Here is a 268,158-nt window from a genome sequence, read left to right on the forward strand (position 1 = left end):
TGGCAGCTACTACAAGGGTGCTGAAATTCAACCCATGCCCTCTGCAAGAGCAACAGGTGCTCTAAACCACCGGGCCATCACTCCAGCCCCAAGATCCGCTAAGCTTTTCTGCTTAGTTAGTGCCCATGACTCCCGGGGCTCTGAGATCTCTTCTCACTCGTGATAATCCTACTTTCTGTAGTAAGGGTGACTATAAAACAAGGAAATGCCCCGATCTTAAGCTTACAGTCCTCTCTGTTCCCCCTCCATGCACAAATGAACCCACAGCACTGTCCTCCCTCACAAATTTCCCCCATGCGTGCCAGGTCTGATACCTGAGTGTAGCCATCACTTTCTGGATCCTGGGAACAAGTTCACCGAAAGCTCATAGAGACAAATCCTTCGGAGTACTGTATGCTGCATGTTTGAAACCAACACCTGGCTCGATTGCTGTATTCTATGATGGAATCATTGTCCTCTCTTTTGAGTATCACAGACTGGTTTGGCATTCTCTATAAAACCTAAATGACTTCTTTTTTATTTCCTACAAGGCTCTGAAAACGCTGGTTAGCCTCTCCATGCCTGAGCCCATGGTGTAATGGCGCCCTTATGGTACCAGTATTCTATCTAGAACCTGGTCCTACAAAATGTGCTCTAGATCATAAGGCTAAATAATGCGCAACATCCATTCCACAGAGAAGTGGCGATCATTTAATATTTTCCAAAACAATCTTTAAAAAGGAACAAAGACAAAACTCATGTAGGTGCTAAAATAATTTTTTATGTAATGAAAATTAGAAAATGGGCTGTAGAACCGTTGAGCAACAGTAATTAGAATTACAATAGTATAATAATTTATAACATTGCATCTAACATGAATTTTAAAAATATAAATGTATTTTGTGGACATGGTCAACAAAACTAGGAAATATAGACAATTGATGATTATCATTTGTTCACTTATGAGTTGATACTTATATTTGATGAGTTTGCAGTATTTCCTCTGACATATCTGCGGAATGCTCTCAGTGGGTGGATGTTATGCAGTTGGAATATAAATGCTATAAAAACTAATCCCCCTATCGCTACGGATACTGCAACAGCAATGAGTATATGTCCTGGAAAAGGCAATGGAACTTCGTCAACATAAATCTGAAAAGAAAAAGTAAAATGGTTATATTTTCTGATTGTAGTAATTGAAAACACTGGACACTGTATGATCCCCACAATTAACCACACAGGAAAATTCCACCAAGAATCCTGTGGACATTTAACATCCTCTCCACCCATACCCTGTCCAAGCTCTATCCGGCACACAAATTCTGTCCATGTTTTGATCTTTATCCATAACTTGGACTGAGAAGAGTTGCGTCATTTCCTAGTCATTATCTTATTTCATACTTTAGGCATTTACTATACCTGAAATTCTTCTACTAACTGACAAAAGGTGACCCCGGGGACCACAGACAGCTTGAAGTGAAACAGCTCAGAGCCCTGTGGAACAAACACAGAAGCTCAGTATCGATGTGTGTGTTCCTTTAGACAAAAATATCTGTGGGCGCCACTTTCGGAGACGCCATTCACAAGGAGGGCCATGGCTTCTGACGTGAACATCACATATAAAATGAAGAGGAATTAAAGCAGGAACTCAATGATACATTTTCATTTTCAGAATGAAACTAAAATATAAAACATGTTGGCTTTCATGAGCACTTTGAATTGGCCTTCCTAGCCGTGGTTTTCCCAGCACCTCTACACTCTTGCTGTTTTCCACGCTGACCTGGGCTTTATGGATCCCTATGACCCTAACTTCAGGAAATGACTTTTCTGCTTCCCTTTAGTCAACTGGTCTGGCCTATCTCTGAGAAAATAAAAAATTAATGTCCTGTCTAACATTCAGATTCTTTTAGAAATAAGACAACCAGGGAATAAAGAAAAAAGAAACATTTTCTATATACTTTAAAGCTGCTCTTCCCACCATTCACCAACCTGAAGGCTTTAAATCTTACTTTGGCACACACGCTTTATTCTAAGCTCTGCTTGGTAAAAAGAAAAATGATGTCAACTCACCTTTATACTTAGGTTGAGCCCTAAAGGGTTATATACTGGAGTCTTAAGCAATGGCTCTAAGTAATCTTTCATTTTCTTAACATTTTGTGGTATGTTGTGCTCTGAAATATATGAAATACATTTAAAGCAAACTTACATTTCCATATTTTGCCCAAAAGTTGTTATATACAGTAGGATACAATGAAAGATTCTATTGTGTGATGTTACTAAGTTAACTAAGGCTCTTAGTTATGTTGACTTTGTAAATACCTTTAGAGTTGGGTTTTATGAAAGACACTTTAATATAGGCTTAAGCAGAAGGGCTAAGAGAGGAAAAGAGACACTCTGAAGAAGGCAAAATATATACCTCTGAGCATGGGTATGGACATCTCAAAAAGCTACAGCAAATAAGACACACCCGAGCATGGCTACGGGATCCAGGGAGAATTGCCTTTATTTACTTATTTGTTTGTTTGTTTGTTTGTTTTGGTTTTTCGAGACAGGGTTTCTCTGAGGCTTGGAGCCTGTCCCAGAACTAGCTCTTGTAGACCAGGCTGGCCGCAAACTCACAGAGATCCACCTGCCTCTGCCTCCCAAGTGCTGGGATTAAAGACATGTGCTACTACCGCCCTGCCCTGTATTTATTTTTTAAAAATATCATATACTTGTGGACTGAAGAGTCCACACCAGAGAAACACTCTAAAACCAAACTACATTCTCACTTCTCTTCACGGGGAAGTAGACTAACTGCCTCACATTGCCCCAATGTCCTCCTCAAGGAGAGAGTGTCTGACAACCTTGCTGCAGTTTGAGTTCTTTCTAGACTCTGACCCATGAGAAACCAATCCTGGCACATCATGGTTTGCAGTTTTCATAGTGGAAGGCAAATGATTTTCCCAAAAGAGCAGTAGAGTTGCACAATGGGATCCCTATGGGTTCTGCAGGAGAAGGAAGCAGCTCTTCCCACACATCTTGTCATTTTTTTCTAAACAAGTGAGCTGATATAGGTGTTAAAGCTTATGATATATATATATATATATGATATAGGTGTTAAAGCTTATGATATATATATATATATGATATAGGTGTTAAAGCTTATGATATATATATATATATATGATATAGGTGTTAAAGCTTATGATATATATATATATATATGATATAGGTGTTAAAGCTTATGATATATATATATATATATGATATAGGTGTTAAAGCTTATGATATATATATATATATGATATAGGTGTTAAAGCTTATGATATATATATATATATATGATATAGGTGTTAAAGCTTATGATATATATATATATATATGATATAGGTGTTAAAGCTTATGATATATATATATATATATGATATAGGTGTTAAAGCTTATGATATATATATATATATATATGATATAGGTGTTAAAGCTTATGATATATATATATATATGATATAGGTGTTAAAGCTTATGATATATATATATATATATGATATAGGTGTTAAAGCTTATGATATATATATATATATATGATATAGGTGTTAAAGCTTATGATATATATATATATATATGATATAGGTGTTAAAGCTTATGATATATATATATATATATGATATAGGTGTTAAAGCTTATGATATATATATATATATATGATATAGGTGTTAAAGCTTATGATATATATATATATATGATATAGGTGTTAAAGCTTATGATATATATATATATATATGATATAGGTGTTAAAGCTTATGATATATATATATATATATGATATAGGTGTTAAAGCTTATGATATATATATATATATATGATATAGGTGTTAAAGCTTATGATATATATATATATATATATGATATAGGTGTTAAAGCTTATGATATATATATATATATATGATATAGGTGTTAAAGCTTATGATATATATATATATATATGATATAGGTGTTAAAGCTTATGATATATATATATATATGATATAGGTGTTAAAGCTTATGATATATATATATATATATGATATAGGTGTTAAAGCTTAGTCGCGCAATGGTGAGAGGAGCTAAAATAGTAATTCACGCCCTGGTTGTCTCCTAAGCTCCTTCTATTGGGAAAGCTCTCACCATGTTAACTTAAGGGTTTAAGAGTCGGCTTAAGAAACCCTGTCTCGAAAAACCAAAAAAAGAAAAAAGAAAAAAAAAAAGAGTCGGCTTATGGGGGCTGGAGAAATGGCTCAGAGGTTAAGAGCATTGCCTGCTCTTCCGAAGGTCCTGAGTTCAATTCCCAGCAACCACATGGTGGCTCACAACCATCTGTAATGGGGTCTGGTGCCCTCTTCTGGCCTGCAGGCATACACACAGACAGAATATTGTATACTTAATAAATAAATATTAAAAAAAAGAGTCGGCTTATAAAATGCTTCCATATTCCAAAGTCAATTCTCCAAACCTGGTAAGAGCCACCAGGATACCACAGAAACTGTGAATATTAATCATGGAAAATGGGAGCTTTACTTTCTTTCCTGGACTTTTCACTTCAAAAAGGCATTCAATTTGGCAGGGTAACCTTTCTGAATAAGAAAGCAGAGAGAATGGATGGTGGGAGCAAGAGGGGAGGTTTTGGGGAGGGACTGGGAAGAGAGGAGGTAATGAGAGGAATCTGTGATCAGACTGGGAAAAAGAAATAAAACATTAAATCGAAAAAGAATAAAAGAATAAATGTGTGAGAGTTAGACTCACTGCCTACCAGTTGTCTGCAAACATAGTGACGGAGGGACGACTAATCAAAGTTTTGTCTTCAGCCATAGGTCTATTGTCATCTTCCTGTCTTATTGTGGGGCATCCTTGGGGATTGAACCTAAGGCTTCAAACATTCAACCACTGAATTCCAGCTCCAGCCCTTATCTGTCTGTCTGTCTGTCTGTCTGTCTGTCTGTCTGTCTGTCTATCTATCTATCTATCTATCTATCTATCTATCCATTATCTATCTATTACCTGAAAATGTTTACACATAAATAAACACAAAATATGCAAGTGAAAGTTGTATCTTCGAGGTAAAACTGAATTTAAGAAAATTTCCTTTTGTACTGTAAAATATATTTGTCTCTTTGGGGCTCTTTTACCATAAAATCCCCACTCTCTTTCTTTTCTTTCTTCCTTCTTTTTGGGACAATGTCACATAGCCCAGGCTGGCCCCATCTCACTATAGAAGTAAAACTGACCTTAAACTCCTGCCTCTACCTAGCAGGTACTGGGATTACCACTGTATACTACCACATTCAACTAAATAAACCTTAACAAAACTACCTTGGATAATTAGATATGTATCTTTAGAATATCCGGCAACACCTAGCACATTTAGGTAGCTGCTCTCATAGTAAAGAGTAAAGATACTCAACTGGTACACAGCACAAACTTAATTTTTGCTACTAATCTACAACAAGACTCTCAGATGCGTTTCCATGCGATAGTATATGTTAAAGATTTATTTGTAATTATGTTTGCATGGGGGTATATCCAGGCCCCTGCAGACACACAGTCATAGGGCCCCCTGAGGCTCGAGTTTACAGTTATATGAACTAGTTGACACGGGTCCTCTGAGAGAGCAGTATACTCTTTTAACCACTGAGCAATCTCTCCAGTCCTGCAGTTCAAATCTAAAAAATACTGGCCGTATACCATTGCATCCAGGTTACTGGAAGTGATGAGAACATAAAAGGACATGACAGAGGTACATGTGAACAAGCCAACGATTCAAATCTTTGCAATGCACTCATTAAACAAAACAGCAACAATAGAAGGGCTTGTAAGATACAGACAGAAGACAGAACACATACTCAGTTGCCAGTTTTGCCTCCTATTCAGTTCGGTCATGGTGACCAGATACGGAGGTCCCGCAAGGAATTTTTTTTTTTCATCACGAATTTCCAAAACAACCGGCAAGTGTGTGACTGGAAACTTGAAACGGCGAACCTAAAATGCAAATTCCACGAATGCACGTCAGTGTGGAAAGTTCAATGCTACCATTCCCGGTCGAGAAATGAACGACGTTTTCACAGAACCTTGGCTACTCCAAGTGGAGTGCTTTTTCGGTCTCTGCCTTTCAGACATGAAAACAGTCTACCACAACAAAATTCATACAAATTCCACAGGCAAACATGGTAATGAGATTCAGAAGATTTAGAAACAATGTTTAGGGTTAGTATACAAAGTGATATATAGTCTTGATTTGTTTTGGTTTTTTTGCATTCCTCTTGCTGGTCCACTTTTCCCCATATAGACCTCCCTTCTGTTTTTATGTCACATAAATTCTCTTATCTGTGCACCCACTTAAGATCTCTTTTTCCTCTGGTGCGGTCCATTTTCTACTTTCTACTCCTCCAATTAAGTGTAGAGTCTTTGTATGGGGAAAACATAGCACTTCTCTTCTGATCATGATTTATCTCACTTAACATAATGATCTCCAGTACTATCCATCTTCCTGCGAATGCCATGATTTAATGCTTCCTTGTGGCTGAAAAATCCACTTGTACAGCATATTGTTTATTTATGTGCCGATTACATTTATGGATTCCCTTCTTAGTTATTGCGAGTACTGCAGTAATAAGCATGCATGTGCATGCATCTCTGGCTATATAGCGACTGAGTTCTTTGGGTGTATATCCATGAGTGGTACAGCTGGGCCACATGGCAGTCTTAAAAAGATTAAGTTAGACTAACTTATTGGTATTTTATTCTTATTTATTTTGTGTGTTTGCTTGTGTGTGTGTGTGTGTGTGTCCTGTGTCACAGAGTGCACGTGAAGGCCAGAGGACCACTTGGAGAAGTAAACTCTTTCCTTCTACCATATGGATCCCAGAGACTGACCTGGTGACAAATGCAACAGACCCCCATCCTATGAACCATCTCCGCAGTACTGACTTTACCATAAATTGAGATCAGGCATTGTAATCTCTCCATCACCACTCTGCTTAAGATGCCTTTGTCTAGTCAAGAGTGTTTGACCTTCCCTGTGGATTTGGGGACAGTTTTCCTGCTCCTGTAAAGAATGGCACTGGAATTCTGATGGGGATTGCATTGAATGTGTAGATTGCTTTGGGTGAGACGGCCATTTCACTGTGTTAACTGCATCGGTTCATGAGCATGGGAGGCTCTTCCATTCTCTAGTGCCTCCTTCAGTTTCTTTCGTCACTGTCTTAAAAAAAATTTAATTAAGAGGTCCTTTACCCCATTGTTAGGATTCTTTCCTTCCTTCTTCCATTCTTCCACCCCTCTCTATCTTCAGATACTATAAATAGGACATTTTTTTTCTCAGAATGTTTGTTGTTGGTTATTTTACTCTTTCGGCTTTTGGGGGTGAACCTACCACAGAACTCCCAAATAAAACATACAGAGTCCTATTCTTTTTTTACAAATGTGGCACATTTACACAATGGAGTACTACTCAGCTTCAAAACAAAACAAAAGAACAAAAAACCCCAATGGCCTCATGAAATTTGCAGGCAAATCAATGGAACTAGAAAGTTACTCTGAATGAGAAAATCCAGACCTAGAAAAACACTCACTCATAAGTGAATATTAGGAGTGAAATATAGGATAACTAACCTGCAATCCACAGCCTCAGAGTGTCTAGATAACAAGTAGGCACTAAAGAGGGACAAATGGATTTCCCTAGTAAGGGAAAATAGAAGAGATCTCCAGGGTAAACTGGAGCAGGGTTGAGGGGATAGGAGGATGGGAGCTTAGTTGAGTGGGCTGGGTGTGGGAGGTTGTTTGGGAGCGGGACAGAGAAGGGGAGTAAAGAAAGAGATGTCTTGATGAGGGGCACATTTCAGGGTTAGGGAGAAACCTGGTGCCAGGTAAACTCCAAAGAATCCGCAAGGATGATCCAAGATAAGATTCCTAGCAATAGTGAATAGGGTGCCTGAACTGGCCATCTACTGTAATCAGACTGGTAAGTCCCTAATTGTCATCAGAGAGCCTTTATCTGGTAACTAATGGAAGCAGATGTAGAGATCCATGATGTAGGTTTCCCCTCTGTATGCTGTGAATACCACTGGTTAATAAAGAATCTGTTTTCAGTCTATTGCAGCATAGAACAGGGAAAGGCGGGAATTCCAAGCATATAGAGAAGGAAAGAGTAGGTGGAGTCACAGAGATGCCATGTTACCACCGAGGGAGAAAGCCTCTTGTGGGAGCTCTCTGGGACCTTACTGCTATGCCATGATCTTGTGGTGATGCACAGAATAATAGAAATGGTTAATTTAAGGTGTAAGAGCTAGCTAGAAATAAGCTTAAGCTATTGGCCAAATAGTATTGTAATTAATATAGTTTCTGTGTGATTATTTTGGGCCTGGGTGGCCGGAGAACAAACAAGTGGCCACCATCAACAGAATGGCACCCACCATCTGGAACATGAATCCACATAAGACCTAAAAATGATTTTTTAAAAAAGAGAGAGGATTTCTAGATACACAAAAATGGGAGACAAGCACAGCTTCTTGGTAGTCATATTTTTTTTCAAGAAGGGCTATGTTTGCTGGCAGCAAGCAGGGGTACCATGGCTCCTTTAAGAGAGGTCTTCCTAATTCAGCATTAGTGGCAAAAAAAAAAAAATTGCATGGTTCAAAATGGCAGATTCCTGGTTTGTGCTAGTTGAATGAACAGCCCTGACTTTTTCAGGAGGCTGAGCACTTAAATGGGATTAGTTAGCAGAGTGCTACAACTTGCTTAATGGCAACATAGACCCACTGTGTGCCTGGAAATGGGGCTGTGAGCATGGCTCGCAGTGCTGGTGCTGAACAGACCTCTGTCACGTTGGGCTGGGTGAATTCAAAAGGCAAAGCAGCCTTAATACTAGGTACACCATTTCACATTTCTTTTATTGATTTTTATTTAGCTCTACATTTTTTCTCTGATTCCCACCCTGTCTCTCCCCTCCCCTTTAACCCTCTCCCAAGGTCCTCATGCTCCCAATTTACCCAGAAGATCTTGTCTTTTTCTACTCCCCAGGTAGATTAGATCCTACATGTATGTCTCTCTTAGGGTGCTCATTGTTGTCTAGGTTCTCTGGGATTGTGATTTTGGGGCTGGTTTTCTTTGCTTTATGCTTAAAAAACCACTTATGAGTGAGTATATGTGATAATTGTCTTTCTGTGTCTAGATTACCTCACTCAAAATGATGTTTTCTAGCTCCATTCATTTGCCTGCAAAATTCAAGATATAGTTTTTTTCTGTTGTGTAGTACTCCATTGTGTAAATGTACATTTTCCTTATCCATCCTTCACATTTTAAGAAGGTCTCCTTGTCAGAAAAGGATTATAGATACAAAATAGGACAGATTCAGACATAAAAGACCCCTAAACGAGACACAAAAATATACATAGGCTTGGGAGAGAGAAGAAAAAGAGCTATAAAATTAAATAGTTTTTAAAAATAAAAGACTTAAAAAGACAGAGTACAGACAGTCATAGATTAAAGAAGATAATAAAAATAAATATTATACTTATAGAAAAAGTAATAGAGTAAGAAAAATGAGCCATATAAAGATGGAATATTACATAGAATCCAGATTATGTATATTATCATGTTTTCTTTGAATTTTTTGACTATAGAGATATATTTGATTCTGGGGAATGCTAAGCTAAACCAACATATGTATTTTAGAAGTATCTTGACTTCAAAATTTGGGTCTAAGGATATGTTGCTTTGGAAAAGAGGTTCTGCTTTTGTTTCTACAGAAGTGAGATCCTGTGGATTCCTTCCAGACTAATATGGTTCAATGGGACAAGACCCCCTAAAAGGTCTCCATGAACATCTAAAATTAAGCTTGTAGTCATGTTAGTTAGCCTTTCTAGATATTTAGAGATATATTTCAATTAGATATGTATTCTTCAATCCTTTCAAAGACTTAACAGAATATGGCATTTAAATGTTTGAAAAACTTAGAACTTTTCATGACAAGGAGACACATCTGCTCCTGGAAGCACCAATTATTTCAAGAGGAAGATGGGCATTGAATAGAAGCCTTATAGAGTTTGCTAGCCATTTGGGCAAGAGACTGCTCTTTCCTGGACTACTTGATGTTATGCTATATAAACTAGACATGCAGGACTCACAGAAAAATAACTGCTGATCTTGCCTAAAGGTGAGATGGTCCTTCAGGGTTCCTGCTTCAAAAAGAGTCTGCCAGACAATCTGCAGGACACAGAGGAAAGTGACTGACAAACTTCCAATATAGGTGGAATTAATTGTCTTTAAAATTCTTGCTTCATGGAAAAGTCTGCCAGATACTATAGGCCTGTAGGCTGAAGCTGGGTACCCCAATGATACAGAAGAACTTGGGGTGACTGTTCAGGCAGCAAGATGTCTCTGTCAATTCTAGAGTTTTGGAAGTTGCTTACAATGTACTTACTGTTAACTTAGGTAATATTATGTCCTTCTGGGGTCTTTGACGAAGTAGAAGAATAGATAGTTATAGTTATAATATTCTTTAGTTATGATAAAAGATAAAGTAGATATAAATATTGTAACTATAATTCTTTCTTGATGATAACTGTTTTGTTATATGTAATCTTGCTATGTTAAAGTTAAAACCTTCCTTTTCTTTAGACAGAAAAAGGGAGGTGATGTGGATTCCTCTCTGTATGCTGTGAATACCACTGGTTAATAAAGACTCTGCTTTGGGTCTATTGCAGTGCAGACTAGGGCAAGGCAGGAATTCCAAGCAGTAAGAGGAGGAAAGAGTAGGCAGAGTCAGCCAGCCACTAGAGGAGAAAGACACCTGCGCGTTAGTACTGGTAAACCATGACCCTCGTGGTAAAATATAAAATAACCGAAATGGGTTGATTTTAGATGTAAGAGCTAGCTAGAGATATGTTTAAGCTATTGGTCAAACAGTATTGCAATTAATATAGTTTCTGTGTGATTATTTCAGGTCTGGGTGGCCGGGAAACAAACAAGCAGCCTCCATCAACAGATTCACAGCCAAGCACTAGAATGAGCTCCAGGAGTCCTACTGAAAAAAGGGAGAAGGGACTGTAGAATACAGGAGGGGTCAAGGTCATGACAGGGGAATGCATAGCGACAGGTAACCCAAGATCCTGGGAGCTCATGGACTCTGGACCAACAGTTAGGGATCCTGCATAGGACCAACCTAGACCCTCTGCCTCTGTGTGACAGTTGTATAGCTTGGTCTGTTTGTAAGGCTCCTAGCAGTGAGATCAGAACCTGTCCCTGACATTTAGCTAGCATTTAGGAACCTGTTCCCCGTCCTGGATTACCTTGCCCAGGGTTAATACAGGGGGAGAAGCTTGGTCCTACCTCAACTTGATGTGCCATGCTTTGCTGACTTTCAAGCAAGGTCTGCCCTTCCTGAATCATAGAGGAGTGGATGGGAAAGACTTTGATAGCAGGGGGTGGAGGGAACTGCAGTCAGCGTGTAAAATAAATTAAAAAAAATAATCAGTGAGCTCACTGGATCCACGTATCTCTAATGCCCGAACACTGGGGTTGCAGAGACATGTAGCCATGCCCAGCAATTACATGAAGGTGGGTATTAAAACGCCTGTCCTTTTCCTTTTATATTGAGTGCTTTTATCTACTGAACCATCTCTCAGGCCCCAGAACTTATTTGCTTAACTAACCAATTATACTGCCTTTTTTGCATATTTGCTCATGTGTGGGTGTTTGTTCATGTAAGTGTGCAAATTCTGTGCATTCGAGGGTATGAAGGAGCATATGTCCTTTGTGTTTCCTCCTTGATCACTTGCTGCTTTAATTGCTGAGGTGGGGTCTCTTGCTGACCCCAGAGCTTACGACTTTGGCTCATCTAGCTAACGGTCTAGCCTGGAGATCACCTACTTTAGTCTTTCAAGTGCTAGCATCACAGGTGAGTCAACAAATGGATTCAGTTTTCTATAGGTGCTAGGGATCTTAACTGTTGTTTCCATGCGTGGGTAGGAAGCACTCTGTCCTCTTGAGTTAGCAGCGCAGATCTCTTATATTGTCTTTATTTGTGACTACTGCTGGACTGAACTCTGGATTACAAAGACTTTAAACTTTATGCCCAAGAACATGGACATACTAGCTGCAAAACTTTGTGATGCACCAGATTTCACCATTATGTGGTATTGTGCTTCATTAGTTATACATCGTTGTCACACAGACATGTGTGTCTACATATGTATTTTTATATGCATTGCATGCAATGGAGAAGTCAGGGTAGGTATTTGTTTTACTCGGGGTTAAGTCTGCTTAATTCCTGTAGGTACAAAAGTCCAATCCTTTTAGCTATGTCATATTTAGTTCTAAGTCATAATAGGCATTATTTCCACATGTGAGATTTGATTATTATTATTGTTTTAAAGATATGTTTTAATGTATAGAGGTTTTTGCCTGCGTGTTTGTCTTTAAGTTGTATCCATACAGTGCCTGTGGAAGCCAGAAGAGTGCATCAGATCTTCAAGAACTGGAGTTATAGAAGGTTGGGAGCTGCCTTGCGTTCTAGAAAATTGAACCTGGGTCCTCAGCAAAAGCACCAAGTACTCTTACCCACTCAGCTATGCCTCCAACCCCCATGTCTGAGTTTTCATGTCTAACTAAAAGGCACCTTTCCAATCATGGGAATAGGAAACCACGCCATCATCAGGTAATTACAAATTATCTTACCTTTTCTTTGCAATCTGAGACATCAAGAAAATCGGAAAGCTTATGTTTCTCTGAGCAGTTGCACATTTCCCGATTGGTGGCGTTGGCACACTGTTTGTATTTGCCGGTTTCCTGTAGACAGAAGTAACAGAGGGTGACCTGTTTTCATCATTTGTAGTTTTTCCAAACTAAGTGATTAGGAAATATTTATAATCTGAATAATAAAATTTCAAGAAAAGAAGAAAATTCACTAAAGATACAATAAGGGGCTCCGAGAGTATAGATCTGTACAGGATGCTTTCCCAGCAGGGATTATCAAAGTAGGAATGCAACAATATTTCTGCATTGTAACCTAACAACAATTCTTTCAGTTTACTCATGGACATCTTGTTCAGAAACACTGCACAAAAGACACAACTTCCTTTTTGTGACTTTTCATCTCATAGCAAGTTCCTCTGACTAGACGGAAAGCCCATGAAGATACCAGGTATCATGCATGTACAGGCAGACCAGTGTCTGATAACACTGACGTGCTGATGTGGACAGCTGGCACATCCCCAGACCTTGCAGTACAAACCTTCTTCATGGGTAGCTGTGCTGACACATGTCAGCACACTCAGCATTTCAACTCGGCACTTTGATCAGAAGTACCAAGTCAGCCTGTGCTACATTGCAAGTTTGAGCCAGCCTGGAATATAAAGCAAGACCTTGTTCGCAACACAAAACAAAATAAACCAAGGGTCAGATGTCACTCTTAATCGCTTGGTATGAATTATACATATTTCCAACTCAGCAACCAGGGAAATCGTGGGGAGGGGAACTCCAGGAAAGTAAGAATATACATGCAATGGTTATAGTAACAAAACAGGTTTTATCTTTGGGAGAAAATGGAGTTGGAAAACTCGGTGTCTTAGTGATTCACTGTTGGAGCGGAATTTCTTGCCCTTAAATCCAAGATTCTGCAAGAGGTGTGTTAACCTCTGGGTATTCTGTGTGTATACAAACATGCATGCAATGTATATTGTTAGTTTATTCAACTCTTGTTTTTTTATTTTTTCAAACAGTGTCTATCTCTGTAACTAAAAGAGGCCTCAGACTGGCATTATCACTCAGGCTGACGTCAAACTCCTGACATTCCTGACTTCAGCTCCTGAATTGCGGAGATTGTGTGTGTGTGTGTGTGTGTGTGTGTGTGTGTGTGTGTGTGTGTGTGTGCGTGCCATCATGATATATTTGTTCAACAATTTCTGAACACTCCTTTGTCTGATATTCATTGGACTACTGGGGATATAGTAAAAAATAGGTCAAAAACAAATAAAACCCTTGGCTGGCATGTCCAAGACTTTGCCTTGACAGTCAATAACAGGAAACTAAAGCAAATCAAAAAGAAATAAGTCTTGTTTTATGGGCTTACTTTCTTGTGGTGTCAGAAAGACACAAAAAAAATAAAACAAAGGAATAAAATGTCTGGAATAGTAATACACGGTATGGAGAAAACAAGAGAAACAGAGAATCAGGGATGGCAGAGCTGGGGCTATCATTCTACATGGATTGGTCAGGGAAGGCCTCACTTTAAGCAGAGCATTAAAGCAAAAGCCTGACAAAGGTGACGGTGAGGTGACGTCTGACAGAAGGTGAAAGGCTTATCTGCAGCTGCAAAGGCCTGAGGTGACATATATCAGAGAAACAGCAAGGAGGCCAACATGGCTGGGGGCAGTCATGTTGAAGAATGATGCAGAAACAGAGAAGATTAAGGGGACCGGTGAAGGGGCAGGACCCTCAGCCCAGAACCTAATCTGTATTTCTCTTTGGCTTATAGTCAAGAACTTCAACAAATATGAAAAAAATCAAATATCTATATGGATTTTGTACAAAGACAATAATCCTTTTTCTGAGTGATCTGTCACACCAGAATATTCAAGAGGACCGGGTGTGTTTAGGGCCAAATTCATGTGGCCTTTGAGTTGAACAGTAGCATGCCATTCTCACCCTGAAAATTGAACAATGAACCTCACAAACACCCTTAACCTTTCATTTACAAAAGGAAATTCTCTCATTTGACCAGGCTGGACCTGTCAAAGCTTCGGCTTGACACCTCACAGAGATTCATCTGCCTTTGTCCCTAGCATGCTGGAATGGTGGCCCCCAACACATCAGACAAAAAGGAGATAAACCAACAAGTGCATATGCTATTGAAAAGCTTACTTTTAAAGCCTGATCTGATTTTAAATTTTATTTAGTCTTTGACATGGCGGTAAATAGCATCTTTTAGCAATGTAATTTTTCTGGCCACAGAATCATACTTATGACACTTAAGGTCCCTTTCTTTGAAAAATAGAGGTCAACAATGCTAAAGTCTAAGGCGTGCAGCATGCCTTGACGTCACTATCCAAACTGAGTGCTTCTTGGGTCTGACTCTTCCTGGTATGCTCTTCTGTGGCATAATCAAGATTCTGGCTTCAGTCAGTGGAGGTCCCTAAGGGGGAATTCCTCAGGCTTTGTCTCCCTGCCTCTCATTGACAAAAGTCAGGTGTGACACCACAGCCAAGTTCTCCCTTTGAAATGCTGCAAGCCATGGAATCATTCAGTAACGAGTCGGCCTCACTTCACAAGGTCAGGGAGTCTGTACTGGAAGATGAGGCCACGATGCAGGCATGTTGGAATTATTGCTTTGTGAATAAAGCGATTGTTTCTTGCTGTAGATTTCTCTTTGTAGCTTAGCCCCTTCTGTTACAAATTTTGGGGTTTATCTCCCACAGTTCAGAACTAGTTGATCATTTATTGGGCACAATTTCCCCTAGACAACTGGGATTTATGGATTACAGCTCCTAACTTTGTGTGAAAACAGTCACACAATCAAGAAACCTGCTTCCCACCACCAGGTCTCTCTGTTCCTTTCTTCAGTGTAAATGCAGAGATCGGCTTTCCTGCGATTATCTTTATTGGCAGTCATTTGATCAATGTTTAGGATCCAGGCAAATGTATCCCATTTAAAACATTCCTAGATATCCAAGGACATAAAATTATCACATGCCCAAAGCTGCTCAGATAGATAGAAAAAATAAGCATGACCTGGTTTTACCTCACAGTAGATAAAAAAAATATTTACCTAAAATTAACCTTGCATTAAAAGATTCCTAAATCCCCATGCTCACTTCACCTCAATTCACCGATGATTTGTGTCTTACTCTCAGAGAAAATAATTAACCATCAATCCCCAGCCTTGAGAAGGACAAACCTCCACTGTTGACTCTGATAGGTATCAAACTCTGGATCTGAGCATTTAGAGCTTGGGTCTCTCTGTGTTCCCACTGCTTAGAGAAAGTGGTGTAAACTTCCAATCTAAAAGGCCCTTAGAATTTGCAACGTTTGGCAAAAGTGCTAATGGACCAAGGGCTATAAAATTTCACTTGTCTGTTTATATAGGTTGACTGGTCACTCTCTATGCCTGGAAGATTTTAGGATCTTTATAGCTAGGCAAGAACAAAGAGTTAACAGAAGTTGGAGCAGAAGTATCCCAGAAATTAGCAGAGATAGGAAAATGAAGAAGGACGAGGAGGAGGTGGCAGAGAATTGGAATTAAGACAGAGAATTAAGAAATTAGAGGCAGTTAGGAAAGAAGAATTAGAATGGAGGAAAAGGAAGAGAGAACAAGAAGACATTTGAGGAAGAATCGCATGTGAGTTAATTCATTTTTTCCCCTCACATCCCCATAGTTATTTTTTCATTGCCAACTGCAGCACCTTAGCTGACCTTGAAGGGATCTGAGGGGCTGGTACCCCAAATTTTGAATGTGACTGGCAGATGTTAATTGTTCTCAGCAAGAGAAATGCTAATTTTCTGTAGTGCATGCTGGTCTCTTTGCATATCAGGCACCAGAGGCTCCTCAGATCATCTGCCTTTTCTCTGAACCCTGTGCCTCCCTGTGTTCTGCCATGCTCATTTCTCCTGCAGAAAGGTGGTCCATCGCCAAGGAGCCAGCCTCTTTTCTAGTAACAACATGGCAGGAGTCTAAACGTGCTCACTTCTTGGACACCATTCAGTTTACAAGGCTGAAAGACATGAGATGGGTCTAGACCCTCCTCTCATTTGAAAACACAAAGCTCTTCCTCTACTGTGACCTTTGAAATCTACATGGGAGCTGAAGGAGGGAGACTATGAGCAAGGAAGTCAGGACCGTGAGGGGTGCGCCCACCCACTGAGACTGCGGGGCTGGTCTAAGGGGAGCTCACCAAGGCCAGCTCGACCGGGTCTGAAAAAGCATGGGATCAAACCGGATTCTCTGAACGTGGCGGACAATGAAGGCTGACTGAGAAGCCAAGAACAATGGCACTGGGTTTTGATCCTACCGCATGTACTGGCTTTTGGGGAGCCTAGTCTGTTTAGATGCGCACCTTCCTGGACCTGGATGGAGTGGGTTGGACCTTGGACTTCCCGCAGGGCAGGGAACCCTGACTGCTCCTTGGACTGGAAAGGGGGAGTGGGGAGGGGAGTTAATGGAGGAGGAGGGAAATGGGAGGTGGGGAGGAGGCAGAAATTTTTAATAATAAAAAAATGTCCATCTCCAAAAAAACAAAACAAAACAAACAAAACAAAACAAAACAAAAAAAGAATCAAGGAGAGAGTCCGCCTCAGCTTCTTGGCTGTTGTCTTAGTCAGTGTTCTATTGCTGAGAGGAGACACCATGACCCCCAGCAACTCTTTAAAGGAAAACATTAATTGCGGTGGCTTGCTTACCGTTCAGAGGTTCAGTCCATTATCATGAAGGGGAGCATGGCAGCGTGCAGGCAGACATGGTGCTGGGGCTTGCAGGCAACAGGAAGTCGACCGCCTGCCACACTGAGTGAAGCCTGGGAAATAGGCCTCCAAGCTCACTTCCCACAGAAGGTGTGGGCCAGATTAGAGGTGTGCTCTCGGTCTCAGGTCCGCCAGCAAGACCACACTTTCTCCAACAAGGCTGCACCTCCTAATAGTGCCCCTCCCTATGAGTTTATGGGGGCCAGTTACATCAAACCACCACAGCTGGAAAGTAGTGGGAGAGTAGCTGAAGGGGCCGAAGCAGCAGTAGCTGAACAGGGGACAGCAGTCATCCTGGGGTGATAAAAATGGCTGAACTTTCTCATTAAATCCCCAGAACTGTGACAATGAGCCGTCTAAATAAAGAGTTTCTCTTCTAAAATTGCAAGTTACCAAATAAGTATGCATGTATTGTGTGTATCTGTGTGCGTGCGTGCGTGCGTGTGTGTGTGTGTGTGTGTGATGTGTATATATATGATGTGTATATATGTCATGGAGTGGGTGGAGTCTACAGTTTCCTGGGGGACAAACTGAGGTTCAGGCTTGATGGAGCTAACCCTTCTCATCAGCATAGTGTTTTCTTATAAATATAAGAGTAATATAAGTATAAGTAAATATAAAACAAACACTACTTTAGTCCATTTATAGACAAAATATTTACCTTTGACTTGTGAAATAGATTTCTTGGTATGGGTTTGCTAGGGTCTGCATGATAAAAATTATCTGTGAGTGGAATAGAAATTCCCATATTAGATGGAGGTCTGTAGTTTACCTGCAAGTGATTAAATAAAGAGGGCCACACGTTATTATTCACCAAAACATCAATATTTTGTTTTTCCAGACAATCATCCCATGCAAATATTTCACGTTTCACCCCAGTACCACAGTCAGTTTCTCCTCTTCGGTAGCCTTACCCCTACGTTTCTGTAGCTTCAAAAATGTTAACCCATGATGATATAATACGGACTCTGTAAAGAGGGGGAAATGACTTTTACTACTTAAACAGCTGCCATAGAATTAATGCGGGTGTGTAGAGACGTGGCTCGGGGATGCAGTTACAACACACCTTCAAGTTTACTTATTTTTTCCTGGCACAAAACTAAAAGCAGCACATCAGCTGAGTTGTGGTTTTAAAGTGGTCACAAGAATCCCCAAATAAAATAAAACACAACGAAAATGGCCGATGAGATGCCTCAGCTGGAAGCGTCTGCCACACAAGTGTCAGGGCCTGGGCTTGGGTCCCAGTACCCAAGTGAAAAACCAATTCAAGCACAACCCATGGCCCCAGTGCTGGGGCCAGAGACAGTCCTATCCTGGGAGCTTGTTGGCCAGTTCAAAAAAATTGGTGATCTTTAGGCTCAATGGGAGACCTTGTCTTAGAAATAAGGCAGAGAATCAATTGAAGAAGACATTCTGATGTTGACTGCTGGCCTCCACACTATGTGAGCAAACATACCTGCACAGGCATACCTGCACACACGCTTGCACACACGTATACTGGCCACTCTCATACACAGAAAAACAAAATTAAAGACTCACAGATACTAACAAAACAAAAGCAAAAATTATATTGAAATGGGAGAACTGAAAAACATTTTGTAACTTGATCAAGGAAAAAAAAATCAAAAAACAAACAAACCCAAACACATGGAAAACTAAGACCAATTAGATAATTTGTTTGAGACAAGTCGCTGTAAGGCAAAATAGCTGCATGAATCACAAAAACCCAATATTATGCCATCGTTGTATTAATGACACTGATGGTAATGAGAGAAGCTAGTGAGAAAAACAATTATTGCAGAAGGTTTTCACAGTTTAGAAATGGACCATCACTATCAGGTTCTCAAAATGACCCACAGTTTGAAAATGATGTACGTGCTAGAAATGCTAACGCAGAATGGCCATGGGAGCACACAGGAGAAAATTATCGCTTGTTCTCCTATGGGTACTAAAGCTAGATTGCTTACTGGCAGAGTTTTGATCATGTTGAAACCGTGTGAGTCCTTGTACACACCGGTATCCCAGGCTTCCTTTGGTATGTCTCGTGCAGGAATGTAGACTATATCCCTGAGGTAGCCGCAGCTGCTCTTCATGGTGGGCACCATGGTAGCAACAGAGCACTCAGTTGATGCTTCCCATATAATCAGGCCTATTGAGGTAAAACCCTGGAAACATCAGAAAATGGAGTTTAGAATCCTGGAAACACCCCCAGATACATTATTTTAATAAACCAGAGAATGAACTAAGATAGGTGTATTTTTGGTTTTCAGTGAATGAGTTTACTTGCTTAGTAAAAGAAGAAATATCAAGAAGCAGAGAGATACAGAACATTAAATTAGGTATTTAAAACTCCCGACACGGCCGGGCGGTGGTGGCGCATGCCTTTAATCCCAGCACTCGGGAGGCAGAGGCAGGTGGACCTCTGTGAGTTCGAGGCCAGCCTGGTCTACAAGAGCTAGTTCCAAGACAGGCTCTAAAAAAGCTGCAGAGAAACCCTGTCTCGAAAAACCAAAAAAAAAAAAAAAAAAAAAAACTCCCGACACGGACTGAGGTACTCTCGCATTTTGTTGGTTCTCTTCCTCTGTGTGTGTGTGTGTGTGTGTGTGTGTGTGTGCTTGTGCGCGCGCGTCAGAAGATAACTTGCACAAGTTGAGTTTTTTCTCCTGTCTCCACCTTCCAAGTGCTGGGACCATAAGCATGCATTAACATCCCTGGGATATTTGGTGCTGGGATGTAACCCCGGGCTCCATGCCAGCCAGACAAGCACTTTACCAACTGAGCCACAGTTCCAATCCCTAGTGCTTTTGTCTTGGAGTTTGTCAATACTGTTTCTTTGTTTTCTAATTCCCAGGGTGGGTCTTGCCACCTCTGTTAATCTAATTGGCAAAATATACCTTAGCGAGCTCATAGGCCAACCTGGTCTAGACAAGTTCATTGACCCAGCTCTGCCAGGTGACTGTAGATTGTGTCAAGTAGGTAGTTAAAGCTGAGCATAAGAACCTGAGCCTCACTTCGGGAGGGGACATAAACTGCCATATGAGCAGCATTGCCAAACCAAATCAGATACAAAAATATCATCAAATTTATTTAAGCTAAGTACTATACTATCAATAACCATATAAAACAAGACAGCTACAATTAATGTGGCTCGAGGGTCAAAACATTTCAAGCAAAAAATGAAACAAGAAGGGGCAGGCTATGGAGAAAAAAACTAAAAGAAGAAGAAGAAAAACAAAATGAAGGGGGGCATAAAAATGCTAGAGAGAATTTCTGATTAACAATGAAGAGAACAGAAAAGGTAAAGTCGGAAAAAAAGGTTTAGGAATGTAAAAATACCTTTTTTTCTTCTAAGATTCTCTTACTACGTAGCCCTAGCTGGCCTGGAACTCACTGTGTAGACAAGGCTGGTCTCAAACTCTCAGAGATTTCTGCCTGCTCCTGCCCCCCAGAGTGCAGGAATTAAAGATATGCAATACTCCTGACCAGAATGCCTATTTCTAACATTTCTATAACCTCCATCCCGTCTTATAAAATACCACACATGTTAAGGCTACTTACTTACTCTTGATGGAAGGATTGTTTGTCTTTAATAGCTACTATGTCTATATTTTCTATATGTAATAGATTGTTTTGTAATTTAAAAAATCCTCTTACTCTTTGGAAAAACTTGCTAGCTATCTCAACCTTCAAATGGTAGCAATCAACGAAGTCAAAATATCCTTCTACCTTAACTTTCAATATCGTTGGGTTTCCAACAACCACAATGACTGGTGGAACCTCAGGTATTCTCAGACCTGTGGGAACAGTGCCAAAAGCTAACATTACCAAATGAAAATTATAAGAAGAGCTGAATAGTGATTGGCATCTTAATAGTCCTTAGGAAATTTATCTTCACAGATATTTTCCTCAGAAAATTTATTGTCCCATCTACTCCTCATTTCTCATCCAGGTTGTCACATGGGTACTTCTGATTATGTGTGGGACCAGGCAGGAATTTGTAGGTACAATCACCTACAACTATGGAGCTGAGAAAGCTGATGCCCTTATATGACTATTAATGTCCCTGCAAAGATTTTGTGTGTGCTGGGAACGGAACTCGGTTCTCTAAAGAGCCATGTGAGCTGCCTGTCCAGTCTCCCTCAGAGACTTGTCCGTGAGACTTACTGGTTTGGGAAAACCTCCCCCAGAGAAACTTGGGAATCCGACAAAACATCCCAGGCTCTCTGACTTGCTCTTTATAGTAACCTAGGGTAAACTTCGTTCACTGCAGTATCAAGTTTTCTGCCCTCTTTTGAACAATGCATGATCTTGAAATGGGCATATTCAAGGATGCATCTAACAATGCTCCTGTGTGAGGTATGTATAAGTATGACAAAGTGTGTAGACCATGTTCAAGGATGTTTCCATCTAACGATACTACTATGTGAAGTATGTATAAGTTTTCTCAGGAAAGGAAAAAAAAAGTCAAGCGTTTTTGCTTCTTTCCCCTGGGGAGAAATTGCTTTGGAAATATTCACACACATTGTATCCTTTCTTGCTGGGTGGAGAAAGCCTTTCCTTCAGTCTTTTGTCTCTTGGCATTGGTTATTGTATTTGGGCCCACACAGAGGCAAAGCCAAGGCAGTTAGTGACAGCCAGGGGATAGAAGACAAAGAACTCTGGGCCCCTTACCTCTTCATAGAAAAGCGTTAGCTAGAGAAATTAAGATAGTATGAATTTTGGATGTCACACATTAGTGTCTTCGTGTTTACTTTTACGTAGGTAAGACCTCTGCTTGTGAGCTGTGACAGTTGTGCTTGCCGATTGGTAGGCCTTCCAAGCTTTGCTAAAAGCACTGAGAGTCTTCACTTGAACTTGCAGACATCTAAAGAGTGACTCAAATGGGATAAAATGTCTGACATCTCTGACTTGATGGCCCATAACAGACACCTAGAACCTGCTTTTGTTAAAAAGCATAGACTTTCACTAGGTCCACCAGGATACTAAAAAGTCAAAATCCTGGCATTCCCACCTTCACAGAAACCCTGACGAGCACAGTTTACAGAAGGAAGAGATCATTTAAGTTCACAGTTCAATGTACAGTCCATTCTGATGGGGAATTCAAGTTGAAGCAGCTGGGTATTTCATCTACAGCCAAGAAGTAGAGAGCAGTACACTAATGCACACTGGTTCTCAGCTTGCTTGTGCCAATTCACACAGTCTAGGTGAATGGGCCCACCTGCAATTAAGGTGGGTCTTCCCACATCGATTAATGTAATCAAAATAATCCCTTGGATGCATGCTCAGAGGCCTTTCATTACTCTTGTGTGTACATGATTGTGTGTGTGTGTGTGTTCAAGTGTGGTACATGGATGCCATGGTGGGCATATGCTGGTCAGAGGACCACTTATGGGAATTAATTCTGTCTTTCCATTGTGGGATCCAGAGGCCAAACTCAGGTTGTCTGAGTTGCATGGCAAGTGTTTATATCCACTGAGCCCTTATATTTTTCATTATTATTGTATATTTGTGTACTTACTTACTTACTTTATAATATGTGAGTGAGTCTGTCTTGTGCATTAATGTGAGTGTGGGCATGAGATGGTGCTCTTGGGAAGGCCAGAAGACTATGTGTGGGACTTGGCTCTTAGTCTCTCCCTTTACTATGTTAATCATGGTTCTCACATAACAGTCTTGGCGGAAAAATGCCCTAATTTGCTGAAACATCTTGGCAGTCTAGGCTTACATGCTTTTAAAATAAATATACTAAAATATTAGATATAGTATAGTATTTTATGTAAAATTAATTTTGGCTTGAATTAAATGCCTACAATAGGGGTTAGAGATATGGCTTAGTGACTAAAGGCTCTTGAGAATCTTGTAGAGGAATTTGGTTTGATTCCCAACATGCACATGGTATCTTACAACATGTGTCCCTGAGTTTCAGGGGGATTTGATACCCTCTTTGAACCACAGGCAGATATATGGTGAAGATGCATTCAGCCAAAACACTCATAGACACAAAATAAAAGTAAATCTATTTTTTTAAATACCTAAGACAAATATTTTCATACCAAAGAAATGAAAAGGTTTTCATTTAGAAGGTCAACAAAAATCTAAGCTATCCTGTGATATAAGTTTTGACTGCTCATTATCTTCATTTGCTCATTTTATAGAATGATTATTATCTAGACTTTGGGGCAACTATAAACATTAAAAATGTCTATAAAAATTTAATATAGAACCTAGAATGAAGTCATTAACAATAATTAGAATGTACCTCTGTTAGTAGTAGAATCCTGGCAATCATAAAAGCTAAAATGAATATCAAAGAGTTATGTTTTATATAAAAGAAAAGAAAAGAAATAACTCCTTTTTATGTTCTCAATAAAATCAAACTTACCATGTGAATTAGGTATCAACTTGATCTCATAATTCACTTTGTTTCCCACATCAATATACTTCACAATGTTGGGGGATAAAATATCACGATCATTTTGTTGAACCCAATAATTACATGGTCTTAAAATTATGGTCCAATTCCGTCCATTAACTGTGCCAAAGTCAAATAAATACCAAGAGTCTGCTGGAAAGGTCAAAGTTGATGTTACTGTAAGAGGCATAGTGGCCAGCGATAAAGCTTGCTTTGAATCTATAATTTCTGTGATCAGGAAGCTGCTGTAACCAGGTCTCACGATGGTCTTTTCTCTATCTGAATCTGTAAAGATTACTGCATTATCTGGAGATAAAACAGAAGATTTGGTATGAAAGAAAATAGTTAATTTTCACTAAACATGTGGGACCATAATTAATGATCTGAGTTTTGAAGCTACAAGCATAGTCTGAGAACACATATTCCAAACTGCAGTTACAACTAAAACACAGTGATTTATAGTAAGTTCATTAAGAATATGTGCTACACACACACATCAAAATAAAATCAGGACCAGATGAGCATCTTAAATAGACTGATACCCCTAAGGAAATAGAAGCAGTCATAAAAAGTCTCCCAACTAAAAAGAAGAAAAAAAAAGAAAAAAGGGCAAATGGATTTAGTGCAAAACTCTACCAAAACATCAAAGAAGAGCTAATACCTATACTCCTCAAATTGTTCCACACAATAGAAATAGGAGGATCACTGTCAAACTCTTTTTTTAAAGCTGCAATTACCCTGATACCCAAACCACATAAAGATGCAACCAAGAGGATGTGGAGAAAGGGGAACACTCATCTATTGTTGGTGGGAATGCAAACTTGTGCAACCACTTTGGAAAGCAGTGTGGCAGTTTCTCAGGAAACTGGGAGTCAACCTACCTCAGGACCCAGCAATTCCACTCTTGGGAATATACCCAAGAGATGCCCAATCATACTACAAAAGCATTTGTTCAACTATGTTTATAGCAGCACTATTTGTAACAGCCAGAACCTGGAAACAACCTAGGTGCCCCTCAATAGAAGAATGGATAAAGAAGGTGTGGCACATATACACTTTAGAGTACTACTCAGCTGTAAAAAACAACGACACCTTGAATTTTGCATGCAAATGGATGGGAATAGAAAACACTATCCTGAGTGAGGTAACCCAGACCCAAAAAAGAGGAATATGGTATGTACTCACTCATAAGTGGATTCTAGCCATAAATAAAGGACATAGAGCCTATAATTCGTGATCCTATAGAAGCTAAATAAGAAGGTGAACCCAAAGAAAAACATATTGTTATCTTCCTGGATATTGGAAATTGACAAAATTGCAGGGCAGGGATTGGGAGTATAGGGGTGGGGGTAAGGTGGGAATAAGGGGAGATGGGGGAGAGAAGGGAGAAGGAGAGGATGGGGAGAGCTTGAGGGAATGGGATGGTTGGGATGGAGGAGGAGGATATGGGATCAGGGAAGCATATATCTTAATTAAGGGAGCCATTTTAGGGTTGTCAAGAGACTTGACTCTAGAGGGGTTCCCAGGTATCCAGCAAGATGCCCCCAGCTACTTCCTTGGGCAGCTGAGGAGAGGGAGCCAGAAAAGGCCAGATCCTATAGCCATACTGATGAATATATTGCATATCACCATAGAACCTCCACCTGGCGATGGATGGAGATAGAGACAGAGCCCCACATTGGAGCACCAGACTGAGCTCACAAGGTCCTGATGAGGAGCAGAAGGAGGGAGAACATGAGCAAGAAAGTCTGGACCCCTGAGGGGTGTGTTCACCCACTGAGACGGTGGGACAGAACTAACGGGAGACCACCAAGACCAGTTGGAATGGGACTGATGGAACATGCGACCAAACCAGACTCTCTGAATGTGGCTGACGGTGGAGGCTGACTGAGAAGCCAAGGACAATGGCTATGGGCTTTGATTCTATGGTATGGACGGGCTCTGTGGGAGCCTTGTCAGTTTGGATGCTCACCTTCCTGGGAGGAATTGGGAGGACCTTGGACTTCCCATAGTGTAGGGAACCCTGACTGCTCTTTGGCCTGGAGAAGGAGGGAGTGGGGGTGTGGGGGGAGGGGAGGGGAAGGAAGTGTGAGGAGGGGAGGAGATGGAAATTTTTAATAAAAAATAAAATAAAAAAAGATGCAACCAAGAAAGAAAATTACAGACCACCACTCTCCCAAACAAACACTGATGCAAAAATATTCAATAAAATACTGGCAAATCAAATCCAAGAACACATCGACAAAAATCATCCACCATCATCAACTTAGCTTTGTCCATGTGATGCAGGGATGGTTCAACATATGAAAATCTGTCAATGTAATCCACCATATAAGTAAACTGAAAGAAAAAAACCATATGATCATCTCATCAGATGCTGAAAAAGCCTTTGACAAAATCCAGTGCCCTTTCATGATAAAGGTCTTGGAGAGATCAGGGATACAAGAAACATATCTAAATATTATAAAAGCAATATACAGCAAGCCCACAGCCAACATCAAATTAAATGGAGAGAAACTCAAAATGATTCCACTAAAATCAAGAACAAGACAAGGTTGCCCACTCTCTCCATGTCTATTCAACATAGTACTAGAAATTCTAGCTAGAGCAATAAGACAACAAAAGAAGACCAGGGGGATACAAATTGGAAAGTAAGAAGTCAAACTTTTGCTATTTGCAGATGATCTGATAGTATACATAGTGACCCTAAAAATTTGACAAGGGAACTTCTACAGCTGATATACACCTTCAGTAATGTGGCAGGATACAAGATCAACTCAAAAAAAAAACAGTAGCTCTCCAATATACAAATGATAAATGGCTGAGAAAGAAATCAGAGAAATATAACCTTTTACAATAACCACAAATAACAAACTATCTTAGGGTAACACTAACCAAAGAAGTGAAAGAACTGTTTGACAAGAACTTTAAGTCTTTAAAGAAGAAATTGAAGAAGACACCAGAAAATGGAAAGATCACCCATGTTCTTAGACAGGTAGGATCAACATAATAAAAATGGCTATCTTACCAAAATCTACAGATTCAATGCCATCCCCATCAAAGTTCCAACACAATTCTTCACAAAACTCAAAAGATCAGCACTCAACTTCATATTTAAAAAAAATAATCACATACAATAAGGAAACTTCTGAAGGCATCACTATCCCTTACATCAAGCATTATAGAGCTACAGTAATGAAAACAGCTTGGTATTGGCATGAAAAAAGACCTAAAGATGGACCAATGGTATCGAATCAAAGACCCTGATATTAATCCACACTTAAGAACACCTGACTTTTGACAAAGAAGCTAAAATTATACAGTGGAAAAAGAAAACATCTTCAACAAATGGTGCTGGCATAACTGGATGTCCACGTGTAGAAAAATAAAAATAGATCCATAATTATTCTCATGCACAAAATGCAACTCCAAGTGGAACAAAGACCTCAACATAAATCCAGCCACACTGAACCTCCTAGAAGAGAATTGGGAAGTATCCTTGAACACCTGGGCACAGGAGACCACTTCCTAAATATAATACCAGTAGCAAGACACTGAGAGTAATGATTAATAAATGGGATCTTCTGAAACTGAGAATCTTCTATAAACCAAAGGACACAGTCAATAAGCAGCCTACTGAATAGGAAAAGATCTTCTCCAATCCCCACATCAGACAGAGGACTGATCTCATATATATATATATATATATATATATATATATATATATATATATATATATATATAAAAAGAACTCAAGAAACTAGACATCAAAATATCAAATAATCTAATTAAAAACTGGGATACAGGTCTAAATAGAGAATTCTCAACAATATCTCAAATGAAACAAAGGCATTTGCAGAATTGCTCAACATCCTTAGCCATGAGGGAAATGCAAATCAAAATGACTCTGAGATACCATCTTACACCAGTCAGAATGACAAAGACCAAAAACACTGAGGGTAGCTTATTCTGGAGGGGATGCAGAGAAAAGGGAACACTCCTCCATTGCTGCCAGGTCTGTAAACTTGTTCAGCCACTTTGGAAATCAGTACAGTGGTTTCTCAGAAAAATGGCAATTAACCTACCTCAAGACCCAGCAATCCCACTCTTGGGCATATACCCAAAGGATGCCCAATCATACTATAAGAATATTTGCTCAACTATGTTCATAGAAACATTATTCATAATAGCCTGAACCTGGAAACAACCTAGATGCCCCTCTATTGAAGAATGGATAAAGAAAATATGTTACATTTACAAAATGAAGTACTACTCTGCAGAAAAAAATGACATCTTGAAATTTGCAGGCAAATGGATGGAACTAGAAAAAAAAAAGACCACCTTGGGTGAGGTAACCCAGACCCAGAAAGACAAACCCAATATGTACTCACTGATAAGTTGATGTTAGACATAAGCAAAGGATAACCAGCCTATAGTCCATGATCCCAGAGAAGCTAGGTAACATGGAAAACCCTAAAAGAGGATTACATGGATCCCCCTGAGAAGAGGAAATAGAACAAAACTCCTAAGACAATTGGGAGCATGGTGGGGGATAAAGCGAGGGCAGGAGGGGAGGGGAAGAGGAGAAGGGAAATAAGGAAGAGAACATGAAGGCCAAGATGGGGGAAGGACAGAGAAGGAGAGCAAGAAATCAATATCTTGATTGAGGGAAACTATATTCATTAAATCACTGCTTAGCCCATTAGCTTTAACTTCTTATTGGCTAAATCTTACATATGAATTTAACCCATTTCTATTAATCTGTGTATCGTCACATGGTTGTGGCTTACCAGCTAAAGTTCCCAGCGTCTATCTCCAGCAGCTCCATGGCATCTCTCTGACCCCGCTCTTCTTTCTCCCAGCATTCAGCCTAGCTTTCCCTGCCTACCTAAGTTCTGCCTTGCTATAGTTTCAAAGCAGTTTCTTTATTCATTAATGGTAATCACAGCACACAAAGGGGACTCCCACATCATTTATTTGTTTACTTGCTTCTTCCTTTTGCCATCACTTTCTCCAATTTGCTGCCATGTGCTAGCCTACAAGGCTATATCCAGTCTCGTGGGATATAAACCCTCCTTATTCAAGTCACTTCTTCCTTTTGACTTTCCTTTCACCAATTTGCCAACATCTGCAAAACCAAAAACATAATTCCAGACCATGGCCCAGCAACCCTCTTTGTTCCTGAAACATATTGCTAAGGAATTTGCGTCTATCCCTACATTTCCTTCTAATATCTCCTTCTCCAGCTTGTAGCCATCTCTATACCTACAGGCCTACCTCAAGATCTGGGGCCTTTGAATTTTCTTTCTTTGACAACCATCTTGGATTGGTGAGCACTTCTTTTCTTCCCATTCTTCTCTTTGATCACGACCAATCTCTCCACCATAAGTCAACTTCAAGACCCATAGTTTTGGAGCCACCTCATCTATCAGCTTTACCTGGTTTAGCTCAGGTCACATATCTCCTGAACTGGCCTAATCTAAGGAAGGTCAGATTATCACATCAGACTCACAAAGAAAGAAAGAAATACATATATTCAGTCAAATTGCAAATTAAAACAACATGAAAGACCAAGACTGTATATCTTCTATCAAACCCACTAGTCCCATGAAAGTGTTTCCTAATAATAACTACCTAGATAAACTCCAGGACACAGAATTTATAAGAATAGTCATAAACTTTGTCAAACAATTCAAAGAATTTCAAGAAGACATGAACAACACTTTCTTGAACTCCAAAAAGATAAAAATAAATGCTTGAATGATGTCCAAGAAAATACAAATACTTATCTTAATAAAATGATAAAGCTAATTCGACATTTGAAAACAAAATTCAATAATGAGATAGAAACATTGAAGACAACAGAAGTTAAAATGAAGGTGGAATTAAAAAATTCAATATTCTGATTAGAGAATTTAGGGAAAAGCCTTACAAGTATAATGAATCAAGCAAAAAAAATATATAGAACATCAGGATTCAAAGTTAAAGTAGAGGACTTAGATGACATAAGAAAAAATATAAAAAACTTTTAAGTACAGGAGAGAAACAATACAGGAAATGTGGGAACATTTGCTCAAAAGACAAAATCTTATAATTATAGGCATAGATGAGGGAAAAGAATCCCAGGTCAATGGCATAGACCAGATCTTTAGCAAGAGCATTGAAAAAACCTTTCCTAAACTAATAAAAGGTATACACAAACAGATATATGAAGCACAAAGAATCCCAACTAGGTAAGATCAGAAAAGAAATACCCAATGGCATCTCATAGTTAAAACACTAAATATAGAGTAGACCAAGAGGTGAGTGACTAGCCACAATCCCAGGGCCCCTCCTCTACCTGCCTCAACTTTACTAGCTGGCCAGCAGGCAAACCTCCTGCAGGTAGACTGCTCCAACACCCCCATCAACCAGACACAGTAAACTACAAGTCCCACTCTGCCCCCAAACTCAACCATTCCCCACATCAGAGGAGGTCTGACACAGAGACTGCAACTGCACAGAGTAGACCAAGAGGTGACTGATCAGCCACCCAGGTGGACACCCCAATCTTTAGGCCATTGGTACCAGGGAAAAACCCTGGGCCCCTCCCCCACCTACATCAGCTTCACTAGCTGGCCAAAAGGCAAGCCTCCTGCAAGTAGGCTGCTCCAAACCCCCACCCCATCAATTGGGCCCTGTAAGCTACAAATCCCCTTCTGGCCACAAACCCAACCATTACCTATGACCTCAAAGGATCTCTGATGCACAGAGCAGACCAAGATGTGGGTGACCAGCTATCTCCAGGTGGACAGCCCCACCTCTTGGCCCTTGGTACCAGGGTAAAACCCCAGCCCCTTTCTCAGCTTTACTAGCTGGCCACCAGGCAAGCCTCATACAGGCAGGCTTCTCCAACATCCACCATACAATTAGACACTGTAACCTATAAATCCCACTCCAACCCCATCACCCCCATCCCTGGACACCTCAATGGCTCCCTGAGACACAGACAGTGACTGCAACAAGCAGACCAAGAATGGCGCCTTAAGACACAGACAGATGTAACTGTAACAATCGGTCCAAGAGAGGATCCCTGAAACATAGACACCTATTACAAGGATTGGACCAAGAGGCAAAGACACTGCCAGCACCAATTAGAGGAAGAGAGGGGTAGCACCAATGCAAGAATTTGTTCAACAACCTAAAAACAACATGGTAATGATGTGGGAGAGTCTTCTGTTTGTGTTGATTTCATTAATAAAGAAACTGCCTTGGCCCATTTAATAGACCAGCCCTTAGGTGGGTGGAGTAGACAGAACAGGAAGAAGGAAGTGAGGTAGATGGCTCAGACAATTGCCCCACCTCTCCTCTCTGAGCCAGTCACCATGAAGTGAGCCACCAGGTTAGACATGCTGAATCTTTTCCGGTAAGACACCACTTGTGGTGTTACATAGATTATTAGATATGGGTTAAAGCAAGAGATGTGAGAATTAGCTAATAAGAGGCTGGAACTAATGGGCCAGGCAGTGTTTAAATGAGTACAGTTTGTGTGTTGTTATTTTGGGGCATAAGCTAGCTGGTGGCCAGGAGCCGGGCAGGATGAAAAGCAGGCCTGCCCACAGCCCATCACTACATGGTAACACCAGAACTCAGTGGTTATACAACAGGAAGAAGTGATCACCCTAACCCAGAAAAAGTGGAAGAAAACAACCTTAAATATAGCTTTAAGAAGATGATAGAGACCTTTAAAGAGAAAATTAAATATTCCCTTAAAGAAATTGAGGAAAAGACAAACAAAAAATTGGAAGAAATCAATAGATCTCTTATAGAAACTCAATAAAAAAACAATCAAACAGGTGAAGGAAACAGTTCAAATAGTTCAAGAAGTGAAAACTGAAATACAGGTAATAAAGAAAACACAAACTGAAGGAATTCTGGAAATGGAAAATCTGGGTAAATAAACAGGAACTACAGATGCAAGCATAAACAACAGAATACAAGAGATGAAAGACAAAATCTCAGGCATTGAAGATACAATAAAAAATAGATTCGTAGATCAAAGAAAATGTTAAATCCAACAAATTCTTAACATCCAGGAAACATCTGGGACACCATGGAAAGAGCAAACCTAAGAATAATAGGGATAAAAAGAGAAGACAAACTTTTGGGCTCAAAGGCACAGAAAATATATTCAACAAATTCACAGAAGAAAACTTTTCCAACCTAAAGAAGGATATGCCTTATGAAGATATAAAAAGCTTACAGAACAACAAATAGAAAGAACCCAAAAAAGTTCCCTTTCCATATAATAATAAAAATGCTAAACGTTCAGAATAAAGAAAGAATATTAAGAGCTACAAAGTAAAAAGGCCAAGTAACATATAAAAGCAGACCTATCAGAATTACCCCTGATTTTCAATGGAAGTCCTGAAAGCCAGAAGGTCCTGGACAAATGTGTAGCAGACACTAAGACCATGGATGCAAACCCAGACTAATAATTATACCCAGCAAAGCTTTCAATCTCTGTCAATGGAGAAAACAAGGTATTCCATAACAAAACTAGATTTAAACAATACCTATCCACAAAAACAGCCTTACAAAATTATAACTGCACCTACAAAAACACAGGCAACAGAGAGCCTCACACCAGTAAACTCCAAAGAAAGGAAACACAAAAACATTAACACCAAAAAATAACAGAAATAAACATTCACTGGTCATTAATATCTCTTAATATCAAATGGATTCAACTAACCTGTAAAAAAGACACAAGCTAACAGATGGATATGGAACCAGGATCCATCCTTCTGCTGTATGCAAGAAATACACCGCAACTCTAAAGACAGACATTACCTCAGAGTAAAGGGTTGGAAAAAGGTCTTTCAATCAAATGGACCTAAGAAACAAGCAGGTATAACTATCCTAATATCAAACAAAGTAGATTTCAAACTAAAATCAACCAGAAGAGATGGAGAAGAACACTTCAAACTCATCACAGGAAAAATACATTAAGATGATGTCTGAATCCTAAATATTTATGCCCCAAATAACAGAGCACACACATATCTAAAAGAAATATTACTAAAGCTTAAACTGCACATCAAACCCCACACACTAATAGTAGGAGACTTCAGCACTCCACTCTCCTCAATGGACAGGTTAACCAGACAGAAACTTAACAGAGAAATCAGACTACTAACAAATGTCAAGACTCAAATGGACTTAACAGAGATCTATTGAACTTTTCACCCAAACACAAAAGAATATACCTTCTCAGCACCTCATGGAACCTTCTCTAAAATTGGCCACATAGTCAATAACAAAGCAAACCTCAACATTTAAAATATGGAATAACACCTGTATCTTCTCAGATCACCATGGTTTAAAATTAGAATTCAACAACAACACTACTTACAGAAAACCTACAAATTCAAGGAAATTGTACAGTACTCAGTTTAATCAGCCCTGGGTCAAGGGAAAAAATAATGAAATTAAAAACTTCCTAGAATTCAATGAAAATGAATACATAACCAACCCAAACCAATGGGATACTATGAAAGCAGTGCTAAGAGGAACGTTCATAGCATTAAGTGCCCAAATAAAGAAAATAGAGAAATCTTACACCAGTGACTTAACAACAGCACGCCTGAAAACTCTAAAACAAAAGAATCAGACTCACCCAGGAGGAGTAGAAAACAGGAAATAATTAAATTGATGGTTGAAATCAATAAAATAGAAACAAAGAAAACAATACAAAGAATAAATGAAACAAAGAACTGGTTCTTTGAGAAAATCAACAAGATAGGAAAACCACTATCCAAACTAATCAAAAGGCACAGAGGTAGTATGCAAATTAACAAAATCGGAAATAAAAAGAGGAACATAGCAACAGAAACTGAGGAAATTCAGACAATCATTAGGTCATATTTTGAAAACCTGTACTCCACAAAATTGGAAAATGTAAAAGAAATGGACAATTTTCTGGATAGATACCATATACCAAAATTAAATCAAGACCAGATGAACAATTTAAAGAGACCTATAACCAACCCATAAGGAAATAGAAATAGTTATCAAAAGCCTCCCAACAAAAGTAAGCCCAATGGTGTGGGAGACTGTTTGTTTATTTCCCAGCCCAGACTCCCAAAATAATTACACAGAAATCTGTATTAATTGCAATACTGTCTGACCAGTCGCTTAAGCATATTTTTGATAACACTTATATCTTAAATTAACCCATTTCTATTAATCTGTGTATCACCACAAGGTTGTGGCCTACCAGCCAAGTTTCAGGAGGCTCTGGCAGAAGCGTCTGTCTCCTGTTGGCAGCTACTTGGCTTCTTCCTGACCCTGCCTACTCTAGATAGATAGATAGATAGATAGATAGATAGATAGATAGATAGATAGATAGATGATAGATAGATGATAGATAGATAGATGATAGGTAGATAGATAGATAGATAGATAGATAGATAGATAGATAGATAGATAGGTAGATAGATAGATAGATAGATCGATCTTCCAGCCTGGCTGTATTCTGTTAAGCCACTGGCTGAAAGCAGCTTCTTTAATAACCAATAAAAGCAACACATATATAGAAGGACTTCCCACACCATTTCCCCTTTTTTGTTCAAATAAAAAGGAAGGTTTTAACTTTAACATATCAAGATTACACACAACAAAACAGTTATCAACCAAGAATCACAGTTACAATATTTATATCTACTTTATCTTATCATAACTAAGGAAAACTATATCTATTCTTCAACTTCATCAAAGACCACAGAAGGATATAATATTACCTAAGTTAGCAGGAAGTGCATTGTAAGCAACTTCCAAAACTCTAGAATTGACAGAGACATCTTGCTACCTGGACAGTCACCCTAAGTTCTTTTGTAATATTGTGACATCCATCTTCAGCCTACAGGCCCATAGTATCTGGCAGACTTTTCCATGAAGCAGGAAATTTCAAAAACAGTAACAACTATATTGGCAGTTTGTCAATCACTTTCTTTTGTGTCCTGCAGAATATCTGGCAGATTCTTTCATGAAGCAGGAAACCCAAAAGACGGTGTCACCTTCTTTGGCAGTTTCAGCAGTCATTTTTCTTGGTCCTGGAAGTCCAGTCAAACAGTTCAGGCAAGAGCAATTTCTTGCCCAAATGACTAACAAACTCCATCAGGAGCCTGCCTCTTCAATGCCCATCTTCCTCTTGAAGTAGCAGCCAGGAGAACCCATTACCATGAAAACTCTAAGTTCTTAAAACATCTTAAATACCATGTTCTGTTAGTCTTTGAAAGATTTGGAGAATAACTATCCACATGAATATATCTTTGTACATCTAGAAACCCTAACTAATATGACTACAAGTTTGAATATTATAGATGATTTTCTATTAGGCTTTATTTCTTAACTGTACATTATATTCTTTAATGAGCTGCAAACACAATACCTTATACATATAACAAAATTGACCTAAATTTGTACCAATAAACCAAGATCCATACCAATGCAGAGTATACATCTCTGTAGCATATTCTCCTTTAAATGTAAACAAACATTTATAAACAATCATTTAGGGAATTTGGGTGTTGTTCTCTCCAAAATGCTTCCTGCTTTTTGTTGGGTCAAGTATATTTTGGAGTGAGGAAGGTTCATGGAACCCTTTCAGGGGGTCTTGGTTCATCAAACCACATTAGTCTGGAAGGAATCCACAGGTTCTCCTCTTTTCCAAAGCAATATATCCTTAGACCCAAATTTTGAAGTCAAGATACCTTTAAAATATATGTTAGTTTAACTAAGAAGCCCATACAATGAAATGTCTCTCTCTACTTAGCTCTTTTACCATCAAATAATTCAAATAGAACACAATAATATACATAATCCAGGCTCTCTATATTTTCCATCTTTATGTGGTTTATTTCTTTTACCCTTTAAATCTGTGACTGTACTCTATCACTTTAAAGGCTTTGTTTTTTTATTTTTGAAACCATTCACTTCCTTTTATAACTGTCTATATTTTTTCTCTCTCCCAAGCCTATATACATTTATCTAACACTGTGACCCATTTAATGGTCTTTTTTTATCTGAATCTGTCTTTATTGCATATCTGCATATCTGTAATCTTTTTCTGACCAGGACTGCTTTGTAAAATGCTAAGCAGTGTGGCTAGGACTAAGGCTGCTTTGCCTTTTGCCCCCACCTATTCTAACATGGTGGAGGTTCATTCACTGCCTCTGAAACTGCCAGGTGGGAGCCATGCTCACCACCTCAACTCTAGTAACCAGTTGACCCATGCTGCTCCCAAGTAACTTGCAGCACACTGCCCAGAACCCAAATTCAAGTGTTCAGCCTCCTGAAAGACCCAGAGTTCGTGCTGGCAGCATGAACTAGGAAGCTGTCATTTTGAAACCATGCATTTTTTTCTGCTACTGCTGAATCAGGAAGACCTCTCTTAAAGGGGTCATGGCACTGCTTTCTGCCAGCAAACAGAGCAAGAAGCAATATTAAACTCTGTTTGTGTGTGTGTGTGTTTATATGTGTGTGTGTGTGCATGTTTGTGTAGAATTTCTTTTCAAGCTTTTTCAGTTTCTTAAGTGGATTTAGTTGACCACATCAGTGCCAAATTGTTGAGAGAGGCTGCTTGTTCATTTCCCAGCTACACAGACTCCCAAAATAACTAGGCAGAAATTTGTATTAATTGTAATTCTGTTTGGCCAGTATCTTAAGTGTATTTTTGGCTAACTCTTATATCTTAAATTAATACATTTCTGTTAATTTGTGTATCACCATGAAGTTGTGACCTAGAAACAAAGTTTTGGTGGGCTCCAACAGTGGGGTCTGTCTCCTGTGGCAGCTACATGACTTCTTCCTGAACCCACCTACTCTCTATACACATATCTCTTCCATCCTGGCTATATTCTGTTAAGCCATTGGCTGAAAGCAGCATTTATTAACTAATAAAGGCAACACATATACAGACAGACTTCCCACACAAGCCCAGGGCCCAATGGTTTCAGCACAGAATTCTACAAGATTTTCAAAGAAGAGCTAATATCTATACTCTTCAAATTGTTTCATACAATAGAAACAGAAGGAGCATTGCCAAACTCTTTTATTAGGCTACATTTACCAGATACCCTGATACCAAAACCACACAAACACTCAACCAAGAAAGAGAATTACAAACTAAACTCCCTCATTAATATTGATGCAAAAATATTCAATAAAATACTGACAAACTGAATCCTAACATCAAAAAAAAAAATCATTCACCATGATCAACTTGGTTTCATCCCAGAGATGCAGGAATGGTTTAATATATGAAAACCTGAAAATGTAATCTACCATATAAATAAACTGAAAGAAAAAAACATATGATCACCTCACTAGATGCTGAAAAAGAATTCAACAAAATCCAACACCCCTTCATGATAAAAGTGTTGGAGAAACTAGGGATATAAGGAACATATCTAAACATAATAAAAAGCAATATACAACAATTCAACAGTCAACATCAAATTAAATGGAGAGAACTCAAAGTGATTCCAATAAACCAGGAACAAGACTGTCCATTTTCTCCATATCTATGCAACATAGTATTTGAAGTTCCTGCTAGAGCAATAAAACAACAAAACTAGACCAGGACAATACAAATTGGAAACTAAGAAGTCAAACTTTTGCTATTTGCAGATGAAATGATAGTATACATAAGTAACCCCAAAAATGTGATGAAGGAAATCCTACAGCTGATAAACACCTTCATAATGTGGCAGGATACAAGATCAACTCAAAAAAATCAGTAACCCCCCTATATACAAAGATAACAGGGCTAAGAAAAAATCAGAGAAACATTACCATCCACAATAGCAACAAATAATAAAAAATATTTGGGGGTAACACAACCAAAGAAGTGAAAGACTTGTCCAACAAGAACTTTAAGTCTTTAAAGAAGAAATTGAAGAAGATACCAGAAAATGGAAAGATTTCCCATGGTCTTAGATAGATAGAATCAACATAAAAGAAATGGCAATCCTACCAATAGCAATCTACATATTCAATGCCATCCTCATCAAAATCCTAGCACCATTCTTCCCAAACCTCAAAAGAAAAATACTTAACTTCATGTGGAAAAACAAAAATCCCAGGATAGTCAAAATATCCCAGGATAGTACAATAAAGGAACTTCAGGAAGCATCACCACCCCTGACATCAAGCTTTATTATAAAGTTACAATAATAAAAACAGCTTGATAATGGCATGAAAACAGAGAGGTAGACCAATAGAATCAAATATATGACCCTGATATGAATCCACACCTATGAGCACCTGATTTTTGACAAAGAAGCTAAATTATATAGCAGAAAAAGAAAGTGTCTCAACAAATGGTGCTGTCATAACTGAATATCAACATATAGAATAATGCAAATCTATCCATATCTATCTCCATTCACAAAACTCAAGTCCAAATGGATCAATGACCTCAATATAAATCCAGTCACACTGAACCACATAGAAAAAAGTGGGAAGTACACTTGAATGTATGGCATGGGAAACAACTTCCTAAATATAATACCAGTGGCACTGAGAGCACTAATTGATAAATGGGACCTCCTGAAACTGAGATTTGTCTGTAAAGAAAAGAACACAATCAATAAGACAAAAAGGCAGCCTAATTAATGGGAAAAGATCTTCTCCAACCCAGCATCAGACAGAGTACTGATCTCCAATATATATAAGGAACTCAAGAAACTTAACATCAAAATATCAAATAATCCAACTAAAAACTGGGGTACAAATCTAAACAGAGAATTCTCAACAATATCTCAAATTAAAGAAAGGAATTGCTCAACATCCTTAGTCATCAGGGAAATGCAAATCAAAACGACGCTGAGACGCCATCTTACACCGTTCAGAATGGCCAAGACTGAAAACACGGAGGATAGCTTATGCTGGAAAGGATGCAGAGACTGTTGGCAGGTGTGCAAATTTCTTCAGCCACGTTAGAAATCAGTACAGCAGTTTCTCAGAAAATTGGGAATCAACCTACCTGTAGTGGGAGCTGCGGGCCACTTCCTGCTGCCCGGCTCCTGGCCACCTGGCTAGCTTATGCCCCAAAATAACAACACACAAATTGTATTCTTTTAAACACTGCCTGGCCCATTAGTTTCAGCCTCGTATTGGCTAATTCCCACATCTTGCTTTAACCCATATTTAGTACTCTGTGTAGCACCACGATGTGGTGTCTTACCGGGAAAAATCTTAAACTGCGTCCATCTCGGAGAGGAGAGCTATGGCGTCTGCCTGAAGCATCTGCCTCACTGCCTTATTCTCAGCATTCCATTCTGTTTACTCCGCCTACCTAATTTTCTGTCCTATCAAAGGGCCAAGGCAGTTTCTTTATTAACCAATGAAAGTAACACATAGACACTCCTCCATCATTTCCCCTTTTTCTGTTTAAACAAAAAAAGAAAGGCTTTAACTTTAACATAGTAAAATTACATACAACAAAACAGTTATCAAGCAAGAATTACAGTAACAATATTTATATCTATTTTATCTTTTATCATAACTAAGGAAAAGTATATCTATCTATTCTTCAACTCCATCAAAGTCTCCAGAAGGATATAATATTACCTAAGCAAACAAAATAAGCAACTTCCAAACTCTAGAAATGACAGAGATAACTCACTGCCTGGACAGTCACCCAAGAAAGAGTAATAAAGGTTGCAGAGAAAAATGCAATTCACATGTAAAGGAAAACCCATCAGCATAACAGCTCATTTCTCAATGGAAACTCTGATTCTGGAGCAACACACTCCAAGTTTTCAAAGACCATTACTGCCAATCTAGACTACTATACCCAGCAAAACTATTTTCCAAGGAAAAAACTATGTATACACAGAGAAGCTATCTTCTTTTTCACCAGTGAGAAAGAAAAGTTTTCCATGGCATAAACAGTCTAAAAAATTCATAACTAACAAAGAAACAACAAGAGACAAATATTCTAATCGACAAATTAATCATGAAAATATTATAATATTAAATATACATGCACCAAACTTTGGTGTACTCAATCTCATAAACAGTATTCTAATGGGATTAAAGACACAAATTAACTCAAAGCTAATAATTGTAGGCAATTTCAAAACCCTATTTTCTTCAATACATAGGTCTTCTGACAAAAAAATAGAGAAATGGTGCAGGACTATTGTCTATATTCTGTCAATCATGTTTTAAATAAATGCTGATTGGCCAGTAGTCAAGCAGGAAGTATAGGCGGGACAACCAGACAGGAAGTAGTGGAGGGTCAATGAGAACAGGAGAATTCTGGGAAGGAGGAAGCCCATTCCTCTGCAGGCCTATCTAGATACCAAAGAAGGAAGATGTAACCTGCCCCACTGAAAAAGTTACCAAGCCATGTGGCTAACATATACTAGAATGATGGGCTAATATAAGTTATAAGAGTTAATAAGAAGCCTGAGCTAATGGGCCAATCAGTTTATAACTTATGTAGACCTCTGTGTGATTTTCTTTGGGATTTACTGGGTGTGGGACAGGGCAGGACAGAAAGCCCAACAAGCAGGTCCACATGTTACAAATGGCACCCACGTGGCTGCATCCACATAAAGCCTGAAAGAGCTTGGGAAATAATTCTTGACAAAAAAGAATAGAGTAAATCATGTCTTCTTGGTGGCAGCAATTTCTAGGATCTGCTCTGCTTGCTAGAGGCAAGTGCTTTCATTTAAGAGAGGCATCCTGACTTAGCTTTAGCTGTAAAACCCTGCAGCTCTTTAAGAGGTCCTACCATGAAACACTTAAATGGTGTTGATAAAAGCTGACTGCATGCTATTTAGTTTTCAGCAATAGCAGGAAAAAAGCTGCACCATTTTAAAATTCCGGCTTTCTGGGCCATTCCACCAGTGCAAACTCTGACTCTTTGAGGCAGGAGGTCTGGCTACAGAGAGAGCATTTGAGTGTTGTTTGTGGATACACTGCTGCAGCTTGCTTGCTGACAAGGACCTTGAAATGCCATAGAGCATGGCAATAAACATGGCTCCAGCCAGTACCTCAGCCATGACACTGGAATCTCATAAAGCTAAGGGATGGGGTGGATCCAGCCATCAAAGCCACGGCTTTAATCCTCTCCATATTGCTTAGCAAATTAAAAACTCACATGGTCAGAAAAATATATGCAAACTTGGGAGAGTAAAGAAAAAGGTTAAAGTCCTTAAAATAAGAAAGAAAGAGAGTAGTTGGGTGTGGTGGTACACACCTTTAATCCCAACACTTGGTAGACAGAGGCAGGCAGACCTCTGTGAGTTCAAGATGTGGTGGCACATGCCTTTAATCCCAAAGCTTGGGAGGCAGAGGCAAACAGACCTCTGTGAATTCAAGGTGTGGTGGCATACACCTTTATTCCCAGCACTTGGGAGGCAGAGGCAGGTGGATCCCTGTGAGTTCAAAGACAGCCTGGTCTACAGAGGGAGTTCCAGGACAGGCAAAGATGATATACAGAGAACCTGCCTCAAAAAGTAAAAGTAAAACTAAAGGAAATAGAGGTTAAAGTAAAGCCACATAAAGATGGAAAATACACAGAGAATCTAGATACTGTATGTTATTATGCTCTCTTTGAATTGTTTGAATGCTGAGGAAGTAGCAAGAGCTGCTAAAAGATATTTGCTTATAAATGCTGCTAAATTAATCCAAGATAGGTATTTTGAAATTACCTTGACTTCAAAATTGAAGTCAAAAGGTATGTTACTTGGGAGAAGAGGTTTTGCTTTTGTTTCCACAGGAAATGAGAGGCTGTGGATTCATTCTGAGTTAAGAAAAATCAGCTTTGATCAAAGAAGACCACCTCAGAAATCTCCAGTAGGAACAGATGGCCCAGATGTCTGAGTTCTACAGCCAGAACACATTCAAGATGCTGCCTGAGATGATCAAGACTCATAGGATACTGTAGTCAGGACATGATCACAATTCTAAATTTTCTTTAGGTCCCTATAAGATTATCAGTGCCCGATTATCACAACCAGCAGGAAGTAGCCTGGAAAACTACACCCACATTTCCAAAAAATGGAATATGGATGTTCTTGGTTTTTTTTTAAAAAAAGAGGGGGAAGTGGTGCAGGACAATTGTCTATATTCTGTCAATCATGTTTTAAATAAATGCTGATTGGCCAGTAGCCAGGCAGGAAGTATAGACAGGACAACTAGACAGGAAATAGAGGAGAGTCAATGAGAACAAGAGGATTCTGGGAAGGAGGAAGCCCATTCCTCCACAGTCCTGTCCAGATACCAAAGAAGGAAGATGTGACCTACCCTGCTAAAAAAGGTACTGAGCCATGTGCCTAACATATACTAGAATAATAGGCTAATATAAGTTATAAGAGTTAATAAGAAGCCTGAGCTAATGGGCCAATCAGTTTATAACTTATGTAGACCTCTGTGTGATTTTTTTTTGGTATTTACCTGCTGTGAGAATTGGGCAGGACAGAAAGTAACACTCAAGTAAATGTATAAATTTATGGAGATTAAACAGTTCATATGAATGGATCAAATAAAAATAAAAAAGGAATGAAAATACTTCTGGAACTAAAAGAAAATGGAAAACAAAATCTCTAGGACTTCGGAAGGAGAAATAGATCATCAGAAGAGCACTGGATGCTCTTCTAGAGAACCTAAGGTTTGATTCCTAGCACCTACATTTTAGTCCACAACTGTCTGAGCTCAAGTGTCAGAGGATTCAATGACTTACTGTAGTCTCTAGAGGCATCAAATATGAGTATCAGATTAATTACACATAAAAATAAATAAGTATTGAATTAATTAATTTTAAAAAACAAAACTCTGAAGCACATTAAAAGCAATTCTAAGAGGGGAGCTTGTAGCTTAATTGCCTATATTTAAAAAATCAATATGAGGAGTTGAGCCTGGTCTTATTGCAACTTGTTATGCTGTTTTCAATTGATATCCCTGGAGTGTCTGCTCTTTTCTGAAGGGAAACAGAGGAAGAGTAGATCTGGGTGAAAGGGGAGGTTCGGGAAAACTGGTGGGGAGTGAAGTAAGGTAAACTGTTATAAGAATGTAATATATGAGAGAAGAATAAATGAAAACCATAAAGAAAAAATAAATGACTCAAGGATTTTGGGGAGTGTGGGACAAACCTAAATTTAGCAAATGAAGAAATAATAATCAAACCAGAAATCAATAAAATAGAAACAAAGAAAACAATATAAAGAATCTATGAAGCTAAGAGCTGTTTCTTTTTTAGAAGATAAAAATCGAACCAAATGGACTTAACAGACATCTATAGAACATTCCACCCAAATAGGAAAGAATATACCTTCTTCTCTGCGGCTCATGGAACCTTTTCGAAAATTGACCATATACTTGGTAACAAAGCAAACTTCCACAGTTACAAAAAAATATTAGTAACCACCTGTGTCTTATCGGATCACCATGGATTAAAATTAGAATTCAACAACAATGCTACCCCCAGAAGGCCCACAAACTCATGGAAACTGAACAGTCAACTACTGACCCACACCTGGGTCAAGGAAGAAATAAAGAAAGAAATTAAAGTCTTTCTTGAATTTAATGAAAACAAAGACACAACATACTCAAACCTATGGGACACAATGAAAGCAGTGCTAAGAGGAAAGTTCATAGCACTAAGTGCCCACTTAAAGAAAACGGAGAAAGCACTCATTGGTGACTTAACAGCACACCTGAAAGCTCTGGAAAAAAAAAGAAGCAGACTCACCTAGGAGAAGTAGAAGACTGGAAATAATCAAACTGAGGGCAGAAATCAACAAAATAGAAACACAGAAAACAATCCAAAGAATCAATGAAACAAGAAGCTGGTTCTTGGAGAAAATCAACAAGATTGACAAACCCTTAGCCAAACTAATCAAACGGCAGAGGGAGAACACGCAAATTAACAAGATCAGAAATGAAAAGGGGGACATAACCACAGACACAGAGGAAATTCAGAAAATCATTAGATCTTACTACAAAAGCCTGTATGCCACAAAATTGGAAAATGTAAAAGAAATGGACAGTTTTTTAGATAAATACCATATACCAAAGTTAAACCAGGACCAGGTAATGCTCTAAATCGTCCTGTTAGTCGCGAAGAATTAGAAACTGTTATCAGAAACCTCCCTACCAAAAAGAGCCCAGGACCAGATGGTTTCAATGCAGAATTCTACCAGAACTTCCAAGAAGACCTAATACCTATACTCCTTAAGGTATTTCATAATATAGAAACACAAGAGTCACTGCCAAATTCCTTCTATGAAGCTACAGTTACCCTGATACCTAAACCACACAAAGACTCAACCAAGAAAGAGAATTACAGGCCAATCTCACTCATGAACATGGACGCAAAAATTCTCAATAAAATACTGGCAAACCGAATCCAAGAACACATTAGAAAAATTATCCATTACGATCAAGTAGGCTTCATCCCAGAGATGCAGGGCTGGTTCAACATACGAAAATCTATTAATGTAATCCATCATATAAACAAACTGAAGGAAAAAAACCATATGGTCATCTCATTAGATGCTGAAAAAGCATTTGACAAAATTCAGCACCCTTTTATGATAAAGGTCTTGGAGAGATTAGGGATACAAGGGTCATTCCTAAATATAATAAAAGCTATTTACAGCAAGCCGACAGCTAACATCAAATTAAATGGAGAGAAACTCAAGGCTATCCCACTAAATTCAGGAACACGACAAGGCTGTCCACTCTCTCCTTATCTCTTCAATATAGTGCTTGAAGTTCTAGCAATAGCAATAAGACAACATAAGGGAATCAAGGGGATTCAATTTGGAAAGGAAGAAGTTAAACTTTCATTATTTGCAGATGATATGATAGTATACATAAGCGACCCCAAAAACGCCACCAAAGAACTCCTACAGCTGATAAACTCCTTCAGTAACGTGGCAGGATACAAGATCAACTCCAAAAAATCAGTCGCCCTCCTATACACAAAGGATAAGGAAGCAGAGAGGGAAATCAGAGAAGTATCACCTTTCACAATAGCCACAAATAGCATAAGATATCTGGGAGTATCGCTAACCAAGGAAGTGAAGGATTTATTTGACAAGAACTTTAAGTCTTTGAAGAAAGAAATTGAAGAGGATACCAGAAAATGGAAGGATCTCCCCTGCTCGTGGATTGGGAGGATCAACATAGTAAAAATGGCAATTCTACCAAAAGCAATCTATAGATTCAATGCAATCCCAATCAAGGTCCCATTAAAATTCTTCACAGAGATTGAGAGGACAATAATCAACTTTATATGGAAAAACAAGAAACCCAGGATAGCCAAAAAAATCTTATACAATAAAGGTACTTCTGGAGGCATTACCATCCCTGACTTCAAACTCTATTACAAAGCTACAGTATTGAAAACGGCTTGGTATTGGCATAATAACAGAGAAGTTGACCAATGGAATCGTATAGAAGACCCGGATCTTAAACCACAAACCTATGAACACCTGATTTTTGATAAAGGAGCCAAAAGTACACAATGGAAGAAAGAGGGCATCTTCAACAAATGGTGCTGGCATAACTGGATGTCAACCTGTAGAAGAATGAAAGTAGATCTATATCTATCACCATGCACAAAACTCAAGTCCAAATGGATTAAAGACCTCAATATTAATTTGAACACATTGAGCTTGATAGAGGAGAAAGTGGGAAGTACTCTACAACAAATGGGCACAGGGAACCGTTTCCTATGCATAACCCCAGCTGCACAGACTTTAAGGGCAACATTGAATAAATGGGACCTCCTGAAGTTGAGCAGCTTCTGTAAAGCAAAGGACATTGTCACTAAGACACAAAGGCAGCCTACTGACTGGGAAAAGATCTTCACCAACCCTGCAACTGACAAAGGTCTGATCTCTAAAATATATAAGGAACTCAAGAGACTAGACGGTAAAATGCCAATTAACCCAATTAAAAAATGGGGCGATGAACTGAACAGAGAATTCTCAACAGAAGAAGTTCGAATGGCCAAAAGACACTTAAGGTCATGCTCAACCTCCCTAGCTATCAGGGAAATGCAAATCAAAACAACTTTGAGATATCATCTTACACCTGTCAGATTGGCTAAAATCCAAAACACCAATAATAACCTTTGCTGGAGAGGTTGTGGGGTAAGGGGCACACTCATCCATTGCTGGTGGGAATGCAAACTTGTGCAACCACTTTGGAAAGCAGTGTGGCGGTTTCTCAGGAAATTCGGGATCAACCTACCCCAGGACCCAGCAATTCCACTATTGGGAATCTACCCAAGAGATGCCCAATCATACAACAAAAGCATATGCTCATCTATGTTCATAGCAGCATTATTTGTAATAGCCAGATCCTGGAGACAGCCTAGACGCCCTTCAGTGGAAGAATGGATGAAGAAACTGTGGAATATATACATGCTAGAATACTACTCAGCGGTAAAAAACAATGACATCTTGAATTTTGCAGGCAAATGGATGGAAATAGAAAACACTATTCTGAGTGAGGTAACCCAGACCCATAAAGATGAACATGGGATGTACTCACTCATATTCGGTTTCTAGCCATGATTAAAGGACATCGAGCCTATAAGTTTGGGATCCTTGAGAAGATAATAAGAAGGTGAACTCCCAAAAAAGATATAGTAATCCTCCTGGATATTGGAAGTAGACACGATCGCCAGGCAAAATTGGGAACTTGAGGGTTGGGCAAGACTGGGCCAAGGGAAGATGGGGAGAGAAAAGTGTGAAGGGGAGAGCGGGGGGAGCTCGGAGGAATGGGGTGCTTGGGATATAGGAAGGGTGGATATGAGAGCAGAGAAGCATATATCTTAATTTAAGGAGCTACCTGAGGGTTGTCAAGAGACTTGACCCTAGAGGGGTTCCCAGGTTTCCAGGGAGACGCCCCCAGTTAGTTCCTTGGGCAGCTGAGGAGAGGGAGCCTGAAAAGGCCAGTTCCTATAGCCATACTGATGAATTTCTTGCATATCACCATAGAATCTCCACCTGACGATAGATGAAGAAAATGACAGAGCCCCACCTTGGAGCACCGGACTGAGCTCCCAAGGTCCTGATGAGGAGCAGAAGGAGAGAGAACATGAGAAAGAAAGTCAGGACCGTGAGGGAACCTCCAGCTGGCGACAGATGGGGAAGGTGACTGAGCCCCACATTGGAGCACTGGACTGAGCTCCCAAGGTCCCGATGAGGAGCAGAAGGAGCGAGAACATGAGGGAGAAAGTCAGGAACGAGAGGGGTGCGTTCACTCATGGAAACGGTGGGACAGAACTAATGGGAGATCACCAACTCCAGTTGGAATGGGACTGATGGATCATGCGACCAAACCCGTCTCTCTGAGTGTGGCCAACAGCGGGGGCTGACTGAGAAGCAAAGGACAATGGCTCTGGGCTCTGATTGTTCTTCATGGACGGGCTCTGTGGGAGCCTTCTCAGCTTGGTCGATCACCTTCCTGGACCTGGGGGGAGTTGGGAGGACCTTGGTCTTAGCATAGAGTGGGGAACCCTGATGGCTCCTTGGCCTTGAGAGGGAGGGAGGGGAGGTATGGGTGGAGGGGAGGGGAGGGAAGGGGGAGAAGGAGGGGAGAGAAGGGGGAGAAGGAGGGGAGGGAGGGGGTAGGAGGAGGGAAGGAGATGGAAATTTTTAAATATAAAAAAAATAAACCATGAGAAAAAAAAAAAGAAGATAAAAATCAACAAACCCTTGTCCAAATAACCAAAAGAAAGAGATGATCCAAACTAATAGAAACATTAAATGAATAAGAAACCATTACAACATACACCAAAAAAGTACAGAATACTTTTAAAAAACGGCAGAGGCAGGTGGATCTCTGTGAGTTTGAGACCAGCCTGGTCTAAAAGAGCTAGCCCCAGGACAGAGAAACCCTGTCTTGAAAAAAACCAATACCCAACTGTATTACATGAAAATAGAAAGTGGAGAAGAAATTGATAAATTTCTGAATTCATGTAAACTACCAAAATTAAACCAAGAAGAGACCAACAACTCAAACATATCCACATCAAAGGAGGAGATGGAAACATAAAAAAAACCTTCTGACTAGAGAATGTCTGGGCCCAGATGGAGTCACTAGAATTCAACCACTTTCAAAGAACTACAGCTAATTCTTCTTAAACTCTTCAGAAAGATAAAGGCTGAGGTCACACTCCCAAATTTGTTCTATAAAATCAGTCTTACTCTAGTACCCAAACTAGGTAAAAACTTAACACACAAATAAAACTACAACTGATATCCCTGGTGAACATAGATGCAAAAGTCTTCACTAAAATGCTAGCAAACCAAATAGATGCACATATCAAGAATATCATCCACCACAATCAAACTGGCTTAATTTTTAAAAATACAGTGTTAGCCCAACATATGTAAATCAATAAATAAAATAAACCATATAAATTGACTTATTGACAAAAATCACATAATCACTCCAGTAGATGCTGATAAATCCTGAGAATATCTAAATCTTTCATGAGAAAAGTTCCACAGAGAATAGGCCTAAAGGAAACATGTCTCAATATAATAAAGGCTATCTATGACAAATCCACAGTAATACTATCCTAAATGCACAAAACTTGAAGCCTTCTCACAAAATCCAGATTGTCTACTATCTGCACTCCACTTCATTATACTGCTGGAAACAGGAGAAAGAGCAAAATCCAAGAGAAAGAAATTAAAGAGATATAAACAGAAAAGGAAGAAGTCAAATGATTCCCACTTGTAGGTGATAAGATAGTATACATAAGTAATTCCAAAAATTCCATCAGAAAACTCCTAGAAACAAGAAACCATTTCAGGAGTGTTGAAAAGCACAAAATCAACTTACAAAAGTCAGTAGCCTTTATATTTTCAACAGTAAAAAAAAATACTGAGAAAGAGATCATGGACATACTCCCATTTACAATACCATTAAAGACAACAAAATATGTTGGAATAAACATAACACGGAAGGTGAAGGACAATGAAAATTTCAAATTTCTGAAGAAAGAGATTGAGTAAGACATGGAAAATAGAAAGAAATCACATTGATGGATTGGTTTAGCTAATATTTTAGAAAATCCTAGAAAAAGCCATTTATAGATTCAATGTAATATCAACCAAAACACCCACAATATTCTTAAAGAAATAGAAAATAAACATTCTAAAGTTTATAGAGAACCAAAAAAGAGCCTGCACAGCCAAAGCTATTCAGAGCTAAAGGAATAGGATTGCTATTCTAGCCTTCAAGGTATTTAAATTGCTGTTATACACCTCTGTGTGTGTGTGTGTGTGTGTGTGTGTGTGTGTCCCAATATAACATGGTATTGACAAAAAAGACTAATGGAGTAGTAAAGAAGACCCAAACATTAGTAACCCTGGATGGAAATAAAAGCAACTTCAAAAATTGACTCTGGGAAAACTGAATGCCCACATGCAGAGTTATTGTGCGTTATCATATTGCACAAAAATTAGATTCAAGTGAATCCAGTGCCTCAATTTGAAATCTGAAACACTAAAGCTGCCAGAAAAAACCAACAGCAAATCAAAACAAAAGCATAGGCAGTGCCGTACAAGACAAAGTTGGAGGAGAAGGCTTTCTGCATAGGACTCCATTTGCCTAGTTATTAAGGCCAACAGATGACAAGTGGTACTGGTTAAAACTAAAGTTTCTGCACAGCTAAAGGAGAAATCAAGAGAAAAAGAAAGCCACAGAATGGGAATTTTAGTCAGCCATATATCTGACAGAGGATTAGTATCAACAATATGCAAAAATTCAAAAACCAAGTAGAAATGGCCAAATTAAATAATGAGCTATGGATCTAAATAGAGTTCTCAATATAAGAAATAAAAATTACTTTAAAAAATACCTCAAACTTGGAGAAAGAAGCAGAAGCAGGTGGATCTCTGTGAGTTCAAGGCCAGGCTGCTCTACAGGACAATCAGAATGGTTACACAGAGAAACTGTCTCGAGAAACAAAACAAAACATCAACAGCAACAAGAAAAACCCTCAAAGGTGTTTATTATCCTTAGCAACTGGGGGAACACAACTAAAAGAACTTTGAGAGTCCACCTTCTCATATCCAGAGAAGCTAAGGTCAGCAGAAGGCATGACAACAAAGTCACTGTTGATGGGAATGCAGATTGAGGCAGTCACTCTGAAACTCAGTCTAGAGAACCCCAAGAAGAAACACAGCCACTCCACTACATAGCTCAGCTATTCTGTTTCTTGGCATATGCCCCAGAAGGTCAACATCCTATTCCACAGAGATCTGTGCAGCAATGTTTATGCCTGCCTATTCCAGTCCCTATAGTAAGGGAATGGAAACAACCTAAATGGAAATCTATCTGACAGATGAATGGATAAGGAAAATGTGGTGCATATACACAATGGAATACATTCAACTGTAAGAAAAGTGAAATCATGAAAGTTGCAATTAAATAGGAGGACCTAGCAAAAATTATCTTGAGTAAAATTCAGATTCAAAAAGACAAACACTGCATAGCATTTTCCCTCCCCGGTTCCTAGCTCTAAGTCTTCAGATATGAGTATACAACATACAGGAACCAGAGAAACCACAAAAGGAGGAAGGGACTATAGGCATGTGGCAGTGGCCAGGGAACAGAGAGCTTGAGAGGGGAAGTAGTCATGATACAGGTGATATAAAATGGGAAATGAAAAACTGGGATAGGGATCCCCAATTGGGGATGGGGATGGAGATCAATATAAAATAATAATAATAATAATAATAATAATAATAATAATAATAATAAATAAAGTCCTTTAAAAGGGTAATGATATTTTTAAAAATGAGCCACATTCTTAAATGCACAGAAAACCTGAATTATGTACTCTATTGTACTTTATTTGAAATTTTTAAAGGTTAATGAGATACCTACAGAGAGACATTTGATAGATGGGAGGGATGCTAAGTTAAACAAACATGTATTTTAAAGATATATTGACTTCAAAATTTGCTTCTAAGGATATGTTGCTTTGAAAAAGAAGTTCTGCTTTTGCTTCCACAGAGGATGGGAACCTATAGATTCCTTCCAGGTTAATATGGTTTTATCAAGAAAGACCCACTGAAAATCATAGCTACAAACATAAATAACCCTAAAGTAACCTTCAAAAAATGTAAATACATTTTACCTGCTAAAACACATAACAAGCAATCATCTTTGGCTGGTTTATGTACAATGTATAGTCTGTAGCTGTATTAATGCAGATAAGTATGTTACACTTAAAAGTTTTGTATATTTTCAGAACAAGAGGACCAGAAACCAATAAAAAATATCCTGTTGAGATGATCTAACATGGCAGACTGATACAGCCAAACTTAATAATTATCTTAAATTTTCTCAGGGTCTCTCAAAGATCACCATGCCCAATAATCAGTAGGAAGTAGTATAGAGGACTATGCCCAAATTCCCAAAAGATTGTTAATGAATGTTTGTTTCTATTTAAAGGGGTTGATTTCAAACTGTTATTGCTAGTAGTCAATCTCTTTTGAAAGAAAGGAAGAGGTATATGATGTATAAATGATGGGGAAAATGGTAGATTACTGAATTTACTTTAATCCAAAAACCTGTTAATCTCAAAATATTTTTCATTAGTATGGATTTTAGTTTATTGATATGAATTTAATGTTAAATTTGTTATATTATATGTACATTTCTACTCCTGTTTAACATATGGTGTTTATACAGCTCAATTTAAAATGTAATATATAATTTAAAATGCAAATTTACAAAAATACAGTTAGTCATCTATAATGGTCCAACTTAAAGTAATGTTAGTAAGACTTTTTAGATATATAAAGATATACTCCAAATAGTTAATCTTCAAACACTTCAAAGACATACAGAAAAAAGGCATGTAAAAAGGTTTGCATGACTTAGAATTCTTTTGACATGAGATACGTCTGCTCCTAGTAACACTGATCTACTCCTAAGAGGATAGTGGACACCAATGACACTCCATATAGAGTTTGTTTTCTTTTTTATTGATTTTTATTGAGTTCAACATTTTCTCTGTTCCACTACCTACCTCTTCCCTCCGCTTCAGCCCTCTCACAAGGTCCCTATGCTCCCAATTTACTCAGGAGATCTTGTCTTTTTCTACTTCCCATGTAGATAAGATCCATGTATGTCTCTTTTAGTGTCCTCATTGTTGTCTAGGTTCTCTGGGATTGTGGTTTGTGGGCTGGTTTTCTTTGCTTTATGTTTAAAGACCACCTATGAGTGAGTACATGTGATAATTATCTTTCTGTGTCTCAGTTACCTCACTCAAAATGATGTTTTCTAGCTCCATCCATTTTCCTTCAAAATTCAAGATATCATTTTTTCCTCTGCTGAGTAGTACTCCATTGCGTAAATGTACCACATTTTCCTTATCCATTCTTCAGTCAAGGGGAATTTAGGTGGTTTCCAGGTTCTAGCTAGGACAAACAATGCTGCTATATAGTTGAGCACATGCACTTGTAGCATGATTGAGCATCCTTTGGATATATACTCAAAAGTGGTATTACTAGGTCTTGAGGAAGGTTGTTTTCTAATTTTCTGAAAATCGCCATACAGACATACTAAGTGGTTGTACCAGTTTGCGCTCCTACCAGCAATGCAGGAGTGTTCCCTTTACCCCACAACCTCTCCACCATAAGTTGTCATCAGTGTTTTTGATCTTACAGGTGTAAGATGGAATCTCAGAGTTGTTTTGATTTGCATTTCTCTGATGTTAACTTAGTTTTCATTGTTGGTGATGTTAATTTGTGCATTTTTCCTTCTTTGGGATTTACTTCAGTGAAACTATCAATTAATAGTCTGTGTTTTTGTTGATGTCGCCAACTTCCTTGGGTTGGAGTTTTCCTTCTATTATTTTGTGTAGCCTTGGTCTTGTAACTAGGTAATGGCTAAATCTGGTTTTGTCATAAAATATCTTGTTTTGTCCTTTTATGCTGATTGAAAGTTTTGCTGGGTATAGTAGTCTAGGCTGGCATCTGTGGTCTCTTAATATCTGCATAACACTTGACCAGGATCTTCTGGCTTTCATTTTCTCCAATGAAAACCAGGTGTAATTCTGATAGATCTGCCTTTATTGTTACTTGACCATTTTTCTTTGCAGCTCTTAACATTCTTTCTCTACTCTGTATGTTTAGTGTTTTGATTATTATGTGGCAAGGGGACTTTTTTTTGATCCAGTCTATTTGGTGTTTTGTAAGTTTCCTGTATCTTCATAGGCATATCTTTCTTTAGGTTGGGAAAGTTTCTTCTATGACTTTGTTAATTATATTTTCTGACTTTTGAGTTGACCTTCTTCTTCTTCTTCTTCTTCTTCTTCTTCTTCTTCTTCTTCTTCTTCTTCTTCTTCTTCTTCTCCTTCTCCTTCTCCTCCTCCTCCTCCTCCTCCTCCTCCTCCTCCTCCTCCTCCTCCTCTCTCCTCCTTCTCCTTCTCCTTCTCCTTCTCCTCCTTCTCCTTCTCCTCCTCCTCCTCCTCCTCCTCCTCCTCCTCCTCCTCCTCCTCCTCCTCCTTCTTCTTCTTCTTCTTCTTCTTCTTCTTCTTCTTCTTCTTCTTCTTCTTCTATGCTTATTATTCTTAAGATTAAGTTTGGCCTTTTCATGGTGTTCCATATTTCCTGGATGTTTTGGGCTAAGTTTTTGTTAGATTTAATGTTTTCTTTGACTGTTGATGAATCTATTTCCTCTACTGTATCTTCAGCACTTGAGATTCTCTCTTCCATCTCTTGTATTCTGCTGTTTATGCTTGCATTTGTGGTTCTTGGTCATTTTCTCATGATTTCTGTCTCTATAATTCCCTGGCTTGAAGTTGGTCCTGCAAAGGTCTTTGGCTCCAGTCTGCTCCCTTGGAGTTCCCAGGATCAAATGCACCTAGACTCACAGAGGATCTGGCTCAGGCCTACTCCCTCAGAGGCCCCAAACTCATGCTCAGACCCGCAGAGGTTTCTAGTTCCTGCCTATTCCCTTTGATGTCAGAGACCAATGCCTGGACCCACAGAGGTCCTGACTCAAGCTAGCCAGGCCCAAAGAGAGCAAGATAGGCATGCCATACTAAGAAAAGGTACTGATATGTGGCAGAGTGAAAATAAGGAATATGGGATAACTTAAAATGTAAGAGGTAGTTAGTAATAAGCCTGAGCTATTTGTGGAGCATTTATAAGTAATTTATAAGTAATATTAAACCTCTGTGTGATAATTTGGGAAGTGGCTGCTGAATATTTGGGATCAAGCGACTCCAAGACAAGAAACTTCCAGGTACAGGGTGGGATAGAAAAGCATGTTTACAAAAATATTTTTCAAAAGTACTTTAAAATCATAGAAGAAAATCTCCCTAACTTAAAGGAGGTACATCCATCAATAAAGAAATCCCTCATGACACATAATAATAAAACCACTAAGAAAGGATATAACATGTAGGATAAGGAAAAGACCAAGTCACATATAAAAGAAGGCCTACAAGAATAACACCTCACTTCTCTGTAGAAACTGAAAACTGGAAGGGTCTGAATAGATGATCTACAAAATCTGAGAGATCTCAGATGCCAACCCCAGCTACTATATTGAGCAAAACTATCATTCACAATCAATGGAGAAAAAACAACATTCCATGATAAAACCCAAATGTAAGCAATTTCTATCTACCAATCTAGATCGTCAGAAGGCACTCAAAGAAAAACTTCTGTCTGAAGAGGTTAACTACACCCAAGAAACCACAAGGAATAAATAATTCCAGAACAGTAATCAAATGAGGGAGAAAAAACCCACATCATAACAACAAAATAGCAAAGTTCAATAAACACTGCACAGTGATAATTCTCAACACTAATGTTCTCAATTCCTTAATAAAAAGACACAGACTAACAGATTTGACTTGAAAGCAGAAGCCATTTTCACTATCAAGAATAGGCATCAACTCAAGAAAAAATAATGGCAAAGGGTAGCAGGCAGGTGTATTATCATACAAAATATACTCAAACTGAAACTAATCAGAAGAGATAATGAAGGACACTGTAGTGTGGAGCAGCGGGCCGCGTTCCTGCCGCCCTGCTCCCAGCCACCAGCTAGCTTATGCCCCGAAAGAACAACACACAAACTGTATTCATTTAACACTGCCTGGCCCATTAGTTCCAGCCCCTTACTCACATCTTGATTAACCCATATCTAATAATCTGTGTAGCACCATGAGCGGTGTCTTACCAGGAAATATTCAGCATGTCTGACCTGGTGGCTGGCTTCATCGCATCTGACTCACTGAGGAGAGTCATGGCAACTGTCCCAGAGAGGAGAGATGGGGCAATTGTCTGAGCCATCTATCTCACTTCCTTCTTCCTGTTCTGTCTACTCCACCTATCTAAATCCTGCCCTATCAAAAAGCCAAGGCAGTTTGTTTATTAGCCAATGAGAATCCTCCATCAGGACACTACATACTCACTAAAGGAAAAAAAATACACTGAGATGATATGGCAATTCTAAACATTTATGCAGGAAACATAGGGTACCCAATTCATTAAAGAAACACTAAACAGAATCATATACTGACACCACACAGTGATAGTGGGTGATGTCAATACCCCATTCTCACCAATAGACAGGTTGTCCAGAAAAAAACTAAACAAAAAAATGCTGGAGATAAATATCATAAATTAATGAACTTAACAGACATCTACAGAGAATTTCACCCAAACACCAAGAATATATTTTCTTCTCAGCATTGCATGGAACTTTCACCAAACTTGACCTTGGACTTGGATACAAAGCAAGTCTCAACAGATACAAGAAAAATGAAGTAACACAATGCATCCTATCTATCATGAATTAAAACTGCCTAAGGTCTGGCCCAGGTCACTGAATCAGTCCTGGCCTGCCAATGTCCTGTACTGGACCCATTCCCATTCACATGGAGCTTGCTTTCCACTCCAGCCTAGGTAGCTGGTTTAGTCCCACTCCTGTGGAATTTGTTGCTTCAGTCCCACTCCAGCCCAAGGTAGAGTTGCTTGCCTCAGGCCTACTTTGATCTAGGTTACAGGATTTGACCTATTTCTGTGTGTTTGTATGACTATAGGTGTCCTCAGAGAGCAGAGGTAATGAATTCCCTGGAGTTGGAGTTCCAGGCTGTTCTAAGTGACTGAGTTTGGTGATAGGAACTGAATTTGGGTCTCCTAGAAAAGTAGTATATATCTATCTAGCCCCAAACCTTATTAACATCTTATAATAATTACAAATAAAAATGTTTTTATGATAATAGATTCAAAACTCTTCTTTTACTTTTTTCTTTTCTTTTTTTTGTTTTTTATTGTTGTTTGTTTGTTTGTTTTTTGATTTTTTTTTTTGAGACAGGTTTCTCTGTAGCTTTGGAGCCTGTCTTGAAACTAGCTCTTGTAGACCAGGCTGGGTTTGAACTCACAGAGATCCACCTGTCTCTGCCTCCCGAGTGCTGGGATTAAAGCCGTGCACCACCACTACCTGATTTAAATTCATTTTTATTAGGTAGGGCAAAAATGTCAAATTCTTTGAAAAGAATTGACACTGATTCTCACTACACCCCTTTGTCTAGCTTGGAACTTGATATCTCTATCAGATTGGCCGGAAACTCACAATGATCTGCCAGCCTCTTCCTCCTAAGTGCTAGGATTAGAGGTGTTACGCCATCATTCCTGGTCTCTTTTTAAAATCATAAATTTAAAAATACACTTCAAATGTATTTTTAATTGACACAAAAATCCTATTTTCTCTCACTTCTTCTGGCCGCTGTTTAAAACAAAATAAGTCTCACTGTGATGGATAATAAACACTACTACTAATAATATATAAGTGATTATTATGTTATAAACATCCTGCAACCTGACTATCTGAAAATTCTGGTTAGTTGCCAGTTGGACTAGAATTGGAGAGTAAGGGTAGTCCTGTAATGGTAGCCTACTTCCCTAGCATATACAAGCCTTTAGGTTCAATTTCCAATTATACACACTCACACACACACACACACACACACACACACACACACACACCCCAAAACATATTATAAAGGAACATGAAGTCTTCCCAAATGCAATGTTTTGTAGCCATCAGAAACAGATTATATTTTTATACTTACCTTGTGTTGTAATAGTAATGCGACAAAATTTGTTTCTAAGACGTGTAATATAAAGAGAACCGGATACGCATTTACTTTCCTGAGCTGATTCTATTCCAAAAGGCTCAACCACTTCTGTGAGAACCGAGGTCGGAAATCCCAAAGGACCTTTGGTATGTTCTAATAATTTTCTGATGATTACAAGTCCATTTTTACTAAAAACAAACCAACAAACAAAAAATGGATATCCCAGTGGCTTAAATAAGCAGCCATATTAACATACAATCTACAAATAAAATATACCCATGCTAGAATTGAAGATAATAATATACCAACTACCAAATTACTATTTGACAAATAGTTGTTCAAAGACTTTAGTTGTTAACAAAATGGCATATACAACATAAATTTTCACACTTAAAATGGTCAGAGATTATCTATCATCTAACATATATCTATCATCAATTTATCTATCATCAATCTATTTATCATCTATCTATTATCTTTTTAGTGCTGGGAATCAAACCTAGAACTCCATGCATGTTAGACAAATGTTCTACCTCTGAACCACACCCCAGCCTATGAGTATTTTTAAATGTCACAGTTCAACAGAGATGATACTTAAATGAAAACAGACACACACTGACTACACCTCTGCTTGTAAATTAAGACAGGTTTCCTAAAAAGCAGTTTAACACTTCACATTTGAATGAAAAGGAAATGAAAAATAAGGTCATGGCTGCTCCTAGGTATGGTGGATATTTACCGTAGGTAACAGGGAGAGAATGATCAGAGGCGTCTGGAAGAGTCCCGTGCAAAGAGCTTCTGGTCGTAAGGGGCTTTGGGAGTGCACAGCGGTGACAACTAGTATTTAACAAGTTCTCACATCAGACATATAATTCCTGTTGGTAAATCCGACTTGGCAAAGCTGTGGGGTTACTAACTGTAAATGACTGGTTGTTTCTGTCCACAACTTTCTCAGGTGTCACTACTCTATCTCCCTAATAAGAGCAGCTGTAGGGTTCTTTCTTCCCTTCGGTGGTGTGTTTTATGCTTCTTGGGCACCCATATAGCTGTGATGGACAGGAAGATGATTCCCACTTAACTGTATAATTTTGATGAATAGAAATAATACTAGGATGTTTTACATTGCTCAGACTGACATACAATTCTCAGCCACAAAGACAGCCTTTTACAGAGACAGCTAATTTTGGACTCCAGAACAAACTCAAAGCAGTCTTGTTGACCCTGAAGATGAATATCTGGTTGTCCTAGATACAAATACACAAGGTCATTTTCCCAGGTGTTTTACTGATTCAAGGTCAGGACAGCAGCAACTTTAGCAGACATAACATTTTTGCACATAGTCACAGGCTCAGGCTCAAGGTTCAACCAATTGTTTACTGTCTGGGAACTCTCACCAACATAGAGCTATGTGTAGAGCCAAGAGTGACTCACTGGCTTGTCAATGTGCCATCTTTAGCCTAAGAGAAGCTACATGACTTATCTTGTGTTATAAGAATTGGTCAAGCCGGGCGGTGGTGGCGCACGCCTTTAATCCCAGCACTCGGGAGGCAGAGGCAGGCGGATCTCTGTGAGTTCGAGACCAGCCTGGTCTACAAGAGCTAGTTCCAGGACAGGCTCCAAAGCCACAGAGAAACCCTGTCTCGAAAAACCAAAAAAAAAAAAAAAAAAAAGAATTGGTCAAGCCCTGAAAATGTAACATGTAATTGTCCAGAGTTTGGCTGTGAGGAAAGGCATAGCGGTGTAGAGGAAGAAATTGTGTCAAATTATGTAGGGAATGGCAGGAAAGGGGGCTGTGCAGGGTATGAATGAGGGTGTGAGTGCTGAGAAGGACATGCAAGAAGAAACATGAAGGTGTATAACTACATGAAGAATGTGTGGAGAATGTATGAAGATAGTAGCTGTGGGGGAGGCAAGGGAGATAAAGCTGTAAAGAAAAGAAATGTGGAAGAAACATGTATGAAAAGGAAAGATGTGTAACCATGTAAAAAAAGATGTGTAAGAGAGAGATGTATGTGAATAGATAGATGATTGATAGATAGATAGATAGATAGATAGATAGATAGATAGATAGACAGATGATAGATAGATAGACAGACAGACAGATAGATAGACAGATAGATGATAGATAGATAGATAGATAGATAGATAGATAGATAGATAGACAGATAATAGATTGGTAGACAGACAGACAGATAGACAGATAGATGATAGATAGATAGATAGATAGATAGATAGATAGATAGATAGATAGATAGATGATAGATGTAAAGAGTATGGCTGTGTGGAGATATGTAGTTATGTGGGACAGAGAAATTCTCAGAAAGATTTTTTTCAAGATGAAGTAAAGAGAAAGTTACCATTAGAAAGGGTTTGTTTCCTTATTTCCCTTTAGATAGAGAAGTTTAGTTCTCATTGCTTTGGTAGAATTTTTTTGCATATCCTGGGTGCTGATTGGAAACTGAACCCCCAGTTAGCCATAGTCCAGACTAAACAGAGCCATAAAATGAGAGAGTGGGGAGCAAGAAGAGAATAAAGAGGAAACAAACAAACTAAGGTAGAGAGGTTTACAATCCCAGCACTGGGGAGATGGGTTCAGACACACACACACACACACACACACACACACACACACACACACACACACGGTGGGGGGAGGTGTAGGTGGCAAGTAAGCCCAGAAAGAGCAACATGGCCTACATCATCAGGGAACTGGAAATTAAAAAATTAAAATAACAAAACCCTAAAGACTGACACTGTCAAATGTTAGTAAGAATATATGAAAGACATTTTAATTTATTGCTAGTGGGAATGTAAAAAGGCAATGGGGAGTTAAGCAGTTCTTTTTCACCGCAAACATATTCTTACCATATACAATATTCCTGATTTTTATCTAAGTGAACTGAAAAGATATGCCTACACCAAAACCTGTGTGTAGAAACTACTAGAGTTTTGTTCATTGGGAGCAGCAGGAAAGTCTTTCAATGGAGGAATAGGTTGGGGCTGGGTAGATGCTTGGCATTTAAGAACACTGACTATTATTCCAAAAGACATACCTTGATTGCCAACACCCACATGACAGCTCACAACCGTCTGTAACTCCAATGCCTAAAGATCTAACGTCCCCTTCTGGTCATGGGCACTGAATACACATAGTGCACAGGTACCTGCATATGCTGGCCAAACACCCACACATAAAACAATAAAAATAATTTAAAACAATAGGTGAATGCTTATACAAACTGTGTTTCAAACAGACAGTAGAATACTATTTATCACTAAATAATTATCAAGTCATTAGAAGATAATGGGTATCTTTTTAATTTTTTGAAATTAAAATATAATTAAATCCCTTCCCACTTTCTTTTTCCCCCTCTAACTCCTCCAATATCAGCTCCTCCCTTATCCTGCTCCCTTTGAAATTCATTACCTCTTTTTCTCTAATTGTATATATAGTGTGCATATATACTAACATATATGAGTGTGTGCATATGTGCGTGTGTGTGTATATATATATATATATATATATAAACACTTTAGTATACATATATGTATACTCTGCTTAGGCTTAGTCCATTTAGTATGTACATAATTTCAGGGCTGACAACCTGATATTGACTAACCAATTAAAGGTTAATGCCTGAAGAAGACTACTTTTTCCCACTCCTAGCACTCCTCAGCTGCCTCTAGTTCTTTATTTACTGGTGGGACCCTATGAAATTTCCTGTTCTATGTTAGCATGCCCAGTGATGTATTAACTGGTCAGGTCTTGTTTAAGCAGGATAATAGGAATCTTATAGAAATGCTTAGAGAAGAAGAAGCAAATTAATTTGAAAAGACTGTGTAACTCCAAACATGTGGCATTCTAGAAAAGGCAAAATGAAGGTGGCAACAACAACAGCAACAAAAAGGTTGCCAGGAGCTGTGGAGGCAAGGGTTTCTAGATGAGACACAGGGGAATTTGAGTACACTGCTCTGGGATAATGCTCCTGAACTATAAAGTTTCATCACTCATATTGGTTTAAAATCGCTGATTGGTCAGTTAACCAGGCAGGAAGTATAGGTAGGGCAACTAGACTAAGAGAATTCTGGAAAGAAGAAAGGCAGGGGCATAGTCCCAACCATATGCAGAGGAACCAAGATAAAAATGCCTCACTGGGAAAGGTAGCAAGCCACATGGTTAAACATAGACAAGGATTATAGGTTAATTTAAGTTGTGAGAGCTAGTTAATAATAAGCCTGACCAAATAGACTGAATAGTTTACAATTAATATAAGCCTCTGTGCATTTCTTTGGGACTGAACAGCTTCGGGATAGAGCAGGACAGAAACTTCCATCGAGAAATGGTGCCCAAATGTTTTACAAGAATTTCCACAAAAAGCCTGACAAACCTTTAAAAAAGTGGGGAAGGGGGAGAATTCTTGACAGACAATAACAGAGTAAAGTATGACTTCTTGGTAACTGTCTTTTTTCTAGTAGGCTCTGTTTGCTGGTGAGAAGCAGAGGTGTGGCTCCTTTAAGAGAGGCTTCCTATCAGTATGGTGGTTTCTCAGAAAATCAGAAATCAACCTACCTCAGGATTCAGCAATACCACTCTAGGGCATATACCCAAAGGATGCTCAATTATACCACAAGGACATGTGCTCTACTATATTAATAGAAGCATTACTTGTAATAGCCAGAATCAGGAAGCAATCTAGATGCCCCTCAACCAAAAAAAAAATTTTTTAAAAATGTGGTACATTTACACAATGGAGTACTACTTAGTGGAAAAAAAAACAAGGCATTTTGAAATTTGCATGCAAATGGATGAAACGAGAAAAAATATCCGGTGTGACATAACCCAGACTCAGAAAGATGAACATGGTATGTACTCATTCATAAGTGGATACTAGCTGTAAAGCAAAGGATAACAAGCCTAGAGTCCATGAGCCTAGAGAAGCTAAGTAACAAGGTGAAACCTAAGAAAAACATATACAGATTTACCTGGAAAAAGAAAATAGTCAAGATTACCTGACAGAATTGGGAGCATAGGGGTGGGGGAGAAGGGAGAGCAGAAGGGGAAGAGGAGGGAAGAAGGGGATGAGGAGGAGAAGTTGAGGGAATGGATGGAGAAAGAACTAGATGAGAGCAAGAAAAGAGATGTCTTGATTGAGGGAGCCACTATGGGGTTAGGAAGAAACCTGACACTAGAGAATTCCCAGGAATCCACAAGAATGACCCCAGCTAAGATCCTAAGTAATAGAGGAGAGGGTGCCCAAACTGACCTTACCCTGCAGTCAGACTGATGAATATCTTACTTTTTTACTTTATTTATTGATTTTTTGAGCTATACATTTTTTTGCCCCCCTCCCTGACTATTCCCTCCACTTCAACCATCTCCCATGGTCCCCATGCTCCCATTTTCCTCAGGAAATCTTGTCTTTTACTACTTCCTACATAGATTAGATCCTACATGTATGTCTCTCTTAGGGTTCTCATTGTTGTCTAGGTTCTCTGGGATTGTGATTTGTGGGCTGGTTTTCTTTGCTTTATGTTTAAAAACCACCTATGAGTGAGTACATGTGATAATTGTCTTTCTGGGTCTTGGTTACCTCACTCAATATGATGTTTTCTAGATCCATCTATTTGCTGCAAATTTTAAGATTTCATTATTTTTCTCTGCTGTGTAGTACTCCATTGTTTAAATGTATCACATTTTCTTCATCCATTCTTTGGTCAAGGACATTTAGGTTCTTTCCAGGTTCTGGCTATGACAAACAATACTGCTATGAACATAGTTGAGCACATGTCTTGGGGTACGATTGAGCATCCTTTGGATATATGCCCAAAAGTGGTATTGCTGGGTCTTAAGGAAGGTTGTTTCCTAATATTCTGAGAAATCACCACACTGGCATCCAAAGGGGCTACACCAGCTTGCACTCCCACCAGCAATGCAGGAGTATTCCCTTTACCTCACAACCTCTCCAGCATAAGTTGTCATCAATGTTTGTGATCTTGGCCACTCTTACAGGTGTAAGATGGAATCTCAGAGTTGTTTTGATTTGCATTTCTCTGATAACTAAGGATGCTGAGCATTTCCTTAAGTGTCTTTCAGCCATTTTAGATTCCTCTGCTCAGAGTTCTCTGCTTAGGTCTGTACTCCATTTTTTAATGGATTGTTTTTTTTATGTCAATCTCTTGAGTTCTTTGTATATTTTGGAGATCAGTCCTCTGTCTGATATGGGGTTGGTGAAGATCTCTTCCCAATCGGTAGTCTATGTTTTTGTCTTGTTGACCGTGTCTTTTGCTTTACAGAAGCTTTTCCATTTCAGGAGGTCCCATTTATTAATTGTTTCTCTCAGTGTCTGTGCTGCTGGGGTTATATTTAGGAAGTGGTCTCCTGTGCCAAAGTGTTCAAGTGTACTTCCCACTTTTTCTTCTATGAGATTCATAGAAGACTTTATGTTGAGGTCTTTGATCCATTTGTACTTGAGTTTTGTGTATGGTGATAGATATGGGTCTATTTTCATTCTTTGACATGTTGATATCCAGTTGGCCAGCACAATTTGTTAAATATGCTTTCTTTTTTCCATTTGATATTGTTTGCTTCTTTGTCAAAAAATCAGGTGTTTGAAGGTGTGTAGATTAATATCCATTGGTCCTCTTGTTTGCCTTTATGCCAATACCAGGCTGTTTTCAGTATTGTAACTCTGTAGTAGAGTTTTAAGTCAGGGATTGTGATGCCTCCAGAAATTCTTTTATTGTACAGAATTGTTTTGGCTATCCTGGGTTTTTTGCTTTTCCATATGAAATTGAGTGTTGTTCTTTCAAGGTCTGTGAAGAATTTTTTTTTTGTATTTTTATGGGTATTGCATTGAATCTGTAGATTGATTTTAGTAAGATTGCCATTTTTACTATGTTAATTCTACCTACAAAAGGAGAGCATGGGAGATCTTTCCACTTTCTGGTATCTTCTTCAATTTCTATCTTCAAAGATTTAAAATTTTTGTATACAAGTCTTTCTTTCTTATTTGGTTAGTGTTTCTCCGAGACATTTTATGCTATTTGTGGCTATTGTGAAGGGTGATGTTTCTCTGCTTACTTTCTCAGACCATTTATCATCTGTGTAAAGGAGGGCTACTGATTTTTTGTAAATAATCTTGTATCCTGCTACATTACTGAAAGTGTTTATGAATTATAGAAGTTCCTTGGTAGAATTTTTGGGGTCACTTATGTAAACTATCATATTATCAGCAAATAGTGAGAGTTTGACTTCTTATTTTCTGATTTGTAAACCCTTAATATCCTTTTGTTGTCTTATTGCCCTAGCTAGGAACTCAAGAACTCTATTGAATAGATATGGAGAGAATAGACAATCCTGTCTTGTTCCTGATTTCAGTGGTATCGCTGTGAGTTTCTCTCCATTTAGTTTGATGTTAGCTGTTGGCTTTTCCTTATACTGCCTTTTATTATGTTTAGGTATGATCCTTGTATCCCTGCTCTCTCCAAGGCCTTTATCATGGAGGAATGTTGTATTTAAAAAAAAAAAAAACCAAAAAACAAAAAAAAAACACTCTTTCTGCATCTAATGTGATGATCATGTAGTTTTTATTTTTCAGTTGCTTATATGGTGGTTTACATTGAAAAGTTTTCATATATTGAACAATCAACCCCTGCATCACTGAGATAAAGCCAACTTGATCATGGTGGATAATGGTTCTGACGTGTTCTTGGATTCAATATGCCAGCATTTTATTTAGTACTTTTGCATCAATGTTCATGAGTGAGATTGGTCTGTAATTCTTTTTCTTAGTAATGTCTTTCTGTGGTTTTGGTATCAGAATAATTGTAGACAAATATGACCTGATGATCCTCTGTATTTCCTCCGTGTCTGTTGTTATGTACCCCTTTTCATTTCTGATTTTGTTAATTTGGATATTCTCTCTGCCTTTGGTTAGTTTGGATAAAGGTTTGTCTATTTTGTAGATTTTCTTGAAGAACCAGCTCTTTGTCCCATTGATTCTTTGTATTGCTTTCTTTGTTTCTATTTTGTTGATTTCAGCCCTCAATTTGATTATTTCCTGCCATCTAGTTCTCTTGGATGAGTTTGCTTCTATTTGTTCTAAAGTTTTCAAACGTTCTGTTAATTCAGTAGTGTGGGATTTTTTTCAGCTTCTTTATATAGGCATTTAGTGCTATGAACTTTCCACTTAACACTGCTTTCATTGTGTCCCATAAATTTTAGTATGTTATATGGTCATTTTCATTGAATTTTAGGAAGTCTTTAATTTCTCCCTTTATTTCTTCCTTGACCCATTGATGATTAGGTAAGCATTGTTTAATTTCCATGCGTTTGTGGGTTTTCTGGAATTAGTATTGCTGTTGACTTCTAGTTTTGAATCATGGTGATCTGATAAGGTACATTAGATTATTCCAATTTTTTTGTATCTGTTGAGGTTTGTTTTGTTACCGAGTATGTGGTCAGTTTTTGAGAAGGTTCCATGAGGTGCTGAGAAGAAGGTATATTCTTTTTTGTTTAGATGAAATATTCTATAGATGTCTGTTAAGTCCATTTGAGTCATAACATCTATTAGTTCTCTTATTTCTCTGTTCATTTTTTGTCTGACTGACCTGTCCATTGGTGAGAGAGGAGTGTTGAAGTCTCCCACTATTAGTGTGTATGTATTAGTATGATTTAAGCTTTAGAAGTTTCTTTTACATATGAGAGTGCCCTTGTATTTGGGGCATAGATGTTCAGTACTGAAATTTCCTCCTGATGTGTTTTTCCTGTGATTAATATGAAATGACCTTCTTTGTCTTCTTTGACTGATTTTTATCTTGAAGTCTATTTTGTTAGAAATTAGGATATCTACACCTGCTTGTTTTTTAGGACCATTTGATTGGTATATTTTTTCCCAAGACTTCTGAGTTGAAGTCTGTCTTTGAGGTTGATATGTGTTTCTTATATGCAGGAGAAGGATGGATTCTGTTTTCATATCCAATCTGTGCCTTTTTATAGGTGAGTTGAGTCCATTTACATTAAAGGATATTAATGACCAGTTATTGCTCTTCTCTGTTAATTTAGTTTTCATTGTTGGTTATGTTAATTTTTCCTTCTTTGGGATTTGCTGCTATAAGACCATCAATTGTCTCTGTTTTTGTTGATGTAGTCAACTTCCTTGGGTTGGAGTTTTCCTTCTAGTATTTTGTATATGCCTGGGTTTGTAGTTAGGTATTGGTAAAACCTAGATTTGTCATGGAATATCTTGTTTTGTCCTTCTATGGTGAATGACAGTTTTGCTGGGTATAGTAGTCTGGGCTGGCATCCAAATGTCTGCATAATACTTGACAGTGACCTTCTGGCTTTCATTGTCTCCTTTGAGAAGTCAGGTGTAATTCTGATAGGTCTACCATTATATGTTACTTTGCCTTTTTCCTTTGTAGCTCTTAATATTCTTTCTTTACTCCATATGTTTAGTGTTTTGATTATTATGTGGCAAGGGGACTTTTTATTTGGATCCAGTCTATTTGTTGTTCTGTAAGCTTCTTGTATCTTGATAGGCATATCTTTCTTTAGGTTGGGAAAGTTTTCTCCTATCATTTTGTTAAATATATTTTCTGTGCTTTTGAGTTGAACTTCTTCTCCTTCTTCCATGAAAAGGATTTGGCCTTTTCATGATGTCCCACATTTCCTGGATATTTTGGATTAAGCTTTTGTTAGATTTAATGTTTTCTTTAACTGATGAGTCTATTTCCTATATTGTATCTTCAGCACTTGAGATTCCCTCTTCCATCTCTTGTATTCTGCTGTTCATGCTTGCATTTGTGGTTCCTGATCATTTTTTCATGATTTCTGTTTCTATAATTCCCTTGGCTTGTGTTTTCTTTATTGTCTCTATTTCAGTTTTCAAGTCTTGAATAGTTTCCTTCACATGTTTGACTACTTTTTCTTTGTTTTCTTTAAGGGATTTGCTGATGTCTTCCAATCTTTTGTTTGTCTCTTCTTCCATTTCTTTGAGGGAATTTCTCATTTCCTCTTTAAGAGTTTCAAATATTCTCCTGAAGTTATTTTTTAGGTCATTTTTCTTCTGCTTCATCTATATTTGGTTGTTCAAGTCTTGCTGTTGTACAGTCTCTAGATTTTACTGGTGTTGTGTTTCTCTTTGTGGTGTTGCGTGTGTTCTTACCTTATCTATCCATCTTTTCCTCTAATTGGTGTAGTTGGTAATGTCTGTGACTTTGTGATCAATCTTCCAGATTCCAGTGGATCCAAGGCTCAGATGGTTGCTCCTTATGGTGTAATCAGTGCCATGGTTCCATTCACCCCATTGGTTACTCCATGTTCCTGAAGGTCACTCAGCGCTCCTGGGGTTTGCTCTGCTTCTGTGGAGCTTGATGTATCAAGCCTGCTCTGGACTTAGGTTGCTGGCTCAGCTCTGCTCCTATAAATGTCCCTCGTCTGGATCCACTCCTGTGGGGGTCCCTGACTTGGGGTTGGTCCTGCAAAGTCTCTGGCTCTGATCAATTCCCTTGGGGGGTCCCAGACTGACACCCGGACCTACAGAGGTCTCTGATTCCTGCCTTATCCTTTGGAGGTCCCAGACTCATGCCCAGACCCACAGGGGTCCTGACTCAGGCCCACTCCCTCAGCTGTTGCTCCTCTGTACCTGCTACTGTGGACTTTGCTGTCTCAGGTCTGCTCCAGCCTAGGTCGCTGCTCATTACTGTTTCTGTAAATGTCCCTGGTCTAAATCTGCTCCCATTCATGCAGAGTTTGCTGTCTCAGGCCTTCTCTGGCATAGGTCATTGGCTCAGTCCTACTCCTGTGGAGTTTGCCATCCCAGGCCTGTTCCATCCCAGGTCATTGGCCAGTCCTGTCTCCGCAAATGTCCCTGGTCTGGACCCACTCCTGTTCCCATGGAGCTTACTGCCTCAGGCCTGCTACAGCTTAGGTCGCTGGCCCAGCCCTGCTTCCACAAATATCCCTGGTCTGATTCCACTTCTGCTCCTGTAGAGTTTACCTTCCCAGGAGCACTCTGACCCGGATTGCTAGCTCAGTCCTGCTCCTGTAGAGTTCGCTGCCTCAGGCCTGCTAAGTTGCTGGCTCAGTCCTGTTTCCATAAATGTCCCTGGTCTGGATCTGCTCCCACTCACATGGAGTTCGCTGTCTCAGGCCTGCTCTGGCCTAGGTCGCTCCTGTGGAATTTGTCGTCCCAGGCCTACTCCAGCCCAGGTCACTGACTCAATCCTGATCCTATGAAGTTCACTGTCTCAGGTATGCTCTGGCCTAGGTCACTGGCTCAGTCCTGTTTTAATAAATGTCCCTGGTCTGGATCTGCTCTCACTCATGTGGAGTTCGCTGTCTTGGGTCCTGATGAATATCTCTTTTTTTCCTTTTTTATTATTATTATTAAAAATTTTCGCCTCCTCCCCACCTCCCATTTCCTTCCCCCTCCCTCCACTCCCATCCCCCTCCCTCTCCAGTCCAAGGAGCAGTCAGGGTTCCCTGCCCTGTGGGAAGTACAAGGTCCTCCCCCCTCCATCCAGGTCCAGGAAGGTGCACATCTAAACAGACTAGGCTCCCACAAAGCCAGTACATGCAGTAGGATCAAAACCCAGTGCCATTGTCCTTAGCTTCTCAGTCAGCCCTCGTTGTCCACCACGTTCAGAGAGTCTGGTTTGATCCCATGCTTTTTCAGTCCCAGTCCAGCTGGCCTTGGTGAGCTCCCATTAGACCATCCCCACCGTCTCAGTGGGTGGGCGCACTCCTCACGGTCCTGACTTCCTTGCTCATGTTCTCCCTCCTTCAGCTCCTCATTTGGGCCTTGGGAGCTCAGTCCAGTGCTCCAATATGGGTCTCTGTCTCTATCTCCATCTATCGCCAGATGAAGCTTCTATGGTGATATGCAAGATATTCATCAGTATAACTATAGGATAGGGCCATTTCAAGTTCCCTCTCCTCAGCCGCCCAAGGAACTAGCTGGGGACATCTCCATGGATACCTGGGAACTCCTCTAGAGTGAAGTCTCTTGCTAACCTTAAAATGGCTCCCTTAATTAAGATATCTTCTTCCCTGCTCCCCTATCCACCCTTCCTCCATCCCAACCATCCCATTCCCCTAGGGTCTCCCCATCCTCCCCTCCTCACTTTTCTCTCCACATCTCCCCATCACCCCTATCCGCCACCCCACCTCCACCCCCAAGATCCCAATTTTTGCCTGGTAATCTAGCCTACTTCCAATATCCAGGAGGGTAACTATATGTTTTTCTTTGGGTTCACCTTCTTATTTAGCTTCTCTAGGATCACGAATTATAGGCTCACTGACCTTTATTTATGTCTAGAATCCACTTATGAGTGAGTACATACCAAATTCATCTTTTTTGGGTCTGGGTTACCTCACTCAGAATAGTGTTTTCTATTTCCATCCATTTGCATGCAAAGTTCAAGATGTCATTGTTTTTTACTGTTGAGTACTGACTGGGAGAAGATCTTCACCAACCCTGCACTGACAAAGGTCTGTTCGCCAAAATATATAAAGAACTCAAGAAACTAGACTTTAAAATGCTAATTAACCAATTAAAAGATGGGGTACTGAACTGAACAGAGAATTCTCAACAGAAGAAATTCAAATGGCCAAAAGACACTTAAGGTCATGCTCAACCTCCTTAGCAATCAGGGAAATGCAAATCAAAACAACTTTGAGATACCATCTTACACCTGTCAGATTGGCTAAAATCAAAAACACCAATGATAGCCTTTGCTGGAGAGGTTGTGGGGTAAGGGATACACTCATCCATTGCTGGTGGGAATGCAAACTTGTGCAACCACTTTGGAAAGCAGTGTGGTGGTTTCTCAGGAAATTCAAAATCAACCTACCCCAGGATCTAACAATACCACTCTTGGGAATATACTCAAGAGATGCCCTATCATACTACAAAGCATTTGTTCAACTATGTTCATAGCAGCATTATTTGTAATAGCCAGAAACTAGAAACAACCTAGATGCCCTTCAATGGAAGAATGGATAAAGAAGGTGTGGAATATATACATATTAGAGTACTACTCAGCGGTAAAAAAACAATGACATCTTGAACTTTGCATGCAAATGGATGGAAATAGAAAACACTATCCTGATGAATATCTTAAATATCACCACAGAACCTTCATCCAGTAACTGATGGAAACAGAGGCAGAGACCTGCAGAGGAGCACTCGACTGAGCAAGCTGTATCACCTCTCTAAGGCTCAGGGAACATTGGAGGCGAGAGAGATCGAGAGGACAGATGTAAAAGAGAGAGGAATGTGTTGAGTATTGTAAGACTTTCTGTCCTCTGGGTGCAAAATGGTCATTGTCATCTTGAAATAACAGCAACTGTGATTATTCACAAGAGATTCTTTAAAAAGTAGAGCCACAAACATTTCCTCATCAAAGTGATGGAGAGCTTATGAGACTTTTGAGGCTCCTCTCTGTCCCTAAGACTTGATAGAAACAGTGCTTTGTCATTGCACAATCTGAAGGGAACAGAAATAACTTCTGAGAAAAAGAAGAGTATTAAACTTGAACTGCCACTCTGGGTCTTCATTTTCTTATGAGGATTTTCATGCTATATGAACTTTGTACCAAGTAAAATTGTGTTCTTTGTTTCAGTTTATGTCTGTTTAATTCTTAAATCTATATATGAAATATACCCTAAAAGGGCAGAGGTAAAAAAATGCTCCTACCCTCAAATATATTCACAATAATTGACTGTATCAGTAGCTTTATTCCCAGAACATAGAGTAAATTTCAATCAATATCCAAAAGCAAACCTTCAAAGCACAGAAAATTACTATCCTAAGATTTTTCTAGAAAACAATATTTATGAGGTTTTATAATCTTGTTAACAGACAATAAAATATTTCAAGGGCAAAAATATATGTGAAAAACTGTAATTTCATTTTGAACACATATATTAAAATTAAAATGTTAGCAAACTAAATCCGTAAGTGTGACCAAGACAACATTGTTAAATCCACAATATAACTCAAGATATTTATCAAAGTAAAAGGGAAAACTGGGAGGAGTAGCTCAACATGTTTTAAAAAATTAAAAACCCAGTCTGGAGAGATGGCTCAGTGGTTAAGAGCACTGCCTGCCCTTCCGAAAGTCCTGAGTTCAGTTCCCAGCAACATGATGTCAGCAACATAGTGGCTCACAACCATCTGTAATGAGATCTGGTGCCCTCTTCTGGCCTGCAGGCATACATGCAGACAGAATACCGAAAATACTGTATACATAATAAACAGACAAACAAACAAACAAATAAATAAATAATAAATTTTTAAAAATTGAAAACCCAAATATCCAAATCTTTGGCAATTATTACTGTTGCATGACATGGAACTAGTAACTAAACTAGGGCCTTCTGCAAGAGCAGTGGGAGCTCTTAATTACTGAGCCATCTCTCCAACACCCTCTACCTTTCTTTGCAGGGAAACGGTCTCTCAGTGAAAGTAGAGATTACTAAAGAACTAGACTAATTGGCCAGTGAACCTCTGGAATTCTCCTGCCTTCCAGAGCTGGGATCTCAGGTATACCATAGCATGCCTGGTTTTTCACATGAGTGCTGGAGATCTGACCTCAGACCCTCATACTTGGGCAGCAAGTTCCTTAATCACTGATCCATTTCTCCAGCCATCAAATAACAAAACTCTTAACAAGAAAAAAAATTAAGTGTTAAAAACTGTAGAAAGATCACATTATGGTCACACACACACACACACACACACACACACACACGTGCTGTTCCTCTAGAGAACCCTGACTAATAGGGAGGTGTTTGCATTGTGAGAGTAGAGCCATCTTTGAAATGGAATAGTTATGAAGAGACATCAGTTTTCTCTGTTTCTCAAACATGCAGTTGTCCTTCCACCATCAAGTAAGGCCATTGCCCTGACCACAGTTAGAAGTCTTAACTTGGAGATTCTAGTGGCTGGAGTCAAAAGTCCAGACAATCCCCTATTCTCTAGAAATCACCCAGTTTCAAGAGTTCTTTAGTAGCAGTAGAAAATGAACTAAAGCCAGAACTAACCTGAAATACAGCAGGATGAGCAGCTTGAAGGAAACATTAAACACCAGGATCATTTACACCATGGAAGAAAAGCATGGGGAAAGGAAACAGTGCTGACCATAACACAAGAAAGTAAGCATCAGCCCAAACTGCTACAAATGTTAAAGGCCAAATCTGTGTAAGTCTGTGAGTCTGCAAAAGCTGGGGCACTTGGGCAAAGGGACTTTACAAGTAAGGAAAGCTCCATGGCTTTCCTTTGAAGGCTCATGACAAAGAGTCAGGCAAGACAATGACTAGAGACACTGGCAGTGCAGGTAACCTAGAAAGAATCAGAGAACAGGAAGAAGCAGGCTTATTGTATCACCTGATTCTCTGAACTTTGTTTCATGGAAAGCAAAACCCTAATCCACATGAGATTGGGTATCAGAAACGTGCACACAGGCTTCACATGGCTACCTGAGGATTCTCGCTCTCAATCTCTACCTTCCTCGTCCCCTTGCCCCTCTTCCCTAGGAAGAGAAAGCTGTAAGCAATTATGTAAGAAAACAAAGACAATTCTCTGTAGTGCACAGGCTAATACACTTCACAGAAGAGAAAACTATAACACAATTCTTGACCCACTAAAGAGTACCAAGGATGTGTCTTGTTCCTAAATGTCTAAGGTATTAAGTAGAACTAGCCACCAGCAAGATGGCTCAATAGGTGAGTTCATGTAGGCTGTCCTCTGACCCCACATGTGGCATGCATGTGTGTGCACACGCGCGCGCGCGCACACACACACACACACACACACACAGAGAGAGAGAGAGAGAGAGAGAGAGAGAGAGAATAAATATTTCAAAACAAAAGAAAAATAATTATTAAAGGCACTTGAGAAAGATAAAACCCACCCACAAAGTAATTGCAGACACAAAGCAGAATTTGGTTGCCTCAAGATATAACTTCTATTAAGAGAATTTTTTTCTCCCTTCAGGAAACCTAACAACCTAAATGTAAGAATCACATAGATAATCAAAAGTCAAAGATATCTAGGAAGAGGCAGAGACAAGGAGATCTCAAGAAGTTCAAGCCAGCCTGGTCAACATACAAAGTTCTAGGCCAGCAAAGAATGTGTAGTGAGAATCTGTCTTATTAAAACAAAAATTCCTTTTAAAATTAGGTTAAAATTTTGAATCTGAAAACTAGCATGTATTCTAAATAAGTGTGAGCAAGTCATCAATTACCCAAATTTTATCAGTTTCCCAAGGTGGATATTTTTGAACTTCATTCTGTCTATACTGTTGGCAGGTGCTTGCAGAGGTACGTATGCAAAGAAAAGAATTTCCTTGGGAGAAAGGTACTGTGGAGCTAGTGCAGCATCAAATCCCAAATCAGGAGGCTGAAATTAGAGAAAAGGAAATGTTGCACGTTGAATGTCTTATGCTTCAATTCTAACGCAATTCAAATAGCACACTTGTTTCCCATTCATATCAAAATGATACAACTTTACTTACTGACTGGAGTAATATACCTCTATGCTCTTGGGATATCTTTGAATATCTATATATGCAAAAGAGAAAAAGTTTTTTGCAGTGGAGGAAAAGAAAGTCTGATAATTAAGACCTGGTTTGAGGTTCTGGTGCCCTTTGTAGGAGGCTGTGGGTGTATTGATGAGTTTGGAGGTGCAGATTTTAGAGCTGGGTTATCTATAGTGACATCATCGTGAACTCAGCAGATCCAGTCATAACTGGGTTTTTACTTGGAGTTTTATTGAGAAAGGGTCTATTAGGGGCCTCTTCTTTGAGCACTGCTTCTCTGAGTCTCATGCTCTGTGCCTAGAGCCTCCTGGTTCTGATCTCTGCTGGTCTATTCCATTCCTGGAACTTACAGAACTTACAGATTGTCCCTTAAAATAATGTTTGCCTAGATTTCTGATATCTAATTCTTTCATCCTGAACTGAACAGTTTTGAGACTTTTCAGTGGGTGAAATAGAAATGAATACTTGCTTCCAAACAGCTGTTGGAGTCTCCCCTGTTAATTAGGAGACCAAGTATTGTATACATGTGTGTGTGTGTGCATTCCTGCATGTGTGCATGCCTGCGTGTGTGTGTGTCTGTGTGTGTTGGGCTTGTAGATATTGTAGTCTGTTTTGGGTTATATCTATCTGCCTCCAACAAACATTTTCTGTCACGTTTTCCTCCCAGTGTTTGAATTTGGGGTTCTCACCAAAAATGAAAGAGATAGGGAAGTAGTGTGGCTAAAAGGACAGATCCTGAATCAATTGCCTCAGTAAAAAGCCTGTTTTTCTTACCCCCACATAATTTGGGTAGTTATTACTCCCTGTGTTCCTTGATTTCCTCCTAAGTAACTGAGGACAAACAGTTGTTAAGATGAGACATTCACAGCAGTGCCTGACACATACTAAGAACTACTGACTACTCTTTTTCCAGAGAGGATGCATGTATAGGTAGAGAGAAAGATATAAAGTTATTGAATCAGAGTTCTACAAATTTGTCCTGAGTATAATAATTCCTACAGTTTTTCCATCATAACAATTTCAACTTTCACTAAAGGGAACTAAGCTAATTTCTACAAAACTATGATGTTAGTGAAATTTTGACAAAGCTGCTTTTTTGGTTATGTCTAGCAGACTGTTCATATCTTCAACTTTGTACATTTGCAGAATCCAGACCCCAGGTTCAGAGAACATGTTGGCATCTCCCTCTCGTGGAATTCTCTCTACTTTGTGTGCATGTCTCAGACAGAGGATGTTATAACACCTTGCTGTCCACCTGTAGCCTTGGCCAGGTGTATAGACTGATCTCTTAACTAATATATATTATATTTATTCTTACCATATGTGTATGAAAGCTTTGCTTGTGTGCTAGTTTACGTTCTAGTGCTGACCATAAGCAACTTGGGGAGGAAATAGCTTATTTCAGATTATAGTTTATAGTCAATCCGAAAGGAAAATTAGGGAAAGGACATATGTCAGGAACCTGGAGGCAGGAAATGAAGTAGGGGACATCTAAGAGTGCTTCTTGCTGTGACTGCCCACATTAACCAGTAACCAAGAAAATGCCTCAGAGATCAGGTTCCAAGCCAGTCTGATGTAAGCAACTCCTCAAATGGCATCATTCTTCCCAGATGCCCCTGGGTTTGTGTCAAGTTAACAAAACCCAACCAGCACAGTTTACATATATGTGCCACATATATGTACTTACTGCTTTTAGAGGTAATAAATGTGTATTGGATATTCTGGAGCTATAGTTATAGATGGTTGAGTCAATATGTGGGTTCTGTGATGTGGGATTCCCCTCTGTATGCTGTGATTATCATTGGTTAATAAAGAAACTGCTTTGGGCCTATAGCAGAGCTATAGGGGAATAGAGCCAGGCGGGGGGGAAGGAGGGACTAAACTGAATGCTGGGAGAAAGAAGGCAGAGACAGACGTGCTGAAACTTTGCTGGTAGGTCATGACCTCGTGGTAATGCACAGATTAATGAAGATGGGTTAAATAAAGATGTAAGAGTTAGCAAATAAGAAGCTAGAGCTAAATGGCCAAGCAGTGGTTTAATTAATACAGTATCTGTGTGTTTATTTCAGGGCTAAGCAACCAGGAACAAAACAAGCGGCCTCCTTCAACAGTTCTGAATACCAAATTCTGGTCCTCTGGAAGAGTAGCAAAAGCTCTTAGGCAGAGTTACATATCTAGGCCTGGACTGACCTATAAAAGAGATCCATTCTTTCCATTCTTTTTTATATTTTCTTTAGCAAAATGACAATTTTACCAAATTCCATTGAAACATATTTTATTCTTGGCTGTTTTCTTGATGAGTAATCATTTTCTACCTATGCCCCCTCTCTTTTCATAAATAGTCAATTATACACTGTAATTAATAAAAATACGCATATAGCCAGGCAATGGTGGTGCATGGCTTTAACCCCAGCTATCAGGAGGCAGAGGCAGCTGTGTGAATTTGAGGCCAGACTGCTCTACAGACTTAGTTCCAAGATAGGCTCCAAAGCTACAGAGAAACCCCCCTCAAAAAAATGCATCTATTATCTTCTGCGAGGGGAACAAAAACTGTGCTCTATGTCGGCATCAACAAGGAGTAAACTAGGGAGCAGGGCTATTTAACATGGACAAGTCAAAATCATTTATTTTCAAGGCCAACATCGTGAGGTTAAAAAATAAACTCCACCAGGAGCTGAGTTGTTTGTAACAGATCTGTGTTAGACATGTTGTTCTGCAGTGAAATCTCGTAAGAGGAAACCTGTGGGGCTTCCAGAAGATTTTGGAGGTGTTCAATGTTGTATAAAAGTTTTCCTTTAGCAAAGAGTGTTTGTCCTGATGGGTCTGGAGATATGGCTCAGCTGTTAAGAGCACATACTTGCTCTTGCAATGGACCTGAGTTTGGTTTGCAGGTGTCCTACCAGGTGACTCACAGCTGCCTGGAACTCCAGCTTTAGTGTAGACCCAGCATGTCTAGCCTCCACAAACACCTGCTCTTATATGTACACAGAGAGGAGAGAGAGAGAGTGAGAGAGAGAGAGAAAGAGAAATTTATACATATATTTATATATGTATATGTAAATTTTTAAAACATTAAAAAGGTTTGTATTAAGGAAAACCCTGTCTCATTAGCCTGCACATAGAATGAGGCATCTGTTCTCAAAACAAGGCAAACAGTTTCAGTGCTTCATGTGACTGACCGTTCCAAAAATATTAACAGCTCGAGAGCGTGAAACTGATGAACCAGCATCAAAGCGTTCTGGAGTCAGTTTGTGTAAGAATCCCAAGTGATCGTAGTATATCGTGAAAACTTTATCAGGACATTGACCACTCTGAGTATATCTTGTTGATCCTGTTAGGAAACAAACAGACCTCTCTTGATATTGACGCAATACAACTAGAAGAAATTTTATATTACACCTGTAAAAATTTGCTTGTTTAAATTTAGGGTGAGGGTAGGACTCTGAGACTTCTAAATTAGTAAAATACGTGCGGCTTTGTGCTACGTCCTTGGAAAGTCTTCTGTGGTTCCACTTCATTACAGAACATGTTCACCAAAGTGGGCAGACAGAACGGAACGAAGGGGTTGTCTGATCAAGGGATATGGAAGGAAGGTGTTTACTCTCCCTGGTGGTGCTTTCTCTTCCTAAAACTATCAAATTAGGTTTCTGTCTATCTAGGATCTCTTGTGCATCTCTAGTAAATGTTTCTCTGTTTCTGTGGTGACTAGAACTGGAATTTGATTGTGAGTGTATGGAATATATAGATTGCTCTTGGTGGGATAACCAGTTTCACAACAATGAGTCTTCCAATTCATGAGCACTGGACTTCTTTCCAGTCTTTAGTGTTACTCTCTACTTAATTCCTCAGTGCTTTCATTTTCATTGTAGAGAGCCTTCACATCCTTTGTTAAATTTATTACAACAGATTTCATCTTTTAAGACTACTGTGTTTAGGATTCTATGATCTTTTTAACATGTTGCCTGTGGGTGTTTTGCAAATACCCCTTTACTATTGGACTATGTTCCTTGTATTCTGAGATTTTTAAGACTTTAAACACGAAGAGATTGTTGGATCTTTTCAAAGAATTTTTGTGTCTGTTGACCATGTAATTTCTATGCCAGAGTCCATTTATGTGATTTATGACATTTATAGCTTTACATATACCAAACTATTACAGAATCTCTGGAGTAAAACCAACTTGATAATGGTGAGCAATATTTTTGATGAGTTCTTAAATTTAGCTTGCAAGTGGTTTTTTGAGAATTTTATTGGTCTAAGTTTATCAGATAAATTGGTAGGCTTTTTGTTGTTGTTTATTGTGTCTATTTATTTTTGTAATATTAGCTTCAAAAGGAAATGAGAAGGTTTGGCATGGTCGTGCAGCCCTTTAAACCCAGCACTTGGGAGGCAAAGGAAGGCATATTTCTGCAAGTCTGAAGCCAGCCTAGTGCACTTCTTATGTTCCAGGTCAGTCGGCCAGGGCTGCATAGTATGATGCCCTGTTTTCAACAAGAGAGAGTTCGGCAATGTTTCTTCATTTCTTTTTAAGTGACTAGTTTGGTAAGGATTGGTGTTAATCCCTTGAAGGTGTAGTAAAATAACCCAGTCAGTTCAACAGGAGCTGGATGTTTTGTTGCTGTTGTGAGAGATTCTAATTAATTGCTGCAGTCTTACCGCTTGTTAGAGACATTTACATGGTTTATTTCATCTTGGCTTACTTTTGGGAGGGCACACAGATCCAGAAATTGAAAAATTCTTTTAGATCTTACAATTGAGTAAAATATATGTTTTTAAAATAAGAGCTCATGATTTTGTCAATTTCCCTGGTATTTGCTGTAACTCCCGCTTTTGTCTCTGCTATTGGTCTTCCTTATCTCTTTAAAGAACCAACTCTTTCTTTCATTGATTCTTGGTCTCTGTTTGTTTTCATTTTTTATTGAGTTCTATGTTGAGCTTAGTGATTTCTCTCTGTATAGTGATTTGGGATAGACAGAGTTGGAAGGCAAAGCAAATAAATTGGAGGAGAAATCTAGGCTTGAGAAGAGAGAAGGAGAACGAGGGAAAATACCCAAGTCTAGTGAAACAGTGAGCCAGGCAGTCACCAGCTAGCCAGACAGAGCAAGCAGGGAAGTAGGACTTACAGAAAGAAAAAGGAAGGCAGGAAGGCAGGAAGAAGGCAGGAAGGCAAGAAAGAAAAAATCCCCACGGCAAAACGTAGCTGAAGAGAAATGGTAAAATAAGCTAGCATAAGATAAGGCCAAGCATTCGTAACTGATAAGTCTCCATGTCATAATTGGGAGCTGGTTGGTGGCCCAAAAGAAAGCTTGCAACAGATGCAATTGTCTGTACCTGTATTGGGGGCATATCATATTGTCTGCTTGATGGATTTTTCCTTAAATCGGTGTGAAGTGTTCATCTTTTCTCATTAGAGGCTTTGAAATCTACTTTGCCATATATTAGAACAACAATACATGGGTCTTCTAGGCCCATATGCATGAAACACCTTTTCTCCTCCCTTCGATATATGGTCACATCTGCTTTATAAAGATGAAATGTGTTTCTTGGAGGCAGCAAATGAGTTGAATCAGTGGTCATACATTATGTTAGCCTATTTCTATCATTGAAAGTTTTAATTTTTCCTGTAATTATGACAGATCGCTTTACTGGAAATAGTTTGGGGTTAGCTGCTGTTGTCTTTTAAAACTTGCAGTACAGCAAACCGTGCTCTCTTTGCTTTGAAAGCTTCCGGTGAATAATTTGCAGTTGTTTCGATGGACCTGACTTGATATGGGACTCGGTGCTTCTCCCTTGCTAGTGTTTTTGTTATATGGTTTTATTGTTTTGATTATAATGATATGGGGAGTTTCCTTTCCGGTCTGCCTGTTTAGTGTCTAAATACTTCCTGCGGGGACGGGGAGAGAGGCAGGGAGGGGAGCAGACAAAGATGTAGAGCTCGATAAAAATCAATTTAAAAAAAGAAAAAATGCTTCCTGCATAAAGACTGCCATCTCTTTTTCTTACTCAGAGAAGTTATTTGTTATGATTCTTTTTTTAAAAAAAAATAATGGTTTCTGTGCCTTTGGAACGAGATTTTTCTACCTCTGTGCCTATTATCAATAAATCTGGTCTTTTTAGGGTGTTGTATGTCTCTTGAGATTGCAGCTGGCGTCCTTGTTTTGTATCCTTGTCGCTGTCTTCTTGTTCTAGTTTTATCGCTCATCTGCAGGATCAGCGATTTTGTCTCCTCTTGACTTGGCCTGCTGGGGAGACTTCCAGGAGGGCTTTTTATTTGACTTATGTTTTTCATTTCCAGCAATTCAGATTGTTTTCCTACCTCTCTTGGCTTCATCTTTGATATCTTCTATAGCCTTTATTATTTTCATTCATCTGTTTGAGTACACAATGAGGAACTCATTTTATTCTTTGGACATACTTAAATTTTTCTTTTGAGTTCTCTGTCCAAGAATTGAGACAACTCACTCTATTAGAGGCCAGTGCTGTAGGACTGAGAAATTCGGAGTTATGCTCTCGTGTGTTTGTATGTTTCTAATGCTACTGCATCGGGACTTACTCGTCTGGTGTTATTTACTTGTTTAGTTCACTGTTTTTGTCAGCTGTGTTATTTCAGTTGGAACACTTGCAGTGTTCACAAGGGACTTGGATGTAGTAGCATTGAATGCATAGTTCACAAAAAAATATTTCCCCAGACCAGTTAAGAGTCCAAAAATAAGAAAATAAATATATATAGATTCCAAAAATGAGGAAAATATATATTTACAAGTCTAGGGGAATGAGAACAGACCATCAGCAGCTTTCCCAGCAGATCAAAGGATCATTCACTCACAGGAAACTGTTTTCTCAGGTGCTTGGGAAGCTTAGATCATTTTACAACTGGCTGCTTTATTTACAAGACCAGAACTTCCCTCTTCAAATTGAGGATGGTGTCCTGGCCATCCCTGATAAACAACAGATGTGAACTGAGTTAACCTTTAGGGTACCTTATGAGGTATGTGACCTTTGGGGCAGACACTGTCTCCGTTATGGACAACTGGCGCCACAGCAGGATATTTTATGGGTTACAAGACTAGCTGACTGGACTAAGCCCCTTAGGGTACCTTATCACAACTGTCAAAACTGTCAAATTGATGAAGTATGCCTTGTGAGAAACCTGGGAACAGACAAACGGGACTGTCCCCAAGATGACCTAAGTCCCCACCAATAGAATTACTGTTACTATGCCCCCCATGTAACCTGTAGAAAGGAAAACCTATAAAAGCTGAATGAAGAGTTTGATCGGGGTGCTCAGTTGGTGAGAGCTGCTGAGGCACCCACAGACGCCTGTGTAATCAATAAAGACACCTCTTGCTGATTGCATCTGTTGGCCTGGATTATTGAGTTTGGGGGATCTCATTGCCCTTAAATTTGAGGGTCTTTCACCAGGAGCTCAGGGTTCCTGGTGTAAATTCTACCTTCTTCGCAGAATAAAATATTAACATTAGGAACAACCACAGGTGCTTGATATTACCACTATGAGAATGTTGTGTGAGACAATGAATAACTGTGGCCCATTTGACTCCTTCAGCAACTGCTGAAAAATAAACAACCAAAGATAGGGAGAATTACAGTCAGATTTTTGTTAATAAAATTAAGGTGGCCTCTGCTTCTCTGGTCCCAATCCCTCAGTGTCATCCCCAACTCTATAGCAGATCACCTGCTCTGATCCCATCCCCCATGAATCACAAAGACCTTCTCCTTGAACCTCCCTTCCCCTAGGGCATCCCATTATCCTAACCTCCATCACTAGCAGGCATCCCCTGCAAAGGCCCCAGGTGAGCAGACCTTCAGTATCCCATACTCTCCTCCAAATACACTCCCTGCCCCCAGTCTCATGCCTGGCTCAGCATCCCTAGAACACCTGCTGCAACATTTCTTCCTCACCACCCCCATCTTCTGTGGATCCCACAGAGCTTCCCCTCCTGATGTCCCTCCCTCACTGCCACTTGTTGCTTTATCTCTGTCTGCAACTTCACCTGCATCCCCTAATTACCCACAGGACTTTCCTGCCAGGGAATTAGGGAGGCTGACTGTAGCTCAATCTCCCCTCCCCCCCATTCCTCCAGATCCAATCTCCCCAGTCTCATCCCCAGCATTGTAAGAGACCTAACCTCTTGTCTATTCCCATTCCAAGAAGACTAAATAATCAGAGCCTGGTTGTAGACTCTGTTCTCCTACCTTCTGTGAAACCCTTCAGACTCCTAGCCTATCCCCATTTCTAAGTGTCAGCTCCCAATCAGAAACACATTTTACATAGAACCCCCGATGTCTACATCTATGAGGTCCAGAGAAAATTTCCCACCAGACAGCACACAGCCATCACACTCTCCTAAAATCCAGAGAGGAAACAGGAACCACGGAACAACACCCACCCAGGACAAACCAGAAATCAGCACCTAGACCTATAATCATCCCAATCCCAAATGCCACAATGCCAGTGTAAAAATAATCAATAATGGCCAGGACAGTATGTCTCCAATACAACCCAGAAACCCTACTGCAGCATGCTGTCAATATTCTAACAACTGGCCGGGCGGTGGTGGCGCACGTCTTTAATCCCAGCACTCGGGAGGCAGAGGCAGGCGGATCTCTGTGAGTTCGAGGCCAGCCTGGTCTACAAGAGCTAGTTCCAGGACAGGCTCTAAAAAAGCTGCAGAGAAACCCTGTCTCGAAAAACCAAAAAAAATATATATATATATATATTCTAACAACTGAAGCACAAGAAAGAGACCCTAAAACAGCCTATATGAAGATGATAGAGGTCTTTAAAGAGGAAATGATTAAATCCCTTAAAGAAATCCAGGAAAATACAAACAAATGGTGGAAGGGAACAAATAAAACTACTCAAGATTTGAAAATGTCGCTCAGTTTGTCAACACATATACTAAAATTGGAATGATATAGAGAAGATTAGCATGGTCCTTGTGCAAGGATGAAATACAAATACCTGAAGCATTTTATATTTGTATAGATAATTGCACACCAGCAAAACACATGGAGAGCAAGCACAAGCAAACACAAACACACTACCACCACCATGACCAAAATCAAAAATAGTAGGACTAACAAACACTGGTCATTAATATCTGTTAATATCAATGGACTCAATTTGCTAATAAAAAGACACAGACTAACAGAATGGATACGAAAACAGGACACATCCTTCTGCTGCATACAAAAAAAAAAAAACACACCTTAACTTCAAAGACAGATATTACCTCAGAGTAAAGTGTTGTGAAAAGATTTTCCAAACAAGTGGACCTAAGAATAAGAAGCAAGTCAGTGTAGCTATCTTGTGTAGCCATCCTAATATCTAACAAAATAGACTTCAAACTAAAATTAACCAAAAGAGATGGAGATGGACATTTCATATTCATCAAAGGGAAAATGCATCAAGATGAAGTCTCAATTCTGAACATCTATTCCCCAAATACAACGGCACCCACACTTGTAAAAGAAATATTACTAAAGCTTAAATCACACATCAAACCCCAGACATTAATGGTGGGACTCTTCAACTCCCCACTCTCCCCAAAGGACAGGTCTGCCAGGCAGAAACTTAAGAGAGAAACAAGGGAACTAACAGATGTTGTGACTCAAATGCACTTAACAGACATCTACAGAATATTTCAGCCAAACAAAAAAGAATATAACTTCTTCTCAGTACCTCATGGAACCCTCTCTAAAACTGCCCACATACTTGGTCAAAACACAAATCTCAACAGAAATGAGAAAAAATTTGAATAACCCCCTTGGATGGCCATAGCTTAAAGTTAGAAAACAACAACTATAATTGCAGAAAGCCTTCAAACTCACTGAAACTAAACAACTCTCAACTGAATTATCGATGGGTCAAGGAAAAATTAAAGAAATTAAAGACTTCCTAGATTTCAATAAAAATTAATCCACAATATGTACAAACTTATGGGACACAATGGAAAGCAAATCTAAGAGGAAAGTTCATATCACTAAGTGCCCACATAAAGAATTTGGAGAAATCTCACAGTAGTGACTTAATATCACACCTGAAAGTTCTAGAACAAAAAGAAGCAAACTCACCCAGGAGTAGAAGGCAGGAAATAATCAAATTGAGGACTGAAAACAATACCACAGAAACACAGAGAACACTGCAAAGAACCAATGAAACAAAGAGCTTTGTTCTAGAACAAAAAGAAGCAAAATCACCCAAGAGGAGTACACAACAGAAATAAACTCGGGGATGAAATCAATGAAATAGAAAGAAAGAGAACAATACAAAGAATCAATGGTTCTTTGAGAAAATCAACAAGCTAGACAAACCCTTATCCAAACTAACCAAAATCAGATTAACAAAAAATTTCTGATTAACAAAATCAGAAATGAAAAGGAGGACATAACAACAGACACTTAGGAATCCAGAGAATCATTAGGTCATACTTCAAAAACCTGTACTCCACAAAATTGTAAAATCAAAAAGAAACAGACAATTAACTTGATAGATAATACATACCAAAATTAAATCAAATCAGATAAACAATTTAAATAAACCAATAACCCCTAAGGAAGTAGAAGCAGTCATCAAAAGTCTCCCAACCAAAATAAAAAGCCCAGGGCCAGATGGTTTCAGTGCAGAATTCTACCAGAAATTCAAAGAAGAGCTAATACCAATACTACTAAAATTGTTCCACACAATAGAAACAGAAGGAATGTTGCTACTTTTTTTTATTCAGGCTACAGTTACCCAGATACCCAAACTACACAAGAAAAGAGAATAACAGAACAATCTTCCTCATTAACATTGGTGCAAAAATACTCAGTAAAATAGTGGCAAACTGAATCCAAGAACACATAAAAAAATCATCCACCATGAGCAAATTAAGATTCATCCCAGAAATGCATAAAATCTGCCAATGCAATGTATAACATAAACAAAGAAAAAAAACACATGATCATTTCATTAAACGCTGAAAAAGCCTTTATAAAAAATCCAACACCCCTTCATGATAAAGGTCTTGCAGAGACCAGGTATACAAAGAACATACCTAAACATAATAAAAGCAATATACGCAAGCCAACAACCAACATCTAAATGTAGAGAAACTAAAGTGAGTCCACTAAAATCAGAAACAAGACAAGGCTGTCCACTCTCTCCCTATCTCTTCAATATAGTACTTGAAGTTCTAGCTTGAGCAATAAGACACAAAGGGAGATTAAGTGGATATAAACTAGAAAGAAAAAGTCAAACTTTAGGTATTTGCAGATGATACAACAGTATACATAAGTGACCCCAAAAATTCTATCAGAGAACTCCTACAGCTGATATATACTTCCAGTAATGTGGCTGCATACAAGATTAACTCAAAAAAGTCAGTAGCCTTCCTCTATACAAATGATAAATGGGCTGAAGAGCATCACCTTTTACAATAGCCACAAATAATATAAAATATTTTAGGGTAACACTTACCAAACAAGTGAAAAACCTACATGACAAGAACTTTAAGCCTTTGAAGAAAGAAATTGGAGAAGAGATCAGAAAATAGAAAGATCTCCCACGTTCATGAATTGGTGGGATTAACATAGTAAAAATGACAATCTTAGCGAAAGTAATCTAAAAATTCAGTGCAATCCCCATCAAAATCCCAAAACAATTCTTCACAGACCTCAAAAAAACAACACTCAGCTTCATACGGGAAAAAGAGCAAGACAGCTAAAACAATGCCGTATAATAAAGGAACTTCTGGAAATATCACCATCACTGACTTCAAGCTCCACTATAGAACTATAGTCATAGAAACAGCTTGATATTGGCATCAAAACAGACACATGGATCAATGGAGTTGAATCAAAGGTTCTGACATCAATCCACACACCTATGAACACCTGATTTTTGACAAAGAAGCCAAAAATTATAAAATGGAAAAAAGAAAACATCTTCAACAAATGGTGCTGGCCTAACTGGAGGGTGGCATGTAAAAGAATGCAAATAGATCCATATGTATGGTCCTGCACAAAACTCAAGTCCAAGTGGACCAAAGACCTCAACATAAATACAGTCACACTGAACTTCATAGAAGAGAAAGTGGGAAGTAACCTTGAATGCATTTGCACAAGAAACAACTTCCTGAAAAAAAATTCAGTAGCACAGTCACTGAGATAAGCAAATGGAAACTCCTGAAGATGAAAAGTTTCTGTAAGTCAAAGGCCATGGTCAACAAGATAAAAAGGCCAACAGCCAACATCTAAATGTAGAGAAACTAAAGTGAGTCCACTAAAATCAGAAGGAAGACAAGGTTGTCCACCCTCTGTCCAAAATGGAAAAAGATCTTCACAAACCCCACATCTCATGGAGGGTTGATGTCCAAAATATATAAAGAACTCAAGAAACTCAGCATCAAAATACCAAATAATCCAATTTAAAATGGGGTACAGATCTAAACAGAGAATTCTCAGCAGAAGAATCTCAAATAGCTGAAATACACTTCAAGAATTATTTAACATCCTTATCCCTCAGGGAAATGCAAATCAAAAAGACTCTGAGATACCATCTAACACCTGCCAGAATGACTAAGAACAAAAAAACACTAATGAAAGCATATGTTGGAGAGCATGTAGAAAAAGGGGAGCATTCCTGCACTGCTGGTGGGAGTGCAAATTTGTACAAGCACTTTGGAAATCAGTCTTGAGGTATTTCAGAAAACTGAGAACAATCTTCCTCAGGGTCCAGCTAAACCAATCTTGGGCATATTCCCAATGTGACTTATTACAAGGACATTGCTCAACTATGTTCATAAAAGCGTTACTCATAATAGCCGGAACTTGGAAACAACCTAGATACCCCTAAACTGAAGAATGGATTAAGAAAATGGGGTACCACTAATGAACATTGATGCAAAGATACTAAATAAAATGCTGGCAAATTGAATACAAAAACACATCAGTACCATCATCCACAATGATCAAGTCAGCTTGATTCAAGAAATGTAGGGATGGTTCAAAATACGAAAATCTGTCAACATAATTCATCATATAAACAAACTGAAAAATAAAAACCACATGATCATCTCATTAATGCTGAAAAAGCTTTTGATAAAATACAACATCACTTCATGATAAAGGTCTTAGAGAGCAGGGATACAAGTAACATACCTAAACATAATAAAGGCAATATACAGAAAGCCAACAGCCAACATCAAACTAAATGGAGAGAAACTTACAATACCACTGAAATCAGGAACAAGACAAGGTTGTCCACTCTCTCCATAACTATTCAATATAGTTCTTGAGGTCCTAGCTAGAGCAATAAAACACCAAAAAGAGATCAAGGGGATACAAATCAAAGAAGAAGATGTCAAAATCTCACTATTTGCTGATGATATAATAGTTTACATAAGTGATCCCAAAAATTCTACCAAGGAGCTTCTATATCTCATAAACACTTTCAGTAAGGTAGCAGGATACAAGATTAACTCAAAAAAAATCAGTAGCCCTCCTGTACACAGATGATAAAAGGGCTGGGGAGGAAATCACCCTTCACAATAGCCACAAGCAGCATTAAATATCTTGGAGTGACTCTAACCAAATAAGTAAAAGACCTGTATGACAAAAACTTTAAATCTTTAAAGAAAAAAATTTCCAGAAAGTGGAAAGATCTCCCATGCTCTTGGACATGTAGAATTAACATAGTAAAAGTGGCAATCTTACCTAACTCAATTTACAGATTAAATACAATGCCCGTGAAAATCCCAGAAAAATTCTTCAAAGACCTTGAAAGAACAATACTCAACTTCATATGGAAAAGCAAAAAACCCAGGATAGCCAAAACAATCCTGTACAATAACAGAACTTCTGGAGGCATCACAATCCCTGACTTCAAACTCTACTCCAGAGCTACAGTACTGAAAACAGCCTGGTATTGGGATAAAAACAGACAGGAGGACCAATGGAATTGAATTGAAGACCCTAATATTAATCCACACAGTTTCCAACAACTGATTACCTGATTTTTGACAAAGAAGCAAAATATATCAAATGGAAAAAAAAGAAAGCATATTTAACAAATGGTTCTGGTATAACTGAATATCAACATGTAGAAGAATGAAAATAGACCCATATCTATCACCATGCACAAAACTCAAGTCCAAATGGATCAAAGACCTCAACATAAAGTCAGCCACACTGAACCTCATAGAAGAGAAAATGGAGCCGGGCGGTGGTGGCGCACGCCTTTAATCCCAGCACTCGGGAGGCAGAGGCAGGCGGATCTCTGTGAGTTCGAGACCAGCCTGGTCTACAAGAGCTAGTTCCAGGACAGGCTCCAAAGCCACAGAGAAACCCTGTCTCGAAAAACCAAAAAAAAAAAAAGAGAGAGAGAGAAAATGGGAAGTACACTTGAACGCATTGGCACAGGAGACCACTTCCTAAATATAACCCCTATAGCACAGACACTGAGAGAAACAATTAATAAATTGGACCTCCTGAAACTGAAAAGCTTCTGTAAAACAAAGGATATGGTCAACAAGACAAAATGACAGTCTACAGAACAGAAAAAGATCTTCACCAACCCCACACCAGACAGAGGTCTGATCTCCAAAATATACAAAGAACTCAAGAAATTGGTCATCAAAAGAACAAATAATCCAATAAAAAATAAAGTACAGACCTAAACAGAGAACTCTAGACAGAGGAATCTAAAATGGCTGAAATTCACTTAAGGAAATGCTCAGCATCCTTAGTCATCAATACAAATCAAAACAACTCTGAGATTCCATCTTACACCTGTAAGAATGGCCAAGATCAAAAACACTGATGACAACTTATGCTGGAGAGGTTGTGGGGTAAAGGGAAAACTCCTGTGTTGCTGGTGGGAGTATGAGCTGGTACAGCCCCTTTGGATATCAGTGTGGCAATTTCTCAGAAAATATCTTTCCTCGAGACCCAGCAATACCACTTTGGGGTATATATCCAAAGGATGCTCAACCGTGCCACAAGGACATGTGCTCAACTATGTTCATTGCAGCATTGTTTGTAGTAGCCAGAACCTGGAAAAAACCTAAATGCCCCTCTACCGAAAAATGGATAAGGAAAGTGTGATACGTTTACACAATGGAGTACTACACAGCAAGAAAAAATAATGACATCTTGAAATTTGCTGGCAAATGGATGGAGTTCAATAATATCATTTTGAGAGAAGTAACCCAGACACAGAAAGACAATTATCACATGTACTCACTCATAGGTGGTTTTTAAACATAAAGCAAAGAAAACCAGCCTACAAATCACAATCCCAGAGAACCTAGACAACAATGAAAACTCTAAGAGAGACATACATGGATCTAATCTACATGGGAAGTAGAAAAGGGCAAGATCTCCTGAGTAAATTGGGAGCATGGGGACCTTGGGATAGCGTTGAAGGAGAGGAGAGATTAGGGAGGGGAGCAGAGAAAAACGTAGAGCTCAATAAAAATTAAGAAAAAAAGATAACATGGTACATTTACACAATGGAGTATTACTAAGTGTTTTTAAAAAAAAAGCAATGGCATCATAAAATTTGCAGGCAAATGAATGGAACTAGATAAAAATCATCCTGAGTAAGGCACCGAGAACCAGAAAGACAAACAATACCATGAACTCATTCTTAGGTGGATATTATACGAGAAGCAAAGGATAGCCAGGCTACAAACCATGGACCAAGAAAAGCTAGGTAAAAAGGAGGGCCCAAGGAGAGATGCTTGGATTCTTCTGGGAAGGGGAAACTTCCTGGGTTAACTGGGGGTGGGGAGAACACTAGGGGAATGGGAACATGAGGGATCATGTTGGATCATGTTGGTTTGTGGGCAAGGTAGACATGAAGAAGAATGAAAGAGATATCTTGGTACAGGGAGTATTTTGGGGTTAGGGAGAACCCTGGTGTTAGGAAAACTCAAAGGAATCCACAAGGATGACCCCAGCTAAGACCACTAGCAATAGTGGAGAGAATCTATAAACACCACCTTACTAAGCCATTATAATTCCTAACCGCATTCTAAATATTTATCCTTATAGCCATAGTTAAATGTAGCTTTCACCCATTATAAAAGAAATTTCTATTTTTTAATTTGATTTTTTAATATTATTAAAAATTTCCATCTCCTTCCCTCCTCCCCCTTCCCTCCCCTCCCCTCCACCCATACCCCCACCCCCTCCCTCTCCAGGCCAAAGAGCCATCAGGGTTCCCTACACTATGTTAAGTCCAAGGTCCTCCCAACTCCCTCCCAGGTCCAGGAAGGTGAGCATCCAAACTGACAAGGCTCACACAGAGCCCGTCCATACCATAGAATCAAAGCCCATAGCCATTATCCTTGGCTTCTCAGTCAGCCTCCACCGTCAGCCACATTCAGAGAGTCTGGTTTGGTCGCATGTTCCATCAGTCCCATTCCAACTGGTCTTGGTGGTCTCCCGTTAGTTCTGTCCCACCGTCTCAGTGGGTGAACACACCCCTCAGGGGTCCAGACTTTCTTGCTCATGTTCTCCCTCCTTCTGCTCCTCATCAGGACCTTGTGAGCTCAGTCTGGTGCTCCAATGTGGGGCTCTGTCTCTATCTCCATCCATCGCCAGGTGGAGGTTCTATGGTGATATGCAATATATTCATCAGTATGGCTATAGGATCTGGCCTTTTCTGGCTCCCTCTCCTCAGCTGCCCAAGGAAATAGCTGGGGGCATCTTGCTGGATACCTGGGAACCCCTCTAGAGTCAAGTCTCTTGACAACCCTAAAATGGCTCCCTTAATTAAGATATATGCTTCCCTGATCCCATATCCACCCTTCCTATATACCAACCATCCCATTCCCCCAAGTTCTCCCCATCCTCCCCTTCACACTTTTCTCTCCCCATCTCTCCTTGCCCCAATCCCGCCCCACCCCCAAGTTCCCAATTTTTGCCCGGCAATCTTGTCTACTTCCAATATCCAGGAGGATAACTATATGTTTTTCTTTGGGTTCACCTTCTTATTATCTTCTCTAGGATCACGAATTATAGGCTCGATGTCCTTTATTTATGGCTAGAAACCGATTATGAGTGAGTACATCCCATGTTCATTTTTTGGGTCTGGGTTACCTCACTCAGAATAGTGTTTTCTATTTCCATCCATTTGCATGCAAAATTCAAGATGTCATTGTTTTTTATCGCTGAGTAGTACTCTAATGTGTATATATTCCACACTTTCTTTATCCATTCTTCCACTGAAGAGCATCTAGGTTGTTTCCAGGTTCTGGCTATTACAAATAATGCTGCTATGAACATAAATGAACAAATGCTTTTGTAGTATGATTGGGCATCTCTTGGGTAAGTTCCCAAGAGTGGAATTGCTGGGTCCTGGGGTAGGCTGATCCCGAATTTCCTGAGAAACCGCCACACTGCTTTCCAAAGTGGTTGCACAAGTTTGCATTCCCACCAGCAATGGATGAGAGTATCCCTTACCCCACAACCTCTCCAGCAAAGGCTATCATTGGTGTTTTTGATTTTAGCCAATCTGACAGGTGTAAGATGGTATCTCAAAGTTGTTTTGATTTGCATTTCCCTGATCGCTAAGGAGGTTGAGCATGACCTTAAGTGTCTTTTGGCCATTTGAACTTCTTCTGTTGAGAATTCTCTGTTCAGTTCAGCGCCCCATTTTTTAATTGGGTTCATTAGCATTTTAAAGTCTAGTCTCTTGAGTTCCTTATATATTTTGGAGATCAGACCTTTGTCTGTTGTGGGGTTGGTGAAGATCTTTTCCCAGTCAGTAGGCTGCCTTTTTGTCTTAGTGACAGTGTCCTTTGCTTTACAGAAGCTGCTCAGCTTCAGGAGGTCCCATTTATTCAATGTTACCCTTAATGTCTGTGCTGCTGGGGCTATACGTAGGAAGCGGTCTCCTGTGCCCAAATGTTGTAGAGTACTTCCCACTTTCTCCTCTAACAGGTTCAGTGTGTTCAGATTGATATTGAGGTCTTTAATCCATTTGGACTTGAGTTTTGTGCATGGTGATAGACACGGATCTACTTTCATTCTTCTACAGGTTGACATCCAGTTATGCCAGCACCATTTGTTGAAGATGCTTTCTTTCTTCCATTGTGTGCTTTTAGCTCCTTTATCAAAAATCAGGTGTTCATAGGTTTGTGGGTTGAGATCTGGGTCTTCTATTCGATTCCATTGGTCGACTTCTCTATTTTTATGCCAATACCAAGCTGTTTTCAATACTGTAGCTCTGTAATAGAGTTTGAAGTCAGGGATGGTAATGCCTCCAGAAGTTCCTTTATTGTATAAGATTGTTTTGGCTATCCTGGGTTTCTTGTTCTTCCATATAAAGTTGATTATTGTCCTCTCAAGATCTGTGAAGAATTTTGATGGGATCTTTAAGGGGATTGCACTAAATCTATACATTGCCTTTGGTAGTATTGCCATTTTTACTATGTTGATCCTCCCAATCCAAGAGCAAGGGAGATCCTTCCATTTTCTGGTATCCTCTTCAATTTCTTTCTTCAAAGACTTAAAGTTCTTGTCAAATAGGTCTTTCACTTCCTTGGTTAGAGTTACCCCAAGATATTTTATGCTGTTTGTGGCTATCGTGAAAGGTGAAGCTTCTCTGATTTCTTTCTCTGCTTCCTTATCCTTTGTATATAGGAGGGCAACCGATTTTTTGGAGTTGATCTTGTAACCTGCCACGATACTAAAGGAGTTTATCAGCTGTAGGAGTTCTTTGGTGGAGTTTTTCGGGTCGCTTATGTACACTATCATATCATCTGCAAATAATGAAAGTTTAACTTCTTCCTTTCCAATTCGAATCCCCTTGATCCCCTTGTTTTGTCTTATTGCTATTGCTAGAACTTCAAGTACTATATTGAAGAGATAAGGAGAGAGTGGACAGCCTTGTCGCATTCCTGAATTTAGTGGGATGGCCTTGAGTTTCTCTCCATTTAATTTGATGTTAGCTGTCGGCTTGCTGTAAATAGCCTTTATTATATTTAGGAATGACCCCTGTATCCCTAATCTCTCCAAGACCTTTATCATAAAGGGGTGCTGAATTTTGTCAAATGCTTTTTCTGCATCTAATGAGATGATCATATGGTTTTTATCCTTCAGTTTATTTATATGATGGATTACATTGATAGATTTTCGTATGTTGAACCAGCCCTGCATCTCTGGGATGAAGCCTACTTGATCATAGTGGATAATTTTTCTAATGTGTTCTTGGATTCTGTTTGCCTGGGCTGTATCTACTTCACCGGCAAAACCAAAGCAAACACTTCCTTCTTTGGCATTGCGGTTGTGAGTATTAAATGAAACACTGACCATAACATGTGAAGCAAAACTGTATCGCCATTGTGGCATGAACTATTATTTGGTTTGGGAAAATGAAACAGCCCTGAGAATACAGCATGCTAACCCAGGGTTCTTTCTTATGGCTGTTGATATGATTTGTCTCTGTAGATTCAACCAATCCATTACCTGATATATTTGAGACCTTATTATTAGTTGATTAATACATATTTTTCAAACAGTTTACATTTCTGAACCAAATGTAGAACTAACTTACAACCCCCAAAAAGGAAGTTCCTTACCTGCCTTTGTCGTGTAAATTACTCCATTTTGTGTAATAAAAGATATAGCTGAAGTATAAAAACAATGAGCAGTCTTCCTTACAAAGTTACCGAGAAGGTCACACAACAAATCAAAAGTGTTGCCACCATCCACTGAAAGCCATACCTAAAGGAATAAAGAGATATTACCTCACTAAGAGCTGTCTCTAATTTTCAAAATTGCCTATTAGCCTGATCTTCCTACAAAAGAGAAACCGTGTAGTACTGTTTTCCTCACATCTCGATGTTCACGACAAACTAGGGCGCACACTGGCTACTTTCCTACTCACCCACTTGATTTACCCTCCCAGTGGTTTGTATTGTCAAAAGCAATTAGAACAACTGAGTGGCTGAATGACATTTTACTGCCTTCTCATTCTCTCCTCTCTCTCTCTCTCTCTCTCTCTCTCTCTCTCTCTCTCTCACACACACACACACACACGCGTGTGTGTGTGTGTGTGTGTGTGTGTGTGTGTGTGTGTGTTACATGCATGGTGGAGACTACAGGATGACATTGAGTGAATTCCTCTATTGTGTACTCTGGCTGATTGAGACAGTCTTTTATTGAACAGGAAGTGTATTGCTTTGGACACGTTGGCTGGCCAAGTAAGCTCGCTGGATCTGCCTGTCTCTGCTCCCTAATGCGGTTGCTATAAATATGCACAGTCATGCTCAACCTTTCACACTGGTTTTGGGGATTTGAACTCAGGTCCTCAAACTTTCAGAGCAAGTGAAACCAGCCGAGCCACCTTCCCAGTGTCACATATTGTGTTTTTTTATTTGTATTTTTCTGACACTTAAGAGCTGTACCATCTCTTCGCAGGTTTATTTCTATTTTTGTTTCAATGGAATGCCTCTTTGTGTCATTTCTCTTTTTAACTACTAGATTTTCCTTTTGAAAATATTTTATATGAATTCTTTCGCTATTGTTATTTTTAATTCTCCCCTCCATTGTCAGACCTATATTCTAGTCTTCCTTAAAAATTATGGAGTCTATATCGTGTCTTTCATCTCTCCAAGCTGGGAACAGAGGTATAATGCTATAATTCTAGCACTAGGGAGGTTGAAGCAGGCAAGTTCAAGCCTAAATTGGGCTATCCAGTGAGGTCCAGGCTAGCCTGGAGTAGCATGTAAGACTGTCTCGCTGGTGGTGGTGGCGCACACCTTTAATCCCAGCACTCAGGAGGCAGAGGCAGGCAGATCTCCGTGAGTTCGAGGCCAGCCTGGTCTACAAGAGCTAGTTCCAGGACAGGCTTTAAAAAGCCACAGAGAAACCCTGTCTCGAAAAAACAAACAAAAAAAAAAAACAAAAAAAAAAGACTGTCTCAAGGAAAAACAAATTATAGGACCACAAGCCCAAGAGAATAGCAGTACACTAGGATCTTCGACTCCCAGTGCAAGTATCATCCTCACTGTATGTAGCTTATGCGAACGGGGCCATTTTGCCAGCACTCGTACCACCCCTTCTACTTTAGCCATTGCGCTTTTGTTCCACAAGTGGTTCTGAGTATTTGGTCTCTTAACTCCTCAGCCCACTATGAGGAATAGGACTCTGTCTCACTTCTTAGATGAGTTTTGTTGAACACCATCTAAAGCCTTTTCACTTCAATTCCGGCTGTTTGTTGCCCATGGTCAGATACACACATGGAAAATTTGAGTCATAGAGTCTATTGGCAATATTCCTGACTTACGTGCCATCAAATCTGACAGGTACAGAAAACTCTTCCAATATTTGTTTTCTACCCATAGCCTAGGAATTCTAGAACAGAAAACTATGAAGTAGTCACATTGGCAAAAAAAAAAAAAAAAAGTGAGAGCAAACTGTTAGCTAAAGTCTTAGAATTCTACTATAGTCGGGGTAATACAGAGAAAATAACATGGACGGAGATTGAGAAGAGAACAAGCTCAGGAATGTAACATATTTGCCTATAGAATGTGTGAAGCAATCCAGACACAGCAGGATGTGTGGGTAACAAAAGTCAATGGTCAGAGAAGAAATTAGAGGTTCTGAACCATTAGCTTAAGAAGTAAAATAAGGGAGTTTCAAGAAGCCCTAATGCCAGGATTGTCACCTTTCTCTATCTTCAATTCTGTATACAGTAGAGACTGAGAGCCAAGAAATCATAAGCATTGTTAAAATAAAGATGGTTTTATGCACATTGGGAGGCACAGATTCAGTAGAAACAAAGTACGTGTTAAGTCAAGTGGAAAAAGATTGAATGAATTAACAATGAGGTAAGGTGCTAAAAATCAACCTGAACATTTGGTAGGCCTTGTCAGTTTCCCGAGTTCTTTTTCTGAGACAGAATCTCACGCTGGAGCCAAAACTGGCCTTGGACAGACAACACTCCACCCATCTCAGCCTCCAGACTGGGGACTGCAGGTGGGGGCCACTGTGTTTCGCTTCCCTGACTGTTTTCAGAGACCTTAGATTGGTACTGCTTGTCTTCCCATAACTGTGATTGCTAGAGAGAGCTATTCCTAAGCAACAGGTGTTCCAAGACAGTCATCATGTGAACAGAAATTCTAGATTACACTGTCAGTCTCTGGAGTCTGTAGCCACTATCTATCCAAATAGAAATCATTCTTTCAAGTCCATGATTGAGGAGCTTTCATCTTTGAAATAAAACTGTACCCTGTCATGTAGATCTCAGAATCTCACAGAGAAACACTGTTTTCTTTCTTGACTAACTGCAGTAATCAAAATTTTTGTTTCCAGGGGAAAAATCTCACTGTGAAAGTGAACGCAAACCTGTACTCCACAAAATTGGAAAAAATAAAGGAAATGAACAATTTTCTGTATGAATATCACTTACCAAAATTAAATCAAGACCAAATGAGCAAATTAAATACACCTATAACTGTTAAAGAAATAGAAACAGTCATCAAAAATTAACTGTCTCGAAAAACCAAAAAAAAAAAAATCTTCCAACCAAAAAAAAGCCCAGGACCAGATGGTTTCAGCTCAGAATTCTACAAGATTTTGAAAGAAGAACTAATACTAATACTCCTCAAATTATTGTACACAATAGAAACAGAAGGAACATTGCCAAACTCTTTTTATGAGGCTACAATTACCCTGATACCCAAACCACATAAAGACATTACTAAGAAAGAAAATTACAGACAAATCTCACTCATGAACATTGATTGATGCAAAGATACTCAATAAAATACTGTCAAACCGAATCCAAGAACATATCATAAAAGTCATCCACCATGATCAAGTCGGCTTCATCCCAGAGATGCAGGGATGGTTCAAAATACAAAAATCTACCAATATACTCTAACCATATAGACAAACTGAAAAAATAAAAACACATGATCATCTCATTAGATGCTGAAAAAGGTCTTTGAAAAAATACAAGAACCCTTTATGATAAAGGTCCTGGAGAGAGCAGGGATACTAGGAACTTACCTAAACCTAAGAAAGGCAATATACAGCGAGGCAACAGCAAACAAAAAACTAAATGGAGAGAAACTCCCAGCGATCCCACTGAAAATCAGGAACAAGATAAAGTTGTTCACTCTCTCCATATCTATTCAATATAGTTCTTGAGGTCCTAGCTAGAGCAATAAGAAAACAAAGGAAATCAAGGGGATACAAATCAGAAAAAAAGTTAAACTCTCACTATTTGCTGATGGCATCATAGTTTATATGAGAGATACCAAAAATTCTACCAAGGAACTTCTACAACTCATAAGCACCTTCAGTGATGTAGCAGAATACAAGATTAACTCAAAAAGTCAGTATCCCTCCTGTACACAGATGTTAAATGGGCTGAAAATGAAATCAGAGAAACATCACCCTTCACAATAGCCACAAACAGCATAAAATAACTTGTAGTAACTCTAACTAAACAAGTAAAAGACCTGTATGACAAGAACTTTAAATCTTTAAAGAAAGAAATTGAAGAAGACACCAGAAAGCAGAAAGATCACCCATGCTCTTATGTAAGTAGAATTAACATAGTAAAAATGGCAATCTTACCAAAAGAAATCTACAGATTAAATGCAATGTCCATCAAAATCCCAGAAAAATTCTTCAAAGACCTCGAAAGAACGGTAGTCAATTTCATATGGAAAAGCAAAATACCCAGGATAGTCAAAACAATCCTGTACAATAAAGAAACTTCTGGAGACATTACAATAACTGACTTCAAACTCTCCTACAGAACTATAGTACTGAAAACGGATTGGTAATGGCATAAAAACAGACAGGAGCCCCTCTAGAGCCAAGTCTCTTGTCAACCCAGGAATGACCCCAGCTAGATCCTTGGGCAGCAGAGCAGAGGGTGCCTGAACTGGCCTTGCCCCACTATCACACTGATGATTATCTTGAATATCACCATAGAATCTTCATCTGGTGACGGACAGAGATAGAGACAAAGTCCCTCATCAGAGCAACAGACTGAGCCCCCAAGGTCCAGTTGAGGAGCAGAAGGAGGGAGAAGATGAGCACGGAAGTCTGGACCATGAGGGGTTGGTCCACCCACTGAGGCAGTGTGCCTGTTCTAATGGGAGCTCACCAAATCCAGCTGGACCAGGACTGAATGAGCATGCGATCAAACCAGACTCTCTGAATGTGGCTGAAAATGAGGGCTGACTGAGAAGCCATGGATAAAGGCACTGGGACTTGTTTCTACTGCATGTACTGGCTTTTTGGGTCCCTAGTCTATTTGGATGCAAAGCTTCCTAGGTGGGGTGGGGCTTAGACTTCCCACAGGGCAGGGTTCCCTGCCCTCTCTTAAGGAGGGAGGGGGAGGGAGGAGGATAAGTGGGGGAGCAGGAGGGGAATGGGAGGAGAGGAGGACCAATGGAATTGAGTTGAAGACCCAGATATAAATCCAAACACCCATGAACACCTGATTTTTGACAAAGAAACAAAAATGATAAAATGAAGAAAAGAAAGCATATTCAACAAATGGTGCTAGCATACCTGGATATCAACATGTAGAGGAATGAAAATAGATCCATATCTATCACCATGCACAAAACTCAAGTCCAAATGGGTCAGAGACCTCAACATAAAACCAACCTAACTGAACCTCATAGAAGAGAAAGTGAGAAGTACACTTGAACAAATTGGCACAGGAGACCACTTCCTAAATATAACCCCTATAGAACAGACACTGAGAGAAACAATTAATAAACAAACTGAAAAACTTCTGTAAAGCAAAGGATATGGTCAACAACACAAAATGACAGCCTGGGAAAAGATCTTCACCAACCCCACATCAGGCAGAGGTCTGATCTCCAAAACATACAAAAAACTAAAAGATTTGGTCGTCAAAAGAACAAATAATCCAATAAAAAAAAATGGAGTACAGAGAACTAACAGAGAACTCTCAACATAAGAATCTAAAATGGCTGAAAGACACTTAAGGAAATGTTCAACATCCTTAGTCATCAGAGGAATGCAAATCAAAACAACTCTGAGATTTCATCTTATACCTGTAAGAATGGCCAAGTTCAAAACCACTGATGACACCTTATGCTAGAGAGGATGTGGGGTAAAGGGAACACTTCTGCATTGCTGGTGGAAATGTGTTATATATCAGTATAATGATTTCTCGGAAAATTAGGAAACAACCTTCCTCAAGACCCAGCAATACTACTTTTAAGTATATTGCTCCTCAACTGAAGAATGGATAAAGAAAATGTGGTGTATTTACACAATGGAGTACTAAACCACAGAAAAAATTAATGACATCTTGAAATTTGCAGGTAAATGGATAGATCTAGAAAACATCATATTAAGTGAGGTAACCCAGTCTCAGAAAGACAAATATCAAATGTACTCACTCATAAGTGGGTTTTAGACATAAAGCAAAGAAAACCAGGCCACAAATCACAATCCCAGAGAACCTAGACAACAATGAGGACACTAAGAGAGACATACATGGATTTAATGTACATGGGAAGTAAAAAAAAAAAAAGACAGTATCTCCTGAGTAAATTGGAAGCATGGGGACCGTGGTAGAGGGTTGAAAGGGAGGGGAGTGGAGAGGAGGAGAGTGGAGAAAAATATATAACTCAATAAAATAAAAAAGAAAGAGTGAATTCAGTGTGTTCACTGGAAGGCACCACGGTGCTTTCTTGGAACTGAATTTCTTCACATGTCATATATTGTGCACCTTACTTTTAATTTGGCTGATGACTAGAGGTGTTTTGCCAAAATACCTTTTTACAAAGCTTTCAGGCTACTCAAAATAGAACTGTCTGACTAGAGGCCCAAGAACAGAGAACATCACCAGAAAGAGCTCAGACAGCAGCAGAGACAGAACATAATGCATAGACAAATCAGAGGGAGAGAAGGCAATGCCAAGAGCCAGATACCAGATAAGACATACTTTCAATGGATTAATGGCAACATCTAGTTCCTAGAGTTGTTAAGAAATGGATTACAGCAGACAATATTCCGAACCATAGTGCTCCATGATTCATTTTTATAAGCTTAGAACAAATAAACAGTTGGTAAACATTATTTCTTCCCTTCTACTTCTACTCTCCAGATCAGTAGAGGACTCCTGGTCTTTATGTACCTTATCCCTCAGCCTACAGAAGTCGGACTACTTACTCTTATTTCAAAAGAAAAAATTTATGGCTGCATACCTGATTTCCATAAACATACAGAAAGTGGCTTCGGGGATGGAACACCATTCCAACTGGATTAGAGAATGAGGCAGGAAAATGGAAATTTGGAAATTTTGGTTTAGTATTGGGTTTCTCATTGCTGAGCACTGACACAGAAACAAAGGTTCGTCTGGAACTCTAGATAAAACACAAGGAAGTCATAAGATTTAGTCCATTATTCTTTGTCCATGGTATGATTTCTAGACTTTCTCATTTTTCAATTTTAATTAAGACAGCAGCATTCCCGTTATCACTGCAAAGAACTGGAAAGATGAACAGTCACTGGAAACTCTACTCCACTACCCTTACCTGTACATCTTACGGATGCTGAGACGTAGTGTAGGAAACTAAGGAATTTGTTCAAAGTTGTACAATAAGCGGTATCGAGAAGTTTGTGAGTCGTTACTAAAATAATCAGACAGACTCCAGTGTCTTCTCATGCCTTTCATGTTACATGTGGGCACCTGACAAAATCCCAGTTCTACTGGGTCATAGTCTTGAAAGGAACAAGACTCTGGCACCCCATAAATGTCATCTTGGTGTAATGATAATGTTAAAGGCTTTCACCAATACAAGGGGGAATCTGTCTTAGTTCTTCCCTTGTTTGCCTAACAGCAGAAAATTCTTGGAAATGAGACTGCCAGTCATTTCTTTTTGCAGCAGATCTACTCTCGGAAAACAAACAGAAGATAAGATCTATCCTAAATCCCTTCTCCAAGGGAGTCTCATGCTCTGAGAGAGATACCTACATGGTCAGACACTATCACCTTCTCCTCTCCTGTTGTTCTCTTGAAGTCTGTCTACCAAAACAGTAACGAGGTTTTTTTTTCCAGGAAAATATCAGTTCAATCTATCATATGTTCAGCATAGGCAGGCATGGCAGTACATGCCTTCAGTGTTAGCACTCAGATTCAGAAGCAGGCAGAACACTGTGGGCTTGAAGATACCCAGTGCTACCTAGTGAGTCCTGGCCTTAAAAAAAGTTCAACAGAAAAATCAACTTATTTTAATTTTACATGGGCTTTGGGAGGGTGGTGTATATGTTGTACTTAGGAGTGAGTGCTGAACAGCCACTCTTAAAAAGTTAGAGAGCCCTAACTTTTCTGAGGACTCTGAGAGTAATTCTAATTAAGATCCACAGTTAAGAGCCTCTACAACAGAAAATACAAATCTGTGACAATGGGTTCCCTTTCTTGTTGTTGTTCATCTAAACAAACCCTTTCAAGGAATGTTAGATTTATATGGAAAATATTCATCATGTTCCCCTGGAGAATGAGTAAATAACAACCAGAAAGAAGCCAGCATCATGACTTTAATTTTCATCAGCTCGAATGACAAACAATTAAAAAAAAAACAGTTCCAAACTATTTTATGGATCATAAATAATCTTGTCATTCTCTATGTCTGAGATCACCACAAATTGGAAATGATGTCTGCTAAGATCAATTTGCAGTGCTTGGTAACTGAGCTATAAGACTTACCCGACCATAGAAGAGATAAATTCCAGTATTACTTTCTTGGTCAATAAGAAAGGATATCACGTGTGGAAGAAATTTTGCAGTTTTAAAAGGAGAAGATAAACAAGGCGTCCACTGAAGGAATGGCTCTTTACTATAAAAACAAGAACTGGACTGCAAATAAACAAGAGTTACCGTCGTTTCTGAAACACAAATCCCAAATAGTTGCTGGACACATATGAATCAGTCTCTCTCTCTCTCTCTCTCTCTCTCTCTCTCTCTCTCTCTCTCTCTCTCTCTCTCTCTCTCTCTCTCTCTCTCTCTCTCTCTCTCTCTCTCTCTCTCACCTCTCCTCTCTCTTCCTCTCCTCTTCTCTCTCTCCTCTCCTCTCTCTTCCTCTCCTCTTCTCTCTCTCTCCTCCTCTCCCTCTCCTCTCTCTCCCTCTCTCTCTCCTCTCTCTCTCCCTCTCCCTCTCCTCTCTCTCCCTCTCTCTCCCTCTCCTCTCTCTCCCTCTCCCTCTCCTCTCTCTTCCTCTCCCTCTCCCTCTCCTCTCTCTCTCCCTTTCCCTCTCCTCTCTCTCCCTCTCCCTCTCCTCTATCTCCCTTCCCTCTCTCTCTCCCTCTCCTCTCTCTCCCTCTCTCTCTCCTCTCTCTCTCTCTCTCTCCCTCTCCCCCCCCTCTCTCTCCCTCTCTCTCTCTCTCCCTCTCCCTCTCATCTCTCTCTCCCTCTTCCTCTCCCTCTCCTCTCCCTCTCCCTCTCCCTCTCCGACTCTCTCACCCTCTCCCTCCTCCTCTCCTCTCCCTCTCCCTCTCCTCTCTCTCCCTCTCTCTCCCTCTCCCTCTCCTCTCCCTCTCCCTCTCCTCTCTCTCCCTCTCTCTCCCTCTCTCTCTCCTCTCCCTCTCCCTCTCTCTCCTTCTCCCTCTCCTCTCTCTTCCTCTCTCTCCCTCTCCCTCTCCTCTCCCTCTCCCTCTCCTCTCTCTCCCTCTCTCTCCCTCTCTCTCCTCTCTTTCTCTCTCTCCCTCTCCCTCTCCTCTCTCTCCCTCTCCCTCTCCTCTTTCTCTCCTCTTCCTCTCTCTCTCCCTCTCTCTCCCTCTCCCTCTCCTCTCTCTCCCTCTCTCTCCCTCTCCCTCTCCTCTCTTTCTCCTCTCTCCCTCTCTCTCCCTCTCCCTCTCCTCTCTCTCTCCATCTCTCTCCCTCTCCCTCTCCTCTCTCTCCCTCTCTCTCCCTCTCCCTCTCCTCTTTCTCCTCTCTCCCTCTCTCTCCCTCTCCCTCTCCTCTCTCTCTCCCTCTCTCTCCTCTCTTTCTCTCTCTCCTCTTTCTCTCTCTCTATCTCCCTCTCTCTCTCCTCTCTCTCCTTTCTCTCTCTCTCCCTCTCCCCCCTCTCTCTATCTCTTTCTCTCTCTCTGTCACACACACACACACACACACACATGAATCTTTTAGGACATGTTCTTACTATGTGAACCTAGGATGGCCTAGAATACGTAATCTAAATTCACACTGAATTTGTGATTTTTCTGCCTTCACCTACTGATTACTAGAATTACAGCTGTGTGTCACCACATCTGGCTCACAGATCATAGGTTTAATTCTTTAATATCTATCCCTTTCTTCTCAGTGGATCAATTTCAGAAGGCATTTCAAACAAACATTCTTCTCTGGCGTGGATTACTTGGCTTTAACAAAGTAGGTGTCTGCTGTTAAGCCTACAAGGAGACGCCACGGGGGGTGGTTAAGTTTCTCTGTGTGCTTAGACACCATATTTTAGATTAACAACAATTCTTACACTCATGCTTAACAAAATTTCCTACCTTTGAAAGTTTTCTATTATCATACCTCACTCAGGGTCATGTTTCTGTCGAAAGTGATGGTAACATAATCAGCTGGAAAGTACAAAGGAGCAGAGATTAAGAACAGCATCTCCACTGTAGACTTAGGAAGTGTTAGTGTTAATGACGCTGCCTTCACAGAGTCCAATGCCAGTTATGTGCCATCTATTAATGTATCTCTGGACACAGTTCTCTTGCGATTAGGCAGGTGTGTCACTCCCACTCATTTAAGAGAAGTTGTCAGTAGGAAGCCCAGGGGAGCCTCAAGCCTGCAGTGTTCCTGTTTCTGCCTCCTGGGTGTTAAAGCAACAGCAAATATATACCACTACTGAGCCTGCATCTCATTTCGGGGTCATTAATTCATACAGAATTGTTATCTTCACATTTGGGGGTTTAATGCATTTTTAAGCTATATATAATCTATAGTGATAAAAGTCTGTTAAGATGTCTTAAAATTTACCTTCAAAAATTTCTCTGTTCGCAAAACATTTTTCATTATACCACAGTTTTCCTTTGACATAGTCAACCTACATGAATACATAAATACAGAAATGAAAACGTCAGCTAGGTCATGTCTGGAGTTAAGAAGGCAACTTACCTTAAACGTTCCGAAGTTTTGATCATTTGTGGATGGGAGGAAATAAAGACAGAAAACTACACCCGTAAGAGGTTGCAGAACAGGGTCGAGAAACTAGAACGCACATTGTCGACAGTCACCATCAAAGAAATGCAAAGGCCTGGTGATGTTCTTGGTTATAAAGTGTCTTTCCAAACCCCCAGAAGATCCTTAAACCTTCACCACAGATAGATTGGGACATACACTTATTTTTTTAATTCCACACTTGCTGCAACAGGGCAGAAGGAGTCTGAACAACAGGCAGACAATGACAATATAAAGGCACATCAAACTGATCATAAGAGAAGCGGCGAACAAATAAGAATATTTTTGTTGGATACTAGGTATAATAAGGTGAGAAGCTGTGTTAGGGGAAGATTTTGAGTTTCCAGCTGCTATTGAGACAAAGAAATCTTTATATTTTTATAGAGATGTCAGTGATAAAATCGACACACATTGTTGATGGAAACCAAAAAAAAAAAAAAATGACATCTTGAAATTTGCAGGAAATGGTTGGATCTAGAAAACATCATATTGAGTGAGGTAACCCAGACTCAGAAAGACAAATATCATATGTACTCACTCTTAAGTGATTTTGTTTTTCAGTTTTTCGAGGCAGGGTTTCTCTGTAGCTTTGGAACCTGTCCTGGAACTAGCTCTTGTAGACCAGGCTGGCCTCGAACTCACAGAGATCCGCCTGCCTCTGCCTCCCAAGTGCTGGGATTAAAGGCGTGCGCCACCACCACCCGGCTCTTAAGTGATTTTTAAACATAAAATAAAGAAAACTAGCCTACAATTCACAATCCCAGAGAACCTAGACAACAATGAGGACCCTAAGAGAGACAGACATGGATTTAATGTACATGAGAAGTAGAAAAAGAGAATATCTCCTGAGTAAATTGGGGGCATGGGGACCATGGAAGAGGGCTAAAGGGGAGGGGAGAAGAAGGGAGAGCAGCAGAAAAAAATGTGTAGCTCAATAAAATCAATTTTAAAAAGTGTCCTAAAATTGATCATGGTGGTGGTTGATACAAAATACCATAGAACTGAACATGTTAAAAATATAAAAGTTTTGCCATGTAAATTTTACCTTGGTAAAACGCTAAGTAAATCAAAAAGCCTTTTGTCAATGACCGATGACTTTTGTGAATTATGCTATATTATCACTCAAATTAAGCTGTTAAAATAAAACTTTTGATTTCTCACAAAAGCCTCCAGATTTTAGGATACCATACTTATCATTATTAATCTTGACAATTTTAATACTGAATCTTTTGGGGCAATGAACTATGCCTCTTCCTTCTGTTTACATTATTCCTGCATTTTTTTCCTACATAAACCCAAACTGAAACAGTAAAGTGATTGTCCTTAGGGATGATTTAACTCATATGAGGCTGATCTCATACCAAGGATGAGTCCAGAATACTGTTCCGATCCAGAGTCACAGGTTAAGAAGGAACACATGACTTGGATCACATGAGCAATGAAGACTTTATTCCTCTGGGACAGCCAAAATGGTGGCTACAAGCCACCTGGCAACTATTCTTTTTTTTTTTTTTTTTTTTTGGTTTTTCGAGACAGGGTTTCTCTGTAGCTTTGGAGCCTGTCCTGGAACTAGCTCTTGTAGACCAGGCTGGTCTCAAACTCACAGAGATCCGCCTGCCTCTGCCTCCCGAGTGCTGGGATTAAAGGCGTGAGCCACCGCCGCCCGGCCTGGCAACTATTCTTACCAATGGCTGAAGAACAGTTACTTCGAATAAAGGACAGCACACCCAAATCTGAGGACAGAGCCCCTTGGACGTCTGCTATTCAAGGGAATCCAGCTAGTTGGAAGTCAGACTCACCCTTCAAATTCCTATGATTCCTAAGAGGATAACATGGATAGGCCTGGGAAGGGGAATTAGATGAGACCTCTTGGTGAAACTAAGGGAGAAGAGGGCAGTCAAGGGGAGGGAGATGGAGGATAAGAACATGAAGGAACAATGGGATGGTAGAAGTGGGAGAAGAGCAGAGGGAGAACAATGAAAGAGATATCTTGATAGAGAGAGCCACTATGGGGTTAGGGAGAAACCCTGTTGCTAGTGAAATCCCCAGAATCCACAAGGATGACCCAGCTAAGACTCCTAGCAATAGTGGAAAGGGTACCTGTACTGGCCTTCCCCTGTAATCAGATTGGTGAATACCCTGTCATCATAGAGCCTTCATCCAGTAAGTGATGGAACCAGATACAGGGATCCACATCTGGGATCAAGCTCCAGGAATCCAGTCAAAAAGAGCGAGGAGGGAATATATGAGCAAATGAAATTAAGATCATAAAGGGGAAATCTACAGAGACAGCTGAACCAAGCTCGTGGAAACTCATGAACTCTATAACAACAGCTGTGGAGCCTCCATGGGACTGACCTGGGCCCTCTGCATGTGGGAGACAGTTGTGGAGCTTGGTCTATCTAAGGGGGCCCTGGCAGTGGGACCAGAATCTAGCTCTGAGGCATGTGCAGCTTGTTGGAGCCCATTCCCTATAGTGAGATGCCATGCTCAGCCTTAATGCAGAGGGGGAGGGGCTTGGTCCTGCCCCAACTTAATGTGCCAGGTTTGGATGAGTCCCCATGAGAAGAATGAATGGGGCGTGAGCTGGGGTGAGAAGACTAGGAGGAGCAGGAGGAGGCGTGGGAGGGACAACTGTGGTTGGAATGTAAATAATAAAAAAATAAACAGATAAAGCAAAATCTAAAAGAAAAAAAAACTCCCTATGATTTAAAAGAGCCAACAGCTTCCTCTCTTTTGCTGAAACCAGTTTTGTTTGGTTTCTGTCATTTGTCTTCAGGAGGCTGTTTGGAGGCAAGCCTCTGGGAGGTGATTAGGTAGAAGAGTCTGATGCCTTCCCTAATCTGAAGGAGCCTGGACAGGGGAGATCCGCGCCCTTACACGAGAGAATCCAGAGATGTAGCCCCAGCCCTTCTGTCAATTAAGGGCACAGGGAGGAGACAGCTGTCTGTGAACCGGGGACTGGGCCCTCACCAGACACTGAACCATCCAGCCAGTGCTCATCGCTGTTTTTTTCAACTTTTTACCTTCTGCTTAGTTGAAGCACGCATCCATTTAGAGATGTCTACACCTACTCAATGGCTATGCTATCCTTCATTTTATTTTACTTTTAATTACAATTGTGGAAGTAAGTCCCAGAACGTGTTTTTGTGCTATGCAAACTCCTAATCCATCTTGGTTGCCTCTCTTTTCTTTTTTTCTTTTTCTTTTCCTTTCTTCTGGCTCTGTTTGTTTTTTTGTTTGTTTGTTTGTTTGTTTGTTTTGAGATAGTATTTCAGGCCTGGCAGTCCTGGTACTCATCATGTAGACCAGGCTGGCTTTACACTCACAGAGATCTTGCCTGCCTCTGCTTCCCAAGTGCTGGGATTAAAGAAGTGCACCACCACACCCTGCTTTCTTTTTTCTTTTACTATCTCAGTGTCAATGACAATGATCATGGTAATAGCTCAAAGAATGCCCATGACTTTATTAGCTAGTTTTTGCTGCTCTGGTACAGTTCCCCTCTTCACCACTAGCATTCTTGAACATCACCTGTTTTTAATGACTGTGTCCCACTGGGACCTCAGATGACCTCAGTTTTTAGAACACATCGACTCTGGCAATGCCTGACTGAGGGAAGATAGCGCAGTGCTCTCGGCTCCTCTGAGTTGCTGTTTCCATGCAGGATAATTTCATCATGGAAAGCCTTCTTCCCCTGAAGGAGTCCTTTGGGATGTCACTTCAGGCTCTGGGAAAACTCAGCTCCCCATTCTAGCCGTCTTCTCTCTGCTCTCTCAAAGCCACCCCGACTCATGAGAAAAGCGATTCCTGGAGTGAGTTCTGAGGGTCAGCTCTCTTTGCAGGATCCTCTACTTGCCTTTCCTCTGCTGCCCTGTGTTGCTGTGAGCCATGATCTCATTATTTCAGTCCGTATTCTACTGTTTATACAGAGTAGCCTAGTTTGGGAAAATAATTTCCATACTCCACTTCAGTAAAACAAGTCAATGTTTGTATCCATTGAATATGTTGGTGTTGCTTGGAATTGATCCCAGAGCCTGAGCATGCAGGGGAAAGACTCTACCATTGAGCTACATCTCTAGCACACTAATATTTTTGATTGGCAGTTGGCCAAATCCGAGCATGTGGATTTGAGAGAAGAGATAAAGTATTTCCATTTGTTCCTTCCATCGTGCATTTGTTTTTCTGATTTCCCAGTTCTCTGTTTCTCTTCTCCTCCCACCAATACTTTGATATTACAATTACTTCTATTTGGTTCCGGAGAAGTAAATGTGGTTTCTTACTTGTAGTGACTGTGTACAACACAGGACAGAATGGAAGAGGACATGCCAACGCCTGAGAATGAATATGGATAATTTTCCTTACAGTTTCAAAACTGACAGTGCATGTTCATGTGTTGAGAATGGCCTTCTTGAATGTGACAGACTAATTTTGCAACAGAGAAGGAAGCAAACTAACAGAGGAAAAAGTGCCCCAAGACAGAAATAGAGTTGTGGTCAGATCTGATGGCAGTTTTTGTCCAAAATGGAAGTGCTCCTTTTTCTGGGTAGATACAGGACAGGTGGATTAGGAAGTAAAACTTTTGCCAGATTCCAGGTCTCACCCTTCCCAATGGGGCATCTCTGTGTACAGCATGCCTGAGCAATCTCCACAAGCCAAGAGAGAACCCACCAGAAGGAAAGAATGGCTGCCAAAATGAGGAGGGCCTGATAGTTACGGATATATGCTTTTGGTTTTGGTAGCAAGAAACATGTAGACTGTGAATTATTGCTTTCCAAGTTGCCAAGTGAATTGTAGGAAATCAAAAGTCTTACCCTTTCAAAACCACAAAAGTCTGCTCTTGAAAGCTAGAGGAGGAAGAAGAGGAGAAGGAAGAGGAAGAAAAAAGTTAAAAATTTGGTTGCTTTTCAGAAGGTGTAACAAACCTTTTTATTTTAAGCTGTAACACACACACACACACACACACACACACACTGGTTTCTTTTGTGTATCAGCAGATATATGGCCCCCGAAGGGTACTGTGGCTTCTCACAGTCTCTTGATGGAATTTCATTGTATGTCTATAGCTCCATCTCAGTGAATATTTCTCTTCTCTTTGTCCCAGAGTTATATTGTCTTCTATTTTCTTCCTCTGTCTTTCTGTCTGAGGAAACTTTCTAATCTCTGTAGTTAGACCTGAATGAAGAGTCTCAACTTCACTTTTCCTTACCTCTTGGTAGAATAAATCAGTTGCCTATCACAAAATTTCTCAACAGGATTGGTTCCCAGTTATATGAAGGGTCTGCTTTGGTTTTTATTTACTTGTAATGTTGCACATTTATGGAGATAGCAGACATTTCAATACACTTGTACAGTGTGTCTTATCAGGAGAGTTGGCATCTCTATCATCTTAGGTGTGTATTATTACTTTGACAACATTTAATTTCTGTTCATTTTAATATAACATTTAGCTATAAGAATTGCCTTATAGCATTTTAGAAACACATCATGCAATAAATAAATAGACAAGTAGATAGAGATATGATATCTTTCCTATTGCATTTGTTTAAAATCTACTAGGGATGGTCCAGCAATAAAACTAATGCTACTTTTACTTATACTTCAAATGCTATGAAGCAAAGGAAAAAGATGTGCTATCATACTTTGTGTCCTTTTAATTTTTAGCCCTAAGAGATACTATTCATAAATCAATTAAAGACTGTTTCTTTTTTATACCACAGAAGGTATTAAGAGTTATCAATAGGTTACAAAGAAATTTTCATACCTGTATTCCTGTAGAGACTGGATAACGAAGATCAGTACTTACAAAAAGACCCAAAGAGGTAAGGATGACTAAAAAATGATTTGTTAACACCATATCTATCAATGTCAGTCCTTTGTGTTCTGAAGGAAGAAATCAAATCACATCATTGATTAGAAACAGTGAGTTTTTTAGAAAGACATTTCATAAATACTGAATGAGTTTTAAGATAAATGAAATGTGAAGATAAACACAGCCAGAAAAATTACCATCTTTAAGATGTGAATAGATGTTTTCTGTCAGGTTATACCATTTGGTTTCATTATATTCCCAAAATCCAGAAATGGTAACTCCTATGAAAACACCTACCATGAAAGAAAAAGAAATCAGAGCCAGGCAACCTTGCAGAGCTCAATTCCATAAACACAAACCTGCTCCATCTTCTAACCCAGGCTCTCTCACGCTGAATTAGTCACAGCTCTAATGAACTGACAGTGTGAATCTATATCATCTATCTATCTATCTATCATCTATCTATCATCTATCCATCATCTATCTATCATCTATCTATCATCTATCTATCATCTATCTATCTATCTATCATCTATCATCTAAATCTATCTATCTATCATCTATCATCTATCTATCATCTATCTATCTATCATCTATCTATCATCTATCTATCTATCATCTATCTATCATCTATCTATCATCTATCTATCATCTATCTGTCTGGCTGGCTGGCTGGCTGGCTGGCTGGCTGTCCGGCTGTCTGTCTGTCTGTCTATATATCTATGGAACATACATTTAGTCATCAAAAATCCAAATTTCCAAATGAAAACAAACACATATGTATAAATGTTATAAATAGATACATATTATTTAAGGGGTATTAATTAGAATGGCATTCAGGCTGTAGTCCAGTTCAACAATGGCTCTCTACCAGTGGAAAGTCCAGAAACACAGTAGTCGTTCGGTCCACCAGGCTGGGTGTCCCAGCTGGTCTTGAGTATATGCCGGAATCCTGAAGAAGTAGGCTCTAATGCAGTGAAGGAATGCACTTGCTAGTGAGGGTGAGGGCAAGCAGGCAAAGAACAAAAGCTTCCTTCTTCCCTGTTCTTTATATACGATGGCACCAGAAGGTATGAGCCTGATTAAAGGTAAGTCTAGCTACTTCAAATGATTTAATTAAGAAAAATTCCTCACAGGTATACCCAGCACTTTGGGTTTTACTTGACTCTAGATGTAGTGAGGCTGACAAGGAAGAATAGTCATCATGAGTCCATTCCTTGTCAATCTGACAAACAGTCATAGCTCCTATGTCATGCTTAATTTCCAAATGAAACCAATAACAGGGTTATAATTATGTCTCACATGGTATAACTTTCCCACCCACAACCACAAACACATTATATACTTAACCAGGTCATAATTTGGCCTAATATGCTATAATGCCTCACACAACTGCAAACACATTCTAAATTTTAGGATAGGTGGGAATGGTTTTTGAGGGATGTTCTTTTAGTATCTAAAACATGAATATGAAAACTTAAAAACCACTAATATTTATTAATTGATGTTATAGTGTGTATAAAGAAATCAAGAAAGAAAACACAAATATCTGCAAAAATACATTCTTATCAAAATATCACAGCAATTATAATTCTCATTTCTTCAACTGGTCACACGGCCTTAGCTGGTACTTATAGTTGGTTTTGCCTACTACCCTTTCTGGTATTTCCTCTACCCTCAGCAAACCTTAGGAAGTCTTGGCACTTTTCCTAGAAGATTGATCCATAACCTCATTCCTGAAGAGCCTGTGTTCACTGTTATCCTGCCTGGATTAGTTGTTGCAACTTCTCCTCGACACTAATCAAAGACACCCTAAAGGATCTTCTGCATTCCAGACATAATTTTTCTTACCTCCATTGTGGAGAAGCAACTCAATTTTCCCTTGGTAATCTGAATCAGTCACCACTCTTAACACTGTTATTCCTTTCTTATTCTGAAGAGTTAAGGGCAGCCAGGGGATAGTCTGAGCTTCCAGTTCAATGGAATGCTGTCGAGTCTCCTAGCAGGAACATTCTTCCTTCTGGAACCAAAACTGCTAGGCCAGAAGAACTTAAGGTCATGGGAATAGGAAGCAAAAATTTGCTAGTGGGTCACTAGGGGTGAAAGTGAGTGGAACAATTCCTTTTTCCACCATGTGATCCCTGAACCCCATAGATCCTGGCTATGGGAGAGACTTACCACATATCTGCTGCGGATTCAAAGAATATACCACCTTCTGAAGGCTCTTAACCTGTCCTGCAGGCTACTGCCACCTAATGTGTGCTATAACTGTGTTTTCAAAAGCTCATCCCATCCCATCATTCTATTAGGCAAGCTGCTTCAGGATGCTGAGACTCTATTAAGACCAGTAGATTATATGATCATAGGCCCACTCTCCCACTTCTCTGGTTGTGAAGCTCTTTTGTTAGAAGCAATACTGTGTGGACCATCAGGATGGTGGATAAGGCATTCCTTGAGTTCGCAGATGGTGGTTTTGCAGAAGTATTGCATGAAAGAAACAGAAAGACAAAGCACTGCGCTTTCTCTTGAGAGGAAGTTGCCCAATGTGGTCAACCTGCCACCAGTTCGATAGCTGCTCAACCTGAGGAACGGTGCTATATCTGGGGCACGGTATTGTTCTTTGCTGTTGGCAGATCTGGTACTCAGCAGCAGCTGTGTCCAAGTCAGCCTTAGTGAGTAGCAGTCCATGTTGTCCAGTTCATGTATAACCCCCATCTCTGCCACCACAGCCACTTGGTTAAGGGGATCTTTGGGTAATGTCAAGGATGAAAGGGCAAAGAGGCTAACTGGTCATAGACTTGACCATCCCATCTACTTGACTATTATTGAACCCCTACCCTATGAAGTCACTTTGTGATGGGCATTTACATATGAAACAAGCTTCACAACCTTCATCTGTTTGAGGCGATCTATCCACATCCTTCCTTGCCAGATATCCTTCTCACAAAGTTTCCAACCATCATCGTTCCAATCCCTGACATCTAGTTCATACAATTCATGAACCAGTGAACCATCACAAATCTAGCTATTTCTCCTTCAAAACAAAATATATGACAATGCCTGAAGTTCTTTCAACTGAGATTTCCCTTTTCTGGTATCTTTAGGATTGTCCCAGAAAGAGGTTGTAATGCTACAGCTGTCTACTTCTGGGTGGTGTCTGCTTAATGTGTAGAACCATTGGAAAATCGGGCCCTAGTCTTCTCTTCCTTAGTCAACTGATGAGGTCACACCCCATGAGGCTATATGTACATACTTGGGAGCAGGGAGCATTGTAATGGGAGTAGGAACCACAGACATTTGGGAAACTTCTTTGTTATTTACTTGTGCCTTCAGAACCTGCTCAGGGACCTGGAGAGATAGATCAGAGGTTAAGAGCACTAACTGCTCTTCCAGAGGTCCTGAGTTCAATTCCCAGTAATCACATGGTGGCTCACAACAATCTGTGATAAGGTCTGGCGCCAGAAAGATGAACATGGTATGTACTCATTCATAAGTGAATACTATTTGTAAAGCAAAGGATAGTGAGCCTATAGTTCATGATCCTAGAGAAGCTAAGTAATACAGTGAACCCTAAGAAAAGTGTACGTAGATCTACCCAGAAAGGGAAAATAGTCGAGACTGCCTGACAAAATTGGAAGCATGGGGGGAGGGGCTAAGCAATAGAAGAGAGGATGCCCAAACTCGCCTTGCCCTGTAATCAGACTGATGAATATCTTTTCATCCAGCAACTGATGGAAACAGAGGCACAGACCAGCAGCAGAGCACTGGACTAAATTCCCAAAGTCCAGTTGAAGAGTGGGAGGAGTGGGAATATGAGCAAAGAGGTTAAGACCATGATGGGTTCACCCACTGAAACAGTTTACCTGAGCTAATGGGAGCTCACTAACTCCAGTCTGACAGGTAAGGAACAAGTTTAGGACCAAACTAGTCCCTCTGAATGTGGTTGACATTGTATGGCTGGGGCAGACTGCAGGGGCACTGGCAGTGGCACCAGGATTTATCTCTACTGCTTGTACTGGCTGTTTAGGAACCTATTCTCTTTGGATGGATCCCTTGCTCAGCCTAGATATAGTCAGGCGGGCCTTGGACCTTCCCCAAAGCAATGTGCCTTACCCTCTCTGAAGAGTGGATGGGGGGAGGGTTGAGGGGTAGGTGAAGGGAATAGGAGGAAGGGAGGGAGTGGGAATTGGGTTTGATATGTAAAATGAAAAAAGATTGTTTTCTTTTTTAAAATAATAAAATAATTTTTTTTAAAAAAATATACTAGGCATAAAGTAAAAAGATCTGGTGCCCTCTTCTGGCCTGCAGGAACACATGCAAGAAGAATCCTGTATATATAAAATGAATAAATAAATCTTTAAAAAAAAAAAAGACCCTGCTCAGGCTTGATCACATATATCCAATTCCATTTGATAATAGATCGCTGCTGTGAATATTTTACTTCATGGTTTAGTGGCTCACCAAGCTTGTGATGGATAGCTCAGTTTCCATGGTAACTATTGTAACTATTCTCACTAGAGTATTCTCAAAATTCTGGTGGTCAGTCCCTTAAAGAAAACCCATAGCAGTTTGGATGCAAAAGCCACAGCCTGAAAAAAATTCTGTTCCCTCAGGCACCATAGCTTTGTTTTTTCTCTGTCCCTCTAGAGAACTCAAGATTCAAAGGTTGACCTAGAATTCTGCTCCCCAGAGAGGCTGAATAGCAAGTAGCTTACCTAGCTCACCACCTGGCATTTCCCAAGAAGTTCTCATATTTTCCTGGCCCCTCCTTAAAATCCCTTCTCCACCTGACTCCTCCCTACAATTTCCGGTCAGCTACTTGCTGACTCAGACTCCTGATCACAGGTGAATTTTATTTAATCAAACACATCTTTGCATCATTAAAAAAAAGTTTCAAATCATAACACATCTTAAAATAATATTCTACAACATATATGAGTGTGTGTGTGTGTGTGTGTGTGTGTGTGTGACATACACACATACACTGCCCAGAGAGCTTTACATGCAAATATTGGTCAGGTTCAAGGTTCCTGGTTTCTGAAGCACCATAAATACTGGATCATTGCTAAGATACTTGTTTCAGATATTCTGTTATTGCCTAGAATCAAGGTGTGTGACAGCTAGGCAGGGCATCCTGGGTCATGCAAGGTCCTTGCTGCCACACACTTCCCTGCACTCTCTGGCTGCCGCCCTGAGGTTCACCAGGCTCAACCTTTGTGCTTGTAGCCCTTAGGAGCTCTGCTGCCCAGTGCACTCCATCTCCCAGCAGGACGAGCATCTCAGGCCTTGGCTGCAGCAGCTCCACAATGGAGGCCAACTGTCCTGTTCAGTTATGACGTATTTCAGCGGGAGCTCAAGGACATCTCTGTGTCATAGGTGCTGGCCACTGGGCAGGATTTCTGTGCTTGTTGCCTGTGGGTAGTTCTGCTGCTCCTGTCTCCCAGCAGGGCAAGCAGAACAGGTTGCAGGTACAGCAACTCCATGTCAGGACCTGTAGAGAGGGTCTAAGCCTGGCCCCATTGCCAAAATACAATGTCTAATGAAAAGATTTGAAAAGCTAAAGAGGCAAGAAATGTGAATCAGATTAAAGAATGCTCCATGTGCAACGGAGTGTAGCAAGTGACCTGAGAGGCTGAGATTTCTGGTGGTGACTGCTGGGGGACCCACGGGGATATTTGAAGAGTGTCATGGAGGGAATGTGGGTAACACGCTAACTATTCTCACCACTAAGTCCAAGTGGTACAAAGGCTAGGAGGATTAGCCAGAGCCTCCTCAAGGAACTGTTGGTTAGGCAGTGGCAATTTGATTTTGCCTCAGAACAATGATGGGCATCTATGGGGAAAGTAGCTTCAGCTAACTAATAGGTTGTAGAAGCTGATTATTTTCTTAAAAGGTTGAAAAGTCTTTGGTGTGTTGGACTCAGGAAGTCAAGACTAGTCCTTGTCTCCTCTGACGACACATGGACAGCCTGGTAGAGCACGAGGAGCTGAGCATGGCTGCTCTACTTCCGTGCACGGATAGATGGTATCTGTGGCTGGATATGGAGAAGGAGGTGTGTGGGGGACGAAGAGGGAAACAGGCTGAGTGTCCATCTGATTGGCATAGTGTCTAGTACAGGGACAGCAGAGAGAGGCAAGACAAAATGGTTCAGAAGCAGAAAACAGACTTAGAGGTAAGTAACATATTCTAAGACATTATGAAATCATACTATTTGGAAGAAGACTATTTTTCTATTACTATATTTAATACATTGATTGACCCTACTATTATATTACAAAGAACACTAAAGAAAATTTTTATGTTTTGTTCTCATTTTTTCAAGGTTTGATCACTTGTTACTGTTAAAGATGTTTAATTTTGACTGCATTTGGATTTAAAAGGAGAAACTATTCCATGGATTAGAGGCATATGTCTTTAACCCCAGCACATGAGAGGCAGAGGCAGGTGGATTTCTGAATTTAAAGCCAACCTATTCTGCAGAGTGAGCTCCAGGTCAGCCAAGACTACCTACTAAGACCCTGTCTCAAAACAACAACAAATGAAGCAAAAGCTTTCACTGGGGACCATATATGTTTCTGGGAAATCTGTTGCTGGTATTTTTCTCTGGCTTTCTTCACTCTTTTACACCAGAGTTTCACTTGTTCTACAGCCCCCGCCTTTCTTTTCTTGATATATTGGTTATTTCTAGAAATTTCATAGTGCTTTTGTTGCAGGACATTCGTAGTAAAAAGACAGGGAATGTTGGGAATGTTGATCCAGGCTTCTTACCTTCATTGTTAAAGGGCTTTTTGACAATACATTGAGGGAAGCCATCCTCTTTAGAGAAGATGAAAAGTGTACATATTCAACTAGCTCTTTTGGGCCCCAACTGCAAAGGTGGAATAACGTCTATCAGACCAATAATCAATCATTATCTATCTCTGCTCTCCGTCTTTCTCTGTCTCTGTCTCTCTCCGAATATGATAACACTTGGATTAGCATCCACAAATTTGCATCCCTGAACAAATTTGCACATTCTCTCATCCGTTCTCCTTTGCCTATAAGACAAATACCCCTTACTCAATAGCAGGTACACTCTGCAGTGGGTCCAGACACCTTGCCCAATGAGAAAACCTTGCCATTCTGACAATATAATTCTTTCGCTCTTCACTTAGAGCATCAACAGCAACTTTTGTGGTTATGCACTTCTCATAGGAAGTACAAAGCTTGCATTCATTGTTTACTTTGATGAGTTTTTGAAAGCCAGTAGCTGGGAAGGAGATATTCAACTTCATTTTGACACAGCCAAGACTCAACAAACTTTGAAGTTGAAACTTGCAGCTTAATACGTAGGAGAGAGGCGAGAGGTTGAATTAATGATTGATCATTCCTGTGTAGTGAAGCCTCCATGAAAATCCACAAATTCCAGGCTCTGGATGGATACCCACTTGGCATCTTAAATATGCCAAGAAAAATCACTCTGTGGGAAATACATACATTTGATGCCACAAGTGTGATAAATCAGAGTCTAGAGAAAAACAGCTGTTTTCCTTCCATATGCTATTAGATATTTAATCATTAAAAATATGAATGTAATAAATACATTAAGGTAGTGTCCCAGGAATAATAATACTGATTTATACATGGCAGATAATGAAGATAGACCAGAGGCAGTTAAGAATCTCTGGAAAAATGTAACAAACTTACAAAGAACAGAGGACGGGGGATTCAAGACATCTACCTACTACTTGACTGACTTGGTTAACTGGTTTTGAAATAGGGTCTAAATAGGTTTACCTCAAACTCAATTGCTTTGCCTCAGTCTGCCAAGTAACTGGGATTTAGGTACACACCACCATGTCCTGTTTTAAGTCACCATTTGAATGGCACAAGGCCAAAACAAAGGAGGATCTCTCCTAGCAGTTTACACTGGTAAGTAGAAGAGGTGGAGTGACAAACAGTAAATTTTATTCTCTGTATGCATTTAGTGTGTATTTCAACTTAAAATAACCCTTAACAAATATAAAACACTGCTTACTTTAACAGCCAGTCAGACTGTAAACTTACCATTATATGTCGAGTTCAAAATAAAGCCAAGTAATGCCACATCATTGGCACAGGGGCACTTTGCCACTCGGATATCTATCACATGTGGATACAATTGTTGGACTTGTGCTTCAGACATTTCAGATCCAAGACTCCACTGAATAATAGGTTCTGTGGAAGGCAAATTTAGGCCTTTAAATCATGGCAGCACTCTTGAAACTGGAGCACCACTATTTTTTTTAAAATATATGTAAAGAAAATATTTGATTGTCCAAATCAGGTAGGGAATATAGGAGAGGCTGGAGAGCTAGTTCAGCAGTTAAGAATGCTGGCTGCAGCAATCTTACCAAAAACAATCTACAGATTTAACGCAATGCCCATCAAAATCCCAGAAAAATTTTTCAAAGACCTCGAAAGAACGGTATTCAACTTCATATGGAAAAGCAAAAAAACCAGGATAATCAAAACAATCCTAGACAATAAAAGAACTTCTGGAGGCATCACAATCCCTGACTTCAAACTCTACTACAGAGCTACAGTACTGAAAACAGCCTGGTATTGGCATAAGAACAGATAGGAGGACCAATGGAATCAAATAGAAGACCCGGATATCAATCCACACATCTTCGAACACCTGATTTTTGACAAAGAAGCAAAAAATATCAAATGGAAAAAAGAAAGCATATTTAACAAGTGGTGTTGGCATATCTGGGTATAAACATGTAGAAGAATGAAAATAGACCCATATCTATCACCATGCACAGAACTCAAGTCCAAATGGATCAAAGACCTCAACATAAAGCCAACCACACTGAGCCTCATAGAAGAGAAAGTGGGAAGTACACTTGAGCACATTGGCACAGGAGACCACTTCCTAAATATAATATATCTCACAGACACTGAGAGAAACAATTAATACATGGGACCTCCTGAAACTGAAAAGCTTCTGCAAAGCAAAGGACACAGTCAACAAGACAAACAACAGCCTACAGAATGGGAAAAGATCTTCACCAACCCCACATCAGACAGAGGTCTGATCTCCAAAATATACAAAGAAATCAAGAAATTGAACACCAAAAAAACACATAATCCAATTTAAAAAATGGAGTACAGACCTAATCAGAGAACTCTCAACTGAGGAATCTAAAATTGCTGAAAGACACTTAAGAAAATGTTCAACATCCTTAGTCATCAGAGAAATGCAAATAAAAACAACTCTGAATTCCATCTTACACCTGTAAGAATGGCCAAGATCAACTTATGCTTGGAGAGGTTGTGGGGAAAAGGGAAACATTCTGCATTGCTGGTGAGATTGCAAGCTGGTACAACCCCTTTGGATATCAATGTGGTGATTTCTCAGAAAATTAGAAAACAACCTTCCTCAAGACCCAGTAATACTACTTTTTGGGTATATATCCAAAGGATGCTCAATCGTGCCACAAGGACATATGCTCAACTATGTTCATAGTAGCTTTGTTTGTCATAACCAGAACCTAGAAACAACCTAAATACCCCTTGACCGAAGAATGGATAAGGAAAATGTGGTGTATTTACACAATAGAGTACTACACAGCAGAAAAAAAAACAACACCTTGAATTTTGCAGGAAAATGGATGGAGCTAGAAAACATTATTTTGAGTGAGGTAACCCAGACACAGAAAGACAATTATCACATGTGCTCACTCATAGGTGGTTTTTAAACATAAAGCAAAGAAAACAAGCCTACAAACCACAATCCCAGAGAACTTAGACAACAATGAGCATACTAAGAGAGAGTTACATAGATCTAATCTACATGGGAAGTAGGAAGTAGAAAAAGACAAGATCTCCTGAGTAAATTGGGAGCATGGGGACCTTGGGAGAGGGTTAAAGGGGAGAGGGGAGATGCAGGGAGTGAAGCAGAAAAAATGTAGAGCTCAATAAATATCAATAATAAAAAAATTAAGAAACCCCAAAAAAGAACACTGGCTGTTCTTTCGGGGAACCTGGGTTTGGTTCCCAGCACCCACAGAGTTGCTGAATGTTGCCTGAAGCTCCAGTTCCAGCAAATTCACTACTCTTCTGACCTCCCAGGACACCAGGCGCACACCTGATGCACAGACATGTGTACTGGCAAAACACTTATAAACGTAAACCTTATACATGTGTGTCATATGATCTCACTCTTCTGCAGTTAAAAATGGGTCCGTTTTTATTACGCAAAGGAGAAAGAATGATATTCTCTTGCTAATAATCTGGAAATTGCTGAAGAACATTTAGGATGAGAGATATTACTTTAGCCATACATGGACAAGCATGGTCACATGGTCTGTGCTTAGAATTACAAGAGCTGGAACACAGAACAGGGATATCTGTAATTTAGGAATCTGCTTCTGCTTCAAAAGCACACATTTCCTTTTGGTCCTTTTCCAATCCCATCAAAACAACAGTGGGTAAATAAAAGGCAAATAAACCCAGAGTATATGTAGATAAAGACACGTTCTCATCAGTGAACCAGAAACTAAGGTCTCTAGGGAACAGGTAGAAGTTCAGTCTATTAAAAACTGCACATCACCTTTTTACAGAAAATTTGTTAGTTTTTAAAATTCTTGTGCTTTTGTTTTTGCTAAGCTCTGACTCAGAAGTCTCCTGCCGTTCTCCATACCCTATCTTCCCTCTCTGAGAAGCACTCTGTGAAAGGCTGTGACGAGTGGGGCTCTCCTGGACCTCAATGCAGCTCTGAGCATCACCGGAACTAAAAAGAGAGACTGTAGTCTTCCTTGCCAGACTGCACTCGGCAATGACCCAGCTGAAAGACTTAGTCAGACAAGGGGTACAAGTTTAAAACTCACAATACCTAAATGGAAATGTGATGTGGGAAGTCCTTCTGTATATGTGTTGCTTTTATTGGTTAATGAGTAAAGAAACTGCTTTGAACCTATAGTAGGTCAGAACAGAGTTAGGCAGGGGAAACTAAACTGAATGCTGGGAGAAAGACAGCAGAGTCAGGGAGAAGCCATGGAGCCCCCAAAGAAGAAAAACGTGAGCTGCCAGCCAGAACCTTGCCAGTATGCCATGAGTATCATGGTAAAATATAAAATAATGGAAATGAATTAACCAAAGATATAAGAGCCAGCCAATAAGAAGCTAGAGCTGATAGGCCAAGCAGTGATTTGATTAATACAGTTTCTGTGTGGTTATTTCAGGAGTCTGGGTGGCCAGGAAATGAACGAGCGGCTCCCACAACAGATATAAAACAGGTTGAAATTAAAGTCAAATTTTCATATATAAAAACAAAAATGCTCTTGTCTCCAATGGAAAAGAAACAGTAAAAAAAAGTTTTAAACTTTCTTATTTAAAATTTTTAAAGGAAAAACATTTTTCTTCTTTTGCAAAAATTAGAGAGAAAAGTACAAAGTAGTCCACGGCAGTTTGAAAGAATACTACTTGTGTGATTTAAAAAAATAGTCAAAGAACCAGCAACAGAGACACTCGCTAATCAGTGCTTAGCTGTTTATATTCTACAGTGCAGTTCAATCTCCTTAAACTTTCAGGAAAATCGACTGTGTCTAGACCCAAATCCCTTGGGGAACTTCCCTCTTTCCCCTACTTTGTTAAAGCAGGAAAAGCAGTTCAGTTTCTGCCTATTTGGTTATTATGCAGTCTAGCCACAGCCAGAAGGGGAAAGAAAGAATGTCAGCTACAGTCATTCAGCAGAAAGTTGCTCAGGACTTCAGAGAAGCTTCAGGTAAGCAACTGATTTCATGGACTGTAGCGTGGTTGTAGGCCATTCCCCCAGCCTCAGAGAACAAGGAAGTTCGACTTGTCCTGGATTGACAGAGCCTCTGACCTTAAGAAAAAGCTGCTTGGGGTCAGATGCTCTATGTTAAGTCATAAGAACTAGAGACTGAGCCGGGCGGTGGTGGCACACGCCTTTAATCCCAGCACTCGGGAGGCAGAGGCAGGCAGATCTCTGTGAGTTCGAGGCCAGCCTGGTCTACAAGAGCTAGTTCCAGGACAGGCTCTAAAAAAGCTGCAGAGAAACCCTGTCTCGAAAAACAAAACAAAACAAAAAAAAAAAAGAACTAGAGACTGTTAGTGACCTAAAAGACTCAAGTGAGCTGAGAAATTGATCAGGAAAGTTGATTTGAAAAATAAACACCTTTGGTAAGCTTCTTATAAGACCAACACACTGATCTTTGCTGGTAATTATCATTTTTCAACTGTAGGGGAACTGACTTGCCTATGGAAACTTATATTCCCAAAGTTCCCATTTGTCCTATAAAGTCCCTAATCCCTCAAATGCCACTTACAGAGTCTCCTCTCCTGCAGAGAGACTTAGTGCTGCCAAACTAAGAAAGATGTGACCAACGTGAAGGTCACTGTTCACCTGTGATTTAAAATGGTTTATGTGTACGATGCAGAATTTAGATGCATGGTTTGGGATCTATTGCACTCTGCATTAGATATGAAGCAGTCCAGAGAGGAAATTTAAACATCCCTTTTGAGTTTAGTAGTGAATATAAATTTAGGACTATACCCTCACCTTTCTCCCTGCCTCCCACTTCCTTGTACCATCCCTCCTGTCTCCAGGAACTGACACTGCCCTACCTGATTGCTCCAGAAGTGGAGGATTCATCCTTGATGCTCCCACTTCCCTCTCCCCTGGCCATCAGGAATCCCATCTGCTTTACTTACAAAGTGTATTTGTGGTCTTTGTTCTGCTACTGCTCAGCTTCTGCATGGCATGCACCACAGCCTGCGGATTACAGGCAGCTCTTGGGTGCGGTGATGCGACAGCTGTCAGCCATGGCCTTTATTCCAGTCCTGTCACCCTTTTCCCAGGATAGGTCACCAGCATCCAACACTGGGACCCTTTCTAAATCCCAAGTCAGAGTGTACCACCTTCCTACTCAAGGCACCCAGCTGATGTCTTTTTGTTCCAGCTAGTAAAAAGCCCACACTTTTTCCACAATCCCTGCCAGCCTTTCTAAATTCAAGGGACACCGACCATGCCATCACCTTCTGTGCTTCAGCATACATACATACATACATACATATACATGCACTTATATACACATATGTCCATATATTTGTTTCTTGTTTGCGCCATCGGGCGGTCGTCCCGGCCATCTGGGATTTGTCACTCTTTGGTAGTCATCAGAGTTTGTTCAAAGAGTATGTGAATTCCATTCTACTTTATAAGTTGATATTTACCTCGGACAAGATCCAATAGAGTCCCTTCAGTTTCATAAATGTTTAATCCTTCATGCATTGTGATCCTTATTGTCCATTCTTCTACAGCTGCTATGTCTAAAATAAAAGATAAACAACTTTTTACATGTCATGTTGATGAAATGGAAGTTCTAAGAACATGACCAACAATGATTCCTTTTCCTTTTACAATCATTTTGACTACATCTATGTGTCTAATATCACATAGTTTTCTGCAAACTTACTTTCTGATGAAATAATGGAAAAGAATTATGAAATGATTCTACTACCACAACAATGGATCTTAATAAACTTAGATCCTAATGTCTCCCCTACAGCTATAGTGAGGAATAAGAAAACCATAACCCTTTTGTGAAACAGTATAATATTATTATTTTAAAGTGCCTGTCAAAGAAAAGTACAGGACCTGAGTGTGGCAGTTGTGAATTTGATCAAGTGCGTAAGAAAAATGAACAACATTTCTTATCAAACTTGTTCCCATAAATGAAGCAGAAGGAGCGCTGCAAGACATTCTACAAGATCAGTATTACCCTGATACCAAACCAGATAAGGGCAGACCATAAAAAGAAAACTTCAAATCAACACTCCTAAGGAAACTTAAGGTAAAATATCCTCAAGCAAATATTGGAATACTGGGACCTGAGGAGATTGCTCAGTGGTTAAGAGAACTTGCTGCTCCTATAATGGATCCAGGTTCAGTTCCTAGCAACCATACGGCCACCACAGCCACCTGTAACTCCAGTTCCAGGGTTTAAACACCCTATTATGGCCTCTGTGAGTGCTGTACACACATGGTGCTCATGCATATATGTGTAGACAAATACAAAATACTCACATGTGTAGACAAAATACTCATACACATTTGTAAAAGAAACATTACTAAAGCTTAAACCATACATCAAACCCCACACACTGATAGTAGGAGACTTCAACACCCCACTCTCGCCAATGGACAGGTCAACCAGACAGAAACTTAACAAAGAAATAAGACAACAGATGGCATGACTCAAATGGACTTAGCAGACATCTATAGAACATTTTACCCAAACACAAAAGAATATACCTTCTTCTCATGGAATCTTCTCTAAAATTGACCACATACTTGGTAACAAAGAAAATCTCAACAGATACAAAAAAAATGGAGTAACCTGCTTTATCTTATCAGATAACCATGGTTTAAAGTTAGAAGTTAACATTAATTGCAGAAAACCTACAAACTCACGGAAATTGAACAGTGATCTATTGAACCACCCTGGGTCAAGGACGAAAGAAAGAAATTAAAGACTTCCTAGAATTCAACAAAAATGAAGGCACAGCATACCCAAACCTATGCTACACTATGAAAGCAGTGCGAAGAGGAAAGTTCATAGCACTATGTGTCTACATAAAGAAAGTAGAGAAAGCTCACATTAGTCAGTTAACAGCACACCTGAAAGATCTAGAACAAAAAGAAGCAGACTCACCCAGGAGGAGTAGATGACAGGAAATAATCAAATTGAGGGATGACATCAATAAAATAGAAACAAAGAAAACAATACAAGGAATCATTGAAACAAAAAGCTGGTTCTTTGGGGAAATCAACAAAATAGATAAATCCTTATCCAAACTAATCAAAAGGCAAAGAGAGAACATCTAAATTAACAAAATCAGAAATGAAAACAAACACTGAGGAAATCCAGAGAATCATTTGGTCATACTACAAAAAACCTGTACTCCACAAAATTGGAAAATGTAAAAGATGATGTAAAATGTAATATTTTACATCATCACCATCCCTGATATCAAAATGTAAAAGAAATAGACAATTTTCTGGATAGGCACCACATAGCAAAATTAAATCAAGACCAGGTGAACAATTTAAATAGACCTATAACCACAAGGAAATAGAAGCAGTCATCAAAAGTCTCCTAACAAAAAACTAAAAATAAAAAATAAATTAAAAAACCAGGGCCAGATGGTTCCAGTGCAGAAGTCTACAAGAACATCAAAGAAGAGCTAATATCTATACCCTTCAAAATGTTCCACATACTAGAAACAGAAGTACATTGTCAAACTCTTTTTATGAGGCTACAATCACCCTGATACAGAAACCACACAAAGAGTCAACCAAGAAAGAGAACTACAGACCAATCTCACTCAAGAACATAGATGCAAAAATACTCAATAAAATACTGGCAAACCAAAGCCAAGAACACATCAAAAAAAATATCCACCATGATCAAATCAGCTCCATCCCAGAGATGCAGGGATGGCTCAACATACAAAAATCTATCAATGTAATCCACCATATTGATCATCTCATTAGATGCTGCAAAAGCATTCGACAAAATCCAACACCGCTTCATGATAAAAGTCTTGGAGAGATTATGGATACAATAAACATATCTAAACATAAACAAAGCAATATACAATAAGCCAACAGTCACCAACAAATTTAATGGAGAGAAACTCAAAGTGATTCCACTAAAATCAGGAACAAGACAAGGCTGTCCACTCTCTCTGTATCTATTTAACAGAATTCTTGAAGTTCTGGCTACAACAAAAGGAGTTCAAGGGGATTCAAATTGGAAAGGAAGAAGTTGAACTTTCACTATTTGCAGATAATATGGTAGTGTACATAAATGACCCTAAAAACTCTACTAGGGAACGCCTACAGCTGAAAAAATTTTCAGTGATGTGGCAAGATACAAGGTCAACTCAAAAGAAGTGATGTCATAAAACCACCTCACACCAGTTCAGAATTATTGATTATAAAAAGGATTATTTATTTAAGGGGAAAACTTACAGATCACCTTCCTACACAATAGTCCTCAGAGCATAAAAAGGAAACAGAGTCTAGCAGCCAGAATGGGAGCCAGAAGCAAGAGAGCGGGCACACTGTTCCTGCTGCTTTTTAAACTATAAGAGACCACTCCCAAGTGGGCTGGTATCTTAAAGGCTATTGGCTGAAGCAGAATGTGCTTCCACAGCACCTCCCCTTTTTGTTTAAATAAAAGAGTATATAAAACTATATATACTAGGAACAGATATCAAGTATAATTAGAATTACAACCAGCATAAACAATATTAAGCAAGGAACATACTAAATGTTTTAATAAACATTCTTTCATATGGAGTCTAAGTCTTTTATAGGAAATGGCTTGGCTAGATCATAAGAGTACAGTTATCTAATCTTCAACCCCATCAAGGGCCTGAGAAGGGAGATAATATTACTTGAGCAGACAGGAAGTACAGTCAAGTAGCTTCCCAAGTGAGCAATATATGATGGAGACAATTAGCTACCTGAGCAATCACCCAAAGTCTCATTTTGCAACATTGAAGCAACCAACTTTGGCTAAGGCCTAGTGTAACTAACAGACCATTTTCAGAGGCAGGAAATTTTTCAAAACCATTTTACCCTGTCTTTGCAAGATTTGACAGTCCTGCTTATCCATTTCTGGAAACTATGTAACTAACTTGTCAGTGGTTGAGACATTGTAAGTTCCTTGCCCAAAGCCCAGTTTTGCCCAGAAGAAAACAAGCTCCAACATTCTCTCCGAAATAGATTGGTGCTCTCAGAAGCAATCATGTCTCATGTCAACAGAACCCTAAATTATTTAAATGCAATATTCCACAGATCCTTGAAGTGGTTGATGAATACCTATCTATACAGAATACAATCTCTAAGTATTAAAGAACCTAATTGATCTACTATATGTAAAACAAACATGAACAACTATTGACCTATAATAATTAATACCTGTATCTTGATCAGAGGTAGGAGTAATATATAATACAATATGAAAATATACCCTAAAAGTTGCATCAATATACAAAATGTCCTAAACTGAGGTAGAAACATGCATATATACAATCTGACAAAATAAAATTGTATATATGTACAAATAATATAAACAAAAGTAACAAATATAATTTAAACTTGTATCAATATAAAAACACTGTACCAATGTAAATTATCCATAAATAATAGCTCACAAGTATTCACTCTATTGTATTACCCACTATTACTATCCCCCTCCTTTTTTTTGAACATAGTTTTCTCCTCAACCCTCTATTTAGTACAAGTAATAATAAACAACCCCTAAACAGTGTTTCCAAACCTATGGACAAACTTTTTTGGGATGGGGGTGTCATCTTCTAGAATTGCTGCCCACTGTCATGGGGGTTCATAGAAACCAGGAATCCTGTAGGGGGCTGACTTAGGTCCTCTGCATACCTGTAATGGCTGAATAGCTTGGCATACTTTTGGGATTATTAACACTGGGAACAGGGCCTGTCTGATACTTTGACCTACTTGCAGGAATGCCCATGATGGCCATAACTTCTCATAAGTGTGTGATTACTGAATCAGCCTTTTTTGAGCTCAAGGCAGTTGCCCATTGAAAACTTGAATATGTGTCTATGGTGTGGTGTGTGTATTTTAATTTTCCAAATTCTGTAAAGTGGAACACATCATCTGCCAGATTTCATTCCTTTGAGTACCCTTAAGGTTACTCCATGCAGGCATTAGTGTTTGATTATAGAAAGAGCAAGTAAGACACCTCTTTATAATCTCCTTAGCTTGTTGCCAGGTAATAGAAAAGTTTTTCTTTAAACCTTTGCTATTGACATGATGTTTTCATGAAATTCAGAGGCCTGCAACATACTTCCAATCAATAATTGATCAATTTCTGCATTACCTTGTATTAGAGGACCTGGCAGACCCGTATGGTATCAGATGTGTGTTATGTATATAGGACAAAGCCTATTCCTGATTATGTCTTGTACTTGGATGAACAATGAAGTCAATTCCATATCATCTGGTGTAAATTTAGCAGTTTCAATATGTAAGACAACTCTTTCTGCATATTGTTAATCTGTAACTATATTGAGAGGTTCTTTAAAATCCCTTAGTACCATAAGAATAGCATATAATTCTGCCTTCTGGACAGAATTATAAGGGCTTTGTTTCACTTAATTCTTCTGATTTGTAACCTGCCTTCCCTGTTTTATTTGCATCAGTAAAAATGTATGGGCTCCAGTTATTGGTACATCACGTACAATTTAGGGAAGAATCCAAGAAGTTCTCTTTAAGTCTATTGCTTTTGGGATAATTGCTATTAATTTCTTCCAAAAAAATTAGCATAAGCTCTTTGACAGGGTTTATTGTCTTCCCATAACTTTTTTTATTTCATCAGCAGTAAAAGGCACTATAATCTCTGGTGGGTCTATACCTGCTAATTGACAAAGTTTCCATTTATCTTTTATAATTAATTCAGAGACTTTTTCCATATAAGTTTTTAATTTTTTACTTAGTTTATATGGTAAAAAGATACATTCTGCGATAGTATTGTCCCTCTGCATTAAAATTCCTCTAGGAGAAATTGGAAGGCAATATGACTAGAATACAATTAAGAATTGGATTCACCCTATCCACATGTGCCTCCTGTAATTTCTCCTCAAAAATCATCAATTCCTTTTCCACTTCAGTTATTCCACTGGGACTATTCAAGTCTTTATCACCATTATAAGGTTTTGTTTAAATTAATTATTAGATCAAGTTATCCCAACAGCCAGTTGTAGACTGGAAATATCTCCCAATAATCTTTGAGAGTCATTAAGAGCCCACAACCAGTCTCTCCTGATTTGTGACTGCTGTGTTCTAATTTTCTGTAACCTAGGTAATTAAGAGAATCTCCTCTTTGAATCTTTTCAGGAGCAATTTGTAATCCCTATTTAGGCAAGACTTTGTTCAAACATTCTTTCTAAAGTATCTGTATTTGAATCAGATAACAAAATGTCATCCATGTAATGGTAGATTATAGACCTAGGAAATTGCTTACATATTATTTGATGGAGGAGAGTTATCTGTCTATGTTACTTTCATTGGTTAATTAATAAAGAAAACTGCCTTGGCCCTTTAAGAGACAGAAAACTAGGTAGGCGGAGTAGACAGAACAGAATTGTGGGAAGAAGGAGTGGGCAGACAATCCAGGCAGTCACCATATGCAGTCGCCATGCTTCTTCTCTCCAAGATGGACGCAGGTTAAGATCTCTCCTGGTAAGCCACCCCTCGTGGTGCAATATAAATTACTAAATATGGGTGAAAACAAGATATGAGAATCAACCAATAAGAAGCTACAGATAACGGGCCAGGGGCCAGTCAGTGTTTTAAAAGAATACAGTTTCCATGTAATTATTTTGGGCAAAGCTAGCCGGGTGGCGGGACACAGCCCACAGCTCCTTCAACAATTATTTCCAATGGCTGGCTGACAAAGTATTAGCACAAGGTGAGGCTATTGAACATTCCCTGTGGGAGAATGGTCCATTGATATCTTCTAGTAGGATGATAATTATTTTAAGTAGGCACTGTAAAGGCAAACTTTATCCTATCTTTTTCTTGTAAAGGTATAGTGAAGAAACAATCCTTTAAATAAATAATTATGAGAGGCCATCACTTTGGTAACAGAGAAGGCAGAGGAATTCCAGATTGTAAAGGGCCCATAGGTTGAATAACCTTGTTGATAGCCCTTAGATCTATCACCATTCTCCATTTTCTAGATTTCTTTTTAACAGCAAATATAGGAGAATTCCAAGGGCTGGAAGATTCTTCAATGTGTTGAGCATCTAGTTGCTCTTGCACCAGCTGTTCTAAAGCCTGCAACTTTTCCTCACTTAGCTTAATGCATATTGGTTTCTCAGTTAACAATTTTAAATGTAGGGCTGTTGGTACCTCTGAAGGTTTATCAATTGCTTTGTGTTCTTGTACAGTCCGAATGGCTGGTGTCTGTCATCTGTAATATCTTCTAATATTTTCTTCAGAAACAAAAGTTTTGGGGGCTGCAGGAATGTTAATCTGGGTATTCCATTGCTGCAATAGGTCATGACCCCACAAATTCAGTGCAATATTATCTATATATGGCCTTAGTCTTCCTATTGGCCCTTCTGTCCCTATGTATTCAACCCATCTTGTGCTTTGTTTTGCCCGAGATAGGGTTCCAATTCCCAGGATGAAGATGCTCTTTAGCATTTAGGCAAGAAACTGCTCTTGCCTGGACTGCTTCACTGAAAATGCAGGACCTGCAGAGCAATGACTGCTGAACTTGCCTAAAGGTGAGATGATCCTTCGGGGTTCCTGCTTCATGAAAGAGTCTGTGAAACATTCTGCAGAACACAGAAGAAAGTGACTAAACTGTCTTTGAATTTTCCTGCTTCATAGAAAAGTCTGCTGGATACTATGGGCCTGTAGGCTGAAGATGGATGCCCCAACAGTACAGAAGAACTTTGGGTGACTGTCCAGGCAGCAAGATGTCTCTGTCAATTCTAGAATTTTGGAAGTTGTTTACAATGCACTTCTCATTTACTTAGGTAATATTATAATATTATAAATATTATATATTTATAGTTATAGCTTTCCTTACTTATGATAAAAGATAAAGTAGGTATAAATGTTGTAACTGTAATTCTTGCTTGATAACTGTTTTGTTATATGTAATTTTACTATGTTAAAATTAAAGCCTTCTTTTTTGTTTAAACAGAAAAGCAGAAATGGTGTAAGAGGTCCTTCTGTCTTTGTGTTGATTTCATTGGTTAATAAAGAAATTGCCTTGGCCTGATAGGGCAGAACTTAAGTAGGTGGGAGAGACGGGACTAAATGCTGGGAGGAAGAAAGGTGAAGTTGGGGAGAGACACCATGGAGTTGCCAGAAACAGACATGCCAAATTTTACCTGGTAACCCACTGCCATGTGATGATACACAGATTAATATAAATGGGTTAAATTAAGATGTAAGAGTTAACCAATAAGAAGTTAGAGCTAATGGGCCAAGCAGTAATTTAATTAATACAGTTTCCGTGTGGTTATTTCGGGTGTAAGATAGCCAGGCAGCCAGGACAAACAAGTGTGCCCCCTCCTTGCAACACAGAAGTCCTCCTATATCCAAATAAAAAATGGGCTGAGAAAGAAATCAGAGAAACACCACCCTTCAAAATAACCACAAATAACATAAAATATCTTGGGATGACACTAACCAAAAAAATGAAAGACCTGTTCAACATGAACTTTAAGTCTTTGAAGAAAGAAATTGAAGAAGATACCAGAAAATGGAAAGATCTCCCATGCTCTTGGATAGATAGGATCAACCTAATAAAAAAATGGCAATCCTACCAAAAGCAATCTATAGATTTAATGCAATCCCCATCAAAATCACAACACAAGGTTTCTCACTAACCTTGAAAGAATAATCAATTTCATATGGAAAAATAAAAAACTGAGGATAGCTAAAACAATCCTGTACAATAAAGGAACTTCCGGAGGTATCAACAGCCCTGATATCAAGCTCTATTATAGAACTACAGTAATAAAAACAGCTTGATATTGGCATATAAAACAGACAGGTTTACCAATGGAATCGAATCAAGGATCTCTGAGTCTTCAAAGCCAAATTCCACACCAGTCAGAACTACACAGTTAGATCCAGTCTCAAGATAATATAAAAAATAAGAGCTAATATTCCACTAAGAATAAAATCCCTGAAATATATTGTAAAAGAGTAGATGGCAATTAGTTAAAATGTATAAATATTGAAAAACTTAAGACATAAAGTCCCTATAGTAGTGGTAAAATGGAATCACAAAGTAATTAACATAAAATGAAGATGGAAAAATAGCAAAACCTGAAGGTAACTAACAGGTAAGTAAAACATTGTTCCATTTGCAAAATGGTAGATTTCAAAAGAACCAAATAAACAATTATGTTAAGTGTAAATGGTCTGTAACAATTGAAAATCTGAGTTCTTAAAAGAGGAAACACAAATAAGCTGAGAAATACTTCAAAATGTTCAAAGTACTTAGATATTAGAGAAATGCACAAATTAAATCTACTTTAAGATTTTGTATTACCCCTGTCAGCATGGTCTAAGTAAGCTATGGATACATGATAGAAGAATTAATTGTCAAAATTGTGCCTGTAGTAATGATATTTTACTTTAGACTAATAAAGTACAATTTTTAGAGTTGAAATTTTAATGAGCTTTTTGCAAAAAAAAAGACTCACAAAACATTATTAAAAATTTCCATTAATTCAGGCATGCAGGTCCACATAGTATGGCTGTATGAGGACAGCCTCGGATATTAATCTGTGACTACCACCTTGCTTCAAGCAGGGCATATTTTTGATATTTTGTAGGGCAGAGAAGAAAGGGATTCTCCCGTTTCTGCCTCCATCTCTCCATTGGAACACATGATTACAGGTACACATTACAAAGTCAAACTGTCCATGACTCCTGGGGATCTGACCGCATTCCTCATGCCTGTGTGGAAACTACTTTACACAGATTCAATTTTTAGTAGATGAATAAAGGGTAAAGATAGTGATATAGTCCATGTACAGCTTCTGTCTTCATTGTTGACCTTGCCTTATCTGTCACTTCTGCCCCTTCTCACCCCCTTCATTCAGTAGGTCACACACTATTACCCCATAGCTAGAAAGGTTGGCTGCACACATCCGAACCCACCCTCCCAGTGTTCCTTTGCCTGCATATTTTATTGGCATGCAAGTAAATGTCAGACCAACAATGAGAACTGATGATAGTCTAATGGGAATCTGGAATTGGGTTGACATCTAGGAGAAAAATACAAAGATTCAAAACTATTACGTTAGCTCTAGAAAGCCAGTCTTCAGAGAAAGAAAAATTATAGAGAACATAAAAACTTAAGCAAGACAAAGTGACAGTATTCCCTGAGTATTGTCCATTTCTTACTTATACTTCTATCCTGGAACATGGCTGCATTTTTGTCATTTAGTTTCTACAAACTAAAATTTCTTAGCTGAGTGTGGTAGAGTTTGCCTTTGATTCTAGCCCTGAGAAGGCAGTGAAGGCAGATCTCTGTAAGTTCCAGGGCAGCCAGGGCTACATAGAGAGATCTTGTCTCTGAAAAAATAATCAAATAATTGAATAATATAAATTTAAAATAGAAAAATGAGAGATTTTTTTCTACTGGAGAATATGGAAAGGAAGAAGATAAGAGAAGGTGTAACACCAAGGAAGTTTGAAAAGTCATAGAGAGTCATATTATTTTACATTTGCCTGAATTATATATAATATAAGCAACTCTGTCAGCTTACTTTATGGCGCCAGGGAGGTGTGGCTGGAAAAAAAAAACCCTAGGCAACACTAAGAGGCAAAAAAAAAAAGTTTATTTACAGATCTTTAAATTCTAAGAAGGGAAGAAAGGGGAGTTGGTGTGCTACATTCCTAAGTGTAATTAGTTAGACTAGGGGTTGGTGATGATATATATAAAAGAAGGGAGGGATGCAGTAATGGGCACTCTCTTGGCCTGCAGAAGCTGGGGAACCTGGGAACACATGAAGGTAGCCATGGTGACTGGCATAAACTGCAGAAGAAAACAAGGGAGCCTGTCCACTTTAGCATTTTCACCAATAATAACTGGCTAGAAGGGATCTCTCATATTTAATAATTCACTTATCACCCTAAGCTGTTGTGGAATAATGTTCTTGTATACTGTAAAGATTTTTCACTCATATTTGTTTATAAAATGCTAATTGGCCCTTTCTTGAAAAACAAAACAAAGAAATGTTGATTGGCCAGTAGCCAGGCAGGAGGTATAGTCAGGACAATTAGACTAGGAGAATTCTGGAAAGAGAAAGGGGAGAGATGGAGTCACTAGTCAGAGGCAAAGGAATCACAGAGAAATGAGAACTCCTTACTGAGAAGATACCAAGCCACGTGGCTCAATATAGAAAAGAATTATGAGCTAATTTAAGTTGTAACAGTTAGTTAATAATAAGCCTGAGCTAATAGACCAAACTATTTATGATTAATATAAGCCTCTGTGTGTTTCTTTGGGACTAAACAGCTGGAGAACCAGGCAGAACAGAAACTTCCATGCTACACTAAGCACTTAGAAAAAGGGGAAATTATGGTTATATACTACAAAATCTTGGCCTGAAAATGTCCAGCTGCCCATGTCAAACAGTGATGTTTGTCCCTATGCCATCCATGTAAAAAGGATTACCTTCCTCTAGATCTTTTTCCTGATATCTCTCGGGGTTAAGACACAGACAGTTAATTTCCTATACTAAAATCTCATATCAATAAACCAAGATGAGAGTAGGTGCAGAGTATTATTAGCCTTTTAGAGCTAGAGTGGAGGCTTAACTGAGGTTGCACTTCCCCAAGTCACCTGTGGGTAAATTCAGGACTCCCAGTCTCCTTATCTGTGAGGACTATGAATCAACAATCTCAGACATGTCATAACCTCCTCCTAGTGCCTACCTTTGAAGGTCCCAAATGTGATCTATTTGGAAGACTAGACTCGTCTCCTGGCCAATTATCCTGCCAATAAAAGATCATTTCAGAGAGCTGGCTTCTAAGTTTATCACAGGGAATGGAGCACAGATTTGACTGGACTGTAGGAACAAAGGTTTATGATTGTGTGACTAACTTTCTCACCAGGGTCCCACAGTGTGGAGAGAAAGTCACCCAATATACCAATACATGGGAAAATTGTGCCCAATAATTTAATACACTGCTGAATCTTTTGGGAAGAATCCTGTTAGAGAAGGAGAGCGCTATGACTTCACAAAGGATTTACAGCAAGAACAGCAGCTATTCAAAAGGCAATATTCCTGTCATCTTTTCTCTGGGCTTGTTACCATCAGAATGCATTTGTCTGCTTGGCTATCCTTCTGATTTATCAGCTGAAATCTCACTGCATGATCCTACAGACCACAGCACCTCTCCATGTCTCCTTGCTTTTCCTGCCCCTCGGTTCCTCCTTCTCCTCTTCCTTTCTCTTTCTGGAAATCCTGCCTATACTTTCTGCCTAACTATTGGCCATTAAATCCTTTATTCAACTAACCACAGCGATACATCTTCACACGGTGTACAAATATTCCACAATATTTCCCTCTTTTTGTCTAAATAAAAAGGAAAGGTTTCAACACTAACATAGGAAAACTATATACAATGAGAACAATTGTCAAGTAGGAATTACATTCACAATGTCGTGTCAATTTGTGTTTGGCAACACTGGAGAAGGTACTGTTTATCTATCCTATCTTAGTAAATTTTAAGTTTTAGACATATACCATTTTTTATCAAACCTTGTATTACCATGCTAAAACTATCTTTTTAGACTTCAAAATAATTTCTTTGACAGTTTACACTTTTACTGTCTCTCAACCTTATCACTTTATACTTCTTTTATGAGTTTCTTTTCTGAATTTTGTAACAAGGAAAACTGTAACTATAACCATATAGTATTCAACCCCATCAAAGACCCCAGAAGGATTATTACCTAAATAATATTCAACCCCATCAAAGACCCCAGAAGGATTATTATCTAAATAAACAGGAAATACAAAGCAAGCAACTTCCAAAATTAAAAAATGACAGAAACATCTGGTTGCCTAAACAGCCACTTAAGGTTCCTCTATAACATTAGGGCATCTATCTTCAGCCTACAAGTTTAGAATATCTGGCAGATTTTTTGTGAAGCAGGAATTTTTTATTTAAAAAAATATTTTTTCATTTCTTTTACATACCAACCAGTTTCTCCTCTCCTCCCATACCCTCCCCTTTCCCATCTACCCTCCTCCACATCCACTCCTCCTCCATCTCCATTCAGAAAGGGACAGGCCTCCCATGGACTTGCACAAAGCATGGCACATTAAGTCAAGATAAGACTGAACTCCTGACCTTATGTTGAGGTGGGGTCAGGTAATCCAGCATGGGGAATACATTACAAAAAGTCAGTTAAGCACAAGGGAGAGGTCCTGTTCTCACTATTAGAAGCCTTACTAAAAGACTAAGCTACACAATTGTCAGTCCCATTCAGGCTCCCTGATTGTTGGTACAGTGTCCATGAGCTCCTGCTAGCTCGGGTCAGCTGTCTCTGTGGGTTCCCCCATCAAAACACCACTGGCAGGTACCATCCCTCCTCCCTTTCCTCCATGAGACTTTTGAGGCTCAGCACAGTGCTTGTCTATGGACCTATGCCTCTGCTTCCATCAGTTACTGGATAGAGTATCTCTGATGACAATTACGGAAGTCACCAATCTACTTACAATAGATGGCCAATAGAGGCACCCTCTCCACCTTGATAGTCTTAGTTGGGGTCATGCTTTTGGGTTCCTGGTGCTTTCCTGGGCACCAGGTTTCTCCCTAATCCCACAATGGGGTTTGTGGGGTTTTTTAATTGCCTCTATTTCAAATTTCAAGTCTTGAACTGTTTTTTTTTTCATCTATTTGATTGTTTTTTCTTGACTTTTTAAAGGGGTTTATTGATTTCTTCCAAATTTTTTGTCTTTTCCTCTATTTCTTTAAGGGAACTTTTCATTTATTCTTTAAATGTCTCTATCATCTTCATAAAGCTATTTTAGGTCATTTTCTTCTGTTTCATCTGCATTAGGATGTTCAGGTCTTGCTGTTGTAAAACCACTAGTTTCTGGTGGTGCCATGTTGCTCTTGATGCTGTTGAATATATTATTTTTCTTTGCAAGACAGGGTTTCTCTGTGTAACAGCATTAGCTGTCCTGAAAGTCCTTTGTTAGAGGCTGACCGCTAACTCACTGAGATCCACATGACTCTGCCTGTTGGATGTATTCTCACATCACTGTCTACCAATATCTTCTAATTAGTTCAGTGAATGCTTTTGTCGCTAGGGGCTGCTACTCTTATGAAAAATGTTTGGCCAGGGGAGGATGAAGTGTTCAGTGAGTTTGGGTGGTGGAGTAGGTCATGTAAGTTACAGTACCCAATGGGTTTGGACAGTAGAGCAGCTGACAGCAGGACTCTCAACTGTTAGCTGGCTGATGAAACTGAGCTGGTAGGGCAAAGGTCACATAATGTGCTCTGGGGCTTAGGGCCTATGGATTGGTGCAGTTTAGCTAGGAGACCAGTCACTCACTCCTTCTTTGAATTAGTGTAGGTGGTGCTTGTGTCTCTAGGGGCTGCTGATCTTGCAGGGGAAGTTTGGCCAGGGGGAAGGGTTCAGTGGGCTTGGGAAGCAGAGTCTTATAGGTTATATTATCCAATGGAAAGGAATTGTGGTATAGCAGCCTGCCAGCAGGCCTCTTACCAAAGCAGAAAATTTTTGGAGGACTATTCTACCTTGTCTTGGCAAAGTTTGACAGTAGCCTTCTCTTGTGTACTACTTATCCAATTTGGACATACTGTCAGCAGTCAAGAGTAAGGCAGTTTCTGGCATAGGGGCTAACTGTGCCATAATAAAATCAAACTCCATATGAAGATTCTTCAATGCCCATCATCCATTTTTGAAGTAGACTGACCAGTGCTGCCAGGAGCAGACATGTCTCACTGTCATGAAAAGCCTTATGTTATTAAAACATTTTAACTGTCATATTCTGTAAGTCTTTGAAGTGATTGAAGACCATCTATCTATTTAAAATATATCTCTGTTTGACCCTGAAAACATGTATAACATGATTACAAGTTTGATTATAAAAGATGACTAATTACTAACCTGTATTTCTTAATTATCCTAAATAGTTTATAATACTAACAAGGACTAGAAATTTATATTGCATTGCTAAATGAACTGCATAGGTACAATACCTTAAACAAAAGTAGAAAAGTATATGCATATATTTATATAACTTTAAATTTTTATCTATATACAAAAATATCTTAAGCAAGAGTAGAAACCAATAAAAAGTATATTCTCACAAAAATAATTTTAAATTTGTATCAATACAAGTAATCTGTCCTCTTATCCTATCATTTCTAAATCCTGTTCTTTTCAGAACAAGATACCTAAACCTAATTTCCTTTACTCAGCTTTTTTTCTGACCATGACCAATAACAACTTAACCAGCCCCCCTACACCCCGCAAAATAACAAACATCCATAATCCACTGAATAGCCAAAAGAACACCCACTCCACCTCTTAGGAATGTGGGTGTTATACTCTTAAAATTACTTCCTGTTGTCTGGGGATGATACCATCTTTAGGGAACCCTGAGAAAATTGAGATAATGGTCAAGTTCTGGGAAACCAGCTGTGGTTTTTTTTGGCTTTCGTTTTTTGTTTGTTTGTTTATTTGTTTGTTTTGGGGTTTTTGTTTTTGTTTTTGTTTTTTTTTTGCTTAGTCTCTGTATGATGGGAAAGTGTAGAGCTTATCTGAAGTCTTGCCTGGACTAGTCTGTGGGGGCTGGACCATCTCAGCTAGAAGCTTTGAAGTTGTATGGATGCAAAATTTTGAGGAAACTGCAGCAGAGGCATTCTGAGAGGCTAGATCACCTGGGCTTCTTGTTATTGTTGGTATATAGTTTTTTCTGAAAACACACAACCTTTTCTTTTTGGAGACTTCAAAACAGGGTTTCCTTGTATAGCTTTGGCTTTCCTGGAACTACTCTGTACACCAGGCTGGTCTCCAACTCAAAAAATCTGCCTGCCACTTCCTCCCTAAGTGCTGGGATTAAAGGTGTGTGCCACCACTACCCAGCAACATACAACCTTTTAAAGGTTGTACACACACACATATGTGTGTGTGTGTGTGTATTAACACACACGGACTATGCAGTGTGTACAAGTGAGCTAAAGATGATTTTTTGTTTTATATTTGAGCAGGTAAAAAGGATGTTAACTTTGTAAGTCTGTGTGGTCTGTATAACCAAACTTTAATATAAATCTCTATGTACATCATATGAAGCATAGCATGTAATAAGTCATGAGGATTCTATAGCAAAGAAGAAATTATTATGTCTCATCTAGTCTCAGAGCTGTTCCCATGCAGAGAGATCAGCATACATGTCACCTGTCTTGTAGGCTTTTTTATCTTTCTTCCTCATATCTGTAGCCAAGATCCTCAGGTCATCCCTGATCAAATATTGATGATAGATGCTATAAAGTTATCCCACAGCAGCTCAGAATTGAGTATAATAAAGGATTCTTTATTCAGGAGTAGACTCACAGATCACAGTCCTCTTCACAAATGGGGAACAGGAACTGAATCCAGCAGTGGAGAGACAGAGTATGTGCAAGTTTATGATGTGTTTATAGTATACAAGACCATGCCCAAGTGGGCTGGCATCTTAAAGGCTATTGACTGAAGGAGTTCCCACAGTATCTACCCCTTTTGTCTAAATAAGAGAGTTCTAAGCCTAATACAAAACAATATACAATTTAAAAAAAGAGTTTTCTATTACATGGCAACAAGCTAAGGAGATTATAAAGAGATGTCCTACTTGCTCTTTCTATAACCAAACACCATTACCAGCATGAAGAAACTCAGAGGGTACTAAAAGAAATAATATCTGGCAGATGGATATGTTCTACTTTTCAGAATTTGGAAAATTAAAATATGTACAGCACACCATTGACACTTATTCAGGTTTTCAATGGGGAACTGCTTTGAGCTCAGAAAAGGCTGATTCAATAATTATTCATTTATTAGAAGTTATGGCCATCACAGGTATATCTGCACAAGTAATGACAAATAATGGTCCAGTTTTCGAGTTCCATCCATTTTTCTGCAAAATGTACCACATTTTACTTATCCATTCTTTGGTTGAGGGGCATTTAGGTTGTTTCTAGGCTCTGGCTATGACAAACAAAGCTGTTATGAACATAGTTGAGCACATGTCCTTGTGGCACCATTGAGCTTCCTTTGGATATACCCCCAAAAGTGGTATGACTGGGTCTTGAGGAAGGTTGTTTCCTAATTTCCTGAGAAATTGCCACAGTGACATCCAAAGGGGCTGTAGCAGCTTGCAATCCTACCAGCAATGCAGACGTGTTCCCTTTTTATCACAATTTCTCAGGCATTAGTTTTCAGTGTTTTTGATCTTAGCCATTCTTACAGATGTAAGATGGAAACTCAGAGTTGTTTTGATTTGCATTTCTCTGATGACTAAGGATGTTGAACATTTCCTTAAGTGTCTTTCAGCCATTTTAGATTCCTCTGTAGAGAGTTCTCTGTTGGTCTGTACTCCATTTTTTATTGGATTATGTGTTTTTGGGTGTCCAATTTCTTGAGTTCTTTGTATATTTTGGAGATCAGACCTGTCTGATGTGGGGTTAGTGAAAATCTTTTCCCATTCTGTAGGCTGTTGTTTTGTCTTGTTGACCATGTCCTTTGCTTTACAGAAGCTTCTCGGTTTCAGGAGGTCCCATGTACTAATTGTTTCTTTCAGTGTCTGTGAGATATATTATATTTAGGAAGTGGTTCCCTGTGCCAATTCATTCACATGTACTTCCCACTTTCTCTTCTATGAGGTTCAGTGTGGTTGGTTTTATGTTGAGGTCTTTGATCCATTTGGACTTGAGTTTTGTGCATGGTGATAGATATAGGTCTATTTTCATTCTTCTATATGTTGATATCTAGTTATGCCAGCACCATTTATTAAATATGCTTTCTTTTTCCATTTGAATTTTTTTGCTTCTTTGTCAAAAATCAGGTGTTTGAAGTAGTGTGGATTAATATCTGGGTTTTCTATTCAGTTCCGTCTGTTTTTATGCCAATACCAGGCTGTTTTTAGTACCATAGCTCTGTAGTAGTAGAGTTTGAATTCAGAAATTGTGATGCCTCCAGAAGTTCTTTTATTGTATAGGATTATTTTGGCTATCCTGGGTTTTTTTGCTTTTTCATATAAAGTTGAGTACCATTCTTATGAGGTCTGTAAGAATTTTGCTGGGATTTTGATGGGCATTGCACTGAATCTGTAGATTGCTTTTGGTAAGAGTGTCATTTTTACTATGTTAATTTTGCCTACCAAGAACATGGGAAATCTTTCCCCTTTCTGGTGTCTTCTTAAATTTTTTTCTTCAGAGATTTAAAGTTCTTGTCATACAAGACTTCCACTTGTTTGGTTAGAGTTACTCTGAGATATTTTATGCTGTTTGTGGTTATTGTGAAGGGTTTTGTTTCTCTGATTTCAATCCCGACCCTTTTATCATCTGTGTACAGGATGTGTACCTATTTTTTTTTTTAGTTAATCTTGTATCCTGCTACATTATTGAAAGTGTTCATGAGTCATAGATGTTCCTTGGAAGAATTTTTGGGATCGCTTATGTAAACCATCATCTCATCAGCAAACAGTGAGAGTTTGACTTCTTCTTTTCCAATTTGTATCTCCTTTTGGAGATCAAGGGGTTAACCTTGAATTTTCTTAATGCTAATGAGAAAAGAACAGCAGAGAGACATTGGATAGTAGAAAAAACTTCTGAATTAAATCATCTGGTATATTTCAAGGATGTGTTGATCTCACAATGGAAACCAAGAAATGTGCCTCATTGGAAAGGGGGTTTTGTTCTTGTTTCCACAGGAGAAGAAAAGCTATGGATACCTTCAAAATTAATAAAGATTCAGTTTGAAAAGGAAAAACCTCTTGAGAAAGAGAAATGAGAGCACATGCACTTAGGTGACAATCATACAGGTGATAAGAAAACCTCAGAAGGGTTGGGGCAGGGTTCTGTTCTTGTCTTTGTAGGAAAATACTTATCTTCAAAAAGTCAAGAGACTTGGACATGTGGATGCCTAAAGAAGAAAAGATAACTATCCAGAAAGGATCACCAAGCAGAGAATTATGACTTATAAGAATGGGTCATCTGCAGGGTAAAAATCTCTGAAGATAGATGATAGATATATACATAGATAGATGATAGATAGATAGATAGATAGATAGATAGATAGATAGATAGATAGATGAGAGAGAGAGAGATTGTTGCATATATGTGTGTAGTATATATATATTGATATACACACATATATATGTATATATATGTATATGTTTCTACAGGGCAACATATGCAGCATATATATGCTTCCCTATAGAATAATAGTCATGACTCACTTAAAAAGCAAAAGCAGATCTGTCTTTGGAGTTGGACAATGGCTATCCTCTAAATCCACACATGTTGTTAAAAGAAAAATTCAGAGTTTCTGTCTCATGTCAAAAGTCATCTGGTATGTGATAGAAAGAAGAAAGAATTTAGGAAATAAATTTATTTATTTTCACCATACCTATTTTGTCTCTATCATACTTTTCATTGAATACATGTCTATATAAATAATATTTAAGTTTTCCACAATGAATAAATTTTTCTGCAATAATCTTTGAAGTTTCCAGGAAGCAGATGGGGCCCCCACAAAAACAACTCCATTTGATTGATATGATGTCATGATGCTCATAGTGCTTATTTAAGATCAGTTTTGGGTACCAGCTGCTCAAAATGATTCCAACTTGGTCAATTGAAACGGTGCACCTTCTTACAATGTTCTGGCCAGAACTTCAAATAGGAACCTTGAAAAACTACTCAGAGACTATTTGCAATTACACCAGTCAGTAACCTGAAAACTTAATAATTTTACTTTTACAGGATCCCATGGAAAGAACATGACCCCCATGACAACTAGATGTAATTCTAAAAGATGATGTCCCCTCTCCCAACAAAGTTTGTCCTCATGGTTAAGGACATCAATTAGGGGTTAATTATAACTAGTATAGGGTTGGGGGTTGGGATGGAAATTATGTAGGCTCAGGGATCTCTTTGTTTAAAAAAAAGTAAATTGGATGAGATAATACATAGATTAGTGTGAGCTTACTCACTAATAATAATAGTGAGTAATAGAGTAAATACTTGTGAACTATTATCTATAGGCAATTTACATTGGTATAGATTTTTGTATATTGATACAAATTCAAATTATATTGACTATGCTCCTATTTATGTTTGCAATATTTGTACACCTAGGCAAATTTATTTTTGTATGTATGCATTCTTCTAACTCTGCTTAAGATATTTTGTATATTGATAAAATTTTAGGATATATTTATCATATTTCATTATTCATGTCTACGTCTGATCAAGATACTTATACATTGTTCACATTTTGAGGTCATTGTCCTCATATACTGCACAGTTGTTTAAAGCTTGTTTACTATTCTAATATAAAGTCTTAGTCTTTAAGCTATGTAGGTATTAAGAATTATAGGTCAATAGTCATCCACGTTTGTCATAGTTATAGTTAGACTAATCAGGTTATTTAGACGCATAGAGATTATATTCCACTTAGATAGGTAATCTTCATCCATTTCAAAGAACTGTAAAGTATGGCATTTGAATACATTAGGGTTCTGTTGACGTGAGACACAATTGCTCCTGGCAGTACCAATCTATTCCCAAGAGAATGTTGAGCACCGAAGACACTCTACTTGGAGCTTATTTTCTTCTTGGCAAAACTGACCTTTGGGCAAGGAACTGCTCATGCCTTGACCACTGACAGAATGCATAGGGTCTGGACAGGACAAGCAGGATACAAGAAAAAAGACTGTCAAACATTGCCAAGACAGAGTAATACAGTTTTGGAAATTTTCCTGCCTGTGAAAATGGTCTGTCCGTTACTCTAGGCCTTAGTCAAAGTTGGTTGATCCAACATTGCAAATGAGACTTTCAGTGATTGCCCGGGTAGCCAGTTGTCTGTCATTTATTGCACATTCTGGAAGTTGCTTGATTGCACTTCCTGTTTACTGAAGTAGTATTATTTCCTTTCTCAGGTCTTCGATGAGGTTGACTAGACTAGAGAGTGGTAGTTACTTTCCTCTCATGACTTGGCCAAGCCATTTCTAATAGAAGACTTAGACTCCTTAGGATAGGATAATTATATGAAAACATTTAGCATATGTCTCTTGCTTGATATTGTTTATGCTGGTTGTAATTCTAATTTTTGTACTTGATATTTGTTCTTATTTTATATAGTTTTGTATTAGGCTTAAACCTCTCTTATTTAGACAAAAGAGGGAGGTGCTGTGGGAACTCTTTCCATCAATAGCCTTTAAGATGCCAGTCCACTTAGGCATGGTCTCATATGCTATAAATGCAGCCATAAACATAGTGCATACACTGTCTCTCCACTGCTGGATTTGGTTCCTGTTCCCCATTTGTGAAGAGGATTGTGATCTGTGAGTCTACCCCTAAATAAAGAATCCTTTATTATACTCAATTCTGAGCTAGTGTGGGATAACTTTATAGTGTCCATCATCAAACTATGATCTCTATTAACTTTGAAGGAATCCATAGTTTTCCATTTCCTGTGGAAACAAAGGCATCACTTCTCCCCCAACACAACATATTTCTCAACTTCCATCCTGAAGTCAAGACATTTCTGAAGTATAGATGCTGGTTTAATTCAGTAGTCCTTTCCATAATCCAATGTCTCTCAGCAGCCATCATTTGTTCATCAACATTCAAAAATTCAAAGTCAACAAAGCACTGTACAGGATCCAGATGCCCTATGTATTTCCCATCTTTATGTGGCTTTATTTTTTTATATTACTTTACTCTTTAAAATTTTTACCTGATTACTTTCAAACTATTTTTTCTATGACTGTCTATACCCATTTTCCTTTCTTTCTCCAGTAACTAAGCAAGTTTTTAAACATACTGTATCTTTTTAGAGGTTTGCTGTGTCTGAATCTGGGCTTTTTTAAGTGCCTGCAGCATAATCTTACCATGTGATTCAAGTCTTAAACTGATGTGTCAACTGCTGAACAACTCAGCTTAGCACATCACAAGGCTGCAGAGAGAGAGAGAGAGAGAGAGAGAGAGAGAGAGAGAGAGAGAGAGAGAGAGAGAAATTGCTATATAATACAAACATGTTAGGCAAGTCAGTTTGTAAGACTGCCAGATAAACTGAGCAGTAGTGGTGCACACTGTTAATCCCAGAACTCGGAGGGAGAGGCAGGTGGATCTCTGTGAGTTCAAGGCTATCCTGCTCTATAAGAACTAGTTCCATGACAGGCTCCAAAGCTACAGATAAACCCTGTCTCAAAAAACAAAAAATAAAAAAGACTGCCAGATAAAATGCTCAGGTAAATTTGAACTTCAGATAAACCACAAATAATTATTAGTATGTTCCACGCAAGTATAACGGGCATTTATGTGATGTCATATGGAACATTCCTCCAAATTGTAACATTCTCTACAATTAGAACATTTCCTCCAGGGGTGAGCCTTGGCTCACCAGTTTCAGCAGGTAAACAAAAGGGTACAAATCCAGAACAGAAACATGGAAGATTCTTGCGTGCCTCCACCCACCTATGTAAGGGGAGTAAACAGTTGTTGCAGGTGTAGAGGACTAGGCATCCCAGGAAAGAGAGAGATGTCCCAACTGTGGGGCTGCACAAGCTTGTAGAAAGCTACAGGGTTGCAGGTTTTGGTGAGTCACCCCCATGTTAGGGTGGGCTTTCTGGTAATGCAGCTGCACTTGCGTTACACCTGTTCCTCACAGCTAGCTTAGCAAGCCCCTGAAAAATCTCCCTGGTTCCCCAGAACAGACACTGGTGCAACAGTTAGTTTGGTCTGTAGCCGGCTCCCTTTCTAGAGTGAGTAGACACATGTGTTGTGTCTCCCCAGGAGCCGTCTGCTACACAATGCATGAGGCAAAGTGCAATTTAATACATGAAGTCAGTGTTTTGATTTGCTATATTTACCAACAAAACCCATAAGTAACAGAATTAGTTCAGATCCCTCTTACTTTGTCTTACTGTGATGTTTCTTCTAGGAATGTCCAACACCCAGAGAACCCGATTGTCAAACTTGAAGAAAGAAGAAATCAGCATACGTTATTTTACATTAATAACACTTATTTTGGCATATTCTGCCCAACATTTTAAAAATAAAATTAGTCAAAAATGTCCAAATATATACACATATATTTTCAATATATGTTTTTCATATATATATAAATGAAAATATATATACACATATATATACACATATATTTTCAATATATGTTTTTCATATATATGAATGGTTTTCAATAGCAAATTTCACTGTTTGGGGATTTTTTTCCCGTGTTGCATCACATATGTGTAAAATTGTACACACACACACAGATATACACATATTGAAGGATATTTTGCATCATTGTTTGTAATAGTAGGTTGATGGCAATGCTAGTAAGATATATAATTATATGGCCACATGCTGGAACAGCCCAGGAAGCACAAAACTGAAGCTTTACTGACTTGGTAAGTCAGAGTCCAGCATGGGGCTGGCAGAGCATTTGGAAACTTAGGAGGAAAATCACAGGAACAGGGGAGCAGTAGGAATGGGGAGCTCTAAAATTTACATAGAAAACACGTCTAAATCCTCCTGCCACACCAGAGTAGAGAACACTCCCAGAACAGCTAAAAAATAAAAACAATGGAAGCCAAAAAACCAGCAGGACATTAACCATTAGAACGACAGGTAGCCAGTTTGCAGTTTTTCTTTTCTTCTTTAACCAAGGAAACAGATTGTTTAGACTAACAGTAACAATAGCATTTCTTAAAAGAACCAACCAGAATTCAGAGTTGCCACAACATGTTACCTACAGTATCCAGTTCTCAACCAAGACAATGACAGTAGGAAAACAAACAGGCAGATGTAACTGATATAATGGGGACAAATACAGTCAGTTCACTCAAGTTGACTAATAGACAATGGATTAAATGTCATTTTTACAAATCTGTGCATAGATTAGGCACCAATTAGAGGAAAAGATGAGTAAACAAGGCAAGAACACATACAACACTACAAAGAGCAACACGACACCAGTAAAATCTAGAGACCCTACAACAGCAAAACTTGAACAAACAAATATAGGTGAAGCAAAAGAAAATGACCTAAAAAATAACTTCAGGAGAATGTTTGAAATTCTTAAAGAGGAAATGAGAAATTCCCTCAAAGAAATGGAAGAAAAGACAAACAAAAAAAATTGAAAGACATTAGCAAATCCCTTAATGAAAACAAAGAAAAAGCAATCAAGCATATGAAAGAAACTATTCAAAACTTGAAAATTGAAATAGAGACAATAAAAAATACAAGCCAATGGAATCATAGAAACAGAAACAATGAGAAATGATCAGGAACCACAAACAAGCATAAACAGCAGAATACAAAGGATGGAAGAGAGAATCTCAAGTGCTGAAGATACAATAGAGGAAATAGACTCATCAGTCTAAAATTCTAAAAAAAGCTTAACCCAAAATATCCAGGAACACTATGGAACACCATGAAAAGACCAAACCTAAGAATAATAGGCATAGAATAAGGAGAAGTTCAAATCAAAAACACAAAAAATATATTTAACAAAATCACAGAAGAAAACTTTCCCAACCTAAAGAAAGATATGCCTATGAAGATACAAGAAGCTTACAGAACACCAAACAGACTGGATCCAAAAAAAAGTCCCCTTGCCACATAGTAATCAAAACACTAAACATACAGAATAAAGAAAAAAATGTTAAGAGCTGAAAAAAGGCCAAGTAGCATATAAAGGAAAACCTATCAGAATTATACCTGACTTCTCATTGGAGACAATGAAAGCCAGAAGATCATTGTCAAGCATTGTGCAGACATTAAGAGATCACGGATGTCAGCCCAGACTTTTATACCCAGCAAAACTTTCAGTCACCATAGAAGGTCAAAACAAGATATTCCATGACAAAACCAGATTTCACCAATACCTAGCCACAAACCCAGCCCTACCCAAAACACTAGGAGAAAAACCCCCAACCCAAGGAAGTGGGCAACATCAACAAAAACACAGAAAACTGATGGTCTCATAGCAGCAAATCCCAAAGAAGGGGGAAACACACAAATTAACATCACCAACAATGAAAACTAAATTAACAGGAGAGAGTAATCACTGGCCATTAATATCCCTGAATATAAATGGACTCACCTCACCTATAAAAAGACACAAGCTAACAGATGGAATAGGAAAACAGAATCCATCCTTCTTCTGCATAGAAGAAACACATCTCAACCTCAAAGAAAGACATTTTCTCAGAGTCAAGGGTTAGGAAAAAATTTTTCAATCACATAGACCTAAGAAACAGCAGGTGTATCTATCCTAATACCTAACAAAATAGTCTTCAAGCTAAAGTCAATCAAAAGAGACAGAGAAGGATATTTCATATTAGTCACAGGAAAAATCCATCAGGAAGAAATCTCAGTACTAAAATCCATGCCCCAAATACAAAAACACTTCTAAAGCTTAAATCATACATTAAACCCCACACACTAATACTGGGAGACTTGAACACTCCACTCTCACCACTGGACAGGTCAGTCAGACAAAAAATGAACAGAGAAATAAGGGAAGGAACATGTTATGACTCAAATGGACTTAGCAGACATATGTAGAATATTCCATCCAAACATAATGTACCTTCTTCTCAGCAGAACCTTCTCAAAAATTGACCACATACTCAATAACAAAACAAACCTCAACAAACACACACACAAAATTGGAATAATCCCATGTATTTTATCATATCACCACGGCTTAAAACTAGAAGTCAGCAGCACACTAATTTCAGAAAGCCTACAAACACATGGAAATTAAACAATGCTCACCTGAATCATCAATGGGTCAAGAAAGAAATAGAGAAATTGAAGACTTCCTAAAATTCAATGAAAATGACCTCACACAATACCCAAATTTATGGGAACTATGAAAGCAGTGTTAAGAGGAAAGCTCATAACACTAAATGCCTACATAGAGAAGCTGAAAAAATCCCACACTAGTGTATTAGCAGAACATTTGAAAACTTTAAAACAAAAAGAAGCAAACTCACTCAAGAGAACTAGATGGCAGGAAATAATTAAATTGAGAGCTGAAATCAACAAAATAGAAACAAAGAAAACAATACAAAGAATCAATGAGACAAAGAGTTGGTTCTTCAAGAAAATAGACAAACCTTTAGACAAACTAACCAAAAGGCAGAGAGAGACTATCCAAATTAACAAAATCAGAAATGAAAATGGGGACATAACAGCAGACACGAGGAAATACAGAGAATGATCAGGTCATACATCAAAAACCTGTACTCCACAAAATTGGAAAACCTAAAAGAAATGGAAAATTTTCTGAATAAATATCACTTACCAAAATTAAATCAAGACCACTTAAAGAAATTAAACAGACCTATAACTGCTGAGGAAATAAAAAGTCATCAAAAGTCTCCCAACCAAAAAAGCCCAGGATCAGATGGTTTCAGCTCAGAATTCTGCAAGATTTCAAAGAACTAATACCAATTCTCCTCAAATTGTTCCTCACAATAGAAAGAAACAGAAGGAACATTACCAAACTCTTTTTATGAGGCTACAATTACCCTGATACCCAAACCACAGAAAGACATTACTAAGAAAGATAATTACAGACCAGTCTCACTCATGAATATTGATGCAAAAATACTCAATAAAATACTGGCAAATAGAATCCAAGAATACATCAGAACCATCATCCAACATGATCAAGTCAGCTTCATCCCAGAGATGCAGGAATAGTTCAATATACGAAAATATGTCAATATAATCCATCATATAAACAAACTGAAAAATAAAAACTGCATGATCATCTCATTAGCTGCTGAAAAAGCTTCTGAGAAAATACAACACTCGTTCATGATAAAGGTCTTGGAGAGAGCAGGGATACAAGGAACATACCCAAACATAATAAAGGCAATATAAAGCAAGTCAGCAGCCTACATCAAACTAAATAGAGAGAAACTCCCAGCAATCCCACTGAAATAAGTAACAAGACAAGGTTGTCCACTCCATATCTATTCAATATAAGTTGTTGAGGTCCTAGCAAGAGCAATAAGACACCAAAAGGGTATAGAAATCAGAAAGAAGAAGTCAAACTCTCACTAATTGCTGATGATATGATAGTTTACATAAGTGACCCCAAAAATTCTACCAAGGAACTTCTACAACTCATAAACACTTTCAGTAATGTAGAAGGATACAAGATTAACTCAAAAAATTATCAGCCCTCCTGTACACAGATGATAAACCGGCTGAGAAATAAATCAGAGAAATATCACCCTTCCAACAGATAGCCACAAATAGCATAAAATATCTTGAAGTAACTCTAACCAAACAAGTGAAAGACTTGTATGACAAGAAATTTAAATCTTTGAAGAAAGAAATTGAAGAAGAAAACAGAAAATGGAAAGATCTCCCATACTCTTGCTTAGGTAGAATTAACATAGTAAAAATGACAATCTTACCAAAAGCAATCTACAGATTCAATGCAATGCCCATTGAAATCCCAGCAAAATTCTTCACAGACCTCGAAAGAATGGTACTCAACTTCATATGGAAAAGCAAAAAACCAAGGATAGCCAAAACAATCTTGTGCAATAAAAGAACTTCTGGAGACATCACAATCCCTGACTTCAAACTTTACTACAGAGCTACAGTACTGAAAACAGCCTGGTATTGGCATAAAAACAGACAGGAGGATCAATGAAACCAAATTGAAGACCTGATATCAGTCCACACATCTTCGAACATCTGATTTTTGACAAAGAAGCAAAAAATATCAAATGGAAAAAAGAAAGCATATTTAACAAATGGTTCTGGCATAACTGAATATCAACATGTATAGGAATGAAAATAGATCCATATCTATCATCATGCACAAAACTCAAGTCCAAGTGGATCAAAGACCTCAACATAAAACCAGCCGCACTGAACCTCATAGAAGAGAAACTGGAAAGTACACTTGAACGCATTGGTACAAAAGATCACTTCCTAAATATAACCCCAATAGCACAGACACTGAGAAAAACAATTAATAAATGGGACCTCCTGAAACTGAAAGGCTTTTTGGAAAGCAAAGGACATGGTCAATAAGACAAAATGACAGCCTACAGAATGGGAAAAGATCTTCACCAACCCACCATCAGACAGAGGTCTGATCTCCAAAATATACAAAGAACTCAAGAAATTGGTCATCAAAAGAACAAATAATCCAATAAAAAAAATGGAGTCTTGAACTAAATAGAGAATTCTCAACAGAGGAATCTAAAATGGCTGAAAGACACTTAAGGAAATGTTCAACATCCTTAGTCATCAAAGAAATACAAATCAAAACAACTCTGAGATTCCATCTTACACCTGTAAGAATGGCCAAGATCAAAAACACTGATGACAATGTATGCTGGAGACATTGTGAGGTAAAGGGAAAACTCCTGCATTACTGGTGGGAGTGCAGCCCCTTTGGATATCAGTGTGGCAATTTCTCAGAAAATTAGGAAACAACCTTCCTCAAGACCCAGTAATACCACTTTTGGGTATATATCCAAAGGATGCTCAATCATGTCACAAGGACATGTGCTCAATTATGATCATAGCATCATTGTTTATCAGAGCCAGAACCTGGAAACAACCTAAATGCTCCTCGACTGCAGATGGATAAGAAAAATGTGGTATGTTTACACAATGGAGTACTACACAGCAGAAAAAAATAATGGCATCTTGAAATTTGCAGGCAAATGAATGGGTCTAAAAAGCATCATTTTGAGTGATGTAACCCAGACACAGAAAGACAGTTATCACATGCACTCACTCATAAGTGGTTTTTAAACATAAAGCAAAGAAAACCAGCCCACAAATCACAATCCCAGAGAACCTAGACAACAATGAGGACACTAAGAGAGACATACATGGATATAACTACATAGGAAGTAGAAAAAGGCAAGACCTCCTGAGTAAATTGGGAGCATGGGGACCTTGGGAGAAGGCTGAAGGGGAGGGGAGAGGCAGGGAGGGAGCAGAGAAAAATATAGAGCTCAATAAAAATTTAAAAAAAAAAAGAACATTGGCATTTCCCTTGCGATGTACGGAGTTTGAGCACATTATGAAAACTGAAGTAGGCAGCTACTAATACTATGTATTATATTTTATTTACACGGGCTATGCAGAACTAGAGCGTCTATGGGAAGGGAGGGAGAGCACGAGCCGAATAGTGGTTGCTGAGGACTGGAGAACCTGGAAGGAGAGTGAGGAGAGACTGCTAATGACTTCATGTTGTCTTTCAAGATGATGGAATGTCCTGGAATTATTTACTAGTGAGCCCGCACAACTCTGAAAATACTAAAGACCAATCAACTATATACTTTCAGTGGGTGAGTTGAATGGCATGTGAGTTTATCTTGATAAACTTGTTTAAAATGAAAGTACACTTTTTACAGATGGTGGAGTCAAATGCATTTCACTGCCATTTGACAGACACTGTAAAATGATGGAAGAAATTGAAGCTAGCAGAAATGTCAGATCTTCGGAAAGCAATAGAAACATTTAATTGCTTAAAATGCATTTCTTTTATGTGATTTCTTTTTAAAAGGGGTTCATAAAAAGGGTTTTGCTCTGTATTTCAGGCTGGCCTTGAACTTATAGCAATCTTCATGTCTCTACCTCCTGAGTGCCAGAATTATAGGCATGTACCATATGGCTTGCTAATGTGTTTTATCATCCTCACCATCATAATCATCACCACAATCATCATCGTTATTTTCTTTTAATGTGTTCTAAGTACTTGAGAATTATATGACTTCTTAATTAACAACCTATACTGTATTTGCAGGCAGATTTTTTTGTCCCACCTGCCAGTTCCCAATTAACCACATGGAGACTTCTTATTAATTATGGCAGCTCAGCAGATATCTTAGGCTTGTTTCTAACTAGTTTTTACAATTTAAATTAACCAGTATCTTTTAATATGTGTTCTTTTATGTGTTTCAGTTACCTTTTCTTTGTAAAGCCCATGCTGCTTGCTCTGTGTCACTGGTGTCTCCTTGCAACTCTGCCCTTCTTTCCAGCATTTTCTCTGCCCCAGTAATCCTACCTAGATATTGGCCATTTAGCTTTTTTTAGCCACAGTGCCATATATTCACACAGCATGAAGGAATGTAATGCACAGCATATATTGTTGGCTTTAAAACATTTGTAGAGAAACATTACTGAATTTTCAACATGAAAAAAAAGACATCCAATAAGAGCATGCTTATTCTCAATAAAAAAAAAACACAGTATAAAACAATACATAATTACCAGAGTTAACTTGAAGTGGAAGCCGTCATGGTATGTACTGTTCATGACAATCAGTTTGGGAGCCATGCCTCCTGCTGTAAATACACCCAAAATTCCCCTTGAAGAATCCATGTTTTCACTTTGGAAGAAACAGTAGACTTTCTTTAGGAAAGAAAGAAATATAACAAGTAATGAAAATTTAATGTGGAGAAGCATATTGCATTAATTTATTAGTGAGGATAAGTTTGTGAGAAACCACTGCTGATAAAATTCTGTCTTTAATGATTGCCACCTCCAGTGAGGAGAACCTATTTTTAGGAGCATGTCCTTGGAACTCAGTAACCTATTTAACGTCCTAAGATTTTAATCCATCCTTATGAAAGTGTTCTAGTCATAAAATTGTAACTTTATATTTTTCATGACTATAAAATGAAAGCCAACTAGTCTCACATGTAGAAAATATGATTTTATTAAAACTGTTGTGCTGTGACTAAATTAAAAGGGATTTAAATTTATTGTCCACTTCCCAGTCTTAAAAGAGATGTGGGGAGCAGGCAGAGATGGATACAAGATGGGAAACCTCCTTCAGCCAATGGCCTTTGAGAGACTGGACCAGGTGGGGCCCAATGGCCTTTGAGAGGCTGGACCAGGTGGGGCATGTCCTTGGGTACCAAAAAGCCCTTGGGGCCGCCCTCTCACTCTCTCCCCACACCTGGATGTTGGGTTCCATTCCTGATTCCTCATTGTGATCCGTGAGCACCCTTTTAATAAAGAACACCTTACTATACCCTATTCGGAGCTAGTGTGGGGTTGATTCGCATTCCCCCGCCCACATCTGACATGGTCTGCTTCAGACATACACTTGCCTTCCCAGAGCTGTTTGCCCTGGGCAGAAAGAAGAAACTACAATGCCATTAGGACCAAGTGGGCAGAAATGGACACACATGCACACGTGCGCACACACACACACACACACACACACACATGTGCGCACCCAGGTTGGCAGAGGGGGACAGACAAACACGTCTTCTTAGGACCATTTGCCCTAGGCAGGGAGAAATAACTACGCACCCACCAAGCGCCTTGCTGTACTAGGTGGTCAAGCACCATTATGGTAAGCAAATTCATGGTGAGATATGGGAGAGAGATGGATTGAATGGTTCCTGTCCTGGGGAGAGAGACAGATCTGAAGAGACAAAGGTGATGAGGAACAGGCTACTGTGGGAGGCCTGTTTGCTACCCAGGGCCATGGTGATGTTGGATCATGGACTGCTGCCTAAGGCTATGTCTGGGCTCATGACCCTGAGTCTCTGAATCTCTGTTGATATCCATGACTGCAATTACCACCAAAAGCCCTGAGGATGCCCAAGATCTGGGACACCCCCACATATGGCCACATTGGTGTCCGAGGGCCATGCCACAGCCGGGGCCATCTCAATCTGTGTGGCCTGAGCTGCCACCCGGAGCCATGGAGACAGGCAAGGGCCATGTTTTGGTCCATGAACCTACCGCAGCAAAGGTCTGTGTTAATGTCCATGGCACCAGTTACCATCAAAGGTCAAGTGGATGCCCGGAGTCTGGGCCTCCACCTGGGGTCATTTTGTTGTCCACCTTGCAGCCAGGTTGAGTGCCGTGTGCAGCCACCTGGGGCCATGGTGACATCCAGGCCAGGGATGCTGCCTAGTACCATATCTAGGTGCATGGTCCTACAGTACCTGGAGTCTGTGTTGATGTCCATAGCCAAAATGGTCACCAAGGACCACAAGGATGCCTGGCTTCTGAGCTGCCACCTATGGCCATGTTAGGCTCTGAGGGTTGTACTACTGCCACGTCAAGCTGAGTGGCCTGCATTGCCACCAAGCCATGATGTCATCTGGGCCTGAGCTGCTGCTGGGGACCATGTCAGGGTCTATGGCCCTACTACAGCAAGGATCTGTATAGATGCCCATGGCTCCAGTTACCGTCAAAGGAAGTAGGTCTGCCTGGGGTCTAGGCCAACACCTGAGGTTATGCGAGTGCCTGAGAGTCATGTTGCTGTTAGGGCCATACAGATTGGGGTAGCCTATGCTACCACCAGGGACCATGTTGATTCCTGGACCCAAGCTGTGAGTCTGTTGCCCTACTGCAGCTGGGGTCTGTTTTGAGATCCTTGACTTCTGTTACCACTGAAGGCCGTGCAACTACCTGAAGTCTGAACTGACCCATAGGACCATGTTGGAGTCTGGGAACCAGGCTGCTCCTGGGCCTATGCCAGTCAAAAAGGCCTCACTGCTACCCAGGGCCATGGTGACATCCAAGCCCAGACTGCTACTGATAGCCTGTCTGTGTCTGTGGTCCTGCCGCAGCTGGAGTCTGTGTTGATGTCTGTTGCCTGTATTACCACAAAGGTCCATGTAAACCGAATGTTGTAATGGTGTTGAAGTACAAAGACCCACATTGAGTTGGCCCCACCCCTCCGGGCCCTGGGATAAGAGACCCCAATGACCCTGGCATGGGAAAGCTGGCCTCACCCCTAATTGGAGAGCCTGTTTACCCACTTGACCCTCTCTCTCTCTCTCTCTCTCTCTCTCTCTCTCTCTCTCTCTCTCTCTCTTTTTCTCTCTCTCTCTCTCTCTCTCACACACACACACACATACACACACACACAGGGGAAAGTTGGTCCTACTTCTTATCACCAGTGTGTGAAAGCTAGCTCCATGCCTTATCTCAGGAGGGTTGTCCCAGTGGCCCAGTCAACAGTCCAGCTACAGCCCAGACACACGTTCAGGGCTATGAGTAGACACTCCCCAACATCTACCCCACATATGATCTGCTGGAGCATGGGCAGGGACTGGGCCTGTGGAACTGTAACCACAGGATCTCCATGATTTGGGCAACTTCAGGATATCTGAGAGGAGTTTCAATAAGGGTCCAGTATTGACAGTATACCAGAAGCCAGAGGCCTTGAACCTGACCAACAACACATTACACAATTAACATTTGCAAGTAAAACTGTTTGGACAAAGGAGTCTACTGCATGATACACAGCAGGTACCAAGGCCAGCAAGACAAATGAAGAATTGACAGAGAGGTGGAAAGGTGAAGGAACCAAGTAGGGGTTGCTGTTTGTTTGTTTGTTTATTAAATCAATATTCTTATGTGCATTTTTTACTTTATTTATTTTTACATGTTTATTTTATTTATTGTTTCTTATGTTATTTCATTTTTAGTTTTCCTCGTCAGGGGGCAACACTAAAAGGTGAAGGGGCAGATACCGAAAAACTGAGAAATAAGTGGGATTGAGGTGCATGATATGAAATTCCCTAAGAATCAATCAAGTAATATTAATAAAAAACTTTAAAGATAGCTGTGGAAATGTCACATCATAAATGCTGAATTTTACTGAAAACCTAAGACAGACACTGAGATTTATCTCAAGGCTCTCCTAACAATTAAAAATACTTTGACTGGAAAAGCCCAGAACCAGATGGTTTCAGCTCAGAATTCTACAAGATTTTCAAAGAATATCAATACTCCTCAAATTGTTCCACACAATAGAAACAGAAGGAACATTGCCAAACTCTTTTTATGAGGCTATAATTACCCTGATAACCAAACCACACAAAGACATTTCTAAGAAAGAATTACAGGCCAATCTCACTCATGAACATTGATGCACAAATACTCAATAAAATATTGGCAAATTGAATCCAAGAACACATCAGAAAAATTATCCACCATGATCAAGTCGGCTTCATCCTAGAGATGCAGGAATAGTTCAACATATGAAAATCTATCAATCTTATCTACCATATAAACAAATTGAAAAATAAAAGCCACATGATCATCACATTAGGTACTGAAAAAGCCTTCGATAAAATACAACATCCCTTTATGATAAAGATCTTGGAGAGAGCAGGGATACAAAGAACATACCTAAACATAATAAAGGCAATATACAGCAAGCCAACAGCGAACATCAAACTAAATGGAGAGAAACTCCCAGCAATCCCACTGAAATCAGAAACAAGACAAGGTTGTTCACTCTCTCCATATTTATTAAATATAGTACTTACTGAGTTCCTAGCTAGAGCAATAAGACAAACACAGGAGATCAGGGGGATACAAATCAGAAAAGAAGGAGTCAAACTCTCACTATTTGCTCATGATATGATAGTTTACGTAAGTGATCCCAAAAATTCTACCAAAGAACTTCTAAAACTCATAAACACCTTCAGTGATGTAGCAGGATACAAGATTAACTCAAAAAAGTCAGTAGCCCTTCTTTACACAGATGATAAATGAACTGAGAAATAAATCAGAGAAACATCACCCTTCACAATAGCCACAAATAGCATAAAATATCTTGGAGTAACTCTAACCAAACAAGTGGAAGACTTGTATGACAAGAAATTTAAATCTTTGAAGAAAGAAATTGAAGAGGCACAAGAAAATGGAAAGATCTCCCATACTTTTGCGTAGGTAGAATTAACATAGTAAAAATGGCAATCTTACCAAAACCAATGTACAGATTCATTGGAATATCCATCAAAAGCCCAGCAAAATTCTTCACAAACCTCAAAAGAATGGTACTCAACTTCATATGGAAAAGCAAAAAACCCAGGATAGTCAAAACAATCTTGTACAACAAAGAAACTTCTGGAGGCATCACAATCCCTGACTTCAAAACTACAGAACTACAGTGCTGAAAACAGCCTGGTATTGGCATAAAAACAGACAGGAGGGCCAATGGAACTGAATTGAAGACCCAGATATTAATTCACACACCTATGAGCACCTGAATTTTGACAAAGAAACAAAATATATAAAATGGAAAAAAGAAAGCATATTCAATAAATGGTTCTGGCATAACTGGACATCAACATGTAGAAGAATGAAAATAGACCCATATCTATCACCATGCACAAAATTCAAATCCAAATGAATCAAAAACCTCAACAGGAAGCTAACCACACTGAACCTCACAGAAGAGAAAGTGGGACGTACACTGAACGCATTGGCACAAGAGACCACTTCTTAAATATAACCCCAATAGCACAGACATCGAGAGAAACAATTAATAAGAAGGCCAAGGCAGGAGAATACTGAATCCCAGGCTATTCTGAGCTAAGTGGAAGACCCCAATCCTGCCTAAATAATGGAAACAAAGGAGTAGGCCTTGACAGCAACATTAAAAATATCTAGTATAAGTTGGGCAGAGTGGAAAGCATTTGAACTATGGAAGTGAGTAAAACTGATGAACTCCCAGCCACTGTAGAATTCACAGTCCAGTGAGGGGTGTGAGGAAGACAAACTTGTTGGCTGGAGCAGTGAGTAGATTTGTAGATGGATGGAGGGAAAGACAGACCAAAAGAATAAATATGGCATCAATTGTAGAATAAAATGGTGAAGGGAGCGTTGGAACAGAGGTGTTGGGGAAGTCTGATTTAAAAACATTAATTAAATTTTTATTGTGGTGGGGTGGGCTTGTCTACACATGCATGTATGAGCACCTATGCCACAGCATGCATGTGAGGCCTTCAGTTCTGCCCACCATGTGGGACCCGTTAATCACACTCAGGCCATCAGGTTTGGTGGCAGCTGCCTTTCCTTACCAGACAGCTTACTGGTCTGGTCTGGGAAGTCCTATTTTTAACAGAGTCCTCAGAGCAAAAGATTTCCCTCGGGAAAGGTCATGCATGAAGATCAAGCTTCATAATGTACACAGAACACTTTGATTGTACATACAAACACTTTAAAAATGTAATGATTGAAAACAATGCCAAGGTGATATTTACTTCACTATAACTATGTATAAATTGGCTAGAATACTAATTTAAAACTAAAAATAGAAACAGAGATGGCTCAGCGCTTAAGAGCCTTGTTGTTCTTCCACAGGACTTTTGTTTAATCCCTAGAACCCACATTGTAGCAACAACTCTGTAACCCCAACTACTAGATGCCCTCTTTTGGCCTGCGTGGGCATCATGCACGCACACATACACACACACACACACACACACACATACACACACACATATGTACATCTATGTAGCACACATATGGAGATGCAGGCAAAACATCCATATAAATAAAATAAAATAAAAATTCTACAAATAATTTTTAAAATAGAAAAACTAAAACCAAAGTGTTAATTAATCTGTGTCAGGGCATACAGCCATAAATATTGATTTGACCCCAAGATTTGACCCCAGCTTGGAAAGTCTACCTTCCCTTTCTTATAGTACAAAATCACAACCAAAAAGGGCACAGGCTTCTCAAGAGTTATAAATTCAAAACTTAAACTAAGTATTTATTTGATACGTCAAACAGAAATTAGGGACCAAGTTAAAGGGGACTTAGGGATAAATTATGTGTCTTGGTGGAATGTTATTCTGTGTTTTTATTGTAATTGTCATCTAATTTTGGATAACCTGTGTGGTTTGTTTTTGCTAGCAATTGCTATCTGAATTTTCAATTGTGTGTGTGCGCGTGCATGTCCGTGTGTGTGTGGACATGTGTGCGCGTGCATGCATGTGTACGTGCACGTGTGCACGCATATCAAACCCAAGGATTCAGCACAATAGGCAAGCACTCTTTCTCTGAGCCATTATACATGGTGTTAGCCCATGACTATTTTAATGTTCTGCTTTATTTTGTTTTGTTGTTTGATTACTTAAAAGTCTCCCATCACTTGAATGGAAAGGTATGAGGGCCCACAGAGTCGTGAGCCTGCTCCACCTTGACTGGACGTCACAGAGTTTGAGCTTATTTTTGCTCTCTCAAAATTGTTGACAACAGATGTGGCTACAAACGAGAGTCTGACCAAGGGTGTGGTTAATTAGTGTTTTGAGTGTAGAGATGGATCCCCTCGGATCCACTCCACCTGGACAAAAGATCAAAGAATACAAGTCTATTCCTTATATCATGTTAATGAAATCTGGTGCCCCTCCTCCCTTTTGGAGTTAAGTATATAAGCAGGTGGGGGAAAAAAAGGCAAATTCAGTATTCACTGAACGTCCCTCCGGAGGCTGTTCTGTGTTTCTGTCTCTTAATTCTCTCATATCTCTGTTCCTTTTGCTTAATAATTCTAAAACTCACGCTCCTACCCCAGAATGCATGAATTCTGTCGAAGCTGGTCTTCTACAGAAAGGTCACACCACCCCTTACACAAAATGACAGACGCAGCACGGTCCCTATCACACAGGGACTATTTCTTTCCTACGATCATGTGAGGTACATTTCTCTGACGGGCTACTTTGTCAAACTTCAAAAGAACAAATTGGTTCCATATCACGATGAAGATAGTTGCAGGTGGTCTAGAAAAGAGAGGTGGGCATCATTTCTTAACAACACCCACAGAGCATGGCTACCCAGGATTCTCGATGGCTAAAAATATGCTACCCTATCCAACTACAGACACAATTCCATAGAATCTCACCTTCCCATCTGGACAGGAGAAGGCACTTACTTGAGAGACTACAGTGTCACTGCATCTAAACCTGGCCTTAAAGGGGACCAAAGGGCTATAATACATACAGTTAATGGACTTTACCAAACTGTTAGTGGAAAGAAACAACTTGATTATTTTCTGGGCACTGGGGAACTGGTCGCTGGAGCAAGCAAAGTGTTTCTCATTATCACCTAAAAAACAAAAACAACAAAAACCGGTCAAGCTAAAAGGACTTACCTGAAAAGTCTGGTAGTTGTGGTACACGTCTTTAATCTCAATACTTGGGAGACAGATGCAGGTGGATCTGTGTGTGGAAACCAGCCTGGTCTACAGAGCGAGTTTCAGGGCAGCCAGGGCTGTTAACACAGAGAAACACTGCCTCAAAAAAAAATGTTGCAGTTTATAATAAAATCCCACACTAGTCCAGAATGGAGTATAATAAAGATTTCATTATTTAGGGGTAAACTCAGAGATCAGCAGTCCTCTGCATGAGCGGGGAGCTAGAACCGCATCCAGCAGCCAAGGCCCCCCTCCCCACACACGCTTTTACATATGCATATATAGTACATGCGACCATGCCCAAAGTGGGCCAGTATCTTAACGGCTATTGGCAGCAAAAGAAGAATGTAGATTAAAAGATGTGACTTAATTTAAGTTATAAGAACTAGTTAGGAACAAGCCTAAGCTAAGGTCAAGCTTTCATAATTAATAATAAGTCTCCATGTCATTTTTTGTAAGCTGATAGACCAAAGAAAAAAATCTGTGTATATATCCAGCCACATATATCCACATAAGGCCTGAGAAAGTTTTAAAAAAAAAAGGTCAAAACACTGAGTCAAATGTGGCTTCCTGCCAGGTTTTCCTGGTGACCAAGGTCTCTCAGATAGGCTCAGTGTACAGAGACTGCCTTCAGGCTGAAATCAGCCACCAGTGCCATGCACTAAGGTGAGCTATGCCGGGTGACAGACGTAGCAGTTTTAAATTAGTCTCACATGACCAGAGAACACTGCAGATGCTTAGTAATGCTAGGTACAGACAAAAAAAAACTTCTAAAAAAGGTGCAAAATGTTTAAAAATGTGCTTAGGTGCTTAGGTATAGACATTCATAGAAAGAATAGTTTAAAAATAATAAAGCCTTTGAAAAGGGAATAAAATAACATGTAAATAAAATAGTCATGTAAAGATGGGAACTAGACAGGGCATCTGGATTCTGTATGGTTCTTTATTGACTTTAAATTTCTGGATGCTGATGAGCAGACAGTGACAGCTGCTGGGGACACGGGATTGTGGAAGGGAGGGGCTGAATTAGACCAGCCTAGATACTTTAGGCATGACTTAACTTTATAATGGAAGTCAGAAAATGTATTGCAGTTTGGAAAGAGAGGGGGGAGGGACAGACAGACAGACAGACAGACAGACAGACAGACGTTGCCGGGAAGGGCCTGAATTTTAGACCAAAATTAGAGGAAAACTTACCATTAGATTTTAGTCAGAGCTAAGAATAAATTTATTTTTTACTGCACAGTGTCTGTACAATGTAATTGTTGCAGTGTTATTCTTCAATTTGTCTGTGTTAGCGTGTCAGTGTCCCTCCAAGGGTTATAGTTTGAAATCAATATTTCTTTGCCTCGCATGCAGGCACCTCTATATGCGCCAGCTCCCACTATTTCAGAATACTTTAATTGTATCCCTTCTTTCATGTCAGACTGAACTATGCACTGCGTCCCTCACAGAGTCTGCAGTTTACTACCTCCAAACTATTGTTTACCGTGTGTCCGATGCTGCCTTTGAAGCACACACTTTCTCATACATGCATATACAAATTTTACCCACTTTAAGGACCTAGACAGACTGTTCTCTTCTATACAATGCCGGCCTTAACGACTTGATTTTCCATGGCCAGATACAATCTCTCTTTTCACTGACTTCTCTCCCTTGGTGACTTCCCCAATATTGGCTCATAGCCACATATATGTCAGAAATCCCTACTACAATGTTTGAACTAAACACTGGGACAATTTGTAGCTCATTGAATTCTACAGCACATTTGCGATTAGGTCTGAATTCTTCTATCTATCCATTTATTAAACACCACTGTATTTTATTATGCATTCTAGGATGCAGGAAGATCTCAAACATGTGTGCACTATGGAAATGGATGTTTCCTTAACAAATTTTTCTATTATTAAAGTTTTGTGAACTAATTCTATCTTTGTATTTGTTCAAGAAATTCTCCTTTCAATTTGGTAGCCTGAGAATTCATACATCAAGGGAAAGATTTTATATCTGTTCAAATAAATCAAATATTTGCCATGTATAATCTGCTTTTAATGGTAAACATTCTATGACTTGAAGGTGACAAAGTGTTATTTTAAAAAAGGTTGCATACACAACTTGATAACAATGGATTCACAATGACATTTCTAGACACCTGGGCGAGAGTAAATAGATAACACATGAAAACAATGAGAAAATACTGACAAAATATTAAATGAATTATTAAATAAAAATATTAAATATTTGAACTGCAAATGAGGAAAGGATAAGAATAAGAACTCCAAGCCGGGCAGTGGTGGCGCACGCCTTTAATCCCAGCACTCGGGAGGCAGAGGCAGGCAGATCTCTGTGAGTTCGAGACCAGCCTGGTCTACAAGAGCTAGTTCCAGGACAGGCTCCAAAGCCATAGAGAAACCCTGTCTCGAAAAAAAAAAAAAAAAAAAAAAAAAAAAAAAAAGAATAAGAACTCCATGAAAGGAAATAGTCTGATACTTACGTTGATTATATATCACTGCTGATGAAAATTCAAACACATTCAAAAGTAGAATCAGAACATATAGAAGTGGTGATTCCATCTGTTGAAATAAATATAAATAATTTCTATTCAGTTACTCTGAAAATATTATTTTGAGTTTTTAGACATAAAAACAACTACACAGAGGTAAAGAAAACATCTCTTCCAGTTGCAAGTATTTTCTGTACTGTGACGAAAGCAAAGGATGGAGCTGGAGGTGGAGAGCCTGCCTAGCAACACACGCCCTGGGTCTGATCCCCAGCACCACATCACAACAAAACCCTGGAACAGACGCACAGCATGACTTCCACAATCCCGTGTCCCCAGCAGCTGTCATTCTCTGCTCATCAGCATCCAGAAATTTAAAGTCAATAAAGAACCATACAGAATCCAGATGCCCTGTCTAGTTCCCATCTTTACATGACTATTTTATTTACATGTTATTTTATTCCCTTTTCATATATGTAAAAGCATGGACATTGAGAGAGACTGGGGCTTGGGATTTTCTTCAATATCGATAATAGTGGGTGAAGTGGGTTTCATGATCCTAGATCAAGAACCTGGATTGATACACACTCTAAGAATGATAAAACTGATCATCTTTATTTTTCTTTTACTATCTTGACTACCTAGGTTTTAAAATAGTCCACATGGAAGCCGGGCGGTGGTGGCGCACACCTTTAATCCCAGGACTCGGAAGGCAGAGGCGGGCAGATCTCTTGAGTTCGAGGCCAGCCTGGTCTACAAGAGCTAGTTCCAGGACAGGCTCTAAAGTTGTAGAGAAACCGTGTCTCGAAAAACCAACCAAAAAAAATAGTCCACATGGTCCCAAGCTTCCTTGCATGTTCTTGCTGGGTATGGTAAGAATGTGACTCTCTGGTGTTCTTTATCCAGGGCTTTTCTCAGGTTGTAATAGCAGGCCAGTTTCCATGGTGACTCTCCTAATGTCGGTGTTTTCCCACTGCGATACATTTCATGACCTGTGTAAGGATCTCTTATACAGAGTCCTTACCCCTAGAATGTGATCCTGTTCGGAGGATGAGACCATTGAAAAGATGCTCTAACTGAAAATGTCTAGTGTCCTAGCTGAGTAAACTTGGACCTAGAAGAGAAGATGAAGCAAAGACAGGGACGAGATAATCATGTACAAACTCATGGGAGAGACCAGACCACATCAATCTCTCACCATCCTCAGAAGAAACGAACCATGGGCTGAGTGGTGAGGGTACTAGGGACACAGAGACAGGAGGAACTCGGTAAACTCAAGGCCAGTCTGGTCTACAGAGTGAATAATTCCAGGACAGGCTCCAAAGACCAAAAGAAAGCGAAAGCAGAAAGAAAGGAAGGGAGGGAGGGAGGGACGGAGGGAGGGAGGGAGGGAGGGAGGGAGGGAGGGAGGGAGGAAGGAAGGAAGGAAGGAAGGAAGGAAGGAAGGAAGGAAGGAAGGAAGGAAGGAAGGAAGGAAGAAAAGAGAATCCATAGTAACACTTTGACCCTCTGGCCTCCAGAATTGAAAAAAAATCTGCTGTTGAATCTACTCGGTGTGTGATACTTTCTTATGGAACCTTAGGAAATACTGTTAGACTTTGGAAGTGAAGGAATTAGAAAGAGCTTCATGTTGATACTCTGGCTATGCTTTTCTCTGTGAGCGATGGTGTCTCTAACCTAGAAATCCCATGTCTTTTGCCAGCACCCAAGAGAATGGGTGCAAGACTAACCTGACAACTTTAAGCAGACTGAAATCTCAAACTCTGAAGAGCTCCTGATAATTGCTCAGCCCTATAGTTGAAGACAACATTCCATATCTCAAGGAATACAGAGAAGTTGAGCTGATGCCTGACTAGACTTCACCCTACTAACTAGAGTTCATGGTACTGAAAGGTACTTTGTTAAGCTACCAAAGGAGAAAGGTAACCACCACCCCGGCAACAAACCTGTGACCTACAAAGGTGATCTGCCTGCAGGATCACTTTTCTGGTTGAATTTAAAGCCTGCTCCATGAAGTGGAACCCTTACACTGCTCAGCTTGCCAAGAACCTGAGACTGGATAGGGCATGGGCCGAGGGTAAAACCAAATAATGTTGTTCTGCTAAAGGATCATAGCAATGAAACAACTCCTAGCAACATTCTGCTGTACCCGTAGGCCAGTGCCTCACACAGTCATCATCAGAGAAGCTTCCTCTTCAATAGATGGGAACTAACACTATATCTGGCAGATTCTTTACAGAGAAGTATTTGATTACCTCTACAACTTCTTTCTTCAGTTACATAAATTTCAATATATGAAATTCATATGTTTCATCTTATCAGACAATTATACTATCTTTTTCACTGGTTAGATTCAAACTTGGAAGCTACATAACAGTAAATGGCAATGTTTTTTTACTTTTTTCCAACTCATTTAACAGTTAAACTGACAACAGCTAAACGGCTCTAGTTAGCCATGCCTTTAATTGTGATGGGTTTTATAGAACTGTCTGTGACAAACCACACAGTTTGAATTCTCCTCTTCTCTGAGACCAAACACTGTAAATTGTATCAAAGAAGAGCCCTGCTTCCTCCCCATTCAGTTTATGTGTAGCTATTCCATCGCCATAGAAAAGGGATTACATCAGATTAATATTGTAGCAGGGAGCTTATCTTAATATTCATTATTATAATTACCTCTAATTCCTCTCTGGTTACCTTTTCTTTTTATATTTTACTCATGTTTCTGCTGTTACACTGTAGACTGAAGATGTAGTATTAAGAACTGAATTTATGTAACTGTCTAAGACAAAGTATTTGGGTGGTTTTCTTCAGTGGCAACAAACATTGTGAACCAAAGAAGAAGCCCATCTCTTCCCCACCTGACTCACGTGTAGCTATTCCACTGTTACAGAAAAGTGATTACATCAATTAATATTATAGTAGGAAGCTTATTTTAATATTCATTACTATAATTACCTTTAATTGCATGTGTCCCTTGTCTTTTCTTTTGATTTGTTGTTGTTGTTTACATTTTAGCCTTATTTCTCTGTACAGATTAAAGACCCAGCTATCAAGAACTGAGGTTTCACAGTTGACTACCTTAGCTGAGTTTTTACAGTTGACTGCCTCAACAGTCCACTTAATTTTGGTAACAGCCAATCAGCTGCTACTAACTACAGAAGGCTGCTAAGAAAAATCTAAAGGATAGGCAGTTGGAATTTCTAACTAACTGCCTCCATCAAGGGTGTCAGAGATTTTCATTGAAAACCTATGATTAGTAGTAGTTTCCCAAATCTATAATCTTTAATATACTATCCATTTTAGGGTGTTCAGATGCTTATTTGAGTACTTAAGTAAAAACATAAAAGCCAAAATGTCACTCTGTCTCTATACATTGAAACTTAAGGTAACCTGTCATAAAGAGCTTCATACCTATCTTGAAAAAACAGGACTTAAGTGCAAAGACTGACAAATGAACTTATTGCAAGATAAGTAAACACACATGGTGCAAAGATTAGAAAGAACTGTGTCTGCATAGAATTATATCAATTTCCTCCACATTCATTCCTGTGTGGATGCTCTTTGTTGGGTGCACAGACTCACTAACGGTACCCAGAATGAATCTTAATGACTTTCCCAGTATCAAACACTCATAAATGGATGTAAAGCTGGCAAGCAAGCAACGTCCAAAAAATGTGAGTAATGATTGAAACAACTGGCTGCTAAGACAGTCACCCAAAGTCCCTCTGCAACGTTGGGGCACCCATCTTCAGTCTTCAGACCTAATATATTCGGCAAACTGTTCTGTGAAGCAGGATATTTTGTGTCCTGCTTGTCTCATTAGGACAGCATAATGTCAGCAGTCAAGGCAGGGGCATTTTCTTGCCCAGTGGCTTACTTTTGCCATAAAGAAAGTAAACTCCATGTGGAGTTTCATCAATGCCCATTATCTTCTCTGAAGTAGATTGGTGCTGCCAGAAGCAGACATGTCTCATTGTCATAAAAAAGAAAAACCTAGGTTATTAAAATATCTTAAATACCATATTCTGTAGATATCTAAAGTGTTTGAAGATAGCCTATCTATCTAAACTACATCTTTGTTTGACCTTGAAAACATACCTAATGTGACTACATATACTAGATGGTTAACTACTAACTTATATTTTTTTATTATCCTCAACAGCTGATAATACTTTCAAGGAGTAGAAATTTGCATTACCTTGTTAAATGAGTTGTATAGGTACAGTACAAGATTGGACAAGATCAGAAATGTATGTACAATATGTTTTAACAAAATCTCAAATTTGTATCATTATACAAACATTGCATACAATATACAAAAGTAAAACTAATGTAAAACATTTAAAGTTAATGGTTGCTTTTAAAAAGTAGATTCAATAATCTACCTTTCTATCTTATCATATTTATATCCTCATTTTACTATTTTTTCTCAAAAGGAGATCCCTGAGATTATAAAATTTAAACCCAACCCTATACCAGCTATAATCAACCCCTAATTTATGTCCCTAACCCTGAGGACAAACATTGTTGGGAGAGGAGACATCTTCTTCTAGAATTACTTCCAGCCGTCATGGTGGCGGTGTCCTTTCTTTGGGATCCTGTAAAACTAGAATGATGATTAAGTTTTGAGATTACTCTCTGGTATAATTGCAAATAGTCTCTGAGTAGTCAGGAGAGTTCTTCTGAAGTTCTCATTTGAATTTCTGTCCTTAACATTGTAAGAAGGTGCACCATTTCAGCTGGCCAAATTGGAATCATTTTGAGCAGCTGGTACCCAAAACTGATCTTAAAGCAGCATTTTCAGCATCATGATGTCATAACATCCAGGTAGAATTGTTGTTGTGGGGCCCCATCTTCCTCCTGGAAACTTCAAAGATTACTGCAGGAAAATTTACTGTTCATTGTAGAAAACTTAAACATTATTCATAGAGACATATATGTCAATGAAATAGGTATGATAAACAAAAATATTTATGGGGAAAAGTAAAATCTTTCCTAAATCCTTTCTTCTTTCTGTCCCATACCAGATGGCTCCTGATATGAAACACACTCTGGCTTTTTCTATTAACAACATGCTTGGATTTAGAGATAGATAGCTGTTGTCTAACTCCAAATCTAGCTTTGATTTTTAAGTGATTTATACTTTTATTATACTGAGAAGTAGATATATGTATGTTCTGTGGAGACCCAAAAATGTGAGCCTGTTTCCATGTTGACCAAAGGTCAGAGTGTTAGAACTTTCCTCTAGTTCCCTCAAGGTTATTGTGCTTCTACGTCAGACAAGGGTCCCACCTAGATATTGACAAGAGAGTTCTGCTCTCTCAAGGATATTGTCAACAGGTGTGGCTAATAGCCAGACCTTGTGCTCCAGGAATAGAGAAGTAGATTGTTCCTACCTCAAACAAGTGTTTAAGGATCCAACTAAGTTCCAGTTCCATTTATGGAGATAACTTGGGATTTCACCTAGGGAGTGGTTTGCCTACAGAATGTTTTGTTCTAGGGTATGAGCATGACTTTTTTCTAGCAACAGAATATTTAACTGTGAATGTAGCCCACAAACCTCAACTGGTCTGTTCATTTCCCTGTATCATGTTAATGCAGTTTTTTGTCTTAATCCCACCTTTTGGTGGTAGGGGTATTTTAAACAGTTGGAAATTAAATGCAGGTGAATTTTCAGTATTCACTGGAATTCCCTCCCAATACTATCCTATATGTCTCTCCATTTTATTATTTTCATTCAGGTCTTCAGATTCTTTACTATATTTCTAATCCCCACAGCTTTACCCTGGCGAGAAGTATTTTTGTCATGGCTAGTCCCTGACAATGTTCAGGTAATGAAATTTCACCCTGTAGAGGATATGGTACCATAAGTCAGGTTTCTCATTGCTTGGTGACCTTTCTGGATAACTAACTTTTCTTCTTTAGACATCTAAATGTCCAAGGTTCTTGACATTTTGAAGATGAGTATTTTCCTGCAAAGACAAGAACAGAACACTGCCCCAACCCTTATGAGGTTTCCTTACCACCTGTGTGATTGTCACCTCTGTGGATGAACTGTCATTTCTCTGTCTCAAGAGGTTTCTCTTTTTCAAACCAAATATTTATTAATTTTGAAGGTATTCATAGCTTTTCTTCTCCTGAAGAAACAAGAACAAAACCCCATCCCCAATGTAGCACATCTCCTGGTTTCCATTGTGAGATCAACACATCCTTGAAATACACCAGCTGATTAAATTCAGAAGTTTTTTTTCTATTATGCAATGTCTCTCTGCTGCTGCTGTTCCTTTCTCATTAGTGTTAAGAAAATTCAAGGCTAATAAAGCATTATGCAATCTATTTCTGGGAGTATTTTCCATCCCTTTCTGTTTGTTTAGCATATCCTTTACAGTTCAATTTGACCTTTCTATAACTGCCTGACCTATATATATGTAGGATTGCTTGGTATACCTATAATATGTTTTATATTATAATAAGCAAAAAACTCATTTTCTTAGAGATATATGTTGGACCATTATTTCTCTTAATTTGTAAAGGTATACCCATAATGGCCATAACTTCTAAAAAAAATGCATGATTACTTAATTAGCCTTTTCTGAGCTCAAAGCAGTTGCCCACTGAAACCCTGAATAAGTGTCAATGGTGTGGTATATATATTTTGGTTTAATAAGTGATGCATTTCACAAGTGGGCAAAGGGTCAACTATGCTAGTTGGTTTTGTAAACTTGACACAAACCTAGACATATCTAGGAAGAGGAAATATTAATAGAGAAAATGCCTCCATAAGATTGGCCTCAGGCAAGTCTCTGGGGAGTTGTCTTGGTTAATGATTGACATGGGAGGACCCAGTTCACTGTAGATGGTGCCATCTTTGTGCTTGTGGTCCTGGGTGGTATAAGAAAGAAAACTGACTAAGTGGGTGGGCACACCCCTCGCGGTCCTGACTTCCTTGCTCATGTTCTCCCTCCTTCTGCTCCTCATTTGGACCTTGGGAGCTCAGTGCAGTGCTCCAATGTGGGTCTCTGTCTCTATCTCCATCCATCGCCAGATGAAGGTTCTATGGTGATATGCAAGATATTCATCAGTGTGGCTATAGGATAGGGCCAGTTCAGGCACCCTCTCCTCAGCTGCTCAAGGAACAAGCTGGGGACATCTCCATGGATACCTGAGAACCCCTCTAGAGTCAAGTCTCTTGCTAACCCTAAAATGGTGGGGCTGATCTAGGCCAGCTGGACTAGGACTGATGGAGCACGTGATCAAACCAGACTCTGAATGTGGCTGACAATGAGGACTGACTGAGAAGCCAAGAACAATGGCACTGGGTTTTGATTCTACTGCATGTACTGGCTTTGTGGGAGCCTAGTCTATTTGGATGCTCACCTTCCTAGACCTGGATTAAGGGGGAGGACCTTGGACTTCCCACAGGGCAGGGAACCCTAACTGCTCTTTGGACTGGAGACGGTGGGGGAGGGGGAGTTGGAGGAGTGGGAGGGAAATGGGAGGAGGAAAGGAGATGGAAATTTTTAATAAAAAGAAAAAAGGAAAAAAAGAAAAAAGAAAAGAAGAGAAGAGAAGAGAAAAGAAAAGAAAAGAAAAGAAAAGAAAAGAAAAGAAAAGAAAAGAAAAGAAAAGAAAAGAAAACTGAGCAAGTCATGAAAAGCAAGCCAGAAAACAGTGTTACTCTGTGGCTTCTGCTTCAGTTCCTGCTTCCAGGTTCCTTTCTTGAATTCTTTCCCTGTCTTTCCTCAATGATGGAGCATACCTGGACATGTAAGCTTAAATAAACCCTTTCCTCTCTGTGTTGTTTTTGGTCATGGTGTTATATCACAGCAATAGAAACACTAACTAAAACATAAACAAGCTTTCCAATCCTGGAGAGCTGAAAGTAAGGAAATTCATAGGGTCCTCCCCAAAAGTATAGAGCCAATCAAACAATTTCTCTAGAGAAAAAAGGGGAGTGGACCTCCCTGGAACTCCTCTTGCCAGCTGAACTGCCTGAAGGACATTCTCTGATCTGTCAAGCATTTTTAAGATTATTTATTTTATTTTATGTACACGGGTGTTTTGCCTGCATGTATGTATGCGCACTGTGTGCACGCAGCACCTGAAGAGAACATCAGTTCTCCGGAAATAGAATTACAGACATTTGTGTGTAATATGGGTGCCAGGAACCCTGTCCTCTGCGGCGAGCGAGCCCTGACCAGCAGGGAAAGATCACCACCGACACAGGATTCTTCTCTGATCACACTTTAATGAAGCGCTGCTTGGTTGAGGGAGAGCTGGAAGCAGGGGGCCCCGAGCCGGGCTGGGTGGCGGCTTATATAGAGGAGGACGGGGCGTGTCTACTGATTAGGTGACGTGGCAGAAAAGGATTGGTGGAAACCTGTTGCTAGGCAGATGTGGCGCGAAAAGTTCGCGCCACATACTTGTTTACTTTAGCCCTCGGCGCCATCTTGTAATGGCGAAATGTAAGTGCGGCCGCCACAGTTCCCCCCTTTTAATTTTATGACATTTAAAAGACAGTCAAGGCTGAGGTCAGAGGACCTTACCCTGAAAATGTAGACATGTCCCTTTTTCTCAGGGATGGGAAAAATAAGCGGGACTACCCATATGCATAAGGTCATGATCTCCTGAGTGGATCTACTCAGTGCACTCTTAGGTGCAAAACCTCCTGTCCAGGACAACACATCCCCAGATTCAGGGGAACCTCATCGATCCCTCTTTCCGAGTGCAATGGCTCAATGGCCTTCGGGTGCAAAAGCAGGGATTAGGGTCAGGAGTCCTGTAAGATGCTGATCCAAGCTTGGGGGGAGTTACCGGCCTCCAAGGCTGTGAGGGCACGTGCAATGGCCACCTTTTCCCGTTTCCTTACCCGAATCAGCCTTAGAATCAGAAACAACGCCAATATCACTCCCGAAGTTAATATTAATCCTAGCACGCCAACCCCTGCCCATTCCTTAATATATGAAAAGGTATCTACCAGCCAATCTGTAAATTCCCCCAGCGAAACCATAGTCGCCTGGGTTTGATTCAAAGCCAAAATCTTCAAACTAAAATTGGCTTGCAATTGTTCCAATTCCCTTGTCCAATTGCCATTTAGATATTGAGAAATCGCTCGGGATTCGTTAAGGGTAGCAGTATAGGGGGTAACACACAAGTGCTTAGTACGATCCACACAACCAAAGGTAACTATATCAAACATTTCTAACATATTTCTTTCCACCAAATCAACTCTCTTATTTAACAATAAAATACCTGACATTAATTGATGGTTAATCTTTCCTTGTATATACATAGCGTCCGAGGTTTTTTGAACTACGGAATTGATAATAGCAACTGTCTGAACTTGATTGGCCATAGCTACTCCTGCAGTAACAGCCGCAGCAGCAGACACTGCAATAGCCGTCACAATAGTTGCTGTAATGCCAAAATCCCTTTTCCTGCGAACCAGGGTGGCTAATGGGAAGTTCTTAGGATTGGCTTTTACAGGCAAAAACACAAAGGTAGGGATGCGCATAACAATCGCACCTGAATGGTAGAAATTCCAACATTGTGACAGAGAGCAATTATCCTTCTTGCAATCAACTGCAGTATTATTTGAACTCCCTGTAGTATTGAACAAAAGCCAGACAAAGGGAGGATCCAGGCAAACTCTGGTTTGCCGTAGAGTAGTATTATGTTTTTTTTCTCTATACTAGTTATTTTAATTTCTTTAGAAGTGTGATTCATAATCCCTGTATAATTATTTAACATAATTATTCCAGAGCGAACAAATGTAGCAAATGGAGACAACTCAGTTATAGCTCCTCTGGAATTCATAAGTATCCACGGAGTAAAGGGTGATCCAACCTTTATCATAAGTTTTCTTTTAACCTTAAAATAGTTAAGATTCCTAAGAACCCATCCAGAATTGTTGTAAAACTTATCATATCGTCCTCTGCAACCCACAAATTCAGGGGGATAGCTCAAATCATTACCAGAGCATCTAGGGACAGACCAAGAAAAAATATTATTACTAGTATGATTACTATTGCCAACCTGTGAATCACTATTATTAACCTTGCTAACCTGTACCCAATTGGGCGTTGTAAGGTTGCAACTGATCCCATAAGTGGTAACATTAACGGTATCATTGGAACCGGAATAGGAACCAGATCCAGATTTAGCTCCAGATCTAACCTGAGGCAGGGCTACGCTAATGGCTTTTCTCAAAAAATTGGGGGTATCTTCTAAAAATGGATCTCTAGCTACAGTAAGATTCATGGCATCTAGCAAGATGCAGTCTGAGATAGAAATGCTCTGATTTGTGGTAAAACATAAAGTTCCTGCTAGGGGCACTACAGTTTGATTAAATTTTTGTTCCTGGGCATCCACCTTTTTGCAAACTAAGTTCAATTGGCAACTATCAACAAAAAATTGTGGCAATATTGTGGACTCATTATGAACAGGAATTGGAATGGGCCATGTACGGGCCACAGCCCAGAAATAAGATTCTTCAGATTCAACTGGAACCGGCAGGTTCACCAACAGGATCAGGAGCAGCAACATCTCCTTGCTCTTCGTCAGGCTGCTCCAGTGTTGTCACGATCCTTGTCAGTCTGGTAGGGACCCACACCGGATCTGGCCGATTCTGAGGAAAGACACAAACAGCTCCCCTGGACCTCTGTATCACAGGGTCCGGTCCATACCATTTGTTATCAATTACATCCTTCCATTTTACTAATTCTGTATTTCTGTGTCTGTGGTCCATATGTCTTTCCGCGGCTGAACGGCCATTGGAATCCAAGGTCAGAAAATTAAATGTAAAGAGAGCGAGAGATATTCTATCTCGCGGGGATGCGCCCTCGGCTATTCCCCCTTTTTGTTTTTGAAGCAATTCCTTAATGGTGCGGTTAGCCCTTTCCACGATGCCTTGTCCTTGTGGATTATAGGGCAATCCAGTAATATGGTTAATTTCAAAAATAGAGCAGAACTGTTGAAAACTTTTAGAGGTATATGCCGGGCCATTATCAGTTTTTAAAGAATAAGGCTTGCCCCAAGCAGCCCAGGCTTCTAGGCAATGGGTCTTTACGTTAAGGACCTTTTCACCACATAACGGGGTGGCATGTATAACACCTGAACAAGTGTCCACGGAAACATGCAAATATTTTTGTTTGCCAAATTCTGAAACATGAGTAACATCCATCTGCCAAAGGGTAAGTGGCTTTAACCCACGTGGATTAACCCCAATATGAGGCGGATGATGAAAAATCACACATGAGGAACATTGTTTAACTATCTCACGCGCTTGGTCGCGAGTAATATTAAACTTAAGGCGAAGGGTATTTGCAGGCACATGAAACTTTCTATGAAATTGTTCAGCCGATTGCATAGGATCCAGGGCAACTAAAGCCATTTCCCTGGTAGCCCTATCAACCATATCATTAGCTTCAGTCATAGGTCCAGGAAGACCGGAATGAGCTCTAATATGACCGATAAAAAATGGTTTAGCACGTTGAACTATACAACTCTGAATTTGTAATAACAAAGATGCAACCATGCTACTAGGTTTAACATATGCAGCCACTTCCAGATGTTTTACAGCATTAACTACATAGCATGAATCAGAATACAAATTAAAAGGCTGATGGGGAAAGGCCTTAAAGACCTCCAACACTACTTGACACTCCACGACTTGGGGTGCTCCAGAGCGAAATTTCAGAGTAACAGGCGGGGAGCCATATACCATATAGGCTCCAATTCCAGTTTTGGACCCATCAGTAAAAATAGTCAAGCCATTATTCAAAGGAGAAGCACTGGTAATCTTTGGAAAATATACAACATTTTGTGCCATAAAGGACAGCAATTTATCAGACGGATAATGATTATCAATAACGCCTGAATATGAGGAAATCAATACGGCCCAATCATCAGTAGTCCCTGTCAAAACTTCAATTTGATCTTTGGTATAGGGCAATATTAACTTCTCTGGCATTTTTCCAAAGGAGGTCAAGCTAAACTTCACTCCCAATAATGCCTGTTGTGCCACTAAATCAGGATAATAGCTTAACGTGCGCGAACCAAGTGTATGACCATGTATCCACCAAATCGGGCCTGTCTGCCACAATACTCCAGTAGGATGGCCAGCAGTGCGCAGAATGCAAAGCAATAATGGTTGTTCTGGATCAAACCGAAGAACCTGCGCTTGTTCTATGGCCTTTTCCACTATCTTTAATGCCTCTTTTCCTTTGGGTGTAAGCTCTCTAGGTGACGTTACATCAGGATTTCCTTCTAATATTGAGAACAACGGCTGCAAAGCTTCACGGGTAATGGGGAGATATCCTCTCAGCCAATTTATATCTCCGAGCAACTTTTGAAAATCATTTAAAGTGCGTAAATGTGATGTGCGAATGCAAATTTTCTGTGGAAAAATCTGTTTTGAGGTAACACGGGCTCCTAAAAATTCTATAATACTTGTCTTTTGAATCTTATCGGCGGCAATAATCAGCCCCTTTTGTTTTAAGGATGCCTCCAGGGCAACTAATGCCCGTTCTAGCATATGCTCTTGTTTTGCTGCCAATAGGATATCATCCATGTAATGGATCAGCCTAACTTTGGGAAAACTACGTCTCACTGGTTGTAACGCCTGATCCACGTATAGCTGGCACATGGTGGGACTGTTGGCCATACCCTGTGGTAAAACCTTCCATTGATAGCGTTCATCAGGCTGTTCATGATTTATAGAGGGAACAGTAAATGCAAAACGATGTTTATCTAAAACATGCAAGGGTATAGAAAAGAAGCAATCCTTAACATCTATGGCAAAAACAGGCCAATCTCTTGGCAAAGCACTTAAAAGAGGCAACCCTCTTTGGACAGATCCCATGAGTTGCATCTGTGCATTAACTGCTCTAAGGTCATGCAGCAGCCTCCATTTTCCTGACTTCTTTTTTATGATGAAAATAGGAGAATTCCAAGGAGACACAGAAGGTTCAATATGACCAAGCTGAAGTTGTTCTTTAACTAATATGTGTGCGGCCTGGAGCTTTTCCATAGACAGGGGCCACTGAGGCACCCAAACGGGTGTATCTGTGCCCCAGGGGATGCGTAACGCATCATCAGTGGCCCCTAGGAAAAACCCAAGCCCTTCCGATCAGATTTGGGAGTGGGCAACACGGGGTCACTTCGTCCTTGAAGATGAGCCCCCAGCCCTTTTCCTGGTACAAAGCCTTGTGCCTTCATGACATCTTTACTCATTTGAGAATAATCATTGGTAATTATCAATTTTAATTGTTGTTGTACATCCCTTCCCCATAAATTTAAAGGAAGGTCTATGACAAAAGGCTGAAAAGTGCCTTGACTGTGTTCCATCTTCCAATGCAATTGCTTAGCACTCATATCTGGAGTATTTTGATATCCTAGACCCTGTAAGGTTTGTGCAGCCGTCTGTAACGGCCACCTCTTCGGCCAATCCTGTTTACGCATCACACTTCTGTCCGCTCCGGTATCCAACAGGCCCGTAAAGAGCTTTCCTTCTACTTCTAGGGTACATATGGGGCGATCATCAAGTCCTATAGACAAGCATGCTAGCTCAACCCCAGAGGAGCCGAACCCTCGCTTGCCCCTCTCTTTCTCATAAGCAGGAAATTTTTCATGGTCTGATCGAAGAATTAACAATTGTGCGATACGATCTCCGGGTGCAATCGAAATGATGCCAAACGGAGAATGACACATTACCTTAATAATGCCTTTGTAGTCAGGGTCGATCACTCCAGGTAGCACTAATAACCCTCTAAGAGTACTGGAAGATCTTCCTAAAACTAGTCCCACTGTTCCTTCCTCTAGAGGTCCTGACATATCTGTGTCTATAGCTTGAACACCCATACTTTGAGTCAGTACCAATCCGGTGGTGGCACGGAGGTCCAACCCTGCGGAACCTGTGGTGGCCCTTCTGATGACTGGGGTGGTCTCATGTTTGGCTCCTGAATTGCCCCATAAATTCTCGGGCCCTGGGGTAGTGGGCCCTTCTGCCCGTTTTTTGACATGGCTGATGTTGCATTAGGTATGGGCTGTCCATTGATATCCTTTACAGATCGACACTCATTTGCCCAGTGCTTTCCCTTTTTGCACCGCGGGCATGTGCCCGGCTGTCTCTGACCTTGGCTCTTTTTATGTGTGCCTTGGGGGCAATTTTTTCGTACATGCCCCGGCTTCCCGCAATTAAAGCAGGTACCTGATCTTCCCTGCCCCCTGGAGACTGCTAGCATAGCAGCCGCTAGACCAGCATTAGTTAGAGGGCCGCCTATCTCTCGGCAGGCCTTAAGCCAAGCATCCAGTCCTTTATTTTTCCACGGCATGATGGCTCTCTTACATTCTTTAGTAGCCTGTTCAAACACTAACTGCTGAACCAAAGGCATGGCTTCTTCCGCCTCACCAAAAACTTTTCCTGCAGCTTCCATCATGCGAGCCACAAACTCCGAAAAAGGTTCAGTAGGGCCTTGAATAATTTTAGTAAGGTTGCCCGTCACTTCACCTCTTTTTGGTATCATTTTCCATGCTCTTGTGTAAATTTCATTAATCTGTTGATATACCTCCACTGGATAGGCTGTTTGATTAGCCGTCCATTGCCCTTGCCCTAATAACATGTCTGCATTCCAGGGAGCTCGATTCGGCGTTTGCGCATTTACTCGAGCCTGAGTGTGAGCAGCTTCTACCACTATGGATCTATAATCTAGATATTGACCTGTAGAAAGGCATGCTCTAGCAATTTCCCACCAATCTGTTGGTGTCATAGCTCTGGTGGTCAACCGAGTCAGCAATGTGCGAGTATACTGCGCATTAGCTCCATAAGTCTTTGCCGCTTCCACTAAATCTTTTAACTCTTTATAAGGGACTGGCTCATGATATCTTTGTTGATTTTGATCCTCAAAAACAGGAAATACCACCACTGAAGGTGGATAATGCACAGCTAACTGCGCAAGAGTGCCCCTGTCGATGAAATGGCAGCTACTCCTGGGCTGCACGTAAGGAGGGGGAAACTCTCTAGTGGGCGCTTTTAGAGCTGGCCCATATCTCTCCTCCTCATAACGTGCATCTTCCTCCTCTAAGCTCTCCTCCTCTGCCTCTAGCAACTCTTCTTCAGACAGCCGCAAGGCTGCGAATTCATCCAGCACCGGATACAGGGGAGGTGCTGAAGGTTTATTTATCTTAGGATCCTCTTTTTCTTTTATATCTTTCTTTTCCCCTTTTTTGTTCCTTATTACCGTGCACTTTTCTTCAGTATCCTCCTCTGTCTTTGAACCTGCTTCTGAAAGGCTGTCCTGGTGTCTTGCCAGCATTTTCCTTCCTTCTCTTAACTCCTCTACATTTTTTCCGTCTTTCAAACAGGAGTGTACTAATCTCCAAAAAGGATAAGTCCCCTTCTTTAATTGCCCCTGTTCTTTTGCTGCCTCCAAATCTTTTCCTAGCTTTCTCCAGCAATGCAGATTTAGATCCCCAGACACCGCAAACCACGGAGCCGAGCGATCAATATCCCCGACAATCACCTTTATGGTGGATTTCGAGATTTTCAATCCTCTCTCCTGGAGTAACCGCTGTATGGGATCTACAAAATCGCATGCACCGGAGACAGACTGATCGTTTCCCATCTTTGCTTACTTTTCTACAAGAGGCTTACAAAAGGGCAGAAAAATCGCATTATCTGCCACGGACTTACTTTCACTTTAGATGTTACAGCAGAGACACTCCTCTCCTGGTCTATGACAACGGATAAAAATGCAAAAGGCATAAACCACTACAGCAAAAACAACCACTGCTAGTGCAAACCACAAAGGACTAATTCCTCCAAGAAGCATACCTGAGGATACTTACCGGCGCCGACCGCTTCGTGTGTAGAGTTCTGAATCCACTTCGGCCCCCTGCGTGTGTCCGCCGAAGTTCCCGGGTTTCGGCACCAGCTGCGGCGAGCGAGCCCTGACCAGCAGGGAAAGATCACCACCGACACAGGATTCTTCTCTGATCACACTTTAATGAAGCGCTGCTTGGTTGAGGGAGAGCTGGAAGCAGGGGGCCCCGAGCCGGGCTGGGTGGCGGCTTATATAGAGGAGGACGGGGCGTGTCTACTGATTAGGTGACGTGGCAGAAAAGGATTGGTGGAAACCTGTTGCTAGGCAGATGTGGCGCGAAAAGTTCGCGCCACATACTTGTTTACTTTAGCCCTCGGCGCCATCTTGTAATGGCGAAATGTAAGTGCGGCCGCCACAGTCCTCTGCAAGAGCAGCAAGTACTCCAGTTTCTGGGTACCTAGTGCCTTCTCCTGGCCTCTATAAGTACTACATGAAAACAGTATACATACATACAAAAGGCAAAATTCTAGTGAACATAAAGATTTATTTTAAATTATATATATATATAAATTATTTAAATTTTAAATATATAACTATTCTGAGAGCTAGATACTTCAGCAGGACATGTTGACTCCAAGGACAAAGGCAATAAATACCCTTGAAAACATTGTCACCTAGCCAGAAAGTACCATTGCTGAGTCATGGTTAATTTTTATTAGGAAACTGGCCATCTGGAATGAAACATGCAACTGGGCCCTTGTGCCACCAACAGTTCCTGATGCTGTCAATTGATTACATTTTTCTTTTAGCCATTGTTAAGTATATATACATAGCTAATTATGGAATTAATTTGCATTTCCCTAACAGCTAATGATCTGAACAACTTTTCTTGGCCATTTCTTGCTGTTTTTTAACAAAACCTCAGTTGTTAGATTTTTATCAATAAAGACTCAGGAGCCAGATGCTAGCTCAGGAAGGCAGAGAAAGCTCCCAGCCCACCTTCCTCCTCTACTGACGTCCCAGCACTTCTCACTTCTCCTCCAGTCTTAAGTTTCCACAAACTCAAAGCCCCACTTCCACTTCCTGTGCATCTATCAGGATGCTCCTGACTCCCTCTTACTCTCTATGGTTTTTCTTGTTCACTTGTCAATTGCTTGTTTGCTTTGTCTCTTGACCAATGGTTGACTTTATTTAATCCTGTTTATAATATTCAAACAGAAAGTTCTTGGGTTAAAGGTGTGAGCGAAGACCGAGTTACACTACAACTATGAAAAGGCTTTTCTAGTAAATAATGCAATCCTGGGGTTCACAGTATAATCAAATATCATGCAACATTTCCCCCCTTTTGCCTAAATAAAAAGGAAAGGTTTTTAGCTCAGTAAAACTATTTACAATAATGAAGCTATTTCTTCCAAGTGTTCCACAATGTCCAGCTTGGTTGTATTTGGCAGTCTTAAGATTAAATATTTTTGAGTTCAAAGTTCTGTTAAAAGTGTTCATGTCAGTCTCATATGAACTCAGCAATTTGAACGTCCAGAGAAGTTTGTAGCCCAAAGCTGATCTTTGGGTGGTGTTTGTCAATTTAGCGGCAATCCTGGCTGCATAGAACACAGCAGTCAGCCCAAAGGTGTCCACTGTTCACACAGAATCTGGCGGCAGAAGAAGCATGGGCCAATTTTGTGCCTTGGTTAGCATTACCACAGTCCAGGTGGATTTGCCATTGCAGGGCTCCACCATCTTCTTGGAGATTTCAAAGGTGTCTGTTAGGAATGGTCACACTTTACTGTAGAAAACTTAAACATTTTAATTGCCATTCTCAGCAGAGCTCCGAAAGGTTTGAGGACCACAGTCTATTAAGTCCGTCTGAGGTACACAAACTTAGTTCCTAGTTACCTGCTTCAGACTCAGACACAAAACTATATACTAGATGAAGCTCATTTCTAGATTAGTTAGTACTCTGTATGACCACTAGCATCATGACAGAAAGGTTATGTATACATAATAATCTTATGGATTCTGAGATGATATCTATACCTTAAGAAACATTTTAGAGACTCAAATGAAAACCAAAGATTATAAGATATTAGTGGCAATAAAACAGTCTCTTATTTTTTGTTTTCTTCTGTACCATAGGAGTGGCTCTTTTGATATGACACAGAGATTTTGGATTTTCCTTTAACAAGCATGTGTGTGTTTAGAGAAGGAGAAAGCCATGCTCCAATCTCAAAGCCAGCTTTAATTTTTAATTGAATTGGGTCCACATAAAGACCATTTGTCACTTATGTGTGTAGAGGGCAGCAGAGAAAAGCATTTGGGATTCCACCATGCAACCACATGGTGGAAAGAAAGAAAGGAGGGTCCACCCCCAGCATTCATCAGGTGGTTGTACAATGGGAAGGGGCAGCCACTCAGACGAGATGAGGACTTGGGTGCCAGAACCAGCCTGGAGCTCCAAACTGGGATTTCAGGCCAGTCAGCTGGAGGTGGGCAAGACCGGTTGGCCAATTAACTTTTTTTCTTGGGACATTTTCTCTTGATGATTCATTCTTTTTCTTCTCCAGTGGTCTTTGAATTCCGGAGTCGAATGTTTTTATTCTCCTGGAAAGATAAAAGCAAAACCCCACTCCAACACTAACTCTAGGGGAGGGGGTTTCTTTTTTTTGGCAGATTATATCTTTCCTAGGGTAAATTGTTTTTGGCAATAGAGAAAGTGTTATCTTTCAATTAAAATTTTGTTTGAAATTTTGGAACTAAATACCTTAGTATGTGTGGAGTAATATACCTATAGTCCCCTTTGTCTTTATATATAAATTCAAGGTTTAAGTGGATTTATTTTTAGATTACAGAAGACATTCACTTTGAATTTGAGCCTATCTCTTGCAAGTGGTTTTTAATTTTAAATCACTATAATTCTTGTGTGGCTGCATCTGCCTCCCAAATTTTGGGATTAAAGGTGTGAACAACTTGGCTATGGATTCCTTATAAAAGTTATTCTCACAGGGTTGTCCTGGTTTCATTTGGTTCTCTATTTCCCCTTATTTTACTGTGTTAGGGGTAAAAATTTCAAGTTTTTAGAATGTATAATCTATCATTCTTGTTGATTTATTCTGAATTTGTTCCCTGGAAAATTTTAATATTTTAGTCTTAATTAGACATGATGCCAGTTTGTCCACTATTTCATTATTTTCAGATGTTTTTGTCTGTCTTGCCTTTGTGAACTACATAAAATTTGATGTCTTTGCTAAATTTTGCTAGATTTTTGCCATTTCAATCCATGCCTCCCATGCCCAGTTTGCCACTTATCTTTCAGAGCTTTTCCATTTTGATGATCATATAGCTATACCATTGCACCTGCAACAAAAATGGAAGAAGATAAAGATTTAACTCTTGCTTTCCTAGTTGTTTGTCTTATAGCCAATGGTGCTGCACTGATGTTGTGGATCCTTCCTCAGTATTAACCATTTCATCCTCTGGTCTGGAGGCTGCCACTTTCCATTAGCTTTTTGATCCATCAGTACTTGATGAACCATCAGTAAACCTTGCATTAGCAAACGTTGTGATCATTCCGGCAGTCCCCATAGTTCAATAGGTATAGTCATATTTTGTTTGTGTTTTAACAAATAAAGCTTGTCTGAAGATCAGAGTGCAGAGCTAAGCCACTAGAAACTAGTGGTGGTGGCTCACATCTTTAATCCCAGTACTTGAGAGTCCCACGCCTTTAATCCCAGCACTAGGGAGATGGAGACAGGAAACAATATGGCTGGGCAGAGAGAGGAATATAAGGCAGAAAGAGACAGGAACTTGGATACTGTCTGAGGTGTAGAAGAAAGCGGCGGGGCTGTGTCCCACCACCCGGCTAGCTTTACCCAAAATAATTACACGGAAACTGTATTCTTTTAAAACACTGCCTGGCCCATTAGGTTCAGCCTCTTATTGGTTAATTCTCACATCTTCCTTTAACCCATATTTAGTAATCTGTGTAGCACCACGAGGTGTGGCTTACCAGGAGAGATCTTAACCTGCATCCATCTCGGAGAGGAGAAGCATGGCGACTGCTCACTATGGCGACTGCCTGAAGTGTCTCCCCACTCCTGCTACCCAGAATTCTGTTCTGTTTACTCCACCTACCTAATTTTCTGTCTCTTAAAGGGCCAAGGCAGTTTCTTTATTAATAATGAAAGTAACACATAGACACTCCTCCATCACTGAGGTTTGTTGGAGATAACAGTCGCAATCTGTGGATACAGTCTGAGATGCAGTCTAAAGCAGTCTGAGGGCACAATCACTCTTTTGGTCTGAACATTGGTAGAGGTAAAAGGTCTCTCTAGTTACTGGCTAATCTGCTTCTCTGATCTCTCGGCTTTCACCCCCTAATCTCTGACTCTTGATTTTTTTATTAATACATTCTAGAATTAATGCTACAAATGGGTGCCATTTGGGGGGGAGGGGTGAGCAGTTTAGACAACTGAGCTATTTCCTTGGTACAGGAAGGCACAGACTCCTTTGCTTCCACGTCCCAGTCACAAAGGAATTCAGATAGGTAGCAGTTCCACTGAAATACCTTTTCTTCCACCACTAAGCCTATGAAGGACTCTGTCTTTGGGTGGATCCTACACATCATTGTAAGGGGCGCCTTTAAGACTAAGTATAAGGTTCTGCAGATGTCCAGATTTGTTTCTCAAAGAGAGAATATTTATTCTCTATGTATGAGAAGTGTTTGCAAAGAGAAACCAACAGGTATGTGCTGGTAGACTCCTTTTTGCTTTATGAAGAGTCCCCAGTTGCCAATTTAACAATAAATATGATATCCATAATTAGGGTATCATCTAGTTCAATATTGGTCAGCGTTGCATGCACAGAGAAGAGTTTACCAGCAGTTGCAAAAGCTGCTTTTTTCCTTTTCCTATTGAAAATTACCTGCCTTTCTAGTAATCCTGTAGAGGGTTTTCATAATAATCTGTAAATATGGAATATGATTTCTCTAGCGTGCAAACATACTAATTAGGAGCTGCATCTGAGCTTTGCCCCCTGTGTGGTTGGATTACAGGCACCACCACCGCCCTGTTCACTGTAACTCTAGAATTTAAAAAACACCTAATTTATGGAGGTCTGCCTGCTAGGATTAAATATATGGGCTGCCACTGCCCTGCTCAAATATTTTTTATCTTATCTCCAAATCACTCTCTCTAAGAGTTTTAGAAAACAAATTTGAATTATAGTAACCCTTTGAATTTACAAGAACATTTTCAATCTCTTAAATGTGTTTTTAATGCCAAACAATAAAACAACCTTTTTATTTATGAAGAAAACTCAAAAACTGATGTTCAAAATGCCATGGACCGTGTGGCAGTCTACAGTCTAACATTTAAAGGTGGAATTAAAATTTAAATTTTAAATTTAAATTAATAAAATAAATTTAAATTAATAAATTTAAATTAATAAAAATTTAAATTAAAATTTAAAATTTAAATTTAAACCTGTGGTTTAAGAAAACCCATTTTTCCTTTCATGCCAGTAAGGCAAGTATGCCTCTGGTAAATTATCACTCGAAATTCTTTTTTATACCTAATCAAATGAAAGGCTTTTGTTAATCTTTATAAATTAGTCTGGTGGCTGAAGAGATGGCTCAGAGGTTAAGAACATGGGTTGCTCTTCCAGAGGTCCCAAGTTCAATTTCCAGCAAATTGCTGGCTCACAACCATCTGTAATGAGATTTGGTGCCCTTTTCTGGCCTGCAGGTACACACACAGGCAGAACACCATATACATAATAAATAAATAAATCCTTAAAAAAATAAGTTAGTCTGGATTGAATGACCAAGCTGTATGATGAATTATCATCTCTCCTATTCAGGAGGTCTCTCCTGTTCAAGTCTAATCTTTATGAATCTTGATGGTATCCATAGCATTTCTTCTCCTGTGGAAACAAAAGTAAAACCTCTTCACATATCCCAGTTTCCATTCTGAGGTCAACACATCTTTAAAATATACAGGTTGATTTAATTCAGAAGTCTTTTCTACTATCCAGTGTCTTTCTGCAGCTGCTGTCCCTTTCTCACTAGCATTTTAAAAAGTTAAAGTTAAGGGGCTAGAGAGATGGCTCAGTGGTTAAGAGCATTGCCTGCTCTTCCAAAGGTCCTGAGTTCAATTCCCAGCAACCACATGGTGGCTCAAAACCATCTGTAATGAGGTCTGGTGCCCTCTTCTGGCCTGCAGGCATACACACAGAGAGAACATAATAAACTTTTTAAAAAGTTTAAAAAAACTTTATACAAAAAAAGTTAAAGTTAATAAAGCACTGCATAATGTATCTCTGGGGGTCTTTATTATACTTTTCTGTTTGTTAAGCATTTATTTTAAAGTGCAATTAGATGTTCCTATAGCTGCTTGTCCTGTAGGATTGTATGGTATACCTGTAATATGCTTTATATTGTAATATGCAAAAAGCTGTTTCATCTTACTAGAGACAAATGCTGGAACATTGTCAGTCTTAATTTGTACAAGTATTTCCTAATAGCAATAACTTCTCATAAATGTATAGCCACAGAATCAGCCTTTTCAGAAATTAAAGCAGGAGCTCATTGGAATCCTGGATCTGTGTCTATGGTGTGGTACACATACTTTAATTTTCCAAACTCAGCAAAAGGAAAATTTTGCCAGATTTCATTTCTTTGCATGCCTTTTGGGTTACTTCCTACAGGTAAATGGAGTTTGGTTATACAAAGAACAAGGAAACCATCTCCTTACAATTTCCTTGGTTTGTTGCCAAGTGATAGAAAATTTTTTCTTAAATGTTTGCTATTAACACAGTGTTTCTTATGAAGTTCTGAGGCTTCTAGCACATTTCCTCTTCATAGTTGGTGAATTTCATCATTGCCTTGTGCTAGAGGGCCTGGTAGGCCTGTATGGGATCTGATATGTGTTATCTATAGTGAATGATTTCTGATTACTTGTTGTAGATGAATAAACAGTAAAGTTAATTCTGAATCATCTGGAATAAGTTCAGCGGTTTCAATACGCAAAACACTTCTTTCTGTATATTGAAAATCAATAACTATATTAAGAGTTCAGGAAAATCTAATAATACCATAAGAATGGCATATAGTTCTGATTTTTTAGCTGAATCATAAGAGCTTTGATTGCTTTCCTAACTTTACTTTACTTGCTTTCCTAACTTATAACCTGCCTCTCCTGATTTATTTCCTTTAAAGATTTATTTTTACGTATACACTGTTCTGCCTGCATTCCAGAAGAGGGCGCCAGATGTCATTACAGATGATTGTGAACCACCATGTGGTTCTGGAAATTGCACTCAGGATCTCTGGAAGAGCAGCCAGTGCTCTTAACCTCTGAGCGATCTCTTCAGTTCTGCCTGATTTATTTTCATCAGTAGAGAATGTAAGGGCTCCAGAAATTGGTGTCCTTTTTACTATACAAAGGAGAATTCAATTAGTTCTTTTTATAAACTGAAGTCTCTTGTTTTGGGGATATTTGTTGTTAATCTCTCCCCAAAAAATTACTGCAAGCTCTTTGCCACTGTTCATTTTCTGCCCATAAGGAGGCAATTTCAGCATTAAAAAAAAAAGGTACCACAATTTCTGATGGGTCTACTTCTGCTGATTGATGAAATCTCATTTTTCTTTCAGAGTCAATTCAGACTCTGAAACATGGGCCTTTATTTTTTTACTGTGTGGTAAAAATATTCATTCTAAAATATTATCTTCTCTCTGCATAAGAATTCCTGTGGGAGAATTAGTAGAAGGCAAAATAACTAAAATACAATCAAACTCTGAATCCAGGAGATCCACATGTGCATCCTGTAATTTCTTTTCCACCAGAGAAAATTCCCTCTCAGCCACAGCTCATAATATTCTTTGACTATTTAAATCCTTATCACCTTGTAAGGTTTGAAACAAATTCCTCAGCTCTTAGAAAGTTAATCCAATAATGGGCTGTAGCCAGTTAATATCTCCCAGCAATTTTTGAAAATGATTAAGAGTTTTTAATTGATCTCCCCTGATTTGTACTTTTTGTAGTTGAATTTTCTGTGAATTTATCTTATCTCCTAGATGACTGATAGAATATTCTCTTTGTATTTTTTCAGGATTGTATTTTTTCGTAATTCCCAGCAAAATAAAACTTTCTTTACTTCACCAAACATTTTTTAGGTATCTGCATCTGAATTAGCCAATAAGATATCATCTATATATGGGTAGATTTCAGATTGGGGAAATGGTTTGTAAGTTATTTCTAATGGCTGTTGTACAAAATATTGACACAAGGTGGGACTGTTTAACATTCCTTGTAGACGAATTTTTTGTTAATACCTTTTAACAGGTAGCTAGTAGTAAGTAACTAGTAATTGCAAGTAGGCACTGTGAAGGCAAAAAAAAAACTCTATCCTGTTCTTATAGAGGTACAGTTTAAAAGAGTCTTTTAAACCAATCACTATAATATTCCAGTCCGTAGGTAATAAAAAGGCAAGGGAATTCCCGGCTGTAGAGAGCCCATTGGCTGAATCACTTTATTTATGACTCTTCAATCTGTTAACATTCTCCATTTTCCCAATTTTTATAATGACAAATATAGGAAAATTCCAAGGACTGGTTGATTTTTCAATGTGTCGAGCATTAAACTGCTCCTCTACCAGCTGTGTTTTTGCCTATAATTTTTATAATGTCAAAAGCCATTGTTCCACACACACAGGTTTGTCAGCTGACCATTTTAAAGGTAGGGCTGTTGTGCCTTTGAAAGACCACCTGTTGTGCCCTGCATATGAAAGACCTGAGCGGTCTGATGGTGACTGTTCTTGACAATGCCTTTTAATATTTCTCTCAGAAGTATTCTTTATGTTTTTATTTACATTTGTTTATTTTTAATGTTTATTTATTTATTGTATATACAGTATTCTGCCTGCATGTCTGCCTTCATGCCAGAAGAGGGCACCAGATCTCATTATGGATGGTTGTGAGCCACCATGTGATTGCTGGGAATTGAACTCAGGACCTCTGGAATAGTAATTAGTGCTCTTAACCTCTGAGCCGTCTCTCCAGTCACCTTATTTTTTTTTTTTTGAGATTGGAGGAATGTTAATCTGTTTTTTCACTACTGCAACAAATCAAGTCCTCATAAATTCATGGCAATATTAGCCACATATGCTTTTAATTTTCCTATTTTTCCTGGCCCTATACACTTGACCCATCTTGTGCTTTGTTTTTACCTGACATAAAATTCCAGTCCCTAGAAGCTGAATATTTAGCTCCTGAAGAGTCCAATCTAGATGCCAAGATTTTGGTGAAATCATTGTTACATCTGCCCCTGTGTCTAATAAACATACAATTTTAATGACATTTATTTGTATTTTTAGCTCTGGTCTCTAATTGTTTATAGCAGTTTGCCAAAATACTGGTTTTCTGATCTCTCTTGAATTTTTGGTTTTATCTACTGAAGCTGTTCTGTCCTTGATGGCATACAGAGCATTGTTGTTTTTAATAACAGGCATTAAATCTTTTAATTGTTCTGTGGGTAAATTTCTCTGGTGCTGACAGGGAATGATTGAACCAAATTTGATGTTGGGGCCTTTCCTGCTGACAAAGAATTACCTTGCCTGTCCCTTGTTGATCTGCATTCATTAGTCCAATGCTGACCTTTGCCACACCTTCTGCATACTCCAGAAAGCTGGGGCTGTCTGTTTGGATTATCTCTAGAAAAAAAAATGCTTTCTAGGAATGTCTTGCCTACCAACTCTTTTCAAATGATCTTGCTTACCACAATTAAAACATCTGACATTTTGATTTGTCTTAAAACTTTTAGAAATTATTTCTCCTATCAGAGTAACATCATAAACATGAGACCCAGTATCAGTCATATTTCTAATCCATTCATCTCTTGGTACTGATTTTGCCTTTAAAGGCCTAATCACCCTTTTTCATTCTGAATTAGCATTTGTTTGTTTTTGAGGGGGTGGGTTATTTGTTTTGGGTTTTTGGGGGGGGGAGGTTTGAGACAGGGTTTCTGTGTAGCTTTGGAGCCTGTTCTGGAACTCACTCTGTAGACCAGGCTGGCCTCCAGCTCACAAAGATCTGCCTGCCTCTGCCTCCTGAGTGCTGGAACTAAAGGTGTGCGCCACCACTGCCTGGCTCTGAATTAGCATTTTTAAAATCCAAAGATTCAGTTAATATTTGTCTGACTTCTGGATCTGATGCTATTCTATTTACAGCTAAAGTCAATCTTTGCAAAAAAAAATCAGTGCAGGCTTCTTTTGGGCATTGTATAACTTTAGTAAGTGACTGAGACCTCTTTCCAGATTCTTCAGCCTTGTGTCAAACATTTAGAGGCTGCTAAATGACATAGTGCCAAGGTGGTCCTCAAATTCAAGCTGCCTTTGTAACTCAGCATATTGACCTTCAACTAGAAGCTAGTGTTGGGAAATACCAATATCTCTAGACCACCGCCTGACCCCAAATGTTGTTTTTAATGAAATTTTAATCATTAGATTGTTTTTTTCAATAAGACTCAGGAGCCAGCTAGCTGGTGGCACACGCCTTTAATCCCAGCACTCGGGAGGCAGAGACAAGTGGATCTCTGTGAGTTTGAGGCCAGCCTGGTCTACAAGAGCTAGTTCCTGAATAGGCTCCAAAGCTACAGAGAATCCCTGTCTTGGAAAAAAAACATAAATAAATAAATACATAAGTAAATATAAAAATAAAACAAGTCAGTTGCTGGGGTCAGAGCCTGCTAGAGTTCAAAGAGGCAGAGAAAGCACCCAGCTGATCTTCCTCCTCTGCCAACATCCCAATACCCTTCTCTTCTCCTCCCATCTCAAACAGGTCTCCTCAAACTCAATGCTCAGTGCCCCCCTCTACTTCTTATGCGTATCTCTATCTGTCCCCCCCCCCACTCCCTCTTACTCTCTATGGTTTTTTTCTTGTTCATTTCCTGTCAACTGAGTGCTTGCTTTATCTCTTGATCTATGGTTGACGTTTTTAAATCCCTGTTACAACATTCAAGCAGAAAAGACTCTTGGATTAAAGGTGTGCACTAGGGCTGAGCCACACCACAGCTAAAAACGGGTTTTTCCAGTAAATAATGCAATCTCTGGGTTCACATTGTAATCAAATATCCTGCAACAATGTTTCTGGTAAAATATCAGTTTGTGTATTTCCCTGGTTGGAATGTCTGATTTTTACTGTTGAATGCTTAGCATTCTTAACATCTTCTAGAAGATCTTCTATCAGATATATGGCTTTGCAAACATAATGTCCCAGTATGTGGCATATCCTTTTACGCTAGTAACAGGGTATTTCATGGAAGAAATCTTAAATTCGTATAAAGTCCGGCTCAATAATTCTGCTGGTGGCTTGTGCTGTCAGTGTCAAGTTCAAAAGTGCTAGAAATAAATGCATTTGACGTTATTCCTCTCCTAGTTTCCTTGAAAGTCTAAATACTTATTACCAGAGCAAATGTTTTACTTATGCCATTGTTCTCGCAGCAGATTTTTAAAAGAATGAATGTTGGACTGGAGAGCTGACTCATAGCTTAAGAGCGCTGGCGAGGACTCAGGTTCCATTCCCAGTAACCACAGCACAGCTCACAGCTCTGGAACTCCAGTTCCAGAGGATCTGATGTCGCCTTCTGGCCTCTAAAGGTACTGCATGCAAATGGCACGGACATAGATATAGACAGAACACCCATACACATAAAATAACTTTTTAAAAAGGAACGAATGCTGGGTGAGTGTTTCCTAGCATTCACATTTTCATGTTTAATCTCTAGTGCCTCAAGGGGTAGGAGAGAGCCTATGTCATAGTTTCTCATTTGCTCCTGGAATCATCTATCTATCTATCTATCTATCTATCTATCTATCTATCTATCTATCTATCTATCTATCATCTATCTATCTATCTATCCATCCATCTCCCTATCTGTCATCTTTCTTTCTTTTTTTTTTTTGTTTTGTTTTGTTTTTCGAGACAGGGTTTCTCTGTAGCTTTGGAGCCTGTCCTGGAACTAGCTCTTGTAGACCAGGCTGGTCTCGAACTCACAGAGATCCGCCTGCCTCTGCCTCCCGAGTGCTGGGATTAAAGGCGTGCGCCACCACCGCCGGCTGTCATCTTTCTTTTATCTATTTTATCTATCTATTTCTTTTGTGTTTTGTTTTGTTTTGTTTGTTTTTTTCAAGACAGGTTTCTCTGTGGCTTTGGAGCCAGGCTGACCTTGAACTCGAAGAGGTCTACCTGCCTCTGCCACCCCACCCCCACCCCGAGTGCTGGAATTAAAGGTGTGTACCACCACTGCCCAGCTGTTTTGTTTTTTGTGACAGTTTCTCACTAGCTCTCACTATGCAGACCTAGCTGGCCTAGAACTTGCTATGTAGACAAGGATGGCCTTGAATTGACAGAGATCTTCTTGCCTCAGCTTCCCAAACATGAGGATCCGAGCCAGGCAGGATACTTGGAATTTCTGAGGCCCAGGAATAAACCTGTACTTTCTTTTTATATAAAAAAAATTATTTATTATTTTTATGCATTTTGCACGTATGTGTGTCTGCATACAATGTGCCTGCCTGTGGAGACCATAGGAGGGCATCAGATCTCCTGGGAATTGAACCTGGGTTCTCTGGAATAGGGATCAGTGCTCTTTACCACCGAACAGTCTCTCCAGATGCACCCCATGCCACCTCCCCACCCCATACTGTACCGGCGGGTATCGGCGGTACCGGCGGTCGGAGGGATTAGGAAATAACCAAAATAGTCCTTTTATAATAAATCAGTTTTAATAAAAGGGGAATAAGGGAACTTACAGAACCAAGGGTCCAGGGGAGTAGAAGGTAACGCGGGGGATAGCAAACGGGGCTCCTTCCGGCGCCCCGATCCTATTTAAGGGGTCTCCTACTCCCCTGGGGCAGCCACGCCCCTGAACGCAGGGATTGGGCCAGCTGCCCCAACGCCATACTTTCTTCTCACCGTTATAGCGTACACATACTCACAGCTGAGAAAACTAAAACTGATTTGGCCAGTACAAAGTTCCCATCGATAAGTAAGGACAAAGGTTGGTTCACAGATGGATCTGGGATCCAGAGTCACACCTGTCACCGTGGTCAAAGGGGGGAAGCCCTGGAGAGAAGGAAAGTCATCCTGTAAAAGACACAAGCGGGTATAAAGCTAGTCCCTGGCCTTAGTGTATAAAACAATACAAGCTGCTCTTTTCCTTTCTCGGCCTGCCTAGCTCTTCTCTGGGCTCTCTTGGCTTCTGCTCTGGCCTTCTGCTCAGTTCTGGAATTCTTCATGACCTTCTAAAATCGGACTTTGCTGAGAAACAGATTCTTGGGCTGTGACCTCTCTCCTCACACACTAATCGTACAAGTGTCCACTCTCAGTTTAATTAGCTCTGCGTTGAGGCTGAGAAATGGCACTGACCTTTACCCAGTGCTCCAAAAGAGCGTTCCCATTTAGTCAGTTTAAAAGGAAGATCCTATACTCGCTCTTTTCAAACTTGTATTGTTTTTTTTTTTTTTAAGAAGCTGTGTTTGGGACCTGCAGAGATGATTCGGTGGCTAAGAGCAACGGCTGCTCTTGTGGAAGGCTGGATTCAGTTCATAACACCAACACTGAGATGCTCACCACCACCTGTAACTCCAGCTCCAAAAGATCAGACAACCTCTTCTGGTCCCTGCAGGCACACACACACAAACTCATATACAGGCCAACACATACATATGCTTATAAATACACATGCACATACATAGATGTATACACATACACACACACTCGCACACATACACACTTACACATAAAAATAAAACAAGACTCTAATAAAGGTAGTGCCTGACTACATAGCCCAAGTAAGTCTTGAATTTTCTCTTTTTTTTTTCTTTTTTTTTCTTTTTTTTTTTTTTTCTTTTTATTTTTTGGTTTTTCGAGACAGGGTTACTCTGCAGCTTTAAGAACCTGTCCTGGAACTAGCTCTTGTAGACCAGGCTGGTCTCGAACTCACAGAAATCCACCTGCCTCTGCCTCCCGAGTGCTGGGATTAAAGGCGTGCACTACCACCGCCGGGGCTTTCTTTCTTTCTTTTGGTTTTTCGAGACAGGGTTTCTCTGTACCTTTGGAGCCTGTCCCGGTACTTGCTCTGTAGGCCAGACTGGCCTTGAACTCACAGATCCACCTGCCTCTGCCTCCTGAGTTCTGGATTAAAGGCAAGGCTTGCACCACCACCACCACCACCGCCCAGCTGGCCTTGAATTTTCAGTCCTCCTACCTCAGCCTCCCAAGCGCTGGAATCACAGGTAAACATCCGGTTCGATGCTCAGTCTATATTGCCAATTTTTCATGTGTCTCTTTGATCCAACTTCAAATAATATAACTGAAAACTAAATTCCACTGCCTGGTGTGGTGGTGCATTGCTATCCATTCAGCGCAGGCCCAGCCCTCGGGAAGCTGAAGCAGGAAGTTTGCAGTGACTTCAAAGCCAGTCTGAGCCACATGAAACCAACCCTGCCTGCAAAAGAAGGAAGGAGAGAAGATAGGAAGAAAGGTAGGAAGGAAGGAAGGAAGGAAGGAAGGAAGGAAGGAAGGAAGGAAGGAAGGAAGGGAGATCCAATTTAATTAAAATGTAGAGGTCACTCATATAAAAACAAAACTAGCACAGCTTTTTAGTACAAATATCTGTATTTGTAGTGTTCAGTCTGTATATCTATACAATTACTGTGCAGTTGGTCTGATGATACCTGATCTCTACCAATTCAAGTCTTGGAACCAGACATCTAGACTGTGCTCAAAAGGTCACAGCATAGCCAGGCTGGGATGTGCAGGTCTGTGACTCCAGGTGCTCCAGAGGCTTAGATAAGAGAATGACAAGTTCAAGGTCAACCTATCATATACAATATGTCTGTAGTCAGCCTGGGCAATCTTTTTTTTTTTTTTTTTTTTTTGGTTTTTTCGAGACAGGGTTTCCCTGTAGTTTCTAGAGCCTGTCCTGGAACTAGCTCTTGTAGACCAGGCTGGCCTCGAACTCAGAGATCCACCTGCCTCTGCCTCCTGAGTTGGGCAATCTTTTCTTAAAATAAAAAAAGCAATTCAAAGACTGGAAATGTGGCTCAGTAAAATGACTCAGCAAGTAAAAGTACTAGCTACGAAACCCACAGTGGAATAAGAGAACCACCACCTCCTGAAAGTTGTCCTCTAAACTCCACAGGTATGTATTGCATGTCCACATTCATGCATATACATCATACATACAACATGTTAAATAAATAAACAAATAAATAAAAAGCTGGAAACATGGCTTAGCAGTAGATTGCTTACCTAGCATGTGAAAAGCCTTCAGTTCAATCCCCATTACTACCAAAAAAAGAAAATCCATTGCATAAAAGCACTGTATATTATTACCATTATCAGCAGGGTTTTTTTTCATGTGTCTTATGTTTGGTGTGTGTTTGTATATCTGTACATGCATAACATATGTTTAGATAACAGAAGTCAACATTGGGTATCTTCAACACTCTCTATCTTAGTTTAATTCTCTCTCTCTCTGTGTGTGTGTATGTGTGTGTGTATACACATGTGTGCAGGTTCACATGAAAGTCATAAGAGGATATCAAATCCCCTGGAGCTGGAGCTACAGGCATTTGTGAGCTGCCCAATATGGATGCTAAGATCAGAACTGCTAAGGTCCTCAGAATAGAAGCAAGCACTCTTTCTGAGCCATCTTTCCAGTCCCTTCACCTTAGTTTTGGGGATCTGTTGCTGAGCCCAGAGCTCACTAACTGGCCACACTGGCTGGCCAGCTGGCTCCTCAGTCATGGGGATGCAGGCACAAGCCACTACACTTGTCTTTTAGGTGGGTCCTCATGCCTTCCGAGGAAAGCTGGGAATGTAGCACTCACCAGCCGTGGGTTAGATCTCTAGTATCACAAAATAATAAAAACACAAGCTAACTAGATCCCACGTATTCAGTCCTGGACAAATGTATTTCTACCCTCTTTGAAAGTAGACTCCCTGGGTGTGGTTGTACACACCCTTAATCCCAGAACTTGGGAGGCAAACAAATCTCTGTGATTCAGCCTGATCTACAGAGCGAGTTCCAAGACAGCCAGGACTACACAGAGAAACCCTGTCTCAAAAAAACCAAAAGAGAAAAAAGTGGACTCGATTATGCAGATAACAATCTGCTTCTTATTGCTGCGTTGTGCATAACCTCCTAAAGCCGTGCTCTGGGCCAGGCGTTTTAACATGTTTGGACCCTGGGTCAGGAATGGAGAAGGCTTGGCTAGGCAGACCCTGGCCTGAGGCCTCTCCTGCAGTTAGTTACAGTGAAACACCAGCTGCACCATTCTCTAAGCAACACACATGGCCGCAGCTGTCGAGAGCTGTCATCTGGAGCTCAGCCAGGGCTCCCTGCACCTGTGCAGCCACAGGTGGCTTTTCTGGCAGAGCACTTACATGGTGGCCGGTTTCCCCACAGAAAGCATTTTGACAGAAGCAGGCTTGCCCGCTCCGCCCTGGTCTCTGATGTCAATAGCATCAATCCTGCTTCCCTCTGTGGGGCACAAACACGTTGGGGTGATCTGCCCAGGTCTGAGGAGGGAAGTGGTGGTTCCATTGCTTGTGTTTGTTTTAATTTGGAAAGTCCAAGGCCTGCCTGGGCTACAGAGGCAGGGTCTTATTATTTAGCTCCTGCTGACCTCTAACTCACTATATAGCCCTTGATGTCCACAAATTCGTGACCCTACTGTCTCTGCATCCAAAGTGTTAGTGTTGGGAGGCATGTTCTGCCACATCTTGAGACAGGTTCTTCTTCTTCTTTTTTGTTGTTGTTGTTGTTGTTGGTTTTTTTTTTAACATTTTTTTTTAAATATTTATTTATTTATTTATTATGTATACAATATTCTGTCTGTGTGTATGCCTGCACGCCAGAAGCGGGCACCAGACCCCATTAGAGATGGTTGTGAGCCACCATGTGGTTGCTGGGAATCGAACTCAGGACCTTTGGAAGAGCAGGCAATGCTCTTAACCTCTGAGCCATCTCTCCAGCCCCAGTTGTTGGTTTTTTGAGACAGGGTTTTGCTGTAGTTTTAGAGCCTGTCCTGGAACTAGCTCTTGTAGACCAGGCTGACCTCAAACTCACAGAGATCCACCTGGCTCTGCCTTCTGAGTGCTAGGATTAAAGGCGTGCACCACCACTGGCTGGCAAAACATGTTCTTATATAGTATAGGAGGGCCCATACTTGTTGTGAAGCCAAGGATGATATTAAATTTAGGATCTTTTTTCCTTCAACTCCTAAATGCTGGGGATTACAGGCATACTGTACCATGCCTGGTCTATGCAGGGTTTGGGATTGAATCCAGGTTTTTGGTCATGTTAAGCAAACATTCTACCAATTGAGCTACATCCTCAGTCCCAAGACTCCATTTTTGTTTGTTTGCTTGTTTGTTTGTATTTTGTTTTTATGGAGACAGGATTTCTCTATGTAACCCTGACCATCCTGGAACTCTCTAGGCTGTCCTTGAATTCAGAAATCCTCCTGCCTCTGCCTCTGCCTCCTATGTGCTGGGATCAAAGACATGCACCAATACTCCCGGCTCCGAGACTCCATTTTTAAAAGATATTTATTTTATGTGTGTGTGACTGAGTGTGAATGAATACATATGCTCCTACTTTGCGCAGATACCCACAGAGGCCAGCAGGGGATGTCAAATCACTTGTAAATGAAGGTACAAGATTGCGAGCTGCCCAGTGTGGATGCTGACAACTGAATCTAGGTTCTCTGCAAGAGCAGCAAGCACTCTCCTGCACTATCTCTCCAACCCCTACCAAGACTCCATTAACTCACAGAGATCCATCTGTATTTCTTCCCCAAGGATTTGGAACTAAGGCATGCATGTTCACAACTAGCAAAGACACCACTCTTGGAGTCTTTGGGAAATGTCTTAGAGTCTTAGAAAAATGTCAAAGAACTTGAAAGTGACTTTTTTTAACATTTATTTTGTTTCCGTGAGATGGGGAGGGGTGTGTGGCTGTCAGAAGAGAATTGGTTCTCTCCTTTCGTCGTGTTGGTTTCAAGAACCAAATTCAGGTCCTTGGGCTTAGCAACAAGTGCCTTTGCCCACGAAGACATCTCAAGACCCTTCGCAGGTAATTATAGTCATATTTTATTTATGTTTTAATAAGTGCTTGCCTGAAGATCAGAGGGTAAAACTAAGCCACTAGAGGCCAGGCAGTAGTATCACACACCTTTAATCCCAGGATTTGGGAGACAGAGTCAGATGGATCTCTGTGAGTTCAAGGCCACCCTGAGCTACACAAGACCAATAAAGAAACAGATCCAGGGGGTGGTGGCTCACATCTTTAATCCCAGTACTAGGGAGTCACATGCCTTTAATCCCAGCACTAAAGGGGACAGGAGCAGACAGAGGCTCAGGGCTCAGTCTGCAGTGGCCCTGCCTTGGTAGAGGTAAGACTTTTCTAGTGGCATGGCTGTTTTGCTTTTCTGATCTTCGGCTTGAACCCCAATATCTGTCTCTGGGTTTTTATTATTTGTTCTACAAGTAATTTCTTTTTTTTGTAACTTCTTTTTTATTCTACAAGTAATTTCAAAATCATCTTAGGTATTTGGAACTAGAAAGACAGCTCAGCAATTCTGAGCACGTGTTTCTCTTGGAAAGGACCCAGGTTGGTTTCTCATCACCCACGTGGCAGCTCACAACTGCCTATAATTCCAGTTATAGGTGATCTAACACCCTCATTTAGCCTCCAAGAGCACCGGGCACACACATGGTGCATATATATATATATATATATATATATATATATATATATATATATATATATGTGTGTGTGTGTGTGTGTGTGTGTGTGTGTGTGTGTGTGTGTGTGTGTGTATATATATATATATATACAAACATTCACATATATCTGCATGCAGTGACGCAAGATAAATTTCAGAGTACAGATAAGAAGGCGAAATCCAGCTCTCTGATACACCGCAGGAAAGACCGCAGAAAGGACCGCAGGAGGGCCCACAGGAAGGACCGCAGGAAGGAACTGCTCTGCTATGGGGAGGCAACCTGAGCCCCACAGAATGTTCAGCTTTCTTCTCAAGGGTGCAGTCTTTTGTTTACATCGAGGATGGAGTTGTGGGCACACCTGATATGCACATCCCTAGCCCCATCCCCCAAGAACAGTCAGAGAAATGCAAGCTCTACGCCAGACTGGCCTGACTTCTGTCGAGTACTACCTGAGCCACTGTGACCAGATGTTGAGGCTCTGAATTCTTCAGCTGTTTAAGGAACATCCTATTAGCCCCAAACTAAAAGAAAAAAAAAATGGTGGGATGGAGAGATGGTTCAGTGGTTAAGAGCACTGGCTGCTCTTCCAGAGGACCTGAGTTCAATTCCCAGCACCTACATAGTGGCTCACAACTGTCTGTAACTCTACTTCCAAGGGATCTGACACCTTCACACCAATGCACGTAAAGGTTTTTTTTTTTTTTTAATTAGCAAGAGTATTTGGAATTACAAAAGCCAAGTCACAATCTGTGGGTCATTTAAAAATAGCTAAATAAAAATGCTCAGTAGTATAGTGGTGGTGCATTCCTGCACTCAGGAGACAGAGGCAGGAAAATGGAAATTTCACAATGGTCTACATAGCAAGACCATGTTTGTTTGTTTGTTTGTTTAAAAATCAATACTTTTAGCCAGGCAATGGTGGCGCAGGCCTTTAATCCCAGCCCTCGGGAGGCAGAGGCAGGCGGATCTCTGTGAGTTCGAGGCCAGCCTGGTCTACAGAGATAGTTCCAAGACAGGCTCCAAAACTACACAGAGAAACCCTGTCTCAAAAACAACAACAAAAATCAATACTTTTATATCCGCCATCCTTACCCCTTGGATTATCAAAGGTGGAAAAGAAGCCAGGTGTGATGGCACAGGCCTGTAATACTAGTACTTTGGAAGTAGAGACAGGAGGACTAGGAATTCAAGGTCATTCTTGGCTACATAGTGAGTTTAAAGTCATCGTGGGCTACATGAGATCCTGTCTCAAATCAGTGAAGAGAAATGAGTGCATGGACTTGTGTATGCTCAAAAAAAGACAAGTTATTTTCTCTTGTCAATGATAATTTTAAAAGAACTACTACAGAGTAATATTTCATAACAAGAAGTTCTCTATAATCTGGACATCAAAGATGTTAAACTGAAGACAGCAGGATTTGGGGCTTAGTAAAGTGCTAGACAGGCGGATCTCTGTGAGTTCGAGACCAGCCTGGTCTACAAGAGCTAGTTCCAGGACAGGCTCCAAAGCCACAGAGAAACCCTGTCTCGAAAAACCAAAAAAAAAAAAAAAAAATAGAGATTTGACACAACCTGGAGAGTGTAAACGGAGACTGCTCATTTAATTTCCCGGCTGCCCAGACCTGAATAATCACACAGAAACTATATTAACTACAACATTGCTTGGCCAATAGCTTAGGCTTCTTATTAACAAACTCTTACATCTTAATTAACCCCTTTCTTCTAATCTGTGTATTGGCGTGAGGCTGTGGCTTACTGGTAAGGATCCAGCATCTGTCTCCTTCAGCAACTACGTGGCATTTGCCTCCTTTGGCAGTTACAAGATGTCTCCCTGACTCTACCTACTCTCTCTATGTATCTCTTCCAGCCTGGCCTGCCATAGGCCAAAGCAGATTTATTCATTAACCAACAAACTCAACACATGTATATATAAGGACATCCCACATCAGGAAAGGATCCAGTTCTTTGAAATAGGAGCAGGGAAGATATATGGACATTTTTGCTAATTAAGGTTTTCTCAAAACTTGAGCAGATGCACACTTTATTTTATTTACTTTTTTTCAGGGATCAAACACATTATTATCCAGAGATGACCTTGCACTTCTGATCTTCCTGCCTCCACCTCTGAAGTGCTGGGCTTAGATATTAAGTTTTTCAAATCAAAAGAACATTTTGTTTAGAAATTCATCTATTGCCTGAATGAATTCAAAGTTAGGTCACTAGCCTGGGGTATAAAAGACCTGTCGGAGAAGGGGAAGGGAGCAGAAAGGAGGAAGACAAGAAGGAGAGAATTTTTTTTAATGGGGGGAGGCTGGGGATATAGCTCAGTAGCAGAGTGCTTGTCTAGCATGCATGAGGCCTTGCATTGGAACCCCAACATCATAATCAAAAAAATTACTTGGAAGGCAGAGGCAAGTGGATCTCTGAGTTTAAGGCCAGCCTAGTCTAAAGATCAAGTTCCAGGACATCCAAGGCTACACAGAGAAATGCTGTCTTGGATAAAAAAAGAAGAAAGAGGAAAGGATAGATAGATAATAATACCCAGAAATTACAGGCGGTGGTCTGTCAGATGTGTCAGTTCACAGTTGCTTATTTTTCAATAAACTGAACAATATGTTCCCATATTTTTGTGTATCTCTAATACATTAGCGGACAGGCTTTAGACTGCTCTGATAAACTTAACTCTTGATGACAAGAAACCTGGGAACAAAAGAACAAAATGTGGCAAGCCAGCAAACCACAGTCTGCATCTGGAACTTTGCTCTTTACCCCACAGGTGAACTTTTGGTATTGCAAATAATCTAGAAGAGAAAGAGTTGGCTGTGTGTGCCAGGATAAAGGCGGAAGATTGCTTCACCTTCCTCTAGTTAAACAGCTCGTGTGCCCTGCTTAGCTTCAGTTGTCTACCTGATGCCTTCTAGAGTCATCTGGGAGAAACACTCCACTGAGGAACTACCTAGCTCAGACTGACCTGCGGGTCTGTCTTTGTTCTCTTAACAGCTGATGAAGGAGCGCCCTCCCTGAGTAGGTTGTCCTGAGCTTTCCAAGTAAGCTAAGCATGAGGAAACAGGCCGACAAGTAAGTACCATTCCTCCAAGGTTCCTGCTTCAGTTTCTTGCTGAGTTCCTGCCCTGATTCCTCTCAACAATAGACTGTTGCTTAAAAGTATAGGCCAAATAAATCATGTCCTCGCCTAAGTTGCTTTTGATCAGAGTCGGTTTTTTGTTTGGTTGCATTTTATTGGTTTTGATGCTGTTTTCACAGCAACAGAAAGGAAGACAGCATGTAGTGTTGTGTAAGACAGAGTTTCAACAAGTAACTTTGGCTGGCCTGCAACTTGGAATGTATGCCAGGCTTGCCTTGAACTCAGAGAGATCTGGGATTAAAGGTGTGCATCACCACACCAATTTAAAAATATATCTTTTTAACTTTGAATTATTCGCATTACTACCAAACTATCTTGTGTGATCTATTTCCTACCCTCAAAATGTCATGTGACTTAGAAACTCCAGTTACCCATGATTCTTCCCTACTCAACGCTTAAATGGTGCATAATTCCTTTTTATAATTTTTTTTTTTTAGAGGCTGGGTTTCTCTGTGTAACGGCCCTAGCTGTCCTGGAACTAGGTCTGTAGACCAGGTTGGCCTCGAACTCACAGAGATCCGCCTGCCTCTGCCTCCCGAGTGCTGGGATTAAAGGTATGTGCCACCATGGCCCGGCTATTTCACAGTCTTTACGAGAATCTCCCACATGCCATTTTTTTCCCTTTTCCCACCCATCTTCAATAATACTTCCAGAATTCCATTTCTAAAGTGTGCATCTTTATTTATTGTGGCAATGTGTATGTGTATGATGAAATTTATCATTTTAATAATCTGGAGATACAGACTTTTAGTTTTTTATTCTGAGTTTTTATTTTTAGTTTTTAAATTATACCTTTCATTCATATGTGCACATGTGTGTGCACAAACACACAGAGTCAATTCTCTCTTTCTGCTATGTGTGTCTTGAAGGGACCAGTAGTGACTCAAGATACCCCAAGACCAAGTTCTCAGCACAAAGGAGATACATTTACCCCAAAGGAACAAAGGGCAGGGAGTAAGAGATAAAGACAGGAGACAGAGGACAGGGAAAGGAACATAGAAGGAGGGGTGAGCATTTGTTCTAGGGGGGTAAGGGACAAAGGACCGCCTCTGGAAAAGGAGGAGACAGAAGTGGCCTATGGGCAAATGGAAATTTATAAAGGTAAAAGGGAAATCCATGTTAGGATGAGTTGTTTAATTTTGATTGGGTATATTAATTAAGGTGGCCAAGAGGGACATTTGATTGTTGGACTTCAATACTTTGACAGTTGGACCTTGGTAGTCAACCTCAGGAGGAAGAAGTGGCCAAGTGAGGAAATAGACATTGATGGTTAGCTTAAGGAATGTAAGCTACTGGTTTATAGCAAGGTAGAGGGAATGGGGGAGAAAGGCAAGGTCTGCCAGAGTCATGTTTGCTATGCTCAAGCCAGCTAGAGTCCCTTCATGTCCCAAGGATCAAAGTCGGATCATCAGACATGGTGGCAAGCACCTTTACCCACTAGGCCATCTCTCTCACCTGTTAGAAGCATGTGTGAGTTTGCTCCTCCTTCAGAGGACCCACATTTGGTTCCTAGCACTCACATCTGGTGGCTAACAGCTGCTGCAGGTCCAAAGGATCGAATGCACTCTCTGGCCTTCACGGGCACTTGCATAGATTCACTCGGAAACACCCATATACACAAATACAAGTAAGAATGAAAATCAACTTTTAAGAATAAATATTTTTGTATATACTGAAGGTATCCAGTAGGATGTCATGAGATACATATATAGCAAAATGGTTAAGATGGTGAAACAAATTAGCATGCCCATCAGCACACACAGTTACCCATTATCACCCTGTAACAAGCACAGCTGTAACTCTTGACCATCCCTTTTCCCAGTCCCTGGTTGGTAACTACTATTCTGCTCTTGGTCTCCATAAATGTGACTGGTTTTGTTTTGTTTTGTTTGGTTTGGTTTGGTTTGATTTGGTTTGGTTTGGTTTGTTTTTTTGAGACAGGGTTTCTCTGTGTTGTTTTGGAGCCTGTCCTGGAACTAGCTCTTGTAGACCAGGCTGGCCTTGAACTCACAGAGATCTGATCTGAGTGCCTCTGACTCCCGAGTGCTGTGAAAATGTGACTGTTTTGGCATCTGGAATAGTCCCTTTGTGTCTGTTTTATTCTACTTAGCGTTATGTTACAAGGTTCGTCCACAATGTAGTATATCAAAATGTCATTCCTTTTTAACCTAGGTGCTGAGATTAAACCTAGGGCCTTGTGCATGGTAGACTCTATAACTGAGCCATACTCCTAACCCTCTGTCTTAGTTAAGGTTTCTATTGCCATGAAAAGACACCATGAGCATGTCAACTCTTATAAAGAAAAACATTACAGTTTCAGAGGTTTAGTCCATTTTCATCAGGGTGGGACATGGTGGTGTGCAGTAAGACATGGTGCTGGAGCTGAGAGTCCTACTCTTGATCAGCAGGCAACAGAAAGTAAACTGGACATGGCTTGAGGATATAAGAGACCTCAAAGCCTGCCTCTACTGTGACATACTTCTTCCAACAAAGCCATACCTACTCCAACAAAGCCATGTCTCACAATAGTACCACTCCCTTTGGAGGTCATTTCTTTCAAGCCATCTTACCCTCATTCTTTTCTAGGTTTCTAGGGCCAAATAACATTATATTGTATGGGCATATATTAGTGTTGATTCCAGTGTTTCGGATAGCTATCCATAGGCCTTTGTGGGTTTTTCTGGTTTGGGTTTTTTTTTTTTTGATTGTTTGCTTTTTCTTTTTGATTTTTTTTTTTTTTTTTTTTTTTTTTTTTTTTTTTTTTGGTTTTTTGAGACAGGATTTCTCTGCAGCTTTTTTTTTTTTTTTTTAAGAGCCTGTCCTGGAACTAGCTCTTGTAGACCAGGCTGGCCTCGAACTCACAGAGATTCGCCTGCCTCTGCCTCCCGAGTGCTGGGATTAAAGGCGTGCGCCACCACCGCCCGGCTTCTTTTTGATTTTTTGAGACAGGGTTTCTCTGTAGCTTTGGGGCCTGTCCCAGAACTAGCTCTTGCAGACTAGGCTGGGTTCCAACTCACAGAGATCCGCCTGCCTCTGCCTCCCAAGTGCTGGGATTAACGGCGTGCACCACCACTGCCTGGCTTTGGATTTTTCGTTGTTGTTTTGTTTTTTGTTTTTTATCTTTTGGCTATTGTGATTCTTTTATGAACATAGGGGTACAAATATCTTGGTTTTAGTTCTTTTGAATCTATATCTACAAGTAAAATTGCTGAGTCATTCAACAACCTCTGTTTTTGGGCAGGGCATGTTGGTGCACACCTTTAATCCCACCACTCAGGAAGCAGAGGCAGGCAGATCTCTGTAAGATACTATTCTGGTTTACATAGTGTCTTCCAGGCCAGCCAGGGCTGTATAGTGAGAGAGAGTCTGTCTCAAAAACAAAGCAAAAACAAAAACCAACAATGTATGTGTGAGGATGGGGGTGTGTCTTAACTAAAACATCCTGTTTCCAGCTATATCCAGGGCTTCGCCACTGACAGTGCTCAGGGTCCCCAACATTTCCAGGTCCTGGAGAACACTAGCTATTTTCTGCTTTTTGGATAATAGCCCCCATCATCCCATTGTGATTCTGACGTGTATGCCCCTAAAATTGATGTTTACCAATTTTGTCATTGTAAATTATTTTTGTTCTTGTCGTTTTAAGACAAGTTGACCATATATATATATATATATATATATATATATATATATCCAGCTTTTTCGTTTATATGAGTCAGGTTCTCGTGCTTATACAGCTGCCAGGCTTTAAAGTATTATTTTTCTATAAATTACTGCTTGTTTTGATTTGGATATGTAAACATTAATCAACATATGTCTAAACTTAATTTCCCATTGCATCAAAAATAGACAAAATTGAAGGCTAGTTAGATGGCTCAGCAGATAAAGGCACTTGTTACCAAGCCTGACAACCCAAGTTCTGCCCTCAGGACCAAAGGACCAAATAATGGAAAGATACACCTACACACACAAGCACACACACACATACACACACACACACACACACACACACACACACACACACATGTTAAGAAAAAAGAAAGAAAGAAAGAAAAAAATCCAGTGGGGCCTGTTGTAATCCCAGCTATTCAAGAAACTGGGTAGGAAGGTCGCAAATTCAACTCCAAACTGGGAAACTTAGTGAGAATTTGTCTCAAATTTAAAACAAAACAAAACAAAATGTCCCTCTATTATATATGAGACCTAGGTTCAATCCCTAAGTACTTCAAAATTAAAGAGAAAAAAAGAAAGGTTTCTCACACACCCTCCCGGGAGAATTATAAGTTTCCCTCTGAAGGCTTTTGTTATTGAGGCAGGACCAAAACACAGGGGAAATTAGGGGGACATGGGAAGGGAAGCTGTTGTAAACTTAATACGCCAGAAGCATAAATAAGTATATGTCTTCCCGCAATGTCAGAATTTATAAAACAACAGAACATTTGCAGGGTTTAGCTGTTTTAATGACAGTGTTTGTCATCTGTTACCACCTACCTTGGTAACTTGGCTAAGGTAAATACAGGTTCTTTATTCCAATCTTATTAATTTCTTAGTTAGAGTTTCTATGCTGTGAAGAGACACCACAATTATGGCAACTCTTTGGGATGTTTTGTTTTTGTTTTTAAAGATTTGTATATTATGTGTACAGTGCTTTGTCTGCATGTATGCCTGCAGCTCAGAAGAGGGCACCAGATCTTGTTATAGATGGCTGTGAGCCACCATATGGTTGTTGGAAATTGAACTCAGGACCTCTGGAAGAGCAGCCAGAAGCAGTGCTCTTAATCTCTAAGATTATCTCTGCAGCCCAACCATGGCAACTCTTATAATGGAAAATATTTAATTGGGGTGGATTACAGTTCAGAGGTTTAGTCTATACTTATCATGGTGGGAAGCATGGCGGCACACAGGTAGACATAGTCCTGGAGAGGTAGCTGAGAGTTCTACATCTGGACTGATGAAAGAATGACACTGGCCCTGGTTCAAGCATCTGAAACCTCAAAGCCCACCCTCAGTGACACAGTTCCTCTACAAGGCCACACCTACTCCAATAAAGCCACTCATCCCAATAGTGCCACTCCCTATGGGCCTATGGGGGCCATTTTCATTTAAACCACCAGGGTGTGTGTGTGTGTGTGTGTGTGTGTGTGTGTGTGTGTTTTAGAGAATGAACACCAGTCTAAAAACCTGCAGTAGGGGTTTTCAGAAAGGGACCGAGTCTGTATTGATAAAATAAACCAGACCAGCGCCAGAAGGTAGCTGCTACTGCAGCTACAGTTTGAGAATGATGATCTATTTCAGCTAGAGGGTGAAGACGAAATCTGGATCCAAGGGTGGGTCCAGGTTCCCTAGATGGGCCAACAGATAGATGGGAGGCAGTCAAGCAGACCAGGTCAACAGCAGGAAACCCAGCAGAGACTCCAGGACAGGGAGTTCTCTGGTTATTGGTCCTTGCCAGGCAAACCAAGAGTCAGATGATAGCTTTGTGTAGCCCATGCCATGACAGTATTCGGTATCCATTGCTTTGTGGGCTCTGGGTATTATTTCTTTCCCTTAGTCTGGCATGGTCTGCATGTTCTTGGACTTTGTTTCCCTGATGCTTTTTACTTTTATGTGCATGGGTATTGTACCTTCACATACACACCATGCAGTTTATGGAGGCCAGATGAGGGCACTGGATCCCCTAGAACCTGAGTTACAGATGGTTGCTAGCAATTGTTTGCTTGCTGAGACTCAAACCTGGTTCCTGTGGAAGGGCAGTCAGCACTCTTAATGCTGAGCCATCTCTTCAGCCCTCTTTGTGGTGGTTTGAATGAGAATGTTGCCATAGGCTATATTTGAATGCTTGCTGGAACTGTCTGGGAAGGATTTGGAGGTGTGGCCTTGTTGGAGGTATGCCACTGGAGGCTGGCTTTGAGGTTTCAACACCCCATTTCATTCCAAGACAGCTCTCTCTGCCTCATGGTAGTTATCCCAAAACACAAGCTCTGTGTGCCTGTATCATGGTGTTGTTATGGTAACAGAAAAGTAGCATAAACATCCCTGATATTCTAATAGACCCTTGTCCTCCTACATTCTCAATTCAAAGGGTAGCCCCCTTTCTACTCCCGGGAATGTAATTTATCAGTCTGTGGGGGATAGATGGTACCCGACAGATGATAAAATTTATGGGTTCACCCAGGGGCTGTGGTCATCTTTCTTCCTCAAAGTGGAATCAAGAGCTGCTTGTAAAATGGGGTCTCCTAGGGCAAGACACAGCCTAAACTGTTTCATACACTATGGGGTAACTTAGAACAAGGCACAGTCTGATGTCAACAAAGCCCTCACCACAATGACTGAAGCCTCCCACCAGCTGAGAAGCAAGAATTTCTCTCCAACAATATTTGCTATGAACATTGCCCCAACATACAGTCCCGTGTTGTGTGTGTGTGTGTGTGTGTTATGTAAAATAGCAAGGCTTAAGGCCTGAATGTACACAACCTTAGGGAGGGTCTAATTCATTTCCTCAGACATTTTCAGGAATTTTATTAAGACTGCCAACCCTATCTACAGTAAGTACACCCCATGTCCTGTAATCTAGTTTTACCTTATCAACTGTAATCTTGTGGATTGTGCTGCAGATATCATTCAGATTCCTCAGTAACCTTTTGAAGATAGCAATTTCAAAATCCACCCAAATTCTATATTTGACTATAGTGTGGGGAAAAGTAAAAATAAATGACAAACTGACTCTTCGAGAAGCCTATACTCTTCATGTACTGGAGAATGTCCCTCTGGGCTCCTCACTTCCTCTTAATCCCCTGTGTACGTCTATATTAAAGCATTACTATTAAACTGCGTCTGCTGGACGCTGGCTCTTCTGAAATTCTGAGAAGCACAAATCCTGGTTGGGCCTGATTCAAAGTCCCTAAAATGCACTTTTTTGGGGGGGAGAGGGGAGTAGGAGAGGGAAAGCCAGAGTATAACAACTTAGACAAGTTAGAACAAAACTATTTCAGAGGTGAATGACTCCAGAAGACACAGATTAGATTGTAAAAATGATGTCCTTTATCATCCAAGAGGCAGATACTGTCATCCTGGCTAGGTGTGCTTTATTCCAGTTTTCTTTCCCCAGCAAAAGTTCCAAAGAGGACTGAAAGCAATCTCTTTGATGGGTAAAGAAGTAAAGCAAATATGAAACTATCCAGGGTGCAGCCTCTCCTAGCTGATCTCCAAGTTCCTTTAAAATAGAGGTTCATGGGTCACAACCCCTTCAGGGATGCACAGCATATATCCTGCGTATCAGATATTTACATTATGATTGATAGCAGTAGCAAAATTATAGTTAGGAAGCAGCAACAAAATAGTTTTATGGTTAGGGGTCACCACGACATGAGAAACTGTATTAAAAGGTCGCAGCAGTAGGAAGGTTGAGAACCACTGCTTTAAAACAATCAGCACACCAGTGCGACATACTGATTGATAATCTGGTCTGCTTGATAGTCCATGGGCTCCATCTAGACGCTGGAAACAATTGGATTCCAGTCGCTAAAGCAACGGCTTTGTTTTTCCATACTTGCCAATTTTGTTTGCAGACGTTTTCAGACATGTCTTCCGCTTGTCTCTCAAGTTGTGGGTGAGGAAGGTCCCAGCTTCTCACATACTTTGCTTTGGCCGGTCAGAGCAACATAGTGAGTCCGTTTCAAAAAAACAAAAAACAAAAACAAAAAGAAATTCATCTTGATCTTACAGTACTGCATTTATCTTTGCAAGGCCTTCAAGACTTGTTTTGTTTTGTTTAACACACACACACACAAGCAAAAGAACATCAGCTCTGATAACCGGCAGAGCAAAGGAGGTGGGTGCTCAGAATGACCCTGTGCCGCGCAATGAACACCATGCCAAGTGTGTAGCAGACTCCTCCGGCCCGTGCGAGGCCTGCCGCGGCCCGAACAGTTTTTCCCCAGAAGTTTTTCATTTCAAACCAAGGGAAGAAGCCAGAAGCCCGTGACCCGGGGCCGACTCCAAAGGCTCCCCCCGGGAAACGGCGGGGGAAAGCACACAAGGAGAAGGGTGAGCTACGGGATCAGAGTCCAAAATCCAGACTGGGTCTTAGGCCGCCAAGCGACTCCACACCCCTTCCCTGCCCACAACACGGCTGATGACGAACTCAGGGTGCGACGGACGCACACGCAGCCCGCGCTCGCACGACACTACGTGCAGGGCAGCGCGAGGGAGTCCCGGTCCGACACCGGCGCGACTCGCGTCCCGCCTCCTCCGCTCCGCCACCCCCGCGACTCCGGGTCCGCCTCGGCGCGAGGCCTCCGCCGCAGCGAGGCTGCTGGCTCGGGGCCTGTCTCTTTAAGTGGTGGGGCCTGCGGGCCGCCCCTGCCGCCGCTGCCTAGGTGGCCCCGCGCGCCGCTTTTGAGGGGCGAGTCAAGATGGCGGCGGCTTTGGCTCTGTGAGGAAGACGGAAGAGGCGGTGGGGTAGGGAAGGCGGCTTCTAAGAAGACGTAGGGGTTTTCAGGTCGCCCGGAACGTTCGGAGTCTTCCCGACAGCGCTAGCTCGTCCGCTTCGGATGCTTTAAGCGGGAGGAGCTGAGCGGAGCGGAGGCTCCAGCGGCGGCGGCGGCAGGGCCAGGTACAAGGGAGGAAAACATGGCGGCGGCGGCCTGAGGAGGCGGCGGCGGCGCGGGAAGCGGCTCTGCGGAGGTCATGGCGGAGGCGGGAGCAGGGCTGTGAACCGAGCTGCCTCTCGTGTGAACGGCGGGTCGGTAGGCAGCTCAGTGCTGCGCGTCCCCGTCGGGGCTGCCGGGCGGCCGCGCTCACCCGGCCTGGACAATAGCGCCGAGGAGCGGGCGGCGAGCGAAGGCGGCGGCCCTGGGCTCGGACCCGGGAGCGGGCCATGCGAGCGGCGGCGCAGCTCCGCGGCGGCCAGCGGCGGCACTGAGGGCGCGGAGTTTCCCGTTTGCGGCCGCCCGCCTTTCCTGGACACAGTCCCCGGGCCACTCGGGCGGGGTCCCCGGCCGCCACGATGACCGACACCCGGCGGCGGGTGAAGGTCTACACGCTCAACGAGGACCGGCAGTGGGACGACCGAGGCACCGGCCATGTGTCCTCCGGCTACGTGGAGCGGCTGAAGGGCATGTCCCTGCTCGTCAGGGCCGAGAGCGACGGTAGGTGAAGCGCACTGGGGCCGGGGGAGCAGCGGCCCTCGGCCGGGAGTCTGGGCGGGAACGCCGCACGGGTCCCCAGGCCCGGCAGAGTTCGGCGGAGAACATTCGGGGTGTTTCCCTAACCCCGGAACCTTGCGGTCCTGAGAGTTCGAGCCGAGAGGGGCGCGGCGCGTTCGGCCGCCTTTTCGGTGGGGAAAGGTCGGAGACCTGGGACTCCGCGTGCTTTCGGCCCCGGCGTGACCTTGAGAAAGGCGCGGAACGACTCCGACCTGCCCGCCGTGGTTGAGCGACGGGAGACCTTGCTTGGAGCTGGTGAAGTTCATAGCTGTTGCACGCTTGGGAGAAAGTTCTGAGCCGCTGTTTTATTTGTGAACATTTCCCCGCTTACATCTTTCTGGTCCTCAGGGTCGGCGGTGCTGGTCTGTAAATCTGGCAACTCCACTAGACGGAGAAATTGCTGCTTCGCCTTGCGAGGACCCCTTTGATTTCTCCGCTGTTGGGTGTCTTTTTCACAAAAAAGGGAAGGGTGTTATTATTGTTGCCGTGTTGTGTTTGGAGGCAGTTTGTTTGTTTGTTTTTCTGTGTAGCCCTGGCTGTCTTGGAACTAGCTCTTGTAGACCAGGCTGACCTCGAACGCAGAGATCCGCCTGCCTCTGCCTCCCGAGTGCTGGGATTAAAGTGCGCCAGCAGGCCTGGCCAAGAAAGGAAGACTTTGTAATTCTACTGTGGGAACTCGTGGACTTTTGGAACATTTTATTGCAAGATTTTCTGATTGCTTAAGCGTATGGTCCTCATTTGGTTCAACTAACAGGTGGGGAGAAGTATTTTTGAAACTTGAGTTTTCCCTCCTGCTTTCTCTTAGGTCTATTGAAACAGTCTTCAGGGTTCAAAGACCAAGTTGTTCAAAATAACGGCTTTATGTTTTTTGACCTGTTTTGACAGGGTTTCTCTGTGTAACCCTGGCTGCCTTGGAACTCTATCTGTAGGCCAGGCTGGCCTCAAATTCAGAGATTCGTCTGCCTCTGCCACCCGAGTGCTGGGATTTAAGATGTGTGCCACAACCACCCGGCTCGGCTTCTCATTTTAAATTACTAGTTTCTTCAGGGTTTACCCTTTTCTTTGCCTACATTCTGTGAATTTCACTTAACAAAAGAAAATATATATGTTGGGCAAAACTTTTAAAGTTGTTTCTTTATAAATATAGTTACCTTGTTGCATTAATCGGAGGGACCAGGCAATTTAGTATGTTTGTAGTTGTTTCGTATCTAATTTATTACAAATTTATTTCAAAGATTTGTGGGCTTTGGTTTTGTTTTGTTTTTTTGTTTTTCGAGAGAGGGTTTCGTTGTGGTTTTAGAGCCTGACCTGGAACTAGCTCTTGTAGACCAGGCTGTCCTCGAACTCACAGATATCCTCCTGCCTCTGCCTCCGGATTGCTGGGATTAAAGGCTTGCGCCAAATGCACCGCCCGGCTCAAAGATTTGTATTCTTTGGACTATACCCAGAACTCATTCGGTGAAAAACAAGATTCTTCTGGTTGTAATTGAAGTTGTAGAAACATTTGAATTGGAAAATGGTAATTTGGAGTATAGTGCCTATAGGTTATCTTGATAAAGATACCCCAAATGAGTTAGCAGTGGTAAAAAGTTACTTCTATGGGTATTTTTAAAAGTTTCTAACATGAGAGGCAAGCAGTTCTAGGTGAATTGGAAGCCAGCCTGGGTCTACATAAAGTTCTAGGCCAGCCAGAATTACATAGTGAGACTTGGTCTAAAAAGAAGTTTACAGTAGGTCTAGTTTTCAGAGCTGAGTTCTTATTTGGCGTTAAAATACAAGTTGAATGTGTAGGTGACTGTCGCACTTCCACCGCTACATTTTGTGTGTGGAAAACTTCCTTATAGTAAATTGGAAATAGAGGTTAACACCTAGTCAAGTTAGCTGCTTATTTTGAGGGTGGGCTGACTAGAAATAGAATCCTCTAGGGTCTTGAACATGCTAGGCTACCGCTGAACTACCTCCAGCAAACACCCAGTTAGATATTTTGATTTAACTATGTGTAGGCTTTAGACCAATTTGTTGAATTTCTTCACACCAATCTGCTTTATTTGATTATACAAATACCCTTTTGTTGGTTTTTGAGAAAGAGTTTCCTGTAGTACCAGGCTGGAATCAGACACGTAGTCAAAAATCTGGAAGCCGGGCAGTGGTGGTGCACGCCTTTAATCCCAGCGCTCTGGAGGCAGAGGCAGGCGGATCTCTGTGAGTTCAAGGCCAGCCTGGTCTATAAGAGCTAGTTCCAGGACAGGCTTCAAAGCTACAGAGAAACCCTGTCTCGAAAAACCAAATAAATAAATAAATCTGGATGTCCTGGTGCTTCCATCTCTACTTTCCCAAGTCCTGGGATTGTAAATCTACTTCCTCATCCAACCTCTTTGTTTTGATTTAGAGCCATTCTCTCTATCTGTTCTTCCTATCTCCTGCCTCTGCTCCTTCTGTTGGGATTACTGGCAGTGAGCTACCACAGCCAACCAGTTTACAAAGACCTTTTGAAAGGATAAGCTTAATGCCACACTTCTTGAAGAATCTCTTCTAACAAGATTTTGTAAAGGTCTGGTGTTTTTATGCCCTTTTATGTTTTTATCACTCAGGAAATAGCCTCTAAACACCTTTCTTCCATTTGGAATTTTGACGTTCTAATTTACTAGAATAGGTAAAATGGTTTTTATTTTTACCCAAGTGGGAAAAGAGCTAAACAAAATTATTGATTTGCCTTGTAAATTTGTGTTAAGAGGGAAAGCGAATTCCAAAGAATGGATTTAAGATGGGTGTGGTGCCATATTCCTAACTCCACTTCTCAGGAAGCAAGGCAGGAGATCAAGTTCAGGGCCTACATAGTAAAACTTTCACTAAACAACAAAGAAAAAAATGGACTTAGAAAAATTGAGAGATACTTGTGATGAGGTCTATAGTTTTATTACTAAAGCTTTTTCCCTATAGATAAATTCCAAGCAAGATTAGAAATAGACTATTGAGTACCTCCTATGTACCAGGGCCTCTTTAAGCAATTCACTTGTATTTACTGAAATAATTCTTAAAACGATTCTCAAATGTGGGTTCTATAATTAGCCATGTTTTATAGATAATTTAGAGTCTGAGGTAATAATTGTAGGTTGGTACAAATTCAGCCTAGGATGGTGATCTGTATTTTAGTGAGAAATTTAGCCTACAGCTTAAAGCACTTACAGCTACTTATGTTGAATGTAATTTTTTATGCCTATGTTATGGTTTGTTTGTGTGCTATTTTATTCTTGGCCTCAAGGATTATTTCAAAGGAAACAAAATTTGAGTTTACTCTGCAGATACTTTAATTTTGTTATAGGCAAAATTTCATGTATCCTGGGCTGGATTTATGTACAGTGTTCTGCCTGCATATATGCTTGCAGGCCAGAAGAGGGTACCATATCTCATTACTTATGGTTGTGAGCCACCATGTGGTTGCTGGGAATTGAACTCAGGACCTTCAGAAGAGCAGGCAGTGCTCTTAATCACTGAGCCAACTCTCCAGCCCCACCTTCTATTTCTGATCCTGCCTCCATTTTCTCGTGTTATGCTTTCCTGCTTTATCTACGTGGTTCTAGAGATCAAACCTTGGGCTCCATGAGTGCTAGACAAGCAGCAGTTGAGCCTTGAGCTCAGCCCCAAGATAAGTTTCATTTTATTGATTGATTGAGATAGGATCCTACCTATTGTGTAGCCCTGGATGCTTAAAAGTTATGACATCTGCTGCTAGTTTAGATCACCCATTATTGTTTCCTTCTCCATTCTGTTACATATAATTAATTGAGAAATTTTCCATTGTGATGGTCAACGAAGGCATTTCTTTTTTAAAGCTTTTTTTTATTTTGTGTATGTAGGTGTTTTACCTACATATATGTATGTGTATGTGTACCACATGCATACCTGGTTCCCTTGAAAGTCAAAAGGATTCCTTGGACCCAGAGTTAGACTTTGAGCTACCAGGTGGATTCTGAAATCAGTAGCAGCAAGTGATCTTAACCATTGAACCATCTCTCCAGCTCAGCATTTTTTGCTTTGTTTTGTTTTCAGGTGGTTTCAAAGACTGGCCTCGAATACTATCCTTCCAATTATTTCCTAAGGGCAGGAACTGCAGACATAAGTGTCTGCAACCGTCTGGCAAATAGAAAGTGTGGTCTTCAATAAAGTGGCTCGTTGTCTAGTAGAAAATTAAGATTAGAGATGGATATGGTGCACAAATTAATAATCTAACCCTTCCTCATAATCTGAGTGTTTGGGAAGCTGAAGCAGAAGTATCCCTACTTCTAGATTAGTTTAAGCTTCTTTCTCAAAAAAGAAGAAAGGGAAAGTATTGTGGATGGGTTGGACCTCTAGTAATTGTGTTGTCCTGGCCGGGCAGTAGTGGCGCACGCCTTTAATCCCAGCACTCGGGAGGCAGAGGCAGGCGGATCTCTGTGAGTTCAGGCCAGCCTGGTCTACAAGATAGTTCCAGGACAGACTCCAAAGCTACAGAGAAACCCTGTCTCAAAAAAAAAAAAGTTACCCTGTCGCTGTCCCCCCAACACCCTGAAAGAATCCTTCAAAAACATTGACTGTTATATGGTAACATTCTTTTTTCTATGAATATGTTTTTCCGATTATTTTTTTTTGAGAATTTAGCAGTGTGGAGGCATCTATGTGTAATTCGGGTACTAGGGCTACATACTGATTTTTGGTCCATCCTGTTCTAAATAATGAATAGCAATGCTCGGTCTCAAAAACAAAAATCATTATAAAACTGATGAAACATAAGATAATTGTTTTCTAAATTTTTGAAATACAATGGTTTGTGGGAAGTCCTTCTGTATATGTGTTACTTTTATTGGTTGATGAATAAAACTGTTCAGGCAATGGCTTAGCAGAGTAAAGCCAGGCGGGAAATCAGAACAGATATATAGAGACAGTAGACTGAGTCAGGGAGACACCATGTAGCTGCCAAAGGAGAGAGATGTTGGAACCTTACTAGTAGGCCACAACCTCATGGTGATAAATATGTAAGAGTTAGTTAATAAGAAACTTGAGCTAATAGGCCAAACGGTTTTGTAATTAACATAGTTTCTGTGTGATTATTCAGGTCTGGGTGGCCAGAACGTAAAAGCAGTCTCCAATAACGGGTTTGAACCCAGGACTGTACGTGCTAGGCAAGTGCGTTACCACTGAGCTGCATCCTGACCCCTGAATTTTTTTTCTTTTCTGTTGTCTGTCCATCCATCTGCCTGCCCATCTGCACAGTGGTGTGGGAAGCAGGTTCTCTCCTTCTACTTTGTGGGCACAGGTGATAAAACTCAGGTTGTCAGGCTACTATTAGCTAAGTACCTTTACCCTGTGAGCCTTATTGCTCACCCTGAAGTAAACTTTGTGTTGTGTTAATTTCCTTGTTCGGTGTCACAGAGTCTGCCTTAGTTATTTTTAAATTGCTGTGATAAAACTCCGATGATCAAAACAACCTAGAAAGGGTCCCTGGATTTCATTCTTACTCAGTAGGCATCTGCTGGCAGACACACCCTCCTTTTTAAAATTAGATTTTTGTGCTGTTTTGTATGCACCATCTGCGTGTGTTTTTCGATGCCAGAAAACATTGGAAGAGGGCATCAGATCCCCTGGAACTGGAGTTACAAGTGGTTGTAAGGTGCTGGGAATTGAACTCAGGTCCTCTGTGGAAAGCAGTAAATGTTTTTAACTGCTATGCCATCTCTCCAGCCCCCAAATACCCTTTTCTTTAGTAAAAAAAAAAAAAAAAGTCATTTTCCTCTGTTTTATAGTAGGTCTTGTGTGATATTCTGTGTTCCGACCATGATTTAATGTTGCACTTTGTTTCCCTGTTAACTTGCTGAAGGATAATGTCAACCTAGCCAGTTTTAGAATTGATAAAGTTGGATTTGGCATTTCTTCATACAAAGGATGACTTCCTTGCACATGCCAGGCAAGTGTTCTACACTGAGCTTATAAAATCATACCTTTGTTCTTTACGTAAGGTTGCCTGGACAGCATCAAGAACTGTGTTTTGAGTGGGCATGGTGGTGCACCCCTGTAATCCCAGTTCTTAGGAACCTGAGGCAAGAGAATGGCTCAGTTTGAGGCTTTCTTGGCCTTTACTAAGAACTGTCTCAACCCCTTCCACCTCACCAAATATGTTTTTCCCTTTATCCCTGAACTCAAGTGATTGATTCTCCTCCCTCAGCCGCTTAAGTATATGGACTATCTGGTTTTAAAAATAGGGTTCTTCTGTTTGGTTTCTACTTAAAGTTGTTGGTATGACATTTGTGTATGAGGTGAGGATAATGTGTATGCTTGCACGTGTGGAGGTCAGAAGGGTCTAATATGTGGTTCCTACTGAGCTCAGGATATTAGACTTGGCAACAAGCATAGCCATCTCACCAGCCCTACTTTTTAAGTATTGTGAAGTATTTTTACATATCTGAGTTACTTGTGTAAAAATCAAACAGATTGGATTTTGTTAATTGAGGCATGAAGGAATGGAGACAGACATTCAAGGTAGCACAGCTCACTGACTACTGAGGCTTAAATTAGGCTCAGCCTAATGAAATTTTGTATAGTCTGTCTCTACCTGCCCTATAATTTGAAAAAGAGACATTTGGGTAGGAAGGGTTTTTCTTAGGTTTTTTTTTTTTTTGTTTTCATTTTTGACTGTTCTAGTGAGGGGAAGCATGGCTGTTCTCCTAAGTTGGTATTAGTATAGAATCTTGCCTACAGTATGGGGTGTATTTAGTTATCCATAGCTCAGTGTCAGTCATGAAAGTACACTTAAAAGTACATTTTTAAATTTGAGTACAACAGCTTTGTAAAGACTAACGGTGGATTAATCAAAACTTTAATATCTGAATGTGATAACTTCTGCAAGTTTGAGGGCCATTATACTTGAAGGGATCTGAGTGTTATAGGGCAGACCTAAATACTATACCATTAAATTTTTGTTTTTACTTTTAGTTATGAGAAGGGTTGTGCTAATGAGTGTGGTGCTCATGGAGGCTAGACAATTTGCATGGAATGCTGACTAAGCATGATACTAAGCAGTATCATGAGCTTTATGCTTGTAATGTAGACCTGTATCACCATTGCCAAAGCTCCATTTCCTGTTACAAATGGTTGTCAGTTAAAAATCCAAGTTATTGGGGCTGTCAAGATGGCTCAGCGGTTAAGAGCATTGCCTGCTCTTCCGAAGGTCCTGAGTTTAATTCCCAGCAACATGGTGGCTCACAACCATCTGTAATGAGATCTGGTGCCCTCTTCTGGCCTGCAGGCATGTACACAGACAGAATATTGTATAGTTAATAAATAAATAAATATTTAAAAAATCCAAGTTATTAAGTGCTGGTTTTATACTAGATATTGGGGTTAGGCCCTTCATATAAATTTTTAGTGAATACCCATAGCATTGGTTTTGTTTGGTTGGTTGATTGGGTATTTATTTATTTATTTTTGGTTTTTCAGGACAGGGTTTCTCTGTAGCTTTGGAGTCTGTCCTGGAACTAGCTCTTGTAGACCAGGCTGGCCTTGAACTCACAAAGATTCACCTATCTCTGCCTCCCAAGTGCTGGGATTAAAGGCGTGTGCCACCACTGCCTGGCTAGCATTGTTTTTTCTAACCATAAGTTTTAATGTTTTGATTCTTTGGATAGCTACACACACACACACACACACACACACACACACACTCTCTAAACAAGAAACTGGGGGAGGAGTTGTTTGTTTTCTTTATTCAATGCTTTTTTTTGAGGTATTAGGAACTGAACTTGGGGCCTTGTACAATCAGTGATTGTTGAGCTACACAACAACAACCCTTTTTGCTCAAAATTTTAATTATGTGTATGTGTGTGGATCTGTGCAAGTGAATTCTAGTGTCAGAAGAATCAGATCCCCTGGAGCTAGAAGTACAGGAAATCTGCTGGGAATCTAACTCTGGTCCTCTGAGGCATAGTGCATGTTCTTAACTGCTGAGCCATCTTTCCGCCATTCTTTTTACTTTCTATTTTGAAATGAGTTTCTCTCACCTGGCTCACATAGGCCTTGATTTTGCCTCTCTCTGCCTTAGCCTCAAGTAACCTGTTGTCACTAGACTGGAGTCTAAAGATTTTCTTGGATTCTACTATCAAATTCCTGTTAAACAAAAGTGGGGAAAATAGCATTGAAGAAACAGTATTAAACACAATGGTTAAAAACCATGAACTCTAGAGCCAAACAGTCTTACCCTTATCCTTATTTGGTTTTGCACTATCTCTGCCCATTTTTCCTATATTTAAAAAAAAAAATGGGTTTGCGTTGTGGGTCTGTGCATGTTCACATGGGCTCAGGAAGAGATTGGGTAACCCATAGGAGTCAGTTCAGTTCTTCCATTATGTAGGTCCCAGGGATCTACTCTAACTCACATTTGTCATGCTTGGAGCTTGATGGACCTTAAGGGGGGAAAAAACCTTTAATTGTATGCCCCCATTAGTTTAGAGTTCTGAGACTTTCTATGACACTTTCTGAGAAACACTAGCAACCCGCACCCTTAGCCCCAACCCATTGAAGTGTGTGACAACAAATCACAAGAAAACCCTGTTTACTTTATAGGAGGAACCATGACGATCTGTTGGTTATCTGTTATTGGTATACTGGTATATTTTATCAGTGTTAGGTTCTACCAAACTCTCATAAAAGTAGCACAATATTCCACTCTGTATTCCCTTTTGGTGGCATTTCTGAAGATTTTAATTAGAATGCCATTGTTCTTGCGTTGGGTATCCCATACAATTTATTTGGGTTTTATCCATTAATGTTTACCATATTGGAAACTAAAACTGAGACTTAGATATTTATTCACTTAAAAATAATGATGTTTTATATTACACATTAATAATGGTTAGATTGTTTTCTTTTCAATTTTTGAGATAGGGCCTATGTTTTTGTGTAGCTCTGCCTGTCCTGGAACTCACTATGTAGGCCAGAAACCTATTTGCCTCTGCCTCCTAGATACTGTGATTAAAGATGTGTGCTACCATGCATAGCCCTAGATGTGTTTTTTTCATGAGTTGGAGTAGGAAAGGACTGTCCTAAATTTTTACTGCAGTTGTTACTAAGAAGTTACTCCCGTCAGAAACGTGTTGCTTTTGATAAGAGTCTTTTCTGTTTTTATTAATGATACTGAAGTTATTTTTATTATTTTTTTGTTTTATTATTTTATATGTATGGATGTTTTGCCAACATGGATTTAAGTGCCACGTGCATGCCTGGTGCCTGTGGAAGCCAGAGGAGGGTGTCAGATCCACTGGAACTGTGAATTCCAGATGGTTGTTAGCTGCCATATAGGTGCTGAGAACTCAACCCCAGTCTTCTGTGGGAGTGGCAGCTATCTTAAACACTGAGTCATCTCTCCAGTCCCAGGATCATACTTTTTTTTCTCCTGTTGGCGTGGTAAATGCCTCCTACATAAAATTAAACTCTTATGTCAGGATCTACACCATACATTGTGATAGAATTACTATTTGGGGTCTGTAGCTAACTGACATTAACATCGCATAATTGGAGCCTGTTTGTTGTTCTTTTTAAGATCTTTTGAGACAGGGTTTCCCTGTGTAGCTGTAGCGGTCCTGAAACTCTGTAGATCCATCTGCCTCCTGAGTGCTGGGATTCAGTAGGCTGGACAAGTGTTCATAAGTTATATAAGTGCTGTTAGATGGCAGACACAGACAGTTAGGTAGACTGGCATAAGTAAACTGTAAATGCAGGGCCAAAATAGTTTATTGGTTTTTTTTGTTTTGTTTTGTTTTTGTTTTTAGTTATATTAGTTAACCTCAACATTGTAGAACTGTTTTCCAAGTTTCAACCTATGTACTAGCTGGGGAATAGGCATGAGAGACCAAACTGGAGTTCCTTTTTTTTTTTTTTAACTTTATTTACTCTATACATCTTTCACATTATGCATCTTTTTTTTTTTTTTTTTTTTTTTTTTTTTTTGGTTTTTCGAGACAGGGTTTCTCTGCAGCTTTTAGAGCCTGTCCTGGAACTAGCTCTTGTAGACCAGGCTGGTCTCGAACTCACAGAGATCCGCCTGCCTCTGCCTCCCGAGTGCTGGGATTAAAGGCGTGCGCCACCACCGCCCGGCTCACATTATGCATCTTGATCCCATTCATTTTCCCATTCCTTTGCATCTACCCTCTGCCCCTGCAAACTCCCCAAAATTAAAACAAAATTTAAGACAAAAAAGGAAAAGATTCAAAATCTCATCATGTAAGCTCTGTGACACATGACATAGTAAGTCATGCAATAAACTCTTATATCCATATATCTTTACTTGAAAGTGTTAATGTAAAGGGTCATTGATCTGGATAGAGGCTTCTGCTTTTTTTTTAATTGATATTTATTGAGCTCTACATTTTTCTCTGTTTCCCTCCGTGCCTCTCCCCTCCCCCAAGGTCCCAATGCTCCCAATTTACTCAAGAGATCTTGTCTTTTTCTACTTTCTACTTCCTATGTAGATCAGATCTATGTAAGTCTCTCTTGATGTCCTCATTGTTGTCTAAGTTCTGGAATTGTGGTTTGTAGGAGCCTCTGGTTTCTACTACACTAATGATACTGGGCCCTTACTGGGATTCTTCTTGACTATCCTGTTGTTGCCCTTTGTTATGAAGATCCTGCAGCTTTGGGTCTATAGGTCAGGCCCTTTCAAGTGCACCAGCAGATCATAGATGGGGTGGATGTTGGTGTGGGCCAAGTCATAACCCTGGTTCTGGGCCTGGGCAGTGCAGTGGTCAGGCAGCCAGTTCTCTGTCCTCCCCACCTTCAGCACTGGCATGTGCCCCCCCCCCATTCACCCCTTGTAGCAATGAGCGAGGGGTGGGGCTAGTTCTGCATTAGCATGCTCAGGTGAGGTACAAGGGACAGCCCTCCCACTTCCATGAACCCTGGGCCAGTTCCCCCACCTGTCAGTGCTTTGATGGGCAGGGGGTGGGGAAGGGAGAGCATCATTTCTCCACCCATGCCACTACATGTCAGATGAGTAATGGGGATGCTCCCTACCCCAACATTGGGGCTGGGTAACCCATACCTTCAACAGGGCCCAGAACTGGACTTCTAAAGTGGTGTCTTAGATAAAGCCAAGGTACATGGGAGAACTAGGTTTCAAGAAAGGTGCTTCCCCAACATCTCATACCAGTTGAAATGATTGGTTCTCAACTTTCTCAATGCTGCGACCCTTTAAGACAGTTCTTACCACAAACCATAAAATTACTTGCATTGCTACTTCATAACTGTAATTTTGCTACTGTTATGAATCGAATGGATCATTAAATATTTTTGGAGATAGAGGTTTACCTAGAGGTTGTGACCCACAGATTGAGAACCACTGCTTTAAATGTACTTATTTTACCCAGGGTTTTGGGGATGGAGGTGAAATGATTCCTCTTTAAATGAACAATTTTTCCCCCTTTCTGTTGTCCTGGTTCTGTGGCATTACTGAGAAACTTGGAAAGAAAATGCAAAAGGACCTGGTATCTGAAAAATAATTATTAGTAGGGATTAGGTGGCTGGTGTGTCTTACCATACTATTTTACATTTGTTCATTTTAATAGCTGCCAAGTCAGGTGTATGTGTCTTTATTTTTTTTCCCTTCCGTGCTGGGTATCACAACCAGGAACTTGGCACATGCTAGGCTAATACTATCACTAAGCAACACCTCCTGCCCTTTGCTTCATTTTATGTTTAATACTAGTCTTCAATATAGAACGTTTAGTAATTAACTAAAGGCAGTTTTTTCACTCAAGTACCAATGTTTTTGAAACAGGATCTCTTCATCAGCCTGGGCCTTGTGAATTAGGTGAAGGTGGCTAGCTAGACAAGATCTCTTGAGTAAATTGGGAACATGAGGACCATGAGAGAAGGGAGAGAGGAAGGGAGGGGAACAGAGAAAAATATACAGCTCAATAAAAACAATTAAAAAAAGTTTACTACATAGCCCAGGCTGACCACAAATTCACAGTAATCCTTCTGCCTTGGCCTCCTAAGTGCTAAAATTATGGATGTGTATCAGCAGATCCCAATTACTGATGTTTTATAGTTAATTAAATATTCTGTCTAGGGCTGGAGAGATGGCTCAGAGGTTAAGAGCATTGCCTGCTCTTCCAGAGGTCCTGAGTTCAATTCCCAGCAACCACATGGTGGCTCACAACCATCTGTAATGGGGTATGGTGCCCTCTTCTGGCCTGCAGGCATACACACATATATAGAATATACATAATAAATAAATAAATATTTAAAAAAAATATTCTGTCTAATTCAAGACATTATTGTGTTTGTTGGTTTTCCTTTTAATACTTGAAACATCCCATTTGGGTGATAAACACTAAACAACTTCCTTAATGCTGTGATTGACAGTTGACAGTAAGAACACAGATATTAGAGCTTATCCAGGAAATCCTTAGGTCTTCCTTGAATGAAAATACAGGTCCTGCTGTTCAGTCCCAAAGAAACACACGGAGGTCTACATTAATTATAAATTGGTTGGCCTATTAGCTCAGACTTCTTACTAACTTTTGTTTGTTTGTTTGAGACAGGGTTTCTCTGTAGCTTTGGGGCCTGTCCCAGAACTAGCTCTTGTAGACCAGGCTGGCCTCAAATTCATAGAGATCCACCTGCCTCTGCCTCCCAAGTGCTGGGATTAAAGGCATGAGCCACCACTGCCCGGTTTAACTCTTATATCTTACATCTTAACCCATAATTCTTGTCTGTGCTAGCCACGTGGCTTGGTACTTTTATCAGAGAGGCATTCTCATCTTCCTTCCTCTGTCTGGATGACGACTGCAGACTACCTTTCCTCTTCCCAGTATTCGCCTGTTCTTGTTGCCCCGCATATACTTCCTGCCTGGCTACTGGCCATTCAGCGTTTTATTAAAATACAAGTAACAAATCTTTAGGGGTATAAGACCATTGTCCCACAGCCAAAAAATACCCAGGTAGTTGTGCTTTTTGTTTATTTGCTTGTTTTTAGGTTTTCTATTTTTTTTTCCAGAATTGTATTGTCTTTTGTTTTATTTTGGTTTTTTTAGACTTTTTAAAAATAATTTTATTCATCATGTATACCGTGTTCTGCAGGCCAGAAGAGGACCTCAGATCTCTTACCACAGATGGTTGTGAGCCACCATGTGGTTGCTGGGAATTAAACTCAGGACCTCTAGAACAGCAGGCAGTGCTCTTAACTGCTGAGCCATCTCTCCAGCTCCTTAAGATTTATTTTTAATATATATGTGGGGATTATATGTACACATGAGTGCAGGTACTGGCAGAGGCCTGGAACTGGAGTTGCAGGTGGTTGTGAGCGGCTTTAGTAGGTGGGTCATGGCATTTGAACTCAGGTCCTCTGGAAAAGCAAGACATAACTGTAATCTGCTGAGCCATCTCTCTAGTTCCCCTGTATTTTCCCATAAAACCCATTTTAAGTATAATTATATATATGCCTTTATTAATTTTTTAAAAAATAAATTCAACCTTTAATTGCATGGCCTGAACATTATTTTAGTGGAAAATAATAGAATGCAATTTTTATTCTGGTAAACAAATTGGAAAAATACAAAGATGGTTGACTTGGCAGGATCCTAGGGGTTGAACTGGCTTGTACATGCTGAAAATGCACAGTACCACTAAGCTGTGTCCTCTCCCTCTGACTTCACCATTTTTGGATGTTCTAAACATTCTGTTAATTTGCCTGCAGTTTTCTTGTGTTGTATCACTAACATAGGTCTTAATCGGTAAAATAAAAATCTGAAAATTTTCAGTAGTTTATGATTTTTTTATGATTAATTTCACAAAATTTGGGGGGAAAAGAAGGTGGTTGAAACTTTTTCCCCCCTAAATTGTGATGATTCTTATCTGAACCTCAGTAAGCCAGTTAGGAGGATACAAGGAAAGAAAACTAAAGAAATAGGATTTGGTGGTTATGGGTAGAATCCTCTCTCTCTCTCTCTCTCTCTCTCTCTCTCTCTCTCTCTCTCTCTCTCTCATACACACACACACGTTTAGTTACTTAAATTCTGAAAGGATAAGAGGTTTTAAATGGAGTCTTCATGAGCTAATGAAGGGTGTCATTTAGCACTCCTGATCAAGTAATGAATGGTTGATTATACAGTTACTAAGTACATTTAATGCAAGAACAAAGTGAATTTAAAAATAGTAAACCTTGACTTTTTGTCAGTTTCATCACTGTTTTGTATGTGTGAAGCAACTGTAAAGTATAATATGAAGAGGGAAGAAAGTACAAGAGAGGACAGATGCAGGCACCATTTTTTTCTCAATCCAAAACTTTTTAGATAATCTGTCTCCAGATAAACTAGACCTGGTTGATGAGAGGACAGGAAGAATTTTATTCTTCAAATGTGTAGAGAACAGAGGAGATAGAAATAGTGGATGAGCGTAATGACACAAGCTTATAGTCGGAGCTGATCAAGAGACTAAGGTAGGAGAATCATTTTTTTTTTTAAAGACACTGCTTGACTTCGTTTTTTAGATTATGTATGCTGTGTTCAGGCATATATGACTGCACACCAGAAGAGGACATCAAATCTCATTCTGGATGGTTGTGAGCCACCATGTGGTTGCTGAGAAATGAACTTGGGACCTCTGGAAGAGCAGCCATTGTTCTTAACCTCTGAGGCATCTATCTATCCAGCCCGGAGAATCATAATTTTGATATCTGCTTGTGTTACATAGTGAGAACACTGTCTTAAAACAACAGAAAAACAGGAAGGATGGGAAATAGAAGAAAATTGAGGCTTCTGAAGGTGACGCGTAAACGTATCTTTGCTTCATGTGTCATTTTGAGTTTTACTTAATGCTTGATGTAAACTCTTTGCATTGTGAAAATCATTTCTTGTCTTGACACTTGTCACATTGTATTGAGAGCCTTATTTGCTTATTTAAAAGTATTCTATAACACGCACACCATATCAAACATTATTTTTTAAAATATTTATTTATTTATTTATTATGTATACAGTATTCTGTCTGAGTGTATGCCTGTAGGTCAAAAGAGGGCACCAGACCTCATTACAGATGGTTATGAGCCACCATTTGGTTGCCGGGAATTGAACTTGGGACCTTTGGAAAAGCAGGCAATGACCTTAACCGCTGAGCCATCTCTCCAGCCCCATATCAAACATTATTAACCCCAGACTATCTGAGGATTTCAGAGACTCCAAACAAAATAATGGGATAGAAATGTCTGTTAACCTTATTGAGATCAATACATGTTATTTATTTTTATTGACATACCATTGTGCTATGTAAATATGTACATTTGTTATTTGTTTATCAAAATATTTTTAGTTAGATGGAAGTGGTTTGCTTGTTATGTATTATATACATGTACCACATTAAATGGTTCCATAAAAATTACAATGAATATAATTTTAGAAATTAATATCTGGCCTCACACTGCTGTTTTTGCTGCCTTATGCTCTGTAAATTGTTAGGTTGGGGTGGGGGGGTGAGGTGGGGGTTGGGTTTTCAGTCAGGGTTTCTCGGTGTGGCCTTGGCTGTTCTAGAATTATGCTGGCCTCCTACCAGAACCTCCTGAGTGCTGGGATTAAGGGTGTATTAGACCAGCCCAAATTGTTGGATTGTTATTGCTTCCCAGTCTTCAGTCTTCATATTATCTTGTCTGTCTTATAAAAACAAACAAATCAACCAACCAAAAGTCTATTTGGCTAGGAGGGTATAGCTCTGTACTTCCCAGCACGTTTGAGGCTTGGACTGACCTCTACTACCACCAAAAATAAATCAGTCAAAACAGTGTGTTTCTCAAGCTGCAGGTTATATTTGCAGTTTTTGTCGCACTCATTGTTTTGCTTGTATATGTGAAATAACTGTCTTGCCAAGATAAGCATGTAGAAGTCAGAGGATAGCCTTCAGGATAGGTTCCTTTCCACAGTGGGTTCCTGGACCAAAGTCAAGTTGTCAGGCTCTTGGAGAGAACACATTTACCTGCTGAGCCATCATCTGGCCAGCTCCAAATTACATTTTGTTCCTTAACTGAAGGTGTACATGCAACTGAGAAAATAAGCATATGTATATGAAGGATATCTAATTTTTCTGTTTTGCAGTAACAGTTTTTTTTCCTGTTTTATAGGTTCTCTTCTTCTAGAGTCCAAAATAAATCCTAACACTGCATATCAGAAACAACAGGTAAAAAAACAAAAAGTAAAGCTGTTGTGCATTATGCATTATTTTTTAGTTTGGTGATTAAATAAATTTACCATTGATTCTTTACAATAAGAAAATCAGAACAGATTATACCATTTCTCCAGTCTGATTCCTGAAAAATATTTTCTTGCATTGGGTGGGGGGGGGTGTTGTGGTCAGCCTGCCCATGGAGGTCAGAGAATAATTTTAGAGAGTTGATTCTCTCCACAGTGTGGATTCTGGGCCTCGCACCTGGGTTGTCAAGCTTGATGGCAGCTATCTTTACATTCTGAGCCATTTTTGCATGCCCAATCTAATTTTAAGATCTCTACCAGTCTGTATATGGTTAAAAGGTGTTTGGGTTTTTTTTCTTTTTTTTTAAATCTGTGTATACAAGAATTTTACCTGTATATATGTCTGTGTACCACATGCATTACTGGTATCCTCAGGAGTTGGGTGTCAGAAGAGGATATCAGTCCTCCTGAACTGGAGTTAGGAGTAGTTCTGAGCACCCATGTGTGCTGGGAACTGAACCCGGGTCCTTTGCAAGAGCAACAAGTGCTCTTATATGCTTGAGTCATTTCTCCAGCCTTTTGGGAGGGGAGGGGGGTGTTGTTGTTTTTATTGTTTTTGCTTGATGATAATGAATTCCATGCCTCTTACAGGCTGACAAACATGTACTCACTTAACTGTATTGTCAGCCACTATTTTATTTATGTGTATTTGAGTGTGTGTTTGCATGTTACAAGTATGCAGGTACCTGCAGAGCCAGAAGAAAATGTTGGATCCCTTGGAGTTACAGTTTATGAGATGCCTGACGTGGTTGCTGGGATCTGAACTGGGTTCTTCAGGAATCAGTTCACTTGTTCTATCTTTCCAGTCCTCAGCCACAATTTTAAATCAAAAATTAAAGAAACTGTCTTAATTTGAGTTCATATTCCAGATATTCTAGCAACACATGTTTCTCTAAAATTAAAGAAGCAGTTTTTTACCCGAAGGAAAAAGTGACCGTTGCTGTAATAATCAACTACTAACTCAGCCAAGTGGTTAAAGTTCCTTTCTGTGCTATCAGAGATGCTTCTGCAGATAGAATGAATTGTTTTGCATACACAAATAAAATGTGCTCCACAAAGCCATTGAAATAAAGAAATCTCTTTATTGCCCTGAAAGTACAAGTCTGAAAAATTTATATCCTTCAGTATTAAAATAAGACTAGAAGGAAGTTGGTATTGGTAGGGGCTGGGTGTGGTAGTGCATGTTTATGATCTCAGCACTTGCAGGGTGGAAGATAAAAGGATCAGAAGCCTTAGCTATAAAGTCTGAGGCCTTGCCAAAGAAAAACAAAACAAATATAACTTTGCTGTGGGGCATAGAACAAATATGCTGGTGTTACATACCTGTAGTGCAGTACTCGGGGCTGAGGCAGGCAAGCCTGGGCAGGTACATTCCTGATTCAAACGTAAAACAACATGAATTTTTACAATGCAACATGTTGCAGAGTGCAAGTAGGTGCTTTGGAGAGTTCAGGGGGCAGCAACCACCGAAGGAAAAACATCCATTAGCCCTAATCCCACTTTTAGACTGGAAACTTGTAGAAATGTTCCTGAGGAACATGAGAAGGATATGGGGACATGTTAAGAACTGTTGGTTTAGTGAGACTTGCAGTTCCCTCCCTCCAGCAGGTTGGGGCAACTACATGCAGGAGACAGAAATTACCCAGCACCAGCACTCACTCAAATCTGGTCCTTCTGGATCTAAACCTTGAGGGCTTTTATGGTTTAGGGTAGCTCCATGGATCCCTGGGGAGAACTGAGCCTCTGGTTAGAAGCTGGCCCAGAATATAGGACTTTTTAGTCCAGGCTATGGCTTATAGGGGCCGGGAAACTCTCTTTGCATCCAGGCCACAGGAGAGGCTGGATTATGAGGAAGACCTCCCAGAGGCTAGGGAGAGGGAGCCCATTACTCAAGCCTTTCTATATGGAAGTATATCTGGTAGACTTGCTCCAAGGGTAAGACAGTAATTCCAGCTTAGCACCAGAAACTGGTCAGTGCACCTTTCTGGTGCTCTGACAGGAGTGCCGTTTGGTGTATCCTTAAGAACCCACATTTAGTGCTCCTTCAGGTTGAGCCTAGCAGCTAAAACCACTCAAGCTAGCTTCAAACTCAAGGCCCCTAAGTATTGGAATAGAGGTATGGCTCATTCATGCCTGACTTATTTAAGCCAGTAATTTCAGAGGCTAAATAAGCCACAGGTAAAGAACAGTTGTTGCCAACTGAGGGGAGGAATAGATTTTATTTTTTGATCCATTTTGTGACTCCTTTGGTGGGCATTTTAATGATAGTATAAAATACAGTGGCAGCTGGAAAAAAAGCTCAGCAGCTAAGAACGCTGACTACTCTTCCAAGGGACCCGGATTTGAATCCCAGATTCTATATGGCTACTCATAACCATATGTATATAGCTCCAGCTCCAGGGGATCCAAAGCCCTCTTCTGATCTTCGTAGGTGTTGCATACATGCAAAGAAAACACCAAAACATATAAGCCTTTTTAAAAATTGTAATGTGTGAAGATGGTCTTGGTGCAATGGTTTGTATTTTCCTTTTAGAATATAAATATTATGTATGCCTTTTACAGTGTTTTTCATATATTGGCCAAACTTCTATATTTAAAACATTGTTTCATTTATGTTGATTTGGCAGAGTAAAGTATAACAAAGCACTAATAATTACCAGTAGGAAGTGTTGGAAATGTAAAAAATGATGTTCTCAATTCCTATTGTCTTGTTGCTTTATTCATTTGCTATATCTTAAAGAGTTTGTGATAACACATGTAGTTATTCAGACTTTTTTTTTTTTTTTAAATCCAAAGGACACTCTGATTGTGTGGTCTGAAGCAGAAAATTATGACTTGGCCCTTAGCTTTCAAGAAAAAGCTGGATGTGATGAAATTTGGGAGAAAATATGTCAGGTAATTTTAAGAATAGAGAAACAACACACTAATAATTTTTTTACTCAGCATACAAAAATAATGGGTTTCATAATGATACTTAAGTACAAATAACATTGTTATCATTGTTCATACCCCCTTTACTTTCCTTGTCTTTCCTCCCCGGGTTCCCTTTTTCTTCAAGTAGTTTTGCTTTTGTCACGTTTTAAGTCAAGATTCTCTCTATGAAAGCATGTAGTTATCTTTCTTTTCTATTACCTAACTCTTGGTTCCCCCTTAAGATCTCCTCCTTCCAGGATACACTTATCCAAACCATAGCAGCTCCTGTGCTGAGGACAAACTGTGGGACAAAGGAGAGTTACCCACTTGAGAGATGCTAGGCAGTGAGAGGCAAGCAAGGATTAGTGGATTGTGGGGGCAGAGACAGCACAATCTACAAATGATCAGACATGGGGCAGAAGGCAAGGAGGGAGCCAAGGGCAACTCATGACTCAGGTTTTGGCCTGAGGAAAATGAAGCATGGAGTTGTCAACTAAGGTGGGAACAGCTACAAGAACAGTCCTACTTGACATGATGGCACATACTTTTAATTCCAGCGCTCTTGGAGGCAGAGGCAGGCAGGGCTATACAGAGAAACTCTGTCTCAGAAAAGAAAAGGGAAAATAAGTAAAGACCTTATTCTACTTTCATGTCTTGTTTAATTCTAATCTGTGCGTAAGAAGACACATACCCTAGTCTATTTAACCTAATGATGTCTATTTCCATCCGTTTTCTTGCAAATGACATTTTATTTTTTATAACTGAGTAAAAAAACTCCATTATGTACATATGCCATATTTGCTTTGTCCGTCCACTTGTTGATGGTGTGCTCTGGGCTGGTTCTTTGTCTTGTCTGTTTTAAATGGTGTAGTAAACATGGATATGCAAGTATCTGGAGTATATTGGCTTAAATTTCCTTCCATCTGAGTTACATTCTGATAATATTCCTTAGTCTTTGTTATGTTTTTAAGACTTATCTTTATGTTTCTGTGTCTGTGAGTTTATGTGTGTATGCTAGTGCTAGTCCAAAAGAGGGTATTGGATCCCTTTGGAACTGGAGTTAGAGGTATTGGCGAGCCATCCAAACTGGTTCCTGGGTTCTGAACAGGGTCCTCGTGGTAGAGCAGCAAGCACTTGTAATTGCTGAGCCATCTCTCCAGTTTATTTTGTCTTGTGTTTGTTTGTTTGTTTGTTTTTGAGATAGATCATAACCCAGCCAGACTTGAATTTACTAGGTGGTAGGTGCCCCATCTTAAAATCTTCTTATCTTACTTACATCTCCCAAGTGCTAGGATTAGAGGCATGCACCACCCTGTCCAGCTTCCATAGTCTTCGATGCCATGTGTTTCTTACCTATCTTCATTTGTAACATAGATAACGTGTTATTTTGTATACTTTCTCACAGTAATTACTCAAGCATTAATTTTCCTATCCAACTTCATATTTAAACTGTCATTTCTTCGGGGGGGCGGGGATCAGTTGACTGGTTTGTAAAGCAGACAGAGCTGTTGCAAAATATGGAATGCCTCATGAATTTGCATGTCATCCTTGTGCAGGGGCCATGCTGATCTTCTCTGTATTGTTCCAGTTTTAGTATATGTCCACTAAACTGCCATTTCTTGTCATGGTGGCTCACACCTATAATCCCAGCACTTGGTGGCCCTGGCAAGACAACTGATAGGAATTTTAGGCTAAACTTATTACATAGAGAGCTCTAGATCAGTCTGGCATGCAAAGTAAGACTCGACCTTTAAAATAAATATCCACCAAGAGTCATTTTTCAGTCACTATTTTATGGGTTCTGCCTTAAACAGTTTTTTGTATCATGGTTCACTCTAAGGAAGTCATTTCATTTTTCTTCAGAACTCTTAGGTGTTTCTCTTTCTTAAGAGTCTTTCACCGTTTTTGATATAAGAACAGCTAAAAATGCTCCCATTTTCAAGTATCCTTGCTAGCAGTTACTAGAACTGAACGCTAGAGGTACATTTTTATCTTTAATTTGGTTTATGAACCGATAGCTGTAATGAAAACTTGTATAATACAGAACCAACTTAAAACTAATTGTGGTAGAGATTGAATATGTGTAGCATTCTTTCAATAGTGCTGCCCACTGGTTTAAGTCAAGATCATATCACCATATAGCATATTTCAAGACTTCAGCCATCAACCCTTGCAAAATCTGTCAGTATTAGTTTCAGTCTTGTGTGTCTGTCTTGTCTTCATGGGTACAACACCACCACCAGGTCTGTGTCCTGCACCACAGGCTTGTGTCTTCAGCAGTAGGGTCTTAACAACTAGTTTAGGTTTTTTTGTTTTTTGGGGTTTTTGTTTGTTTGTTTGTTTGCTTTGTTTTGTTTTGTTTTTGGAGATGGGGTTTCTCTATGTAACAGCTCTGGCCGTCCTAGAACTCCCTTTGTAGACCAGGCTGGCCTTAAATTTACATAGCACCTCCTGCTTCTACCCCACCACTGCCCAGCTTAACAACTAGTTTTTAAACTTCAGCAGATAATCCTATGGACAGTTCTACACTCACATATTTTATTTACTATATATGTAGCTTTGTTATGTTGGTTCACTTTGTCCTAATTAACTTTTCTTAATCATAGGACTTATAACACGTGGGTCTTGCTTGTTGGGATTTCTGTCCTGCCCAGTTCTTCCTGGTTCCCACAGTTGTTATGCCCCAAAGAAATCACACAGAGGACTATATTAATAAACTGATTGGCCCATTAGCTCAGGATTCATATTAGCTCTTATAACTTATATTAACCCATTATTTTTAGGTATGTTAGCCACATGGCTTGGTACCTTTTTCAGTGGGGCAGATCACATCCTGCTTCTTCGTGTCTGGGCAGGACTGCAGAAAGAGCTTCCTTCTCAGAATACTCCTGTTCTCATTGCCCCATCTCTACTTCCTGTCTGGTTTTCCTGTCTACTTTCTGCCTGGTTACTGGCCAATCTGTTTATTTAAAACATAATTGACATAATATAGAATTGTTCCGCACCAGTGCTACTACCTAGCATTTACAACAGACCATTGATCCACTTTGGTCCAAAGCTAGTTTTCCTTTAGGATCAATTGACATTAGATGTTTTTTCTTTTTGTCTTAGAATTATGTGTATTCTTTATGACCATAGCATTATTGTATTTGATATTCATTTGAATTTTACTTAAATATTAATGAGCTTGGTACTATTCAATATATGGTCCTAGAATGTTAATGTGGAATTTTCCTGCTTAGAAAAGATGGCCATGGACAGAAGACTGTCTGTATTTGGTCCTCTGTCTTGTAAGTCTTGAAGTGAAGTTGTGCCTGACACTTGTACTTCAGGAGAGCTTTTATTAACTTCTTCAACTTTTGATTAGTTTGCATAAACATGAAAATGTCATTTGGAGAGTTACAGCATAGTAGACAGTTGTTTCAGGTTTGAGAGAAGAGTCTTCCAACTTTATATTTGTCATGTCTTTTTCATTTAAGGATATTGTTTAGACTTTCTGTTTGAATTTTGTCAGCTACCACAGAATCTTTTTTTTTTATAGGTTCAAGGAAAGGACCCTTCAGTGGACATCACTCAGGACCTGGTAGATGAATCAGAAGAGGAGCGATTTGATGACATGTCCTCACCAGGGTTAGAATTGCCATCTTGTGAATTAAGTCGACTGGAGGAAATTGCAGAGCTTGTGGCATCATCTTTACCTTCCCCCCTCCGTCGTGAGAAACTCGCACTAGCACTGGAAAATGAGGGTTATATTAAAAAGCTTTTAGAGCTTTTTCATGTGTGTGAAGATTTGGAAAACATTGAAGGACTGCACCACTTATATGAAATTATCAAAGGGATCTTCCTCTTGAACCGAACTGCTCTTTTTGAGGTTATGTTCTCTGAGGAATGTATAATGGACGTCATTGGATGCTTGGAATATGACCCAACTTTATCACAACCACGAAAACACAGGGAATTTTTAACAAAAACAGCCAAGTTTAAAGAAGTGATTCCGATATCAGATCCTGAGCTGAAACAAAAAATTCATCAGACATACAGAGTTCAGTATATACAAGATATGGTTCTCCCCACCCCTTCAGTCTTTGAAGAAAACATGTTATCAACACTTCACTCTTTCATTTTTTTCAACAAGGTAGAAATTGTTGGTATGTTACAGGTAAGTTCGGTCATTCTCAGTTCCCTATCTCCTATCCATCCATCCCCCAATTTTAAAAAGGTACTGCAAAAATAATAATTTATTTTACATCCTTACATTTAAACTTAATCTTGTGATATGATGGTAAATATTTTAATACTAATAACAATGTGCTGTTCTTCCAGAGAACTGGCATTTGGTCCTATTACCACATCAGGTACCTGTAGCCACATCTGTATGTGTCCCTTCCAAAAGTATGTTTTTGAAGTAGTTGAGAATATTTGGGCTTTACTTGTTACTTAATAGCTGCTAGGTTGTTATAGGAAACTTGAATTTACCATCTGAAGAATCATATTAATACTATAGGATACTGTGAAGTGTCTGAAGATCAAGTGAAACCATATAGTAAAGTGTTGACCGTTTTCTAATAAATAGGACCTTAAAAAAAAGAAAGTCTTTTAGTGCTTGATTTGAATGTGACCTATGTTACATAGTATTTGACAAAACCTTAGTCTACTCTAACTGAGATAGATTTTTCTGTTTTGTGTGGTATATCTGCGTAAGTGTTCAGGTATAAACACCTTAGTGTACATGAAAGCCAGTGGAGGGCACTGGGTGTCCTGTTACTTGCTGCCTTATTCTTTTGAGGCAGAACCTTCTCTGGACCTATCTGTTGCTATGTGTCCTTGTTTCCCAGCTGACTCAGTGGTTGCTGATGGTGTAAACAGGACCATGCCTCGCTTGTTGTCTAGGTCCTGGGATCTGAACTGTTCTTATGATTGCACAGTAAGCTCTCTTACACATTAAACTTTCTCCCTAGCCCCTACAGATAGAATTTCACTACCACCCTTTTACATGTACACATAAAAAATTCCTCTGTAATGCTATTGAATACTCTGATACTAATCTGTGATGTATGTTGAAATTGGATGCCATTAGTTTTGAAAAAAGTAGAAAACATCAGAATCATATTATTTATTCCTATTATACATTTTAGAAGAAATAATGAGCATTATAATTGTGTTGTATAGAAAATGTTTCCTAAACACCTACCATAGTTAATATAAAACTTACTACATAGGAACAGCAAGATGACTCAGTGCTAGGAGGAGAGAACTAACTTCCAGAAAGTTATTTTCTGGCCTTCATATGTGTTCTGTGGCACATTGCTCCCCTCATTTCTAATATATAAATAAATTAATTTCTTAGAAACTTAAGACTGTAGTCTGCATGAATTTACATTTAGCTGGAGTAGTATTGAATGTACTCCTACCTAAGCAAATAAATTATTAACAAAATCTTGATTGATTAAAAATGTATTTTTAGGTAAATAAAAAAATAATATAATGTTAAGCAACAACAACAAAAAATCTTGATGAGAAATTGTAATGAAGAAAATTCATGGATAACAGGGAGGATCTATCCTTTGGGGCAGCCGGGCAGTGGTGATGCACAGCTTTAATCCCAGCACTCAGGAGGAAGAGGCAGGTGAATCTCTGTAAGTTGAGGGCCATCCTGGTCTACAAGAGTTGGTTCCAGGACAGGCTCGAAAACTACAGAGAAACCCTGTCTCAGAAAACCAGAAGAAGAAAAAGAGAACCTTTTGGGGCCTTTTCAAAATTAATGTGTTAGTTATTACTGTGTTTAATAATTATTTCAAAATAATTTAATGTGTTAAGGAATATATTTGTAATGGGTATCTTCAAATAATAGATATTTTCATTTTTTAAGTTTTTTGGTTTTTGTTGTTTTGCTGTTGTTTCAAGACAGGGTTTCTCTGTGTTTACCTGGCTGTCCTGGAACTCACTCTGTAGACCACTGACAATGAACTCACAGAAATCCACTTATCTCTGCCTTTCAAGTGCTGAGATTAAAGGCATACACCACTACCACCTGGCCATTTTCTATCTTTGGAGCCCAAAGAATGTTTCATTTTTATCTTTACTGAAGAGAGGTTATAGAACCTTAATATCTACCATTAGCTCATATAAACCGAGCATGGCAAACACTGACTACATTGTATGTGTGTTTTGTTTGACGGTTAGAGACAGGATCTCACTGCATCCCATGTGGGCCTCTCTCCCCAACCTTCTCTTTTTGCCTCCCTATTGCCGTGATTTTAAGCATTTGCCACTAGGCCAGACATGTATGCTTGAGTTTCTTAAGTTTCATTGTAACAATGCTATATTCGATTACATACTGTCTCTCTACTCATCTGCAGTAGTAGGGTATGATAAACCACTGGCTTGCAGGGTGTGAAACACTTAACTTCCTGGCTCTAAAGTGGGGTTTGGAAAAGAGTTTTGTCAAAACACAAAGGTAATCTTTCTGATAGAAGTCTCAGTTTGTCTTTGTTATGTTTTGAGACAAGGTCTCGCTCACTATGTAGACCAGGCTGGCCTGGAACTCATGGAGATCCACCTACCTCCGCCTTCCTACTACTGGGACTAAAAGTGTGTGCTCCCCATGTTTGGCTGCATGTGTGTCTGTGTGTATGCACGCACATGTGTACATACATATTTTTATTAGTTTTTTTTAAAAGAAATTTGACATCTTTTGTCAAACTAGTTTATGACATGTTGAAATTGTATTTTATACAATCTTATCAGTGAGCTAATTAAATGTGTCATTTATTTCATAGGAGGATGAAAAATTTTTGACAGATTTGTTTGCACAACTAACAGATGAAGCAACAGATGAGGAAAAAAGACAAGAATTGGTAAGAAATCAAATAATAAAAGGGCAGAGAAGTAAAACATTTACACTCACTTAATACTTTTCTAATTTGAGATTAGCCTTTTAATGCTTGTCTTCTTTCCTGATTTCAGGTTAACTTTTTAAAAGAATTTTGTGCATTTTCTCAAACGCTACAACCCCAAAACAGAGATGCTTTTTTCAAGACTTTGTCAAACATGGGCATATTACCAGCTTTAGAAGTCATCCTTGTAAGTTTGTTTCTCTTAATTCTCAACTACCCATGTGAGCCTATATCAAAAATTGGATGTGATGTTGTACAATTTTATCGTTTGAAATCAAATCATTTTTCCCTGTCCTCCCTTTCCAGGCAGCCACTTGCACATCCCCCCCCCCTCTCTCTCTCACAGCCTCTTTTTCTTTATTACATATATACGTAAATACAGCAGACTTTTATGTAGCATATTTGTGTGTGACCAATATTGAATACTAGTTGTGTATAACATACAGTTAATAAAGAAGTGATACGAGTCCAGTATTGGAGTCCTCATGTTTAGTTAACAAACTGCTTGGTTAAAATAATTTATGCAGCCATTCAGTGATGGCACATGCCTCTAATCCCAGGCAGAGGCAGAGAAATTTCTATGAATTTGAGACTAACCATAAAGAATCCCAGGCCATTGAGAGCTGTGTTAGACCTTGTCATACATGCATACATACAGTAATTTATCACATCTTTAATAATTAATTTAATAATTAGCTTTTCAGCCTATCAAATGTAATGTTAAAATAACTGAGCAGTGATTCTTGCCTTTAATCCAAGCATTCCTGACTTCTTTTTCTTTTATTGTTTTTTTAATTTAAAAAATGTCACCCAGGGCTAATCAGAGAAAACCCGGCTGGGCGTTGATGGCTCATGCCTTTAATCCCAGCACTTATGAAGCAGAGGCAGGCAGATAGATCTCTGAGTTCGAGGCCAGCTTGGTCTATAAGAGCTAGCTCCAGATCATATAGGATTATATATTACACAGAGAAACCCTGTCTTGAAAAAAAAGAAAAAAAAAGAAGAAGAAAAGAAAAAGGAAAGAATTCCCATCTTTAAAATCATACATGAATACGTGAATAGATAATATTAGCATGTTGACATAATTATGGTATTAATAATGTGTTACTATCCCATAATAATTTTTATTTTATATATGTTTATTAATCCCAGCACTAGAGAGGCAAAGGGAGGTGGATGGATCTCTGAGTTCAAGGCCAGCCTTTCTACAGAGTGAGTTCCAGGTCAGCCAGAGCTATTACACAGAGAATTCTCTCTCTCTCTCTCTCTCTCTCTCTCTCTCTCTCTCTCTCTCTCTCTCTCTCTCTCTCTCTCTCTCTCTCTCTCTCTCTCTCTCTGGCTTTACATGGGGTCTTGGGATTTAAACTTGGGTTTTTAGACTTTCTTTGCAGGTGCTCTGTCCATTGAGCAATCTACCTATCCCTAATCCTGTTTATAATCCCTTCCCACTCTTGCTGAATGCTGAATCCCCCCTTCTAAATCATACCTATTTTTCTTTTTTTCTTTTTTCCAAAACAGGGTTTCTCTGTGTAGCTCTGGCTGTCTTGGAACTAACTTTCTGTAGATCAGGTTAGCCTCAAACTCAGATCCGCCTCGCCTGCCTCTGCCTCCAGAGTGCTGGAATTAAAGGCGTGCTCCACCACTGACTGACCTGCTGTCATTCCTATCTTGCTTTCATGTCTCCCTTCCTTTCTTTCTAATTAGGATTGCTTATATAGGTCAGTGTGGATAAGGAGTTGTACCAGAAAAATAGCTCTCCCCAGCAGCTATTTAAATGTTTCTTTCATGTTGCAGTACTTTGTGACAATTTCTTTTGTCAGGGTTTAGGTAGCTTCATTGATATAAAGTTTCATTTTATTTTATTTTTTTGTTTTTGTTTTGTTTTGTTTTTTCGAGACAGGGTTTCCCTGTAGTTTCTAGAGTCTGTCCTGGAACTAGCTCTTGTAGACCAGGCTGGCCTCGAACTCAGAGATTCGCCTGTCTCTGCCTCCCCAGTGCTGGGATTAAAGGCGTGCGCCACCACCGCCCGGCTAAAGTTTCATATTTTTACAATTGTGAGAGAATGGTACTTTTCCTTTGCAGGGCATGGATGATACACAGGTGCGAAGTGCTGCTACTGATATATTCTCATACTTGGTTGAATATAATCCATCCATGGTACGAGAGTTTGTCATGCAGGAGGCACAACAGAATGATGATGTAAGTAAGAAGTTAACAGAGCAAAAAATAACCAGCAAGGTAAATATTATTTACACTAATAGTAAGTATTTATGCATAGGAGGCTATAGCTGGGGTTATATATTTTTAAGATTTAAACTACTCTTTGGGGAGTGTAGCCATAGTGTCAAATGGCTCGTTCTTTCCCTTAATTTACTCCTGCCTTAATTTATAAATTTATTGTATTTGACCTCAACTTTTTAAATTATGAAGCTGAGTTGGCTATATTGTCTTATTTAAACCCTTAAATCAATTGAATATTCTGTATGTGGAACTGTGAGTAATTTTCATTGGAAAGCACACTACTTGGGGTGGATTCTCAGAATCAAGACTAAAGAAGTAAAATAAAATACATCTCCCTGAAATGTATTAGGGAAGTGTTTCTTTTTAGCAATAAAAACAAGTTATTGTCTTGTATACTCATAAGCTGTGGTAGTATTTATTTTGTGGTACATAATGTATGTCAAAGCTCTGGATGTTTGTGCTATTCTACTTCATTTATTAAACCAATGGTTCTGTTTTTTTCTCCTTCCAAATTTTTGGAAGCCATTTTTTACTTAAGAATAGATTAAGCTATCTTGAATTCCATGAGAAGAAATTTATGTCTCCTTTGGGGGAGGGGAGTTTGCAGTATTTCTTAGAAAATCAACCACAGCTTTTGTTACTTTTAAAAAAACCTACCCCATCAGTATGAAGTTGAATGCCTAGTAATGTCTATATTTGTGGTTTGTTTTTGAAATTACAGTGCTAGACTACATGCAAAAATGTACCATGAATTATTGAATCATAATCACATTTTTCTTTTATGAAATAGTCCTATCTTGAGAACGAGAGTATCTTGAGTAATTAGAACTAAAAGCTGTTCTTATAGGCCCTGTAACCACTGGGTGAGCAGACATGCCTGTGCATCTTCACACTCCATAAACATGCATTAGGCTTCTGGATTTCACTTGCCAATCATTTCCATATAGTGTCTGCATTTTCTTTGTCCTTGTTTGTCTTAACCACTGCATACATAGGCAAGTGGGAGGAACTTGCTCACTGTATCCCTCAGTTTTTATTTATCCTCTGAACCAAGAACACCCACCTTAAAAGGTCCTTTGAAAAAATCAGCATTTGATTTTCTTTGACATTAGGAATCCACATAATATACCTACTGTTCTGTATACTCCAGTCTCACTTTACTCAATTTATTATGTCCACAAATGGAAAATTGCTACCATTTCAAAAAAATAATAATAAAAAACAAACTAAAACTAAAAGTAAATGCAGTGAAGGCAAATCAGTTTTATAAATTCTAAGTATTCTTTTTTTGTTTTGTTTTGTTTTTTTTTTTTTTTTTTGGTTTTTCGAGACAGGGTTTCTCTGCAGCTTTAGAGAGTATTCTTATTTTGAAGCCATAAATGTAAAGTCCGTGAGCTTTCTGCAGATGTTAAATGAATTATTAGAGAAGCAAAACATGCTTTAACACCAAACCTGACCTTTGTGATTTTTTTTTTCCCCTTTAATCAGACAAATTTAAAGATAATAGAAAAGGCCAGAGAGGTAGTAGCACATGCCTATAATCTCAGCACTTGGGGAGGCAGAGATGGGCAGATCTCTGAGTTGGGGGTTGGGCAGCTTATGAGTTCCAGGGCAGCCAAAGCTGCATAGTAAGATCCTGTCTCAAAAAAGAAAAACGAAATAATAGGAAAATGAACTTTGGGGAGGGGTATATTGAATATCTGTATCATTCGTTAGAAGAAAGAAACACTTCATCTACCCTGTTAGATTGATCAGTCATTCTATGTTGTTTAAAGTTAACAAGACAGCTAGAGTTAGCTGTAATGCTATTTGTCTTAGTAATCTGTATTATGTGTATTTTTATCACCAGGATATTTTGCTCATCAACCTCATTATAGAACATATGATTTGTGATACAGATCCTGAGCTTGGAGGAGCAGTCCAACTTATGGGCCTGCTTCGAACTTTAGTTGACCCAGAGAACATGCTAGCCACTGCCAATGTAAGCCATAGCTGTTTTTTCTTTTATAACAGTATGTTTTCTATTGCTGGTAGGAACCAATACAGTTAAAGTTCATCAAAGTATGTTTGATTCCTTAGAAAACAGAAAAGACTGAATTTCTGGGTTTCTTCTACAAGCACTGTATGCATGTTCTCACTGCTCCCTTACTAGCAAATACAACAGAAGACAAGCCTAGTAAAGGTAAGATAACACAGGTTCGTAGCTTTTTTGAATTGTCAAACTCAAAACCTGGTGTTGATTACAGTCTAGATTTAAGACATGGGGGCTAGAGAAATAATTCAGCGGTTAAGAGCACTGGCTGCTCTTCCAGAGGACCCACTGTGGCTAAAAACAGTCTGCAACTCCAGTCCCTTAGCATTAACACCATCTTCTGGCCTTCATGGGCACTGCATATGCATGGTGCATAGAAATATATCTAGGCAAAAAATAATGTTCCTAAAATAAAAAGTCTATAGGAAGGGACAGAAGCAGGAGCAGCAGAATATACCCTAAAACAGAAGTGACAATTTTTAATAGATTGAGATTTAATCATGTATTTTCAAGAGTTTCTTTTTAAGGTGAAATTTGTTTAAAAGCATTATGATCACAGTTAAAAAATATGCCAAAGAAAGTAGTTATTTTCATATTGGGTTTTTGTTTGTGTGTTTGTTTGAGAGATCTTGCTATGGGATCCATTCTGGCCTCAAACATCTTCCTGTTTTAGCCTCCCCAATATGTGTGCCATGGTACGCGGCAAACTATTTCAATTTATTCCTTAGGACTTGCACTTAAGTGTATGTATTTAAGGGATAGTTTTAGAGTCATTATTGGGAATTTGCCATTGATGCTCTATTTAGGAATCCATACATTATTTTCCCTTATAAATTCACAATTTAGTATGTTTAATTTAAAGCATACTCTATTAATAGTGTTATTCATGGCATTAATAGAAACTGTAATAGTGTTGATGTACTGTCGTGAAAAATGTTTATTCTTTTTTTTTTTCTTCTTGAGACAGAGTTTCTTTACATAGCCCTGGCTGTTTTAGAACTCATCTGTGTAGACCAGGTTGGCCTTGAACATACAGACATCCACAGGCCTCTGCCTCCCAAATGGTAGTATTAAAGGTGTGTTTCTGTGTCCAACAAGTTAGGTAAAGTCTTGTGCAACCCTTGAAGTCAAATTTTGAAATGTTATTTTTCTTCTTTCTGTATTTGTATTTCGTAAAATTTGAAGTCTGTTTCCAAATTCACACCTTCAAGCCACCTAGCATTGACTAAGAACTTGTAGAAAGAATTATGCCATAATCTTATGGGGTCTACATGATAAGAAGGAAAAAATAAGATACTTGGAGAGACTTCTTGGCTTTAAAGAGTAAAGATTTATCAGTAAATACAGTATTATAAGCATACTGTGTGTTGTGAAGAAAACACAGCACAATGAAATAAATGGAAGAAGATACAGTAAAATTACACTAAAGAAGAAAGGGTGTGTAATGTGGCTTATACTGCTTATTGTCTGTTCAGTATACATATGACCATGTTTTGCTTATTCTAGATGATTTTCAAACTGCACAGTTACTGGCACTTGTATTGGAATTGCTAACATTTTGTGTGGAGCACCATACCTACCACATAAAGAACTATATTATCAACAAGGACATCCTTCGCAGAGTGCTAGTTCTTATGGCCTCCAAGCATGCTTTCTTAGCATTATGTAAGTGCTTCTTAAAGAATTATTATCTTTCTGTATTATCCTGTTTGTAGCTTTAAAGCTCATTGCTAAGAACATCACTGACTTCAGGGTTGAGTCCTCAGGGGACCTAGCATCTTAGTACAAGCTCTGTGCCCTGTGACGTAGTTTGGCAGGTATTCATACAAAGTAGAATGACTAGAAGGTATCTGCCAATACAAGTGGTAAGTAACTACAGTTTCACTGATACTACAGTTGCCTATCTTTTGTATAACTTAAAAGATGATTTTAAAGAGTGGTTTAATAAAAAAAAAAAAAAACCAAATAATACTACAGAGACCATATATGTCCCACATAGCCTGAAATATGTACATGTGAACCTTTATGGAGAAAGTTAGTAAACTATTTTATAGCTATAGATAGTTTTGTTTTGTTTGTGTACATATGTGTGTGTTTTGTTTTTATTATTTTATCTTTTATCAGTAGTCTTTCTGCAGCACAAATTGTCTTTACGCTCACCGCAGTCCTCATGCCTCAACTACCTGAGTCCTGAGGTTACAGGTGCAAACTACCATCCCTAGCTTTACACGTAGTAGTTTGTGTGTGTGTGTGTGTGTGTGTGTGTTGCTAAGGGATTGAGCACAATACCTTGACCACTATACTACACCCCTAGCCCAAAAAGCAATAGAAAAAAAATTTAACAGGATTTTCTTTCTTTCTTTCTTTTTTTCTTTCTTTTTTTCTTTCTTTCTTTCTTTCTCTCTCTCTCTTCTAGATTAGTCTTAGCTATAATTTTTTTTTGTTTTAAGCTGACATTCACGTTGTTGAGACCTCAGTCTATTATAGTAAAACATAGTTTTGAAATAGAAATAGTTTATTTTATTCCTTGGCCATGGTGGTGTACACCATCAATCTTAACACTAGGGAGGCAGGGGCAGGAGGATATCTGTGAGTTTGAGACCAGCCTAGTCTACAAAGCATTTCCAGGACTGCCAGAGCTTTTACGGAAAAACGCAGAAAACCGAAAACCTGTCTTGAACAACCAAAAAAAAAAAAAAAGTTATTGAACTGGAGAGATGGCTCAGTGATTAAGAGCACTCACTGGCTGCTTTTAACCCAAGCCAAGAGGTCCTAAGTTCAATTCCCAGCACCTATCTGTTATGAGATCTGATGCCCCTTCTGGTGTGCAGGCATACACGCAGACACATGAAATACATAAATATTTCAAAAGAAAGAAATTGGTTAATCCATAGTGCTATGGTCACGCTGTAGCCAGACTTCTTAGGTAATGAGTTTGCATGTCTAAACTGATTATTGGTCAGTTTGACTGACCAAGTTTAGAGATAGTGGAGGCTGAGATAATGCCAAGTAACTTGCCAGTTGACTTTTAAAGGTAAGTCGGATTTTGTTGTACTATTTTAAGGCTTCGTGTTTTAAGTTTGCACTTGTCATGTTCCTTTACTTGACACATATGTGATAAATTCATGTGTTTGGAATATATCTTTTTACATCCTGAAGAGACTAATGGGTTCATTTACTTTCCACTGGACACTGAGAATACTAAATGTTACTTTAGTCATAACTTCTGTATTATTGATGAGACTAAGGATGTTAGCTCAGTACTTAACAAAGAGTGGCTTTAGGGGGCTAGAAAGATGACTCAGTGGTTAAGAACACTGTGTGGTCTTCCAGAGGACCTGAGTTTGATTGCTAGCACCCACGTGGCATTACTGTCTTTCTCCAGGCTCAGAGCCATCTGATGCCCTCTTCTGATGCCCTGATACCCACAGGTATCAGGCACACATGGTAGATAGGCATACATGCAGACAGAACACAATAGACTAAAAACATTTCTCCATATATTTATTGTAGGAGAGGTGATAGTACCAAGGCCATGTTCTTAGTCACCATAAAAAGTCTTGTCTATATATGTAAGGAAAGGAAATTTGGAAATGAAACAGAAAGGAAAAACTGAATACATAGATTTAAGTTTAAATAGTTGTATTTCAACAAAGAATATCGCTGGATACAGTGACTCTGGTACTCCAAAGGCAGCCCAATGTCTTATGAATTCAAGGCTAGCCATTGCTACAGAAAGAGACCCTGTCTCCAAGAATTAAAAATAAAAGAAAAAAAAAGATTAAACACAAACTACTATTATATTTCATTGAATCTGAGATGCACATCTTGATTTTATTTATCATCTCAAACTAAGGTAAGTCTTAAAGTTGATGGCATGGTGTTTATAATTTGTAGTTTTGTTTTCATTGTTTTATTAGGGGAGTGTAATATGAAAATAAAAATCTAAGAACTGTACTTAGAGAAACAGTATAATATCAACTTATGTTAAGTGAATCATATCAAGAAGTTTTCACAGAGGTATTAATTTGAATTGTCTTGTTCGCATTCATTGAATGTGCAGTTAAGATGTTAAGTATAGGACAATGGTATGTTTTGCTATAGGTGGGAAACGAGTCCAGGTGGAAAGTGTCAGGATATGGAAGCTAAAAGAAAAGTCCTTTTCTTTAATTTAGGCATTCCCAGTATCTTCTTTGCTTGTAATACTCTAAAAACAAATTTACTATAACCCAGTAAGAATTATGTAGAAAATTATTTTACAAGATGAAGATCATATTGGAAACTGCTATTCTATCTTAGGTATATTCTGTACATGTTTTAACTGGAACAAGTTACTTTGAAACCTAACTCTTTACAGTGGGCCTCTATTCCCATACTTTAGATCAGAACATCTCAGACAATAGCAGTTAATAAGGACTGGCTTTAAGCTGGGTAGTGGTGGTGCACACCTTTAAGCACAGCACTCAGGAGGCAGAGGTGGGCAGATTTCTGAGAAAAGTATACATTGAAGTAAGAAGTTAGGTATGTGCCAGGTAGTGGTGGTGCATACCTTTAAGCACAGCACCTCAGAGGCAGAGACAGGCAGATCTCTGAGTTTGAGGCCAGAGTGAGTTATTTCCAGGACAGGCTCCAAGTCATAGGAAAACTGTCGGGAGTGGGGGATGCTATTTGAGAGAGAATTTGCACATTAAATATACTGTGTAAGGAGAAAAGACAATAGTTAAATGTGGTTTGGGGATTTAGGAAGACACCAGATCTCATTATAGATGACTGTGAGCCACCATGTGGTTTCTGGGAATTGAACTCAGGACGTCTAGGAGAGCAGCAGCCAATGTTCTTAACCTTTGAGCCATCTCTCCAGCCCCCGGAGTTTTATGTTTTTGGTTTTTTTTTGTTTGTTTGTTTGTTTTGTTTCTGTTTTGAGACAGGGTTTCTCTGTAGCTTTGGAGCCTGTCCTGGAACTAGCTCTTGTAGACTAAGCTGGCCTCAAACTCACAGAGATCCGCCTGCCTCTGCCTCCCAAATGCTGGGATTAAAGGCGTGCGCCACCACTGCCCAGCCTGGAGTTTTGTTTTGTTTTAATTAGTATTTGTCATTTTTAAATAAGCAAGTCTTTAGATAAGGCCTACACTCCTTTCTAAAATGAGTACAAGATAGATAACAAGTTCTATTACTCTATTGACTGCCTTTTTAAGACTTTGGGTACTTTTATGTTGACTAGGTAGTGTTGTTAAGAAGTATTGCATTCAGGCTGGGGAGATGGATTGGTGGGTAGAGGCGGCTTGCTGCTAAGTTTGATCCCTTGGTAGGAGAGGACCAACTTCTAAAAGCTGTCATTTGACCTCCACATGTGAGCCATCACACATATATTCCCTCTCCCACACATACCAAATGGAGAACAGAAACAGAACTCCATAAAAAGAATGTTTTCTTTTAAAGCTTTATTGTAGGGTCAGAGGTAGAGTGTTTATCTGGCATGCTAGCATAGAAAGACCCTTGGCTTCAATCCCTAGGATCAATAGGAAGGAGGGGCAAATAGAGCTTTGCTACAAAGCTTCTATTATTACTTTCACATGTGGTGATGAGTTTCAAACTTACTCCATGAAATTTTGTATCATGTACTACAAAAAAGTGTCATCAGAACTGAACACAAGGGATTCCTGGCCTGTTCTAATGAAGATTAGCAGTGTTGTGAGTGGAACCAGAGTGCACATTATGTTGAAAATGCTGTGGTTATGCCAATTGTGCATAACTGGGAGCTTTCTCTACTCCTTTTTGAATGACTGAACTTTAGAATTAACTGGTAAAATATGGAAAACAGCCAGGTGATGGTGGCACACACCTCTAATCCCATCACTCGGGAGGCGGAGACAGGTGGATCTCTGTGCGTATGAAGCCAGCCTGGTCTATAACGCCAGTTCTAGAACAGGCTCCCAAAGCTACAGAGAAACCCTATCTCGAAAAACAGACAAAGGAAGAGAGTATCTTGCTATTTAGTAGCAAAAAATAGTAATATTTGGATATTTTTGATGCAGGGCTGCTTGGGGGGGGTGATTTGAAACAAATAATTATTGATGTACATCAGGGCAAATCTTGGCCTCACTGAATTCTGGGAAGGTAGGAGATTATTTTCCCATACCTAGGAATTGCATGTATAATAGTATCGTGGTTAATGTGATGTTTTGATAGGACACAAGTCTCCACAAAGCCTGTAGAGTTAGATTACCAAACCTTAGAATAATAAGTTTATGCTTTTGAACGTTTAAAATTTACTAGCATGAGCTTTTTGAGTGTTGATTTTTATCTGAACAAGTGGAACTGTCTCACTTAAGTTCTTTTGCCAGCTACCCAAATCAAGAGAAATCACTGTTTTAGAAATAAGCCCTTGTCAGGCCTTCACTCACCACACTGAACAATGCCTCTTAGTGTTTAAAATGTCTTCACCATACTTAAGTTTTTAAATTTTTTCAGTAGATTAAAAATAAAACGCAGTTATTACTCTTTAAACTATTTTGAAACTCCCTGCCCAGAGTGTTTCTTTATGAAGATACACTCTTAAATAAGTTGGATTGTTAGGGCAGTTTCTAACCAACTGTACCTAATTGGGCATTCACTTGTGGACCTCTTTGTGCCAACTAAAGAAAAATTGAGCTGCTTTACTCCTCTGCCTTCCCACCCAGAAACCGTGTCAGCATGGTTGCCTGGCTACCTGCTCATGAAGGACTTGATTAATAACAAATTGGCAATTTAACGAGCCACTTCCATGATCTCCAAAGAAACCAAAATACAAACACAATATTTAATCTTGCCAACCGAAGACGATGTGACTGCGTGAAGTGAGTATGCTTTTTTGAACTGTTTACAGTAATTGGGGCATTAACTTACTGATAATTCCATAGGTTCAAGGGCTCTGCTGAAGTCTAGCTGTCTGAGTGTATTTGGATCTTGATGAATGGTGACTTAAGTAACTCCCCATACCTCAAGATGCAAATATATATCTGCTAATCTGTAAGTTAAAGCCTAATTTATTATTAAAAGGAAAACTAAGGGAAAATTCAAAAGCATACTCGCTGCAATGAGAGTAGAGGACCGAATTTTAAAACAACTAAATTTATATCTAAACCATGGGAAGGCAATTTAGGGGGCATGCGGATTTTTGTGATTTGTTGTCTTTTTTTTTTAACCACATCTACAAATAATCCAGTATAGATCCATGAAGTCTATAAAATACTAAGGGTCCAAAAATTTTAAGATCAAATTACAATACGGTGGATTGCCCTAAAAAAGACAGTGCTTTTTTTTTTTTCTAGGTGATTTTAAAATTCATTCAAGGGGTATGATTTTTTTTTAAAAAGTTGATTGTCCCCTTAGTAATATGATAATTTAGTCCTCATATTTTGGCTGATAGTGAGTGATATATTCCCAGAACTTTCTGGCTTTCAAAGACTTGTGTTCTATGATAACATACACTACCTTTGTTTGTGTGGGGGACGGGTAACAGACAGGGTCTCACATCGTAGCCCAGGATGTCCTAAATCTCAAATAGGTAGCCTCCACTGGCCTTGAACTCTAAGTAGTCCTCTTACCTCAGTCTCCCAAGTGTTGGGATTATAGGCATGAATCACACACCCTACCAACATATACTGTTGGAGAATGTCTTTTCTTACAACACTCTTAATATCCCTGTGCTCAGGTAAGAATGGAGAATACTGGTGTCTGTTAAGTTCTGATGTTTGTTTACTCTGAGATGTAGAACATTAAACAGTAATGCCTCTGTCTTTCAGGTGCCCTCCGATTTAAGAGAAAAATCATTGGATTAAAAGATGAATTTTATAACCGCTACATAATGAAAAGTTTTTTATTTGAACCTGTAGTCAAAGCGTTTCTCAACAATGGATCTCGTTACAATCTGATGAACTCCGCCATAATAGAAATGTTTGAATTTATTAGAGTGGTAGGTCCTGTCTTCTTATAGTAGGATTCGGGTTCTAATCTGAGAAACATGAGTATTCTGTCTTTTCTCTTGAGAATGTGGAGATTTGCTAGTCTAGAGAGATGGCTCAGAGGTTAAGAGTACTGGCTGCTCTTCCAGAGATACTAGGTTCAATTCCCAGCAACCACATGGTGGTTCACAGCTATCTATAATGAGATCTGGTGCCCTCTTCTGGCTTGTAGGCATATATGCGGGCACAACACTGTATGTATAATTTAAAAAAAAAAGAAGAAAAGAACCATGCTACCAAAAACTTAAAACTAATTCAATTCAGATCAATCTAAAAAAATGTGTGCAAAAGTATCTGGCATTTTTTAAGAGCTGAGATAAATATGCTGGGTGTGGTGACTCTATAATCCTAGTACTCAGACCCTGTCTCAAACCAAAGAAAGAATAATGATGAGATATACAGAACTTCAAATGTTTATCATTGTCATTCTAAAATATATCCTCTATGGGTAGTGTTGTATGTTACTGCGCAACTTCCACTGAAGTTGACTGTAGACTTTTTCTGTTTTTTAGTATGGTTTTGAGATTAGGGAGGGCCTTGCTCTACAGTTAAGGCTGACCTCAGTCTCATGACCATTCTCCTGCCTCAGGCCTTATAAGTGCTGGGATTGCAGCTGTGTGGCATTGTGTCCAGTTTTGGTGAGCCAGAATCACTAGAGTAGGGCTTGGACGTACACTTTGGGAACACCTATGAACAATTCCCAGATACACCAAAAGACTATTGAAGGAGCCAGTATAATATACTATTGTTTTCATTGTTTATTTTTTAAATTATATGGTAACTTTATGTAATTAAATTTTTGTGAATCTTAGGAGTTACCACAGTAATGCCTCATTTTATTTTGTTAAAGTGTTTTTTTATTTATTTCATTATAATTCTTTCCTGTAGGAAGATATAAAATCATTAACTGCCCATGTAATTGAAAATTATTGGAAAGCACTAGAAGATGTAGATTATGTGCAGACTTTTAAAGGATTAAAATTGAGGTTTGAACAACAAAGAGAAAGGCAAGACAACCCTAAACTTGATAGGTAAGTTACTACATGCTTGAATATGTTCTTCATTTGGCAGTAGATCGTGTGGTACTCATTTTCTTGGTTCTTGGCAGTATCTGAGTTGGCCATTGAAAGAATAGAAGACATGCACAGAAATGTTGAGGAGTGAAGGACTTTCCGTTGTCTTTTTCTTCAACATTTTTGTTTTATGCATACATGTGTCATCACACACATGTACACCATTATGAGGAGGTGGGAATTGTCTCTGGGCAACTTACAGGAGCTGATTCTCTTCTTCTATCATGTGGGTTATGGGGCTTAATACTTGGCAGAACACACTTTTACTCTGGCAACCCTGTACTAGTTTTGCTTGTTTCTGAAAGTGTAGTTGAATTATAGGAAGATTTTAGATACCAAAATAAACTGATAGAGCAGTGAGGTTTCATATGGTCAGAATATTATCTTAACTGTTTTTTTTAAGTATAGATTATTTAAAGTACCATCCATGTACCTTCCTCAATAACTGGATTCACACTTGTAGTATGGGTTGTTGGTGGGAGTGATATATAATATATATAATGGTTTGTCTGCATGTATATCTGTGTACCTACTTGGTGCATGCCTGATAGCCACTGCAGACAGAAGAGGGTGTTGGATCCCCTGGGACTGGAGATACAAATGGTTGTGAGCTGCTATTATATGCTGGGAATGAATACAGGTCCTAACTACTGTGCTACCTCTAGCCTTTGTAGTATGAATTATAATTACACAATAATTCCTTAACTCTCAAGCTTAGCAAGTATAATAATTGAGCTATAACAGTTATAAAATAGGAAATTTGATTCTACTAGATTTGATAGGGTCAGTGTTATAATTGTGTATTTGTTCTCATGTGGTTTGGTATTTGGTTTGGTGGTGTCAGGCATTAGGTCTAGTACCTCGTTTACATCAGTCCCTTATGACCTTCCATTTTCTCATAGCATGCGGTCCATCTTGAGGAATCATCGATATCGACGAGATGCCAGAACACTAGAAGATGAAGAAGAGATGTGGTTCAACACAGATGAAGATGACATGGAAGATGGAGAGGCTGTGGTGTCTCCATCTGACAAAACTAAGAATGATGATGATATCATGGATCCAATAAGTAAATTCATGGAAAGGAAGAAATGTATGTTGAAACAGTGGGCAAGGGAAAATCCAGGTCTTTTCTTTTCTTCTTGAGAAAATGATTAGTATCTACTCAGTATACAATGACAGTTCCAAAGACCTACAGGACATGGCTGAATTGATGACTGTATAAAGGCGTAGGCTGAGTTTTCCTAGTTTAAGGGAAATAGCTTGATGGAGGATACAAATATTAAATGTGATACCAAAGGTCATACTTCTGCATTGTAAAATTTGCTGCATTTCCAGGACAGCCACCAAAGCTACAGCGAAGCCTTGTCTCGAAAAACAAAACAACAACAACAAAAATGCTGCATAATCACAATTAATACTTGGCTAGGCTTCACTCATAGGTTGGAACAGAGTTGTTCCTATGCAAAAAAAAAAAATAAGCTAGTTAATGGTTTTTTAGTGTCACTTCGTTTGAAGGACTTAAGAAAAAAATGAATGACAACTATTTTACACTCTCCTTTTTAGTGAAAGAAAGTGAAGAAAAGGAGGTGCTTCTGAAAACTAATCTTTCTGGACGACAGAGCCCAAGTTTCAAACTCTCCCTGTCCAGTGGGACAAAGACTAACCTCAGCAGCCAGTCATCGGCAGCAAGCCTGCCTGGCTCTCCAGGGTCACCTGGATCCCCAGGCTCTCCAGGCTCTCCTGGATCCGTCCCTAAGAGTACATCTCAGACGGCAGCTATTACCACAAAGGTACACTTCTCACTCCCCACATGCCCCTCTCTACTGTGCTTTAGGGTTTCTCAGTGGTCAGTGTGTCTGGGTTTTAGCTCTGGTTCTCTTTTCTGTAGATAGCTAAATGCTGTGAACTAGGTGAGACTTCATTACAACCACTACCTGAACTCATATGTCCAATGCAAAATTTAGTCTGTCTTTGGTGTTTTTCACTGTGAACTGTAACTTTATTACCTTTCTCAATTAGAGCCCACGTGAAAACTTGGGAGGGGAAGCAAGAGTTTTTTTGTTTTGTTTTGTTTTGTTTTCTTTACTATAACTATCCATTATCACTAACATTTCATAAAAGGAATAAAATTTTGATATAAAAGATGTAGACGGCATCTCACTATTTGTCCCTTTTTTTTAGGCTGGCCTCGATCTCAATAGAGATCCACCTGCCTCTGTATCCTGAGTACTGGGATTAAAGGATTGTGCCACCATTGCCTGGTTCTTAGACAATATCTCTTCTTAAGAAAAACATTTATTTTGGTGGCATTTGCTACTTCAGCATGACTTCCCCAAACACAAATAAAACTAATAGCTATTAGAACAAACTAATTAAGACTGGCATAATGCCAGGCTAATTCATAGTACCATCCAATTTTTTTCCTTTTTTTTAAGATATTATTGTGCCAAGCAATGATGGTGCATGCTTTTAATCCTGGCACTTGGAAGGCAGAGACAGGCATGAGTTCAAGGCCAGCCTGGTCTGCAAAGCAAGTTACAGGACAGACAGAGAAACCCTGTCTCAAAAAAAAAAAAAAAAAAAAAAAGTGTGTGTGTGGATACATCACAGCATGTATGGGGAGTCAGAACACAATTTGCAGAAATCAGCTCTCCCACCATGTGTGGGACCCAGGGATCAGGGATCAAGCATAGGTCAGAAAGTCCCCTGTAGCACAATTAATAAAAACACAGGGAAAGAAATTGTGGTTCAACCTAAAGGTCAGAAAAGCAGAACAGCCAGCCACCGGCTCTACCTCAATCCGAAATAGCTATCATGTCTTAAGGAATCTCAGAATATGACTGTGTGTGAGGACTGTCTCCTCTTGTCTTATATTCCTTTCTAGGGTTGAGATTAAAGGCCTGCACCACTGCCACCCAATTTCTATAGCAAACTAGTGTAGCTACTGGGATTAGCGGTGTGTGTTACCTCTTGGTCTGTAAGACTGACCAGTAGGACTGTTTTACTATCTGATCTTCAGGCAAGCTTTATTTATTAAAAAACAAATGAAATATCACTACAGTCCCCTTAACTTGTTGTGCCATCTCACTGTTCTCGTCTCATCTGACACTGGCAGGAGATCCCTCAGGGCTAAGGGCAAGTTGGTCAACAATGTTGAAATGAAGCATGGGCTCAGAGCAAAACACTATGAATTTTAATAGGTATTCAAGTTGTATGGTAGTAGCTTATGGTGGAAAAGCAGGCTAAAAAGAAAATCCAGAAGAGAGAAGGACAGAGAGATAGTAGAACTATTTTCCTATTTGCCTTCATTTTGAGTGATCTGTCTTGTGCATTTTGGTACCATTTTATACTATATTTTGAAGTAAATTTGAGCCAGACATTGTGGTGCAGGCTGATAATCCTAGCTACTTTGGAAACTGAGAAAGGAAAATTGCTAGTTCAGAGGCTGCCTGAGCAACTTAAGTGATACCCTGGCTCAAAAAATAAAAATGAAGGCTGGGTAGGTAGTAGTAGTAGAACCCTTGGTTTGAGACATTTGAAGCCCTAGATTCAATACCCAGCATCACTTTTAAAAAATGAAATTTTATAGTCGGGCCATTTTTCTGTAGTAGTTGTTTCTTGGGTGCTTTTCTAGTAGTGTATATTTTTGTTGCTGTATATATTTTGTTGCTGTATATATAGTGTATATATTTTGAGCTTAAAACAACCTTCCAAAAAATATGAACATTTAAAAAACATAAAAATAATTAAGGAGCTTCAACATCCTGCCATTAGACTTACACTTTTTCTGTGCTTAACACAGGTATTTTCAAATGCAGTATGTTTTTGTTCTGTTTTTTTTTTTTTTTTTTTTTTTCCCTTTAAATAACCCTTATTTCTGAACAGGGAGGACTCGTGGGTCTGGTAGATTATCCCGATGATGATGAAGATGATGATGAGGATGAAGACAAAGAAGACACGCTACCGTTGTCAAAGAAAGCAAAATTTGAGTCCTAATAATCGCAACTGCCTGTGATCAGTACCTGTTGACAAAACTGGTTCTTACCCCTCCCCCCCACAACATCCACATCAAGTGCAGTGGTCTCTTGTGAGTGACTGATACAAAGCAGCAGCACACTGGACTTCTGCTCATCAAGTGCCAATTCAATGGAGCAGGAGGAGGGGGATGCTGTACAGTTAGGGGAAGACATAAGCCTGTGAGCTCTCCAGCTTGGACCACACATTGCCCTTTTCTCAGGGAAGGAAATGGAAATAAAAAGCCAACAGGGCAGGGGTTTTGTCAGTGGAACTCTGGATTGACTGGTCGGTTGCTACAATCAAAACTTGCTTTCTTGGACCATGTTTGAGACTTAGAAGAATGGGTCTTTCTGCCATAGTTCCTCACTAGTAAAGAATGCCAGCAGTTTCTTTGTATAAAGAGACCTGCCTTTAAAATCGTACATTCTGAACATTTTAGTCAAGCTACAACAGGTTTGGAAAACCTCTGTGGGGGAGGGGCAAAATAAAGTATCCTCTTTTTTTTAATCTGTTCCCTTTGCCCTTCAAACTGCAGATTTTTTTTTTTTTTTAAAGGTGGGGATTTGTCCCTACTTGATTAAAGATTGAGTGGAATTCTAGATGTGGTCATTTGTGTCATACTTTTTCTTTTTGTTTCAGTTTGTTTTGTTTTTCTCCCCCTGAGTGTATGATTAGTTGTTGAATATATATATTTGGGACCATTAAAACATTTTTGATGTAATATAGCCTAACGTGCTGGCACCTGCTTTACATGTGTAATTTGTGTTCTACATCACAGTTCTTAATTTGTTTAGAGTTTTATGAAAGATGGTATAGTTTTTATTGACAAAAGCAAAGTAATCTTACAACTATGTGCATAAAAAAGCAATACTATTTTGTGACTAAATATTTTATATTAAAATTTGCATCAGCAGCTGTCTTGAGATTTCAGGGAAATAGAGTGGAATTTAAAACTTCGACAGTTTTGTTAAACCTAGAAACATGAAATTAGTATTCCAAAGAGATTCAGAAATTTCGTATCTTGGAGAAATGACGGTACATTAAATCAAAATTGAGGATGGATGATTTAAAAGTAATACTTGACTTTTGAATAATAAAAAGAAAAGTGAAGAGTAAGAGAAATTGTATTAATTGTATGTTTCTTTTCTTTCTTTCGTTTTTTAACATATGCCCTTTGGAATACCAGTTTAAGCTGTAAGTGGTAATAAACACCTAATGACCATTAGATGACACCTGATAAAACAGCATTTTGGGGTCTGGGGATGTTGTTTAGTGGTAGAGTGGGTTGGGGCAGTTTCCATTTTTAGCTCCATTACCACCCAAAAAAATATATTCTTGAATAGGGTCTTTATTGTTAGACATACTAAGATGATTTCAAGGAAATTAAAATGTCCAAGAAATCTCACTTTTTTAAGGTGGAAAATGAAACTTTATAGTTGTGAATGAGTAAAACTTCATACCCAGGAGAAGACACAGTTGTGGATATACTTTGAGTACCCAACCAAGCACTTGGTGCTTCTGTCTTTGCTGCTTATTCCTCAGTAACAACAGGAACTTTAGAGTATGCTGGACGTGGTAGTGAGTATAATCCCAGCACTTGGGAAGCTGGGGCAGACGAATCTTTGAGTTTGAGGCAACACTGTATCAAAAAAAAAAAAAAAAAAAGAATAGAAGAAGAAACTTTAAAGTATAATAAACTACAAAAGATAAATCCATTTCACTATAAATCTGCTTTTTAAAAAAGATTTGTATTTTATCCAGATGGTTGTGGCACGCTCCTTTAATCCCAACACTCAGGAAGGAGAGGGAGTTGGATCTCTGAGTTCTAGGCCACCCTGGTCTACAGAGTGAGACAAGACAATCAGGGCTGTTTTACAAAGAAACTGTCTCAAAAAAACAAAGATTTATATTTATGTTGATGAGTGTTGCCTTATGTATGTATATGTACCACATGTCCACAGTGCCTGGGAAGGGCAGAAGTTGGATCATCTGGAACTGGAGTTACGGATGGTTGTGAGCCCAGCAAGTGGATAATCGGAACCAAATCCTGGTCATCTGTAAAAGCAAAAATTGAGTGTAACCTCTAAGCCTCTCCAGCCCCCCTTTTTTAACTTTTGAGATAGGCTCTAGCTCTATAGCTCCAGCTGGCTTAGAACTTATTATTTAGACCAAACTGGCCTTAAACTAGCTAGCAGCAGTCCTGGCTCTTGTGAATTGCGTTGGACCTACATGCAGTTAGAGCTACTTCTGAGTCAGAAATTCTGGCTGTTAACAGTTGAAGTTAATGCCTATCTTGTTTTTTGTTGTTGTATTTTATATTTTTGAACGGGTCTCTAGGAATCCTTGACTGATCGGAACTCACTGTGTAAACTGGAGTCAACAGAGGTGCTTCTGCCAAAAAAGAGTTCTATGTGCCACCATGCCTGAATCAACTTAATTTAGGGGGGAAAAGGTCTAAGTCAATACTGTCTTTACTATTACTTAGAACATTTTATATCAACTAATGATGGTGGCTTAAACATTTTTTAAACATCTCTAGCCAAACTCATCCTTCTGACTTGTCAGAATTATTCTTGGAACACTTGCTTTGATATTGTAGAAATGCTTGGGCAGAAGACAGACTCATCATAAATCATCCAGTTATTTTAAAAAAATCTATGTTAACCTTTGGCCATGCTTTTCAGATTATTGCTTTCTTAGCTCTTAGTGCAAATGAAGGTTTGCTATTATAAGTCAAAAAGAGCTTCTGGGAGACCTACCATCAGCCAGAAGTTACTAGATATTCAGCCCTCGAGTTGACAGTTTAACTGAAAGGCCACAGTATTTATGTTCTGGCAATTCAGCCCTGGACTCCAGTACCCTAAGCACATGCAGTACTGCTGAGCTACACACCTAGCCCCAAGTTCACACTCCTAAGCCCAAGTCTTGGTAGCTGGTATGAATATAGTATAAAATATTTTTCACCTTAATGATACCAATGAGTTCTTCTGCTCATTTTATAGTGTTTGCAATGAAGAAAAAAAATTTGAAGTGATGAAAGCTTTATAATCCAGAAAACATTTTGCCATCCACTCTTCTACAAAGCTACCCTTGTAGTTTTCAATGGATTATGATTAGTTGCCATTTCTTGCCCGGTTGTACTCAGATCCTGTATGTAATTACATCAGAATATCCCCCTGATCTTACTGTCTGTTGCCCAGACACCCTGTTTATTTCTTGATGGAAAGTTCTATCTTTTTACTTTGTATCTACAACACCCAGACCATATAGCCTACCTATATGTAACTTAACGCCGTGTAACCTACCTATATGTGACCTAACAACTATGTAGCCTACCTACATGGGACTCTGGAAATGCTGAGTGCAGAAAAGACCACCTGTGCGTGCTCACTGCAAACTGATGGCTTTCATATTAACAGTTTTCTTAACCATTAATTTCCCCTTTTAGTGGATAGAAATGGAGGACTCTAAACCTCTTTTGTTTAATATTGATCTTCAGGGAAATTTTACGAAACCAGAACTCTTTACTGCTGCTGTTAATGTATTTAGAAAAGTCTCTTTTTTTTCTTTTTTTTATTATTATTTAAAAATTTCCGCCACCTCCCATTTCCCTCCCCCTCCCTTAACTCCCCTCCCTTTCCAGTCCAAGGAGCAGTCAGGGTTCCCTGCCCTGTGGGAAGTCCAAGGTGAGAAGTCTTTTTTTTATAAAAAAAAAAAAAAAAAAAAAACTTATTTATTATGTGTACAACATTCTGCTTCCATGTATGCCCACACACCAGAAGAGGGCGCCAGGTCTCATTACAGATGGTTATGAGCCATCATGTGGTTGCTGGGAATTGAACTCAGGACCTCTAGAAGAGCAGTCAGTGCTCTTAACCCCTGAGCCATCTCTCCAGCCCTAGAGAAATCTTAATAACTCTTCTGGATGTGGTGTGATGCCCCTTTAATTCCAGGAGCAGAGGAAGGCTGATCTCTTTGAAGCCAGTCTGGTCTAAAAAGCAAGTTCCAGGACATCCAGGGCTACACAGAGGAGTTTTGTGTAGGGGGGAGGGTGTTATAACTAGAATCTAATCTTTTCTGGTCCCACCCTCTCTGTCTCTGGGGAGTGTGGGGCAAGTACAGTTAAGGTTTCTATTAAACTGGTGTGTAAATTCACTTATCAAAGGATGGCCTTGGATTGCTTATCCTGCCTTCATCTCATTGGGAATGTGTGTGCCACCATACCCAACAGACTAGAAATGATAGAGCTCAGGCTGGCCTGGAACTTGGGATCCTTCTGCCTCGTCCTATGGCATTTTTCCTCCTGTGCATGCCTTCAGAGTCGGCTCCCATTGCTTTGCTCAGGTTCAAGTGGCTGGACCTTCAAACATGTGCCACTGCACCTGGCTTCTTGGTTGTTTTGAGACAAACATTTTGACAATTTAGTCCAGGCTAGCATTGTATTCATGAATCTTCTTCCTTTGGTGTCACACATATGTCCTCCACCACAGCCCACACATATACACAAGCGTCTATTGATACAGAAAGAAGATAGGTAAATTTTACCTAAAAAATAATTCATCCAGAAATTACTAATTTGTATGCTGTCATGACTTAAGCATTAGAGGAAGTACAAACTGAGGGCTATAGAAGAAGGTGTGTGGGATATAGCTGTCCCAATGGCATGCTACCAATGGAGGTTCAGTGAGGATCTAACAGCCTCCATGATGGTCCTAATGGGGTGGCTCTAAAAAGTAGACTTCACATGGTAAGAATCTAGGAAAACTGGGTGTTAGGAGATTCTTTGCTACTCAAGTACTTGAGGGTTCACCTTTGGGAAAATGAGGAAAGGTAGAAGGGCCAGAAACAATAGAGGCCAAATGATCTTTTAGGAAGTCATAGTCCCTATTGATTGGTCAGCAGACTTTTTTTTTTTTAAAGATTTATTATGTATACAGTATTCTGTCTGTGTGTATGCCTGCAGGCCAGAAGATAGCACCAGATCTCATTACAGATGGTTGTGAGCCACCATGTCATTGCTGGGAAAGAGCAGCCTGTGCTCTTTACGGCTGAGCCATCTCTCCAGCCCCAGCTGACTCTCAGGACCAAGTTCTGGCTATTAAAAAGTTATGGGCAGAATGTAGGGACTGGAGATATAGTTTAGTGTTACCATACTGGCCTACAATGTGGGAGACCCTGGGTGCAGGTCCCCGCAGGTGTGCAACAGCAAGAGCATAGACGTTTTTAAGTTTCTTGATCCTTACCTGTACTGAAAACAATTGGCTATAGCAAAAGGTGTGTATGAAAAGGTGTCCCAATGGTGTGCTATCATTGAACGATCAATATTTAATATGTCTGCACTGCAAATGATTGTGTGTGTGTGTGTGTGTGTGTGTGTGTGTGTGTACTTACTTGCTTTGGGGATTGCTTATGGGAAAATCCAGGGAAGTGCTCTACCACCAAGCCAAAAACCAGCTCTATGTATGTATGCTTGTGTGATTAAACAATGATTTATCCACTGAGCTACATTCCCACCCCTGAATATATTGATAGAGTCAAAACCTGGAAGGAGAGGACTATAAAACTTGATCTTCACCTGAAATTTTCTACTCTTAGTCATTCCAAATCTGTGCAGCAAGAATGGTATATTGATTAAAAATTAAAAACCAGAAATGATGGCGAGAACCTTGTAAATCTCTTTAATTGGGGTAAAGTGACCCAACCCAACAGTTGCAGAATTCAAGAATCAAGGGCATATTGAAAAGTCTCCTAAGAATGGTGGCGATCCACCCACCCACTGGCCACCTAATCTTTAGCCAGTCTTAAGGTAGTTCTAATGAGGTCAGACAGCATTGAAACAAATGGCTTCTCTGCTACACCTGGTTGGGAGTGTAGGGGAAAAAATACTCAAGTTAAAAGCAACAGCTAAATAAAGAAAAAAAGATTACTAAAATCAAATATATGTAAGGAATCTGGAGGGATGATGGTTCAGCAGTTAAGAGCACTAGTTGCTCTTCCAGAGGGCCAGGGTTCAATTCCCAGCACCCACATGGCGGCTTACAATCATCTGTAACTCCAGTTCCAAAGTATCACACACCCTTTACTGACCTCTACAGGCACTACAGACACACACACACACACACACACACACACACATCGTACACAGACATACACGCTGGTATGTTGGCTCAGTGGTTAAAGGTGCCTGGCACCTAAATTCAGTCTGTTGTGAGTTTAATCCCTGGGCCCGGGAGGAGAGAATTGACTCCTGAAAGTTGTCCTTTGATCACAATGTTGTGACCGTGTGTGCCCACACACATACACAAATAGAATTTATAATCCACCAGGCAGTGGTGGTGCATGCCTTTAATCCCAAATCCCAGTCCTTAAGAGGCAGAGGCGCATACCTGGATCTCTACGAGTTCAAGGTCAGTCTGGTCTACAAAGCTAGTTAGCTCTAGGACAGTCACAGCATTTACACAGAGAGAACCTGTCTGGAGAAACTGAAAAAACAAAAACAAAACAAAACAAAAAACCCTTTTAATTGATTGGAACATTATAGAAATTAAAAGGATAATAAGGGAATACTAATAATTATTGATGAAGTGACATAATACTAGAGAGACAAACTTTAACTCAAAAAGCAGTAGGAGCTTGGTGACACATACCTGTCTTCTCACTACGTAGGAAGTAGAAATAAGAGGATCAGAGTTAAAATGCTATCCTCAGCTATAAAACAAGTTCAAGGCCAGCCTGAGCTGCATAGTGAGACCCTGATTCAACAAAACCAAAAACAAGCAGGGTGGTGGTGTTGGACCCTAAAGTCCAATCACCGAGGAGGAGTTGCTCCAAGAGACCACTCTCACACCGCAGTTGATGCAAAAGCAAAAGGAATTTTTATTTCTGACGCCAGAGGTCCCTCAGCCACAGGGGAGAAGGACTACGAAAAGCTATTACAGGCTTCTTTTTTAAAGAGAAAAACTGCAGAACCAAAAGGGGGAGTGCAGAAGTCGTTTGTCCACTACTGTGACTAGCTCATTTAATGGTCAGCTAACTATGATGGTTCGTTGCTATGGTGATTACTGGGTTGGTTGAACAAGGAGAAATACCTGCAGGTCATCTGAAGGTCGTTTTACCCCAGTTCCAGGATCTAAGTCTATTGAGGAAAAACTACAAAGGGGATGGAAAATTCCAGGGGAAAGTACCCAAAGCTCTAGTGCATGCATGGGTGATGATCAGGTTCCTGGTTCTCAGAGGAGGGGGAGCAGTTTAGCTGAGGTGGTCTTTTTTTTTTTTTTTTTTTTTTTTTTTGGTTTTTCGAGACAGGGTTTCTCTGTAGCTTTAGAGCCTGTCCTGGAGCTAGCTCTTGTAGACCAGGCTGGTCTCGAACTCACAGAGATCCACCTGCCTCTGCCTCCCGAGTGCTGGGATTAAAGGCGTGCGCCACCCGGTTTGAGGTGGTCTTTCAATGGTGGCGCACACCTTTAATCCCAGCACTGAGGAGGCAGAGGCAGGCGAATTTCTGTGAGTTCCAAGGCCAGCCTGGTCTACAAAGTGAATTTTAGGACAGGCTCCAAAGCTACACAGAGAAACCCCATCTCGAAAAATCAAAACAAACCAATAAAATAAACACTTGCGATGATCAAAACAAAAAATTATTCCATTTACAATGGCACTTAAAAAAAAGCTCTTCCTGCCATATTGGGGTTTATGAAAGCCTACTCAGAACAGGGTTTTCTTTTTGTTTGCTTTTGAGACAGGGGTTCTCTGTCACAGTCCTAGCTGTTCTAGAACTCCACTTGTAGACCAGGCTGGCCTTGAATTCACAGAGATCTGCCTGCCTGCCTCTGCTTCCAAAGTGCTGAGATTAAAGGCATGTGCCATCATGCCTGGAGGAACAATATTTTACTTTCATTTTTTACATGTGTGTGTATTTGCATCTGTTTATGCACATGTGCTCATGGATGCTCCTGGAGGCTAGAAAAAAAACATCAGATCTGGAGCTGGATTACAGGCAGTGATGAACAACCAGACATGGGTGATGGGAGCCAAACTCTGGTCCTCTGCAAGAGCAGCAAGTGCTTTTTACCTCTGAGCCATCTCTCTAACCAGGAACAGAACTTGTAAAACATGTTTGGAAGGCTGCCTACTAGAACATCTCTCAGGCTCACAGATCTTAAATTTGAGTGTTTTTTCCACCATAAAACAATTCTATTTGGACAAGAGATATGTTAATGTGGACAAAGCAAATAACAACACAGAAACTCCCAGCAATACCCCCCAAAAGCTAAAACGATCTTGAGAGAGGTAGTTTTTGTCCAAAGACTTTTATTTTAAGATTTATTATGTATACAGTGTTCTGCCTGCATGTACATCTGCACACCAGGAGAGGGCACCAGTTCCCATTATGGATGGTTGCGACTCACCATGTGGTTGCTGGGAATTGAACTCAGGACCTTCTGAACCTTTTCTCTAGCCCCCAGAATTCTTTTTAAGATTTAAATGGCAAGTGGTAGCATCTTTGATCCCAGCACTGGGAAGCAGAGACAGGTAGAGTTCTGAGCTGGGAGCCAGCCAGGTCTACAGAGTGAGTTTCAGGATAGCCAGAGTTACACAGAGGAATCCTGTCTCAAAAACACAAACCAAAACAAATTACTTATGACTGTTTTGCTTGCATATATGTGCACCATGTGCCTGCCTGCTGCCCTTGAAAGCCAGACAGGGTGTCAGATCCCCTGAAACTGGAGTAACAGGTGATTGTGAACTACCATGTGTGTGCTAGGAACCAAACTCAGGTCCTCTGCAAAGTAACTGGTACTCTTAACCAGTGAGCCATTTCTCCAGCTCTGGTTTATACCAAATTCTGGAGTAACCTCCTATGGAAGGCCAATGGACACAGAATCTATGTGATACTGTACCTCTCGAGGATTTAAACATAACAAAAAAAAAAAAAAGAAAAATGGGAAAGGATTAACACATTTAACAAAAGTGCCAGAGGGTCTGGAGAGTTGGCTGTTCTTCCAGAGGCCCTGAGTTCTATTCCCAGCAACCACATGGTGGCTCACAACCATCTATAGTGGTATCTGATGCCCTTTTCTGGTATAAAGTTGTACATGCAGATAGAAAACTCATACATTAAATAAATGAATAAATCTTTTTTTTTGTTTTGTTTTTTGTTTTTCGAGACAGGGTTTCTCTGCAGCTTTAGAGCCTGTCCTGGAGCTAGCTCTTGTAGACCAGGCTGGTCTCAAACTCACAGAGATCTGCCTGCCTCTGACTCCCGAGTGCTAGGATTAAAAGCGTGCGCCACCACCGGCTATGAATAAATCTTTTTAAGAAATTGCCAGGTTTATGGGCTGGAGAAACAGCTCAGAGGTTAGGAGCATTGACTGCTCTTCAAGAGGTCCTGAGTTCAATTCCCAGCAACCACATGATGGCTCACAACCATCTATGAGATCTGGTGCCCTTTTCTGGCATGCAGGCATACATGCCAGAACACTGTATACATAATAAAATAACTCTTTTTAAAAAAAGAAATATAAAACATTGTTGAAAGAAACAAAAAAAGGTTTAAATAAGTGCAAAATACCTCATGCATAGTGGATGATAGTATTGTTTAAGTGGCCGTGCATCCTCAATATTAACCAAATTCAGTGGAGGCCACCTAGGATTTCCCAGCTTACTTCCTTGTAGATGCTGAAAATATTCTAATGTTTATGGAGGCAAGGATAGAGCTCCATGGCATACCACATGCTCACCACACACAAGGGCCCTGGGTTCTGTCTTCAGCACCATAATAAAGTAAAATGAAGCTAATAGGAATTACAAGGGACTCAAAATAATGCAAGTAATCTTCAAGAAGGGGAAAAACGGGGTCTGGCAGTATAGTCCACTAAAAAAAAAAAAAAAAAAAAAAAGCAGATATCTAGCATGTACCAGGCTCTAGGTTCAGGGAACAGTGTTACAAACAAGCCAACAAAAGCTTAGTGTATTTTTCTCATTGCTGGTACAAAACGCCGCACCAAAAAAATTCAAAAGGAAAGGTGTATTTTGAGGGCTGGAGAGATGGCTCAGTGCTGCAGAGCATTTAATGTTCTCACAGATGACTGCGTTCAGCTCCCAGCCCCTACATGGCTGCTCACAACCATCTGGAGCTATACACGTGGTGCACATACATACATACATACAGGCAAAATACTCACATATATAAGTAAATTTGAAAAGATTCTTTTAAAGCATTTGATAGAGGTACTTAGCTGAAGCAAATAAAACTGTCCCCCAAAGCTACAAGTTATTAAATAACAATTACAGTACCAGGGTTTTTTGAGGATCCCGAAGACTATCAGTTGGGCAGTTGAGACCTCCTGCAACTAAACCTGGTCAAAACCCCACATCTGGGGAGGTCACAGGCCCTGGAGAGAATGCTATTATAAGTGGAGGCCTAAAACTGTGAGCATATTCCACCTTGTCTAAAGGTCTGAGAGTCTACAAATCCTAATCTAGGGTGTGGTTACTTGGTGTTTTGGACATTAAGATGGTCCTTACCAAAGGTCAGAGAATTGAAGCATACTTCTGATCCTTCTTTGGAAGTAGGAGGTTTGACCTAGGGAGTGGCTGCCTTCAGGATACTTGGTCTAGGGTGGGTTCACTGCCTTAACAACAGAATGCTTTTCTCAAGAATAATGACTTAATGTCTTAAAGTACTGAAGCAAGTAACTGTCTAGTTGTCTTTTCTATCATGTTAAAGCAGTCTTTTGCCTTTTGTATTGGGTATAAAAGTATATAGAAAATAAAGGCGGGGTAGGGGTGGGGGCTGAAGAGATGACTCAGCAGTTAAGAGCACTGACTGCTCTTCCAAAGGACCTGGGTTCAATTTCCAGCACCCACGTGGCAGCTCACAACTGTCTGAAATGCAGTTCCATGAGATCTGACACCTTCACACCAATGAACATAAAATAAAGATAAAGAAAAAGGCGGGTGAATTCAGCATTCCGAATTCACTCAGTTGCTCTCCCGTTACTATCTTGTGTCTCTTGTGATTCTTTCTTATCTCTGTTCCTGTTACTTAGCATCTTCTGGTCCTCACACTTCCACCTGCCGTGGCTAGGATTGCGGCAGAAGTCACCCCAAAAAGGAGGCTCATGACAACTATACTGTTGTTGTTTTGCTAAACGGACATGATGAGCCCATCAAATTACCTTCTAAATAAGTACTTATGCCCATAGGCTACTGATGCTGTCGGCTTTGGTCAAAGAATTATCGCTGTACTGGAGGTACTTTATGATGCAGCAACTCATAACTTGTCAAAGTGCCAAGAATCAGAGACTGTTGACTGCTCATCCCTCTCTATCCCTATATACCCTCATCATTCACTGTTTTTTTTTTGTTGTTGTTGTTTGTTTTGTTTTGTTTTGTTTTTTGTTTTTCGAGACAGGGTTTCTCTGTAGCTTTGGAGCCTGTCCTGGAACTAGCTCTTGTAGACCAGGCTGGCCTCGAACTCAGAAATCCGCCTGCCTCTGTCTCCCAAGTGCTGGGATTAAAGGTGTGCACCACCACCACCACAGGGCTCATTCACTCTTGAACTCACAGCTGTTACTACCTGTATAAGATCCAGTGTTGTAAGGAGAGGCTCGCTGTTTGTCCTGGCTGCCCTGCTAGCTTACACCTGAAATAACCACACAGAAACTGTATTAATTAAAACACTGCTTGGCCATTAGCTCTAACTTCTTATTGGCTAACTCTTACATATTGCCGGGAGGTGGTGGCGCACGCCTTTAATCCCAGCACTCGGGAGGCAGAGGCAGGCGGATCTCTGTGAGTTCGAGACCAGCCTGGTCTACAAGAGCTAGTTCCAGGACAGGCTCCAAAGCCAGAGAAACCCTGTCTCAAAAAAACCAAAAAAAAAAAAAACTCTTACATATTACTTTAACCCATTTCCATTAGTCTATGTATCGCCATGTGGCAGTGGCTTACCGGAGATTCTAACATCTCAGGCAGGGGATCCATGGCTTCTCTCACTCTGCCCTTCTTCCTCCCAGCATTCAGTTCTGTTTTCCCCGCCTAACTAAGTTCTGCCCTATCAAAAGGCCAAGCAGTTTCTTTATTCATTAACCAATAAAAGCAACACATGAACAGAAGAAACTCCTACACCAATTTAGTCCGTCAGTATCCTGTCATGGAAAGGAAAGGGGGTTCACAAAACTCTATCCCTCTCTGACAATTTATACACAGATAATGGTTGCCAGCAGAGGGAAAGACATTTTCTTTAGTAATGTAGCAACTGGTGGTGTATCCATGCTTCTGAAAGTAACATCTTACTCGGGCTCCTGTGGGCAATCTCAGTGACAGTCACTGGGAACAAAAAACAAAACAAAACAAAACAAAAAAATCCAAAACAGAGTTAAGAAAGGGATCAGGAAGAGGAAGGGATCAACAGGAGGGGTCAGGAGGTGGGGGATAGGAGTGGGGACAGAGAAGATAATGACAGTGAATGTGGTTAAAAAAAACTGGATGCTGGTGGCGAATGCCTTTAATCTCAATACTTGGGAGGCAGAGTTTCAAGGCCCCCTTGGTCTACAAAGCATGTTCCAGGACTAGGACTGTTACACAGAGAAACCCTGCCTCAAAAACCAAAAACAATTTATAACAATGTCAGTGAAACTTGTGTATACCTAATATATACTAATAAACAATAAAATGTCACCCCACCTACTAGTCAGTTACACAATTTAAACTCCTACCAGATGACACAGAAATGCCATTAGCTATGATACTAAGTCAGTGTTTCCTTGGAGGAGAAACTCCTTTGTCAGAATGAAACTTGAAAACCTGGTTCCCGCTACGCATGATGACCCATGCCTTTAATCCCATCACTTGGGAAGCAGGAACAGACCAGACAGGCCAGCCTGGTCTACGTAGCAAGTTAAGCAAGCCGTGGGTACCCAGTGAGACTGTTTGGAGAAGAAATTCTTCTTCCACTCAAAAATTGTAAAAGCAACAAACACATTTCTATCCAGAAATGAACTGAGACATTTTAAAATGGCAGAGGTGGGTGGAGGGATACTACTTAGCAGTTCAGTTTTCCCGGAGCTCAGCCCCAGCGTGATGGAGCTTCGAGCGAACAATTCTCATTAGAGCAGCGGCAGCAGACTGGGACAAGGGGAGAAAGACATCACGGCAAAGATTTTACATGCCTCACTTTGAAATTCCAACTTACTTTGTAAAAATCCTTGAATAGGGAAAATTCTCAGACTTGCTTTCCCCAGTGTTGGGGGCTGTGGACCCCTAGACCCTGAATTTCCTGTAAACAACTTGCTTGCCGCTGCTCTGAGGAAAAAAAAACTTGTTTTCTTGTGTTTGCAGCTGCTCTGAACATGAGAGGGGATTGGTTTCTGGTGGGCCTGCAACTAAAAGATCTCAAGAGCTGGGCGTGGCCAGAGTCCTATATAAGCTTCCCCTGAGCACACTAAAGTTGGCATTCTTGTATCAAGGATGACCTGTATCCCTGTCTCTCTCTGTGTGCGTGTGTGTTTTTAGGTCTCCAGCCTGCTTCGTAGCGCAGACCTAAGAACACAGAACAAACGTTGTGTTTTACATCCCAGGGGTAAAGCTAAAAAGGGGAGTGGTTTTTATGGTACATTAGTCATACATACTGTCTCATTGACGTTGTTACGTGTGTGTATAACTGATCCAAAGTGAAAATTCCCTGGTGTGGCTGTGCGGGCACTGCCAGCATCTCTAGTGGAGAAATTATTTCCACACTAGAATGAAATGTCTCATGAACAGTAACAGACATTTGTCCAATGAATTTTTTGGTTTGAAATAATATGCTTGTTTTTTAAACAGCTGGAAGGATTTCTCATCTTTAAAAAAAAAGATGGTACAGAAAAAAATAACAACCCCCCCCCACAAACAGCCCTTACTTTTCCAAAGAGGGTGGTCTATGCTGCCCCCATCTCTGTAGTCGCGAAGCTCATTATGTAGCCCAGGCTAGCTCGGAACTCAAGATCCTCCTGGTTCAGTTCCACCAAGTTCTGTGATTACAGGAACTAAGACTGACTGCCATTGTCTTTTTCTTTTGGGACAGGACGTCACTGAGCCCAGGCTAGCTCTGAAGTCATTATGTAGCCAAGGATAACATGAACTCCTCATTCTTTTGCCGCCATCTCTGTAGAACTGGTATCACAGGCTTGTGCCATTATTCCCACCCCACCTTTTTTTTGGGGGGGGTTTCGAGACAGGGTTTCCCTGTAGTTTCTCTTTCTAGAGCCTGTCCTGGAACTAGCTCTTGTAGACCAGGCTGGCCTCGAACTCAGAGATCCACCTGCCTCTGCCTCCCGAGTGCTGGGATTAAAGGCGTGCGCCACCACCGCCCGCCCACCCCACCTTTTTTTTAAAAGATAAATTTATTTTACTCTTTTTAAGTGTTCTGTCTTCATAAATGTCTGTACACCACGTGTGTGTGTGGTGCCCACAGGAGGCCAGAAGGCATCAGATCCTGGAACTGGATTTATAGATGGCTATGAATCACCCTGTGGGTGCTGGGAATCAAATCTGGGTCCTCTGGAAAGAGCATCAGTGTTCTTAATCTCCGACATCCCCTTCCCCGCCTTTTTTTTTTTTTTTTAATTACCATGACTTTTACAATTCTCAGACCCTTACAGTCTATGAGCGGCTACAGTCGATGAACATGCTTTCCCGTCAGGCGGAACTGTAATACTACATGTCATCAGCAGATGTCGCACCCCTATGTGACAAAGCCATGTTGTAAAATTGCTAGCCAAAGGGCAGCCACTGAGTAGCTCGCTACGCAACGTGCCAGGGGCTTCGGGTTAACACTCTCACGACTCACTGAGGATTAAATCCGTCAGTCATGTAGCGTTCATCGAACAACGGCCCAGCTGGTGGAGCGAAGTTATTTCCAGGAAGTGGAGAGGGAGTGGGGCTGCGAGTCCACCACGCACA

The 268,158-nt window shown here is 39.8% G+C and overlaps 2 protein-coding genes, 1 non-coding gene and 1 pseudogene across 4 annotated transcripts; 2 read left to right on the forward strand and 2 right to left on the reverse strand.

Moving 5' to 3' along the window:
* Window positions 1-939: 939 nt before the first annotated feature.
* On the reverse strand, window positions 940-162,889 carry Catsperb (cation channel sperm associated auxiliary subunit beta). The gene is made up of 29 exons (XM_042055403.1): window positions 162,811-162,889; window positions 160,140-160,228; window positions 154,807-154,941; window positions 153,950-154,110; window positions 153,394-153,490; window positions 152,627-152,767; window positions 145,272-145,332; window positions 122,755-122,850; window positions 117,580-117,729; window positions 109,731-109,826; window positions 109,486-109,604; window positions 108,536-108,568; window positions 103,524-103,590; window positions 103,071-103,117; window positions 101,259-101,408; window positions 99,757-99,915; window positions 93,124-93,268; window positions 76,714-76,865; window positions 73,241-73,395; window positions 56,984-57,177; window positions 23,823-24,162; window positions 21,099-21,231; window positions 19,412-19,609; window positions 18,106-18,216; window positions 12,669-12,779; window positions 5,837-5,972; window positions 2,050-2,150; window positions 1,399-1,473; window positions 940-1,131 (listed from the first exon to the last, which is right to left on the reverse strand). The coding sequence occupies exons 1-29, from the start codon at window positions 162,887-162,889 to the stop codon at window positions 940-942; spliced, it is 3,723 nt and encodes a 1,240-aa protein (XP_041911337.1).
* On the forward strand, window positions 82,438-82,537 carry LOC119820054 (annotated as a pseudogene).
* Window positions 162,890-208,757: 45,868 nt separating the features above from the next.
* Window positions 208,758-254,331, forward strand: Ppp4r3a (protein phosphatase 4 regulatory subunit 3A). Of its 2 annotated transcripts, none has more exons than XM_038335914.2 (15): window positions 208,758-209,718; window positions 225,911-225,966; window positions 228,834-228,932; window positions 232,492-233,109; window positions 235,730-235,807; window positions 235,917-236,033; window positions 237,929-238,084; window positions 239,937-240,068; window positions 240,167-240,269; window positions 241,626-241,784; window positions 247,904-248,073; window positions 249,011-249,153; window positions 250,098-250,288; window positions 250,762-250,988; window positions 253,084-254,331. In XM_038335914.2, the coding sequence occupies exons 1-15, from the start codon at window positions 209,577-209,579 to the stop codon at window positions 253,192-253,194; spliced, it is 2,502 nt and encodes an 833-aa protein (XP_038191842.1). In that variant the 5' UTR covers window positions 208,758-209,576; the 3' UTR covers window positions 253,195-254,331. The 2 variants fall into 2 exon arrangements, with proteins under 2 accessions (XP_038191842.1, XP_038191843.1); XM_038335915.2 differs by having other exon boundaries at window positions 237,929-238,045.
* LOC119820190 lies at window positions 230,462-230,564 on the reverse strand. The gene has a single exon (XR_005286442.1). It is a non-coding gene; the product is annotated as a U6 spliceosomal RNA (small nuclear RNA).
* Window positions 254,332-268,158: the final 13,827 nt, after the last annotated feature.

Source organism: Arvicola amphibius, chromosome 7 (assembly GCF_903992535.2).
Source record: "Arvicola amphibius chromosome 7, mArvAmp1.2, whole genome shotgun sequence".
NCBI lineage: Eukaryota > Metazoa > Chordata > Mammalia > Rodentia > Cricetidae > Arvicola > Arvicola amphibius.

Excerpts from the sequence above, each read along its gene's own strand:
- Catsperb (XM_042055403.1), bottom strand. The coding sequence starts at position 162,889 with ATGGAATCACCACTTCTATATGTTCTGATTCTACTTTTGAATGTGTTT. Across the intron at positions 93,269-99,756 it reads TGTATGTTTATGGAAATCAG|GTATGGCTTTCAGTGGATGG; the intron begins GTATGCAGCCAT and ends TTATTCCTTTAG. Across the intron at positions 12,780-18,105 it reads ATCTATTTCACAAGTCAAAG|GAAACCGGCAAATACAAACA; the intron begins GTAAATATTTTG and ends TTCTGTCTACAG.
- Ppp4r3a (XM_038335914.2), top strand. The coding sequence starts at position 209,577 with ATGACCGACACCCGGCGGCGGGTGAAGGTCTACACGCTCAACGAGGAC. Across the intron at positions 225,967-228,833 it reads CTGCATATCAGAAACAACAG|GACACTCTGATTGTGTGGTC; the intron begins GTAAAAAAACAA and ends TTAAATCCAAAG. Across the intron at positions 249,154-250,097 it reads GACAACCCTAAACTTGATAG|CATGCGGTCCATCTTGAGGA; the intron begins GTAAGTTACTAC and ends ATTTTCTCATAG.